The sequence below is a fragment of the Cupressus sempervirens genome, chromosome 5 (genome assembly GCF_028749045.1).
Source record: "Cupressus sempervirens isolate cs-2001-9-10 chromosome 5, ASM2874904v1, whole genome shotgun sequence".
NCBI lineage: Eukaryota > Viridiplantae > Streptophyta > Pinopsida > Cupressales > Cupressaceae > Cupressus > Cupressus sempervirens.
Genome location: NC_143122.1, coordinates 696,836,097 through 697,124,454, shown reverse-complemented (window position 1 = coordinate 697,124,454; position 288,358 = coordinate 696,836,097). Strand labels below are relative to the sequence as shown.

The following is a 288,358-nucleotide window of genomic DNA, read 5'->3' as shown; positions in this document are numbered from 1 at the left end:
TCTGAATGTTTGATAGGTATGGGATATGATTGTAGCAATAAGATGTTAATGTCGGATAGCTGCAGGAGCTATCTATCATACCAGTGTTATTATTTTCATCCGAGATTGTCATCTACATTAGCATCTGATGTTTCATATGTTTGCTGGCTGGGAGATGTTTCATATGTGATGCATCATAGGCTATTATATTGTTAATATTGATAATATTCGAGTCATGTGCATAGATGACTGTTGGTAAATTAGAAGAACCTCATAAAAGGTAATGTTTCTTTTGTTTGCAATGGCAATGATTCATGTTTGTAGCAGCAGACTTATAAAGTCAGTTAGCAAGATTTAAAGAAACTATATCAGATCCCTGGTGCCACCAGCAGTGATTAACAAAAAAACATCAAACCAGGGAAACATCAATAAGTCGGCATCAGCTTCAAAGGGGCATTACACTAGCACAAGTCTTAGTATAGAAAGTGTTTTTGTCTATATGTCTCTAAGGCTATCGGATTGTGAAGCCGTGTGGTTCTGATATCTGCAAACCAAGAACCAGTTGAGTATAAAGAGCCCTGCGAATATTCATGTTCGCAACAGATATACGTGAACAGGGAAAGTAATCACAGTGTCGTTTGCATCTAAGAAGCTCCAGGAATGTTCCGTATCAATTCAGTTAAATAATAGTGACTTGACAGATCATCCAATGAAATTCAGGTTATGCCATTAATAGTCATGTCCCCCATTTGAAACCCTAATCGCAGCAAGGAACAACGATTAATATTTTCATTAGGGTAGCAATAATAGGGATGGGAAACAACAATGATTATTGCTAATAGATATAGAGTTGATATTCCAATAACATAAAAAGGCCGGCTCACAATAAAGCATTAGCAAAATCAACAAAATAATTATTATTGAAGGCAGCTAGGGCACCAATCTTATACAAGGAAAGATTTAAGTTATATAAAATAATAGGTAAACCATAAGTTCAAAAGGGGTGTGAACATGAAGAGAAGCAGCTCTATGAAGATATAAATATAAAATGAGACATAGGGCAAAGAAACACATCGAAATATAATTCTAAAATCAAATTCAGGATTGAGCAGCAGACTTATTAAGTCAGGTAGCAAGATTTAAAAGAAACCATTTCAGATCCATGGCACCACCAGCAGCAAGGATCCACAACAAAATATCAACCCAGGGAAACAACAATAAGTCGGAATTGGCTTCAAAGGGGCATTACACTAGAGCACAAGTCTCAGAATAGAAAGTGTTTTCGTCTATATGTCTCTAAGGCTATCAGATGGTGAAGCCACGTGGTTCTGATATCTGCCAACCAAGAACCGGTTGAATATAAAGAGGTTTATAGCAACCCACCAAGACTTCATCCAAAAAGGGATTTTGAACACTCTATTTGTTGATTTTTGTAGCTAGGTCAGATCCCTTTTTGGGCTGACCTAGCACTACAAATATGCTAAGTGGCCTTCGGCCTTAACATAAAGTATTATTGATTATTCATAAATGCTTGATATATATTTGTTCAAAATAAATTGTATTTATTATTCCTTGCAATATGGGTCAGGCCTGCTTGGAAATGTAACTTGCAAAATATGTGTAATTTGTTATTTAAATGGAGATTTAAAACTTAGCGCCAAAACACCATACTGAGCTGACCAATTGTTTAGTAAGCTACCTCCTACATAAGAAGAGAGACATTCAATAGAACAATAATCATCAAGCGACCTATTCTCTGATTTGAGCAATACTGATCTTCAAGCGATCTCCATCTATGAGCAACTTCCTTCAAGAATATACACGATTTGATTCCATTGGCAGCAAGTCAACTACAGTCTGATCTAATATTAGCAATCCGTCAGTCAAAGGCAGCAATCCATCAAAGGCAGTGAATCTGATATATACTGCAAATATTCAAAATCAGATAAGTTTGTATGCCTGAGTAAGGCAAGATTGTAATTCTGTTTGAAAAATATATTCAGAGAGTTTTATTGCTGGATTTTTCAACTCCAAAAGGGAGATTTTCCCCAGGTAACAATGTGTTACTGTGTTATGTGTTTCATTTTTGTTTATTCTGTTATATACTTTCAATCTGATTGCTAAAATTAACATGGTATCAGAGCTTGGTTCAAATTAGGAGTAATCAGATTGATAGTAATTGTCCATTCATATTTGCTATTCTTCTACTCCATTCAAGAAGGTGCGCAGTCTCAGGATTGAAGATAGGTTGGATGGTGCTTCCAACATGACTTCATGGAGATACCAAATTATGATAGACTTGAATGGATGTGAACTTGCTGATTTTGTGAGTAGAAAATCGACCGCACCTGAAGATGAAAAGATTCAATGGAAGATGAAAGACTTCCAAGCTCAGAAAATTTTGGTTGACTCTATAAAGGATCACATTGTACCTATCAGCTCCAAGAGGTCATAGCATACTTCATGAGAATTTCCAATTTGAGAGATCAGCGCTCATATATTGGAAATATTGTTGATGACAAAGACTTAACCATGTTAACCCTCAATGGTCTTCCGGCATCTTGGGAATCCTACATACAAGGGATAAGTGCAAGATCGAAACTCCCTAAGTTTGATCATTCAAAGGCAGATTGCATTCAAGAAGAACCAAGACTGGTCACAAGAGGTATTATCAAAATCTTGCACAGAGAAGACAACTATGTTGTGGCTGCGCAGTCCAACAAGAAGAAAGGAGGCTATTGGTAGAGGAAGAATTTTAAGAGAAACAGAGATCAAAGGTCCGATTCTGCTCCTGATTCAAAGAGAAGGAAGGATCTTTCTCGCATCAAGTGCTTCAAATGTGACAATTATGATCACTATGCAAGGAACTGTCCATCTCAATCAGAGCAACAAAAAGAAAATCTAAACAAAGTCTCAAACCTGAAGGATGCCAAGATTTCCTCTTCATTTCAGCCTTGTCAAGCAATGTTCCCATGGATAGTGACACCTGGCTAACCAATAGTGGAGCATCAAGACATATCACTTGCTATCAAAAGCTTCTATCTGACTTGGAGAAGTCCAACCTCCACATGATCACTGGAGATGATGCATGCTATTTTATAACAGGCTTTGGTGCTACTTCCCTTAACAGAGATTCTGAAATTTCTCTCCATCTCACTGATATCTTGTTCATGCCAGGAATCAAGAGGAACCTCATCTCCATATCAGCCATGGAGGATCAAGGTTATCAAATTGCCTCTTCTGAAGGAAGAGTACTTGCATGGCTGAAGAAGTCTAGCATCAAATCTGTTCATGTCATTGGGAACCAGTATAATAGCTTATACAATCTTTCAGCTCGTCTAGTTTGAGCTCTTCTTCATGAATTCCTTGAAACAAGCGAGTTGTGGCATAGAATACTTAGGCATCTCCAGTTCCAAGCTCTTCCTACACTAGAAAAGATTATCAAAGGTACGCCTAATCTTAGTCATATTAATGAAGAATGTAAAGGTTATGCTATGGGTAAAGATACTAAGAAGCCATTTCATCAAAGTGAAAATTGGGCAAAGGAGAAATTAGCTCTTGTGCATTCTGATTTATGTGGACCTGTGTCTGTTGCCTCTCAAAGTGGAATCTTGTGTTATGTGGGTCTATTTCCTAAAATCAAAAGAATATGATGATGTCCTAAGTAGATTCCAAGAGTTTAAAGCATTGGTTGAAAACTTACCCAGGAAAAGAGTTAAAGTGTTAACATCTGACAATGGAAATGAATACACCTCAGGCAGTTTTCATGATTTTTGTGTTGAGGCAGGGATTAAGAGGGAGTTCTGCATTTGGGATATCATGCCTAGATCCAAAGGAAGTGTCACCGGTCGTAACAGCATTTCTGGAGTATGCTTCAGTTTGAGATCTGCTATGATTTCCTAGTACAACAGGATGTCCTCAGTGGCATTAAGTAATGCAGAGACAGAGTATATTGAAGCATGTGTGGCTGCTCCAGAAGCAGTGTGGCTTTGGAAACCCTTTACAGGATTGTTTGGAAAATCTTGGGAGCTTACAGGTAATCATAGTGATAACTAGAGCTATGTGATGCTCTTTGCCAACCCAATATTTCATGACAGAACAAAGCATGTAGAAATTCAGTATCACTATGTCCAAAATAAGGTGCAAAGGAATGCTATTCAGCTGGAGTGGCACTGAATAGCAGATGTCTCATCAAGCCTCTTGCTCAACTGAAGTTCACGTACATCAGAGAGAAGCTTGGAATTGTGAAGAATGAAGCTTTGGCTGAGAGGGAGTCTCAATATCAACAATACATTGAGATATGTCTTCCACTCTGTGCGAGTAGGTGTGGTGGTAATGCAATCTTCTCTGGAAGTCTATGGTGCAAGCCCTCATTGTCCACCCCCAACGAGTAGGTATGGTGGAACCACCTTCTACAAGTTGGCAAGGTGGTAATGCATTCTTCTCTGGGAGAAGTCTAAGGTGCAACCTCTCATTGTCCACTCCCAGCGAGTAGGTACGGTGGAACCACCCTCTACAAATTGGCGAGGTGGTAATGCATTCTTCTTTGGGAGAAGTCTGAGGTGCAAGCCCCAATTGTCCACCCTCTATAAGTAGGCGAGGTGGTAATGTATTCTTCTCTGAGAGAAGTTTGAGGTGCAAGCCCTCATTGTCCACCCTCTAGTAGTAGGTATGGTGGAACCACCCTCTCTGAGTAGGCATGATGAATCCACCCTTTGCAAGTAGGTATGGTCGACATCATGGAAGAAATTCCATGATTGTGTTTGTTCACCCTTCCAGAGTAGCTATGTTGAAGATCATGTTAAGATGACAATAAGCACTTGTGTTTTATTTCATTTCCATCAATGGTAGTAGCCATGATGGACTCATTCTTTGAGAGCAGCTATCATAGTTGTCACCACATGACCTACTTGTTCAAAAGTGATCCTCCCTAGCTAAAAGGGAGTGTTGATATTTGTAGCTAGGCCATATCCCTTCTTGAGCCGACCTAGAGCTACAATATGTTAATTGGCCTTTAGTGTTGGCATACAATATTATTGATCATTCATAAACACTTGATATAGATTTGTTCAAAAAAAATTGTATTTATTATTCCTTGCATTATGGATTGGGCCTTCTTGGAAATATACACACAAATAGTTTGGCACCAAAACACCATACTAGGCAACCAAGTGTTTGTTTTGTGAGCTACCTCTTCTATAAGAAAAGAGATTGAAGAAATTCAATAGAACAATAATCATCAAGCGACTTATTCTCTAATTTGAGTGATTTTGGTCTTCAAGCAATCTCCACTTCACGTGTTTTTTGGATGAGAGGAGGCAATCGTAGTCACTTCTTCGGAAGGTCTGCACGATGTTGCACTCCTTCCTTGCCTGTCACTATTTGTGTGTGTATATATTTATTTATTTATTTATTGTATCTTGTCAGTCAGTAATGCAGGTGTGTACAAGTACCAAGCATCGACTCCACCTGGCTAGAAAGGTTTGAGTGTGCCTCAAAATCCTCATATCAGTTGTTGCTAAAAAGGAGATGGATCCATTATCCATATAAGCACCTTGAGCTTAGAATTCCTTATTAAAGAGTCTTTTACCAATTGGGGATCTTTGGGAATTTTACCTCTAATTTGATATTTGCTCTTATATTGGTTGTTTTATGCATAGTATTGATCTTGAGTTAATACTTTGAGACATTGATACTTTTATTTGTGAGTTATGAATAGTTGTGATCTTGATGTCATGATGTTTGTGTAGGTCACTTAGGTATATTTATCCGAGTATATATGGGTGCACATATAATGCTCAAACAAATATACATTAACTATTAGTTGCATGTGTGGTTTTAATTTTAGAAACACTGTGAGTCTTAGTTTAATTATGTAGTTTTGTAAATAAATATAGCAAAGCAAAAATAGGAAAAAGGATAATGAGGAAATAAAAACAATAGATATATATTTACACTAAAATCCCCTAAGAAACTCAAAATTGTGACTCGACCCCTTCTAAACACACTAATTACCATCTCACCTAACATGCTCTTCAAGAATGATAGAGGAGATGGATAATAACATGGAATTGTAGACAAGTTAGTAATGAGGAATAGTAAAATGGCATGGAAGTTGAACCTGTTGTTTTCCTGAGGACCACTGCAAATGTGATAGCATTGCCATAATCTTGGTATGTGTTTTCCAAATGACAGCGTCCTATTGTATTTGTATGAGAAATGAACCAAGAGAGAGATATGTCCCTTCATGAGACATGTCTATATATATATATATATATATATATATATATATATATATATATATATATATATATATATATATATATATATATATATATTAGTTTGTCTTTGATCTCACAATCTTATCCTACTAAAGCTACCAAAGCATCAAAAAAAACCCCTGACCTCATATGTGAGATTGTAGAGACTTACCATTGGGCTATAGAATTTATTTAAGAAGGGAATTCTTGATAGCCAAGAAAACCTATTAACTATTTAGAAATTAAAACAAAAATAATAATAATAAACATAATTCGGTTTAATTTAATCAATCAAACCATAGTAGGAGGTCATTCCCAACGGATGCAACCAAGTGGAAATGACATCCTTCTCCTATAAATACGGAGCTTTTGCGGGAACCTAAAACCATAGAGAAACTTTAAATAAAATGATTATCCTAGGATCATAGGAGACTCAAGGATAGCATGGAGTTCAGGCACATCAATTCACCTACAGGCCACACATCAAGAGAAACAAGTAGGCTTCTTCCCTCTCACTTCCTTCTTAGAAAACTTGATTTAATCAAAGGAAGAAATTTAATTATGAACATTAGCAATGCTTAGCGTTTGATTGGATTAATGGAATTATTACGTCTAAAAATATAGTATTGTAGTTGTGCTTATGAAACTCTCCTTTTGTATGATCACTATAATTCCTTTTAGAAACTCATAGGGGGATAATCTCAACGTGTTATTTTGGGACTGTAATGACTTGGATTCCCAAGACACAGAAAAACTTGCTCAGGTCAACTTAGAAATTCAATTCCTTACATTCTATATTTTTTTTGAATCCCTGGAATAAATGCGCAAGTATATTGAACATATACGCAAGAATACCTCACATATGCTAAATTTTGTGTATTTATGGCTTGTCAGTCACTTTAAACAAAAGTGCAACATTAGAAAACAAAAGCGCAGCTTTATGAAACAAAAGTGCAACTCTAGAAAACAAAAGCGCAACTGTAAGGAACAAGGCAAAGCAATAAAGAATAGATGCGCAGTTCTTAAGAAATGCACAAAAGCGCAACTATATTGCATAGATGCACAGGTATAATGCATGAAAGCGCAGCAATATTTAATGAATGCGTAAGAATACCAAACCAAAGCGCAAGAATAATAAATGGATGCGCAGCAATAGTGAAATTTAGCCAATTTGACCTGTAGAGACTGATTTCAGCATCAAGGTGTAACATAAAATGAACATTTAATTATAAGTGGTTACATTTTATGTTATACATCCTGCACCTTTTGAGATAGGGTTCAGCCCCATAGGAGTATAAAGATTTTTTATTTTTGAAGTTTTTAAGAAATTTCAAACTTAGCCAAAATTCAAAAATCAGCAATTCAGCTTATCTTTTTATATTTTGGGACCTTGTATCTGCATCTAAGGCATTTTATTTTCTGGAGATGTGATATTCATGCTTACAAAGTGTTTGATATATGTTTGTTGCATTTTATTGCCCATGTGAAGAATTAGGGTTTAGTGGATTGACCTAGGGCTATGGGACCCAAGAAATATGCCCTAAGCCAATTTTCCCTCCTGACTGATTGAATTGGATTTTAAATGAATTTTCTTTTGGTCACTAGAGGCTTATGGATTTTGTGGTTCATTGGAAAAGCAAGTAGGTTATATTTTTGTGATTTTATGATGTTTCATGTGGATGTGCTTCATAGATGAGTTAGGGTTTGGGACCCTAGGTTTTTGTGCTCTAAAACTCTTTGTGGACTTTTGATTTCTTTTGGTGAGTGGGGTAGAGGCCCTAGGTGAGCGGCTCACCATAGGTGCTAGGGCCCACAAGTGGTCGCTAGAGGATCCTATGCATTAGAGACCAGTGCGGGTTGGCTCTATATGTGAGTTTTTTGTAATCAAGTGGAAACATCAATAAAATTAATGAATTATGGGGGTTTGGGAATCAACATTAATCAAGATAATTGGATTTTGTACATGTTGGAGTACTCGGGTAGGGACATTTTGTGTTGTAGGATGGTCTGGCTCCCCAGCAAGTTGATCCCAACATTACAAAAATGTACTAGGCACATCGTGCATGTTCCTATTAAAGTACTTGGGTAGGAACATTTTGTGTTGCATGATGGTCTAGCTCCCTCGCAGGTTGATCCCAACATATAAGAATGTAAGATGATACTCACCAAGATGTAGTTGAACCTCTCACACATGCTTTTGCCTTAGGTTGTCCATTTACTTTATGACTTCATTTGGCATTTTGCGTCCATGTGGTTTTATGTTATCTTTTGTACTTCGGATTTCAAGGTATAAGCCTTCCAATGCATTAGAACCTATGTGGATCATGGTCTTGTCTCCTAGCTCATTACTGGCTCTACATGGTTGGGTGGTAAAATATTTTTGAGGTATTGCTCGAGTTTTCATGAATGACTTTGTATGGATCCTTGTTGAGGAATCGTTGAAGATTATTTCTTGAAGTCGATATCTTGCATTTCCTTGGAAGAAATAAATGTAATTGTAATGTAAAATCTTGTAGAAAGTACAAGTCATATGTATATGTATCATGAAATAAAAAATTATGTAAAAAGGGTAAAAGCTATTTTTAGGAGAAATAAAGGGAAATGTGAACATATTGTATTACTTCAAAAGATGGGTGAAATTATGATGATGTCATGGCATTGTATATTCCTTTATATTTCGATGATGATAATGATAATATGTATGATGAATAAAAGAACCATGTACTCTTCATAATGTTATCAAATGAATAATCAAAGTAATTAGTAAATAGAAGATGATTTGGTTAACATTTGTAGTTAATGGTTTAAATCTATCTCATGTATCTTTATTGCACAATAAGTAAATGCATTTGATTTATAAAGCTTATGACATTTGCTCCTAATTTGGAAATGGTAAAAGTAATTGAAATTGTATAAGTATTACTTGGGTTAAGAAACAAATGGTTAGCAAATAACTATGTAAGTGTTTATTATCATACCCTTACTTCTATAAGGTTAGATGTAGATTATCCTAATTAAAAATGGTAAGGTTCTACTAGCAGATCTAAGAATATAAAAATAGATGATTTAAAACCCTAAATAATATAACATAGAAATGGATATTAACTGTTGTATGGTTTAACTTATATTAAGTAATACTTGTTGAGTTGGTTCGATCAGAAAACCAAACTCTTGAGCTTGGATATTAAGTAATGGTGTTTAAGAACAACATTAGGGAACCTGTTAAGACTGTTACATCTAAGATATGGCAAACTAGTAAGTGAAAGCAATTCAAAAGAAAATTATTCACCAAACTTAGTAACATTTAATCTTATCCTTTCGGGTTTCCTGGCGGGGGTGTTACAAGTGCAGTCATCTAGACTAGTAAAAACCAACATGCGGTCTCACTCTCCTCAGAAGAAGCAAAATACTAAGGAGTTGTTAAGGTAGTTTGGTTTCGACGGATGCTTGTGATATGCAGATCTCTCAAGTAGGACTGACTCCCTTGTTCTTTGGCACTTAGGAGTTCTCGAACTTGCCAAGAATTTGATCTTCCATGAAAGAACCAAACATGTGGACGTTTATTGTCATAACATTCAACATTTGGTTGCAAGCAAGACAATTCAGTTGCAGTATGTTCCAACAACGGACCAAAGCGCAAATATTCTCATCAAGCCTCTTGGTCCAAATAAAATTGTTAAGTTCAGGGGACAGCCTGGTGTTGTTGATAGATTGATCATTAAGGGAGGATATTAGAATATTATTATTTTATTACTTTAATGGTGATCTTTGTATATTTATGTATATCGTGTCGATAAAATTGTCTTTTCAATCTTCTTAAGTTTCTTATTACAAACTTTATATTTTGTAAATTTATAATTTCTTTATAACGATCTCTTTGATCATTTGTTAATACAACAATAATTTTACCTATCACTTGCAGAATATGAGTAACAAATTTATCCAGGAAAGGTGCAATCTCGTGGAGTTCACAAACCGAACAAGCCTTTGAAAAGTTAAAAGAAATAATGAGCTCTTACCCAGTTTTGGCCACTCCAAACTTCTCATTACCATTTGAGTTAGATGTGACGCCTCCAAAAGAGATACTGGAGCGGTACTAATGCAAAACAAACATCCTATAGATTTTGAAGTTTGAAAAATAAAGGAAATGCAATATCCTATTTAATAATGAAAATCAACATTGAATTAGAATACTTCAAATATTAAAAAATAAACATATGAAAATCTATTCATAGATATTTTGTATAATGAATGCCAATAAGAAACAAATGATTAAGATGATGTAATAACCCAAATTATTATAAGTATTTAATAAACAAATAAAATAATTAAATAAAAACAAGCAATAATATTTAAATATCATCAAATAGTATATACATAAACAATATTAAATTATGATCAAATGTAAAATAATTCTAAACTAAAAAACATGAATCGGTTAAATAAGACGTCGGCATGATAAAAATCAGAGTCATGACCATTTAAAAAAGCGACTATAAAATAGAGTTCAAAATAATATGAAATGGCATGGGAGATATAAGGAAAAACATACAAAAAAAGTGAACAAAATAATGTTTTTAGAGAATACCCCAACAATCAGCAGGCAATACGAATAGCCACTGAAAAAAGGTAAAGCACATATAACAAAAAGACTTGGGAAATGAATTTATAAAAATGAGGAGGGCAGCCTCTTAATTGGCTTGACCCATCCCATATTATTTGACAAGATAGAAATGCAGAAAATAAAAAGTCAATAATAAAAGCATATAACGTATAGAATAAAGCAGTAGATTGAAAGGTTTATAAGGAAAGAGAATATAAGAATCATTAAAGGACTGCACCGTTTTCTGCAAAAGGTACCAAAATTTGGAACAGGCTGATTTCATTCACCACTATAAAGTATTGTCCATGTCACCCACTATTCTTGGTACATTTATATTCATTAAGGGTATATCACTAGAAACAATGTCTCACTTTATATGTGGGGAATGTTATAAATAATATGAATTGTGAAATACAAATTATGAAGTACATTTTATAAATAGAAATAATAATAAATAAGTATATAATTCCTAATATCAATATTAAGAACAACAAAATTAAATATATAATTGTAATGGGGCCAATATTGGAAATAAGGATAAATTTAACATTCTAATATTACATGATTATTTTTAATGGTGTGATCATTCGATTTCTGGTAAAAGTGTATGAGGTTACTAAGGAGATGCTTGTCTAAGTCCAAGCAATTGGATCTTTGTCCCAAGATAGGGTAGGGGTCAGCAACTTGTGATCCTTCGAGACACGGGCTCGGACCTGTAAGCTTTGAGCGAATCCATTGCACATTTGGCGTCTAGGTAACTTGGACAACATCTATACTTTTCGATCCTAAATTCAAATAATAACATCATTCGATACTAAAATAATGATTATGAAAATTTTATTGATTAAATATTCATCAATAATAATAGATCCTAAAAGGTGGCATAACAGGAAACCAAAAATAACTATTCCATATACAATAAGGAAATGTTAGCAACCATGTATGCCCTAACAAAATTTAGAAAGTACCTAGTTTGTGGGAGGATCATTCTAAAGTTGATCATAATAGTCTAAGATTCTTCTTAAACCATAAAGACTTAAATGATAGACAACAAAACAAGTCAGCAAAATACAAACATATGACTTATAAATTGAGTAGACAAAAGGCAAAAAAAAATTATAACTAACGCCCTATTATGAAGACCTCATCTATGCTCCATGATGGATATCTCCACAAGATGGAATTTTTCCATTATTGTAAAATATGCCAAGGATGTTGACTTGGTGGTCAGCGCCTCCTTAGAGACTCATGAAATGGCTTAACTATTACAAAATATACCAAGGATGATGACTTGGCAATAAACACCTCCTTGGAGACTCATGACATGGCTTAACTACCTCCCATGGGTTGGGTTAAATCTGGCATTTGTATCAAGCGTTGACAATTTGAGCTTTTGGCACAATGGCAAATGATTTCAACAATTGGTATCAGAGCCCTAGAACCCTGGCTCACAAGTCCGAGTCTCACTTCATTGGGTGTTGAGGGGGAGATTGTTGACTAGCTAGTCAGCACCTCCTTGGGGACTCATAACATGGGCACGTCATCTAGGCTTTCTCTAAAAGGATCGGAATTGCTACGAAGTTACAAACAATTGAGCTAAATTCTAAGCTCTTGCAACTTCAGCCCATCTATAATAGGAGGCATCCTAAGAGACTGCAATGGGCCATCATTTGGGCTTTCTCTTGAAGAATCAGAATCGCTCTGAACAATGAAGCTGAATTTGAATCCCTTGCTCGAGGTCTATGGCTTTGTATGAAGCTGAATTTGAAGCCCTTGCTTAAGGTCTATGGCTTTGTATGAAGCTAAATTTGAAGCCATTGCTCAATTCTACGGCTTTGTAAGGGCCTAAACAATATAGATATGGAAGGCAATTTGCTGATATGTGTAAATGCAATCAAGAATAGACCAAGTTTGCATGGAGACAAGGATACTTGGACACTATGGAGACTGATACCAGTATCAAGACAACTATTTTTTCAAAATAGAAGATGGTGGTACTAGGAAATGCCACTTTTCAATATAATTAAAAATATATAGAAAATTTGAAAATATAGTGGACTGTAACAATATTTTAATAATACTAGGTGACTGTAACACCAAAACCCCCCTACAACACTGAAATCCCCACTCATTTCCATTGTTAGAGTTGCTCTGAGATTCTTAACCCTTTAACTGGTGTCCAAATCTAAAATATAGTGGACTGTAATCCTGCAAAGTCTCCACATAAATCAAGAAAGGAGACGCCTCCCCATCTCTAGAACGTGTTCCAGGGGGTTGGGGATGTGTCTCCATGCAACACTGGAACAGACACATCTCCAAGTCAAAGCTAAAGAATTGGATTGTCAAGATTGGGGATCAGTGGGAACAAATTAAAGATTTTTCAATCAAGCATGTTCATTGAGAGGCTAATGGTGCAGCAGACCTCTTGGCTACTAAAGGTGTACTGTGTGGATCAACCAGGGGAGAGTTCATCTGATTGGGCAGGTCTGGAAGCTGTACTGTATAAGGATTGGCAGGTAGACCTACCTTGATAGGCTTTGGGCTCCCCAGCGGAGGTAACCTCAATGAATTACCAGAAGCACTGTAGAATAAATCTTAAGTATATTATGGCCAGGATCAGATTCATCATGGCAGTTGTTGTCACCTCAAAATTGCTACTAATAGTTGCCATTAGCAACACTAATACAGCTAATAATGGACTGAGCTCGTCCCACTTATGGAAGGGCTTGAATCATGGGTTTTGGGCATCTTTGACAAATTTGTGTGTTTAAGGATGTGTTGTATTCCCAGCAGCCAGGTAGGATCTATGATATGACAGATGGGCTGAGGTTCTTCTAGCCCTGTGCAATGTACCATTTCCTTTGGATTTTAATGAAGGTAGCTACCCCTTCAGAAATACTTACCAACAGAAAAAAAATAAGCTTCTTCAACTGTTTTAAAAAGATAAATAGATTGTTCAAAAGCAACTTTATAATTTCTATAATTAGACCTGCACCATTTCTTCTCCTTCTTATGACAGGCCCTAAATCAAAAGGGTTGTATGATGGAAGTTCAAAATGCTTTTGGCGAGATAATGATTTAATTATTCAATGGATAGTTATGCCCACTCTCTCCACAAAAAAGAGGTGGTTTTATGTATATGGAGGAAGAAACCAAAAACCATATGTGATGAAAACATTTCTAGTTGTTACACTACTTATCGTTCCATCCTTTCTAAATGAAGTAATGCACAGTTTCATGAAGATCTAACAAGAAATCAACTACCAAATTCATCACTTGTTGCAAAGAAACCTAAAACCTGATTATGGTTCTATTAATGCTATTATTCTTTCCACTTTTCGTGGTCGTCATAGACACACTTTCAATTACTGGATGCTTTGTCATTTCAATCATACACATAGCTGATCCACATCTGGATGAAACTTTTAACTTTCAATCTGATCACAGAATTCAGCAATCACTGCAAAGAAATTATAATTCCTAATTATGAAACAATGCTATAGAATAATATCTGGTATTGTTTGAACTTTTCCAGACATCTTAGACAACTTTTATACATTGAACCGTTTTTCGTACAAATATTTGGATCAATTCTTCTTTCTAACCTAAACTTACTCTTCGTTATTCATTGCGAAGGGATCAGAATCCTAGTCTTCAGGTGTCTCCAAACAAACAAAACTCTACCAATATATTAGTCCATAACAATAAACATTTAGTCTTGTTTCAGATTTTCCAGTCATTATAAACACAGATTGCAATCTACTTCGTGCCATTCGCCCGTTACTATCTCATTGATGGATACTTAAATTAAAATTTAATTACCAAAGCACGGAATAAAACGTTATCCAGAAAAGAAGAATTATCAAAAAGAAGGCATTATGTAATAAATTGTCTACGAAGAAATGTTGAATTACAATCCGCATAAAAGACCGCATTCCATCGCGCATGGCATATACTATCAAACAAATTGAGGCCCCTTTTAGCTTTGAGATATAACTTCAAAGAGCATATTAAATTACACTACAATATTTCAAAAAAACCTAATCTAAGTCTCTCAAAACTTTAATCCCCATTGTCCTAGCCGTACTAATAATGGACTTACAGATGGACTCGAGAGGCATAGTCTGACAATTAGGATCAGACTGCTTGATCTTTGCGATTTCGAAAATATGCTTAACGCTGAGCGTAGCTACAGTCTCGTGCCCGGGCTTACCACTTCCGGCTTGAATTCCAGCGGCCTTTTTAAGGTACCATGTGACCGAGGGGGATTTGACAATGAAATCAAAAGAGTTATCCTTATAAGCAGTGAGAAGAACGGACATGGGAGTATCTGGCTTGATATGCTGTGTGCGGGCATTGAAATCTTTACAGAACGTCATGAGGTTAAGGCGGTACTGACCAAGCGCAGGGCCGACGGGCGGCGCAGGTTTTGCTCCTCCCGCTGGGACAATCATTCGGATTGTGGCCGCCACAGGCCTCCTCAGTGCTTGATCCAATGCTGCCATTTTAACAAAGTTTCAGAAGATTCGAGAAATTGATTGGAGCGAATGGGAATGAATTTGATGTGCTGAGGAAATTTGTAAGGGAATTAAAAGAGAAACTGATTGCTGAACTGTGTGCTCCAAAGTTCCTCTCGCGATATCGCTGGTTCTACTTCACCGAAAGTATCATTTCTAATTTTCACTCTGCTCAGAAAAACCAGTTAATCACAGTTGTTAGGTTTTAAGCGTCCATTTAGGCAGGGTCTCGTAACCTACAGGTTTATTTTTTAAGTCCAATTTTGTTGTTTTAAAGAGTTATAAAGATTATTTGTATATATAATATATATAGGATTCTCTTTTTTATGAGGAGGGTCTTATGGGGACTGGCTAATCTCCACACAATCTGTTCATGTCTAAGACCACTATACTACCATTCTGATCCCCTACCGTACATACCATGTGTCCCCATGCGTTGTGTCCACATTGTTTCAAAGGGTCAAAGGTCAAAGTGACAACTTTCAGTGAAATCCCGATGACCATCGGAACTGCGGTTGTCCCTCCTAGTCGCGTACAGATACCATAAGACATCTATTAACCGTAGCATCAAATAGACAGTGGTTACCTAACTCGAAGGTGTTGAATGGGGATTGACCGTTTGGTTGGTGACCGACAGTTGTGCATTTGGTTGTTTAGGGTCAACAGACAGCTGCCAATTACAACCTATCTGTGAATTTAAATCCATTTACCAATGGGCTTATACGGTTTTAGGTTGTTTTTAGTGGATCCTTTCTTGAATCAACCTTTTCTTTCGGCCAAATTAGGGATCTAAGAACCATTGTCTGGCTAGAGACTTTGTGTATGCCTACGAGATTTGAGATTTGAGTCTACGTATGTCCTATTTTGCAGATGTTTTCTTCCTTCTATCATTGTTTTCTATCTATAATTTTTCTTGGGGTCTCTTCTTCTTTTGATTACTTTTTACAGAGAGGAGGCGGCGCCAATAGAGGAACGAATGCTTTGGTTTTGCAGGTTACCTACAGATCACACAGATCATAATCGTATTGGCTACAGATTGCACAAATTGAGTATGTGATATTTCCTTTATAAATTTAAATGTTGTTATAGATCTATAAAAATCCATTTCAATTCGTTCTGTAATAATAATAAAAATGATGTTTTTCTAAGATTGGTAAATTCAGTAGAAATCGATATAATCTTTCCTTTTATGTTTGTCTATTCTCCAAATAGTTCATCAATGTTCACAAATTTGTCCCTAGTTAGACTTGATTCTCAAGCTAGGGTTAGACTCGATTCTCAAGCCCATGTTAGACTCGAACCTTAGATCAGTGAAAATCAATTCTCCATATTTACCTAGATGGGAGACATCGTGAAAAATCTTGAAATAGATCGCCGCATGAAAAATTGAATGTGCTTTCCCTGTTAGCTAGTAAATCCCATTTGTTTATTGTTTTTGGTGGTCTTAGTTTGTTTTGTAGGTTTGAACGAATCTTTGGTCAAGGAATTGTGAAATGTGTGTTGCATATGTTTGCTTTCTAGTTGGATTTTTATAGTTCAGTTTGGTTTTTTATTGCTCATTTGGTCACTTTCTTCCTCGTCCCTAACACCATTGTCACAAATTCAGCCTTGATTAGACTTGATTCTCAGAATGACAAAAAACATTTTTCACTATTTTGGCCACCGTGAGATTCGAACCCGAGTCTTGGAAAGAAACTCATATGCCTATTTGTTACCTCTCCAACAAATCTTTGTGAGGAGTTACAGCTAACAGTACATATGTGTATACATGTGGGAATACCTCAAATGCAAGCTAGTTAAAATGTTGCCAAAGCATAGAAAAACTTGATTGATTAGGCATCAGTGGGTTTAAGTTTGAGATAATGAAAGAGTTGAAGCTTAATTGATCAAGTACAATTGGTGATGCCAATAATGATATTCATTGATTATATATTTTATAGAGTTCAAACAACTCTAATAGAGTTAGAATAATAGATGGTGTATACATGGAGCTTTAAATGTAGCATAGTTAAAATTGTGCATGAAATATTTAAAAAAGAATCAAATAATTAATTAGGTCTTATTGTTTTTAAGGTGGTGAGAAGTTGAATGGTTTCAAATAAATCTATGGCAATCAAGTTTCGTTGAGAGTAAGGCTTCGAAATTATAAGAGATAATGTAAGGTCATGTTTTAGATGAATTTGACATAATTAATACCTCCCAACCCTTGGCTCATAGTTGAAGAGGTCAGCTCATTGACTTGTGCACTCATGATCTAGTATTAGATAATGGAACTTTTGTGGTGACCCTCATTAGATTGGTTTGCTCACAGAATTTGTGCCTCTATTAAGCATCTATGGTCACAAGTCTATGCCTCCAACAAAAACAAAGTTATAATTGTATGTTAGTGTAAGCTTTCTATAACTCTTCTTTGCATTGATTCAATACCCAAAAAAAATTGAAAAACATTAAGTTCTAATATAATCAAAGGTTGTAGTTTATTTAGTTGAATGTAACTAGTGAGAGCAATGTGTTGATTACGTCATCTACCACAATTCAAAAGAGGATTTATTCATATTTTGTGCTTAAATCTTGGTTGATGAGTACTCTCTACAACCTACAAATATATATCTCATATTTTATGATCTGTCATCCACATGTTTGAACAGTTTAAAGCCAATGACAATACACTATATAGACACCAGGTGTAGTCTTGGAGACAATGATTATGATTATATGTTATACAACAAAACTCCATCAAGAATACAACTCCATATAGATAGATAAAAATTTGAATAAGTTTAAATATAGATAGGTATAAAAGATTGGATGAACTCCATATTTAATGTTGTAGATAATGAAGCAATAATTTGCACTGTGTTATGTTTAAAAACCAACATCATGAAACTATTAGGATTTGTAGGGCATTGAATGCATCAAGAAGCTATGTTTAGTAACAATCTTGTTATATTATTGCAGATTATATAAGATGTTAAAATTAAGCAAGAAATTAATAGGAATCAGTGATTCACTTGAGGCGCCCTACATACTGGAAAGAGTGAAGCCTTTTTGTGGTTACAAAAGAGGTGTTCTATAGCAGGGACAGAGCGAATACGAAAAAGACGTTGGTAAGATGTAGTGCTTTAAAAACACCCAAAAAATAGATTATCTTATGAGTACAGAGAACAATGTTGAAAATGTCTAATTCTTTTTATTTCCTTTCTCAAGAGAGCAAGGTTGTTGTGCAGAGGACTTCTCCCAGGTTTGCTAGAGATGGCCATGTGAGTGTGACAATTAAAGTCATTATCATTTACACTCATTTTGACACCATATAGTTTGAATGAATGGTGTGTGGATAGTTCCATTGACTTACAGCTTATTTCATATACAAAGCAAGAAACCTAGAGCGGTAGTTTTTCCATCGAGGGAAGCAATGGGAGATGTTGCAATTTGTGAGTGTGATATTGATGTTGTTGGTGACATGTCCCTTAGTTGTATCAAGGTTCAAATTTTGTATTCGTTGTTGATAAATGATGTAATCTATAGGAAGAGGACACTCATATGTATTGTAGTTACATGTTATAAGTTTTTTTGTATGGTAATGTTTATATTTGTGTTATGGTCCCATCTCTATAGGGGAGGGGTAAACATAGAATTGAAAAGTCCGCCCAAAAGAGGATATATTACTACCTTGTTGGAAGTTGTTCTATTGATGGGGAAAGAAGATTTGGGACATTGTAAGGATAAACTTGCATAGGATGCAAATTCATAATCTCCTATTTATTGAGGCACCTTGTCATGGGCGACCTTTTGTAAGGAATAGCAAGTGACATCTTTATGAGTCAAAATCAACAACATACATCTTTAAGAGGGCCACAAGTTTTGATTACTAGATGAGGATAAGGTTTGACACCCAAAGAAGGCATTTACAACAACACATATGCAAACTGTACAAGGTTTCCTTAGTTGAACTCCTTCCGGAAGAGGGTCTGGCCAAGATTGAAGAGGAAATGCATTACTACGAGAGTGATGAGTTGAGGAAGGAAAGATTGAAAAGGGTTGTAGCATTGGGGAAGAGAAGAGAGATCATGGTATGATCAATTTGATATAATAGTTTGTTCTTTACGCAAAAAAACTATGCAAACATGTGAACCACTTTAGAGCAATCTGTTGATATTCATTATATGTATTGTTGACAAGGCACTCCAACTTCAGCCAATTCAGGTTCTATGAATGGTGTTGTTGAAAGATCAACATATGCACCACCTTCTACCTCAATTATAGGTGATAAGAGTTGCATGCAATGATTTTGTGCATGACAGAATAAGTCTGGTAGAGGGAAAGAACCATTGTGAGAGCTTTAAAAAGTATTGACTATAAGCATGATATAAGGGGGATCCATTCTGTTGCTAGAAGTGAGAGGGTGGAGGTAACAAGGAACACAAAATGTTATTAGTCCATGTCTATATATAGGCAGGGTACTAATGTTTTCACTAGACCTCCCTATTTAATTTATGCAATTCTAAAAATACTCAAGTTCTAAAGTTTGACAAGATTTCTATTTTTAAATTAATTTATGCTAGGTTATTTCTATTTTTCAATTGGTCAATCATAATTTTCCTGGGGTTTTATGCTATTTTCATAGTTCAAAAATTCAGAAATATATCTTTTTGAGTAGAGAACATTAATTGCACTTAATAGTGCTTCTGACACTGCTAGTTCTCTGAATAATGTGACTATCCCCGATGTCATTGATTGGACCTTCATTGGGCTAGGTATTAGTGGTCATACAAGGGAACTAACAAAATAATAAAAAGCTAAGCAAATCGTCATTAGTTGGTGACTTATCCGCGAAGGCAAGTCACCTGACACTATCATTTGTAATTGTTATATTGGTTTGTCACTTCTTTGAATAGCATGCAAAGTTTTTTTTTTTTTTTTTTCTAACTTGGAGTCTGTAGAACAAGTGGCCAATGGAGAACGTGGTGATATTATATGTAATTCAAAATATTTATATTGGCATTGGAATGCATGAAAATGGAATGAATCTACATTGCTATGTTACGTGGATCTCCACCATGGCTTAAAAAGTGGATCATGAAAGTAACGACAAATTTAAAGCAATTTCTCGATGTGAACTATGAAGATGAGACACTACGAGTACAATATAAAAAGTAGATATGTGGCCACATTTTCAAGATCACATGAGCCCCAACCCAAAAGTAAGTATCAACTTAAAATTCAATATTGAGAGGAATAAAATACCTCATCATAAATATACATATATACTTAGAAAATTCAGCTTAGATTTATGAATTCATTATTTTACTTAAAAGTTAAATCAAATGTATTAGTTAAGAAAACTTGATAAGATATTATGTGATGGATATTTATAAGTGGTCTTTTGAGGTGTAAAAAAATATTAGTATGTGTCTTGTGAATAAGTTAGAATATTAAAATTATGTTGATGTTTATTTGAGTCTTTTTTCGATTTGTAGAAGTGATTTATGTAAATTAAGTTTTCATATCAAAAAATTGGTATCAATTTCTTTAATTCATTTTGGTGTTTGTGATATAATTTAGTTAATTAGAGTTTTTAATATCTTTGAAAAGTATGGTAAATAAGGATTAAATCTTTTTTTAAAGCAAATGAGAACTATAGGAAATCATGTAGAGAATATTCTAGATGTTAATGCAAGTAGCTAATGAATTAATGGTGCTCTAATATTTAAGCCACTCAAAAATTAGAAACCATCAAATGAAATTATATATATATATATATATATACACACATACATACATACATATATATGTGTGTGTGTGTGTATGTGTATGTGTATGTGTACATGTACATATATATGTATATGTATATGTATATGTAGACATATACATATACATATACATATACATATATATACATATATGTACATGTATATATACATATATGTATATGTATATATATGTATATGTACATGTACATGTATATATACATATATGTACATGTATATATACATATATATATATGTATATGTATGTATATATATATTTATATATACATACATATATATATATATAAATATATACATACATATATATATATATATGTATGTATATATAAATATATATATACATACATATACATATATATATATATATGTATATATACATGTACATATATGTATATATACATGTACATATATGTATATATATGTATATGTACATACATATATGTACATGTATATATACATATGTATATATATACATATATATACATATGTATATAGATATATACATATGTATATATGTATATAGATATATATGTATATATAGATATATATGTATATATAGATATATATACATATGTATATATGTATATAGATATATACATATATATATCTATATACATATGCATATAGATATATACATATATATACATATGTATATAGATATATATATATGTATATAGATATATACATATATATATCTATATACATATGTATATATATGTATATATCTATATGCATATGTATATATATATATATGTGTGTGTGTGTGTGTGTGTGTGTGTGTGTATGTATATGTATATGTATATGTCATTTGCTTTCATTTAATTCAATTGACCAATCAACTCATAGGATTTAAAAGATTAAAAGAAACTTTACATGTTTATGTCTTTTTCTAATTTTTTATTATTTTATAAATCACATTTTTCATTCACTCTATTGGACCATTCCATTTTTGGCAATGAGAAAATTCAATTTTCTCCAACAAAAATACAATTTTTTTCTAACAACTCTATCATGTATTAATGAATGCATTAATTACAACTTTATCTTTTCCACAACAAATCACTTTGTGCAAGGGCTACAAAAGTCAAAATTGTAGAGGTTGTTGACCTGACTGCTAGGCTACCCAACCCTCATTCTTTTTCTGAAGTTTTAAGTGACTTGTTAAATTTGTTTGAAGTGTGGAACATCTATGACCTATCCTCTAATACAGATTTGAAGCAACATAAGGTGTTATTGTCTCTCTTTTGTTTTTGCCTACATGAATAGTTTATTGAAGTTTGCATATATTGATGTCATTTATTTGGAGGTTGCACTCGTCCAATTTGTGTGCATGACTTTAGGCTAAAGTGTTGGACACATTGAAGGTGGCCAAAGAATCCAATGATCCCCTTCCTACCCCTAAAAGATGTAGCCTTGGAATTCACATGTTAGGTATCACCCCTCCAATGGTGCACAAGGACCCCAAGAGGCATCACAGATTTTATGAAAGCATTTTCTTTGTTGCCCAAAACACACAGTGGAGGAGGGGTAAACCAATGTCAAAACATTAGGGATTGCTTTTTATGCCATCGTAACTGGCAATGGTCTCTAGTTTTTCATTGAATATATTACACAACATTGTTAGTAAGGTTACTAAGCATCATTAAAGCCATTGGTCAAAATTTTCCCTTCTTCAATGAAATTGGAACTAATGCTTATTCCAAATGTGCAATCATTTCTTTTATATTTGTTTAACTCTATATTGTTTTAAGTCCTTATTTCCAATTCAATTGGACCATTCAAACTATGCTTTTTGATTTGTGCATAAAATATGTGTTGCATATTTTACGCATGTTGATTTGTTGCACTTTGTTGCTAATGTACAACAAGGGAAATCTAAATTTGTCTGGCATATTTGTCATAATTGGTCGATATCATATCGTGGTTGTTCTATGGTGTGATTCTACTTTAGTTATAATTATTGTCTTTTTAGTTGTGTTTAGTCTATTGGTGATGATTGAATAGGATCAGCTATTTTTATAGAGTTGCACTTCGTTTAAAGGGCATGCTATTTTTTATTCATATATACTTGCATTCTACAAATGCATTTGTTTATTAACATTTTAAATAAAGTGGAAAGTGGACTCCCTTCATCCTCCTTTACTCCTATGTCTTCACTATTGTAAGCACTTCTATAGGTAAATAAAACATAAATATAGTTTATGTGTAATTATCTGTATATATTGTATTATAATAATTCATAATGCTCATTTAAGCATGAGCATGTATATGTCTATACTTATTGTTATTATACATAATTTATATTTTAATCTTTTTGTACATTCTAAATATATATATATATGTGTGTGTGTGTGTGTGTGTGTGTGTGTGTGTGTGTGTGTGTGTGTATTTATCTTCAAATGTGTACTAGAGTAGATTCCCTTTAATTTCAAATGTGTTTAGTAGAATTTTGTTGGATTTGTATACTTGTTAATATTTTGACACCTAGCTTGTAGTCAGCAAATCCACATTCCCCTTCAAAATCCTTTGAAGATGTTGCAAAGGATTTGGATGTTGAACGAAACTCTTGTGTTGTGCAGGAGGAAGAAATTGAACATGTCGGTGAACCAATATTGCCTTTACTTGTATTTTGTTTTCTAGAAATTTGTTGGTTTTTGTATCTAACAAACATGTGGATGGCTATTTTTTAGTTAGAAAATCCACAATTGCCTTCCCATGGTGCATAATGCTTAGTCATCAGCCTTGGAGAACATGTTGATCTTTATCAAGGTAATATGCTCGTTGGTCAGGGTGTAGTATTAAGGAATTATATGATTCCACACTGCTATTCTTCCATGACCACGATAGATGTCCCAATAGGAGTTGTGAAAGTTCATTTCAAGGAAGTACTTACGACAAAAGCTCTGTCTCCTTATGTTGATGGATTGGATTTTGAAGATATCTTTCCAAAAGCTGACAAACCCATTGAACTATGGAACATCCACAATATAAAACATTCAGTGGATTTGTGATGCAGGAGCATCTTGCATGGGAAAATTATTGGAAAAAAAAAAATTTGAAAAAAAAAAAAAAAAAAATGGGAGAGAGAAAGTGACGAAAATTAGAGGAGAAATAATAAAAAAATTAAAAAAAGGGAAAAAGGAGAAAAGAAAGGAAAAGAGGAATTTCTATTTTCGAGGTGCATAGGTGGCATAAATAGAAAAATAAGAAAAATAGTTGTCATTCCATTAATCGAGGTGTGTAGGTGGAAATTCTAGAAGGTTTTGGATAAATCATGTATTTAATATTTGTTGGGTGCTTAGTTGTATTTGGGTGGGAATTTAATATTTATTTAAAGATAGTTGTATTTACCTTTTATCCCACATTGGTTGTGTTTGTAATGTCTTGGGTTAGAAGTGCCTATTTAAGCAAGGCTTATTATCATTTGTAATCAAGTTCAAGAAATAGAAGCTCAAGGGGGAAGCTTGAGGAGAAGAAGCTCAAGGAGAAGCTTGAGGAGTGGAAGCTCAAGGAGAAGCTTGATATCATCTTGTGGGTGTTGTAAGGATCTTCAGGTATAATAAAATTTCTTGTGAAGCATTGTTTTTATTGGTCTCCATATTGTTGCATTCTTGATTGTGAGTGGGTAAGGGTGGTGTGGCCCTCTATCAAGTGGTATCAGAGTAGGAGATCCTGAGTGTACAAGCAGATCGCCGAAGTGTGAGGCAGTTTGTACCAGGACCTTGGTTGGGCAAAGTTTATCAGAGCTTGTGGATTGCAAATCCATTGTCCTAGACTTGTGATGTGGTTCCTGATTGTTCGTGCGAGGTGGCAGGTTGCGATCTGACTTGCAAACAATTCAAGGTTGTCACAAGGAGCGTAGGAAGGATTTGTTGCAGAGGGTTTACGAAGATCTTGGAAGATGGCTCCAAGAGGATTGGACCCTAAGATGATTGCAAAAATCCATGATATAGTGGAGAGGAATTTTTCTAAGATGTTTGCTCGGTTGGATGCTAAAGCTAAGAAGGTCAAGGTGGAAGAGGTTGGTTTTGTTGATCAGTTTGTGGAGTCTGATGCAGAACCTGCACAGCAACTAGAGGTTGTTGCTGAAGATATTCCTAATGTTGTTGATGTTGGGACAGAGGTTGGTTTTCATGATCACTTGGTTGAGTCTGACATGGAGATTGTGGAGCACTTGGTCGTGGATGATCCGGTTATTGGAGGTGAGTTATGTATTGCAGAGCATCTTGTTGTGAGCAATGAGGTTTCTGGTGTTGAGAGTTTGGCATGTATTGATGGTGATCTACATGTTGGTGCTGATATGGAGTTTGTTGTTGTTGATGCGGGGTTTGTTGCTATGGGTGTGAATTCACTAGTTGCTGATGTGAATGAGGGTTTGTTGATGAAGAATTATGTTCAGTTTGTTTCTGGGAGTGAGCACACTGATTGGATGGTTGAGATTCAGGTGTTTGATAGAGTGATGCAGATGTGGAAGATTTGTATGGTGGTTTTCTTGTCTCTGTTGAGGTGGAAACCTTTGGTGAAGATGAAGATGGTGGTAGATATTTCTTTTGGCATCAAAGTGTGGAACACACTTTTCTATTTACCGGGGGAGTCTGATGCAGGAGCATCTTGCATGGGAAAATTATTGGAAAAAAAAAAAAATTGAAAAAAAAAAAAAAAAAAATGGGAGAGAGAAAGTGACGAAAATTAGAGGAGAAATAATAAAAAAATTTAAAAAAGGGAAAAAGGAGAAAAGAAAGGAAAAGAGGAATTTCTATTTTCGAGGTGCATAGGTGGCATAAATAGAAAAATAAGAAAAATAGTTGTCATTCCATTAATCGAGGTGTGTAGGTGGAAATTCTAGAAGGTTTTGGATAAATCATGTATTTAATATTTGTTGGGTGCTTAGTTGTATTTGGGTGGGAATTTAATATTTATTTAAAGATAGTTGTATTTACCTTTTATCCCACATTGGTTGTGTTTGTAATGTCTTGGGTTAGAAGTGCCTATTTAAGCAAGGCTTATTATCATTTGTAATCAAGTTCAAGAAATAGAAGCTCAAGGGGGAAGCTTGAGGAGAAGAAGCTCAAGGAGAAGCTCGAGGAGTGGAAGCTCAAGGAGAAGCTTGATATCATCTTGTGGGTGTTGTAAGGATCTTCAGGTATAATAAAATTTCTTGTGAAGCATTGTTTTTATTGGTCTCCATATTGTTGCATTCTTGATTGTGAGTGGGTAAGGGTGGTGTGGCCCTCTATCAATTTGGTACACTAAATGATTTGGTCTTAGAAACATACTATTTTTTTGCATGGTTTTGGTCATTACTATATTGGTTACGTTGATGTCGGTCTTGCGCATTAACTCTTGTGGTTTGTACGTAGGTAAAAAATGTTAGACACAATGCAAAAGCAAAAGGGAAATCACGGAAATTGTGGTTTGGTCCAAGGAGGATTGCACCAATGTGTGTGATTCATTTGCGGTCATCAAGGACACACAATGAGGGTGTAAGTATAAAAAATGCACATTTGGAGTTCACGCAGATGTAGGTCATAGCGTGTTATAATTAAATAGTCTTTGTACTGCATGCATGTGTAGTCAGAATTTTAGTAATGGTTTGTAAAAACATGGCACTTTACTAGACAATATGCATGGGACTAAAGAATGTGAAAGGAACATCTCCACACACAGAGCTAATGTGGCCTCCTATGTTTGTAATTAAGTTAGCGTCATGTTTAGTAACAAGTTGTACTCATATGGTAATGAAAAATTTCCATGAAATTTTTTTTATATATATTACAAATCTTGATTTCTTTAATTTAATGTCTTATTCTAATGTTATTCATTGAAATCTAACATCATAAATGGTATTTCAATATTCTCGTAATTGTTAAATGATGACCATTGTAACTAGGTAGACTAGAATTGCAGTGGTGTTCATCTGACTCATGGTAGCCATCTAGTTAATTAAGTGATTGAAAGGTCTTATTTTAGTTGTCTAGCTAACTAATGGCATTGAAACACAATAAATAAATAAATCCATGCAAATCAACATATTATTTCAATTTATAATGTATCCAATGGTTATTTCAAATGTACATTAACTTCTATCATAAATTGTTGAATACTTTTCTTCAATTTGATGGATATTTTAATAAATTGGAGATTATTTGATCTTATCACTGTATTAAGTGGATACTTCTACTTCCACTTAACAATATTAACTAGGTATTCTGCTATTTTGTGGCACCTTTTCTATTCATTATGTTCACAAAATGTAAATTTTGTTTTGTTTATAAGGGATTTTTAATTAAACTTCATTATTGGAATGTAAGCATAGTTCTTATATGTTGATGCAATCAAGGGTAGTTGCAAAGATGTTCACAAAAAGGAAGCTCCTGATCAATCATCATTTGATATCCCCGTGACTACAACTATAGGATTGTCAAAGTCTGCTACTTCTAGGAAGCGTGGAAAGATGAAAGACTCATCAACCAAGAGGCAATAATAGAGTCTAGATGAAGTATCTCCAGTGGGTGTATCAGATACTAGAGGTGTGGTGGGGCCACGCAATAGTCATGACAATGTAGGCTCAGACAATCCCACCTTCGATGACAACTTTAATAGCTCACTTCAAGAGAAACACATTTAGCTTCAAGAGAAACATATATCTTTGTTGTTAGAGAATTTGGTTGCATACATGAAGCAAATAATAAGTGCCTAAAGTTGTAGAATGCTAAATTGGAGATGAAAAACAAAGAGCTCAACAGGTTGCTTATAGAGATTAAGAAGAAAAATATGGAGTGCTATCTTCAATTGCATGACAATAGCCGATCAATCGCAATTTCAAGGAATCACTTGTTGTGAATAAGAAGATGTTCTCCAACTCAACTCATACATAAATGACATATTAGACATCTTTAGAGGTCATAGTGAAGGGTGAAAAGTGAAGTACAATGAGGTGGCCAGTTTGCCTTCTGATAGAGGGCAACAACCAACTTCCACCTCGTCTTCAAAGTGTAGATGTGAAGGTGCATCAAAACGTGATTAGGTGCACATATGTAATTGAATATTTTGAGCCAGATGTGATTGTTGTTCATTTCAATGACAAATCCTAGTTGTAGCGAACAATGTCATATGAACCTAATGTTTGGGTATGTAAACCAATGTCTTCTTAAAAAAAGGAGACCATTAGCACTTACATTTGACAATTCGATGCGGTGATAATTGATATTTAAAATATATTGTGTACATTGTTAATGTTTATAAATCATTACAGATCCACTTTATTCATCAATATGTTAATGGAATGTCATTGTTATATACATATTGTTGCTCTTATTTTGCAAGGACTAAATGCAATAAATGTCATGGATGGATTGAAGTTTTTTCTTAATAATTAAATCTTTCATATCATATGACTTTCAATCGTAATGTCATATGATCTACAAGTTATTAAACTGTGGTGCATTACTGCTTGTTTCATTTCACACACTACGTAATGCAAAAAATCCAATGAATGGATGTAACAATTGCAAATGAAGTATTTGTTTGCTATGAAATTGGTATGTGCTACTTTTGTTTTTTGTGGTTGGTTGAATGTAGATGTTATTTTTCTTTTTAAAAAATGTTTGCATAGTTTTGAGGCTACAAGAAATGACAAGAAACCAATAATAGTTGACATGAAATGGAATATGTCTTCTACAATAGCGAACAGTTACAATTAGTTGTTATCAACATAGAATAAAGACAAGCATTTCTTTGTAGAGAGAAACCATATTAGAATCGATTCAACAATACCTTTAGAAGAAACTATTAAAATTGAGCAACTGTTCCTTACTAATAAATAGGAAGTATACCAAATTCATAAGTATGACTTTTAATTTGTAAATGCATTTTCTGTATGCAACTATTATATACATGGTTGAAAATGGGATGTTTTCCCTATTTGTGGCTCTAATACTAGAAAGGACATAATGTCAACAATCTTTACATATATTGCAAAAAAGCATCATCACTGCCCTTTCAATCTGTTAAGAATTTAGATACATTACACAAATGTTTAGCATACTCACATCAATGTAAACATACACATATTTTGTTGACACTTCCATTGAAAATTCATGTTGGGTCATTTTGTTTTTTATCATTGACACATGATCAACCATGTCATCTGTGGTCTTCAATTCTGAGAGACTGGCTGAGAAACTATTAGCAAACAATGATCTCCATTTCTATACTGGCATTGGCAAACCATCTTCAAGGATGTTGAGCAATACATGTGTAACATCACACTTAATTTTCATCATATCAAAGCGTAACTTCTTAGCCCCATCTACGTGTTGTTTCAAGATGTTGTGTCCAAACCATTCATGCCTAAGTTTTGAGGATCATTTTTTCTTCATGTCTTTTTTAATTCTAACTTTTAATCTCTTGTTCTCTCATATAGATTCAGAAGTGCCTAAGTAATGGACCCAATACTTGCCACCATCTTCATTAACTTGTGACATCTATTTTCAACAATTCTAATTGCCAAGTCATCCAACTAATCACATCTTTTGGTAAGTATGTTATCTAATTTATGTGCTTTATTGTGTCAAAAACTTACATCCTCCATGCCATCCATATCTCTTTGTCTTTGATCGTGGTTTGTAGTTCCAAAATTAAATCCTTGCATTTCCCTCCCTCCAACATAATAGTTTTTTGTTTCCATGCTTCCTTTTCAATCTCTGAATTTTCAAACAATAATTTGTACTTGTTCATCATTATGAACAACTCATCTACCTAAGCCTAATTCTTCATCATAGTAGTGACATTCAACGATGCCATGTGTCTTGGGTCTATTATGCTTAGTTTATGGGTTTTTATTTGACACAAAGCTTCATTACTATCCATCACAATTGGTCTTTCATCTTTTATCTGATCCTCACAGTAATAAAGCTTTCTCATATGGATCCTTCACTAATATGTTACCAAGATTTCCAAAATCCTCTGGTTTACAACCTTTTACTCCATCTTTATTTTTTTCATAATATACATGCATTGTTGCACATTGCAAATGGCAACCCCAGTATATCAGAACACCAACATTGTTAATTATTTCCCTGGCTTTATGTTGAGTTATATCCTCAAGTTCCTTTTGTACCTTCTCCTATAACATTTCCTCCATCATTTCATTGTCCAATTTATTTGAATTTTGGCTTAACTTCCTTCATTTGTATTGAAATAATAAAGACCTAAACTCATTGGAATATATGAAATTATCATTACATACAAACTGGTTATGTTCAATTTCCCTAATATCAAGTGATCGTGTTGTATAAAGGGGCTCCAAACTTAGTTCTCTAGTGGCAGCATCCCCTAAAATAGGTCAACATTGACCACAACTATCTTCTCTCTCTTCTATGTGCTCTGCCTATATGTATTATTGATGTGATAAATGACCAATGGAAATTGCTCGTTCTTGCAACAAACCATTGAGAACATTACTCAAAATCTTGTCTTTCTCTTCTAATAATTTGAAAGCTTTGCTAAGTGGATCTATGATACCACTAAGAAGGTCAATATTAATCTTCTCTTTTCTTAATTTCCACTCAAAATCTCTCTCCACATTTCTGTACATCTTCTTTTTGCTAACAGGTTCACCCCTTTTCAAGTTCCTAATCAGATCATCAATCAGTATTGCCTTGTGGTCAATAGGATGTAATTTTTGAGAAGCTCTTGCCCTTTCTATATATCCCTTTGGATAAAATGCTCTCCTTGACTCACCCTGACTTAGTCCATATCTGCTAAGTTTCTTAGTAATACAATCAAAACTCTGTAATGTCTTGACTACGAAATCCCCAAATGACATTGTGTCAGGCAAGAATGATTGTTTTCTCTTTAAATTCAAGTGTTGTGTATTGGAGACTGCCATTTGCCACATAATTTTTAGATATGCAATTCCATCAAGTACAGTGATGGGGAGGTTTTGAAGGCATCCTTCATAACCATATACTCTAATTCTAGTGAAATTGTCAAATGTATACCAGTCACCCCAATTGTACTCTACTAGGCTTTGGTCGAGATACTGTTTAGGCCTTAGGAACATTTTTATCTCTAACAACAGGGTATGATTGTACTCCCCCCTTAACAATTTCATAATTGGTTTCACAAAGTACTCTTCAAAACATATGTGTTATGAAACTGAGCATCTCTAATCCCAAACCTCGAGCCATAACTATACAGGCTACCTAAACCCCTAAACATCATACTCATGAACTGGTAGTCCTTCTTCCCAAGCATTATTCTCTTGGTTGAAGAAGAGCAACATATGCATCAAAAAAGAGTATTGTTTGAAACATAACTTGGACAATACTTTTTTCAATATGATAAGGTCCTCATTTATCTTGTTAGCAACAAATGTTGCAAAATCAAAATTCCTAGGGCCAATTTGATTGAATGTGTCAGTTGCAACAACCATCAATGAAATGTCCATTAAGGTTGGGGGGGGGGGGGGGGGGGGGGGGGGGGGGGGCGCATCAATTCCAAAACTTATCTAGCTAACATGTAAGTATACTATAGGTGAGGGTGAAACTTATTCATATCAAATGATGGACTACCATTGCTCTCTAATATGGCTCTTGAACGTCCAATCTTTGGGTGATGGACAGGCAATAGAGAAACCTTGTAGAAGCTCTCCATACATGAATACTCCTCTCTTAATTTTGGTATATTCAAAATTATTTGTGACCCATCTCCAGTTTAAAATTTTCCTCAATTACAAGTTTTGTAATGCTAATTATTGCTTTACCAGACTGTGATTTGACTATCTTCATTTTTGGATCATATATGTTTATATTTTCCTACAATAGGTCAGTATTGACAAATACATTTGGAACAACGAGTTTACCTATATTTGTGTGAGGCAGGGTGTCAAAGATACTGATAATGGAAGTTAGGGTTTCATATCATATAGATGTTTGGTTGAATTAGGGTTGTCAATGTTGTGGAAGTTGCGAAAATGGATTTGGATCCACAACTTTTTGGTGAGTTACGCCTTCCACTCAAGATTTATGAAAAAAACTAAACCAAGGGTTTTATATGAAGTCACTCATGTTTTGTCAAATGAGTGTTAAGAATGCTTGATAGATATTGCTAAAAAAAAAAAAAGGAGTTTTTTTGGAAACGAAAGACTAAGATTTGAATATGGTCATGATCGTTATTTTTTTTCATAGATTAAGTTGGACAAATTAAATGAAATGGAACCTTTATTGCCCAAAAAGTGAATGGAAAAGAAGAAAAATAATGTTTGAATGTTGTAGTCCACTGAACAACACAAACGTAAGAGGCATAAAGCAGAGGAGAGGCATCTGAAATAAGATCTATTAGACCAGCTACCACTATCTTCTCAAAATTTGAAAAGAGTGAAGGTAGGGAAGGTGGGAGTTGAAGATAGGTGTGGAGAGTTCGGGGATGTATGGACAATGAAGATAGGATATGAATTATTTTTGTTTCATTACATTAGAAGATTGGAAAGATGCCTAGTTTGTCAAGCATCCAAAAATCCAAAAATCCTAATAATAGTACAATCTTCAAAAATGAAAATAGTACCCTAATTATGTCCTATATGTTTCCCCCTATCAAAGCATAAATTTGGCTTAACTATCTTCTTCACACTGTGTGGTATTCTTTTATTAATAGTTTCTATCATCTTTAACATAGGATGCACAAAGTCATTATAGAAAGAAATAACATGTATGGGTAGAATATTTTTCATACCCTTGTCAATCTTTACATAGGTAATCTCTCTCCCAATTCCTCTGTACACTTGAAGAAACTTTGATCAAAGAGATCCACATTTTTGAATAGGATGAGATGCATGAGCATAGAGTAGTGAAAAAAACCTGAAATTCTCCAATCTTCTCTCCTGTGTAGCAACAATTTCATCATGCATTTTGGTGATGATGTAATAGAAAAAATCATATCCCACATTTGTTTTGGAATCCTGAATGTTTAATGCCATGACATAATGTGCACCAATAGCATACATGGTTCCATTTGAACCCAGGGTTTTGTTCAAGGTAGAAACAATATTCTTCATATACCTCTGAAAGGACTCAAGAGGCGTGGATTCATCCACTTCCTTTTTCTTTGGTATTTCCCCTTTCTCTTTTCTTGACAAAAGGATATACCTAGTCATAACCCTGGCCATGTATAAATTCTATGGCTCTTGAAATTTTCATTAAGTTTTTCTATGTCAATTGGTAATGACATAGGGCCTCCCAAGTCAAATGCTTCAATGAATGTCTCCTTATTCAATACCAAGAAGATACTCCTATATTTCCTATGAAATGACTTGCTAACTAGGTTGTAACATTTTATCAATGCCTTCACTAGGTCAACATCCACGAAGACCCCCGGCATGATCAACTTTCCCAAGTTTCTAGTCTAAGGATTGCAAATTGGGACTTTCTCTATCCTATTCTTGTAAAAATATCAGAATAGTTTGCTACAATTTTTATCAAGCACCTCTGTATCTCTATAGAATGTTTAACGATCCTTGAAGGCATGGTCATTTGTAGATTGCACATTTAAAGAATCAGGTAGAATCTGCATCCATTCATCCATGAATGGGCTAGTGCTTTTCCCTTTTGAAGTGGATTCTTCAATTACAGCTTGTGCTATTAGTTCTCCTTATTTCTGTGCCATTTTTACAAAATAACCTTAACAATTGTGACTATTGGATGTTGGAAATTTGCTCAAATTCACTCTACAACTCTATCTCTTCTTTGAAAATTTGAACAATCATGTAACTAGTAATGAAAATCTTTGTACTTCTAAGAATTTATCGGGTTTATCTATCTCTGCAAAAAGGAGCATGGCATTAATGGCTTAAAAAACCTGCATGCTTGAAATCCTTGAAAAGTTGGTGGTGTCTTCACTTTTCAATTATCCATGTTTCCATCTCATTTTTTTTTTTGTAGCTCAAATATTGTCATTTTTCCATTTTAAATTTTTTTATATGCCTTTAAAACTGAGAATTGCAATTATGCCATGACCTCTTTTTGCTGCTTCACTGCAATTTTCTTCTTCTCTTTATCCTTGGTTGTGACCATGCAAAGAGGGCTATCTCTATTGTTTTGCAACTTCATTACTTAAATTTCTAACTATTTGTGTCAACCTGCGACATTGTGCTTCCCTTTGATCACCACTTTGAAACCTCATTTCTTCATTGACTGCATGGGCTTGTGAAACTATTACTTCATTTTATGCTTTATCATTACTTCACAATTATTTATCATTTCAATTCACTAACTGCTTCGATTTGGCGATGACCATCAAGCTTACTACTTCTCATCTTTGTTGAAGTTTAGGACTTAACATTCCTTTTACTTATGATGTTGTGATGCCTCAAATATTAACCATGTCACCTCTTTGCAACCACCAGATACAAAGCTTTTCTTAATCATGCAATGTTGTGATCACTATTTTGATTGACTGTTACTTCACTTCATAGTCTCACATCCTCAAATCTTAACCACAACTTTAACCCCATGAAGATGTGATCATGAGAATTTATTTACTTTGCTACTTTAACCAAAGTTTATCAATAAATCCTTATGATGTCATGATAACCTAGACCTTGACTATTGTGGTTATCCTCTACATCATTGCAACTTGAAATGTCTTAAGCTTATTACAAGCCACAACCTTGTGATCTGCAGTTTATCACCGAATGAGATTTATTTTGCATAGGCACGTCATAAACCTTAATCGATAGAAATGTTTTTTCTATGTTCAATGTTTCATATTTGGTATAGCTACAACAATTAGGCTTCATGAGTCGGCATACACTATAACGGTTGCAGAATGGTCAAAAGAGATTTTGGGTACTATATCGTTATAACATATAGTGAACTCTTCTATCACTATACGAAGAAGGCCTAATCTTGACATAGCGATGATTGATGATAAAATTATATCACTATGACATATAGTGATCCCTTTTTATCGCTATGTGATGAAATTGCAAAAGTAATATAGTGATGAGCGATAAAGGAGGCTTATCACTATAACATATACTAGTCATCAACAAACAAAAAATAGATATAATCATTACAAAAATGACCAATAGAGATGTTGTATCACTATAAGTCATGGCAATGAGTGCTTTCGATGATTGAAAAGGTGGAGATATCGAAAACATATAATAGTTTCATCCATATTTTCATTATGTAATATGTTACATTTATATGGTATGTGTTGAATGTTTTTGGGAAGCTTTAGCTTTATCAAAAATGCATTATAGTTTCATCCATAATTGGATGTAGGGTTACATAATGAAAATATGGATGAAACTATTATGTGATATCGATAAAATTGAAGCTGCTCAAAAACATTTAAGACATCTTATAAATGTATCAGATTACATCATGAAAATATGGATGAAATTGTTATGTGTTTTCAAGATCTCCTTATTTTTTATCACCAAAAACACTCATTGCCATGACTTATAGCCACACAAAATCTCTATCGTTCATCACTATAATGATTATATATGTTTTCCATTTGTCGATGATCGCTATATGTTATAGTAATAAGCCTCCTTCATCGCTCATCACTATATTTTTTTTGCAATTTCTTTGCATAATGATAAAAGGGATCACTATATGTCATTGCGATATACTTTCCTCATCGGTCATTGATATGTCAAGATTAGGCCTTCTCTGTATAGTGACAAAAGAGTTTGCTTGACCATTCTATGATCACTATAGTGTATGTCAACTCATGAAGCCTAATCACTGTAGCTATACTGATATATGAAACATTGAATGAAGAAACAACATTTCTATTGATTGAGGTTTTTGACGTGTGTGTGCAAAATAAATCTTATTAATGACTATGAAGAGGTGATAATCTGCAGATTGTAAGGTCGCAACTTATATTAAGTTTAAGACATTTCAAGTTGCAATGATGCAGAGGATAACCACAATAGTCAAGGTCTAGGTTATCACGATATTGCATGCTGTTAAAGTTAACATTGGATTACTGATGTGATGTGGTGATGACTCATAATTGTGGCTTTGCGGAGTTAAATGATGAGTTAACACTTTAAGTTGCGAGATTGTGATCAAGGTAACAATTAGCTTCAAATGCTTATCATAGCATCACAGGTGGAAAAACACTTAACATATTTTGAGTTGCAAAAGGAGTGACAAAGAGCCAAGATAGCAAAAGTTTAAGCCATCACAGACTTGCAAAAGATTAAAGCTTGAATAAAGAGATCACACTCTTACAAGTTAGCATGGTCAACAAAGAAATAACGCTACGAAGTGGCAATTGGTAGGAATTGCGACATCGCAAGGTTGGCCTAGTAGTTAGAAAAAAGGGTAAAGAAGCTGCAAAACATCAAAGATAGCCCATTTCACATGGTCGTAGCCAGAAGTAAATAAGAGTGATAAACCACTATGAAGTAGAGATAGAAGGAAATCATAACTTTGCAACCTTTAGTTTTAAATCATAAAATAGTTTGAAAATAGACATGTTTGAGCTGAAAAAAGATATGTGAGCTAGAAGTACGCACAATAAAAAAGTCACCCAGTTTTCAAGCACTAATAGGATTTTCAGCATGCCAAGTTTAATGCCATTAATTCCATGCTCTCTTTTCCAAAGTGGATAAATTCTAAGAATAACGAGCATTTTCATTACCAGTTGCATAAGTGTTTGAAAATTTTAGAGCAAAGTTCAAGTTGTAGAATAAATTTGAGTGAATTTTTGATATAACAGAGTTCAAGGTTATTGAGATAATTTGAAAACAATGGCAAAGAAGGAAAGGGAACTAATTGCACAGGCTCAGATTGAAGAGTCTACATCAAAAAAAAAAAAGCCCTGGCCCTTTCATGGATGAATGGATGCAAATTCTCCTTGGTTCTTCTAATCTCCAATCTACAAATGATTGTGCATTCAAAGATCCTTATGTATTTTGTAGAGATGCAAAAGTTCCTAATAGAAATGGGAGTGAATTGTTTTGGTTTTTCTACAAGAACAGAACATGGAAGGTTCCAATTTCAAACCCTTGGACCATAAACTTAGGAAAACTAATCATGCCTGAGGTCTTTGTGGATGTTGACCTAGTTAAAGCATTGATAAAATCTTACAATTGGGTTAGCAAGTCCTTTCATAGGAAAGATAGAAGCATATTCTTGGCATTGGATGAGGAGACATTCATATAAGCCTTTGATTTGGGAGGTCAAATGTCGCTACCAATTGACATGGAAAAATTGAATGAAAATTTCAAAAATCAGAAGAGCTTCTACATGGCTAGAGCAATGACAAGGCACATCCCTATGTAGAGAAAAGAGAAAGGAGAAATTCCAAAGTAGAAGGAGGTGGAAGAACTCATGCCTCTTGAATTCTTTTAGAGATATATGCATAATATTGCTTTTTGTCTAAACAACGCCATAGGTTCAGATGGAACCATGAATGCTCTTGGTGGACATTACATCATGGCTTTGAACATTTAGGATCCCAACACAAATGTGGTATATGATTTTGTTGAGTACATAATCACCAAAATCCATGATGAGATTGTTGTTGCACAAGAGGGAAGATTAGACAATTTAAGGTTCTATCATTATTCCTTGCTCATGCATCTGATCCTATTTAGAAATGTAGTTTTCTTTGATTAGAGTTTCTTCCAGTATACAAAGGAATGGAGAGAGAGATTACCTATGCAAAGATGGACAAGGGTATGAAAAAGATTCTACCCATACTCTAATCTTATTTCTTTTTTATAATGATTTTGTACACCTTGTGTTAAAAATTATAGGAATCGTTAATGAAAGAATACCACATAATGTGAAGAAGATAGTTAAGCCTAATTTATGCTATGATGAGGGGAAATAGATAGGAAATAATTGGGGTAGTGTTTTTATTTTTGAAGACTATATTGTTATTAGGGTTTTTCAATGCTTGTAGCCCCGCCATCTTCTTCCAAAGTCTGTGCTAGATTGGTTAGAAATTATAGAGATATTCTGGAAATTAATTTCATTGAATAGAGAATACTTAGGTAAAAATGTCAAGAAGGTAACTTTCCTATGTAGGTGTACCAAAGTAGGAGATTTTGAGATAGGGAAGAATGCAATTGAGGAAGCTGGTGTTTTCCTTAGATACTACAAATTGCCATTGGCCCCTCCAAAAATCTTTGAACTCTACAATATAGTCAGGAATGCCTTAAAGAACATGAGGGCATATACTTTACCTCCAACAAAATGTCTATTGGAGGAGGATGTCATTTCTAAAAAATTAGATGAAAATGTATGCAAAGAAAGGATGATCAAATTCAAGGATGTAGTAAGTTTTGAGCAAGAGATGAAGAAAGTTGATCCATATTTTAAGGGATTTTATCTTGAAATGGAGTACTAGGCTAGATTAGATAAATGTATTGAGAATTTTGGTGAAATTTAATTTCAAGTGCTAGAAGAGATAAGAAAGAGAGTGGATCCTAAGTCCTCTAATCATGACATTGTGGTAGAGGTCAGTGATGATGAAGAAGACCAAGCAGAAAGTTCTAACTGGGCTCAACAATGGAACAAGAAATAGAAATTGGTGGAGATTCCACAAAAGGCTACACAAAAAGCCTTATAAATCCTTTCAAAAGGCAGTCAGTATTTTGATATTGTAAGAAGAAATTTTATGATCACCAAAGCTACTGAGGATGAGAAAAGGGCCAAAAAGCTAGAGCTTTAATCTTAGATTCTTGATGATAGGATTATTAAGGCCAATGAATTCATGAATGATGATAATTTCATTAAAATAGAGGAATTCATTAGCTTTCTATTCAAGTTGAAGCAGAATGAATTATCCCTACAGATGAAACTAGGTGACTGGGATGAAGTAGTTGTTGAGATAGTTCATAAATTACAAGAGTATGACCTTGCCAGTGAAACCCTCGCTATGGAAGAAACCAGAGAAATGGTAAAGAGAAGTGGGATGATTGTTTTCCCAAGATGGGATATTAGTTCTTCATTTTTATTAGATTAAATGAGAAGACAAGAAAGAACAGTATCATTTGAGGATGAAAACAAGATGGAAGAGTTGAGTGGCTCTAGGTATAACATTAATGCCTAAACTATGGCAATATGGGGTTTAGCTCCAGAAAACTAGAAGCCTACTCTCATGGAAATTAAAGAGCTCCCTAGGGGAATGCTATATTTTGGAATGTGCACTCTACTTCTAGTAGCCAAATTTGTGGATTGCAAAATTGAACAACAATGATGGGAAAAAATAAGATTGATGTACTAGAGGAACAACTAGGAGCCTGTGAGTGATACATTAAAACTAAGAGGTGTTATGAAGAGGAAATGAAAAAGACATATTTCTTAGAATGGAGAAACCTCTAGTTGGAAAATAAAATAGTGGTTTTAAATAGCAGTACTAGATCCACTTCTGAAATTCAAGACCAGGGTATACAAACCGAAGGATATGCACCTGAAGCAGAAGAGGTCATAGGCCAAGCTATGGTAGTTGATGAAGAAGAATTGGAGTCTACCAAGGAGATTGAAATTAGAACTATCAAGAAATTTTTGATTCACAAGATAAATGCATTAAAACTTGTTTCACAAAATGTTCATAGTAATTATCTTGTTTTACAGGGGGCTAAATACAAATGCTTTAAGGAAGTTGTGTTGTTGTCTCACCTTTTTTACTACATGGGCTCCTTACACCCAATGTTTTGATAATGTTCTACCTATACTGATAGAAAAATTATTTGCCAAAGGTAATGATTATCAATGTCTAAAAAATTATAAATAAGGTAAAAGATTTGAATGGTTTCTTTGCTGGCAAGTTGCAATTGATTCAGAATAAAATGAAAGCAATTGCCACAGGAACACCTAATTTTGTGCCCACCATTTTGGACAATGATGGAGGAGTTAAGCATTGGAAGGAATGGTCAATCTTCTTTTGAAAATATTTTGAATCATCCCAGATATATGGCATATTGCAATGATGAGGCAAGTGTGGTGGTAGTATATGATATGATAGATATGTTGTACCAGTTGGAAGTTGAGATGTCAAAGATAACTACAGAGGTTAAGGATATAACATATGCAAAGTGGAAAAAACACCTGGAAGAATTAAATGGATTTAGGGATGTCACTTGGCCTGATGTGGACACTGATATTGCTATCTAAGAGGTTATAGTAGATATAAAGGCCCTACCATCTAGGGAAAGAGATTAGGTGGTTCAAAGATGTAGTTAAAGGCAAAAGAGACAAAAAGATAAATAAAAGGCAAGGAAAGCGACAGGCCATCAGAGTACAAACAAATTCAAGCTAAAGATACCTAAAGAAAGTGCCACCTACCAATTTTGCAACTACATTCCCAATTTTAATCAAAATACAAAGAATGTTTAAAAAGTAACAATATAAAATATCCTTGCATTTTCTTTCCAATAGATTTTTAACATTTGTCCTCCCATTTGAAGCTTGTTGCAATCTTTCTATAAAAGGATTTCCAAAATATGGAGTGGTGGACTAAATTTTGTAGAATTAGTGCTTATGTTATTTATAGTCGGTCCAATTTTTGTGTCATTTGTAGGATGTATTTAGTTTTTCAAATCTAAGAATACAATGAATCTTGAATGACAGATTTTGTCATGTCTTGTGTTATTTTTTGAGTTTCATACTAGTAATGTACTATTTTCAAGGAGAATTAATGCAAAGGAAAGTTTTGCATATCCGTGTCTCTAATTTTTGTCCCCATTTTCATGTATCTATTGTTTCAAGATTGAAATAAGTGAAGTTCTTTCAATTTAATGTAGCTTGGATGGGTTCTATGTCTTTTCATTGATTCTTTTGATTCAAAGAGTTAAGTAAATTATTTCATGAATTGATAAGGTTTATAGGTATATGGGAGGGATATCATAAGAATAAAAATCAAGGTTAACAACTAATAAGTTTGATTACAAGACAATTAAATAGGTCTAAGGTAATTGGTTTGACTCTATGTAATAATGGACAAGGCATTGGTTTTTAATTTAGATACAAATTAATGTAATCATGTGGTTGCACAATACACATATAAAATCAAAATGAAATTTCCATTTTTGAAAGGAAGAACTAAATTATTGGTCATTACTTATTTGTAATAACTTTTCTCTAAGTTATAGTTAGCTACTATAATCAAGGAGTTAATTAGAAGTCCAATATTATTGACCATTTTCTACTATGGAGGATAGAATGTGAGAAGAATATTATTAATTGAGCAAATATTTAAAGGGGAATATCAAAGAACAAACCATTTCAATACCTAAGGTGCACCCACCTTGGCCCTATAGACCCTAAAGTATATAGAATCTTTGTGTTCTATTGAAGTTGGTCAATATATGAGATAAATTTGGTTGAATATGGGAATTAGCTAGTCCTTAGACTAAGTTTTGTCTTCTATATAGTTTTTTTTATATTGAATAATTCATGTCCAACTATTGTAATTGTAACAAGGTCTTACATACTCCATCAATTCAACAACATTGTTATAACTTGCCTCTTTGCCATCCATGGAAAATAGGCCCAAACAATGTAATAATGATGGAATCATGTGATATATCATCTTGTTAACACAAAAATCAATGTTAATTGGAGGTAATTCCTTGGGTACCCATTCTTTCTCAAGATGTATGTACCTCAAGGGAGCCTTGATGTCACCCTTTGTCTTAGCATCGTAAGAACATGACCCCCCTTGAGTGAGGAAAAATTGCATACGTTTATTGAATTTTCTTCGAACCTTTTGACCTCTAGTTTGTCTCTCTTTTGTAGACCTACTACATGTCTCACTATCCTCTTCTATTCTCACATTTCCCTGACTTGAGGAAGACAAATTTCACAAATACCTATTTGGTGTGCCCATCAAATGAGAGATATTGTTGAAGGAGCGAAATATTTTTCTATAAAATGAGGCTAATAATGATGAAGTTTGCCTAAAGTTAATGTTGAAATTGTCCATACAAGCATTGCACAGAATTGAAATTATCTTTCACCAATTGGTCTAGAGATGTCATACATGGTGGCCCCATTCCATAACTCTAACAACTCATTAATCAAGGGCTTTAATATATACATTCATATCTTTGAATTGGTACTTGGTGTAGGGGCCCAAGGTCCTAAACAAGGTGGTCAAACATCAATTTTGGATAGATTAGGTGGTTAATAATTTTCCAAGTTGACACAAAGCAATATGTAAATCTCAAGCATCTCTAGAATCCATTTATACAAATTTCATTCATATTGTAATAAGGCCTATGGGCAAGCTATAGGTCAGTCAACATTAAGATTTGACCAAAAATCTTTAATTTCATGTTTTTTAGAAGTCTTGCATGATTTAACAAGTTTTGGTAGGCATTTGAATGTGTTTGATTGGAAATCTTCAAAAGTTGCAAAAATTGAGATAAAGTTGTCGTGCAACAAATATTGTTGCTAAGCAATTTTCTTGCAATTTTGGAAGGTCAATAGTTAGGGCTATGTTTTGATCAAACAAACAGGAATGAATATGTAAGGTAAAGAAGCATGGCCTATAAATGAATATTCCTCAACCTAGGAGAGGGTTGGAGTTGATATGTACGATTTTTGAATCAATAAGAAAAACAATTTTGGTGGGAAAAGATGTGTAGACAGAAAGTATAGTTTTAAGATTTCCTTGCAGTTTTATAGTATGTACATGCTTCTACTATGAAAAGTTGTGTTTTTACTTCCTTGTAAAATTACTAATAAGTTTGAGGCATATGGGATAATCTTGGAGTAGTTTTGATTTATTTTGTGTCAGTTAGTTACCCTAATCTATGCTTAGGGTTTTAACTTAAATGGGATCTCCTTCGTAATCCCCATAGTGGAAAAACCTAATTTTTGTTGCATAGAAGGGGTATAATATGGAGATTAACATTTTTCTTTTTCTTTTCAATACACCCACTTGCTTGGAATATCCTAACAACCATTAAGCTAAGCAACTTCATGTGCTTAGCATGCAAGCAGTCAGGAATCATGTTGCAGAAGGCATATTGGAGGCCATACGTGGTTGAGGTTTGGAAGATAGTACTTGGAAGAGATGTTCTAAGTGTTGACAGGACCATTCTTCGCATGGGTTTCATATTTGATGGCATGTTAGTCCAGATTGTGGTATTAGTCCTAATTAGTCCTAAACTAGGGCTTGAAAGTAAAGGGGAAATGAGATTCGACCCAGATGCCATCTTTTGGAAGTTTTTAGGTTTTCATAACCCATCATTGATTCTATAATTAGTTTGGAAATTTCTTTGGAATTTATGGGAGTTTGATGAATAAAATGGTTAGACAAGGCTACTAGGAAAGAGCCCCTATTAGGCCTCATAGAGAAACTTGTAGTTTTGACTTAGGAGGAAATTCAAAACCTATGAGATGGTTTTGAAACTTGGTGAAATGATGGAGAAGAGTGTAAAGGAGTGTAATAGAGTTCAAGATCTTGAAGGGTGCAAGGGAGTGAGGTGTGGAGAAGATCTGATTACCTTTTTAAAGGTTTAGGGATACTTAGATGATAGAGATGGTATAGGAAGGTGAAGTGGAAATGTGAAGAAGTCATTCACCACCACTATAGTCTTGAGTAGGTCCTAAGGAAGGGATTAGGTATTGGTTGAACTTGGAAGAAGTTCAAGAAAGGATTGTGTGAAGAATTTAGTGATTGACACCCATTACTTGCATCAATACTTACCAAGTTGAATGAGCATAAACAAAACATAATTATTATGGCCATTTTGATACTGTGTTTATAAATTAATTTAGATGACTATTAAATGGCAATAAAAACCTAGTATAATCATTTCCAACATTATGTGCTCCCTCTTTGCGGACATCCAAGGAGGAATGTTATTGTTAATAACAAAAACAGTCTAAAGCTGAAGCTGCCGAAAATATTCAATACATATCATATAAATGTATCCGATTACATAATGAAAATATGGATGAAATTGTTATGCATATTCAATATCTCCTTTTTTATCACCAAAAATACTCATCACCATGACTTATAGCAATACAACATCTCTATCGATCATTGTTGTAATGATTAAATATATTTTCTGTTTACCGATGATCGCTATATGTTATAGCAATAAGCCTCCTTTATTGCTCATAGCTATATTGCTTATGTTTTTTCTTCACATAGCAATAAAAGGGATCACTATATGTCATAGCAATATACTCTACCCATTGCTCATCACTATGTCAAGATCAAGCCTTATGTATATTGCATTAGAAGAGTTTACTATATGCTATAGTGATATAGTACCCACAATCTCTTTTGACCATTCTGTGATTGCTATAGTGTATGCTGACACATGAAGCCCAATCGCTATAGCTATACCAATATATGAAACATCAAACGAAGAAACACTATTTCTATCGATTGAGCTCTCTAATGCACCTGTGTGAAATAAATATCATTAACGACTACAAAGAGGTGATAAACTACAGATCACAAGGTCATGACTTGTATTAAGCTTAAGACATTTGAAGTTGCGATGATGTGGAGGATAACCACAACAATCAAGGTCTAGGTTATCGTGACATCACATGTAGTTAAAGTTAACATTGGATTACCATTGCAAAGTGGTGATGACTAATAATCGTGGCTTCACAAGGTTAAATGATGAGTTAAAGGTTTAAGTTGTGAGGTTGCAATCAAGGTAATAGTTAACTTAAAATGGTTATCACAACATCATAGGTGACAAAGCACTTAAGATATTTTAAGTTGCAAAGGAGTGACAAAGAGCCAAGACAACTAAGCTTAAGCCATCGCAGATTTGCAAGGGATTAAGTTTGACTTAAGGTCAAGGTAGTGAAGTGGGGAAAGCTTATAATTGTAGCTTCACATGCTCAGGATTGGGAAGAGTTGACAAGGTTAGGGTTTGAGCCATTGCACAATCACAAAAGATGAAGACATTAAGTCCTTAACCATACATAAGTTAAGAAAAGGTTAGTCTAAAAGGTTTCACTACTTCACAAGTGAAAGTGATAGTAAAGAATGTAGACATTGATGTTGCAATGAGCGGTTTCATGCCTTCGCAAGTGGTAGGATGGAGTCAGTTGCTGAGGTAGCAATGTTGCAAAAATGTTTAATGGTGTTGTCCTCTCTACTTCACCGCAGTCAATAAAGTGTAAAGACAAATAGTAATTCTATCTCTACGTCGAAGGAACATTAAATAGTAACATGCGGCAATCGCGCAAAAGAAAAGATACGTCGAAGGAAGAAAAAATTATTTTATTGATTCCATCTTACGATGTGAATGTATGAAAGAGATTGGATAAATGTTTAAATGTTTTGTCAACTGAATATGGTTAAATCATTTCAAATGTTTAACTCTAGGATGAAGTAATAGTAATGGCTATTTGGAGGTACATAAAGAATTATCTAACTTGATGCAAAATTAATAGGCCTACAAAACCACATCGAATGAGGTTGCTATTCTGGTATGAATTCATACAAAAATAGTCCATGGTGATAATTCCACCATAATTTTATTACTTGGCATCTATACAATTGCATAATTAATAAAAAATACACAAATCAAGTGTCAGTTTAATGAAACATTCGTCAAACACGCCCACATGACACTAGATGATACCTAGGGAAGGACACAAAAGGACCTTCGATGGGTCCATGGGATGGACTTCCATGAGATGACCATGCCATTCAAAAAGGATGTATGTTTCATGCATTCTTTAGTACTCTTCCTGTATGACAAGACAATTTATCTGGAGGATAGATGCATCCTTATGAGGAAGTCTTGAGTTTTATTAGTTCCTCTAAATGGTAGGATATTATACCATTCAAGTGGATGTTATATCTATATCAATTTTCACCAATGAGAAAGCTTTATTTATTTTCTAGCATCCTATTCTGTTATTTTTTATATTTTTAATAGTTTAATAAAAAAATTAATTACTTTTATCTCAAATTCTTATTGGTCCATACCTTGAATATAAAAGTTTCCAACTATCCTTCTATTTGAAGTATACATTTCTTTTATTTAAAGAAGAAAATCAATAAGGTTGGATGGACATTGAATGTAGTACCAATATTGTCTTTTATTTTAAGAAGAAAATCAATAAGGTTGGATGAAAATTGAATGTAGTACCAATATTGGAAGAAACCTACTCCAAAAATTGGCTTGTTCCATTGTTTTGCCAATTTGCAACATATATTAAGGGACATTTTTCATTGTCAGGCTTGTCCCATCTGATAGTCCAATGTAGATTGTGCAATATTTTTCATCCTTGGCAATGTTTATAATATAGATAAAATGCTTTGTTTTGTAATAATCAAATTATAATGACTGAATGTCAAAAATTGGATTTAATGTGCAATGAAAGAATGTTAGTATTAGATATTTTATAATTAATAACCTACAATCTAGAACATACATCACTAGTTTGGTATGTTCTAGAACATTCATCACTACTTTGATATGTTCTATCACTACTTTAGTTATCCATTTTCTAGGGTATTTCTTCAACGATGTTGTGAAACACTTTTGAGTTCAAAATTTGAAAAAATTATCTCCTTCCTATCAAAATATTTTGTTCTTTCATCCTCTCCTCTTGTTTTAGTTTGAAGTTTTTGTCGAACATTTCTCAAATAGTCTACATTGTTCATTGGGGTTTTCCATGCTAGATTTACATATAAAAAGAGAATCAACATTTGAAAGGTGCGAGAACTGAATGCACTGCCAACACCTCTAAATAGAAAAGGTGATTTAATGTAATCTTTTCCTTCCTGACTTGTCATTCCCATTATTTTACCATCATTGTTTTCCTCCTTGACATATAAGACACTACTATTTAGATGTGGGTTGTGAAATTCTTTAGGTTACTTAATGTTTGTAATTGAAAAACCATTAAATCTCTACTTTCTATGAGCTTGTTTTCAAAGCAAGTCCATAGATAAAATTTGTATTTTGGTATATAATATTATGAGGGTTGCACTGTTGCAGTTGGATTCCTCGCCTATTGTGAAGATGTAAACATTAATTTAGGTATACAACTTGCTAGATTGTTACCCTCTCAAATAGCCTCTTGAATTCCAAAGCCTTTTGAAACAACTTTTATGGTTTTACCATATGTGATAGAAAAATGAAAGAAAATAGGACAAAAATCTATAAGAAAGCATTATGGATCATAAATAAATGTGAAATGCTAAGTGGAAAAATAAGGTATTAAAACATGCTTAATGAAAAACAATCCAAAATTAATTATTCTCTTTGTTGATATACTGATGTCATTGATTGATTTGCTTGTTGCTGAAATGGCAAAATATGCCATTAATATGTAGCTGAGACATTGTCAATAGCTCGTCCAGTACAACCTGCTCAAGTTGAGTTGATTATGTTGCGCTTTGCAAGTCCTTCAAAGGGAAATGTACTATTTATAATGTTTACACTATCACTTATCATGTTAAAGTTTGTGACAAAATGCAATAACATCATATGTCTCAGCCATCTCTTCCTGTGTACCTATAAACCCAAATAGTCAATGCAATTCTTTTTATCTAACTCATTATTTTTATTTTCTTTGAAACTTCAAATATCAGTTAAGAGAAATCCAAACATTTTAAAAGGTCACTTAAGTAATGGTTATTTAGTAATATGCATCTACTATAATTGATTAATCAATATTATCTTGATATTCTATGAATGTGATATACATCTAAATCACTTGGTATTTTTATTATTTTTTCATGTTCATACATATATATATGTTAAATATTCATTTTCATATATATTTAGTTAAATGTAGATATATTTACTTATTCTTTCAACTAATTAGTTTTACTTATTTCTCTAATTTTTATCTGGTTAGAGTTGTGTCTTGTCATCCTTGTACCTATCTTCTCTCTCCTCCAATGCGCCCCTCCCCTGCCCCCCTCCCCCTTCTTATTATGGTTTGCTAGATTTGCAATCTATCATTTTTTGTTCTTCTTGTTCTCTTGCATCTTGATGATGGATCATGTAGTATGATCTGAAATGTTGATGATAAAAAACTCTACACAATCAAATCCAACATTAAAATCTCATCTAAATCACTTGTTGATGTTTATTATTAAATGGCACATTTATGTACTTTCTTAAATTATATATGAGTTCTTCAATATAGTTCATATATGTTCTAAAGATGAATCATTGTTGCAAGCCTTCTGAAAATGGTTTATTCACCTTGGTAGACCAATTGTTGTTGAAGTTTCAAATGAATTTCCCATGAATTTCTCTAACTTTCTAGATTTGATAATAAAGTTGTTTGATTTGTAAATTTTATGTGCTCCTTAATTTTAAATATCTCCTATAAATTTGGGATTGGAGACATTTCTTATTGTCTTAGCATGGGTTTTTCTAAGGCAGATTGTCAGCACTCTTATGGGATTAGCTTCTTGTGGTGAGCTTAAAGTTATGGTAAGATAGATTGGCCGCACTCTTTCTCTTGTTAACATTGATGACTTCTTTCCTTCCATAGATTGGATGGATCTACAAAGTCTCAAGAAATAGATGGTTATTTAATAATCACATTAAGTAGAAAAGAATGACTTTGAAGGAGGAATGCTTCTTGATGTGGAAGATAATGGATTGGGAGGACTAGAAGGTAAGATGATAGAATCCATGCATATTCCTAGAGTAAAATAATAGAATATTTTGAAGAACCCAAATGCCTATGCCTTTTTCAAATATGAGGCTATGATCTTGTTTCTCTACTTGTTGATGAATTGAAAATAATAATACATAAAAATAAGGCTTCTTTCCTAAAGTTATTTTTGAACTATATCTTGGCACACCAATGGTTGTGGACAAAATCCTCCATAAGATACACTGATATGGTAATTGTGCAAGAATAAAATAGGGGAAAATCAAACACTATCTAAACAATGATGAAGGGCACAAAATAGTAACATCCATTATCATAGAGATGTAGACGTTGGACAAAGTCACAAATAAAAATCATGAACACTATAGGAGGCACCAAAATGATATCCATAAATCACTTCCAGGGAAAATTTGGTGGCCCCAGAAGAGGTTTGAACAAAGTCCCTTGGCCAAATTTTGCTCATTTTTTCCCCTTAACCCTAGAGAGGCTTCGAAGGAAGCCCCTGCATAGGGGGCTTTACATAGAGGAGGGGCTTCATATGAAGGCCCAAGGAGGATTTGCACTAAGATTCCAAAAATATTTTTTCCTCCTTTTCATCAATTTGAGATATATATAAATAAATAGTTTAGGTTCTTCATATTTTTACAAAACATGGTACAATAGAAACATTGCACATAGAAAGAAAAAAACAAACAAAAACCCAACAAAAGACCCAATTTTTGTTTTTGTTAGAATGGTCAAAGAAATATTCTAATTAATTTTGTCTAGGTCATTACTATAAACCCCATGAAAACTATGAATCATTGCATAACCCTTGCAATAAAGAATCAAAGCACACAAATTTACATATGTGCACAACGAGACCAACAATATCAACACAATCTATAATATGATATTTTGGAATATTTGTAACCTTGGAGTAGAGATTTGGGTCATTGCATAAAATCCACATAAAGTAGCAAGGCACATTAAATAAGCCTTGAAATAGTAAGCACAAAATCCCTAATAACAGATCAAGCAAGTAGAGTAGTAAATTGTATGCAGGCATTATTTTGCTACCTTTCCTACTTTGACCTCTGTTTCTGTTGCCTCCACTTTGCTACAAAACCTTGTAAACTTAAGAAATTTGAAATACTTATCAATAAATCATAAACAAGAGCACAACAATGTTTCCAAATACACAAGAGATAAAAAGTTTTTAAACAAGTACTAACTAGAAATTCATAGAATATTCTTTTTTCTCAAACAATTGTTCAAACTGCAAGGAAAACATGCACTCCTACAACAGTAGGGAAGCAAAACTAATTATACACAAAACAAAAATCACCAAAAACCAAGGGACATATGTAGGACAAGTTGAATGCGAATGATCATGATAGAAGCCTTTGGGTAAACTGTCGTTTGCAATCTCACTCTCTTCTCCCTCTACTTTCATTGTTGCCTGACCCTCTTTGTGACAGTGCAGTGCCATTGCATGCGCTCTACCAGCACCATGCAGAGCCACTAAAAAATGAGGCTCAAATGTTTCTCCTTCATCTTCCTCTTTGAACAGAGCCACCACTAGTGGCTTAGAAAGATGACAATGTTACCGCTCCACTCTAGCTTGACCATCATGGCCACTGCCTGACCAACATCCTACCCTGCAAAAAAAGATAGGGTTTAGGTTTTTCGTTAGTTGGTTCCCAATAACAAAAGATAGGGTTTGAGGTTCTTGTTATTCAGTTCCAAGTTACAATCTAGTCGGTTAATGATTTTCAACCAGTATTTTTGAACATCCAACAATTTTTCGATATTACACACTTTTTAGTCCATTGTGTTCCACAATAAGAAAAGCCTATTTTCTTGATTAATAAAATAATAAATAAAATATATTGATGATTACTTATATATTATTTTTATTATTTTTAAAATTTTAAATTATAATAATTATATCAAATAATGAAAAGAGTATTAAACTTTTGCTTGTTTCAATTATTTTGTAGATAGTCTTTTATACAACATAAATATTTTATATTCCATAATTAATTTGTTTAAATAAGTTAGTTGATTATATTAGCTCATACACTTTTATTTCAAAGAAAATTAATGAAAAAATCAGCCTCTTTTAGATAGTATTTAGACACCCTTTAGATAGTGATGAAGTTGATGAAAGCTCAACCCACAACTTCAAGAATCACTGCATGCAAACACCTATCACAGAAAGAGAGGACCAAAGTTATGGAGGCTAGAATTCATAGATCCACAGAAGATGAGACATTCTTGATGTGCAAAAAAGGGATTGTAATTGTATTGAATAAATGAATATATTTGCAATTACCATCCTTGTAAAAGGAGAAAGGTAAAACCTAAAAGGTAAAAACCCTAAAGGGAAATATGCTAGGTTGCATGCTAATAATTAATAAAAAGAATTAATAATTATATGCCTAAAGTTTAGCTTAAGTAATCTAGAGATGATAAGTGACTTAATAATGCAATCAAAATGATTTAACTAATAAGACAATATCTTATTATTTTAACACCCCTTTTAAGATAAACTTAGTTAGTAGCTAAAAACTTAGAAACTACTACTGAAAGCAAAAACAACTGGGTCTTGACAATAGAAGCCTAATCAGGTACCCAAGCACAACCAAATATCTCTAAATAGGAGAAATAAAGAAGACCAAATGGGGAAAACTTTGCTCCACAAAGAGATGGAAAGAATGTTCTTGAGCAGAGGAATAAAAGGATGATTATGAAGAACACCACTTCAGCACGAAGTTGCAAATACTATCAAACTATTGACCTGAAAAAACTCCACTATATACAACATTATTAGTTAGACAAGATTAAGTCTAAAGTGTTGATCAATCAAAGATGGAAGATATCTTCATGGCTTCCAAAAACAAGAACATAAGAGTGTCTATATCGTAAATGATCCATTTCACTGAAATGCATAGGTATCTAGTCATTACATCTACCTAGTACAAAGAATAAATACTAAATACATAACTCACTCCATCAAACCAAGAAAGCATTAGAATCAACATAACCCCCTATAATTTTGAGAGGTAAGAAAGAAACACTAAAACTAAATGCAATATCTCCTATAAAAAGAAGAACCAGATACATTGAGAGTATAAAAAGTATAAACACATGTCATCGACACATCATAAGGCTAATATCATGGAACAAACACTCACTTAACAAAGGAAGATGGTAAAAATAACCAACATGAAACCTCCCAAGGTAATTTATAATGTAGTGCAAATAAAATAAGACATAAAGATGTGCAAGATCTTGAAATGCAATAGAGTGACACTTTATCTTAGTGCATTTGCGAAAAATGCTACAAAAGGATGTTAACAAGTATTAGAAAAGACCTAAGGCTAGTAAAATAGATAGTAGAACCCATTATGAGTCATCTCAAGCAACAAAAAATGATCCTCAGACCTAAAATAACTAAGATATCCACTAGAATGTAAGAATGCAAAAAATTGAATAAGATGTACTTGGATAAAAATCTAGAAAAACAACTAGCATCACTAGAAAGAGTTCAAAAAGACCTTTCCAACGATATAAAGGATTTTCAAATCAAAGATTGGATGCTCAAAATATGTCTCCTGTAGTGCAAAAATAAACCCACAAATTTGACAACCAAAAAATCCATAAAAAAAAGAAAATCATTAAATCAAACCTACACCAATGCAATGGTCTTAGAACTGCCTTTTCAATGATATCTTGTTTGTGTAAATGGAGTTCATATGGACAAGTTATGACCAAACAACTACAAGTAGGTCAAAATGGGCCAAAAAGGCATGAAAATGCTCATGTAATGATGATGTCAGCATGTCCATGCACTAAATTTGAAGGCTCTACGAATATCAAATACAAAAAAAATGACCTATTGATGTGACACTATTGACTGGACATTTAGTGACATGACTTGTGGTCCACATAAATTGTTGATGTGGCAAATGACTGAATTGATGAAGTGGCATTCAGGTGGGTTGTACCTTGCCTGTATGTCACATGGATGACATGTCAGTAATTGTTGGTGATGTTAGATCTACACAAGCATATCCTATTGGTGCCATCACTGTGCAGGTGTACCTTCACTTTCAAAAAGTGCTTTTGAAAAAAAGACAAGCATGCACTTTTTTCGAACTTTATTTTTTGAAACATGTGTTTTTCAAGAATGTCAAACTTTTTTTGTGACTTAATTTTTTCATTAAAAAAATCATTGCCTCGGGAAGTGTACCCAACCTAAGGTGATTTTATTTTGCCTCGGATTGTAACTGTGGCCAAATTGGACAAATTTGATACATAATAGGGGTTTTTGGGTGCTACAAATCTAACAGTGAGGTCCGTTTGGGATCAAAGTGCTCTAAAAAAAGTGACCCCCAGATTGAATACAAATAACCTTTGTCAAATAATAAATTTGAAAAATAAAGCCAAACCTCTCATGAAGAGAACAAGGGCATTAAAATCTGAAACTCTGATGCCATGTTGAAGTTGATGAAAGGTCAACACATAGCTTGAAGAATCACTTCATGTAGACACTTGTCCCAAAAAGAGAGGAGCAAAGCTATGGAGGCTGAAATTATAGATCCACAGAAGATGGGCCATTCTTGATGTGCTAAAAAGAGATTGCAATCGTATTGGATGAATGAATAGATTTACAATTAAAATATAAAAGGTAAAAAAATCCTAAAGGGAAATATCCTAGGGAAATATCCTAGGTTATAATTAATTTCTATGCCTAAAGTTTAGCTTAAATAAACTAGAGATAGTAAGTAACTTAATAATTAAATTAATATGATTTAATTAATAAGAGAATATCTTATTATGCTAATAGATTGATATTTACAAGTGCAAGTTCAAAGACTTTCACAAATTTCTATCATTTTTAGGAATCCATATTATTATAATAAATAATTGACTCCATAATATAGTACTGTTCAGTAGAAAATAAATATCTTTTAGGTTCTCAGAAAGAGATCATGTCTAGCCAAATCACCCTAGAAATAAAAATAAAAATAATAAAACATATAATATATAATTAATATTTATAAAATATAATTAATATTTATAAAATATTGAAGGAGATTTGCAAATTGTCCTAAATGCCATTATGAAAAGGGAGACACCAAATTGGGTTTTAAATTCTAAATTGGAAGAAGTTCTAAATCTCCTGGACCTCTTCGAAGATATTTAGATTTTGCATATTTTTTGGGAAGGTAATAAAGAGGCAGATCCGTTAGCAAATAAGGTTGCTGATGGTGAAAATATCTTAATCTATAATTATTAGTAAATTAATCAGAAATTGAATAGCCGTCTTAATCAAAACTGGATAATGTAAGTCTTAATCTTATTAGCTAAATTAGCCTTGATGGATAATTTAGATAATAAGGATACAAATAGATATAATATCTTCATAATTTTAAATATATATGCATACATTCCTATATATGTATATAAATACATAAAATTTTATACATATATACATACATATATATATATATACATATATATATATATATACATATATATATATATATACATATATATATATATGTATATACATATATATATATATGTATATACATATATATATATATGTATATATATATATGTATATACATATATATATATATGTATATATATATATATGTATATATATATATATGTATGTATATATATATATATGTATATATATATATATATATATGTATATATATATATATGTATATATATATATATGTGTATATATATATATATGTATATATATATATATATGTGTATATATATATATATGTATATATATATATATATGTATATATATATACATGTATATATACACACACATGTGTATATACACATGTGTGCATGTGTATACACATGTGTATATACACATGTGTATACACATGTGTATATACACATGTGTCTACACATGTGTATATACACATGTGTATATACACATGTGTGTACACATGTGTATATACACATGTGTATATACATGTGTATATATACATATGTATATATATATGTATATATATATATATATATATATATATATATATATATATATATATCGACATGTATAAACTTGAAAGCATTGGCTTCTCATAGCAAACAAAGGGGGTAGAAAATTTTAGGGATGAATCAAGACTTTGAAAGATTTAAAATATAATTTAAAAAAATAATAATAATAAAGGTTTTTGAATTTTAAATTAAAAGAGTTAAGGCAATAGTACTTTCAAGTATGAAAGGAATTCAGTAAGGTTATATGGGAACATATTTTTGAATTCTATAAGTTTCCTTATACCTAGATCTAATCCTTGAAAATTTGTTCTTTTACTTTTTTGCAATATATGTATGACGATTTTAGGCTTTGGAACTCGGTCTTGTTATAAATGTATGAATAATGTTAGAATCTTGGTAGTAACTTTAGAAATTGGCAATATCAATCTACAAGCTTACATTCCACACATTGCAATTCATGTAAGAACACTCATATTTAAATTAAGTTCAAAATGTGATGGAAACATATAAAGAAATAAATCAACCATATATAGTAAGCAATAGAAAAAGGCAATAAAACAATTTAATGGAAAATGTCTATCACTCCTAATCTTTCCCAATATAGTACATTATAACATGCATGGATTATTCACTAAGTTGGACAATACAAGCATGTATACACATTAAAAGGACACGAACATTACAAATTTGATAAATCAAATGTTAGTCTACCAACTCATAATAAACTACATAGAGCTAAGGAGAAAAGTGTTAAATTTGTTAGAGAAAAGGTTCTATCCAATCTTGTTAAATCTCTTCATTTATTCTTGTCAGTCTAATACTACTAGTACTTGTGGAAAGAAAGGCGTCTCTGATATGCATGTTAGTAGAAAGATTATCTTAGGGGGTATAAGTAGTCACGAATAACATCATAAGTCTGAATTTAAAAGACAAGTTGAATAATGCAAAGGAAATTATTACCGCCAATATTAGATCTAATAATTGGACATTGTAAGATCTTATTAATTAAGAATATACTAGGGAATGCCCCTTTTAAACTATGTATAATTTAGGACCTCGCTCTCAGGCAAGACTAAAGGTTTTCTTACTCTGTTCTTTACTACTGTGCCCATTTGAACAGAGAACATTGTAACTCTCTTTTTAACATCTAAATTTAATATAAAGGCTTTGGCCATTTAACGATAAAAAAATAAATAAATTTATAAAAATATAATTGAATATTCTAATATGTATAAAATTTGAAACTTCAATTAATATTATTATTTCATTTTAAAAATGTATATATAGAAATAATACATTGCACAGAGATCTAAGCTTTGATGTCACTTTATAAAATATTATAATCCAATGAAAAAAGGGTTTGAGTAAACACCTATGCAACTAAAATCAAAATATGGCCCCCCTGTAATGTCTCGATTAGGACATTAGATTATAAATCCCTATTCTTCATATATTTTCCTATATTTTCCCCTGATTTATTTGTATATCCAATCTCTGAATATATTCCACTTTATTTCCCAAACCATTCATGCCCTTCTCCTTTGTATTTGTAGTCATTTATATATTTCATTGTGAGAAGTGATGTGTCTATTCAATTTAATTTTATTATATATTAATATTTAATATTAACATATTATTATATATGTGAATAATGTCATATACAATTTATTTCTCTATTAAATATTACGATTATAATGTAATATCATATTATATGATAATAATTTTACTATAATGTTATTGATATTATATTACTATTTTATTTATTAATAATAATTTGACCTTATTATTTTATTACATTAGTAATACATTATTTTATTCTTTAATAATATATTATATTATTAAATATATTTTATAATTATATCATGAAATTATAATTTTTTATATATAGTCATTTACTCTAATAATTTAATAAAAATAAAAATAATTCACCTATGTTACCATAATTAGGGGACATGACAGTCCACCCTTCCTCATATTGCTTGTCCTCAAGCAATGACTGTTCACTAAACCTTTCTTGGGAAGTCAATATACAAGTTATACATTAGGATGAAAGAACACATAAGGTATGCATATAGTTAATGTTGTAATGCATGAAGTAAATATATGAGTACTTGCAGACATGAAGCATACACGAAGAAGACACATTAATGCATGAAGACACGAAGCATACACGATGAAGACACACAATACACATGTTATGCCATTCCTTGATTGTGAACCTGCAACCACAAAATCATTAATACACATTCATATACCTGTACCAAGGAATACAAGTTAGTACATATAAGTATACTTTCAAAAGAAGCTAATAGTTTTAATTAGGAAAAATAGCTCTACTGTAATGTCCCTACTTGTAAGGGCTTATAATATTGTCCTATTTTTCCAAGGAATCAATTTAAAAGATTATCATTGCACCATTTAATCAAAACAATTCTTTATATATGTATATATTCATCCCGTCGATTACATTGTATGTATAGGCTAGGTCACCTGGGGATTGGACAAGGAAATCACATTAAAGGCTTGACAAGACCTTGGTCCTCACCTTTCAAATGGATAACTTCCATCCCTCACCATGCCTAGATGATGTACCATACCACAATCCTCAAAACATTGTGGTGGGGTCCCATAGCTCGATAAACCTAAACCCAAGAGTTGGTACATAACCCTCTTGCCTTAGGACTCAACCCTACAATCTCACCCACCTAGTCTCTTATTGATTAACATAATCTTGAGATCATTTTAGAATTATTACTTCTTAATGATTGCCTTACTAGAGTACTCGAGTATTGTACTAGGCTCCCATAGCTCAATAAGCCTAAACCCACGAGCGGAATACATCCCTCTCCTGCCTTAGGGATCAACCCTACCCTCTCACCTACCTAAATCTTTCCTCATTAACATGAATTTTCAATTTATCTTGAATCATTTTATTTAAAATAATTGATAATAATTAATAAATACTTAAATATAATTAAATATAACTTTACTATATTACTACTTCATATCATTACCATTTACATTCTATACTTCATTGTATCTTATACTATATCATATTTACTTTACCCTCATAATTTTTCATTTATTGAAAATAAACCTCTAATTCTTCATAATATTATTTAGATATGAATTGAATGATATATAAAATTCACTCACCTTTACCTATCTCATTTGTGTGGTTGTTGACTGTAATTGTTAATAGCATCAAAATTATCATTACGAGTAGATTGTAATTGTTAATAGCATCAACATTATCATTATGAGTAGCCTTCTTATGATTATCTAACGAGTTGCTTCCTTCCATTGATCAAATGTAAAAAGTGCTAGATAACTCAATCTTTGGTCTATTACATGATGATCTTCTAACTCAAGATCAACTCTTTCATTTATGTATTATACATCTCATAGAATGTCCTTTCTCTTAATAATATGAGCTCGATGATTAAGTTCTAATCAACTTCTTCTGATTTATTGTTCCCTTAAGTCTGTATTGATGTCTGTTGGGAATAATTTTCTAGTTTTGTGAGTAATTCAATCAATGAAATTTTATGAATGTTGAGATAAACGTGAAGACTATTTAACATCTGAAAATCATAATTTAAGATCAAATATGGAACATTTCAATATTGTATTTCTTTTCTATTGCACTATTGCCAAATGATGATGATTATCCCAAGTTTTTTTTTGTTGTTGTTGTTATTTGTAATATAGTTTTTCATCCATTATATTATCAACTCCTCTTTAGATCTCCTTACTAAGATTCCATGATGAATTTTTGCATAGATATGAACTCATCGTTCATGTCTTCTAAGTCTATCTAGAATATCCTCCATGTATTATTCGTTTCATTCCATTTATTTCTAAAGATCTTCTCCTCCCTATATTGTTTGCTGGTCTGATGGATGGTCAGATAAATAATTACATAAGCTTCTATTTCGTTCTCCTTTCCTCAATTCTACTTCCCTCGTGATTGCTTGATATCTTTCCTCAATAGATAGATTCCTAAGTGTGTGTTATGTGGTGGCTATGATAGGCTCCTTTATACTTAGCTAGAAAACTCTGATGAATTCTAGATTACAATGTGGATGTGATTGAATAGGCAGATCCTTCTCAATGTTTGATGTCAGTGAAATGGTAGATGCCCACTATAAGGGTTGCTCACAAATATTTCTTATGTATTACTTTGATGCCTGTAGAAGCCATTAATGTCTAAATCTCCCTCTGGGAGTCCACAACAGATATGAGTAAAACAATTTTAGAATGACTTCATTGTATATACACTTCTTCATTTTCTTGATGATTTTAATCTCTGCCACCTTTTCCCATATTAGTTTGATTCTTTTTCTTTCTAGTTCTTCAACTAACCCTACAAGATGATAGGATAGCCTGGCTCTGATACCATTGTAATGTCCCCAATTAAGACATTAGATTATAAATCCCTATTCTTCATATATTTTCCTATATTTTCCCCTAATTTATCCGTATATCCAATCTCAGAATATATTCCACTTTATTTCCCAAACCATTCATGCCCTTCTCCTTTGTATTTGTAGTCATTTATATATTTCATTGTGAGAAGGGATGTGTCTATTCAACTTAGTTTTATTATATATTAATATTTAATATTAAAATATTATTATATATGTGAATCATGTCATATACAATTTATTTCTCTATTAAATATTATGATTATAATGTAATATCATATTATATGATAATGATTTTACTATAATCTTATTGATATTATATTACTATTTTATTATTAATAATAATTTGACCTTATTATTTTATTACATTAGTAATATATTATTTTATTCTTTAATAATATATTATGTTATTAAATATATTTTATAATTATATCATGAAATTATAATATTTTTATATATAGTCATTTACTCTAATAATTTAATATAAATAAATATAATTCACCTACGTTACCATAAACAGGGGACATGACACCCCCCCGCCCCCGCCTCCACCAAAATTTAAAAATAAAATTGTAGCACAAAAATTACAAATTAGTTGCAATAACTTTGAAAGAAGAAACATTCACTATACTTTGACCATTACACAAGTATATCTATCTTTTTGGCCAAAAGGTAAGGACTAGCTCGACCAAAGCTCTTGTTAATTTCAATACCCATGTCTCCTAGACTTCATAAGATTTTGTAGATTCCAATTTAGAGAATGTGCGATGTGTGTGGAGAAGAGAGTCCTTCTTATGTGGTGATGAGCAAAATGCTTTTCAATCATATAATATTACTAATAATTGTATTTCAACAATGTACAATGCTTACATCGATAGGAAGATATATTCATGTAATATATTAAAAGTTGGGGACAAGATTAGAGTAATTTAAATATTATGTATTGATGACTCCTAATTTATATGGTACATTACAATTTTATAATTGTCGCATTGTGAATTAACATCATTTAAATCTTGTATATTCTTGTACAAACAACAAATGATTTGGGGCCACTTCAATTTTTAGGTGTTGCAATGGATTAAAATTAAGAAATCCTTTTGGCAACTCTATGAATAGTTGAAATGATCAACATGTTCCATTACCAAATTTTGCAAAAATAACTATAAATATGTAAACACTACTCGATGGAAAAATACTTTACTAAACAAATATGATATATAATTAAAATGTGTAACCCAAGTCGAGGGAACTTTTTCACAACTCTAATGCATTATTTTGAAGATGCTTCATAAGAAAAAATCAATCTTGTTTCATGCCTAATATAAATTATAGATCTCACTCAGAAGACAAGATAAGTTAGCTATAAGTATTTTTCTAAAACCTTTAAACTGACAAATTTGGTACATCAAAATGAAAGACAACTTTTTTTTGGCAATTTGGCTAATATAGATGATGGATGTTATCATTTATGGAAAAACTATTGACAACTAAGGTCATATAAATAAAGGCAAAGTTTTGGTTTAGTTTGATGAAGAAATTGTCTAGTTCCTTGGTTATATCTGCAACCTCTATAGTAAGAGGCTGGGAGATTTGGAGTTTGCTATGGATTTGACTACTAAGAACAACATAACGTGTAATGAATACGGGAAGGATTTCAAATCCTCCAAAGCACTTTTCAATAGTGTTAGGCTACAAAATCTAAAGAAAGAACTTGGTGTGTGTTAAATTCTCATAAAAAAAATTATACATAAGGAGTGTGACCTATGTTAAAATCTTATTTAAAAAGTAATAAATATTTGGTGTTATATAAATGTAATAATAACTATCATATATATTTATAAAAATTTAGAAATCTTATTTTTAGAGATATCAATTTAGAGAAATTTATATTCAAAACATTTAATTTTTTAATTGATTTTGTCAAATCCTTAAAAGAATTGAAAAACTTTAAAAAATGCTTACAATGTATATTTATTTTATATTTAAAAATATTATTTCTATTTATTTATATTTGTTCATATTGAAAATAAAAGATGTGAAAATTACTATTCCAAATAATAAGCAACGAAGGACATGTAATGCCTATTTTAATTGATTATTCAAAAAAAGAAATAAAAAATAGATCAAATATTATGAATTTCTTTTTTTCAACTTGTTTATTGTGATCTATAAGAATGTTCTTCACTTCCTCTCACATACAAATGTAAAATAATTGTTTATATATATCTCTATAGAGATAACCATTGCACCTCCTCCTGATATAAATACTATAATAAATTTTAATTGCACTAAACCATTGCCTCCCAAAAGACTATAGAAACCCCTAAGTTGGCGTTTGAATTGGAAAAACAAAAAATAAACAGGTGCGACACCGGCCTTCCTAGAAAAATTCCCACATATCTGGAAAACGAACTACCTAAAACTGCGTTGGCATAAGTCAGCGACTAGATAGATTTTTATAACGTTCACGAGGAACGGAAATGCAGGGTTTAAAAACATCGTAGAAGCAAAGTATAAATATGTTCAATTGCAAACAGACGAAAAAGCATTTTCTAATGAAGAGATACGTAGTATTCTCTCTGTTATTCATTCTGAGCTTTTGCCCAGCGGAGGCATGGCGACCTCCTCGTTTTCTGAGGCCAAGATCTCCCAAGTTTTCATTCCCTGATGGACACACCAGTACACACAATTCAAATTACATTGTACCCAATTCGGAATATGATTATGAGACCAAGTATTTTACACAGAGGCTTGATCATTTCAGTTTCAAGAAACATGCAAATTCTACATTTCAACAGCGTTATCTCATCAATGACAAACACTGGGTCGGGGCACAAGCTAAAGGGCCCATATTTCTATACTGTGGAAATGAGGGTTACATTGAATGGTTTGCTGTGAATAGTGGGTTCATGTGGGACATTGCACCTCAGTTTGGAGCTTTGCTCGTCTTTCCAGAGGTAAGGATAAGCGATTTCATTTAATTGGCATCTCTTATGATTGAAATTTTCTTCATTGAGCTCGTTTATTGCAAGTTCTTTTATTGTAATTGAGTCAAATAACGCAGTAAAAAACACCAAAGAATAAATTATTTTTTTACAGCCATTGACATATTTGTATAGAGTTTATAAGATGACATCAACAGTCCTTGAATTGTTACTGTAATTTGCTTCTGAAGTTTATTGTGACGTGCAGAAGCTTAGCTTCAACTGAAATGAAACATGGCAAAGGCACCTGGTTTCTGTTTTTGTTTCTTTTTATTAATTGGAAAGCAGTGGCGGCCATCCAATTATGCATGCGCTTTAAATTCAGTTTATTTCAAAGAGATTCTTAGTCTTGTACTACTAGACCATAGAGCGGACTCATGTTTTTGCCCTTATTTGCTTATCTGCTTATAATCCTGCTTATACAAGTTCTTTTATTGTAATTGAGTCAAATAACGCAGTAAAAAACACTAAAGAATAAATAATATTTTTACAGCCATTGACATATTTGTATAGGGTTTATAAGATGACATCAACAGTCCTTGAATTGTTACTGTAATTTGCTTCTGAAGTTTATTGTGATGTGCAGAAGCTTAGCTTCAACTGAAATGAAACATGGCAAAGGCACCTGGTTTGTGTTTTTGTTTCTTTTTATCAATTGGAAAGCAATGGCGGCCATCCAATTCTACATGCGCTTTAAACTCAGTTTATTCCAAAGAGATTGTTAGTCTTGTACTACTAGACCATAGCGCGTAGTCATGTTTTTGCCCTTATTTTCTTATTTGCTTACAATCCTGCTTATACAAGTTCTTTAATTGTAATTGAGTCAAATAACGCTGTAAAAAAAAACAAAGAATAAATCATGTTTTTACAGCCATTGACATATTTGTATAGGGTTTATAAGATGACATCAACAGTCCTTGAATTTTTACTGTAATTTGCTTTTGAAGTTTATTGTGACGTGCAGAAGCTTAGCTTCAACTGAAATGAAACATGGCAATGGCACCTCGTTTCTGTTTCTGTTTCTTTTTATTAATTGGAAAGCAATTGCGGCCACTCAATTCTCCATGTGCTTTTGTAATCTCTCCACTTTCCAATTAGGTTCGAATGCTATGACCTGCACCCATTTGTCAGTACAAGATCAAAAATTGTATGTAAAACATATTAGCAATATTAGATTTAAGTAAATACTAATCTAAATACTACCCAAGCTACCCTTCCTAATCCTTCGGGAGAGCCTTTCTCTAGTCACCTAACCCTCTGGTGAGAATTTTATCTCGATTAGGTAACTGTCATAGAAAGAGCTTCTCCTTTAGGCCTCCTTGGGATCTCTGGTAACACTACTTGGTAGAGATCCCACCTCTACCAAGTCTCTTATCTCTAACATATGCATATGTTTGACCACTACAATATATATTGTCCCTAAGAGATTCTCTACGAATCTCTCTCTGAATTCTAATTTGGAATCTTGACATTCATAAAGAATGCCCTCTTCTCTCTACGAGTTCTCTTTAAGAAGAACTCAACATTCATAATGAATGTTCTCTACCAAGATTACATTAGCCTCTAAAATGATCGCAAATCCCAAACACTTAATTATCTCTAGAAAAGATATCATTCTATAAACAATGTTACTGAATGATAACTTATATGAGTTATAAATTACTCATGCCTCTTTCTTGTAACTATTCCTCTACACAATTCTTCTTTGCAGAACATTGTATATTAGTTCTTATTCCACCTTTTCCTATCCTTGTTTATGACTGCCCTAAGCTTTGTTTATTATTAGATCCCTCGTTGCTGCTTCCTTTCATTGATTTGAGCATTATTACTATTTATATGTTATTGTCTGTAGTCTTTATCGTCTTTGACAATACTCTCTATCTATGCTTTTATTGTTGTCTTACATATCTTATTTACAGATGTTCTTTCTTCTTTATATTAGTGTCCTTGTTGGCTCACGTGGCAATGCCCTTTGCTTCTGCTGATTGTTGTTTTATGTGAAGAGCCTGTTTCAGTTCTCATGGTCACCTCTGTTTGTCGTGCAATACCAATGTTTGTAGCGATCACGTCCCTATCAATATCACGACAAATGCCTGCGCTATTGTGTGCTTAGTATATCTCACGGTTGGTATTATCTTTTCCTAACTTCGGTCAAAGGTCCTTGTCTTGTCCTATTCAATCCTCCACACCAGCATGCTATGCCATAGATATTTATATTGGAGTGTTCGTGGTTCTGCATTTTTTGTCTATATGGTTTCGATGATATGTGATGGCTCCTTATCATAACAGTTTTTAAAATAATCTGTATGCATTATAATTGCTGCATATAATTTGAAACATGGAATGTATTTAGAAAGTGTCTTAATCTCTTCCTTATGTCCTCCCTTCAATATTCTCTTCTTTATGGCTGACTGGACTCTTCTTCTGATTCTGTGTATGCAAGACAATTAATCACTGACTGTATTGTCCTGAACATATATGTGAACATCTTTATTTATCTTCCTATTCTCTTCTCCAAGTTTTAGCTCTATCTCCTCTTCTTCTGCTCATATTCCTTTTCTACCTGTGTCGTCCTCTCCTTATTTGTGTTCTGATATTTGTTTTTCCTTTTAACCCCCCAATCAATATATTTCCTCCTTCTTCTATATTGTTGATTCTATAGATTGAGCGGTCACAACCTTTAGTGACTTAATTAATCAAATTTGTATTATAATTCAATTTGTTATTAGTGTATTTAATGTGAATATATATTATAAATGTTTAGGTTTATATAAATCTTTAAATATTGATCTTAAATATATAATGTGTGTGTGTGTGTAATCATATTTCAATTTTATTTAAGTAATATCAGGTATTATCAATACATAATTATTGTCAAAATTCTCCCTCTAAACAATGATCTTGGGAAGTTAGGTCCGGTAGTTACTCCCTTGGATTTTCTAGTGCTAAGTCAATACTTCCTCATAATGCACTCAAGAGTAGGCCCATCAAAATCATGTAGTGATACACATCTATTTCTAGATTCGCTTTGAGTATTAATCTTCTAAGCTCCTGCGTTGCTTGTGAAAAAGTGTCATACTCCCTCTTAATGTAGAAGAATACTCATAATCTCAATAATCAAAGATATTTAATTCAAGAACCTCTCTTTATCCAGCCTAATCACAACTTCTTTTAAGTTTCTATCATAAGCTGCCTAATGTGCCATTCTTCTTTTCGTGCATGATCAACATCAGATACAAAGAAAAAGATGATGGCAGATGACTTTTATAGTATGTGTAGAATTACAAATAAGAGAGAAATTACAATAAGCAAGTAAATATAATGCTCAATGATAAAATACTTATCAGCACATTAATGTTCTTGATACAAGTTATTCCAATGAAGGTCCGTATGCATCAAATTAAGATGATGTCCCTGTATAAACATTTGTCAAACAATGGGAATGAAACATTGGTTATTATTCCCCCCTAGAATGTAAAATTTCCACTCATTCCATCAACATTGTTGGGTGATAGTATCTATTTAATGATACTTAGTTCTCATGAGCAGTAATCTTGTTCTATGCAATTCATATCTTGAGGAATGTATGGAAGTTCTACTTCCATGAATGATCCATCATTACTATTATTTCCTATATCATCATCTCCTTGGTGTGGGTATGTAAAGTTCCCTCTATACAGTTGCTTTGGTTCTATCCGACTTCCTAATTTCAAGAGGGTCCTTGTAGTTTCCTTGTAGAATATTTCTCACCTTTCACTTTGATATGTATTAGGGTTTGCCTTGGTTTTAGGGAGATCGTATATGTTTTACTCTTTAGAATACATTTTTCGTCTATTTGCTCCCTCTCTTTCAAGGTTGCCTCTTAATGGAATGTCAGGTGTCATTTGAATCCATATCAATCTCCCTTTTCTTGCAAGAACCTACTTGGACGAAAAGATCAAGGCAAAGAGCTCTTATAGTACATATTGAAATAATAAGATAAGAGGTAGACTATATAATGCTCAAGATAATAAATAATTTTGTATAATAAGATTATTTTAATATTCTGCGCACACATTTTTCTTGCAATTCTTATTTCTTTTACATGTAGAAGAAATGCAATCCTTATGAATTCTCATATATACTTACAATGTATATATTAAAAATTTAAGTAAAATATTTCAAATGTGAAAGTAGAACCTTAATTAGTATACCTCTTATATGCTTATCTTTTAATATGATTGGTAGCCCAACCCTTAATCACTCCTCTGTTATGATTTTATTTACATGATGGATTATTGTAATATGTTGTACGGTCTATGCTTAATGCAAAAGTCTCTGCCATGTGGGTGGGTCACTAGGCAGAGCCTTGTTTATTCCTCCCGACCAAGTCTTTACTGTTCTTCTTATTTTGATAGTCTCTCTAGTGATGCTTCCATGGGCTATTAATTTCCTTTGACCATTGATTTACTCCTTGATATTCTTCAATCTTCCGTACAGGTCAAATCTCATTTTAATTGGTTTGCAATCCATTTGAGCACTTACAACTCTGATCTAGTTAGCAACATCAAGGAGAATTTATATTGATGTTTAGGGTCCGCCATGAATATTTGATGATCTTCACCAATTATATCTGATTCAATAGCCATGCAATGGATGTCGTGTGTGGAGGATGAAGAACAAGGGTGCTCCACAATTATTAAGATGAAATCGCACCAAAGTCTAGATAAGCTTTTCAAAACCAGTAATGATGCGATATAATTTCATACAACATTATTATGGATCTCTCTACAATTTATCTTGGGTTGTCAATTAGAATCTGCTAACACAGTACCTCCAAATGCCATAGCCCAAATATAATTCAAAGCTTAGATGGGTAAAGCGTAATAGGAAGCCCAACATGATGCTCTACAACCACACCAACACTACGCTCGAGTCTTTGATAGTTTGGACTGGCCATCTCAACACAATGACACCGTCTCCTCATTCAAAGCATGGGCCCGCATGAAAGGTTGAAGCAAATTGAAATGAAATAATACGCTCCGAGCATTTTCCTTCTGACAGATAAATAATTGGGACTCTACATCTCCCTAACCCATAAGAAAACACAGAACACTCACTAGGTGTTGAACCTGGAGGATATGGATGAAGTGTTTCACCTTTAAATGAATGCATAAAATTTACCCTCAGCCACACAAGGATTAATGTTCCCAATGATAATTGTCACTTGGAGGAACTTGAAATGCATATTAGCAGCCACAATGTTTATAAGTGACACACTTTAGAAACATTATGTATAATTGGACCATTTTATAACTTGCAATATTAATCGCCTAAGGAAGCACAAATCTGCTATCAAAAACATTGTATCTATACATTGAGCTTTATGTAATGCACTCCAATCTCCCTCTATTCTGTACTTTTCACGTAAATTTATACAACATAATACTTTCGCTTTTTGCAGTACTAAGAGTTTGATAGCATAATCTTTGGTTTTTCTTTTTTTCAAATCTTTCATTTGCAGCCTGCTTTGATACCATGTTGAGTAACATGGATCGTTTTCTGCAAATGTGCTAACATTGCCAATGTAATTGATGTCTTCCAAATGCAGATTTGAAGACTCATAAATATGAGAGGAGGAGACATGTGTCATGAAGAGACATGTCTCTATAGTTAATCATCATTAGTTTTGAAGGTGGTTTTGTGAATATCCTCTTCCTTAATCCGAAGCTGGTGATAACCCGATCTCAAATTGAAAATACTGTTGCTTCCCTCATTTGGTCGAATAGATCGTCAATCCTAGGAAGTATATCTATTCTTGATGGTGACCTTGTCAAGCTTTCTATAACCTACGCACAACCTCATAGTTCCACCCTTTTCTAGACAATTAACATTGGGCTCCCCAACGTGAAACAGTCGGTTGAATGAGTTTCTTGTTTAACAAATCTTGTAACTGCACTTGTAATTCAATTAATTCGTAGTGGTCAATCAGTATAGTGCTCTTGATATGGGCTCTGTCTAGGGTATTGAGTTTATAGTAAAATCAAATACCCTAGAAGGGGGTAGGCCAAGAAGTTCCTTTGGAAATACGTCTTGAAAATTCTTAAGATATGGATACTTTTCTTTGAAGGATTCTTTTAGATTTTCTCTAGTAGACCCATCCTCGAAAATGTTATCATCTTGGTAGGTGGTTTCTAAAGGTTCCCTCAAGTCTTCTATTTTTATCACAAAGATTTCATATTGTCTTCTTGTGCATCTCTTAAGTTGCATGGCTGAGATCTGACGATGTCTGGTCACAAAAAGTTTGGGTTAGCCATATGTTCTTAAAAATAGAGACAAACGTGTCCTAGGTGACATCGGTAGTCTCAAGATTTAGTTCTATCTTGGTGTTTTCCCATTAGGTGGTTGCCTCTCCCGAGAAGTGATGAATTCCACAAACTGCCTTGGATGTTTTAGAGAAACTTTTGATCTCGAAGTACTGTTCCATCTCGGTTAACCAAGCCTCAGTGGCTTCATCGGATTTAGATCCGGAAAATCTAGGGGGATTTTATCTTTTTAATGTTAGTTGATAGATCAGTTACTATCTCCTATTTCTTTTTCTTTTCAGACTATGTTTTAGTAGGTCTGGTTTCATGTGCATTATGAGAAGATAATTCTTGCTCAATTGTAGGAGGGGAGAGAAGTGGGTATCTTCCTATCCTTGCCCATGTTGGGTGGCTAGTGCATCCATTATTTTCTCCATGTTTTCCATCCTAGTTTGGGTTTCCAGCAAGACTTGGACCAACAAGCCTGTGGGGTTTGAAGGAGCGGACTTATGAAAAACAAAACTTTGAGGGATGGAATTTTGAGGAATGGTTCCACTATAGATCTCATTCTCTACATTGTTCCTGTTGTCTGCCATGATGTTTGCTTTTTTGAAATATACAATTGGTTCTTTTATCAATATTATGCTTCTATACATATGCTCAGGAAGAGAGAGTAGATTCAATTATTTTCTCAAAATAAATTAAATACAAAATGCCATTTGTTTTTATTATCACTCGAAAATGAATCTTATTTACAAAATTTCCTCTTCTGAAGATACAAAAAAATAGCTTAAGATAGATATTTTTAAGGGAATATAAGTCTTTACTAAGGTTAAACCCAATATAAGTCATCTTAGGATTTTTGGGTGCTTAGTATATACATGTTTCAAAAGAAAAGAGAACTAAGTTACAACCCTTCGAGAGGAAAGGTATTTTTGTAGTGTATAGTGAAACATCTAAAGCATATAGGATTTTTATACCCGGTCAGAAAAATATTGAACTTAGTAGTGATGTAATTTTTGAAGAAGATTTAACATTCAAAAGAGCCCTAAGTTTTGAAGAACCCTCTCCATTACCTTATTCTGAAAGAAATACTAAATCTGAGTCTCAAATGGAGAACATTGAAGAAATTTAAGATGAAATTCAAAATCTTAATCTAGAAGAAACTCAAAATTCTAAGAAAAGACCACTTTGGGCCATTAAGACAGTGGAGGAAGCACAAGCCTTCGCAGCACCATCTGAAACAATAAGAGAAAGTAGAAAATCCAAAAGATTTTCTATTTATACAACAAACACGAATCATTTGTCTAAATTAGAACCAACCAATGTTTTGGATGCTATTAAACATATAGCTTGGAAGGGTGCTATGACGGAAGAATACCAATCCATTATGAAAAATGATGTTTGGGAAATTGTTCCCAAACTTGAAGGAAAATCTGTTGTCTCTTCCAAGTGGATATTTAAAATAAAGCATGCCGTTGATGGTAGCATTGAAAAATATAAAGTTAGATTTGTAGCCAGGTGATTCTCTCAGAAAGAAGGGATTGATTATGAAGAAACCTTTGCTCCTGTTGCCTGATACACCTCTGTAAGAGTAGTCCTAGCTATTGCAACATCGAAGGGATGAAAAGTACACTATATGGATGTAAAAACAACATTCCTGAATAGAAAGATTACAGAAGAGGTATATTTGGAGCAACGTGAAGGATTTGAAACTCATGATCCCAACGATTTTGTTTGTAGGCTAAAGAAAGCTCTCTATGGGCTTAAACAGGCTCCAAGGGCATGGTATGAAAGAATTGATAAGTATCTCACCAGCTTAGGATTCTCCAAATATGAAGCTGATCCAAAATATATTATAAAAAGGATAAAGATGATATGGTAATTTTGATACTAAATGTTGATGATTTACTACTAACAGGTGATGATCATCTCATAGATCAATGCAAGAGAGATTTAAATAGAGAATTCGAAATAAAAGATTTGGGACTCCTTCATTACTTCCTAGGACTGGAAGTAAGGCAGAATTCAGACATCATTATACTTAATTAAGGGAAGTATACATTAGATATCTTGAAGAGATTTGGAATGTGGAACTGCAAGTCTATGTCTTCTCCAATGAAGACTAATCATTAACTTAAAGAAGTGGCAACATAATCACCTTCCATAGATTCTACTCTCTACAAACAGATGATTAGGTCTCTTATGTACTTGGTAAATACAAGACCTGATATTTGCTATGCTGTTAATACCATAAGTTAGTTTATGTGTGAGCCAAAGGAGATTCACCTAGTTGCAGTGAAACACATTATGAGATACTTACAATGCACTCTTAATCTTGGGCTCAAATATGATAAAGTTGACTTGGATTTACATGGATTCATAGACTCAGATTGGGGTTGAAGTGTTAAGGGTAGAAAAGTACTTCCGGATGCTGTTTTAGTTTAGGATCAACAATGATATTATGAATATGCAGAAAACAATCTTTAGTAGCACAAAGTTCCACAGAAGCCGAATACATTGCAGCAACGATGGCCTCTCGGGAAGCAGTTTGGCTTAGGAAGTTACCTAGACTATTTGGTCAATCCATGAATCGTACGATTATTCATTGTGATAATCAGAGTTCCATCAAACTTTCTATGAATCCAAGTTTTCATAATAGGTCCAAGCATATTCAAATTCCTTACCATTATGTACGAGATATGGTAGACAGGACTACTGTAAAATTATAATACATTTGTTCTGCAGATCAGGCAACAAATATTCTTACCAAACCTCTCTCTTGAGTGAAGATAGATCACTTCAGGAAAAGACTTGGTATGAGTGAATTATAAAATTTTGTATTCTTTAATTTATTAATAAAATAATTTTATTGTTAGGCTATTGACTGTTATGGGCTCCACCATTTGTATTCATTATTTAAGAGGTGACGATCTCTGAGATAATGAATACTTTTGTAAAAGACATTATGAGAGATGACGATCTCTTAGATAATGTGTTGAACAGTAGAGAAGTACTGTTAGATCTAGATGAGTTCAAGATCATTTGTGACATAGACATTTCTATGCCTATGGATCACAACTTGGCTAAAGGAAGAATATATTCTTTAGACTTTATCTTGTGTTCTGATAGATCTTAAACTCAGGATCAAGTTGTGATATAGGATTGCCAGTATCTTTGAGTCACAACTTGGATAAATGAAGAACTTAACCATTCCTCAAATTTTATCTTGTGTGTGTTGCATTACATGCAATACTGACATCACTAGTGTAAGTGATAAGTCATATCACAAGATGGTTATATGATGTAGTATCATGTCTCACATGATTCAGATAGATATAGAGTATTAGTCTATGCTTATTCATCGTAATTGATGATGCTAGATATGTTATCTCTCAGTATGATTATCAAGCTAAGTGGGAGTGTTAAACTTCTAACATCGATACTCATATGGGTTTGAGTGTGTGTCTCGCACATTAATCTTTTCTCTTAGAATACCATTCTAAAGGCATTTAATATATTACACTTGACTCAAGAATGAGTGGCGATCCTTGGAAATGAGTTTTTTTATGCACTAACTATAACTATTTAGTTATGTTAGTTAACCGTTAGTCATTTCCTTTTTGAGTGTGGATTTCTAGAGGGTAGTGTGGGCCGACCTAGAGAGCGTCGGTATAAGAGGTGTGTGTGATTGAAGTTTAAGGACACACAACACATAGAAGTCTGCTCCTTAATCAACACTGCCCTATACAAATTATTGCAGATACAAATAAGCTTCAGAATAGCATTTAATTTTCTGAAAATTACCTCCTACATTCTGAGGAAGAAGATCAGAACAGCAAAAAGGAAGAAAGGTATTATCTCAGATCTGAAACTATAGAATTTGCAGAAACTTTACAGCAAGAGTTTGGAATTTAAATTATTGACATAAGTTGGAAAATAAGAGCTATTTTAATGTTTTAATATAGGGTTATCATTGCACCCACCCATACTAGTACATGTAAGTACATGCATATGTATGCATACGTAATATTCCAAATATACATATATTATATATGAGACATACATTCATAAGAATCATAGGGAATATACATGTGTACGTGTATATGTATGTACATGTTCATGCATTTGTAGGTATCATGGTATAATAATATTAAAACATGCCTTGCTCAGATAGGAAGCTTTGAGATGATCTATAAACATAAAGGCAATAATTTGTTCTAGTTGATTATTTCATTATTTATTAGTTGCGTTGACCATCTTGTTTATGGTGATCACTTGGTATGACAATGTTTGCCCAATCTAGCTTCCCTAACCAAGATGGGTTAGAAGCCATACCTGTCGATCCATAGCAGATTGGTGTCCCTTATCCAATTCATTCTCTGGCAATAGTTCCCCCCCTTCAACGTGCTCCTGCACAAGAGAATTTTCCAAGATAATAACATATTCCTCAAAATAAATTAGAGTTACCATAACAAGTGATCATCTTTATAAAGCTTAATAATGACTAACTAGTGATCATCTTTATAAAGCTTAATAATGACTAACTACCATTTCACTTTCCATGAATTTATAACAAGTAACCAACTTTTCAATAATTTCAAGATAACAAATGATCACAATGATTAACTAACATGTCATCTTCACAAGAAATAATAACGAATAACCATATTTCCATTTTACATGATCATATTGACTAACTAAATTTACCAGTCAACTGAACTAACTTAACATGAAGTCTCAATGGCTAAATTTTTTTTTTAAATTAGGCAAAATTTGGGATGTAACAATAAATTTTGGTATCTTTAACATGGATAATATGTGAGTTTAGTTTTCATAAATATAATAACAAACTAAAAATAAATATATAATTATAAACGAAAATCATTGAACCAAAAATACTATGAATTATTAAAACAAAAATTATTTTCAATTTTGATTTTTAATTTCTATATAAAATCAGGTATTAGAATTTATAATTATAAATGTCAGAATAATAAATAAAATTTACCATGCCCACAGTATTTTTTCATAGTTATTGATTAAGCAGTGACATGTTTCTATTTTTAATCATTAAAAAACTCAAGTGCGCTTATTCATTTATATTCTCTTTTAAAAATCTTTTATTGTGAAGTTATGTTTCAAAAAGCAACATTTCCTAATTTCAAAACACAATCTAATGATCTCTTTTTTATTTTTGTATTTATAGGTCTTTTTGTACGTAGACTGTAGAACTCCTTTCAGTATAAATATGGAATATGGGGTTTTTGACAGCATTACAGCTCTTTAAAGCCAATGTATTTTTGACTTGAATTTTCTTTAACAGCCAGTACTACATTATTTTAAAACTTTTTGACCTTTAGCCATAATTGAAGTAATTGGAACACACAATTGTAATGGACACCCCCAAAATCTGCTTACAAGTATTCACAACTATATGGTAATTTTATCAAACACTTAGCTTGCAGTCTCTGTTATATGCTACAATCCTTATGGCCCTGTAATTGATGCACATGCGCATCGTCCCATCCTTCTTCTTTACCAATAGTATTGCTGAAGCAAAGAGGCTCTTACTAGGCTTGATATGCCCCATCTCTCACAAATCTTTAATTGCCTTCTCTATCTCATCCTTGTGTTTCTTTGGATGACGATAGGGAGTAATCATAACTGGTTTGGTTCCCCTCCTCGAGCTCAATAACATGCTTTATCCCTCTATTAGGAGGAACCCCATTTAGAATCTCGCCAAAAACTTTAGCATGCCTATCAAGTATCTGCTGGATATCTAGTGGATGACTCTTCACTGTGGCTCTTGTGAGGCTGGCATAGTGAAACATTCTACCACCCACTCTACATCATCATGCCGAAATAGTTTGCATTCTCCTCAATGAGATTACTTTGCAGTTCCCATTTGAATGTCCTCTAAGTACAACAGTTCTGCCCTCATGCTAGAACCTCATCTCCAATTTTGCTAGGTTGAGTGTGAATTCAACCAGTGAGGCAATCCATGTCATGCCAAGGATGACATCATAATCTCCCATGTCTATTACAGAGAACTTATCCTCCAACTCATAGCCATCTCCAAACCTTATATGAAGGTTAGATATCTTCTGACTGCATAATAATTTGTCACCATTTGCCACCATGACTCTAAACCCAACATGCTCCTCGGTCTATAACCTCTCTTGGCTGCCAAATGTGCATCTATGAAATTATGTGTAGCCCTAGTGTCAATGAGTGAGATCACTTTTTGCCCCTTAATAGACTCCTAACCTTAAATGTGATTGCCTTCTGAGCCCCTGTTAATTGTGCTAATGACTTCTCATCCTTAGGAATGTCGTTCTCCTCTAGAGTGCTACTCTCCTCTGAATCAGAGTGCTGTTCCTCCCCCTCTGACTATGACTCTTCCGCTGAGAAATACTCCATTTGATTTGCCTTAGCCTTAAGAGGGCACTTATGAGATAAATTCCAAGGCTCTTTGCAATGAAAGCATAGCTTCTTTCTCCTCAACTCATTCAAGGTGTCATTATCCAACTTATTATCCCTTTTTGGCCGAGCATCCCGATAAAAATGTTTTTTGTCCTCCTTATCCTTCTTCATATGTGAATCCCTAGGCTGAAATCTGCTCCTAAAAGAAGAAGGTGCTAAGTCACGAGCCTTCTTAGTAGCCTCCTGTAATGTAGCTGGGTCATGCCCCTTGACCCAACCCCTCAAGGGATCTGAGAGTCCGTCCATAAAAAACACCACTAACCTCCTCTCTGAAACATCTATGACCAACACAACTAACCTTTGAAATCCACTAATATATGTCTCAACTGATCCCCACTGCTTGAGTTATGCCAACTCCTTAAATTGTAACTTGAGATTGCTGGTATCAAATCTCTCCATGAGCCTCTCAGTGTACTCCTCATAAGATGTGATCTGATTATGCCCCAAGGTTACCATGCCATGGTGCCACCACTCATGCGCTGGGCCATCCAATAACCGCAGACTTTATAGCCTCCTCCTTAGGCATAGGATTCAGCTACAAGTATGTATCTACCTTTTGCACTCAAGCTCGTGCAGTCATCTTCCCTGAAGCATCATAATAAGGTAAAGAAAATTTTCCAACTTTCCTTCTCAGCTCAAAGTTTTGATTCTTCCCTCCTGCTCTAGGCACTTGTCTCATCCTCAAGTCCATATAATCTTTAAGGGAAATGTTCGCCTGAAACTCCGGTCCACTAGCCTCCTAGTCCCTCCTGAACTGATTTTGTAACTCGGTAATCTACGGTTCGTTTACTGGTTGAATCGAATCTCTGGGTGGGAAGATGGGTAGAAGAGGTTTCGAGCCCACTATTCGAGCTGGGCATGCAACATGTCTAAAGTTATCAGCCTTATTGCCATCGTTGCCATCTCCATTATTACCATTATTGTTATTCTCAGGACCGTTGTTGTTGCCTCGGCCTCTATTATTATCATTGCCCCTATTGTTATCGTTTCCCCCATGGTTATTGTTTCCATTGTTAGCATCACTTGGATTAATATTGACGCCCATTTGTCTAGCCATGAGCTACAACATCACTTCCATTCGCCTATTTTGCTCCTGTTTCATATGCTACCCCTGCTCTAATGTATTCAGTAACTGTTTGAACATTACCTCTCCCTGATCTGGACCGGTATTCTTACCTTTGCCTAATCCTGTATTCTTGCCATCTCAGGCACCCATATTGCTGTCCTAATCAAAGAATATCACCTTTGTGTCAGTATGACTGGATTGTATGTCCACCTATACGGATGAATTAGACTATTCGCTCTGCAAGTTTGAAATCCTATTTTGTCTTGCTCTAGTATTGCAGAAATTATAAGGTCTTTGTCGCATGCTCAAATATAAATGCTTAGCATGTTTTTTAATTTTTGATTTTAGTGTTTTGACATTTTGTCAAACACTTTTCCTTCTATCCGACCATTCCAAATTCTCTATAAGACTTCCATAGGATGGTAGGACTTATAGCTCTAACACCACTATAATGGACACCCCCAAAATCTGCTTACAAGTATTCACAACTATTTGGTAATTTTATCAAACACTTAGCTTGCAATCTTCATTATATGCTACAATTCTTATGGCTCTAAAAGGTTGTTTGTATCGTGTTGTGTTTGGCATGTAACATAAATATAGGAATTGAAAAACCATAACATATATTGCAGAAATAACCAGCACACTATTTATATTGATTTCCAAAATTTAATAACAATTGCAAAGCTGACTCACTAAATACTCCAACAATAAATCGGAACAAACATTGTTTACATCAAATAGTTGAGGGCGTGGCCCTTGCATTGACCTGCTGCAAACAATATGCAACTGCTACAGTAACTCAACTGCTATAGTAACTCGGCTGCTATAGTGATGCTGCTGCTATAGTGGCGCACTACTACAGTGAGGTGCTGCTATAGTGACACAAGTGCTACAATGATACGGCTGCTATAGTGACGCACTACTATAGTAACTCGGTAGCTATAGTAACTTGCTAGAGGAACTTGGTTGTAGCTGGAAATGCACCCAATCTGCCGGATATAAAGATGATAACAATGAATTCCAAAGGCCAAACTCCAAGGGAATGACGTCTAGAATGTCACACAAGAAAATAGACGTCCTCTAATTCCAAGAACAGATCTGCAACTCACATTCATTTTCTTCTCATATTCAACCTGCCAAACAAGGGCCACAAGCTCTTCTTTTTATTTCTACTTCATAGGGTGACCCACTTTTCACAAGCAATGTGGGATAAAGTGTTCTAAAATAAAATAAAATAACACCTTATGTCTCCCTTGGGCTTCCCTTTTCCAACACACAACCCAACATGAATAATATTAAAGTAAAACTATTATTTTCATATTTAATTTAAATGTCACCTTAATAAACTTCAGGCATTAAAATAAAATAGCAATTGGACTCAGAATAATATGAGTGAAAGCTCATCGGAAAGCTCTCATCGAGGACCATCAAACCCAATTACTAATTCGAACATCGCCACATGCCTTGCTGACTTACTAAACATAGTAAATTTACCCAACACCATGTAAATCCATAGTTGGAAAACTCGCCAAATGCAAAAACTTGCCCAACCCCCCAAAAGTTTAATCGGGAAAAACTCGGCGATTTAAAAAAAAAAACTCGGGAACCTAAAAAATCGCTGAAATTTAATTAAAAATACATTTATTTTGCAAAATTTAATGAGAAGATGAATCTAATAAGTTAATTAAAGACAATACAAAAGAAAGAAACAAAGTTTAGATATATATAAATGCATAATGCGTACAAAATTGCATTCTCATGCAGAATGCTCATGGTAGGAAGCAAAATAGTAAATTACTAAATAGTTTCAATCTGTCAAACTAGAAGTAAATACTAAAAGTCTAAATACATCAATACAATGTCAATCACATCTTCCTCTTTCCACTTGCACTAGCAGGAAAGCGAGGGGGTCTAGTCCTAGAAAAAGTGCCCCGCATTGGGATAGGGCGTGAGCTGTGTGAGTGTGAACTCTGTGGCTGTGCCCCCTCGCTCGATGTCCCTACTGACTGGCTCGACGTCCTAGAAGAGGATGCATCTCCTCCTAATGGTAATGCCTGATCCTCGCCTGAATCATCATCATCCTCGTCCTCATCCTCAATGTCATCCATAGTGAACTGAAAATCAGTGTTAGCCTCCCCCTCCATGGCCTGCCTCTCCAAATCAGCGATCTCATCTGGCGTAAACAATGGACTTGGCTCCTGTGCTGTCCAATCAGAATAAGGATCTATCTCATCTAGATCAAGCGGACCAGGTAGTTCTAAGGGCTGTGCCTTTTTTATGCGCAACTTAAGATTATAGTGCACATAAACAAAATCATTAAGCTGTTTTTGAGTCATTCTGTTTCTTTTCTTTGTATGGATGGACTCAAATAAGTTCCAATTGCGCTCACAATGGGATGAGCTACAAGGTTGGGATAGGACTCTGAGAGTAAATTTCCTTAAATTGGGGGTATTGCCACCCCAACTTGCCCACCAAGCATCTGCAAAACAAAATTAAAAAAGTTATAAAGCAATAAAAAAAAAATCAGAAGCACAACTTATCAATTAGCAAAAGTTTTAAAGTTTGATGCTTTACCTGGTGCTTGAGTAGATCTTGCTCTCTTTGCTAGCATAGAAGAGAACAAAGGACCCCTTGATTCCACATAGATTTGTTGTTCGGTCACAATAAGGTCTCTCTCCTCTTCACTTGATATCATTCTCTCAATGCATTTAGAGAGACCTTCCATGATCTCTCCATTAGAATCTGAGTAGGAATCATCAGCCCTAAAACAAATAGAAAATGATATCAAGTCTTACTACACAACCTTAAAAAGTAAAGTAAAATAAAGACTTATTAAAATTCCAACTTCAAGGACAATCAATTATCATAGTACCTGAATTTGGGATTGAGGAAGTAGCCTGCTGCATGAATAGGTTGGTGGAGCATATTGTTCCACCTCCTATCAATTATTTCCCAAATAGGGTCAAATTTGAGACTGTTCCCGTGATAGTAACTTCTAACAGCCTCTTTCGCCCTATCCATGGCCTCATAAAGACTTCCCATTGGGGATTGCTGCCCATCACATGTGCGCAAGACTAGAACCAGGGGCAGAGACATCTACATTTGAAATTTGAAAAATACAAATTAGTTAATAACATAGTAAGTTATGAATTGATAATGAAACTTGAATAAACTAAAAATATAATGAAGTTACCTCCACAATCTCCTTAGCCTTTGCAAAAAAGCTATCATCAAAGACTATTCGTGCCATAGCCTCTCCTTCGGGCTTCTTTGAGTAAGGTGAAGCAACCCAATCAGCACACACAAACATTTGCTTCAAAGCCAATATGTGGTCAAGAATACTTTGCAACGTCAAGAAGACCGTTGCAAACCTTGTCATAGCAGGTCTCATCAAATCTTTGCCTTTAGTGGCTTTTCTCATCAAACTGAGAACCCATGGGTGATTATAGATATATTTCGTGACTCGCCTAGCATCTTCCACAACTGGACTCACCCAATCAAGTTTTCCTATGTCCTCCAAAAGAAGGTCAAGGACATGTGCTGCACAAGGTGACCAAAAAAGTGTGGGATGCCTCTCTTGGAGGATTCTACCTAAAAGATTACCAAAAAATCAATAATCAGTAACAAACTTTCCATATTTAGTATTTACAAATTACATCAAATCTAAATTGAATAATACCATAGCATTACATTCATGATTCATATTGATTCAAATATAAAAATTTAAATCTACCTGCTGCCACATATGCTGATGCATTATCTGTGATTATTTGCACCACATTCTCTATTCCCACCTCCATGACAACATTCTCCAACATTAAAGCCAATGTGATTGCATTTTTCACTTTGTTGGAGGCATCGACAGATTTCCAAAACACCACATCATCTTTGCAAGCAATCAAGAAGTTAATAATGGTTCTACTTCTTCCATCTGTCCACCCATCAGATAAAATGGTGCAGCCATACTTCTTCCACTCTTTCTTTTGGTCTTCTATCAACAATGTTGCCCTACCAACCGCTTTGTCAAGCAACCTACAAAATTTAGGTGTAATATTAAATAAAGTGTAAGTGTTAGTAAAAAATTAGGAAATAAGTTATAACAATTAAGATTTAAAATATAACAATGAACTAAAGTGAATCACAATTATTTACAATTACTAAATAGTAAAATACTAACCTTCCACCCATATCCTTGCGATTAGGTGGCTTGTACCCTTTGCCTGATATTGTCATTGCATTCACCATATTGACCCAATAGGGACTATCAGCGGCATTCATTGAGATATTGTTGAAAAACCAAAAATCAGCTGCTGCAATATCAGTTTTCTCATGCACCTCCTTAAACCATGCAGTGCCCTCTAATGATGGTTGTGCTCCAGGTGTGTTCCTGGGCACAAAATAACCACCTATCCCTGATGGGGATCCGGATGGTGATGATGAAGAAGTAGGAGATGTAGAAGAAGTGGAACCGGTAAAAGAGAAATTTTGTTTGCGGATCCGTGGGCCACGAAGAGATCCTAGTATGTTCTCAAGTGCTTCTTCTTCCTCTTGCATATCAAAAGGAGTTCCTTCAGATTCAGCTATGGCTGCCCTCATAGATAATTTTGCCCTCTCCCTATTAAATTTTTTCTCTTTAGCAGCTGCAAGTAGGGCATGGATGAATCTTTTTTCTTCATCAGTTACCTTGAGACAAGGATTTGAGTCATGTTTCTTTATGCCTGCAAGGTGGTATTTGAAGCGGTTTATGCCTCCAGAAATAATTTTCTCACAGGGAATGCATATCACCTTCCCAATATCATTTGGACTTTGAGCTTCATAGGCATACCGCCATGCCTTATCTCTTGCATTTTTAGGCCAAGTGCCTATATATCCAGATGGGCATGGTGTTTGTGGCCACTCTTCTTGCGGGTTTGTCATGTTTTCTTAATGCTTGTCCGCTGCCCTACACATAAATAATTAAATTTATAGAAAAACGAATAAACAAAATTAGAACTTAGAGTTAGAACTTAGAAGCTAGAAGTTTAGAACAACTAGAGTTTCAACTTTCAAATGATTTGAAATCATTTACAAACAACAACAAAAACAATAAAAGCTTTGCTTAAAACTATAAAAAGTTTTCAAACAATGATAAGATGAACATACTTGGAAAGAAATTTCTCTTCTAAATTCGGTTAGAATCCTCCAAAATCCACTCCAATCACTTGCAATCAGCTAAAACCTTCTTTGCTCCACACAAATGAAAGAAACAATGCAAAGAACAATGCATTTTGATCTATTTAGGCATCATTGGTCGCGGGTTCCCTGAACCGTGAGTTTTTTTACATAACTTGCCGAGTTTTTGACTAAAACTCGCCGATTACTCGGCGAGTTTTTGGACTCACGCTAAGTTTTTTGGCAGGCGAGTTTTTGGGCGATTTACTCGCCGTCCCAAAATACTCGGCGAGTTTTAAAAACTCGCCGAGTAACCGGCGAGTCTTCCATCTATGTGTAAATCAACTCCATTCTGGCCCGAATTATGACTAGGCCAAAACATCTTAGGATCCCACTGACCTCTTAGTTAGCCTTCGAGACCATGCAGAAATAGGCTAATGGTCACACAACTGGACAGTTTCTAATGTGGGGACATTACAACAATTCAATCTGTTAAGAAGTAAACTCCGCATACAACTGGGGTGGGGAGGGGAGGGGGTGAATTTGTTGTCTCCAATTAAACTTAAAACCAGACTTATAAATTTGAACTCTAACAATTAAAACAATGGTGCACAACAATAACAAGTTATAGACCATAACACAATTATTTTGTTGACTTGGGAAACTTGTGATTAGAGGGAAAACTAGGTGGGGATGGTACCTACAAGATAGTGTACTAATATATAAGTTCCGTATGAAAGGATGTGACCCTATTAGGAGTCAAATACAATGTATTTAGTACAACAGTCTCTGTTAGGACATCTTGAACCCATGGTAGAAGTTTCCAATCATAGTTACACGGGGACGCATCCCTGCCCTTTTTTTGTTGATGCACCTGAGATGGGGACGCACCCAAGATGGGTGGAAGGCATTCCTGCATCCCCAACAACACCACCATTAGGCCGCCATCTTGCTGAGGATGGGGGGACGTCCCTGCATTCCCTTTGGGGATGGGGAACAGGAACAAGTGCCTTGGCTCCTCCAAGGGATGGTTGGGTGTGCCCTATCCTACCAAAAAAATTGAAGTTCGTTTTAAAAATGAACATGTTTTAATATCATATCATGTTGCTCAATGTAATCATCTCTACAATAAGAGACTTATACTTTTGATATCTATGACTATTATTATTTAATATTTGTATAATAGAATTTAGGAATTAGAACTCTTTCATCTGCTCATTCGAGTATTTAAAATCTTAATATTTATTGTTCAACGTTCAATATTCAATGTTTAATTTTCCACTTTCATGTTCAAGAGTCAAGTATGTAAATTTTAGTAAATTCATATTTACTAATTTATATCTTTGTCTTATATTGTTATACATATTTTCATTACTAGCGTTTTAAGTACCACAAGTATAGTTTATAGTATATACAACTCCACACCGAAACCATCCACCGCTGCTGTCCCCAAATTGAGGCCCCTCTGTCCCCCCGTCCCAGAAATTCGTCCCCTCGTCCCGCATCTCCCAGGCCCGTGTAACTATGATTCCAACCTTGTTAAATGTTGATAGGAAACAAATAGAGTCATTGCGTAAATGCTCCAACAAGTGTGAAGGATAAACCTTCAGCATAACATATCCAAAACAATGAACAGAGTGATCTGCAGCTTACTTGCTAAAACAGTTCCTTTGAAGCTCACCACAATCATCCAACTGAATCATAGCTCTGCTATGATCATCCAACATGATAGATTGCACCATTGATCACAGACATACATACATGATACCCATGTTGATTATACCCAATCAAGGAAAACATCTTTTCTTTATATACCCTTACAAATGATTAATTAGGTCTGCTAGTTAAGACTTCCCCAATGTACGATTAATTACATAGGTCCATGCTAAGACATACATGCCTTCATAAGCATCAATACAAATATTACAATATAGTTCCTGCATGTTACATTTCAGACATTACATTTTACAATGATAAACTATACATTTCCTCAACATTGTTAGCTGCTAGTAAAATACATTGCATGTTGCACAATAGCGACCTTTCTACAATAACCCAAATGCTTGTCTATCACAAACATAGGTGCAAAAACGAGTCTTATACCATAATCCAAGCTCGCTGACATTGATTCTATCTCGCTAGTAAATACAAAAAAATGCTACCGTCTCTATCAATAATACTTGTACATTGGTTTGCTACCAGTTTTCACCAAACGAATTGTAACTCATCTAGAACTGAACATAAGATCTAACGAATATAGACATGATGTCTATACTCATTCTTCTACACAAATCTAAGCTCGCATAGCTTAACTTGTCATATGCCAACTTTGCTGTGCAAATAATCATCCCGCGATATATAGAATCTTTGTCTATCATGATCAGATAAACATATGTTGTCATCAATGAAAAAACTAGTCATGAATACAACACGAGCAATACATCCAAGTGTCAACCAAACCTCTATTCCTAACACAATCTCCTAGTCTAACCTTTGTCCCCTTCTTTCTAAATGCTAACAAATGAATAATTTCCTCATTAACTCCCAAATTCATTTCTTATTCTCACCTTTACCTTGCACACACTTCTCACATGCTCCTCTTTTACAATCTGTAAGAGCCATCTCCAATGCAGCTACCAAAACATAATATTTGCCAATGATTAACAACTATAATACCAAATTCCTTCACCAACATCAACCTCCAGGTTGTACAAATATTCTCGTCATTCCTTCTTTGAAACTCTAATTGCCATCTTTTTAAATTTTTTTTTTCCTCTCTAATAAGTTTAGGAAACTAAAAGCTATTTCATCAAAGCTTGTTTGACCTATGTAATTCACATCTGGCATTATATAGGAGTAGTTCTCCATTCTAATATCAGTTAATCAACATTGACAAAAGGTTAGCGTACCTAGAAAATTATAGGACAAGATGATGTTGGACCTGTTGAGTTAGTGAAACCCAATGTCTGCCTTGGGTTTTCCCTCAAATTATTATGTCTCTTCAGCTGATCGTCTTTTGCTATATATCTGCTATTGTATCTCAGTGAAACCCAATGTCTGCCTGGGGTTTTCCCTCAAATTATTATGTCTCTTCAGCTGATCATCTTTTGCTATATATTTGCTATTGTATCTATTGTAAACTCAACTTTTGATCAATAATATAATTCCTTTGCTCTCAGTGTGGATGTAGCCACAAGTTGTGGTGAACCACAGTAAATTAGTGTGTTTATTGTTTTTCTTTTGTCTTGCTGTTCTGTATTTTCTTTTTGCATCTTCAACATATTTCACAATTGGTATTAGAGCTTGGCATAGTTGCTGGGATTGATTTCAATGGTTCAAATTCTGGAAGTGCAAAAATTTTCTGGACAAAATTTCAGGTTGTGGAAAGTATAGATGTGTTCGTTGCTGGTTAAGCAAGACCTTTCACTTGCAATTGGAGGAAAAACTAAGAAACCAACTGCAATGTCAAATGAAGATTGGGAAAAGCTTGATGAGAAATAAAGCTGGCATTCTATAAATTTTAGAAACTAACGATGAGGTGGGAGTTGCCATGACTGTTGTAGGCAGCGATGTGACACTTTGGCATCAAAGGCGAGGCCACACAAGCAAAAAGGGGCTAGAAGTTATGCTCAACGGAGATCAACTTCCGGGCCTCTAGTAAGTGGATTTGGAATTCTGCAAACATTGTCTTCATGGGAAACAAAAACGCATCATCTTTTTGAAGAATGGTTGTCATGACAAGACAACACCATTAGTGCACTCGAATGTCTTTGGTTCAATGGAGGTAACCTCTCATGGAGGAGCAAACTATTTTGTTTCTTTCCTTGATGATTGTACTAGGAAAATTTGGATTTTGAAATGATTTCTAGAAAATCTGAAGTTTTCTCAAAATTTAAAGTTTTCAAAGCTCTTGTTGAAAATCATAGTGATCACAAAGTAAAATGTTTAAAAATGGATAATGGAGGTGAATTTTGTTCGTTGGAGTTTGATAATTGTTGTGCAGATCATGGAATTCGATGGGTGAAAATTGTTCTATTCACCCCTCAAGAAAAATGAGGCAGTGGAAAGGCTCAATTGAACCATTCTTGACAAAGTTCTGTGTATGCTTTCTAATGCTGGTTTAGGCAATGAATTTTGGGTGGGAGCCTATAATATAGTAGTGTATTTGATTAATCGCAGTCCTTCATCTCGTTTGGACTTTGGAATTCTCGAAGAGGAATGGTTGGGAAAAAGGATTTCCTACTGACATCTTCAAGTTTTTGGCTGTTGCCATACTTTAAGTCTACCCCTTTTGTGCTTTAGGTATGAAGTCAAGTCAATGTTAAGAGTCTAAAGTCCTTGTCTAGGTTGCCATTAGGATGGCTTTTCTTCTCATCTACCCCTATAAGCCTACCCATGCAGGAAATGGAGCAAGCCAAGCACTATCAGTCAGCTAGGTGATTCTAGGATGGATGGGCAAGTGTCAAGCTTTTCCATGAGAAGAAAGCTAAATGAGCTCTATCAATACATCTATCCATGCTCAGAACCTGCTTGAAGTGAAGAACTAGTTTTGTGTACATCAGAGGAAAAGATTCCATGAAGATCCAGAGCTAGAGCGATGAAGAAGCAACCAATTGAACGAAGAGATCATGGAAAGCATAGACGGAAGTTGGGGATGCGTTTTGGGTCGTTGAAATGATCAGAGCAACGGTCCAGATCAAATTGTGATCAGCCACGTCGGGACGAAGAAAAGTCAAATATTATATAAGGATTCGTGTGACTAAGCATTGAAGAGTCAAATCTTTGGTCATAAAGGTCTGCATGGAAGATGACCCACAACGAGCCAAGTGAAGTGGGTTAATAAGAGATTGAATCCAACGACCCTCGCTTTACCGCTTTAGCCAGAGGCAAACTCTTTAATCTTCATGGTGTAGCGGGAGCCATAGATCTCCTTCCACCTAGTAAGTTGTGGTATTAGATCATCAATTCATCCCAATTGTCCAACAAAGCTAAGATCGAATGGCCCTAGTCGTGTTTTGGGCCTAAAGGTTGAAGGACAAAAAGTTTTGGAGAGTGTCTCTAGAATAATGACACTTGTCCACTCTCAAATCCATTTCGGGCCAATTTTGGGCAACAGTTGTCTTGTATTCACATATCCACCAGAAAGAGGACATTTGGCATACTTGACATAATATCTATTATGGCATTGGCTTCCTTAACAAGTGTTACACACCGTTCCATCAATAAAGATTGAATGACCCCAATCCATTTCGGGCCTAAATGTTGAAGGGTAAAAAGTTTTGGATAAAGTCTTCGAAATAATGATACTTGTCCACACTCAAATCCATTTAGGGCCAAAAATTAAAAGGATCGAAATTGACTTGTAAGCGACAATCGTAGATTCAAATTATAGAGGCAAAGAGCTCGCATGATTGTGGTAGTAGATTTTGAGGAAATCAACGACGATCGCGAAACAGTTGAAAAGATAAATGTGTGGACCCAGATAAAATAGAGTAATGCCACGTGGGGGGTGCAGACCCAGCTTATTAACATGCATTTTCTAGTCAAAGCACAAAGACTCAATCGCGGTCGTTGATCTGGATTAATCGTGGCCGTCCATTTTCTCAGTGAAGGAAGGATAAAGTTAAAGCCCCAATCAAAGCAGGAAGACAAATCTTGATTGTTGAGTTGGTAAATGAAGATGGTACATTGATGACAGAGATTTAAAATGAGAGAAACAACTAGAAACATGAAATGGAAAAGGTGGCGCGAAGGGTTTTGTTGAACTAATAAGGGAAAATGAAGTATTTTGAGCACATTCTAGAGTGATAGTGAATTGCAAAAGCCATGGAGGATGCCACAGGTTAATAAGGAATATCAGGCTGTCAAATTCAGAGTCAAGAACATTACCAAAACCATGTAGTGATGCCAAACTATTAGGGTTTTGAGGGTTTCTGACCATTTCTCTTTCTTTCTTTGACGTATTGAATTGTAACTAATGACTAATGTTTCCTTAGCGATTCAAGTGCTCTGTGTGGTAATCGTGAAATGTAATTGGCCAGTTCTAAAGGGACTATAAATGTAACTTTTTGAGAAGTAAATAGGATCGACAGTTTGTTTTGCAATCTTTCCTCTTGTAGCTAAAACTATTGAGTGAGAATTGAAAGGTTGTAGGGAGGAATTTGATGGTGTTTGTGAGTTTCTTTTCCTTTCATTGTCTCTTGTTTGCCGAGCTAACATGCATGTAGCTTAGTTTCTCCTCGGAATTGTAGGATGAGTTCATGTGAAGTTGTTAATGTCCAGTTGAATTGATTGTCAACAAGTGTTAACAATCATAGCAGTTTGAGTGCTGTCTTTCACATGCATTTTTGTTCTTTTCCTTGGCTGCATTTCATATAGTGCCAAAGAGTGGTTCTGGTTAGTGAGAAATTGTTCAAGTTAGGAGCAATTTGAGAGTTGTAGCTTGACAAGGTGAGCTGAGTCTTGTTGATGCGAGTTTTGTGTCACTACATAACATATTAGTAATTGGATGCTTGATACAGAATATCAAATACACAATTCCTCTCTTGAAAAGTTATCTCTCATGGGACATGAGTATAACTCCAATGTTCCTTACACCGTTGGATACTTGCTCAGTTTTATCAATATGATTTGCTGGTAATCACGTAGGCGGCCTTACGTTTTCTTGTTTGAGAAAAATTTGGATCTTGGTGAGAAAATGGAGATGGTGGTTCGGTGTGAATGCTAGATGATGTTGATGGTGCGATGATGGCAATGTAGGGTGAATGGCGATGGAAGGTGAGAATGCCGATGTTTTGGTTTACTTCTCTAACTAGCCTCTTCTAAGCATGAAATTTGGCTGCTCAACTACTCCTACTCCTAAGAATGGAAGGTTAGCAGATGGACGGGGATCGAATCTAATGAAGGCTAACCAGCGGCCCTACCTCCATAGATGCAACGCTTCAAAGGAAAGTAAACTAGATCACCACACAAAGCCTCCCAACCAGCCGCTAGGATGCTAGTGGCCTAGTGTTGACCCCTATCAAACATCTACCAAAGCTACCATGCAACTATCCATTTTATTTTACTCTTACCCTAACAACTTGAAATGAAATTGCTTCAACTTGAAAAGAAAATTTAACTATGTGGAAGTAGAAAACATGCAATAACACCCAATGTTCTTAGTCAACATGCAATGAAAAAGAGAGCACTTTGGTATTATTTTCGCAACAATTTCTCCAACCCCTCCTCTTTACAAATGAGAGCTAATGGCCTTATATAGAGGTCCAAAATACAATGGACGGTAGAGATCAAAACAAGATCGACAATCCAGATTGGATCCAAAAACCCTAATTAGGGTTGCCACCCCATCGGCCAATGAGAAGATGCCACCTCATCAATGGACCAATGAAAAAAAGTGCAAAAGTGGCAACCAATGAGAAGGCACCAAAATGGTGGCCAATCAGAAACAAACACTTGTCCTATTCTAGAAGAAAGAGAAAGTTGCCACTTAGGCTTACATAAGATGATCTTCTAATATAATTCTTCCTTTTTCTTTTGTTCTTTTAGCTAAGGCAATGAACTTAGCTAGCCTTTCGTTAACTTCTTCCATAGGAGGACAAGGTGTGTGCTTCGCTCGAAGTTCTGCTGACTTTGCCACGCTGTTTGCTGCTTGTAGTATCCTTTCGTGATCCTTCTCATATTCCTTTGCAAACCCAATAAAAGCATTGAGTGAGGAAAGGGTGTTCAAATGTTTCCTTTTGACGGCAGCCTTTCCTAACTCATCCAATCTCGATCCAAATCCTGTCTCACTGACATCCTCCTCTCTAATACCCTCAAAATCAAGCGCCACCCCAACGTCGCTCATCATGGTCGAAATGGAAGTGTCGACGCTTGGGCCGTGTTGTGCAATCTCATCATGAATTTCTTCAAGTGTTCTGAATCTGGTAGTCAATGCGACATACCAAGATTCAACTATGCTCAATCCTCTCTCATCAACCAACCGGGCTCTTTCCAAATATGCCTCCGGTAGCCTAATGAATGCCTGCAGCTTAGGAATAACCAAATCCTTGATGGGAAGAAAATTCTTCCATTCCTCTTCAAATAATCTGAATTTGTTTCTAACAGTCACCAATGACTGGAATGTTGAGATGAAGGAGGGCAAAAAATTTCGCCCATCTTGGATTGTATCATAGATCCAACCCCTTACTTCATGTAACTGAGCTGATACCTCTTCTGAATTGCTCCCGCTGTCTTGAGGAAGGGCTGCCTGATGCAGCTGTTGGATTGGCTGGCAATCTCTCCAATATTTGTTTTCGGCCTCCAACTTTACTATCCTTTCGTTTGCCTTCCTCAATCTTTCTCTGATTGATGCTATGCCTTCCTGAACCTCCTCACATTCCATATCATCTGTATTTCTTCCCAAATTATGTTCTACTATTTCGTACTCCTGGGCTGCAATCTCATCCGCTGCCTTATTGACTGTTGGTATAGCAATCTGAACCCTTCGGTGACCATCATTGTGGCTTCTGATTACCCTTGCCACCGTATTTGCCATCTGTTTTTGGTTCTCGCTATCATCCTTTTCTATTAGTCCTTGGATATCATCAACTGCGTGAGCCATTACCACCTTGCCTCTCGGCATAAGCATTTGCCTTAACCATAGTGGTGCAGTGCATCTCCCCAAATCCGGATTCGGTTCGACCAACAAAGCATCACCAACGGCCTTAGACGCCTGACTTATCTCTTCAATATCAATCGGCCCATCTTCTTCTCTACTAGTTTCTGCCATATTTCCTTGCTGGTTCTCCGAGAGAGGGGAGTACTCCGTACTTTCACTGTAGCCACTTGATTCCGAATCAGAGCTCACCTCCACTGCGGCCCCTTTATCACTCGAATTGACCTCTTGGCTTCTAGCCTTAGTTATACTCTCCCTTGACGGCGCTGCCCGCTGTCTCTTGGCTGGAGGTTCTGAACGTTCTTGGCTTTTCTCTACCTCCAAAGCCCTCTTCTTGCTATTTCTAACTGTCTCCGATTGCCGGCCACTTCCTTCACCCTTCTGTCCGATTGATTCTACTAAACCTTCCTTCGGTTTCATCATCTCATAAGTAAGGAGAACCTTTTGTCTTTGTAGCTTTCTCAACTTGGCATTATACCACGACTCGGTATGCAAATCTACTGTCCTTGTGACTGCCTCCAAGGAAGGATCTTGATGATCGTCCCAATCCACTGGATTCAACTCTGTTCCAACTACTGTCTCATAGTCTTCTCTCAACACACTACGATCATCCTCCAATTGATCGGGAATATCAAGGCCTCTCCATCTGATATCTCTCATCATGTTCACCGACAATCTCGAGAAAGCTAGCTTTCTCACGTGAAAATCATCCTTTGCATTGGCCCAAAAGTCCTCTATAGTGGGAACATGCTTAAATTCGCTTCCATGAGATGCCTTGATAAGACCAATAGGGTCGAATCCTTGCCTTGCTCTGTACCATCCTAGATGATACCACTCCAATTCCTTTTCCGCAGCCTCAAAGGCGGCCCGATTTGGGCAACTATCATTGCCAATTATAATTGAGAAGGAAACGCCTGTTTTCCCCTCATTCCTCATTACTCTATCATAGTGCTCAAGCTGCCTAGCCAATTCCATCAAAACTACCTTGTCGGGCGGGTATCTTGGAAGCCTCTTGGGACAAACTGTACTTCCTGCCACTCTAATGTATGTGAATTGCGGGAATTGGATGAACCAACTCCCAAACTTCTTAATCCTTGCTTCTGCTTCCGATGAAAGTCTCTTAGCAGGCGCCCCTTGTAATACCCTTACTGTCTTCATGGCGAATGCATCGCAAAACATCTTGTAATCCTTGTTATTGTGCAAATGAAGCTGCGGATAGCATTCATGCACCAAATATTGCCCCGGCCCATTACCAATCTCTCCTAAGGCCCTAAGTCCCGGACTCTCATACAATCTAGCAATTAAGTAAAACAGATAGGATCCCATGTAGAATTGCCTTTGGTTTTGAACTGTTCTAAGTTGCAACTCTAAATTTTCACTTATGATCCTAGCCCAATCAAATTTTCCTTTTCCCTTTTCAATTTCATCAATGAAGAAGTACATCCAGTTTTCGAATTGCATAGCTTGAGCTAGGCCCATGATCCGGCTGAGAAGAACAATGAGATCGCCATATTCCGGCTTGAAATCTGCCACTGTAAGCCTTGTTGATTTGTTAACTCCTTTCCTTCCTTCGTGTATCCAATTCCGCTTTAGATGTGAGAAGCAGGCCTCTTGGTTACCTTGAAATGATTTGGCCACCTGATCCACCATTACAACTGTCATGCCCTTGCTCTGGGGAATATTAAATGTCTCTTCAATTGCTTGTTCGCCAATGTTGGCCAACACTCTCTTCCCTTCGCCAAAAATGATGGATTTACTGTCTAGATCAAATCTGGATGCACACTCCATAATCAATTCCGGACAAGGCAAAGTAGGAGGAAAAGCTGCTGCATGTACAATTCCGCTCTTGTATATCCTCTTTGCCAAGGGGGATTGTCCTTCCTTTAGTCTGTCCCTCATCCGTATCATGTCCACTGTAGCAATATTAGTATCGGTTATTTTCTTCATTTTCGAGAAGAAGGAAGTTTTGGGCGTCATATCCTCTTTGTCTTTCTTAGCGTTTGCCCGCTTGGGATTCTTACTTGCACTATCATCCTCCATGCTCGTCGCCCTATTACGGGATGGTAGAGTGGTGGACCAAAAGGCAAGAAGAACCAAGTAGTGCAATTCTTAGAAAAGAGCGAAAGAATGGATGTCAGCTTAAGCACTCCTTGCAACTCTAGATGATGACTTTCACCTTAACTAATAATCTTACAGCAACTTTTCGGAACCCGGGATATGACATCAAAGAATTACAAATCCCTTTGTAAATTAGAAAACAAAGCCTCTAAGCTTATCCAACACTTGCCTTCTATGCAAAAATCAAACTTTCATATGTATCTCTTCTCCCAACAAAATTGCCCAAATCTGATATAAAAATTGCAGCCCCTCTAGAAAATCAGAATTTTGTCTTCTACAAATTTCGGCCCCCACAAAATTCGGCTCCCACAAAATTCGGCTAAGCATGAAAAAAATCTGCCCTTCCACAAAATTTGCCCAAGCAAAGAAGGAGCAAAATCTGTAAAATCTGCCACATAGGGCACAAATCGCAGCCCACAAAGTGGAGCAAAAATCCCCAAAACGCAAAAAATCTGGCCCTTAGACAAATCGCCCAACAATGGCAATGGAGAAATTGCCCAAAAATCGCCAAAAAACTGCCTTCCACCAATTTCGCCCAAGTCTGGAAATCTGCCCTTGCTTCAAATTCGCCCAAGCATGAGGAGCAAATGAATTGATGAAAATGAAATGGGAGGGGACTCCCTTTATAGCAGCTTTCACCTTCCTCCCAGGCTGGCCGACTTGGTCCTACAGAGGAAAAAAAAAAAAACCAAAATTAAAGCTAAGTTAGTGGCCCACTTTAAATACTTTGCCAAAATTTTAATTTTCTAAAATGAAAACTGCACTTTTAATTTACTAATTAACCACAAATTGCAAAACGAAATTAAATGGTGCCTTGGGGATGCTAAAAATTTCTATTTAATGAGGGTTTGCTAATTAATACATCCTTGAAGTTGAATTTTGGCTAACCAAAAGCCATTTCTTAATATTAATTTACCAATTTCATTAAATACCAAAAGCTTTCAAGGCAAATTTAATCTATTAAAGCCAATTTTTGCAATTTTCCTCTAAATTGATTTTGCTAAATAATTAAAATTTTATGACAAAAAATAAAATTGCCTCTAGAGTAAAAATCGATTTTGCAATTTAACTTCATCTTACAAAATTAAATTCTATTTCACCAAAAAAAAAAAAAGATTTTCCAAGAACCTAAGTCTAACGAAAAATTTCCTTATTTGAAAATCATTCAAATTTACTATTAAATCCAAATTTTCAAAAGAAATCGTCTAAGTACAAAATTCACAATCTTATCCTGCCAAGTTGAAATCAATTTTGAACTTATTCGGCCTAAGGATAGAACTGATAGCTCTGGAAAATCAAGTTGAAACCGGGTGAAAAATACATCTAACCTTCTCCACTGGCCCTAAAGGCGATTAAAAAGGGGGTCCCCAAGATTTTGGGGCGATGTGTGAAAACCTCACAACAAGTCTTACTTCATCATTTAATCTTTTCTACTTTCTTGTTGTTGGTTGCAATCAGTAGGTTTAATGTGCATTTAGGAGTAGGAGTAGTGTTAGTTGTAGACCATAAACTTGCCTAAGTTACTTATAAGTATGAGTATCTTGGTGAAATCCTCTTCTGCTCTCAGGTTAAGAGCATACCCCCGCCCTTTGATCAATTAGAAACATAATTCATTGCACATTTTGCATATAGGGGAGCTGTACCCTTCAATTCAGGGATTAGTGACATCAGATTGCACTAATCCAATCTGCTGATAATAGTTTGTTTCTCAACCCTCTGGCCATTAAGAGTCAAGATAAAACCAATCAAAAGAGAATTACAAACTGTTAACCAACAATTGTCAAGCCTTTGTATATCTTCCTAAAGAGAAAAGTGGCAAACTCGATCCAAAATCCCAACAGTGTATCTATATGGGTTATGGTGAAGACCTGTTTAGTTTTCCATTATAGGATCCCACTACAAAGAAAATTTTGAGTAGTTGAGATGTGGTCTTTAATGAGACGAAGTTTCCAGCTCTGTCAAAGGGGAAACACCTACCAGAGAATTCATTCCTTTATCAATTTTTGCCAATAATGAAAATGGTTCAAGACATATAGCAGTGAACCCTCAGCCTCAACCTATGTTCTCATCTCTTGCTTTTGTTTTAGCTCTAAATCTTGCTTTGTCATCATCCTCTATTTCTAACAGCATGGACAATGATCATGATAATTGACAATCTGAAGAATTGTTTAAAGAAAGTTTACAACCACATAGGGGTTCGAATGTCTACTTTGAGAAACATCCTGAAATCCCTTATGATCTAGATAGTCCACAGGCATATGAACAAGAAGCTGTTAGAATAGACTATGATAGACCTTATTTACCTTTGAGTATTCCACATAGGGGGTATGACATGTTGGAGACTAGTCATGATGGTGGAGATGTGTTTGGGGGCATACGTGGTTTGTTTCCAAAAGCTCATGTTGATTCCCGCCTCAAATATGCATATTAACTGCAACTTTGGGGATGTAAATGTTGTTTTGCCACCACATACCTTAGTCTTTTCTGATTACAACAAAGATTCTCTAGGATTCTCCATCATGGATCTAAACGATGACTTGGCAAATACTAAGTGTTCACTACAACAACTTCATACATCTACATCACCAGAGAAATCATGCCATATCGGTAACTTGGATTATGTGCTAGAACGTGGTATTGGGAATTTTGCTCCTTGGCGATAACAAATGATGCTTATCTCAGGTTCAACGATGAGGCATATATAGGTTTGAGAAACACTAATTCACATCCCAATGAAACATAGCAGACGTCCTAGTCCAGCTTGGAGATCACTCGGCTTAAGCAAAGGATGAGTAGGATCCATCCAACAAACATCCAAGATTGTAATAATAAGCTACAAAATCGAAGTGCTATGACTTACAATCCCAAAATTAAAGGGGTTATTCAAAATTTTTATGGAAGAACCATAGTCATCGACTTTGAATTAATTCCTACCCTAAATGTCAAATACAAGAACTCAACATTTGAGTTAAGACGACCCACCAGGCAAAGGAGGATGCTTGTCAAATATTCAACTTATAAATTATTATTTTCTAAGGAGGCAAAGCTTGAAATTTTAATCTCTGATCAAATTGAACTAGTTAATTTTAAAGATGATTGTGGAAGTGTTGATAAGAATCAGTAGATGATTGCGATGGAGGAAGAGATACTTCTTTAAAAGCTAATAAAACTTAGGATTTGGTGCTTCCACCCAATCGCAAAGCTCTTAAAAATCGTTAGGTGTAGAAATTGAAAGAGGAAGATGGAGGCGGGAAAAGTTATCATGCTCATTTGGTTGTCAAAGGACTTAACAAAAGGGACTAGATTTTGATGAGGTTTTCTCACCAGTTGTGCGAATGACTACAATCCAGTCAATATTGGGATTAGTAGCCTTTTGGGATCTTAAATTAGAACAAATTGATATCAAGATAGCGTTTCTACACAGTGACATCAATGAAGAATTATACATGGAACAACCTGAAGGCTTTGTCCTAAAGGGAAAGGAACATCTCTATTGTCGGTTGGAGCGTAGCTTGTATGGGCTTAAGCAAGCCCCAAGATAGTGGTACATTAAATTTGATCGTTTCATGGATGAACATAACTTCACTCGATGTGAATCAGACCTGTGTGTCTACTACAAAAGGCTTCCCAATGGTGAGTATGTTATTCTTCTACTTTATGTTGATGATATGTTGGTTTTTTATTCTCCACGAATTGTTGCCAAGTTGAAGAAAGAGTTGCTCGATTTCCCATGAAAGATTTAGGGTCTGCCAAGAAGATTCTTGAAATGACTATCACTAGAGATAGACAAAAAAAGATGCTTATGCTATCACAAAAATCATACATTGACAGAGTTGTAGAGAGGTTTGGTATGGCTGCTGCAAAAATTGTCTCTATTTGACTTGCTCGTCAGTTCCATTTATCTTCTTATTTGTGTCCTAAAACACAAGAGGAAAATGAATTTATGGATAGAGTTCCTTATAAATTTGCAGTTGGTCGCATAATGTATTCCATGGTTTCCACTCTCCCCGATATTGCTCATGCAGTGGGAGTGGTGATTAGGTTCATGAGCAATCCTCGGAAGCCTCATTGGGAAGTGGTTAAATGGATATTGCGGTACCTCAAGGGTACTTATGTTTGTGCATTATGTTCTGGTGGTAATCATAAGCAGCTACAAGGTTTCACTGATTCTGATCTTGCTAGAGATCTTGATAAATGTAGGTCTACTGCTGGCTATGCTTTCATGTTTGCTGGGGCTGCTATAAGTTGGACCTCAAGGTGCAGCATTCTGTTGCTCTTTCTTTTGCTGAAGCTGAGTACTTGGCTCTTTTTGAAGGTGCTAGGGAGTTGATTTGGTTACAATGCTTGTTTAGTGATGTACATTGCCAACAAAATGATTATTTTTTATCTTGTGATAGTCCTAGTGCTATTTTTATGGCTTACAATCATTCCTTTTAGCAGCGGTCTTAAAATATTAACAAACATGCTCATGATGTTCGTCATGTGGTAGAAGAAGGCAACTTAGGAGTTGCCAAAGTTGACACAAAGATCAATCCGGCGGACATGTTGGCGAAGGTTGTTCCTGAGGAGAAGTTCGAAACTGCCAGGACTTCTCTTGGGCTTGTTAAAAAGAAATCAATCAGTATGTAGAGCAGGGAAATGGGTCATCAGTTGACACATCCGTTGTCTGGGAGATTGTAGAGTCGGTGAAGCTCAACGGTTGCCTTGGGTTTTCCCTCCAATTATTATGTCTCTTCAGCTGATCATCTTTTGCTATATATCTGCTATTGTATCTATTGTAAACTGAACTTTTGATCAATAATACAATAACTCTGCTCTTAGTGTGGAGGTAGACACAAGTTGTGGTGAATCATGATAAATTTGTGTTTTTATTGTTTATCTTTTGTCTTGCTGTTCTGTAATTTTTTTTTGGCACTTTCAGTATACTTGACAGGACCATCTAGGGAAATGGTGATTAGGTCTTAATGGTAAAAGCATGTTGTACTTTTAAATCTGAAATCTTTTAATGAACTGAACAATAGTTGAAATTTTGAAAGTCCTGAAATCTGATTTCAGTAGTTATTGACGGAAAAAATGCAGTTAACGTTGGAGATGGAGGCCTAAGGCTGGAAAACATGGTAGACAAGAGCTGATAAATGCAGCAGCAAGTGGGGATAATGGAGGACAAAGGGAAAAGTTGTGATAATAGAAGACAATAGGAGATGATAAAGCTTCTGTGATATCTGAAACTAAACTGCTATGTATAAATCAAACTTTTTTGGTCTCTCTCTACCAAAAACTTAAATTTATTGTAAAATAATCTTAAACAGAACTAATCATAATCCAAATAACATTCCTAGGTAATGCATAAGAAAAAGAAAAAGGATTTTTCCCGAGGAGGTATGATAAGGCTTCACAAGGATTTGCCTAATTTTTTTTTCTTTCAAGTTGGTATATTGGTTTGTAAATCCAGTCGAGAGTAGTAAATGAAAAATGAATTAAGAGACAGTATTTGAAGTAAAATGGTTACACTTGTCAGGGTATAAAGTACAAGCACTTAGTACAGTGAGCAATAAAAACATTGTAGTAATTAGAGACTTGCTGCAGTTTTATTCTATCGTCCCATCATCTTTATTGGTCTTAAGAAAAAATGTCCACTGGAATTATCTTTTCGTAGTCCATAGAGAATCATGTATGAACTCTGCTGTTTGGAAAGTCGGCCAAGCAATATTGTAGGACAGGTGTTTTCAGTTTCCATTTACCACAGGAATTTTACTCCTCTAAATACAAAAGCTGAAATACATAGTCCACTGATAAAAAAAATCAGTACAGGTTGTTAGTCACAATACTCGTATTCAACTTAATTTGAGAATGATTGAAATCAATCCTGAACTTCTATCTTGGCATGCTCCTGTGGTAAGGCAAATAATGATAATTTCTGGGAAAAGCGCCTCCAAGTTGAAACTATCACACTCTATCAATTAGTTCAATTACGAGTATTCTAGAGGTGAATGCAATAAATAATTAACTACGTAGCAACTATAATTTATACCCTCTACTGCTTTTTATTCATGTACATGCCTGGCTAATGTCAGGTTAAAAGTTTAGCAACTGAAAAATATCTCATGTACCTCGAATGAATTGGTTGCACTTCAATATAGATATAAAGCTTGGCACAAAAGTGTTTTAACATGTATCTAAATCAGAGTAACGAGACTCACTACGAGTTGGGCGAGTCATCCGAGTTGGCGAGTCGAGTTACGTCAGCCAGGTCAAAATGACCCGTGACCTTGACTCGGTGGGTCAACTGTGCTGACTCGCCCGACTTGGCTGACTTGGCTGACTCGGCTGACTCGCCTACTTGACTTGGCTGATCCATCTGACTCGTCTGATTTTTAATTTTTGTTTTCAAAATTTTCTGAATACATCTAAAATTTACCTTTGTACTTATGTAATTGATGTATGTTATGTATGTGATCAAATTACCTTCTATTTCATTATGTAATTGTGTCTTTAAGCTTTATTTAATAATGGGTGCATGGAATTTTTTTAAATCCAAAAAAATCTCTAAATTTCAAGGGTTTTGTCACTTTGCCGAGTCACTGCGGAGTCACAGGTGAGTTCGAGCTGGGTCACGAGTCAAATTACTCTTGCCAAGTCCGGGCCCGGTCCGAGTCTCGTTACTTTGATCTAAATAGCATCCATTTGATCTTTTATTTTGATGACCTGCATCTCTACTGATTTGCTAAATGAAAGGTTCGGAGAAAAAGATGGAAATCTTCTATTTAACACAGCCAATTTATAGAAATTTATTGTTTCACATTTTGTCAAAATCGTTCTGTATTTTTTCCTTCCAGTTTTGTTGCTGTAGGAAAGTCTTCTGTATTCAAGTTGTTCATTAAAAAGGCTTTATTCAACTATGATATGTTGCATCTCAGCACCGTTACTATGGAACATCAATGCCTTATGGTAGCCATGATGCAGCCTACAAAGATGGGGATTCATTATCTTTTCTGACAGCTGAACAAGCAATAGCTGACTTTGCAATATTGATATTAGACCTGAAAAAGAATTTATCAGCCGAGGCCTCTCCAGTTGTTTTGTTTGGTGGATCTTATGGTGGAAGTAAGGATAGCTCTTCTATGTAGTTTTATGTCTTTGGATACAACCTTCAAATAAATAATTGCTCATTTTTCTTTATATGTTTATTGTCCCTACAGTGCTGGCTGCTTGGATGCGATTAAAGTATCCACATATTGCAATAGGCGCCTTGGCTTCATCTGCACCGATATTGCAATTTGAAGACATTGTGCCGTGGGATGTCTTCTATGATATTGTTTCTACTGATTTCAGGGTCCAGATTTTGACTCCCTATATTTTTTTCTTGTCTTGGAAGTTCAACGGATTTCCATGTTAAGATCTTATTGTTTAACATGTTTTTGTTCTTATTGTTTTAGTTAAAGGAAATTTGAATTCTTTATGAAATTGTACATAAGTTTAACAAATTACTGATTTTTGGAAATAGAAGCTAACAATGATAACTACTTCATCATACAGCGAGAGAGTGAGAATTGCTTTAGAGTGATAAAGGACTCCTGGAGTTTACTGGAGAGTTATGGTAAAAATGACGAAGGTTTGCGTGAGATTAGTAAGAAGTTCCACCTTTGCCGGTAACTCCATGGAGAATTCAGGAGCTAATTATTTTTGGTATGACATATTGATTCTGATATTGTATTTCTTTATACAGTAATAAATATACTTTTGCAGGGACGTGAATAATACTGGGGAAATATATAACTGGCTAGATTCAGCATATAGCAACCTTGCTATGGTGGACTATCCTTACAATGCTTCTTTCCTAATGCCTCTGCCTGCATATCCAATAAGAGAGGTACTTATCTAAATCTGGGGATTTTTTGATGAGAAAATGATTAATGCAGTTTTTGTAAAACCAAACAATAGTAATTTTTGGCTTCTTTTTTAACTAAACAACCATCTGATAGAAGTTATTTATGTGCCCACTTTTATTGGTTATAAAGTAACTAAGAATCTGGTTTGGGAGAAAATGTAGAAAATATATAAGGTTATTCATTATGATGTTGGCTGTGATTTGGATGCAATTCTTTGTTTGTCCATCTCTTCACTGTTCCATAACATTGGACATAATTTTTTAATTATTAATAGTGGGGTTTCTATAGGGGATTATGTCCTTGAAAAGAGGAATTTCATTGCCATCAAGGAGCATTGAAACTAAAGACAAACAAATTCCTTCAGAATACTCAACCTTCTTAGGGATAATAGATTTGGAGATAAACATGCTGCAAGAGTTGACAATTCCTGTAATGCCCCTTGTCTCGAATAGGATTTAATAATAAATAAATAAGTAATATAATCTATTAAATAAATAGTAATAAAAAAGAATTTAATAGGTAAATAATAATATTGAAAAATAAAGATAATTAAATGAATAATATAACGCAGTACAATATGATTATAATATAGTTAAATCAATAATATTGAAAATATAAAATAGAATGAAATTAGTTAATTGATTAATAATATAACTAATTAAATAAAAAAATAACAATATAAAATCTAATAACTATAAAGAATAAAACTAAAATATTAAATAATAAACTTGGAATATAACATAACTAAACTGAAGTTAATAAAGGGTCAAAAGGCATGAAAGAAAAGGTTGTCTCCCTCAAACATGAGATACAATAAGGGAGAAGAGAACTTCATTTGGGGGTGGGAGAAAGGGAAGAGATGCATCAAGAATCAATAGAAGAAAACAAGGAAGTGGCTCCTTCAAAATGTAAAATTAACGAAGGATTGTGACTTTCCCAAAGGGTAATAAATCTGAAAGGTTGTGACTCTTCCGAATGGGCAATAATGATGAAATATTGTCTCTCTTCCAAAGGGTAGTAAATCTGAAAAGTTTGTGACTCTTCCAAAAGGGTATTAAATCTGAAAAGTTTGTGACTCTTCCAAAGGGTCGTAAACCTGAATGGTTGTGATTCTTCCAAAGGGGCAACAATGATGAAATGTTGTCTCTTCCAAAGAAAATATGATGAAGGGTTGTGATTCTTGTAAAGTGTGGTAATTATGAAAGGTTGTGAATCTTCGATGAGAGCTTGTGATTCTTCAAAAGAGAAGTAAAAAACGTTTTGACCATTGTAAAGGGAAGGCATGATGGAGAGGTGTAAGACTTGTCCACATTGGAAGATACAAAGGGAGGATGTTTTATTTGAGGAACAAGGAAGGGAGAGAAATTTGGGGAATACTATACTACTCTTCAAGGAAACAATGAAAATTGGTCAATTCTAATGAAGGTGGTGACCCTTTTAATAAAGGAGATATTATTCCAAGCCAAAAAGGTGGAGAAACAATAAAAGATTATTAATATTCAAATTTTGAGAGCAAAGGCAAAGCAAAAGGTGATCTAGAAAGGGGACATTACAATTCCATGCCATGAGCTTTCTTCACAGCCTCTTGCAAAGTTTGGGAATCAAATGTGTAATATTCCCTCCCCAATAGAATCTTATAATACATAAGAAATTAATAATTAAAATATTAATAATAAAAAAAGAATAATAATAATGAAAGAAATTCTAATAAATGTATAATAATATTAAAATTCTATAATCCTTTCATAGTAGCATTTTAATCAAATAATTGTTGCACAAAACATTAAAATAATAAACTACATAATTGACATTTTAGAGAAATGTAAACTAAAGAATATAATATAGATAAAAATAATAATAATAGGATATAATCTTGATATTATAATATTTATCATTATAGATGAACTAAAAGAAGTGGATATTATCTAATATACAACTAATTATATGAACTCGAGATTATGTCTGAGATTAGTAATAGCCAACATAAATTATTTTTGAAGATAAGAATCATTAAAATAATGACACCTCATAACTAGAACAGTATGTCAAGAGTCATAACCCATTGAATATAGGAAATATGGCAGAACCTGTACGGTAAACAGTTTGAAACAGAACAGGCCTTGAAAAAGAATATACAAAATATTGGAGAGAATAAAAAACGGGGAATACAGAGTCTGTAACTACAGAAGGAGAAGAAAAATCAACATCAGCCAATATAGAGCAAGGCAGAGAGCCAAGAATCTAAGCTAGTTGCAGACAGGAACCGATGCAAAGAATCAGATTACAATTCAGCCTCATTTCATCACATTGAAACCTGTTATTCCACTGTTATACAGTTTGAGTCTACGTTGGTGATAGAATAAGAAAAGATTATTGAAAACATTTTGTCTTTTTTGTTTGGCTCGGTTTAGAGCAATCTACTTTAATGGTACATCTGGGGCACACACAGAAGAAGGGAAAAGTAGAGCGGATAAGACCCAGTCAGTAGAAGCATTAAAAGGAATTTACAACTGTACAGAAAAGCACATACAGTGGATAATGAAGTAACAATGACCGGGAGAAAGTATAGACCTGCAAGGTCATAAAACTAAAAAGAAATAACAATAGTAAAATCATTTTAGTGTAATACTACATTTATGTTCATTCATAACAGTTGCGGGTTTGTAGATTGCTCTCATAGCAATATATGAACGGTCGACCTTACAACGATACAATCTATTACTATCACTATTGCATACATTCGACAGTAAGAAAACTGCAACAATTTTGAGTTTGCAACTTGAACTTGGGGACTGTAACATAGCACAAGCAAAAAAATACATATTTGCATTACATAGAGAGTGACCAACTGTTCTTGCAAGTATTGCACGCAGAATAACCATATAGTACATATTACTCTTCTTTGAAGGTCTCTTTCTGAGGTGCCTAAATAGATAAGGGGAAAAAAATTCTAATTTCAGGATATTCAGATTAAAGAAATCGATTCAGAGACATTTCAAATAACCCTTTATTTTAAGATTGGTGAACATATCAAACTTGTTTGAAACAGAAACAAGGGTAAATTCAATCATTGTCATTTGACAGCTTGATCAATTGATTTTTCAATTTCCTTCTAGAACTGTGAATACAACCAAATTATATTTTAATATATCTGTTGATACAAATCATTACAATTCTCTAGAATTTATCAATTTATTGGAATCAAGTTATAAGCACATTCATCCATAATATTAAGAATTTACCGAAGGAGACAATACAAGAGATATCAAAATTTTGCAATTTGACAATCGCATTTCACAGTCACAATAGGGGACATTACAAAATGCCTTAATCTAGCCTTTCACAGGCTCAAAATATCCCTCAACAAATAAAAGAACAAGTCTTCTTTCTGATATACTTGCAACCTTGACTGAATCTTTTGGAATTCTCTTATATAGGATTGCAAACTACTTGTTTGTTTCAATTGAGCTAAGTTTCTAAAGTATAATTCAGGATGCTTCCTATCAAATCACTCAATCAACCTATCAACTCACTCAATCAACCTATCAACAAACTCCTGATATGTAGTAAGGAGATCATGTTGCAAAGTTGATGTTCTATGATACCGCCAATCATGGGCTAAATCACCCAAGTGCGAAACAGAAAATTTAGTTGCATTCTTCTTTTGCAATAGAATGTAATGTCAAGAAGTTGTTTAGGTTGTGAATACAAGCTCTTGCTGATACCTTACTGCAGTCGTCAAAAGTTGGAAGTGTGAGCTTACTGGTGGCATGCTTTAGGTTATTACTTTTATTTCTTGGCCTCCTATCTTGCCTGGCCCTGTCATAATCCTGTCAAAATTCAAATGTTACTTAACCTTTTGTGGTAATTCATTCCTTTCAGCATACATAGATAGGATTTTACTTGTGAAGGTTAAGCCCTCTTTTTCAACATTCCTCTAATTGTTGATTCACCAAACACACTAAACTTATAAGTTCAAGCACAATTATGAATTCAACGGATCTTTAACCACGTTAGAATGTGAAAACTATGAAGAAATTCAATTCTCCGGAGCTTAAAAGTTGAAAACCTTTGCACAATTCCAGAGACATCCAATATCAAAGACAAATAGTCATAGGCATAATGAATTGATTTTCTCTTCTTAGCTTTTATAATTCCTTCTTTGAGTTTGTTCCATGAAGCTTCTCATATATAAGTCTAATGACATATATTTGTTTTTTGTTGCAGAAGTTGACTTTATTATAATGCTAAACTCCTTAGCTTGGGTGTCAACTTTAATAACTTAATAAATGCTCATAATTCTGAACTAATAATTTAAAAAAAGAAATTAAAAATTTCCGAAGAGGCCGGGTATTTGCTCTAATACCATATTATGGTAAAATAATGTATGTGTTATTAAACAAAGATCACGAATGATCTATATATACAAGATGCAAGAGAATATTCTATAACGAACAAAGATGGAAATAGAAACATTCTTGTACAGTGAAAAAGAAAGTTTAAATAACGAATAGGAGTTTATGGAAACATTACAAAAAGAGTGACCATTAGAAAAAGATGAAAGAGAGTAAATAGAAACTATCTAATATCGTTATACTTAACCCATTTATTTCATTTAAGAAGTCAACTAGAGATCAAGATGTCTAGTGCATATGCCATGTGTCTAGGTGTCTTGCCAAAAGTAGGAATTGAGCATATGTGACTTACTATAAATATTAAGTCACCTAGATCGAGGCAAACAAAAAATGTAATGGTGTGGGACTTGAATCCCAAATAAACTTTTATGATTGATGTTCCTATTGATTAGGTAATTGCTCACAAAGGACCTCCAAACCAAGTGGACTATTCCACAAGGGTCAAATGATGGGCTAACCCCTCAACAATCGATACTGACTTGAAAAGGGATATTACAGGAAGAGACTATTGATGATGAGGTGAAACTACACCAATCCTTGCTTTGCCCGCTCAAACAATTATGCAAAGGAGGTGCTATGTTCTAAGGATGCGTAGATAATTTTTAAATCATTTATAAACCTAAAAACCATAAATCATGGAAATTAATGAATATAGAGCAATTGAAGTTAAGTGCCTTGCAATGAAGTTCAGGCTAACCTTATGTTGTTATTTGCATCAACAAGTACAAAACAATATGAACATAAAATTTCAATATGAATCAACAATATATCTTTCATTCATCTACTCAATGTAAGCAACTTTTACTTAACATAAACAAATCCTATCCAAGTGTGAAGTAGGAAATAACAATCCAAAATAACTCAAATATTCACCATGAATCAAGAATGAATTTGCAATTACTTTGGCTGTTTTTAAATAACAATTTCTTCGACATCTCCCTTACAAATGAAATGAATAAACCTTATATAGAGACTTCAAGTACAATGGATGGGTTTTATAGATCCAAGATCGACAGCCTAGATAATTGAAATATTTGTAATAAGGTTTTTTCTTATCTACCACCTAAAAGCATTTAATGCTAACCAATGAGAAAATTACATTGCTTTGAAATACATATCCTTTTGAAGATGGACCTTTGAGAAAATTAAATGGGGGAATACATTAAATGCATTCCACATGCAAATTCAGAATAACTTGATTGGTGGACTTTGTCAAGTTGGAACCACTTAATTGGTGGAAATGCAAGGGTGCCACCTTAGCATTCTTTCTTATAAATTGTATCAAATTTACTTTGATCATCCTTCTAATTTTGGAAATCCTTCCTTTGAAATACTTTTGAAATTACTCTCGTCTTGTTATCTTGGCCTTGATATTTTTTCATTACACGAGACATCTATATTTGCAATTTGATCATCACTCTTGGTTGAGGTTTCCAACAAATTTGCATATACAACATTAATCATCAAATAAAGTGTACTTTCCTTACAAGACATTGGGCAACAACAGAAGTATGATTCAACAAGGAATATCAACCATATGATATTCATCATATTGATATTCTCTTGGTATGTGCATTGGCATCAAGTTCATGATGCCTACTAAAAGAATATGTTATATCCTAGAAGGATATGTGTTATGTGATCTCTGACACAATCCGAGACAGCAACTGAATGTAGTCTATTAGATAACAATCATGATCTCAAGGACAACATTTTAATGTAGCCCATCATGACAAGTTTCTTGATCTTTGATACATTTTGGGACAGCAACTTAATGTAGTCTATCATGATACATTCGTTATTGTGATCTTCGACACATTCTGGAACAATTCCTTAATGCAGTTTCATCATGATCTCCGACACATTCTGGAACAACTACTTAATGTAGTCTCCATCATGATAAGAGTTCAAGCCATTGTTAAGTTCGTCACCTCTTATGATGTTTTCCTATAGAATTATGTAGTACCTCACATGATATCCACTATGAACCAAGTCAGAGGGTGGATCCACTGTAGCTGCTCCTAGAGGGTGGAACAAGGGTTTTCACCTCAAGCTTCTCTATCGGCGCTGGAATCATGCCTTACAGTTTTCTTTAGGCTTACTTAGGGTTGGTTCTCACTGCCTTCGAGCTCGAACCGATCACCATATGGATCGAGCGGATCAGATATGTCAGTTGTGTACTTTGGCAGAGATTGAGACTGAGGTCCACTTTATTTTTCGATGTCCTCTCTACTATGAGATGAGGGGGAGATTTTATTGCCTTTTCAAAGACTGTTCTTCTCTTTCAATGTTCTTCAGTTATATTGATCAATGGTGTCTTGCACTTTATCTCCAAGAGGCCACCCATCTTCGAGAGATTACCCTACAGTCTTTTATTCCTCAGGGGCGTACTTCAGACCAACTCATTACTGCCTTTTTCTCTCCCTTGTCTCCTCCATGGGGTTTGAAAAGGCCTTCCAGTACTTCTCATTCTAGATCGATTAGACACTACACCAGTCTCTCCTGACGGCGACAGTCATAAAATGGTTCTATATGGCAGTCTAAGACTATGGATTGTCCACGGGTTTACCCTTCTATTATTGACTTCTTTGTGACAAGAAAGGACCCTTAGTCCTTATCGTGTCTTCTTCCTTGTTTTGTTTTTGGCTTTAGTTTCTTCTCAGTCACTGTTTGGTGCTTCTGCTTTGGCCAGCTCTTTTGTTTGTATGCTCAGTCCCATAATAATGTTTGTTTTTCGTGGACATAATAATATTATCTTATCCTATCTCTCTCACATAGAAGAATGTATTATAAGGAATTTCACCTCGAACTTCTCCCTCTCAATTTGTAGACTTTTTTGGTCCAAGGTTGCTTTTGATGCAGTGTCAGTCTCCCTCTGAAACTAATATCAACCTTCTGACCTCTTTGTACAAGGTTGTCTCCAATAAAGTGTCAGACTCCCTCTTGATATAAAAGGTTGCCCCAAGAGCCTCACTTATCTAGATGATCATCAAGTGACTAATGAATCTGTCATCAAATTGAGTCTTGCACAATATTTGGTAGTATGCCTAATGTGCCAATATTATTTTTCTGAAGAACATCCCTTCAAATCCTTGATGGTCTCTTTTCTAACATCTTCACTCTAAGGATAGTTCATATGGGAATGGAATATTGTTTATTATTTCCCTCCACAATGTGACAATTCCCACTCTTATATCATCTAATCAATGTTGCATCACATCAAATGTGGAAAACTTCATCTTGGGGATCAAGAAAAAGATCAAGAGCATAATAATGTAATGGCCCTTGCCAATAGGCCACTAATAACCACAAATACTAAACTGCGTAATTTCGTCAAACACTTGGCATGCAAACTACATATACTGCTGAAAGTAAAATGCTAAATAAAGGAAATTGTTGTGCAACAAATCTACTCAAATAACTGATGTAAAATAGTGCCAATCTATTCATTCAAAGATAACCAAATGTTTTTACATATGATATGCAATTACTCAACTCAAAGCATTACAACATGGCACATTACAAGCAAACTCTTACTGGCTGAATGCAACTGAGAATTTCTTGCAACTACAAATTGAAATGAAAGAACCTGGATTGAGCAAATGCTGGAGACTGAATGCTGAAGACAAAATGATGAAAATGCAACTCCAGCTTACCCTCAAATTTGCTAACCGTGCGACCTGCATGTACAACTGTACATGTACGGACTGGTATGACACCTGGCAAAAATACATGCTAGGCTGAAAGGTGCTGAAAATGGTGTAGAAATAATCGCCAGGCTCCAAGGAAAATTCTCCCAAAAAATAAAAATAAAACTCCTAGCCAACAGTGAAATATGAGAAAAAATGTATGTCCTGGTTGAAAATCGAACCCTACTGGAAATGTCCAAATAAGCCCAACTTGAAGTAGCTGAATACCACTTCCAAAGTGCAACCCTTCAAAAGGATATTTCACCTCCTTAGTTATGCAAATCCTTAGAAGACTCCGTTCCTAATGATCAAATGACAATTTGCAGACCAAGATGGTGCCACAAATGCTCAAAGAGGAAAGTAGTGTTAACTCAAGTTATAGGATGTCCAAATGAGAAGCCAAGAACTCTATTTATTCACTTTGCTAAGAAGCCTCTAAGAACTTTTAGAAGTATCCATAAAATATTCTTATGAAATCTCTTTATTATGCATTTTTATATAAAAGTAACTTTATAAAAAGTTAAACTCAACTCAAAATTATAATATCTTGGCCCCGCATAACACATAAAATAAAAATATGATAAACCCCATCTCTCCAAGAGCAAATAAGACAATCCAATCCCCAAATAATCATCAAAATGACTCTCACCAAAACCATCTGCCTACGAGAGTCCATGATAGGAAAATTCAAGCAAAATAACATGTCACTAAAAAAGGGACATGACAGTTCGCCCCTTCTGAAATTGCTTGCCTTCAAGCAATCTCAAAGCTGGATGTTTCAAAATATCTTCTCCCATCCATGTGGCATCGTCCTCGGGTAAATCTCTCCACTTCACCAAGTACTCTCGGATAGTCCTCCTATGAAGCTGTCTCTCTCTGCTCTCATTGATGTACTCAGGAACAAGAACCAATTTCCCTTCATCATCCAATGGAGGAAGAACTGCTGAAGGCACAACATGCGGGCCCAACGCCTTCTTGAGCCATGACACATGGAAAACATTTTGCACCTTGTTGTCTGTTGGAAACTCAAACTCATAAGCCATCTCACCAATCCGCCTAATAATCCTGAAAGGGCCATAATATCTAGGCTTAAGCTTCTTTGACCCCCTCTTCTTGAGAGTAGACTGTCGGTAAGGCTACAGCATGAGGTAAACCATGTCACCAACCTCAAAAATCCTCTCTGTCTTCTTCTGATCTGCATACTGCTTATGTTGATTCTATGCTCTGGCAATATTGTCTCTGAGAGCATCAACAATGTCCTTGCTCTCCTGAAGCAAATCCCCAGCACGAGGAACTCTAATATCACTCATAAGCAAATCAACAAAGCTCGGTGCATTATAGCCATATAGTGCTCTAAAAGGAGTCATCTGAATAGACATGTGATAGGCAGTATTATAGCAATACTCACATAAATAAATCCATCTAACCCATGCTTTCTGCTGACCAACCACTTTGTTCCTCAAATATCCCTCCACCCACTTATTTACTTTCTTTGTCTACCCATCAGTCTGCGGAGCACAGTGCCACATAAATGGAACACCTCTTGCCAAAAATGACTCAAGAACCTGTTGTCCCTGTCACTTACTATGCTCCGGGGTATCCCATGTAGTCTGAAAATCTCCCTAAAAAAGACTTTAGCCACCTGCACTGTCGTGTAAGTAGTAGTGATGGGAAAGAAGTGTGCATACTTTGTTAACCTGTCTACCACCACATAGATGCAATCTCGCCCTTGGGCCTTAGGCAAGCCCGTAATGAAATCCATGGATATACACTCCCACTTCCTGTTAGGAATGGGAAGTGGCTGTAGGAGCCCTGTTGGATAGATGTGCTCTTGTTTGTTCTGCTGACAAACAGGGCACCCTCTAACATACTGCAATACATTTGCCTTGAGCCCCTTCCATGTGAACCGCTCCCGTACTTGCCTGTACGTTTTGAAGTATCGAGGATGTCCAGCTATAGGTGAATCATGAAGTGCTTTCATAACAATATGCTTCACCTTTGATCCTGGGACTAAGAATATCCTGTTCTTGTAGATAATCAAATCATCCACAAATGTATACCTGGTATCGACGACTGTCCCATCAACAATCCTGGATGCCCATGAATCTCTAGCATACTCAGCAATGATCAAGTGCCTCCAGTCCTCTGATATCTGAATCATAGCATTGAGATGTGGTCTACTTGACAATGCATCTACTACCACATTCTAAGTCCCTTTCACATAGGAGATGTCAAAATCATAAGCCTGCAGTTTAGTAACCCACTTTTGTTGCCTATCATTGAGATCTCTCTATCCAAGGAAATGTCTCAAACTATTGTGGTCAGTTTTAATGCAAAACTTACCACCCACCAAATATTGCTTGAATTTAGCCAATGCATGCATAATAGTCAGCATCTCCTTGTCATATATACTAAATGATCTCTCTGGCCCACGGAGCTTCCTGCTCTCAAATGCAATGGGGTGCTTGTCCTGTATCAAAACAACACCAAATACCCTCTCCAGATGCATCACACTGAAGCTCAAATGACTTCGAGAAGTCGGGCAATGCTAACACAGGGCATGTTGTCATGATCTCCTTGAATCTCTCAAAGAAACCCTGTCCCTTAGGTGTCCAAACAAAGGCTCCCTTCTTCATCAAATCTGTCATAAGAGCTGCATGACGTGAATACCCACTAACAAATTTGCTGTAGAAACCACACAACCCAAGAAACCCTCTCAACTATGTCAGGTTCTCTGGAGTAGGGCAATCCACAATAGCACGAATCTTATCAGGATCCATCCTTACTCCCTTTGCATTAATGATGTGACCCAAATATAATAGCTTTGTCATACCCAAATCACATTTGGACTCCTTGGCATATAAGGACTCTGACTGCAGGATCCCCAAAACTGTCTCCAAGTGCTCCATGTGCTCCTGCCAAGACCGACTATAAATTAGAATATCATCAAAGAAGACTAACACATACTTCCGTAACTGGTGACGGAAGACCCTGTTCATGGTGGACTGAAAAGTAGCCGGTGCATTGGTCAACCCAAATGGCATGACCACAAATTCAAAGTGCCCACAATGATATCTGAAGGCAGTCTTCTCAATATCCTGCTCTCTAACTTTGATCTAATGGTAGCCGGATCTCAAATCAATCTCCATGAAGTAACATGCACCGTGAAGCTCATCAATCCGTGGAATGGGGTACCTGTTTTTGATTGTCCTTTTGTTCAGCACCTTGTAGTCAATGCACATCCCTTTTTCTTCACCAACACAACCGAAGAAGCAAAAGGAGACTTGCTAGGCCTGATGTGACCCATCGCAAGAAGCTCCTTGATGGTTTTCTCGATCTCATCCTTCAACCTCTTAGGATGCCTATATGGTGTAATCATCACGAGTTTAGCACCCTCCTCCAACTCAATGATGTGCTCGATACCTTTGTCTGGTGGTCTACCAGGCGGGATGTCACTTAAGACTCTGTCATACTTCACTCTCAACCACTGTATGTCTGGATGATACTCTGTCTTATGCTATCCCTCCTGTTTAGGCATGAGAGTACATACGGCTGCCCACTCAATGTCATGTCTGGCTATCCTCTCCAGGGGTCAATAGTCCTGATGTCTCCATTTCTGATGGCTCTCAAAATGTGTTGCTTCCTATCCACTTCAAACTTAATCTCCATGTCCTTCAATCTGAAGGTGACCTCTTCCAATGAGCACAACCACTCCATTCCAAGAACAATATCGAGATCATCCATGTTGACAACATGGTAGTCCGCCTTGAACTCATAGTTGTTTAGGCGTAAGAGCAAATTTCTAACCATCCTATTACACTTAAGAGTGTAACCATCAACAACCTGTACTCGTAGTCCCTCAAACTCCTCAGTCATAATACCACGACGTTCAACAAAATGTGCATCAATGAAATTGTGCGTAGCACCTTTATCAACCAAAGTAATAATTCTCTGCCCTGCTAGAACACCACACAGTCTAAAAGATCCTTCTTGCTGAATGCTAGACAAGCGTGCCTCTTGGAAATGCAACTCGGGCTCCTCCTTAGTCTCTGGAGCTTTTGCTTTTGCCTCGGGCTCTGCATCACTATGATCAACCTCATTTCCCAGAATTATTAGAATCCAAATCCTCGTAGTAAGAGGACAATCATGATCTCTGTTGTAGGGACCTTTGCAGTAAAAACATAGCTTCTTCCTGCGCAAGTCATTCAGTGTCTCCATATCTAAAGGTGCAGTAGATTTACCCTTGGTGTCACCTTTTTTGCCCTTGTTTTTATCAAACTTCTTATTGTCCTTGAATGAAGAAGTGCTCCTGAAGGTGAACCTACTGGAGGGTGCTGTGAGCTCCATGCTCCGTGCCTTGCTCATAGCCTCCTACAATGAAGGGGGATCAAATGCCTTGATCCACCCCTTTAGAGGTTTAGACAACCCCTCAATGAATAGTATAACCAACCTCCTCTCAGACACATCCTGCACCATCACTGATAATCTCTAAAACTTATTGATGTAGACCTCCAAACTGTCTGTCTGTCTCAGTTGTGCAAGATCACAGAAGAAGACCTCCGGGTCTTTCTTATCAAAGCGCTCTACCAACCTATCCACAAAATCCTGATAGGATGTCACTTGATTATGTTGCAATGTAACCATACCATGTGACCACCAATCATGTGCTGTGCCCTCTAAATGCAAAGTGGCATACTTGATAGCATCCGTCTCTGACATAGGCCTCAATGCTAGGAATGTATCTAACTTATGGATCCAGGCTTGTGCTGTCGTCTATCCACTGCCATCGAAAGATGGTAAGGTGAGCTTGCTAGCAGTTCGCTGCAACTCACTGTCCTGACCTCCTCTAGGACTCCAGTTCTACCTGCAACTCCTCATGTGCTCTCTTCTCTGACTTAGGTAGTGATCAAAATTCAGCAACTCACGAGCATGTGGAGGAAGTGCCTGCCATTCTGCATCTGCAGCTTGAAGATCATCTTGAAAGTCCTCTGGCATATAATCCTCTACTGCCTCGTGGGTTGCCTCTCTGAGGAATGTAGGACATGTAGGCCTGTTTGCAGTCCATGACTTGTGCCTAGGAGAACCCTGTGAACTTGCTACACTCCTGTTATCCTACTCTGGTGTCCCCCTATCCTGTTCCTGATTACGTCTGTCCTGTGGGTTCATGCGCTCAACCATGGTGGTGAGTGCCTGCAAAGCCTGAGCCATCCGCTCTTGTCATGTAACCATTGCTCTAAAAAATTCCCTTGTTTCCTGATCCTCATTCCTATTGTCTCTTGGTGGGCTATGCTCTTGTTTGTCACCCATGGTGTCTGGCTGCCTGTCAAAATCTTGTTCCCTGTCAAACAAAGTTTGCCTGTGAGTGTAAAATCTGTGAGAGCCAACCCTAGGTGGCTGCATGTGATTGCTAAACCCTCAGGATGGCAGGATTTAGCTCTGATACCACTGCAATGGCTCTTGCCAATAGGCCACTAATAACCACTAATACTGAACTATGTAATTTCGTTAAACACTTGGCATGCAAACTAAATATACTGCTGAAAGTAAAATGCTGAATAAAAGAAATTGTTGTGCAACAAATCTACTCAAATAACTGATGTAAAATAGTGCCAATATATTCATTCAAAGATAACCAAATGCTTTTACATATGATATGCAATTACTCAACTCAAAGCATTACAACATGGCACATTACAAGCAAACCCTTACTGGCTGAATGCAATTGAGAATTTCTTGCAACTACAAACTGAAATGAAAGAACCTGGATTGAGCAAATGCTGGAGACTGAATGTTGAAGACAAAATGATGAAAATGCAATTCCAACCTGCCCTCAAACTTGCTGACCGTACGGCTTGCAGGTACAACCGTACATGTACGGACTGGTACGACACCAGGCAAAAATAAATGCTGGGCTGAAAGGTGCCAAAAATGGTGTAGAAATAATCACCAGGCTCCAAGGAAAATTCTCCCAAAGAATAAAAATTAAATTCCCAACCAACAGTGAGATATGAGCAAAAATGTATGTCCAGGCTGAAAATCAAACCCTGCTGGAAATGTCCAAATAAGCCCAACTTGAAGTAGCTGAATACCACTTCCAAAGTGCAACCCTTCAAAGGATATTTCACCTCCTTAGTTATGCAAATCCTTAGAAGACTCCATTCGTAATGATCAAATGACAATCTGGAGACCAAGATGGCACCACAAATGCTCAAAGAGGAAAGTAGTGTAAACTCAAGTCATAGGATGTCCAAATGAGAGGCCAAGCACTCTATTTATTCACTTTGCTAAGAAGCCTCTAAGAACTTCTAGAAGTATCCATAAAATATTCTTATGAAATCCCTTTATTATGCACTTTTATGTAAAAGTAACTTTATAAAAAGTGCAACTCAACTCAAAATTATAATATCTTGGCCCTGCATAACACATAAAATAAAAATATGATAAACCCCATCTCTCCAAGAGAAAATAAGACCATCAAATCCCCAAATAATCATCAGAATGACTCTCTCACCAAATCCATCTGCCTACGAGAGTCCATGATAGGCAAATTCAAGCATAATAACATGTCACTAAAAAGGGGACATGACAGTCCGCCCCTCTTGAAATTGCTTGCCCTCAAGCAATCTCAAAGCTGGATGTTGCAAAATATCTTCTCCCTCCCATGTGGCATCCTCCTCGGGTAAATCTCTCCACTTCACCAAGTACTCTTGAATAGTCCTCCTACGGAGTTGTCTCTCTTTGTTGTCAATAATGTACTAAAGGTTGACCACATAAATATAAGGACAATACTAAAGATAAAAAATACTTATTAGTTTGGAACAAATACCCAATGATATCCTTCACGATGTGAGTCCTTTCTAAATGTATGTGAGAATCTCTTCTGTAGTTTCTTCTATCTTCTTAATTCAAATTTTTCAATGTACCCCCTATCTGATACCATTGTGATGTCCTCCCTTTCTAGATATACTCTTTGATCATGTTGATTTCCCAATTGGAATTTGAAGTGAACAACTTTTGAATGTATTCTAGTCTTGAAATTATATGAAATCTATATTTTCTTTTGAATGTATACAAGCCCTTGAAAATTATCTCATATGCAAGCAAGATATGTTTGATATTTTAAATCCCTCCTTATAATATGATAAGTTGAAATAATATACTTTATTCTTCATTTATTCTTCCACTTTATACTTAGCTTCGATATGCCTCTTATTAGTGAATTGGATCCTTATTACCTTGTTAACTCCCTCCCTTATTCGCTTCACCTTTTTTATATTCTCTCTATGCATTTATCCCTAATGGTCTTCCTTTTAATTAATACCTTCTCCACTTTACTTATCTGCCTTATTACCTTTATCATCTATTAAAATCAATTCTTTTTATGCATTACCATTCCCAATTATCTTCCCAATGCTCTACGATTTCAATGCTTTATGGTTATTTGATTCTTAAAATTCCTCTTTTAAGTCCATTCATATAATAATTTAATAATAGCCTTACTTGCTTAAGAGTTTATTGGCTACCCCTTTTGGTGATTGTCCTTCTCTATTTAGATCATGCAACTTATTATTTCCTTTACTGTTATTGGTCATTTTTATTTTTATCAATCCTTATACCCCTTTTCATGTTGCTCCCATCTTCATTTATATGCATCTCCAAATATTAATATGTTTCTGCCCTTTATAAGGGCAGCAACCATGTCTTCCTAATGTTCGAATCCAACCCATGACCAACACAGGTGCTCTATGTGATTTCTTCCTTGTTCTATCAACTATACTGAACAAGAATGATTCTGATATTTACGGACATTGTACACTTGGAACTATGGAAGGTGATCGTTATGACTCCCATCTTGAGTCATGGATTAGTTTTGAAGTGATACGTCAATGTACATGCATATTTGGTCTTCGAATCTTTTATATAAAGTTCATGGCAAGACCATAGTGACTTCCTAGCATTGGAATTATTTGTGTGTGTTGCAAATGTAGATTTTGAATGTATATAAATATGTGTAGAGGACACATGTCTCATGAAGAGACACGTCTCTACTGTTTATAAGTTAATAACCATTTAGACAATATTAACATTAATATATATAAGTAGATATATTAGAGTTTTTCTAATTGATGATTAACTAATAATCATAGGATGATTATCTCTAGGTCAATTTAATCTGGCTGAAGCTACAACATTAACAATTCTTAGGTGGGAGGGATGAGGGCATGGAGCTACCTATTTATGACACTTATTAATTGAGTGTTATAGAGGAGTTAGGTGATGTAAATTTATGCCTTGGTGATGTAAATTTACATGATGACATTGAGTCATGTATGTAGCAGTAGGCAACAACAAAGGGGCCCTAAGCAATCTGATGATTCATGCTACAAAGGTCTGGTATATCATGTCAGATGTTGGGTGATTACTTATAATATTTATTTGATGGTGATAGGTCCTAGGATTGCGATTTATAGGGACTTACTGGTGAGGGGGAATTAGAGACATATGACGAGTTTGATAGAGCAGTGGCTTCCACTTCTTTAGAGGAGGTATTGGTAGAGGTACCCAATAGTAGTACCTTGGTTATTGATGTATGCGAGGATGCTAGCACACATGATGTTAGTGCTCATGCGGTGAGCAGTGTAGATACAATTCCCTATCACAGTGTTAAGTTTGGGTCAAAGGACATGTGTAAGAGTTAGCGGTTACAGGTTCCTTCTCATTTGATTGGGTAGGTGAAGGTTAGTGATAGCATGATTGGCACAATTTTAGAGCACTTTGATGTTGCTCTATAAATATTGGCTATCTATCATTGGAGCACTCTTGTGACAGATGAGTACTATGGTGGTTGTCTTTCCCTTGAGGAGTCTCATGCTCTCCAAGAGGCTATTAGGATTATGAGACATAACTATTATCGGCAAAAGTATAACAAAGCTGACGAGATTAGTTAGTACCTGAAAGGTTGTGCGACAGTTTAGGTGCCCCTTCGGAATATATATGTATATCATCCTATTGAACTAGGGATCAACGTTATGGTTGTAATAGCTACTATATGTTCTTCTTATATGAATACAATACTCTCTTATGCTTTGTTTTATTCTAGTCTGTGGATGCAATAAATCTCTGTTTACCTTGTGCAGTAAACATTTGGCGTCGTTGCCTATTGAACCTGGTATCAAAGATGTCTTTTGGAGACTGATGCCAAACTTACTTTATAAGTATCAAAATAAAAGAAAAGAAAATGATGATGTATGCATAGCGCATGAAGCATTAATTCGCACACAAACATGATGAAGGTATAGACTTGAACATCTCACCTACGGGTACCAAGGGGGTGTCATTGAAGTTGACAACGGTGCCACAGGGGCATTGACCGATGGAATGCATTTGCCTAACCGTCCATGAGAGGACTTGGTAGAAGAAACAAGGGAAGAGTTCCAAAGATTAAGGTTGATCAAAGAATCAAGGGAGGAATTCTCGAAGTTGTATATGCCAAGGATGAAGAATCCAAATAGAAGAGAAGGAACCAACATGGATCAAGGTGCCTAAGGAGCAAGAGCATGGGGTGAACTCTTCATCCCTGATACACCATACAAACGGATATAATTCAATAATCAAACAACTCTACTTTTAGAAGAACCTATCACATCAGCGCAAACCAACGCGGTTCTATAGAGTAACACAGTTGTACAGAGTAATGCGGTTATTTAGAACAATGCAGGTGCACAGAACAACGTAGGTGCGCAACAAGCACTGACATAACAAACTTAGTCAAACAGAACAAGGTAGAAGGTAATGATAGCAGGGCAAAAGGAGAAACTGTCTAAATTTACTAGGGACAGGACGGTCGACCCAATTTGACACTGTAAAACATGTGAAACGATATGGACTACGAATGGCGTAATATACAAGGATGATTGGATCTTTAGTTTCTAGCTACTCTAAGATCAAGGATGTCGCCATCATCTTCACCTTGAAAATTTGAAGGGATTTCCAACATGTTAAGGTCAATTATTTGCTGCAAGGTTAATTTGCAGTAATCCATCTTCATGATGTCAATTTCTATTCTCATATCAATCCAAATGTCTTCAATGTGATGAACATGAGTGTAGGCTTTTTTTATCCGAGAATTCATCTCTCCATAGTCAAAATCAAATCTGGCCTTGAACTTCTTGAAGGTAATCAATTGCAATTCTGCTTCCATATTCTTTGCTTTAGGCACAAAAATGATTGAATAATTGCTAATAGCCAAAGGCTTAGCTGAGGTAATGCGAAAGCCAGGCCTATGTGAAGCATGCTGATCACGCTGCACGTCTATGAGCTGTCTAGCTAACTCCATTAGGATGATTTGATCTGTAGCATACCTAGGTAAGGTGTAACATTCGGTTTTTCACTAACCAGTTTTTAGTTTAAACTAACTGATTGCTAACTCTGTTCACATGACTAAGATTTCCAATAACTATTTTTAAACTGAAAAGAAATCTATTATCGATTGAAATATTGAGAATACAAAATGAGATGTTATCAAGTAACTAACTTAACCAGTAGAAGAAAATATCAGATGTATTCATTTAACAAATTCTAATATTCCATTCCCAAAATTTAAATAGCAAATACTCTATGAAAAGAAATGACAATATATTGAAGATATTTATGATCATTTAACTATCTTAATAAGAAACTACTTGTCAAGTAAATAACTTTCAAATTGAAATAAAATACCATACATTTAAGGTGAAAAGAACATACGGTGAAAATTGTGAGACTTATGAAAATTGTGAAATGACAATATATTGGAGATATTTATGATAATTTAACTATCTTAATAAGAAACTAATTGTCAAGTATTTAAGTTTCAAATTGAAATAAAATACCATACATTTAAGGTTAAAAGAACATACGGTGAAAATTGTGAGACTTCTTTTATTCGTTGTCCAAGCCTTAGCATTGGTGAGAGAAGAAGCATTGACATAAGCTTAACCTCCCAACTGCGGACCATTACTTATCCCCGCATGTTCTAATTAATAGAACGACCCCCCCTACCCCGAGGTTGGGCTTGGGATGTTCACTAATCCAGCCATCAGAGTATCCAAGTGGGTTGAGGTCCCAATAGTTATTCGACAAAATAACTAAAGCGTCTGGACAACAACATAGATCACTTGTTCCGGCAAATTTGCCTAATTCCACCCTGGCCAAGGATTTCAAATGTGGGTTTACAACTTGATCTCCACTACTCGGCTTGACAACTTACTTCATGAGTGGAACATGCATGAACCAATGCATTATTTATTTTATTATCCATTTTTAATTCTGATATCATTTTCGTTTTTGCAGTTACCTCTATACCTCCTCACCAATTTCAGGCCATTAAGCCGGTGATTCCTTGGTGCCTTCAGATTAGCTTCTCATGAATTTTACACCTTCTTCACCATATTCTGGCATTTTAGCCAGGTGAATTCCTTGGTGTACTGTGATTTGTATCTCAATATCAGTTGTTTGAATTTATTTCAAGTTGTGATTGATATCCAACAGGATGACAATCTTTTAATCATTGAACTTAAGTGATTTAGAATATTCATACTCGGATATGTACATGGATAAAGAAAGATTATCAAACTTATATTATGCAATGTATGTTTATAAAAAATAAAAGATAACATTACTCCTCTGACTATGACAGACTGCAAGTAAATCGAATAACCTTTTTAAAAGAATGATTACGACAAACTTGCTAATAGTGAACAACAGACTTAATAATGGTAAGCGGAAAACTTATATGCAACACGGGTTTTAATTGCCACGTGCTAATGCCAAGAAGAACATTTTCAATACTGTCGAATCACGGATTATATCTTGCATTCTTAACATATAAAGGAAAAAAAAATGGTTATACGAGTTGACAATATCTTACGTGGCTCTCCAAATAATGAGATGGGCCTATGCTTGAAGTAACCTGCTGGTCTTGCTTTGCAATCCACGGTGAATGATATGGATTCGGATTGGAATTCAAAATATAATTAGGATGAGGTTCAGACAATACAGTGATGGTTCAGAAAGAACTTGATTTCCAAAAGTTGTAGAAGCCAAAAGAGAGAAGAAGAAAAATAAAGAAAGGACTGCCAATAGATGACTAAAGAGATTCATATTATAGAGGAGCCTGTCTCTACGACTACCTACAGTTACAAGATTCATTTCAAGTTCCCTCAAATCGACTTAAAAGAAAAGAAAGAAATGAGGAAAAAGAAAGAAGATGAAAGGTTTCTTTTAAAAAGAATTAATATTATTTTATTATTGTTTTTATTTTTTTAACTATGCTTAAGTGTACGTATTGATAGGGTGATACCATTGGATTATTAATTTTATAATGTAACGGTGCCATTTTATTATTATTTACATTTAATCATATTTGAGAAAGTAAAATAATAATTAAATAATATTTATCTTTGATAATTCTTTAAAGGTAAGAATATACATTTATTTTATGTTATTTATTATGATGTTTGACTTGTGGCTCATGCGGTTCCACCATGAATTATGTTGCCAAGTCCTAATAACCTTGCCAAGATGGTTTTTAGGTCAAACCTGTCAATTTTGATGACTGGACCATTCAACCATTTCCTTCCGATGACCTCGTTTCAGAATGCTTCCCCTCTCTCTCTAGTCTTCATCCTGCAATCATTCAGAACAACATTCTCGCCAAGACATCAATTCAAGATTTATAAATTGCTAATTAAAAATCATCAAGTAATTGTTAGGAATTTCATCAATGACGAATTAACTAACTTGTTCATTATGTATGTACAATGGCTATAATTAATTGACTCAATTTCACATGATCATAAATAAATTGATACAATGGCTATAATTAACTAACTCACTTTCATATGATAATTAAAGTGATACAACGGCTATAATTAACTGATTCAATTTCACATGATCATGAAGGATTAAGCAATGACTATAACTAACATGTTGTAACAACGGCTATAATTAACTAATTTAATTTCACATGAACATGAAGGAATAATTTGGCTCAACGGCTATAATCAGTTTAAAATTTTAGAGCAAAATTTGGGATGTAACATAAGGTAAACGACTCTCCCTTGAATTATCCAACTCTCAAGTATGTAAAAGTGGAAAACTGAAGAAAAATGTAGTCGTATTAGTTCACCTTCACCCATGCTGCATCAGATACTCTTTTGATAGACAACTGCTTATTGAACAATCACCGAAAATGTCCGAAGAAGGCATCTCAGACTCTTTTGTAGTGGAATTTACTATTTGCCAAAGTGATTCGGTCATAGTAATCCCAAATAGGAAGTTGAAGACGATCTCCTTTGGTAGAAAGACCAGAAAAAAACCTCATGGAAGCAGCAATATAAACTAGATAAGAATTCATATAGAAAGACATTAATGTTTTCACATTACATATCTGCTGGCAGAATTCAGTACTGATAAGTTCTCCCCAAAAGATGTGTTCTTTATTCTCCATAATTTGAAACATGAACTTATACATCCATGGCTCAAAATCAGTAGAATCTTTAAGGCCACAAATCGTGCCGAGAAGGATGATGAGATCCTTGTACTCTTGTTTGAAATTTGACTGATGAACAGTCTTTGACAATTTAGAATTTTTTTTTCTTTTATTGTTTAACCAGTAAAGGTTGACATACTTTTGATAATTACTCCTTTGCTCATTCCAACAAGCCAATGATGATTTTTTAGTCAAATCAGCACATTGTAATTTATGTAGAACTTTGAAGATTTGTTTTATAAACTCAGGATTAAGGCTAATGATAACATTGCCGTCAGCATCTTTGATAGTCCTCGTCTTGGGAGTAAACCACCGTGTACATATATAAACAAAGTCAGGTTCTATAGCCACCATAGGAAATGTAGATACCAAGTGAATGTTGCTTCTCCTAATGCGCTTCATTTCATGATTAGCCGGAGCTTCAATTCTTTATAGATAATCAGCCATGTCTACATGACCAATCTTCGTGTCCAACACGTTATCCAAAACAGATATGACTAAAGGAGGAGCTGCATGAGCCAATTCTTTATCATATTGATATTTTATTTTGCTTTTGGATTTGGATGGCGTTGACATATCTTGTGTTTGTGCTGCAACACAAAAATCCCAAAACATAAATACATCATCAGAAGGAATCTCCATACAAGTGAATTCTAGATCAGCAGTGAAGATTTGAAAATGGATTGGAGACTTCACAAATTTGACAAAGTGACTTCAAAGAGAAAGCATATGCATATGCAATGGAATGGAAAGCAAAATAAAATGATATGAAAGTGTGAAAATAGCAGATGAAATGAAATGAGAATGTGTGAAGGTGAGAATACATGGGAATGCGTGTAAAGTGAAAATTGCTGATTTCAAAAGTGACTTAGCATTTTCAAAGCATTATTGTATGAAAAATGAGTACATGTAAATGCAACATGTAACGGGAGGTAGAGGGTGAAATGAGATGCAAATGCGAGTGAAGGATATACTTCACATGCGTGTGCAAATGAAGGTCAAGATGTAAAGCATGGAAAGATGCGGAAACATGTATTTACCCATGTAAGTGCAAATGCATATGAAGAGATGGAAATGGAAAGTGAAAGTGAAAATGGGTTTTATAGTCACTTTTGGTGAAAAGGAGAAGTCAAAGTACATGAGAGATGAAAATGACATCTTTTTTGACTTTTCAAAATGTGACTTTTAATCAAAATCGGACTTTTTGGATGCAATTAGATGTAAGACATTTTGTGTAAATGTGTCGTGCGAATGGAAGCGAAAAGTGAGATGGGTGAAAATGGGATTACATGCATGTGCAGATGTTGAATGAGATGGAAAACATGTAATCGCATTTCGTTGAGTGAGAGATGAAGTGTTGTGACATGTAAATGAAAATGAAATATGAAAGATGACGATGCTTTTGCATGTAATGAAGCAAAAACAAGTTCTCGGGAAAGAACTTATAATTTCTCCAAGTGGAGAAAACCGACAAGCAAGTACAAAACACAAAACACAAAAGAAACAACGAACCTTTGAAAATAACTCAAACATGCCAAAATGCAATGCACTTCAAAGCTCAAATTCGAAATTGGGACTTGGGAAAGAACCAAAAATATGAAAATGAAAAAAAACTTCATATTTAAAGGAAAAATGCACTTTCCGTGGCAAAGATTTTCACAAATGGCAACTATCAAGTAATTTCATGCATAAAACCAGCAAGATAAGCATGAATTAAATAGCAAGGAGGAAGATGTCCACTTACATAAAGATTAAGTGCCAAATATGAACGAAAAAGATGCTCTAATGTTTGAAAAATTCTTAAAAAATGGTAAGACCTTTTCCAACCTTGCAAATTTGAATGGGAGAGGGCAGAAAACAAGGGATTCTTGTTAGAAGATGCCAAAACGTGTCCTAAAAACACTCCAAGATCCAATGTTTTGAAGGTTCATGCTTGCTAGACGTTTTTGGCAAAAAACATTTTTCGTCATGTAGTAAGATCAAAACGGTTTGATCATTAAGCCTCAAAACATGAACTACAATGCAATGTAATCCCCAAAAGATGCCAATACGATTTGGTTGGGAGGAAAAACATACATTAAAAATGGATTTTTTTTGCAAATTTCTTCAAAAATGTAATCCATTATGAAATTTTCAAAAACGTTTTTGAGGTAAATGAATTCATTTTAGAAGCAAGGAAACTCATTGACATCCAAAAACGTCTCCAATGGAACAAATCCTATGCAAATCCAGTGAGAAAAACTCAAGTTATGAGCAAAAATTGAGGTATTTGGAGTTTTCTTCAAAAAGGTGCCCTAGGATTGAGCTCCAAAAATAATTTTCAGTATGTTAAATCCATTCTTGATGCAAAGAAAATCATTGCCAAGGAAAAATGTCTTCAATGGAGAAGATTTCATGCAAATCCACCAATTAAATCTTAAATTATGAGCAAAATCGGGTTCTTGGAGGCCACATGCATGCTTTCCTTTGAAAATTGGACTTTTTGGGATGCATAACATATTTTAAAACATGCTTTTCTTCACAATCGGACCTTTTGGGATGCATAACATGTTTTAAAATATGCATCAAGTGAAAATCAAACCTTTTGGAGGAGAGTGCATATTTTAAAATGCAACTCAATTTTTAGATGCATAAGCATGAAAACTCCATTTTTGATGCAAAAGCATCAAAAAGGTCTACTTATGGTGAACTTTTGATGTAATGACATCAAAAAGGTCCACCGAAGTAAACTTTATATGCAATGGCATGTAAGAAGTTGTTGCCCCACTTTTCATCCTAAATCCATGATGCAAAGTGGAAAATGTCCTGTCATTGGTGAAGTCTAGGTGTGTGTGGGTCTAGTTTTAATCTTTCTTAGGTATAAAGTTTCTCCATCGGAGTATCCATTCTTCCCTTCCTTCGCATCACATAGCCGGGCGGGTTCCCTCTATGTCGTGAGCTTGTGGGTAGTTTAAGACATAATTTGATGGAGATTCTGGCAATTTACAAAGTGGTTTTTGATAGTGGACTTGTTTATGGTTTATCATATTTTTTTTTAATGTGAAAGTATGAAGCTTGCGGAAAAATAGAGATTGCCTTCTCCTCGGCAGGTTTTCTACCTTTGAAGGTGATTTTCCACAGAGATCAACAAATGAGGCTTGGAGGTTGAAGCAAGAAGGAAATGAGTTGTTCTATGGATAAGTCATATCTTCATTACAGTCTTCCGCCTTAGGAAGCGCTCGGGATTCATCATAATATTCAGAGTCACCTCTAGTGGAAAACTCTAGAGCGACTTCTCCATGGTAGGCTTTCGACCCATGAAGTCAGTTTTCCAATAAAGACATTTGCGAAAGAGAAAAACAAGTAAGTGGGTCCCTCTTCGACTTTCGCAACCCTTTTGTGATTTTCCGAAACTAAGAGGCATATTGACTTAAAGGGTAAAGTGAAAATAAAGGCAAGGGCGGAAAAATGGAAATAGCTCTCTCCTCGGTGGGTTTCCAACCCTTGAAGGCAATTTTTCGCATCTAGTGAGAAATCAACTTTGCAAGCATGTCGGGCACATAAATTGATCACAAGATACTTAAAAATGGTAATAGAAACAAGTTAATCACATTTGGAAAGGTATTTTGAGCAAAATCTGGTTGAGTGGATATTTCCTTACAGAGTACTCCGTTCTTAATTCTCCGGAACTAGGTGAAAAACAGGAACATAAGTATGTAATAAAAGAAAGTTACTGTTGGGCCAATGGAAATAGTGAAAAGACATGGAAAAGTCCGTTAGAAACTCCCGCATTTACTAATCCAACGGATTTATCCTTTAATTTACTCGTGTGGCGTGGATTTTGAAGATTAACAGGTGAATTAGGTTTTCTATATAGAGAGAAACATAATAGTTTTTCAAATTACCGCTTTTTATTGAACTGTTATGCTATTGAATTGTATAATATTTTCAAAGCTTTTATACTTGCAAATTCTACTCTTTGCGTTGCTTCCATTTCAAGGTTTCAATTCGTTTCTACCTCGGATAAAATGGCAACTAGATTCGCCGGGTTTGATGGGCTGAATGGAATCAAGTCTACACTACAGAATGTTATAGACACCTCGCTCCATTTCTTTGACATGCAAGATTTTCAAAGGAGACTAGGGTCGGAGCCAATTCACCCTATAATTGAGAAGCTTTGAGGAAGTGGCCTAGTGGAAGTAGCTGGGTTTCTAGTGGCGGTTCAAGCTCCCAAGTTAATTGTTGAATGTATAAATCACTACAACCCGGATACTAGACAAATTTTGCTGCCCAATCATACAGTTTTAATTTCTATTGATAGGCAAACTATGGTAAATTGCCTCCGAGTTTCGGAATGGGAAGAGTTCTTTGAGTTGACAGTTGGAGGAGCCATGTCTGAGTTGTCCTTAAAGAAAATGGTGTGGAGAAAAGAAATTATGAGGTCTTGGTTCCAAAAGCCGTGGGGCGCTAAGAGTAAGGTTCCTAAGACTCTATTCAGCACTGATCTCAAGCCCAAGATCGTAGACATTTTGGTTCTCTTACATAGATTGAAAGGTGAGGTAGAAGCACTCAATTTTGTTGAGCAATACTTCTTTTTGGTACAAATTATTTGTTCAGATACACATTATGTTGATTGGGCCTATGAGCTAAGTGAACCTTTGTCTAGAGCACTCAGCGCCGCAAAGTTTTACAATACCTTTTACATGTCTTCTTTCCTGATTTCTATGTTAGCTTCTCTACAATTGTGGCCAAGCCTTCCTAGAATAGAGAACTTCCCTGATGATGTGAAAAGCTATGAATTTTATCCATGCTTGCAATTATAGAATAGCTATGCAGAATATGTCAGAGTTAATGACTCATTTACAATGAGAATTTGCAGGGAACTCCAAGGATGCCTGGAGAGGAGGTTTAGCCTAGAGGCAATGGCGGCCATCAGTTAGTTTGGTAGCTATTTTATTTAGTTCTCATCCTTTTCATATTTTCATCTTGCAGCTTTTGACGAATTTCCTTTGAAGCTGCCCAGATACCCAAGTGATCTGATTGTGTTGATAGAGATCGTGAGGCAAGCGATCCAGGTGAACGTGCTAAGCGCAAGCTTGAAGAAGAAAGGGTATGAATTCCCTATGAAGGTTGGAGCTTACAATTGTGAGTCTCACTCTGATGCCAAAAACATGCTCAAAGCATTTGAGACCAAGTATAAGTTAGAAGAATATGAGGTCGTGAGACCTATGTTCGATCCAAATGGATATGCGAGAGAGGTGTTGTAGATTGGTAGTGTGATCAAACATGTTACCACTGTCAAAGACTATTGAGCAGATTGTAGAGATGAGCTCAAGAGCAGAGATTGTGCTTTTGCTAGGTTCACAGTGGAGCAGATCAAAACATATGGCATCGACTTTGATGTAGAAGGCTTGGAGGATGATGGTCAAAATATGTATAGCAATACATATTTGACTAAGTTAAGGGGGATTCCTATCAGTTCCGAGCTGTATGTAGATGTGGAAGAGAATCTTGATATCATGGTGGCTAGGATCATCATGAGAACGGGGAAATGGGTTGAGTGGACAACCAAGAAGAGCCGGAGTAAAGGTGCAGCCACTCAAGCTTCTCCAGCAGCTGCAACGCCTACTTCATCTTAGAGTGCTACATTAGGAGTGACCATAGCCTCCACCCAGGGGCCAGCTCAACCTTCAAGTGGAGGTGATCAACCTCTGGACAAGAATGTCCCCATAGATAAGACCTGTCATGATGGACCCCTCCTAGTCATTGGAGCCCAGATTGGTGCTGAAGAAAAGAAGACGGAAGAGCCAAAGGACAATGCTTCCACTCCAGTACCATCCCCTCATACTACTTCGGTTCCTTCTCCTCATATCACTCCAGTTCCATCCCCTCATCATAGCCTTGTTCCATCAGTAAGTGCTTCATTTTTGAGGCCAAGTGGTTCCCCTATATAGATAGTAGACTTAGGGGATGGAAAGAGTAGCAATAGTGAGTCTACCGAGTCAAATGAGGTAGCGAAGAAAACTTCAGAAGTGGAGAAGGGCCAGACTTCTTCTAGGTTCATCTCTCAAGATTCGTAGAATCCTTTCTCTTCAACTACTGTAACAACTCCAGTTAAGAAAAAGATGTTTAGTATAGAATCACTTGGAACGGCCTCCAAAGTGATAGGTATAGACTCCTGGTTGGAAGATACTTTGGAAAGGAAGAGAAAAAGAAAGGATGAAAGTGCTTCCGCAAAAGATACTGTATCTCTTGCGGTTCGTTTCGGGTTTGCATTGACAAAAGTTAAGAAGCAAAAGATTTTGTCACTACTTGGGCAAGATCCAGAAACAGGGCATTTGACAATGGAAATAGCCAAGCCGAACAAAAGAGGGAGAATCGAGGACATGATGGCTGATGATTTCACTCTGCATTCAGTTGACCTTGGAGAGGCCAGACATGACACAAAGGTTGGCTTGTGGAGGTCAAGTAATGAAGTAATAGAAGGACAATTAGAAAGTCTTAAGCTATCAAAGATCAGGATGAAAGCCGAGATAAAAGAGTTGAACAAGTTCATCAGGCAACTGGTCACCTCGCTAGCAACTATCTCTGGTGTGTTAGTAACTCAGAATCCTACTGCTGCTGAAGTGCAAGCTCTCATTTCCCAACCTCAGGAAGATAGACACTTTGGCCAGATTGGAAAAGAATGGATTGAGAAACTCAAATCAGAAGGAGTTTCTATCATAGATCAAATCGGTAATGTTATCCTTAGATTGGAAACAAAAAAAGAAAACATCATGTCTAGTAGCAATACTTTGGCCGGAGAGAGGGTCAAATGTGATGATTGCATCTCTCTTCTAAAGATGATCATCTAGATGAAAGCAAAAGAAGCAGTTGAAGCAAAGATTTTGAAGAAGGGAAATGAACCTCTGTTTGAATGGCTCCAAAGCATGTAGTTCAAGCTAGAAATGATCCAGCTAGCCAAAAAGGGACTCAAGGAAACAGAGGATAAAGCAAAGAAGACTCAAGATAGAGGATTCGAACTAATGAAAGGGTTACACATTGATTCACAAACTAGTGGCCAAGGAAAGGCTCTCATTGGAATAGATGTAATGAAAAATAACTTTTCTACATTTTTGGATAATTTGTCCGAAGTGACTTCCAATAGTCAAAGCAAAGTTGCAGAACTCCAGACACTCAGCGGATGTATACATGTGGCCACAGAGGAGTTGCCAAATCAGTTAAATGCAGTGAAAGAACTGGCTAGGGAACATTCAAAATGGCTCTTGAGATTCACCAACATACACGTGCCCAACCATGAAGAGCTAATTCCAATTATAGTTGCTACTAAGACATATAGAGCGAAAACAAAAAAGGGGAAGAAGTCTAAATGATTTACATTATGCCCTCTTTTTGTTTTCTTTTGTAATTTTTGTAATACGACAAACTGGCATCTTGCCATTTGTCATTTTCAGAAGATGAACCGATTAAGCTTCTATTGTAACGATCATCTCGAAACTCTATGTATGAAATTTAAAGACTAATGAGAGGTCGGCAAATTTTTGGTTTGAGATACTTGATGTTGTAGAGACAATTAATGGTATTTTGTGTCAATTATTCCCTGTTCCATTTTCTGTCATTTTTAGTTTGTGTTTTCTCTTTTGCTTGAATTGAAGCAAGGAAAGAACATAGTTTCGCTCCCCTGTTTCGAGACAGCGAGCAAATGTGATAAGGATTGTTGTTGTTTGTTCGAAGAGAAATCTCTTTTAGCATTTTCCTTTAACTAACTGTAGTTTAGATTCAGATTAGCTAAGTTGAATGTTGTTGGGAGTGCTGTTAAGTCTCGTGAATGCATAATATGTGTGGGTTCATGAATTTAATCAAATCTTCATAAATTTTCATTTGCCTTAGATTCTATTTAGGTCTGACTTGGTCTTACCTCTTCTGTTCTCGGGTCAAGAACATACCCCGAATTAGCTTTAGGAATAAAACATAATTCATTGAAAATCTATCACAGGGAGCTGTACCTATCAATTTAGAGAAAAGCCTATTTATCCATAAGTGGCTTTTCAGCTGTTTGTAATCAGATATTGTTCCAAACTTGGGTACTCAAGGGTTATAATCAAAGAACAAATCTGTTTACCAACAAAAGTCCACTTTTGATGGATTTTACATGTTATTGCATATAAAATTTCCACTTATGAAGTCTTTAAGTCATTTAATTCACTTAAAATGATAAAAATGTTACAAAATGGGTCAAAAACAATATTTATTTATCATATAATGAAATATAGTACATAAACATCATTTTAAAGTAACATTTAAATAAGCATTTGATTTTTAAAGCCAAAAATTAAAATGAAACTATATAGTTAGTCCACTTATGAAGTCTTTAAGTCATTTAATTAACTTAAAATTATAAAAATGTTACAAAATGGATCAAAAACAATATTTATTTATCATATTATGAAATATAATACATAAACATCATTTTAAAGTAACATTTAAATAAGCATTTGATTTTTAAAACCAAAAATTAAAATGAAACTATATAGTTATATAGTTACTTTAAGTGAAAAATTAAAGAGCAACTCAACTTAAAATTATAACATGAAGTGCACTATAGTCACTTTAATCTATAAATTTAAAATAAATGTAACTTAAAAACATAACAAAAAGTGAATATAATGTTATATTTTTCAAAAAGTGAATGTCAAATTGAAAATATAACATCATATTTTCAATTCGTGCTGTTGCACCTAAAACGTCCACTTTTGAAGTACTAAAACAATCATAACTTTTGATTAACAACTCCGATTGAGCTCTAGGTTAGACTGAATCGAAGGGAAAAATGAAAACCATGACATGAGCAAAATCATATGACTAAAAACAAGCAAACGCAAACTCAAAAGCAAAGAACGGACTGTGAAGGCTTAAAAAAATCAAGCAAAGACTCGATAGAAAGCAAAACGGAAAAGACATGACGAAGGCCTTCAGCAAAACAATTTGATATTTGAATTGAAATGGATCAATTGATTCACATTAAACAAGTAAAAATGAAATTCAAGCTTAGAGAAATGCGAAACTAGCTTGGAAAAGTTTCGTGTTGTTACGAACATTTGTGGTGATAAAATGCAGGACAACAGTATGCTTATGTATTCTTAAGCTATGTTTTCTATATAGTTTACCTTCTCAATTCAACTATTGTGATAAGAATCTTGTTTTGGTAGTTAGTGTGATGTTATTTTTAACATTCTAATGTGTATGTCTAAAATAATAAATCTATCAAATTCACTTGTGACAACAATTTTAACACATGTATTAACTTTGAACAAAAGATCAAACAAGAAAACTAATAGATCAATCTTTCCTAGCTATAATGGAACTTTAAATGAAATTTCCTATTAAAACAACCCATAATGAACCTTCTTTATATGAACAATCATATTTGAAATGCACTTTCTTGTATTATTTCTTGATTCAAAATGAACATGATTCAACATATGCATAACCATTCCTTGAGTATCAAGAACAATATATTATCTATTTGAGATGCATCTCTTTTACATTCTAACTATAACTACAATGATACATTAATAATTCCAGTCCAATACATCTAAATGCATATTGATGAAACTAGGATGCAAATACAAATGTTAATTTCCGAATTCCTTCATTGCTTCCATACAACATACTTCACAACAATGTAAATAAGGTGGAGAATTCTCCATTCAAATGCAATACACTAATGACCAGTTCTCTTCCTTGTTACATCAACACATTGAGTAACCCAAGCTTCTACCATGGATCCATTGAGCACATAACCTGCAAATATGTTTAAACAAGAACCATGGAGGCTCACCTCCCATCCTAGGCCGCATGGAGGCCACCCATCGAGCTAGGAGAACCAAGGCTCAAACGGGTGACAAGAAAACAAACTTACTAATTCATGGACAACATAAAGCACAACATTTCACAACCCCAACCAAGGTATTCACAATGATTCACAAATGGAATCATGAACATTGAGTGAAGGTGGGCTCTCCAAGAGGAGAATGCCATATCAATATAAATCACATAATTTTATTAATTCCACCATGCCTCTGCAAGGCTTTCTCAAAACATACCTCTCTTCACACAACTTGACTTATTCCTCCAATAACACAGTAGCAATGCCCATGGCTTCAATGGAGCACATACTCCATGAAATATCTCTTCTCTAGCTCTCAACTATATTGTTGAGCCCAACTAACCCCTTCATCTAAGGCTTCTCTTCCCTCCTAAGGGTGAGTGAAGCCTTCACACCCCAAGAACAACATTCAATGCAAACAAAAGATAACAAAAAAAGAAGGAAAATGCATCAATTCATCGACATGAATTCAACACAACAAAATACAACAATTAAGCTCATTATACATTTACATTCCTACATGAACATAGATGCAAAACCAATATGCAAGCTTCAATGAAGAACAACTCAAGGCATAAAGCACCAACTGTTTACCGTACTGGGTAAATGAATTAATGCATACAGACAATGAACAAGAATATCAATACTCCTTTTATTATTCACATATGCCAAAGACATTACGTTATGCTTATGCTGATGATTACAATGATCCTGAAGGGTGTATAAATACTTTTCGAAGAACCTTCCTGAAAGGGTTTGTTGGCTACATGACAATTACTGAAGGGCCCGTCGGCTACATAAAAAGAACTTTCCTGAAGGGGCTCATCGACTACATAACAATTACCGATGATATACATCCTGTTAGCTACACAATATTTACCGATGACATCATCCCCCCCAAAAGAAAAAGTCGTCTCCAAACGACAATTACAAAATATCCGAGACAAATTAACAAAACGGAATACATTAACTGACTAACTACAACAAAATAGATCTGCTTCTGTCACACACTTTCATGCTTGTCTCGTGCCTGCACCAAGCTGGTCTCCAAACCACGTTGCATCTGTAGCCTCTATTAACACAGTACTATCTCCTTAATCAAGCTGACCTTGATAGCCACCCTTGCTGCTTTCTCTGCTTCCAACTCCTGGGTACCCTGAGCCAAGTGTTGCTGTACTGCCTTCAACTAGATGATTAGCTCCTCCCGAGCTCTCTATGCATCCACCAAGACAGCTTTACGTCCAACACCTACTCCAAGTGCTCCAAAGCGTATCACCCCTCTCGCAAGTCTTACTCTGTTGATCTTTCCATCTCTGACACACTATGCCTGCAACAGCTCCAGGTCTCATCAACTGGTCACACTTCGCAAGACTGATAACTGCACCGATTGGGGGTCTAGGGGGCATTGCCCCTGTGGGGTTTAGGGGCAGCGCCCCAGGCACCAAGACCAAATTAGCACTCCGAAACCCATACAAAACTGCATGGAACACACTATTTTTGTGATTTTCTTTTGATTCCATTCTTTCTGGCAACCGTTGATGTTTTAATACTTGCTTATGTCTTTCCCTTCCCTTGGGTATCGTCCATTATGCATTTTGAACATTTTTGATTTGTCGATGTTTTTTTTGACTTTAAACTTGCCTGGTTTGATTTCGTTCTGTCCGTCATACTTCAACACCATTTGCTCCGGTTGGAACTTGTTCAGTTTGAGGTGCTTATCATGCCATGCTTTGCACTTGTTTTGTGTCACCTTCGTGGCCCTTTGTGCCTGCAATCGTCGAAGTTAATTTAAGTTACACGATCTCTCCCTCAAGTTTTCCATATCGCCTAGTTTGTTCTTGACACCGGGTACCATGAATTCCGTCAGCTGCCACTCCTTGCCATCAATAACTATATTCTTGATTTTAGAACCTTCACTCCGTACTGCTACAGCTTTTATTAAACCATTCTTTGTTTCTTGTGTAGACTATATGATGTGTCTTCCTTGCTGCCAGCACCTTTTTGCTATATCCGTGGTTCGACGTAACATTTCTTTTTTGTGCGGTCGTACGGTGGAATCTTTCTATTTTTTGAGTTCGTATTGTATGTTCTTCCCTTCCGTTTCAGTCTTAACCACCTTTTCTTCTTCCACTTTTCTATATTCCTTCGAACATTCATTTCCCTCTTCTTTTTCACTTTTGTCGACCCTAAACATATTACAGCTCGGAAAGAGCTCGCAATCCTCCATTTGCCAGTGGAAAAGGCCGTTCAATGAGTCTAAGTTGACCTCATTCAACCTTCCTTCTAGTCTCAATACTCCCTCTTCATCTGGTTCCATTCTCTTCTTTCCCTTGTCACCATTCTCGCTTTCACCTTCTAAGTCTGACGATGCTGCCTCCTCACCTACCATTTGTGTGTGCAAGTCAATTATGAATCTTCTGCCTCCGCACTCCATTGATAGAGTATTCCTCTTCCAGTCATTCTTAACCTTTGCTTGTATGAGCCATCCTTGGCCTAGAATGGCGTCATATCCTCTCCTCTTCAGCGGGATGACGACGAAGTCAAGCAGGAACGACTATGTTCCGATTGTCACCAGCTGTGCCATCAGGACTCCCAACGGTTTGATCTCGTGTTGGTTTTCCATTAATAATTGGAACGTAGGTGTCCACAACGTCGGCGGTCCCAACCTCTTCTAGGTATCCTCCAGTAACACATTCACACCGGACTCTCCATCCACAATCGTGTCAGTCAGAATAGTTCCTAGAATTCCCATTTCGACGACTGCCGGATGCCATTTGAATGAGAGGGCTAGTAGGATTGGATCCTCTGCACTTGCGCCACTTTCTTTCTCCCTTGCCTGTTTTGCTGGTACTTTAGCCATTGGGGCGATGTTTGTGAGTGCCGATCGGAGTTGAGGCATTGAGAGCAGCAGGTCGCTTACTTTAACGGGTACTTTAGTTTGTAATATCTACCATGTGGTGTTCTGTTCCGCGTAGTTCCTTGCTGAGGTACCAGTAGTGTCCTTTAGGTGTGTTTTCTTCGCTGCTTTCTGGATTTCTGCACGTGCTTCCTCTAGTCTCTTCTTTTCTTCCGTCGGGTCGGGGTACAATTTTGCTTGCTTCTGAGTGATTGCTAGAACCTCCTCTTCGTCCGTCTCGATGGTGATCATATTCACTCTTGATTTCGGGCACTTGGCATCTTCATGATCTCCAGGACCACACCATCTGCATAACAACTTTGGTGCGCTTGTCATTGTATAGTCTCGAGCAAAGTGGCCCCACAAATTGCATGCTTGGCATTGTACCATTGGCTGTCCGTTCGCATCGTATTGAATTCGGCTGCGGCTCCCATTATTATTATTGGCATTGTTGTTGTTTTGCTCTCATCTATTATTTCTGTACCTTCTCAAGGTGGCACCCTCCATACTGGTGTTTCCGCTCCCTCCTGATGCGGAAGCCTCCTATGTCAGGAACACTTGTTGAGGTCCTCTTGTTTTCATGTTGAAGGGGCATTCTTTTGTGGAATGTCACATGATTTGACAGATCTCGCAGAACTAGTTCTTCGGATAGGATTCCTTCGTATGGCCTTTTGTTTTGCAGTCTGTGCACCATAGTTCATTTCCCTTGGTCTCCTTCTGCATGTTCTTAAATTCTTTCATCATCCGGATCATATCCTTTTGGAGGGCTCGGACCTTCTTGCTGCCCTTTTCGTCATCGCTGCTTTCTTCTTTTGAAGACGCGTCGTATTTGAATTGGATGAGCTACTCTTCTTTTTTGCTTTGTGCTCACTTTGTAAGTTCATTGCTCGATTGTATGCTTCAGTGTATGACGATGGCGGCACAATCTTCATCTTTTTCCGCAACTTCGAGTGTAGGCCTTCAATGAACCATCTTATTTGCAGCCCATTAGCCGGCTTATTTTCCATTTTATTTATTAAGTCTTTTAATTTCTTGGCATAGATTTAGACCATTTCACTCTTCCCCTATTTTGTGTTGTATATCTCGGCTACGATCTCATTGTCATCGCGGAGCAGTTGAAATTCGGTGGTAAACTCCTTAAGGTTGTCCCAAGTGGTTAATTTTTGGAGATTCATATCGACAAACCAATGAATTGCTACCTCCCTAGTTTTGCCGAAAATTGTCGGACCCATTCATTTGTATCTGTTATGCCATTCACCCTCCAAATTGTTTCGCATGTTTTATAGTGTCGGATTGGATCGGTTGTTCCATCACCATCAAACTTTGGCAACTTTTCCTTTGGTCCAGCCATTATTGTTCAAGGTTGAGAGATTTGTTGCGTACCCGCCTTGTTTTGCACACCTATGCTGTTCTGTACACCTACGCTGTTCTGCACACCCGCGCTGCTTTGAACACCCGTGCTGCTTTGAACATTCGCATTGTTTCCCACAGTTGTGCTATTTGGTGAAGAAGGGTTTTCATCAACCGAAGCTGTTCGTTCCAGAATTGAATCTCGGATGAAGAGTTCACTCTACGCTCGTGCTCCCTCGACACTCCGAGCCGTGCAAGTTAATCCCCTTCCGTTTGGATTCTCTTCCCTCGGCGTATGTAGGTTTAGAAACTCCTCCCTTGCTTCGTCCACCAAATCGAGCCGCTGTCGAGTCTCTTCCAACAATTCTTCAATGCTTCAGTGTTTGTCGGTAATTTGCTGAAACCTTCGTTTGCGTTCCGCCTGTTGTGCCAAAATCAATTTCCCTTGTGTTGTGCGTATTTCATCCTTTTCCTTTAGCTTATTCTTGTTTTTATTCAACTGATTCGGCATTAGTCTTCATTCCTCTGCCTTAGTACCAGGTCCATCGAGCAACGACGCCAAATGTTTACCGTATTGGGTAAATGAATTAATGCATACAAATAATGAACAAGAATAACAGTACTCCTTTTATTATTCGCATATGCCAAAGACATTACATTATTCTTATGCTGATGATTACAATGATCCCGAAGGGTGTATAAATACTTTTCGAAGAACCTTCCCGAAGGGGTATTGTCGGCTACATGACAATTACCAAAGGGCCCATCAGCTACAGAAAAATAACCTTCCCGAAGGGGCCCGTCGGCTACATAACAATTACCAATGACATACATCCTGTCGGCTACCCGATGACACCAACCTTGGTCTAAAGCAATGGCAATGAAAGTAGTTGTAGAGCTCCCTTTTCCCTTAGCTTCCATTCCTCCAAACCCTATGTGTCTAAGTCTAGAGAGTTGTGAGCAACCCACTAGTTTGTCACAAGCCCTCTAAAAAGGCTTCCACTCACTATCCCACCAACTCACTTTTGGCAAAAACATAAAGGCCACTATTTCTTACACTCTTTTCCCTACTAAAAATAAAACCTTGACCAACTGTGAGGGTGAGGGGAAAGGTCACGGAGGCACTCCATTTTCGGATTTCTTAAAGAATGACTAGTTTAGAGGGTCTCCAAAATTATATAGGCATTTAAATGGTGAATTTTAGACCCCTAACATGTTATACTATCATGTGGGTAACTTATTTCCACGACAGGTGGAGCGTAGACAGAAGCTTCAATAGATTACCGACAGACACCGAGGGGGTGAAAGAGCACAAAGGGAGTGCATTCACCTAGCAGACCGAGGAGTGTCGAGGAATTGCTAGAAGAGACTCAACAGTGATTAAATTTGATAGAAGAGACAAGGGAGAAGTTTCTTAACTTGTATAAGCCGAGGGTAGAGAATCCGTATGGAAAGGAAGTAACTCGCAGGGCTCGAAGTGCCGAAGAAGCACGAGAAATGAAGTGAAACTCTTCATTCCTGATACACCTGACGAACGGATATAGGTAGATAATCGAATAGCTTCGCTTGAGGAAGATCTTTTCTCACTAGGTAATGTGGTTGTTGGAAGTAAGACGATTGTTCGAAGTAGCACAGCTGTGCAGAACAACGTGGGTGCTTAGAACAATGCGGGTACGCAAAACAACGCAGGTGCGCAACAAGCACCACCACTTCAGAAGAAAGTAGTAATGGAAAGACCAAAGGAAAAATTGCCGAAGTTCAATGGTGACGGGATGATAGATCCGGTCAAACATTGCAAGACATGTGAAACAATGTGGAATGAAAATGGTGTAACAGACGAGGATGATTGGGTCCGGCAGTTTCTAGTGACCCTACGGGGTGTGGCAATTGATTGGTTTGCGAATGCTGATCCTCAAAAATTGATTACATGGGCAGACATTAGGAAGGAGTTCATAGCAGAGTTCCAACTACTAAGGGACAATAACAAAATTGTAGCAAAAATATACAGCACAAAGTAGGGAAAGAACGAAACGATCTGTGTCTATGGAAGAAGGCTAAAAGAGTTGGTGGGGAAGATGAAGAGCCCACCAGCTGATGGATTAAAGAAATGATGGTTTGTTGAGGGGCTACGACCAGCTTTGAAGAAGAAAATGAAGATTGTACCTCCAACATTGTATGCAGATACATATAATCGAGCAATGGATTTGAAGAGTGAACAAAAAACAAGCAAGAAGAAGAAGCACAAATTGTCGGACTCAGATGATTCATTGTCCGAAAGTAGCAGCAGTGATGAGGAATCAAGTAAGAAAATTCGAGCGTTGCAGAAGGATATGCTATGGATGATGAAGGAATCTAAAAATTTGAAAAAGAATCCTGACTCGGTGAAGGGGGAATTGTGGTGTACGGACTGTAAGGAGGAAGACCACATAGTTCAACATTGTTCTACATTTAAAGTTTCCTTATTCAAGAGAGGATTGAATACCTTTTTATTTTATGTTAGGATGAGAAGAGTCATAAATCATCCATTGACAAGATCCTTTGTGTATTCACACTAACCAAATTTTTCTTCTTAGGAGGTCACTTTTATCCACACTTGATTTATGTTTTGATTATGTTTTAATGTAATTGCCTAAATTTACTTGTTATTAGTTAGCATCTCTTAATATAATTTAATGCAGAACTTGACATAACTACAAGACTAATCTCGTATTCCATATCTTTCTATCACTACTCTGCATCTATAGCTATGTCAGTTGAACAGTGAGTTGCTGTATGCAATAGATTAGAAAGAACAGTATTAGAGTTGTTGGACATCTTTCTCTCTTTCAATAACCTGAACAGGACATCATCTACATGTTTAAGTAACTATACTATGTTTCTTATATCCTGGAATTTGCAGGTTTGCAAAGCTATTGACAATTTTCCGAATAATGCTGACATATTAGATCGTGTATTTGCCGGTGTTAGCGTCTATTATAATTATACAGGAGAAGCAAAATGTTTTGATGTCAATGATGATCCTCATGGAGAGAATGGATGGAACTGGCAGGTTGGGTAACCTATACATAGCATTATCATATGAAATCGGTTTTAAAATATATATTTTGAAGTTTTAATCCAGGACATTCAGTTAAATTGTTGTGCATACTTATTCACAGAAATTCTTGTTATCTTTGTTTCATCACAGGCTTGCACAGAGATGGTTATGCCTATGTCTAGCAACCCACAGAGTAGTATGTTTCCAGCTTTTACGTTTGACCTTGAGTCATTCACAAAAGATTGTATAAATTCCTTTGGTGTGGAGCCAAGACCTTACTGGATATCAACTGAATTTGGTGGTCATGTAAGTTTATTACGAACACTAGCATATCGTAGTTATTTATTAACTATGACAAATTAATGTGCTTGAATATGAATAATTATGCATGCCAGGAACATGAAAAGTTTTCTTCATCCTTCTTTAGCTTTATATCTAAAGTTAATGCTTTCTGATAGGGAATATATTTACCTTAGCTTACTCTTTTTAACATGAATTCTGTGTACATGATGTTTTTCTTGTTTTTCAAATCACACTGTTTAGCAAACAAGTTCAATAAATTAATGTTGAAAAATGGAAAAATGAGAGATTCTTGTATATTCTCAGGTAATATGACATTCTTTGTCAAGGTTGCATGTGTTGCTATCCTAATCACAATCAAAATAGTTTCAGTCTTCATGTGTAAATTAGAGTCCACATTGGCCATTTCTGTTATTCAATAAATTTATTTTACAGATGCAGACACATTTTCTTTAATACTGTACCTCTATAAAATTCATAGCCAATGCATTGGTTGACTCTTAGTTGTATTAAACTACTTGACAATATCCATACAACTTCCAGCCTTGAATAAATTCTTCTGGTGTATGTTTTATATAAAAATATAAAAGATCATTCAAAGTATTAGTTATATTGACTGGGTGTTAGAGAACATAATTCTGTAGTGATATTATTTGGGTGTTAGAGAACATAATTCTGTAGTGATGTTATTACAATGTATGTTGGATGACAATTGATCAGATACAATTGACAATGTATCTGATGGAGATACTTAGGTAATGGAAGACAAGATAGCAAGTCAGAATAGCCAATGAAGCTGAGTTTATCTTGATCTTACCAGCTTTCGAGAGCCATTTATCTTCCCAACTGCCAATCCTAGCCTCCAATCACTCCAGAATACTATGTCATGCCTTACAGGACTTCATACCTTTCTCTAACTCGATGCCAAGGTACTTGCATGGGAATAAACCTTTTTTATATCCCATAATATGACAGATCTGCTTTTCCAACTTCAGTTCCGTGTTAATAAAATAAATCTCAGATTTTAAATCATTCACTTTCTGACCCGATGCATTCATGTATTAATTAATGATGGCCTTTATATTTTGCGCTTCTTTAACTAAACTTTTACCTGACAAAATCGTGTCATCTGCATATTGTTGGTGAGTGATGTTAGGGATATTCCTTGTGAGAGTAATACCTTTAATTTCCTTGTTGTGATAAGCCTTAGTGAATGTTCTCCCAAAAGCTTCAGCCATAATGATATAAAGAGACGGAGATAGGGGGTCACCCCGTCTAATGCCTCTAGAATTTTCAAAAAAGCTCTTGGGGGTCCCATTAATTAGAACAAAAATTTTTGTTGTGAAGATGCAATTGAAAATAAGGTTGATCCATCGATGGGAGAAACCAAAGGCTTCTAAGGTTTTGCAAAGGAACCGCCAATCAACCATGTCATAGACTTTTTGGATATCTAGTTTCATGAACATACTTGCCTCTTTGTTCTTATAGGCTGAATGAATAGTTTCTTGGATAATTAGAATTCTGTAATGGTCATTGTCAATAGGCCACTAATAACCACTAATACGAAACTGTGTAATTTCGTCAAACACTTGGCATGCAAACTAAATATACTGCTGAAAGTAAAATGCTGAATAAAGGAAATTGTTATGCAACAAATCTACTCAAATAGCTAATGTAAAATAGTGCCAATTTATTCATTCAATGATAACCAAATACTTTTACATAAGATATGCGATTTTCAACTCAAGGCATTACAACATGACACATTACAAACAAACCCTTACTGGTTGAATGCAACTGAGAATTTCTTGCAACTACAAACTGAAATGAAAGACCTTGGATTGAGTGAATGCTAGAGACTGAATGCTGAAGACGAAATGATGTAAATGCAACTCCAAACTGCCCTCAAATTTGCTGACCGTACGGCTTGCAAGTACAACTGTACATGTACAAATTGGAACAACACCTAGAAAAAATAAATGCTGGGCTGAAAGGTGCCGAAAATGATATAAAATAATCGCTAGGCTCCAAGGAAAATTTTCCTAGAAAATAAAAATCAAACTCACAGCCAATAGTGAGATATGAGCAAAAATGTATGTCCAGGCTGGAAATCGAACCCTGCTGGAAAGGCCAAAATAAGCCCAACTTGAAGTAGCTAAATACCACTTTCAAAGTGCAACCCTTCAAAGGATATTTCACCTCCTCAGTTATGCAAATCCTTAGGAGACTCCATTCCTAACAATCAAATGACAATCTACAGACCAAGATGGCGCCACAAATGCTCAAAGAGAAAAGTATTGTAAACTCAAGTCATGGGATGTCCAAATGAGAGGCCAAGCACTCTATTTATGCACTTTTCTAAGAAGCCTCTAAGAACTTCTAGAAGTATCGATAAAATATTTTTATGAAATCCCTTTGTAATGCACTTTTATATAAAAAGTAACTTTATAAAATAAAAAGTGCAACTCAACTCAAAACTATAATATTTTGGCCCCGCATAACTCATAAAATAAAGATATGATAAACCCCATCTCTCCAAGAGCAAATAAGACCATCCAATCCCCAAATAATCATCAGAATGACTCTCTCACCAAAAACATCTGCCTATGATAGTCCATGATAGGCAAATTCACTGAAAAATGACATGTCACTAAAAACGGGACATGACAAATGCTGCCAAGAATAGATCTACCATGAACAAAACCTGTTTGTTCTTCATATATAATTTTAGGAAGGATAAGCTTCAATTTGTTTGCTAAAATCTTGGATAAGATTTTATAAATAGTATTATGCAACGCAATGGGTCTAAAGTCTCCTGGACTTTCAGGATCCTCCTTTTTTGGGATTTGGAGTAAGAAAGAAATAATTGATTTCGTATAATAATGTTCCACCATTTCTCGAAGCTTCAATTGGTTTCCACAAGTTTGGGCCTATAATGTCCCAACATTTCTGATAAAGAAAGGCCTGGAATCCATCTGGACCTCACGACTTATTGGGGTTCATATTAAATATCACCAATCTTACTTCTTCCAAAGTAATAGGTTTATTTAGAGCTTTATTATCTTCAGCTGAGATTATTTCGGGGATCATTTCAAGCATATTGGATTGAGCTACTCTGTTTGACCCCTCATAGTTATTTAATATTTTCTGGAAATGATGCACAAAAATCTCTGATATTTCTTTCGGATTTTCAGTTGGAATACCTAGATGGTTTTTGATTCTAGATATTTTGCTTTTTGCTCTGTTATGAAGGGTAGAGTTGTGGAAGAATTTCGTGTTCCGATCTCCCTCATCTAGCCATCTCTCTCTTGACTTTTGCTTCCAAAAAATTTCTTCTTTGGATAAAATATCCTCTTGTTTAGTGAGTAATTCTTTTTCTAAAAGATAGCTCTCATTATTCATACCTTTCTTAATTACTTCTAGATTTAATTCTTTTAATCTTTTTTCGATGTCCAGTTTTTCTTTGAAAATATTGTTGAATTGTTCCTTGTTCCATCTGAGAATGTTTTCTTTAAGCATTTTGATTTTTGAGACAAAGATAAACATCCTAGAACCTTTAAAATTACCTTGAGACCACCATTCTTTAATACGTTCTAGAAGGCTTGCATCTAAAAACCACATTTTTTCGCATTTAAAAGGGTTCCTTGCAGGTTTATATGGATCAGAAAATTCAATTTTGACTGGGAAGTGATCAGAACCAGCAATCGGAAAAATAGATGAATGGATATTTAAGTTATTTTCATCCAAATCTCCTTTAAGGAAAACCCCATCTAATTTTTCAGCTATATAAGAAAAGTCCTTCCTTTTGTTGTTCTATGTGAAGTTCCCATTATTAAGCGGGATATCAATCAAGTTATGAAAATCACACCAATTATATTTAGAGGCTTGAGTGATATGTTGAATACCCCCTACTTTTTCATTTAAATTTAGAATAGTGTTGAAGTCTCCACCTAATAATATAAGACTATTCTTATGACCGATAATAAAATGTTAATTTCTTCCCATATCAATTTTTTGTCAAGGTTATGTGTAGGGCCATAAATGTTCACTAAGATAAACTTGAGATTGGATTTCAGGGTTTTGACTGAGCCGCTGATCCAATTGTTGTTTACATTTAAGATGTCTAAGGTTACTTGCCTATGGATTCATATGAAGCCTAATCCCTCGGATGCACCTAAAGATTCTTGCAAAATGATACTCCACTTACTTAACTTTTTACTTAATTTAATTCCTTCTAGCTTATTTATTTTCGTTTCCTGTAATAAAATAATTTCAGATTCAAATAGTTTAAAATTTTGTTTTAGTAGTCTTTTTCTGCTAGGGGCATTTAAGCCCATAGCATTCCACATAGTAATATTCATGTTTCCTTGGGAAGGCTCTTCCCCTTCCCATTATTAAATAGCTGATCAATCTTTTGCTGTTCTCTGTCTTGACCATCCACTTCTTTGAGTTCTTTGAGCGATTTTCTTCCTCATTTAGCTTTCGCTTTGCCGAATTTTGGGGAGTTTAGTTCTTTTGTGCATTTAGGGGGACATCCGATTTGCTTTCTGCTTTCCCTTCCATATCTTCACTTTTCAATTCTTATAATATTTGCTTAATTATGTCTTAACTTATTTTTTGAAGTGTTGTCCTCTGAACATGGTAATTTCCTAATGTCCTTCCCCTTAGAGACCTTACTTTGCTCTGTAAATGGTATATTTCCAGTTATCTTTGTAGCTTGCCTGTCTTTATCATCACTTTCTATATTTATCAGATCTCTTTTAAAATCTTCACGTGTAGTTGTCTCCTAATTTTAGGACGCTCTGAATCAAGTTTTCTTTCTGAGCAACAATACTTCTGTCTATATTCTCAAAACTAAAAACTTGGATTAGTTCTTCGGTTAACGAGTCTAGATTGTCTTCTTCAGACTTGGTAAGGCTTGTGCTCTCCAATTCTTCATCCCAAATCAGTTCTCTATATAAAAATTCATGGAACTCTTGTGTCAATGGTCTTTCTGCTCTGTTCAGTTTGTTGCTCTTATCCTTTTGGTTGCTAACCAATGGAGAGGGAGAGCCGGATTTTGATGTCGGTGTTTGCTAGAATTTAGATAACTTAGTGACTGTCTTTTTGTTGGGAATGCCAATTGTTTCCCCATTATCTTTTGACAGATGCTGTGGCAGTCTAAAATCCTCTTCTAGATTATTGACTGCCCCTTTTCCTACTACTTCCTTTTCGAATAAAAGGAAGTTTTCTAATTCTTCTATGCTGGTATTCCCACTGCCTAATAGCTTCTCGGTATGCTGCTTTTCTGTGTTATCTAAAGACTTTTCCTTTGCAATTAGGATACTTGATTTTTTGGACTCAGTGTTTTCATTGTTAATAGGTATTACACCCTATAGTTGTGTATTGATCTTTTCTTGAATATTGTTAGAGTTATCCATTTCCACATCTTTGGGATATAGCTTTCCACTAGAGAACTGTAAGTTTGGAACCACATGGATTTCTTTGCCATCTCCAATAACTGATATCTTAGTATTTCCTTCGTTGCAATCTGGTGCTGCATTTTTCTCCTCTGCATACCTATGATTATTTGTTGCCTTATTTGCTTGTATGATTTCTGGAGCTTTCCTTTGAGCCTTCTTTGAATTTGAAATGGGGGTATATCTAGGTCCTGATGATAGATAAGCCTACATGATCTTATCTTTTCTAGCTGCCCCCTCAACCTAGATTAATTCTGGTTGAGTCAAAGTGTCCTCATGAGAATGTATGGGAGATTTTTTAATAGAGACTATTTGAAGTTCCTTAAGATTTCTAATTCTCATCATAGGGAATTAACTATTGAGATCCAGAGTAAGTTAAAGAGTTTTGAATACAATTTTCCTATTGTCATCTAATCTTATTATTTTTGAAATTTTGCCTTCGTACTTAGCAAAGTTTAGGCTATAGATAGCTCTGTTAGTGATTAGTTTCCTTTGCATAGAATCAAGATTATTAATCTTGCTTTTGATGAGTAATTTTACATTGTTACACAAATGAAAGGAAGAATCCATACCTATCAACTCACCCATAGATGAACCTAATTTCTTAATAATCTCTATTTGTAAAAGTTCCGGCGGGAGGGATTGAATGATAAACCATGATGGAATCATGAAATCTAGCATCCCTTCATTACAATCCGAAGTCCAATCTAGAAATTTAATAACATATCCTTTGAAAAAATAGTTAGATACAAAAAGAAAGTCTTTTTTATCGCATTCATCTTTGCAGTGCAAATAAAGTAATCTATCCGAATAGTGAGAAATGCTTACTTGATCCTTGCAATATTCCTGTACCTAGTTGGTGAGGTAAGCAACTCACACGTGGGACTATTCCAAAATGCGGACATGCTGACCCTTTGGCAATCATGCCATTTGTCTTTACTTTCCAAGTTACTTATGATGATGGTTTTATCCGCAGAGATAGGAGGAATTGAAACTGGGGAAGATTTGAAGGGATGAAACACACCGGGAGAATTGACAGCCGAGAACCTCCGATGAGGGGGAACATGTGATCTAGGTGAGATGCTTGTAGATGGAGGGCTAGGAATATCTAACCTACTCTTTTGGATTTGAAATTGGTGGGGGATGTCCAAGGGAAAATTTGAGAGAAACCCTATCTACTTATAGAACAACTCATTCTTATTAATTTGAGCATATTTAGTAAGATTAAAAACCCTAATCTGATTGTCCAAGCTTATTGTAGAAAAAATAGAGGGGAGAGATCTAAGAGGCCCCGACCATCCTGAGGAACGAAGGGGAGAACCATGATTATTCTAAATCGAACCTTTTTCCTTCTGGTGGGGATAGCCTTGACCTATCTTTATTTGGGTTCGAAGGGAAGACCTCAAAACATCCTTAGGCTCCTAACTGATTTGATTACTGAATATATGTTTTGGCGATGATTGTCTCTGTCCTCTTGCCTTCTCTCTTTTCTCTGGTTGCGAAGCATTGGATCTAAGAAATAGAGATTGGTGACATTGGGGTTCTAGATCCTTTATTTCTTCTAAAATCGAAAATGTATTCAAAGTGTTGACAGCATAATTAAGGCCATCCGAAACCGTTTGATGAGAGGAGCACTGCACTGTATCTAGATCATCCGGTTTATCCTTAGGGTTTCTATCCTTCTATGGCTGAGGTCTAAAAAATTTCGCGAGAGTTTTGCTTCTTTGCCCAATCGTATTTCCTGGCCTTATCGAATTTTTTGAAAAGTTTGCCATATTCGCAGACCAGAGCTTCTATGGTTATTACTATATAATATTATGTATTTTAATAGACCTTGTACAATATATATATGTATATATGTATATATACATATATACATATATATAGATATATATACATATATACATATATAAAATACAATATATATATATATATATATATATAAACATACACTATTAATTTCAAATATTAAATATCAAAGTATAAATGTAGGTTATCGAATTTTTTGAAAAGTTTGCCATATTCGCAGAGCAGAGCTTCTATGGTTATTACTATATAATACTACATATTTTAATAGACCTTTACAATATATATATATATATATATATAAATTAAATATCAAAGTATAAATGTAGGATTAGTTACTGTGATTAAGAAAACAACTAGTAAAGGCCCAAAGAACACATCTTTTCATATATTCCATCTATTGGGTATATATAAAAGAATTACCAAACAATAGTAGAAAAGGCAGAGATCATTGATTAGAATTTCAGAAGAAGACAGAAATTGTAATACAATAGCCAACATCAATCAGAATGTCAGATTGATACAAGCAGCACCAGTGAAAAAAGGCAGATTAACGTTTAGACAACCAGCATGAGCAAAGAAGGAAATAAATCATATCAAATAGGACTCAATTTATTATATCACATTCCAGAATATATGCCTATGTAATTCTCTTTATCTGCAGAACCGACAAAGAGATTAACAGGTATAGTCAACGAGGAAGACATAGAGAGGCACTAGAGGTGATAGTTTGGAAGCCATAGCTAGCGAACAGGTTACTCCCAATTCTACAGCAGAAGTTATAGAAACAAAGTGATAGGGAGAGATCAATTGGGGCATATCAAATACAAAGAGAAGAAAAGCAGAATATAACAAGGCAGTTGCCATGGGACTAGGATCAGGGACGATGCCAGATGCATAACAGAATTAAATCACTATAGACAATGAGCAATAAGACTTTTACAAAAGTTATGTCAGTGAATATAAGCAAAGAATGCATAGGAAAGAATATCAGATCGGATATGGAAATGAGTATGTCAGTTACATGTTAAACTTTGCATAAGACATGTTGAGAGCAAATAACATTGGTTACATGCAGCATTGAATCCTGTGCATAGAAGAAGGGATATAACAGAACAAAGAAAATAGGAAAACAAAAATATGATAATTAAATTCAATTCAAAGGATTACTAATAAGTACCCATGATAAGAAGTAAGGGCACAATGATACGAATTAAGAACACAATAGCCACACCAGCACCAATACAGAACATAGATAGCAATTATGAGAGGGCAGAGGAAAATAGAACATTGATAGGACATCTATAACAATTCAGCGCTGAGACAATAGTAAGACATCGGATGATTAATCTGAAGCAATAGCAAGTTACCCAGTAGCATAAGAGGCCCAAGTTTATAAGTCAGTGATCTCTCAAGAAATAGCTGTCTTGAATAACATATGCAGTGGAAAATATATATATATATATATATATATATAGAGAGAGAGAGAGAGAGAGAGAGAGAGAGAGAGAGAGAGAGAGAGAGAGAATTATAATGAAGATCAACAAAGGGAGTTCTAAATCAGTGAAGATTATAGCAGAGATATTACAAACTTATAAAATTCTTAATAAGCAGAGGTCATAAATAGAGTGATACTATTAAGGGGGAATAACACATCCGAGAGCTAGAAGAATGTTTAATTTATATACTTTCTAGTGACAAATGTGAGTTATGCAATAGGGAAAATTGAGATGAGAACTATACAGTTCTTATAGAGATCAAGTAAGTTCTTGATAGAGGGCATTCATTACGAATGTCGAGTTTCTCTTAAGAGAATTCAGAGACTAGAGGGCATTCTTAATGGAATGTCGGTATTTCAAATTGGAACCTTGAGAGAGATTTTTAGAGAATCTCTTAGAGACTATATAGATTGTAGGGGTTAACTATATGCATATGTCAGAGATAAGAGACCGAAGACACTCTTCATATGAGAATTGCCTAATCGAGATTAATTCTCACTAGAGGCTTAGGTGATTTGAGAAGAGTTTCTTCTGAGGGATTACGAGGGGTTAGAAAGGGTAGTATTTAGACTAGTACTTAATTATATGAATAACTTTAATATATATTTTTTATATCGTACAAATGATTTTGTTGTAGGTTCCAACATTCTTTGCTTAATCCAGAAGTGGGGACATTACAGTGGTATCAAAGCATGATCCTGCCATCTTGTAGGGCAACACTTAAAATAGGGAATCGTTTTAGTGAACAAAGAGGAAGATAACAAGCCTTACATATATACATTACACTTTTGTCTCTTCATGCATCATTGTTTATACTTTGTCTCTTCATGTATATACTTCATATTGGTAAGCCTATACACTAAGGGTGGTTCTATTTAATCCATCTAGGATAGTAGAATACTAATAAGATATAAAATTAAGACAAGTTAATATGCAACGTGGATTTTTCAAGAATTCAAACGGGCACTATGATAAGATGGTCTAAAATCATATCACTAGAAAACGATACAAAAATTGCCTCGAGTTTAATTGCCCATTTCAACTAAAGGGGGAATATATTGTTGCTTGAGGACAAGCAAACTCGCGGGGGTTGGACTGTCATAACCTGAAAATGACATGCATATCAATCTATTTTAATGCATATATAACATGTTAATAATTATAGAGACCTTATACAATATATATAATATACTATTAATTTCGAATATTAAATATCAAAGGATAAATGTAGGATTAGTTACTTTGATTAAGAAGACTAGTGAAGGCCCAAAGAACATATCTTTTCATATATTCCATCTATTCGGTATATATACCAATCGAACAATAGGTAAAAAAGCAGAGATGGTTGATTAGAATTTCAGAAGACAAAAATGGTAATACAATAACCAACATCAATCAGAACGTCAGATTGAAATAAGGCAGATTAATGTTTAGACAACCAACTCGAGCAAAGAAGGAAATAAATCATATCAAATAAGACTCAATTTACCATATCACATTCTAGAATATATGGCTATGTTATTCTCTTTATCTCCAGAACCAACAAAGAGATTAGCGGATATAGTCAGCATGGAAGACATAAAGAGGCACTGGAGGTGATAGTTTGGAAGCCATAGCCAGCGAACAGGTTAATCCCAATCCTATGTCAGAAGTTATAGAAACTAAGTGATCAGAAGAGATCAAGTAGGGCACATCAATTACAAAGAGAAGAAAAGCAGAATATAACAAGGCGATTGCCATGGGAGTAGCATTGGGGACTATACCAGATGCATAACAGAATTAAATCACTATAAACAATGAGCAATAAGACTGTCACAAAGGCATGTCAACAAATATAATCCAAGAATGCACAAGGAAGAATATTGGGTCAGATATGGAAAGGAGCATGCCAATTACATGTTAAATTTTGCATAAAACATGTTGAGAGCACATAACATTGGTTACATGCAGCATTGAATCATGTGCATAGAATAAGGGATATAACATAGCAAAGAAAATAGGAAGACAAAAATATGATAATCAAACTCAATGCAAAGGATTACTAATAAGTACCCATGATAAGAACTAAGGGCACAATGATACAAATTAAAACACAATAGCCACACCAGCAGTGATACATAACATAGATAGCAATAATGAGAGGGCAGAGGAAAAGAGGACATTTATAGGACATCTATAACAAGTCAGCATTGAGACAATACTAAGACATTGGATGATTAATCTGAAGCAATAACAAGTTACCTAGCAGTATAAGAGGCCTAAGTTTATATGTCAATGATCTCTAAAGAAATAGCTCTCTTGAATAGCATATGCAACCCTAGTTACCGGATTCGTTTGTATAGCCTCGGATCCGGATTCGGGTCTGATTCGGATCCGGATCCGCGTATGGATCCTTGAGGATCCGTGCAGGATCCATAATACTGCCTGTGGATCCGCAAGGATCCACGGCGTGCGGATCCTTACGGATCCATAGGCAGGATTACGGATCCTGCCCGGATCCATGCGCGTATCCACGTGAATCCGCGGCAGGGTCCAAAAAATTTTGCAAAAAAGTGTGCCCAGCCTCATTTTTTAATATATATATTTTTTTCTAAAGGCCCTAAACCCAAAAAATGACCCTCTAAATCACAATGCAAGTGCATTTACTATCTATTTTGCTCTCTCATACTTGCTAGTTTGAAGTAAAGAGCTTGGATTCGAAGGAGATCGGTTGTGGAGCTCCAAATACCTTGCAAGAAGTGCTTAAGGTATGCATTTCAACCATAGTCTTGAGTTCTTTCATAGATTATTGATTTATTTTTAGCTTTCCAAATTTTCAAGGTTGTGTAAGTGTGAAACATGGTTTTCTTTCATTTTTTTTTCTAGATTGAAAGAACAGAACAATAAGTAGTCAAGGCTCAGTGGGTGGGGGTGGGGCTACATCACCAAGCATCAAAACTGATAAGGGGTCTCCTTTATGGAGACACACAACAAGAATTGCACAATGTCCTGGGGGTGGGGCATACATATGGAAATGTAATTATTGCAACATAGAAGCTCTTATTCCCGAGTGAAACTACATTTGTTGGGCCCTGCGGGTGAAGGAATTAACATGTGTTTGGGTAGTGATAAGAAGGGATTACCAGCTGCACAAATAGCAGCATTAGCAAAAGAGCAAGAGGATGCTGATAGAGCAGTTGCAAAAGCAAAACGTGGTGCTTCCAAAAGAACAAATTTGCCAACACCATCATCCGATCAAACAAACACAAGAACACATCCTTTTTTGCCTATGCCAACTACAAATGATGAAGATGAAGACCCATCTCCACTCACCCGCAAGAGAGGCCCACTAGATAGGGCATTCCAAAATGAAAAGAGAGACATTGCTGATCACAAAATTGGACGTTATTTAATTGCAAATGGTGTTTCATTTAATTTTGTGAGATCACCTTATTTTAGGGAGATGGTGGAAGCAGTAAATGATGCACCCCATGGTTACAAACCGCCTGGTTATGAGAAGTTGCGCACTACCATATTACATGATGAGAGGAAATATGTAGAGGCTCAACTTCAACCAATAAAAGATTTTTGGGTTCAATCGGGTGTCTATTATTTCGGATGGGTGGAAAGATTGTAGAACCTGTCCATTGATCAATGTTATTGCTGTATGCCCTAAGGGGGCAATGTTCTTGAAGGTAGTTGATTGCGAAGGGCAAGTGAAAGATGCAAAATTTATTTCATGCATTCTCATTGATGCTATAGAGTCAGTGGGTCCTGATAATGTTGTCCAAGTGATCATGGACAATGCAAAAGTTTGTAGGGCTGCAGGGATAATTGTAGAGTCTAGATATGATCATATCTTTTGGACACCATGCACCGTCCACTCTCTCAATTTAGTGATGAAAGCAATTGGCACCGAAATAGATTGGGTGAAAAGGATATATGAGGAAGGTGAAGAGATTCAAATGTTTGTGACAAATCACATGTCACAAGCAATTTTTAGGAGTTTCTTGCACTTGGAGTTATTGAAGGTAAATTTGTATATTTATTATATAATTGAATATTATTGGATTCCATAATTATTAATTTTTGTTGTTGTTTACATTAACATGTTTTAATTTTTAAATGTATTACTAACTTGAGTTTAATATGTTCTTAGGTTGCTGAAACCCGCTTTGCCTCTCACACAGTCGTCTTGAGACGACTTGTGAAGGTAAAAGAAGTATTGAAACAGATGGTCATTAGCGCCCAATGGGGCATTTGGAAGAATTCCAATACAGCAAGGGCCATAAATGTGAGAAGAATGATACTAGATGAGGATTGGTGGGGTCTTGTGAGTTGTGTTGGAAATCATCGATCCAATAATAGAAATGCTTTGCTTCGCAGACAGTGATGAGCCATGCCTTGGGGACATTTATGATTCCATGGATAGTATGGTGGAAAAAATTAAAATGGTAAGTTTTACACTCTTTTACAACAATTTGAATGTTTTATTTGAGAGATATCTAAATTCTAAAGTTTAAATTGTCATATCCTAGGCCATACAGAGGAGGGAGAATGATCTTGAGGACACCCTTTACAAGAAGGTGGAAAAAATTGTTCATCATCGATGGAACAAGATGACCACACCTTTGCACCTCCTTGCATATGCGCTATCCCCTAGGTACTGTAGTTCTTATCAAATGCTTGTGCTTATTTTATCCAATGTTTGTGCTATTGATATTTGATAGTGTTCAATTGTCTTTTGTTATCCCCAGGTACTATAGTGCAGAGGTACTTAACATTCCAGGTAGAGTGCCACCATTTAGAGATGCAGTGGTTGCAGATGGGTATAAGAAAGCACTAGCTAAGATATTCCAAGATCCAGAGATTGGGGCAATTGTGAGGAGTGAATTTGTTGCCTTCAACTCAGATGAGGATTTCCTCCCTATTGCCATAGCAGACCGAAGTAGGATGGGTGCCATCAAATGGTGGTACCTTCATGGGCAAGCCTTCATGTACCTCCAACCTCTTGCCATAAAGGTCCTATCCCAAGTAAGTTTGTAAAATTAAGCTTAAGGTTAACACTCTCAATTCCTTGAATTTATTATTTAATTTATTTATCTTGATTGTTGTATTGATAATTTTTCATTTCTCTTTAGGTTGCTAGCTCTTTTGCAGCTGAGCAGAATTGGAGTACTTACTCCTTTATCCACTAAGTCAAACGCAATCGGTTGGCTCCAAAAAAATCAGAAGACCTTGTGTTCTGTCACAGCAATTTGCGCTGCTTGTCACGGAAGGATCCTAAGTACAAGAAGGGGCCTGAAAAGCTTTGGGATGTAGCACCCGAGACTCCTGATTTAGATATGACCATCCGCGATCTTGCTAGATCCACTTTGATTGATGTGGATGATGATGAGGAGGAATATGAGTTAACAATCCCCTCTACTAGTACTACTGGTGGTTTGGGTTCCTCTACTAATACAGATGTAGTACTTGCAGCTCATCAGTACTCTTCTGATGCAGATTTTCTTGAAAATCCATTTGATGATTAAATCAAAAATTTTTAGTCTTGACTCTTGACTCTTTTATGAGTAAATCATGTTACAAACTTTAAGTTTAATGATCTATATTTTGAATGTTACAAACTTTCACTTTCAGTAATTCAATGTGAATGTGTTGATTTTCTTTATAATCATGAAAATAGATTAATTATCAATGTCATTGATCAAGTATACTAGATTCATAGATGCATACTATGAAATGATTTAGTTTTAGAATTATGTATATTTCTCTTATTTTTTTTTTTGTGTGTGTGTGTGTGTGTGTGTGTATATATATATATATATATATATATATATATGCACGAATCCTCCACAAATCATAATTGGGAAAATAAAAAATCCCCGAATCCACGGATCCGATTTCGTGCCCAAATCGGATTCTTGTCACGAATCGGCAACTAAGTATGCAACAGAAAATATGTATAGACATAAGAGGATAAGAATTATAATAAAGATCAACAAAGGCTATATTAGGGAAGATTATAACAGAGATTTAGTAAAAACTTACAAAAATTCTTAATAAGTAGAGGCTGTAGATAGAGTGATACTATTTAGGTGGAATACCAAATCCGAGAGCTAGAAGCATGTTTAATTTATTTACATTCCAATGACGTGTGAATTATGCAATAGGGAAAATTATCAACCAAGTTTGATAACCATATATGAGATGAGAACTATACAGTTCTTATAAAGATCAAGTAAGATCTTGATAGAGGGTATTCATTACGAATGTCCAGTTTCTCTCAGGAGAACTTAGAGACTAGAGGGTGTTCTTAATGGAATGTTGGGATTCCCAATTGGAACCCTGAGAGAATTTTAGAGAATCTCTTAGAGACTATGTATATTGTAGTGGTTAACCATTGTTGTCGGTAAAAAAATATTATAGCCGACAGGTAGAGTTGTATCTGAAAGGTTGCGTGACGATTGAGTCACCCCTCGGGGAAAGTATATTTACATCGTCCGATGAACTATTGGATCATCATTATCATTGTAATTGTTGTTTGCATGCTGCTTATATGAATAAAGTATCTTGTTCTGCATTGCATTCTATTACCTTAATGCAATAAGAATCCATTCACTCTGTATGGTAAACATTTGGCATCGTTTATAGTTGAACTTTGTATACAAGAGGTGTTATGAAAATTAATGCCAAATATGCTCAATAAAGATAGGAATAAAATAAAAGACAAGGATGAGATACACACAACACAAGAAGCATTAATTTTAGCACAACAAGCGGAATGCAGATAGAAGTTTCAACAGCTTATCGACGGACACCGAGGGCGTGAAGGAGCATTGATGGAGGGAGTGCATTCACCTAGTAGACCCAAGAGTGCCAAGGAATTGCTCGAAGAAATGTGATAGAGAATGAATTTGGTGGAAGAGACAAGGGAGGAGCTCCTTAACTTGTATATGCCGAGAGTAGAGAATCAGAACAAAAGAGAAGTTACTCGCACGGCTCGAAGTGTCGAAGGAGTATGAGTGTGGGTGAACTCTTCGTTTCGGAGACACCTGACGAACAGATATAGGTAGAGAATTGAACTTCGCTTGAAGAAGATCCCTTCACATTGGGTAATGCAGTTGTCCAAAGCAGGGCAATTGTTCGAAGTAGCATGGTTGTGTAGAATGATGCGGGTACTCAGAACAACGAAGGTATACAACAAGTACCACAGATTTAGAAGAAAGTAGCAATGGCAGGACCGAAGGAAAAACTGCCGAAGTTTAATGGTGATGGGACGACCGATCCAATGAGAAATTGTAAAACATGTGAAACAATCTGGACGGCAAACGATTTAACAAACCAAGATAACTGGATCAGACAGTTTTTGATGACCTTACGGGGTGTAGGGATTGATTGGTTTTTGGATGCCGATCCTCAGAAATTAATTGCATGGCCGAACATCAAGAAATAATTCATCGGAGAGCTCCGACTATTGAGGGATGATAATGAAATAGTAGAGGAAATATACAGTATGAAATAGGGAAAGAATGAAACAATCCATGTATATGCAAGAGGGCTAAAGGAGTTGGTGGGGAAAATGGAAAGCCAACCAGTTGGCGGGTTAAAGAAAAAGTGGTTTGTTGAAGGGCTATGACTGGCATTGAAGAAAAAGATGAAAATTGTACTTTTAGCATCATACATAGATGCATATAATCGGCGATGGATCGGGAGAGTGAGCAAAAAGAAGAAAAATAGCTCGTCGGACTCAGACGATTCATCTTTCGAAAGCAATAGTAGCGACGAAGAGTTGAGTAAGAAGGTTTAAGCATTGTAGAAGGACATTTTACAAATGATGGAATTAAAAAATCTGAAAAAGAATACTGACTCAGTGAAAGGAGAACTGTGGTGTACGGACTATAAGGAGGAGGGCCACACAAAGGGTTCTTGCTCGAAGAAACAATTTTGCGATATCTGCCAAATTGTTGGACATTCCACCAAGGAACGCCCGTTCAATATGAAAATGAAGGGACATCAGCAGTGTTACTAACGCAGGAAGCTTCCATTGCAGGAGCAGGAATGAACACGAACAATGACGCAACCTCAGGAGGGTACCATAACAGTAACCGACACGGATGAGGTGATAACAATAATAATAATAACAATAATGGAGGCCAAAGTCGGATACAGTACGACTCGAGTGGGCAACCGATAATACAATGCCATGCATGCAACCTCTGGGGACACTTCGCCAGGGACTGTACCATGAAGAAAACACCACAAGTGTTGTGCCACAAGGATTTGAAATGCCCTAAGCAAGGGGTAAACTTGTTAAGTATAGAAACATGTGAGGAGGAGACATTAGCCATCACACGCGAACAAGAAAAGAAGGCAACGTATCCAAATGTAGAAGAGGGAAAGAAAAGGTTGCAACAAGCGCGAGCTGAATTAGAAAAATAAATGGAAGCCGAAAGATCACAAACAAAAGACACTCTCGGCATCTCAAAGAGGAAAATGGCAGAACAAAATATTATACGACATGTAATGCAAATGAAAGTTCCTATGAAACTGAATGACCTTACAATGCCTCAACTATGGATTGCAATATTGAACATGACACCACTCTTGAAAGCGACATAGGAGACAGGAAAGATGGTAGCGCAATGACTGTGATAGACCCAATGCTACTGGCACTCACTACAGGAAGACATACTGTAGTAGTAGAGATGGGTATCCTCGGAACCATACTTACAGACACAATCGTAGATGGAAGGTCAAGAGTGAATGTACTACCAAAAGATGTATGGAAGACGTTCGGGCAACCTACGTTGTGGCCACCTACATTTCAACTACTCACTGCCGATCAGCATAGGATCAAGCCTTTAGGGACCTTGATGACGCAACCTATAACCATTGGGACAACCATTCATATTGGATTTCATGGTCATACCATTAAAAAGAAAAGGGTACGATGCCATCCTTGGATGGGGCTGGCTAGTACAGGCGAAGGTGAAACATTATTCGAAACGAAATATTGTCCATGGAAGGTGGAGGTCAGAGGTTTGTAATTGACCTACATATACAGATGGTAGGAGAGGAGGTAGCATCGTCATATTCCAAAGGTAAAGGCGGAGGCGATGACGAGGGGAAGAAAAGAATGGAATTGACAAAAAAGGGAATATTGAGATTGGAAGGAGGGTCTAACGATAACGACTTGGACTCAATGAACGGCCTACTACATTAGCAGATGGAGGGCTACGAGGTCTTTTCGAGCTATAACATGTTAGGGTTTGAGGATGGAAAAGAAGAGAATGAATTTCCGAAGGAGTATAGAGAAGTGAAGGATTCTCCATGGATAGATGAAATGCTTGTGCATACATTTAGTGAAGACAAACTTATTAAATATGAAGAATCTACAATAAAGACAAGGAACTTAGGGGATGAAGCTAATTTGAAGAATATATTTGTGGGCGATGACAGGAATCCAATTCTGAAGACGGTAACATTTAAAATATTTATGCAATATAAGGACGTGTTTGCATGGATGTATAAAGATTTGAAAGGGGTACCACTGAAATTATTCATTCATCGTATACTACTAAAAGGAGCAATACCCGTAAGGAAGAGGTTGTACCAATGGACAAAAATTATGCCGTGCAGGTCTTTGATGGGATCAATTGAATGCTTGAAGCAGGTATTATTTTCAGGGTGCAGACAAGTGAGTGGGTATCACTGATTGTGATCTCTTAAGAAAGACACCACTTAGATAAGGATATGTGTGGACTTTCGATGGTTGAATGCAGTAACGATCAAGGATCCGTTCCCGATACCATTGACAGATCGTATTTTGGAAGAAGTTGCGGGGCACAAAATCTATTCATTTATGGATGGATTCTCTGGATACAACTAGATATCCATTGTGGAAGAAGATAGGCTTAAAACAACCTTCATAGTTGAAGATAGAGTATATGCCTACAATAGGATGTCGTTCGGACTGTGTAATGCTCTGACAACATTTCAAAGAATTATCTTGCACATATTTGATAAGATGTTAGTTGGGAATTTCAAGGAATTTTTGGACGATTGGTTAATGTTTAGTGTAGAGGACAAGCATATGACCGCACTCAGAGAATGCATGGAAAGATGTTGATAGGCAAGATTGACACTGAACTTGAAGAAGTGCAGATTCATGGTACCGTAGGGGAAGCTATTAGGGCACATAGTATCAAAGGAGGATTAAAGACGGATCTTGACAAAGTACAGGCAATCTTGGAAATGCCACCATCTACGGATGTGATGTAGGTAAAATCGTTCATGGGACACATAGGATAGTATTGAAGGTTGATTAAGGGCTTTGCGAAAATATCCTACTCGCTTGACAAACTAACCTGTAAGGGAGAACCCTACAAATGGGATAAAGAGCAAAATGAAGCCTTCGAGGGGTTGAAAACTAGATTAGCTACAATGCCTATTCTGGCTAATCCGAATTGGGATAAAGAGTTTCATGTTCATGTCGACACATCGAATTACATGATTGGAGCAATGTTGGCACAGATAGGAGATCATAGATTGGATCATCCTGTTTACTTTGTGAGTAGACTACTATCGAAAGCAGAAAAGAATTACAGGTAAACAGAGTGAGAGGCACTTGGAATGGTATACACCGTATAGAAATCTAGACATTATCTACTTGCGACTCCATTCATATTTTATGTGGATCATCAAGCACTGTTATATCTCGTGAACAAGTTGATCATCTAGGGACGGATAAGCAAATGGATATTACTATTATAGGAGTTCACATTCAAAATTGTGGTACAGCCTGGAAAAAGCAATGTAAGCGCGGACAATTTATCAAGAATCAAATTGGGAGAACCACTGGAGGGAGTCAATGACTATTTTCTTGATGCACAACTATTCCAGATTGCCGTACTACCATCCTACTATGCAAGTATTAGGGAATATCTTTCGACGGGGCAATTTCCTAAGGAAATGCCGCCTAATGAGAGGAGGAAATTGGGGGACATTTCGTAAATATGTAAATATAAATAATTATAATAAATATGTGCAAAATAAGTCAAAAGAGAAAATTATAATATGTGAATAGAGCAATGACAAAGCAATAGTAAGTAGGAGATTATATAGCATTGTAGGAGCTTGGGAGTGCATTGTACGACTTTGAGAGGACACCATACGGTGGCAACAAGAGGACACAATTATAAAAGAGCAACATACAGACTAAGCAAACAAAAAGGGCATTGTATGAATAGAATAATAGAAACACCGTACGGTAAAGAATTAAACTAGAAAGTTTTAGACAAACAGACAATACTGTGTGGCCGTACGACGAGTAGAAAGAAGGTTATGAGCATTGCCTGTATGGACCAATGCTATCACCGTATGAACGACACATATAGAGGGTAAAGTGTATCATCGTCGGACATTGTACAGTCAACAAATTGATAGAGAGAAGCATGGAGCATCACCGTACACCGTATGGTTGAAAAGTTTACAAGGAGGTGACTATTGTATGACCAATGTAAGACCAAGCAGACAAAAGGAGGAAGAGACGCGCTGGGAGGACATATAGACAAACAAGATAAATAGAGGGAAGCAATAGAATGCTATCGTACAGTGTACAAACGTAGCAATGAGGTCCAAGTGTGGAGGAGAAGTGTAGTCGTACGGACACAACAGGAGAACACATTCGTACAACCGTGTCTACCGCACAAATACTTAGCAAGTGAAGAGACGCCAATATATTTCATAGAGGTGTGGAGGACATCTAGTCGTATAGTGAGATGGAGCATGAACAAGCCTAACAGTGGCCATACAAGAGCATTGAAGGAGAATGAGCCGTACAGATCTGCATGGATGTCAACAGACAATAGAAGAAACCTTCGAAATAAGTTGTATGGAGGGATCCAACAACTAATCTAATCGTTTTTGGCAAAGCAAAAAGACAAGGGAAGTAACAATTTTGCTGTCAGCTGGAAAGAGGGCTTGGAAAAAGTTGGGGAAAGATACAATGACGAGTGCAGCCATGAATAGAAACATGAAAACCTTGCTGTCAGGGGTGCGTGTTGCAGGAGGCACTAACACAGGAGCAAGTAAAAAGAAAGGCAAGCAAACAACACAACTAGTTGCAACCAATCATCTCACAAGACAAAATGTCTCGTTTGATGATTTGAATGGAGCAAAATGTAGGAAATGGTGGCAGGAGACACCTGATAACCATTTGGTGAAAAACAACATTCGGAAAGCACAAGCTGAATGGTCAATACAAATGCCTGTATTTTGCATTCGAGGCTATGAAAGGTTCTTACGCACAATGATAGAGATGTATTATAGGTTCTCTTCAACTAGTTCTTTCGCCTGTCTTGGACGTGACCTTGTAATATCATTCAGAGCACTAGACTTCGCACAGGTATTCGAAATACCTCGTCATGCATAGGTTGGAAGGAAAATCAACAACAAACAAAAAAGATTGAGTCGAGAGGTGAAGACAACTAGTACAGTTGGTATGAGGGGATTTGACACAAACAAAGAAAGAAGCCCCCATGGACACATCGAAGGGTAGAGGACTGAAGAAGTCCAATGTTCAGGAAGGGCACTGGTTTTGCCTTATGGACTTAGTAAAAAGTCGCCTCACATGATCTAGTTGCACTTCAGACATTTCATTCCCGCAGGTTGCGATGATGAACAAGATCCTACAAGGAAGAGTGTATGATTGGCCTGCAATGTTAGCAGAAAGGATGTATGAATTTATGAAACTTCAGCATAAGACATTTTACATGCCGTACTACGCAATTGGGCTATTCTTGGAGGCAACAGCACAAATGATTCCCCAAGACAGGTTGGAGGCCAAGCCTGGAGCACTCCAACCATGTGAACCCCCTATCATGCAGTGGAGACACCTCGATACACTTGGCAGCAAGACCTCGATCAAACAGAAATGATTGAGACTGGATGTAGGATATGCTGATAGTGGTTGGGAGGAGGCTTCTTTCGATAAGAGTGAGACCGATAGGGTGGACGAAGAAGATGACGAAGGAGTGGAAATGATTACAGTGACAACATTACTATTTTTGCATCCTACATTCTCTGTGATGACACACTTGGTTCCAGTGGGTACACGCGACATGCATATTCCAGGGTTTGGCCAATTTAGACAGCCAGTGATGATGACTCCAACTACCATTGCGGTTCAGCCAGCTATAGAGACACTATCCATTTCGGAGGCTGTAACCATATGGGGGATAGTGTCACATCCATCATAGATGGCGAAAGTTGTTCCGGAGGTAATGATGGACCTTGTTTGAGAGGTTTTGCCAACCGTACTAGAGGTAGGGGTTGAGTTACATGTACTCAATGATGAGATAGACACTCAGGATGGAGTGATGGAGATAGAAAAGAGTGAGGCTTTGAGGACACCTAGTGTTTACTTGGATGTGGTAGTTTCGAACGTAGTGGTTATGGTGGATACATTGTTAGCAACGCTAGTGGAGAGGCCGAACAGAGAAAGTAAATCTTAGAGGTTGAGCACGTACTTGAGTATGAGGTTTAACTGCACACTAGCACCATGGGTGACATGCATTCTCTCACCTATGCGAGAAGTAGCCCCAGAAGGAGATCCTGTAGGCACACAGGTGGAGAGTCACCTGACACAAATTGATGGGATATCATACTTCTCCATTGAGAGCACTGCTGAGTGGATGGTAGAGGCAGTGAAGAGGACTATAGGCACCGAACAACTTACAATGGGGCCAGATTCATCGATGGGAGAGGGTGTGGAGGCATTTATTGCTGATATGGCGACTCAGGCTCGCTGAACGATGGCCTCTGCACAGACACAAGCCTTGGATTTAGTGGTAAGGAAGCTGGAGCACATTATATCCCTCATGAGGGTAGAGTGCCCAGCTACCTTTTCAATCTACTTTTAGGAGCGCGGGTGGCCCAGAGTCGAGACTTCAGAGATGCGTGAGGATTGGGCCAACACGAGAGAGCCGGTTGGGGAGAGCTGCATAGAGGCTCTAACTCAGGAGATAGTATGGATGTCCAAGGATGCTTATTATTCCCTTCGAAGGAGCCAGGCAGACCAGGCAGCAACAGAAAGGGCTCGGGAGGAGTCAACTACCAGGTTTGTAGTGATGAAGGCAGAACTAGCTACAGAGAAGGTAGCTCAGGAGTCGAAGAGAGTAGGCTGGGAATTTGAGAGTACAACATTTTGGCCCAACAGAGTCAGCTACAATAGGTGGCAACGGAGAATGATAAGTAACTTGGAGATATGCAAACAACCTTGAAAATTTAGATGGAGGCTGAAGGAGATTTGAAGGTACAGACTGGGCAAGTGTGTGAGCTACGAGTGTAGCTGAATAAGCTTAGAGCACGGATGTATACTACACCGAGGACACATCCCTCTTCCTAGTTGTTTAAATCTTGATGTAATTGGTGGTTATGTTTTGCGTTTTTTATTTTTTCGTTTGGAGACGACTTTACTTTTTGGGGGGATGATGTCGGTAAAATCCATATTGTAGCCGATGAGTAGATTTTATCTGAAAGGGTGGGTGACGGTTGAGTCACTCCTTCAGGAAAGTATATGTACATCATCTGAATGTTCAATGAACTATTGGATCATCATTATCATTGTAATCATTGTAATTGGAATTGCATGCTGCTTATATGAATAAAGTATATTGTTCTGCTTTACATTCTAATACCTTAATGCAATAAGTATCTGTTTACCCTATACGGTAAACATGCACATGGTTGTTTACTGTACAGGGTAAATGGATTCTTATCTCATTAAGGTATTAGAATGCAACATAGAACAAGATACTTTATTCATATAAATAGTATGCAAACAATGATTACAATGATAATGATGATCCAATAGTTCATTCAGACAATGTACATATACTTTCCCGAAGGGGTGCTCAATCGTCATGCACCCTTTCGGATACAACTCTACCAGTCAGCTATAATACTTTTTACCGAAAACATCATCCCCTGCAAAAAGTAAAGTTGTCTCCAGATGACAAAATAGAGACAACCCTTACAACAAAACTCAAACTTTAATCAATACAACTAATTACATCAAGATTTAGACACTAAGAAGAGGGACGTGTCCCTGTTGTGGTAGACGTCCATGCTCTAAGCTCGTCCAGCTCTGCTTGTAGCTCATGCACTTGTCCAGTCTATACTTTTAATCTGCTTCAGCCTCCATCTGAATCTCTAAGGCTGTTTGCATCATTTCAACAATCTCTCCAAGCTTCTTGTCCTTCTCTGCTGCAAATTGCTGTAGTTGACTCTGCTGGGCCAAAATTGTTGTCCTCTCAAATTCCTAGGCTTCTCTTTCTGACTCCCAAACTACCTTCTCTGCATCTAGTTTTGCCTTCATTGCTGCTACCTTGGCAGTTGACTCATCCCGAGCCCTCTCTGCTATTGACTAGTTTGCCTAGCTCCTCCGAAGGGCATAATAAGCATCCCTCTTTATTTAGACTATCTCCTTAGTCAGAGCCTCTATACGGCTCTCCATACCTGTCTCTCTTGAAGTGGCCCAATCCTGGTGCATCTTCACAGTCTCTACACTCGGCCATCAATGCTCCTCAAAACAAACTATAAAGGCCGCTAGACATTTCAGTCTCATGAAGGATATGATGTTGTACAACTCCTTTACCACTAAATCCAAGGTATGTCTCTGTGCAGAGGCCACCACTTGGTGAGCCTGAGTCCATAACCTCTCCCATTGTTGTCTATGGCCCCACTGTAGGTTGCTGCTGGGCACCCATGGCCGTCTCCACCAATTTTTCCATCCACTTAACAATGCTATGTGATATCCCATTGGTCGTCTATGTCAGGTGAATCCTCCACCTAAATCTGCGTGCCTATAGGATCTCTTTCTAGGGCTACTACTCGCTTGTGGTGCTAGTGTGTGGTTGAACCTCGTACTAAAGTACGTGCTGAACCTCTGAGCTCTACTCTCTCTGTCTGGCTCCTTAGGCGTTGCTAGCAATGCTACATCTACTGTAACCACCACGTCTGAGCCCACTACATCCAAATGAACACCAGGCATCCTCAAACCCTCACCTCCTAGTATCTCCATCACTCCCTCCTTAGTCCATCTCCTCATCCGGTATAAGTATCTCAACCCCTGCCTCTGGTTCTGCTAGCAAAACCTCTTGAACAAGCTCCATCGTTACCTCTGGAACGACTGTGACCGTCTATGATGGATGTAACTGTCCCAGCTACGGCCTTCGGAATGGGTAGTGTCTGTAGCTGGTTGAATCGCAGCGGTAGCCAGAGTCATCTCCACTGGCTGTCTAAACTGACCAAACCCTGGAATGTCATGTGCGCTAGCTAGAACTAAGTGTGTCATCGTCGAGAGTGTAGGCTGCGAAAATCTTAATGGTGTTGCTGTAATCACTTCTACCTCGTCCTATCTGTCGGTCTCACTTTCGTCAGAAGAAGTCTCCTGGTGACCGCTATTAGTATCTCCTCCATTTGGGCTCGATCGTTTTTGTCGGACTGTGGTCTTGATACCAAGTGTGTCGAGGTGCCTCCATTGTATTATAGGGGTTTCGTCTGGCGCGAGTGGTCTAGGCTTGGCCTCCAGCCTGTCATGGGGAATCATTCGCATCGTTGCCTCCAAGAATAGCCCAATTGCATAGTGCGGCATGTAGAACGTCTTATGCTACAGTGTTATAAATTGGCACATCCTTTTTGCCAACAATGCAGCCCAATGGTACACTCTTCCATGTAGGATCTCGTTCATCATTGTCATCTACGGAAATGAAACATGTGAAGTGTGGCTGGATCCTGTGAGGTGACTTTTTACTAAGCCCATAAGACAATGCCAGTGCCCTTCCTGAACATTGGACTTCTTCAGTCCTCTACCCTTCGACTTGTCTATGAGGGGTTCTTTCTTTGTGTCAAATCCTCACATACCAAATGTATCGGTTGTGTCTTCACCTCTCGGCTCAACTTTTTTGATTTGTTGTCGATTTTCCTTTCACCTTGTGCATGATCAGGTATTCCGAATACTCATGTGAAGTCTAGTGCTTTGAATGATATTACAAGGTCGCATCCAAGATGGGCAAACGAATTGGTTCTAGAGAACTTATCGTACGTCTATCATTGTGTGTAGGAAGCCTTCATAGTCTCGAATGCAAAATACATGCATCTGTATTGCCCATTCAACCTGTGCCTTCCGAATGTTGGTTTTCACCAGATGGTTATCAGGTGTTTCCTACTACCATTTCTTGCATTCTACTCCATTCAAACCCTCGAACGAGATTTTTTGTGCTGTGAGATGATTAGTTGCAGTTGGTTGTGTTGTTTGCTTGCCTTTCTTTTTACTTGCTCTAGTGCATGTGCCTCCTACAACACACTCTCCTGACAGCAAGGTCTTCACGTTTCTGATGATGGTTGTAGTCATTGCTGTATCTTCCTCCAACTTCTTTTTCTAGGCCCTCTTTCTGGCTGAATGTGTAACTGTCACTTCCTTTGTCTTTTTGTGTGCAGAAGACAAAAGACGGTTAGGTTAGTTGCAATTTTCCCTGAAGGCATTGATGGTACCGTAGCTATTGAAAAATTCACATCCACTCCTTGTGGCCGTATGACAGATCTTAATGCCTGTTGACTATGTGATACATGTTTTATAACACCCTCACATGCCTTTGAACGTAACTGTACGACTCTGCTCCTTCCTTCTTGTCTGTACGATGATCTTGGTCATGCTTGGCGTACGGTAATCTCCTTGGTCTCCCTGTTACATTTGTACATTGTACGGTGGTCTTTTTCCCTTTCTTCTTGTTCTCCTGCTAGTTTGTACAGTGCTATTAGTTGTTTATATCTTTTCCAATACCAATTAGATAGTAGTCTACTCGCAAAGTACACCGGATGATCCAATCCTTGAGTAGCTGTTTGTGCCAACATTGCTCCAATTACATAGTTTGACGCATAGACATGAACATGAAACTCCTTATCCCAGTTCGGATAAGCTATGATAGGCGTTGTAGCTAGTTTGGTTTTCAGTCCTTCAAAGGCTTCATTCTGCTCTGTATCCCACTTGTAAGGTTCTCCTTTGTAGGATAGTTTGTCCAGCGGGTAGGATATTTTCGCAAAGACCTTAACGAACCTTTGGTAATATCCAATATGTCTGAAGAACGATTTTACCTCTATTATATTTGTTGATGGTGGCATTTCCAAGATTACCCGTACTTTGTCAGGATCCGTCTTTAATCTTGCTTTGCATAATATGCACCCTAATAGCTTCCCCTACAGTACCATGAATTTGCACTTCTTTGGATTCAATGCTAGTCTTGCCTATCTGCATCTTTCCAGCATTCTCTGAGTGCAGTTAATAGCTTGTCCTTCGCACTAAAAATTGACTAATTGTCCAAAAGTGCCATGAAATTCTCGACTGACATCTTATCAAATATGTGCAAAATAATTCTTTGAAATGTTGTCAGAGCATTACACAGTCTGAACGAACATACTATTGTAGGCATATACTCCATCCTCAACTATGAAGGTTGTTCTAAGCCTATCTTCTTCCTCGATGGATATCTGGTTGTATCCAGAGAATCCATCCATAAATGAATAGATTTTGTGTCCCGCAACTTCTTCCAAAATACTATCGATGAATGGTATCAGGAATGAATCCTTGATTGTTACTACATTCAAGCATTGAAAGTCCACACATATCCTTATCTGAGTGGTGTCCTTTAGAGATATCACAATTAGAGATACCCACTCACTCCTCAGCATCTGAAAATAATGCTTGTTTAAAGCATTCGGTTGATCTTATCAATAACCCGTGTGGCACATTTTTTGTTCATTTGGTAAGGCCACTTTTGTACGGGTACTGCTCCTATCAGTGGTATATGGTGGACGCATAGTTTCGGCGGTACCCTTTTAGATCGTTATACATCCACACGAATATGTCCTTATATTCAATGAATATTTTGAACGTTGTCGCTTTTAAGATTGGATTCCAGTCATCTACCACAAATATATTCTTCGGGTTAGCTTCGTCCCCTAAGTTCATTGTCTTTACTGTAGGTTCTTTGTATTTAATAGGTTTGTCGTCACTAAACGTATGTGTATGCATTTCATTTATCTGTGCTTCTCCTTACTTCACTTCTCTATACTCCTTCAGAAATTCATTCTCTTCTTTTCCATCCTCAACCCCTAAAATGTTATAGCTTGAAAAGAGCTCGTAGTCCTCCATCTGCCAATGGAGTAGGCCATTCATTGAGTCCAAGTCGTCATCGTTAGACCCTCCCTGCAATCTCAGTATTCCCTCTTCATTAGGTTCCATTCTTTTCTTCCCCTCGTCATCGCCTCCACCTTCGCCTTCGGAATCTGACAATGCTGCCTCCTCTCGTACCATCTATGTGTTGGTCAATTACAAATCTCCGGCCTCTGCCTTCCATGGACATAGTATTTTGCTTCCAATCATGTTTCACCTTCACTTGTACTAGCCAAGCCCAGTCTAAGGATGACATTGCACCCTTTTCTTTTTAATGGTATGACAACGAAATCCAATAAGAATGGTTGTGTCCCGATGGTTACAGGTTGCGCCATCAGGGTCCCTAAAGGCTTGATCCTGTGCTGATCGGCAGTAAGTAGTTGAAATGTAGGTGGCCATAACATAAGTTGCCCCAGCTTCTTCCATACATCTTCCAGTAGTACATTCACTCCTGACCCTCCATCTACGATTGTGTGCATAAGTATGGTTCTGAGGATACCCATCTCTACTACTGCAAGATGTCTTCCTATAGTGACAGTAGCATTGGATCAGTCGCAATCATTAGGATTGCATCCTTATAGTCCATACACCACAATTCTCCTTTCACTGAGTCAGGATTCTTTTTCAAATTTTTGAACTCCGTCATTATTTGTAACATGTCTTCCTGCAATGCTCAAACCTTCTCACTTGACTCTTCGTCGCTGCTCCTGCTTTGGAAAGATGAATCCTTTGAGTTTGACGATTTGTTTTTCTTCTTTTTGCTCATTTTTTGCTCACTCTCTAGATCCATCACCCCATTATATGCATCTATGTATGATGCTAGAGGTACAATTTTCATCTTTTTCTTCAATGTTGGTTGTAGCCCTTCAACAAACCACCTTTTCTTTAATCCGTCAGCTGGTTGGCTTTCCATTTTCCTAATAGCTCTTTCAAACTCTTACGTATACGCAGATTGTTTCATTTTTTTCTCTGCTTAGTACTGTATATTTCCACTACTATCTCATTGTCATCCCTTAGTAGTCGTAACTCTGCTAGGAATTCCTTCCTGACTTCTGGCCATGAAGTCCTATAGATCGACATTTGAAAACCAATCAATTGCTACACCCCATAGGGTCATCGGAAATTGTCGGACCCATTCATCCTTGTCCATTACACCATTCGCTGTCCAGATTGTTTCATATGTCTTACAATGTCTAACTGGATTTGCCATCCCATCGCCATTAAACTTCGGTAATTTTTCCTTCGGTCCTATCATTGTTAATTTCTTCTAAATTTGTGGTACTTGCTACATGCCTGCATTGTTTTGTGTACCCGTGTTGTTCTGAGTACTCGTGCTGTTATGAGTACTCATGCTGTTCTGAGTACCTGCATTGTTCTGAGTACTTGCATTTTTCTGCACATCCGCGCTACTTTGACATCTGTCCTGTGGACAACCGCGTTGTTCGGTGTAAAGAGATCTTCAAGCGATGTTCTATTCTCTACCTATACCTATTCAGCAGGTGTATTGGGAACAAAAAGTTCACCCCATGCTCGTGCTCCTTTGATAGTTCGAGTCATGTGGGTTTCCTTCCCTCCCGTTTGAATTCTCTACCCTTGGCGTATACAAATTTAAGAACTCCTCCGTTGTCTCTTCCACCACCATTAATCTTTGTCGCATTTCCTCAAGCAAGTCCTCATCACTCCTTGGTCTGCTAGGTGATTGCACTTCCTCTGTCAGTACTCCTTCACCCTTTTGGTGTCTATTGGTAAGCTGCTACAACATTTGTTTCCGCTCTCCCTGTTCTGTTGAAATTAATGCTTCCCGTGTTGTGCATATATCATCCTTGTCTTTTATTTTATTCCTATTTTTATTGAGCAGATTTGGGATTAATCTTCATAACATCCCTTGTATACCAGGTTCCACTGGCAATGACACCAAATGCTTTTTTAGTATAGGGTAAACAGATACTTATCGCATTAAGGTATTGGAATGTAATGCAAAACATGATACTTTATTTACTTTATTCATATAAGCAGTATGCAATTCCAATTACAATGATTACAACGATAATGATGATCTAATAGTTCATTCAGACAATGTACATATACTTTCTCGAAGGGGCGACTTAACTGTCATGCACCCTTTCGGATACAACTCTACCCATCGGCTACAATATGGATTTTACTGACAACAATACATATGTTAGAGATAAGATACTTGGTTAGAGGTGGGGTCTCTACTAAGTAGTGTTATAAAGTGAAAACTTGATTTCCCAAGAGACCTATGGATGACACTTTATCAGATGAGAATTGCCTAATTGAGATTAATTCTCACTAGAGGGCTAGGTGATTTGAGAAGAGTTTCTTCTAAGGGATTATGAGGGGTTAAAAAGGGTAGTATTTAGACTAGTACTTAATTATATCAATAACTTTAATATAAATGGGGTTGGGCAATTAAATTTCAAATATCCCAAAAAAATGGGACACTACAGTCCCCCCTCCTCGAGATTGTTGCCCTCAAACAACCTCATGCATGTGAGGACAATGCCTGGGTCCCATATCAGCCTCATGAAAACTGTTTTGGCAATCCGTTGTACCACTTTGATATGAATGAAGGACTTAACTGCAAAGCCATTCGTCGGCTCCCCATAAGAACTATACCTCATGCATGCTAATATCAGGATCCCTAATCATGTTGTCACAACAATCAAATATGATGAGATATAAATGTATCAAGAAGCTATGTATATCACAATAGGTTGTGACAACCCAACCTAAATTGTTGTAGGAAACAGACAGCTCAATAGCTGAAACCAACACCATAGGCACACAAAGTATAATATTGCCATCATCACTCTCGAGGGTCCCTAAATACATAGGGGCCATGAGTAAGAATGAAGCTGAAAACCATTCCTTGTGATCAAAACATAACTCTCATCAATCCTCCACCAAGACCTATTCAATTGCTTAAGTATGAAATAAATCCAACTCATATATAAGTTGGGATCTAGAACTATATGTGGGTTGATCGAAGGATGAGCGACAATAGTTAATTCACCACACCAATCTTGTGATCATGATTCATTGCTAGGAACTATAACTAGATCCAAAATTCTAAAGTCAAGATCATCCTCTTCATGAAAATCAAGAAGAGCTGCCTCATTTATCTCAAAAAGTGGATTATCGGAAGTCCAATCAGCATCTACTTCAACCTAAGGGTTGTCTACTAGCTAAATGTGATATGAAATTTTGGTACCTGGTCACTTGGGACAACTGTTGTTTACTGTACAGGGTAAACGGTTTATTAATGCATTCGGACAATAGACAAGAGCATGTAACACAGAAGTATTCCTTTTATTATTCGCATGTGTGTAGAGGATACTACAATATTCAATATGATTGATATGATGATGATTCCAAATGTTTTCTTTCTATTCAAGTACATATATCTGTCGAAAGGGGTGACTCAACCGTCACACAACCTTTCGGTTCTAATCTACCCATCAGCTATACAATGTTTACTGACAACATCATTCCCCCCAAAAAGAAAGTTGTCTCTGGACGACACAAAAACAAAAATTAACTAAGAAGACTTGGAAGGATGCATCCCTGAGTGTGTAGACCAGCTTCATCGCAGCTGATACACTTGCTGGGTACGGACCTCTAAATCAGCTCAGATCTGGGAGTTCTCTTCCACTACCTTCTTCAGCATTACTGTGGCCTCTTGGCATTCAACTTCTTTCTGGTCATGGGCTGTCTTTGCTGACTCCTCCTGTAGTTGCAAGTTGTTGTTCTACCTCTTGTTTCCCTCGTGTAACTTCCTCGAGTTGTGCTAACAATGCTGTCCACTCTATTTCCCACACAATTTGTTGGGTGGCAAGTGAGTTGGCCATCTCCTCTTGAGCCTTTTTTGTAGCTTCCCAAGCTTCTTGCCCAACCTTTGCTCGTCGTCTCTCTGTGATCACCAACTTTGCCAGGAGCTTTCTTTTCTCTGTGATGTCGGTGAGGCCAGAATGAATATCCTTTTCCTTTTCCTCTATTGCTAGTATAGGACCCTCCGTTCGTACCCTCCTTTTTGCTTTCTCTAATGCTGCTGTACTCTAATCTCCTACGTCTGGCAATGAAGGGACTATTAAAATAACCTTCATGTTTCCTTTTAATGCTCACTATTGTATCTTATTATATCTCTGTAAATATTAGAATATTTCTAATATTTAGTATAGTCTAGAATAGAATGTTTCTATTCTATTCGACTCTCCTCTTTGTATATATAGATCAGTTTGATCTCTGATTAATTCATTCAAATTTTCCGCCATTTACATTTGTAACATGGTATCAGAGCTATTGCTTCAAATGGTTTTGAATAGTTTATAATTTCTTTCGAAATTATCTGCTCTAAATTTCGAAATTATTTCTGCCATTTTCTCTACAACCCGTCTAGGGTTTCTGTTCTGAGAAATCTGAAATTCATTCTGCAAATCCCGAGTTCACGTTTTTTAAATCGCAGGTTTCTTTGGCTCACGTCTGATCTTCTACAAATCGCGGGTTTCTACCGTCGTTTTTCTGCAACTCGCCGTTTTTTTGCAACTCGGCATTTTGTGTGAGTGAAAACGTGTTCAATCCGCCCTTATCTGCCTGGATCCGTCTATCTCAAATCCGCTTGTTCCAAAATCTGCCTATATCTGCCATTTTTCCTGCAAATCTGACCTTCGAAGCTGCCGACAAGGTTTTTGCTCGAAACCCTAGTTTTTTGACCTCCAAAAATTTTCTGATCACATATTCTTGGTGGGTTTTTTGAAATCTCAAATGGGTCTTCATCAGATTTTTGTGGGTGCCTCGTTTTTTGTGCCTCAATTTTCGAGCCAGCGGATCCGAATTCCGACAACACTTTATTTTTGGGTTTTTCGAGCTCTTTTTTGGGTACTCCAATTTTTTTGGGTCTTTCATTTTCTCACCTCGAAGTTTGTGCCATTTGAAATATTCACATATTATAAGCATCTGTATCAGCAGCATCAGAAGTCGGACTCAATTAAACAGTACGCCAATGCTACCCAACACTCAGAGCAGAAAGAATCTATCTACCATGCCTTTATGGCTAGCATACCTGCAAATCATGTGAAATCTTCTGCCTGGTACATCGATTCTGGTGCCTCCCGACATTTCACTCATAGGCGTGATTGGTTTGTTGAATTCACTCCCTATTCTGACTCAGTAATCTTTGGAGGCGGTGAAGAATACAATATTGTCGGCAAGGGCAATGTTCAGATTCAGACTGGAGGAAGAAAACTCATGTTTCTCAATGTATGTTATGTTCCTGGCATGAAACATAATCTTCTGTCTGTTAGTCAGATTATAAAGCACTCCCCTCAGTTGGATGTCGTTTTCGGTGGAAATAAGTGTTCGATTATTGATCGTGCTTCTCGCACTACCCTTGCTTCCGGTCTTGAGGATCATGGTATTTATAGGCTTGTAGATTCAGGCGATTCCCTTAAGCATGCCTTCATCGCCGAATCATCCGCTCTCAGCAGTCTCTGGCATCAGCGATACGGTCATCTGAACATTCAATATCTAGCACAACTTGCTCGAGATAATTTAGTCCATGGCCTACCTAATATTCAGACCCAGAACCATCGCGTTTGCGGAGCTTGCCAAGCAGGGAAGCAACATAGGACACCATTTAAGAATGGTGAAACATGGCGGGCATACAGAGTACTCCAGCTAGTCCATGCTGATGTATGTGGTTCTATGAATACTCCTTCTATTACTGGGAACAGGTATTTTTTACTCTTTGTGGATGATTTCAATTGCAAAATGTGGGTATATTTTCTTAAGCAAAAATCAGATGCCTTTCTTGTATTTCAGCAGTTTAAAGCTCTAGTAGAAAAAGAGTCTGGTTCCTCCATCCGTACTCTTAGGACTGATAATGGGGGGGAATTCTGTTCTTTTGCTTTCTCTGCCTTTTGTACTACTCATGGCATTAGACATTAGTTCACCACACCTCACACCCCTCAGCAAAATGGTGTTGTAGAGCGTCGAAACCGTACCATCACAGAAATGGCTAGGGCTATGCTAGAACATAGAAATGTTCCCAGAAAATATTGGGCAGAAGCAGTATCCACAGCTGTCTACCTTCTTAACCGGTCACCCACCCTTGCAGTTAATCATAAGACTCCTGAGGAAGCCTGGTCTGGTCGCAAACCTAGGATCAACCATTTGAAAGTTTTTGGCTCTCTGGCATATGTATGGATTCTTGATGCCAAACGCACTAAGTTGGATTCCAAAAGCCAGAAACTTATGTTTACAGGATACAGTCACACACATAAGGCCTACAGACTGATTGATGTAAATACTGATCGTTTAATCTTCAGTCGTGATGTTGTGTTTGATGAGAAATTTGGACCATTTCCGCTCTCTGACTCCCCACCACATTCCGAGATTCAGTCTTCAGCAATCTCTGACTTTGGTTCTTCTATTTTATATGAGTCATCTGATGCTACTGATACACCACCTCAGTCACTTCCAGATAATACAACTCCTGCTCCTGCTTCTCCTCCAGCTATTCCGATAGCATCTGATATTAGCTCCTTGACTCTTCGGCCAAAATGGTGGGCTCAAACGCTTAGTGATCTTCGTCCTGATGAACTCATTGAGGGTAGAACCTCCAGAAATAAGAGCCTTCAGCACAACACAGTTAATATAGCTCTTATGGCCAACATCCATAGTATCCCTGAGCCCCAGATATATGCAGAGGCCAAAGGAATTCCAGAATGGGAACAAGCAATGGATTCTGAGCTTCAGAGTCTTCAAAAGAACCACACTTGGGTTCTTTCAGATCTTCCTCCTGGGAAGAAACCGATTAGCTGTAAATGGGTCTATAAGGTCAAGTACCATGCAGATGGTACCTTGGACAAATACAAAGCTAGACTTGTTGCTCAAGGATTCACCCAGCGCGAAGGCATTGATTATGAGGAGACATTTGCACCGACAGCCAAAATGAGCACTATTCGCATTCTTCTTGCAATTGCAGCTCAGTATGGTTGGAAAGTTCATCAGATGGATGTGAAGAGCGCCTTTCTCAATGGTGAATTACAGGAAGAAGTCTACATGATGCAGCCCCCAGGTTTTAAGGTTGCTGGTTCAAAACACAAAGTATGTAGACTCCGGAAGGCCCTCTATGGTCTTAAACAGGCCCCTAGGGCTTGGTACATAAAGATTGATCATTACTTGGTTACTCAAGGATTTCAGCGTAGTCCGTCAGACAGTAATCTGTATATTAAACACTCTGGTAATGATATTCTTTTTCTTGTTGTCTATGTGGATGATTTGATCATTACTGGAAATTCAGAACATTTGACTTCAGAAATCAAACAGGATCTATGCAGAACTTTTGATATGACAGATCTCGGATTGCTTCATTATTGTTTAGGTATTGAGGTTTGACACACTGACAACAGCATTTTTTTGTCTCAGTCCAAGTATGCCAGAAGTTTGCTTGATAGGTTTCGAATGCAGGATTGCAAATCTGCCTCCACTCCTATGGAGACTGGTCTGAAATTGTCCGCACAATCTGTTTCTCCTCCTGTAGATGAAATACTCTTCAGGCAGCTAGTAGGTAGTCTCATCTACCTTACTACTACTAGACCTGATCTCAGTTTTGCAGTCAGCTACATCTCACGGTTCATGACAAACCCCAAGACTGATCATTGGATTGCAACGAAACATGTGTTACGCTATGTACATGGTACTTCAGATTATGGTCTTCTTTACACAAGGAGTACTACTCCTCACCTCAGTGGATTCACTGATTCCGATTGGGTCGGCTCAGTTGATGATAGGAAATCTACTTCTGGCTATGTGTTTAGTATCGGATCTGCAGCAGTTACTTGGACCAGTAAGAAGCAACAGGCACATGCACTCTCCTCTACAGAAGCAGAATATAGAGGAGCTGTCAAGGCAGCTTGTGAAGCAGTTTGGCTTCGGCAGATGCTTGCAGATATGCATATTCCTCAAGTAGGTCCGACTTCTTTGTTTTCAGACAATCAGGGCGTACTCAAACTTGCCAAGAACCCAATGTTTCATGAACGAACCAAGCACATCGAGCTTCATTGCCATTACATCCGACAATTAGTAGAAGATGGATCTATTCAGTTACGCTATGTTCCTACCTCAGAGCAATCAGCAGATATTTTCACTAAACCCCTTGGTCCTGACAAGTTTGTTAAATTCAGGGGATCTATTGGTGTAGTAAATAGATTGAGCATTAAGGGGGGGTATTAAAATAACCTTCATGTTTCCTTTTAATGCTCACTATTGTATCTTATTATATCTCTGTAAATATTAGAATGTTTCTAATATTTAGTATAGTCTAGAATAGAATGTTTCTATTCTATTCGACTCTCCTCTTTGTATATATAGATCAGTTTGATCTCAGATTAATTCATTCAAATTTTTCGCCATTTACATTTGTAACAGGGACCTCAACAACTTCACTATTCAACCATATCACCTCTAACTGTAGGTCCTTTCTCATGGGAGACTGTATAGAAGGGCCTTTGGCAACAGGGGGAAGTAGTCACCCTCTCAGATACTCGCACGACTCAATGAGCTGATCTGTATGGCTGCTGGTGCCTGGTGCTCTGCTTCAGGCGTGCTCAAATCAGCCTCTTCACCTAATACTGTCCAAGTCATAAGTCTGTTGAATGCTATCGAGTTCATTAATTACTTCTTTGGAAAACTCTTGCCTCTCTTTACTCTCATATTTCCTAGTTTGATTTGTGACCTTGACCTGATTTTCTGTATCATGAAGAGCAGCTTGTGTATCATCCAATGCCTCTTGAGCGTTCTCAAGTTCCCTGCTCAGCTCCAAAATCTCATTCTTTCCTTTACTCCACTGATCAACGTGTATTCCAGCAGCCTTAAGAATATAATCCCTATTGGAAAGAAAACATAAATAATCTGATTTCATAAATTCAAGAACTATTTTGATTACCTACAAATCAGCAACAAATAGATCTCCTTCCATTCCCTTTTGAGCCTTTCTATGGAGATCCTCAATCATCCTGAGAATGTTGTCATAACGTATCATGGATGCCACAACCATGTCGTCACTAACCCTCAGCTGGTTTTTTAAGGCATGCATCTCGTCACACAATTCGTCGTCTTGTATTGTCATCTTGGATTGTTCCTTTGAGTTAATATCATGTGTATAAGAAACATATGGTTCATCACATCTCTTAAGAATATAATCACAGGCCTTAATTTCCTTGTTCCTTTGATTTGCATGCAAAGGAAAATCTGTTGCTATGTTATCATTCTCATACAAAGATTCCAACAAGTTATTACTTTGAGTAGGACCAACCTCATCAAATTGTTTGCCAACTTCGTCAAATTGTTTGTCAAGAATAACCTCCAAATAACCAACGTAGAAACTTGTATGTTCCTTATCATTATTCTTCCTCTCGCTGGTCTGAATAAATTTAGCTTCCTCCTCACTCCTATAATTCCCATAAGGCCTCATAAGAGTTCCTTTAACCGGTAAACCCATGGAGATCAGCGCACTGTCCATCATGATATCTTGAAATTTGTTGATTCTATGCTTGATTAACTCTTCCACGAGCTCAAAGGCTGCATATGAGAGCATAAACTTAAACAAACTTTTGCAATATTTATGCTCCCTCCTCCCAAAAGCTAACAAGGTTGACTGCAAAATTTTGCAGATTTTAACATTTGCATCAAAAATTGAGAATATAATGGCGTGCATACAAGAAGCAATCAAGAAGCAATCTAACAACTGAAAAATTAAATCATTGCATTCAAGGTTTTATCATAATGTAAAATGATCTCTTGTTTGCCATAGTATCTAAAATCTGAACCTTCTTGTAAAAAGTAGGGTCTTTGATATCATGTAATCCCTCCAAGTTCTTCACTATCAGTTGCAGAACTTTCTTCAACACCATGTCATTGTAGGCTGCTGTAGGAGATGTTATTTGCATAATCTCTTTGAGACAAGAAGCAACTGCAAGCTTCACATGTTTATGTGGATGCTTCATAAACTTGGGCTGGACCAAGGTTACCATGGTAGGCTGTAAAGCCCAATTTAGGAGCCTACAATCTGTCTGCTCAACTCTGGTCAAATACATTTCTGTCACCTCCAATTCTCGGCAAATGGTGTCTAATGAGTTTATGGAGTCTAATTGCAATCCAACCATATATAACCGGTTTCCCAATTCCATTTCTTTTTGTAAGTCTGTTTGCTGTTCACATTGAAGGTGTCATTAAATTCTGAAAAAGACACTTGATTTTTCGGACTTTCCATTGTCTTATTTTACAGTTCCAAACTGAATACTGCCAAGAAAACCCTGCCTGGCTAGAATTTTACACTTTCTTTTTCTAACCCAATTGTATCTATGTTGTTACAAATCTGTTCCGGCAATCAATTGTGACTACCTGTGATGAACCCATGTTACCAAAGTAATTCATAGAGTAGACCAAGATGTCGAATTGATCAACTACTAACCATTTTCTGTCAGTTAATATCTAACTTTCAGCATAAATGAGCAATTACAAGAAGGTACTCCCAAATCTGTTCCAATTTTCTAAAGCTTTCACCAGCTCCTCTCTGAGGTTGAACAGTAACTTTCTTTCCCTTGCTTGCCACTGAATTTTTTCGTGACCCTATTTTACTTCTAAGAATTATGTCACAGTATGTATGGAATATATATGGATGAAGTTTAAGTTTCCAGTCGAGTTTGTTATAACAGATGTTAAAACATTCGTAGATAAGAGAACACCAAAAGCTATAGATGGGTTTTGAATGAACAACTAGCAGAAACCAATGGCAATAATGTTCCATCCAGAAATACATTGGGTTATTAATGTAGACATGTCTTCACATTCGCAATTACTAGGCTGCTTTAATTAATTAATGGAAAACCGAGTTGGGCATGAGATATTGTGATTTCTTTAAGCTCCCCTCGTGAATGCTTGTTATCAGTTCCTTGATGCCCATTCCCGATGTTTAAGTGTGCCTAGCTCCTAATTGCAACTTCCAATTGAACTCTAACCGCTCGTGCACAGTATAAACTTTGGTAGTGTACAAAATTGTCCAGATTTCAATGTCTTTTCATCTTCTGTGAGTGTGCAGACCACTTTCTCCAAAATGGATATTAGAAAATAAACAGTGAACTCTGTCCACATGAAAGTTGTGCCCATAAATTACTCCAGATTAAGGGATTCTTGAATAGTAACTGTCTTTAGGCTATTCTTCACACATGAAAGAGCAATATTCCATGTACAAGACCTCCACCCGGCTTTGCACTCCTGTGACTGTAGACAGAAATATAGAATGTTTGATAGCTCAGCCATCACCTGACATGTGTCCCTTTGATCACATTTGTCTTCAAACCACAATGAAGATTCACCAACAACCAATTTCTACAGTTTCTGAGGCACACGTTACACCTAGTTACACTGCTACAGCCAAATGAAATTGGCATCTAACTTTATTCAAAATATGTTGTCATAAATAATGAGCCATCATTTATGCTATAGTTTCAAGCCAAGGTATTTATAGACATCCCCAAAATGTAGGAACAAGAAACGTTAGAACACCAAGATATATTTTTGCTAAAGTTTGAGAATTAATGTACCATGCTGAAATATTATTTCACACATCTCCCAAGATGTGGGTTTCTTCCTGGACCCATGTGTTGAACTAAACGGTATTTCTACAACTTGATGATAAAATATTCATCAACCCAAGTAGCAAAGCTGGAAATAATATTTATTTGTCGTTGAAAATCAACTTCCAAATGCCATGTCCACAACATTAGGAATATCAGCAATAATTCCCGTTTTGACTATCAGCTAGAGTTTTACCTATATAAGACTTTTAATGAAGGCATGACCGCGTTAAAAATCAAGCAAACACCTCCCAAGCTGTGTATATATATTCATGGCACAAAATGTATTTCTAAACTTAGAATGTAGTGGCGATAGGGTAAATTAAAGCTTTCACTGTACAATGTCGAGATATTATATTAAGCCGATCAAAATTTATATTGGGCCCCACTCCCAAACGGAAAGCTTCAATATGTGCCTTAAACTTCGCTCTTGGCTAATGTTGTATTCAAAATATCACTTTCGACAAATGAATATTGGGTAATTAATTATTCAAGCTGCATCCTTCGACTTATATAAGATTATTGCTGATGAGTTTCTCAAAGCCGCTAAAATAATTTCTTGTCACTTAATTTTCAGTAGGACTTCAAATTCCGCCTCCAATATATTTGCTCATTCCCACAATGTTCGATAAACTTATTCACAGGAAGCCCTGCCTGAAGAAACTGATAACTTCAGTATAAACAATCTATAATAACAACAACAATCTGCTCCTGGATGTTATGCTGCCACCGATTTGTTCATAATCGCAAAGTCCACAATAGGATGGCTGGTTCAGAGCTCTGTTACCACGGTAATACCCCAACTGGGTTTCATCTTTAAAACTCTCAAATGAATCTTAGAAATTTTTGAACATAACCTCAAGTTTGTTATTGCATTATACATCATCAGTACAATAACGATTATTATCACCACAATCTAATCTTAAAAACAATTTACAGTCAGATTGGGAATACTAGACTAGAAATATAATGTAAGCACAAGTGAGACACCTGAAATGATGCCTCCGCTATGATGGGTTTTCATCCACTGTCTTCTGACTTGTGGGTTTTCATCCTCCAAGCGGGCTGAAAGCTGAAGCTTCCAATTGACTCTCCTAGAGAGCTCAATGTCCAATTCAATCCAAGACAAATATCCAAGCATCCTGAAATGAGCTCCTCCTCTTTTTAAACACAACCTGGTGACCTTTCATGTGCCTTTGCTTGACTTTTCATTTTCCAATCCTGTCCTTGTCCTTTTGCCAATTTTTCTCTTATTTATTCCCCATTTTAATATTAAATTAACTTAAATAACTTTATATTAAGTCCTCAATAGTCAGTATTAATATAAATGAGGTTTTTTGTCGGTAAAACTATACTACAGCCGACAGTATTAGTTAGTGTCTGAAAGGTTGCGTGATGGTTGAGTCACCCCTTTGGGAGATATATGTACATCGTCCGAATGGAATTATGAAGCATCATTGTACTTGTGATTGTGTACTCTGCTTATATGAATAAAGTACTATCCTGTTCTGAGTTACATTTTGTCTCTTTATGCAATAAATGTGTTTACTCTATACAATAAATATTTGGTGTCATCGCCTGTCGAACTTGGTAGAAAAGATGTGTTCTGAAGATTAATGCCGAATTTGCTCAATAAAGATCGAAATAAAATAAAATAGAAGGATGATGTACGCACAACACGGGAAGTATTAATTCTCACAGAATAGGCAGAAATTTCAATAGATTGCCAACGAGCACCGAAGTGGTGAAGGAGCACGGATCGAGGGAGTGCATTCACCTAGCAAACCGAGGAGTGTCGAGGACTCGCTTGAGATGTGGCAAAGATTGAATTTGGTGGAAGAGACAAGGGAGGATCTCCTAAACTTGTATAAGCCAAGGGTAGAGAATTTGGACAGAAGAGAAGGAATTAGCATGACTCGAGGTGCCGAAGGAGCACGAGTGTGGGGTGAACTCTTCATCCCCGATACATGAGACGAATGGATACAAGTTGAGAATTTAACAACTTCACTTCTAGAAGATCTCTTCACTCCACAAAGCAACACAGTTATCCAGATTAACGTGGTTTTTCGAAGTAGCGCAATTGTGTTGAACAATGTGGGAATGCAGAACAATGTAGGTACACGAGTACAACTAAGGAAAAAGATAACAATGTTTAGAGCCAAAGGAAAAACTACCAAAAATTTATGGCGACGGGACGGTCAATCCAATTCGAAATTTTAAAATGTGTGAAACAATATGGACTTCGAATGGCGTAATGAACCAAGATGACTATATCTGGCAGTTTCCAGCTACCTTATAAGGTGTAGCAAGCGATTAGTTTTCAGACATCGACCAGACGAAGCTATGTACATGGGCGGATGTCGAGAAAGAATTTACAATAGAGTTCCGACTACTCTGAGATTGTAGCGGAAATTTATAGTACAAAACAGGGGAAGAATGAAACAGTTTGTGTATACGCGAGGAGATTGAAGGAACTGGTAGGAAAGATGGAAAGCCCACTAGAGGACGGGTTGAAGAAAAGATGGTTTGTCGAAGGGCTATGACTAGCACTATGGAAGAAGATGAAAATAGTACCTCTAGCATCATACATTGATGCATATAACAATGCGATGGAGTTAGAGAGTGAATACAAAATCGACAAAAAGAAGAAAGACAGATGTTCAGATTCTGAAGACTCGTCCTCCAAAAGCAGCGATGAGAATTCGAGTAAAAAGATTTGGGCATTATTGAAAGATATGCTACATATGATGAAAGAATTTAAAAGCATGAAAAAGAACCCTGGCCAAAACAAGGAAGAGGAACTATAGTGTACGGATTGCAAGGAAGAGAGCCACACAAAGGGCTCTTTCTTGAAAAACAAATTTTACGATATATGCCAGCTTGTGAGACATTCCACCAAGGAATGCTCATTCAATATGAAAACAAAATGATGCCAGTAAGTGCTATTAATGCAAAAAGTGTCCACGTTGGGAGCAGGAACAAATACAAACAATGATGTGGCAACCTCAGGAGGGTATTGAAACAACCACCGATGTAGAAGAGGCGACAACAACAATAATGGGGTCTTTAGCCAGATAATATACGATCCAACTAGATGACCAATGGTACAATGCCGTGCGTGCAACCTCTGGGGCCATCGCTAGAGACTGTACTACAAAGGGAACACCATAATTGTTATGCAGATGGTGTGGTTTGGAAGAAAACGATGACTCAAAATGTCATAAACCCAGGGTGAACTTGTTGAGCGTAGAAAGATGTGAGGAAGAAATATTAGCAATCACTCACGCACAAGAGAAGAAGGCAACATACCCAGATCTAGAAGAGGAAAAGAGGATGCAACAGGTAAAAATAGAAATAGAAAAAGAGATAGGAGTTGAAAAAACGCAGGACACTGTCGGCACCTCAAGGAGGAACTAGGCAGAACAAAACATCATATGACAGGTAATGCAAGTTGAAGTGCCTATGAAACTAAACAACCTTGTTATGCCCTAGTTGCAGACAACAATCTTAAACATGACACTATCCTTGAAGGTGGTGGATGAGCTAGGGAAGAACACACACGGTGGAAGTGGAACAATCATGGTGTTGGAAATATAAGAGGAGTAACTGAGAGGGGAGGGGTGAATCAGTTACTACTAAAATAAATCTTAGATCCCTTAGATGTCAATATAAATTATAAACTAAAACTGAATGCTGCTGATGCTTGGTAAACATAGATAAAATGCTGTAACTCGGTAAATGTTGAATGGGTTTACTTTGCAGATCTTAAGATATGTTCAGTGATTATTTAATCTTAATTGCAAGCATGAAAACAATGAACACATATGACACTAGGATTTAACATGGAAACCCAATTTGGGAAAAACCACCAATTGTAACTAGTTACTGTTTTCACTCTTCTGAAGTGAGCCCTGTTAGGAGCCAACCCTATTAAAGGCTACAAAACACACTGTTAGGTGTGACCTTGTTAAAGGATTTAATCACCCTGTTAGGAGTGGCCTTGTTAGAGGTCTTGAAACAATTCAATGGAATTGCCACCTTGTTAGAAGATTTACAAATGATTGTTAAACCAACTCTATTAAGAGATTTTAGATCACTGCTACAATGGTTAGAGAGTAACAATGAAATGACCTGATTGAGATGCAACTAAATAGCTGATTACAGATCTCAGTTCTGGCTTACACTTGATCCTTTCTGATCGAATATCACTTTTTTGGTCCACAAGGATATGTTGCGTATCTTTCAAATTCGCTTCCTTTCTTCGTCTCTTGCAATTTATTCAAATATATCTTTCACACTTGAAATCACAACTTGACCTTTTACTTATACCTTCTAGATTGTCAAGTCGGCTCAAATACAAATTAGAACTACTAATATTCATTACCATAGTCGACTAGAACCAATAGATAAAACAATTAAGTTTCTCAGGCCTAAACAAGAAAATCCTTCGTTAGCCGACCCAGCTTGGTAGAAACTAACTCTGAAGCGATTTTCTGTGTTAACCAATAGAAGCTTGGTTAACACTACGAACTTGCGAAAATCCTTTGGTAACCGAGTGAGTGAACTCAGTTAACACTGACACCATCCAACTTTCCTTCATTAACCGAGTGAGCTTGGTTAACACTCTTTTCTTCATGTATTCCTTCGATGCCCAAGTGAACTCGACGCCCAAGTGAACTTGGTAGATACTGCCTTCTGTACAGAGTAAACTTAGGAACGTTCGGTAGTCAAGGAAAACTGTCTTCACTGACCAAGTGAGTTCGGTATGCATTGACTGTCAATTGATATGACATTTGTGTAACATCAAGGACAACACACAATTAATCAATTGTATCCAACACATAGTAGACCCAATGCTACTCGTGTTGAACACAGGGAGACAACCTACAATAGTTGAGATGGGTATTCTTGGAACTATCCTCATGGATACCATCGTGGATGGAGGGCCGGGCATAAATGTATTGCTTGAGGAAACATAGAAGAAGTTGGGACAACCTACCCTATGTCCGCTTACATTCCAACTGCTTTCCGCTAATCAGCATGGAATCAAACCCCTTGGAACTCTAATGGTGCAAACCATAATGATAGGGGCACAACCCTTCTTACTTGATTTTGTGGTCATTCTGTTGAAAAGGAAAGGTTACGACACCATCCTCGAAAGGGGTTGGCTGGTACAAGAAAGGTGAAACATGACTGGAAAAGGAACACTATTCATGGAAAGAGGAGGTTGTAGGTTCGTAATGGATCTACACACCCAAATGGTGAGAGAAGATGCAATGTTGTCAGATTTCGAGGGGGAAGAAGGAGATGGCGAAGGAAAGAAAAGAATGGAACCCAATGAAGAAGGAATCCTGAAACTGGAAGGAGGATCTGGTAATGACGACTTGGACTCGGTGAATGGCCTGCTCTATTGGAAAATTGAGGACTATGAACTCTTTTTTGAGTTGTCATATGTTAGGGGTTGAAGAAGGAAGTAAGCGAGACAAAAAGAATGAATTTCCAACGGAATACAAAGAAGTCATAGAAGGGGAGACGCAGATAGATGAAACACTTGCGCATACATTCAACGACAAGAAGCCTATTAAATAGGAAGAACCCATGATGAAGACGGTGAACTTAGGAGACGAGGCTAATCCGAAAAACCTTTTTGTGGGAGATGACTGCAATCTAATTTTGAAAGCAACAACATTTAATATATTCATGGAGTATAAGGATGTTTTTGTATGGACATACAAAGACCTAAAGGGGGTATTGCTAGAATTGTGTGTCCACCGCACTAATATAAGGAGTAGTTCCTGTATGAGAGCGACCATACCACATGACCAAAATGGCAAAAACTATGTCGCATGGGCCACAAGCGAGATTATTTGGATGCTTGATGCCAACATTATTTTTTGGGTACAGACAAGTGAGTGGGTATCCCTAATTGTGATATCATTGAAAAATGACACCATTCAAATAAGAATGTGTAGATTTTCGCTATTTGAACGCCATAACAATTGAGGATCCATTTCTAATACCGTTTACTGACAGTATTTTGGAGGAAGTTGTGGGGCATGAAATATACTCATTCATGGATGGATTTTTTGGTTACAAATAGATATCCATTGCGGCGGAAGATAAGCTCAAAAAAAACTTTTGTGGTGGAAGATGGAGTGTATGCTTATAACAGGATGTACGGTCTATGCAACGCCCCGGTAACATTTACAAAGAATCATTTTGCACATCTTCAACAAGATGTCAGTAAGAAAGTTCTTGGATGATTGGTCAATTTTTAGTGCAGCGGACAAGCATTTGACCGCACTCAAGGAATGCATGGAAAGATGTAGATGGATACGACTAGCACTAAACCCTAAGAAGTATAGATTTATGGTACCTTAGGGAAAACTATAAGGACACCATGTGCAAGGCAGGATTGAAGACAGATCCGAATAAGGTCTGAGTGATTCTGGAAATGCCACCTTCGACAGATGTGACTAAAGTAAAATCATTCCTAGGACACGATATTATTAGAGGTTTATTAAAAACTTTGCCAAAATATCTCACCCGCTCGACAAGCTAACTTGCAAAGGAGAACCCTACAAATGGGAAGCAAAATAGGATGAAGCCTTTCAAGGATTGAAAACACGACTAGCCACAAGACCTATTATGACTTATCCAAACTGGGACAAGGAGTTCTATGTATATGTCGATGCGTCAAACTAAGCAATTGGAGCAACTCTGGCATAGACAGGTGATCATGGAGTGGACCACCTGGTGTGCTTCACAAGTAGACAATTGTGAAAAGAAGAAAAGAATATTAGCACGACGAAGCGGGAGGCTCTCAGAATGGTGTACGTTGTATAGAAGTTCAGACACTACTTACTGGCAACCCCATTCGTGTTCTACGTAGACCATCAAGCCTTGCCATATCTCATAAATAAACCGATCGTTCAAGGATGGATAAGTAGATGATTACTGCTCTTGCAGGAATTCACATTTAAAATTGTGGTACGAGACGGGAAAAGCCGCACAACTATTTCAAATCACCATACTACCATTGCGTGAGTATTTAGGAGTACCTTTCAACAGAGCAATTCCCTAGAGAAATGCCACCAAGTGAGAGGAGGAAACTCGTACTGAGAAGTCGAATTTTCCAATTGATAAATGAGTTGCTATACAAGATGGAACACGATCAGATTCTATGACGATGTGTTTTGGAAGAAGAAATACCAAAAGTATTGAAAGAAGCACACAAAGGGCTTGGAGGTGGACATATAGGGCCGAACAAAACTGCGCGCAAGATACTTCTCGCAAGATTGTGGTGGCCAATCATGCATAATGATGCCAGGGAGTGGGTCATTGCATGTGATTCGTGCCAGAGAGCCGGGAAGCCAATAAAGAAGGATTTTATGCTTCTGAAACCCTCACATGCACAAGAACTATTCGAATGGTGGGGGCTGGACTTTTTCGGGCCACTAAAGTTAAGCAATGCTCAGAGATGCAGATACATTGTTGTAGCAATCGAGTACCTTACAAAGTGAGTAGAGGCACAGGCACTACTAGGCAACTTTGCACTTAGCACGATGAGATTTATGTACGAGCAAATCATTACGAGGTATGGAATCCCAATACAGCTGACAAGCGACCATGGTGGACATTTTGTCAACCATGTCATCTGACTGCTTGGCACAAAATTCAAAATCTACCATTCCCTATTAAGCCTGTACTCTCGGAGAGCAATCAGATAGGTATAATCAACAAATAAAATCTTGGTTACAGTAATTTACAAGTCTTGTATAGTTGAAGGTAAAGATTGGGAGGAAAACTTACCATTGACGTTATGGGCATACTGTACCTCTTATTGAGCTTGCAAATAGCGATTGAAAACAAATTGGGTGACATGGAAAGTTTCAGAGAGAGGCTGTACAACCTAAATAAGCTAGATGAGCGAAGATTACAAGCACAATGGGCTACGAAGGTTTTGCAACCTATGCGAAAGGTCTGGCACGACAAGAACCTCAAACTGAATAGTTTTCGACTAGGTCAATTAGTATTGAAATACAACATGCAGAACGAGATCAAATTTGGCAAATTCAAAATAAAGTGGGTTGGACCATACAAGATTCCTGAGGTGGGCGATAATAGAGCATTCAAACTATGAACGTTGGACAGAAAGTAAGTGGCTGATTTCGTAAATGGTTCGAAGTTAAAAATCTACCATGAGCAGAGGGGAGACTGGGGAAATAAGGAGACCCAGACAAATGATTCAGATGGAATATAAAATATTTAATAAATAGTAAATAAGAATACTAATAATAATAGTAATAAACTATAGACGAATACCGACATCAGGATTTGAAAACGAGTAAACAAAGGGATTATGAGCTCGAGATGAAATATTAGTACTGTACAGCCTATATAAGAGACAAAATAGACGAGATAACCGTATAGTAAAGGGAATAAGAAGAAAACTTCATATGGCAGCAAAAGATTACCATAACAATAGAAGAGGGATCGAATGTATGGCCGTACGGCTACAAAGGTTACCCGTGCATTAGCCATACCATACGGTACTTGCACACTACACATTGGAGGAAATGTCAAATGTCACCCTAAGTTGTATTGTACGGTAATTGTGCATTAGAAAAGACATTGGGAGGTCACGTGGAACTCTGTACGAGAGCATAAATGATACTGTACGGACACAATTACAAACCGTATATGGAGGTGTGAGTATACATATTGTATGACCGACTAAGGACTTGAAGCACCGCCATACAGTCATTTGACCGTACTATGGGAAGAAGGTTATATTGATCATATAGTATCTTGGCCATACGACAAAACCAACCATATGGTATTTATTAGAATTAAAATGTCCTACATCCATCCCTCACATAAGTATGGTGGGTGAAGGTAGAGAGAGCTAGTGTATGACCATCCATTCAGCTTACTGAACAGAGGTAAGGCCAGCTGTATGGACCATACGCCAATTAGAGGAGTCAAAGTTAGGGTGTACGAACCATATGGTACGCACTGTACAAGAAAACAGAAAGGTAAGGGAGAGAGTGTAATGAAATTTTATGTTGCACCAGCTATAGACATAAGTGTCATATAGACAAGCATAGATCAAAGGAGTGGTTTTTTTACTTATCCGTTTTTTTTCAAACAAAAGGACAAAAGAAGAGACAGTTATGGAGTCAACTGGGAAGAGAGCATGGAAGAAAAATTTGGAAGAAGACTCAGCTACCAGCAAGAAGATGACTCTAAATGTGAAGACATTACCCTCAAGTGTCTGTGTCGCAGGACGTACAATCACAAACACAAGCAAAAAGAAGGGCAAACAAACAACAGGATAGGCAACACTCTCACCACAAAACATTTCTTTCAAGGGCCTGAATGAAGTCGACTGCAAGAAATGGTGTCAGGATACTCCTGTGGACCATCCGATGAAGAATAGTATTAGGAAGGCATAGGTAGAGTGGGCGATACAAATGCCAGTTTTTTGCATTCGTGATTACGATGGCTTTTTGCGCACGATGGTAGAGACCTACGTTTGGTTCTGTAGAAACCAATTCTTTTTCCTATCTCAGGCGAGACTTGATCATCTCCTTCAGGGCACCGGACTTCACTAGGGTTTTCGACATACCTGACCATGCATAGGGAGGTAGGAAAATCGATAACAAACCAAAGAAGTCGAGAGGTGAAGGCACAACTGATAGAGCTTGTATCTGGCGAATTGTCTTAGGCAAAAAAAGAAGCCTTGATGGATACATCAAAGGGTAGAGGACTAAAGAACTCTAACATCTAGAAAGGACATTGGCATTGCCTCATGGCCCTGGATAAGAGTAGGCTCATGGGATCGAGCCATGCATTTGATATCTCCTTTTTGCAGGTAGTAATGATGAATGAGATTGTGAATGGGAGTGTACGACTAGGTTGCACTATTGACAAAGAAAATGTATGAGTTCATGATGCTTCAACATAGGACATTTTACATGCCCCACTATGCTATTAGATTATTTCTGGATGCGACAACACAGATGATTCCTATTGACAGGCTGGAGGTCAAGCCTGGCCCGCTCTCGCTAGGTGAGCCCCCAATAATGTAATGGAGACATTTAGACACACCAGGCGGGCATAAGGCTATAGTCGGGTAGAAGTGACCTAGACAGGAGTTGGACGTAGCTTCAGAGCATGGGAATACCGATAGTGGTTAGTAAGACACATCATCTAATGATAGTGAGACTGATGAAGAGGAAGAGGATGGAGAGGATGATGAAGACATGGAAGTCATTACAGTGGCACTGTTGCTATTCCCACGGCCTGCACTCTCGACGACAACACATTTGGCCCCTATCAGTACACACAGAGCACACATTCCGAGGTTTGGACAGCTAGACAACCAGTAATGACTGTCATAGTAGTAGCTCAGTTGATTGTAGCGACCCTGACCATTCTAGAGGCCATAACTGTAGTTCAGACATAGTCCCACCCATCACCGCCTACCTTGCCAGACGAGGTGGAGTTATCAGCACAGGAGTTTCCTAAGAGTTCAGGGACACCGCAAGTCAGATTGGAGATAGTGGTATCTTATGCAGTGGTCACTATAGATAATGCATTATTGGCTACCAGTGAGGTTACTGTAGCACAGGACTTGAGTAAGCGGGACTTGAGCACATACTTTAGTAGGAGATTCAGCATTAGATTAGTAACACTGACATCTAGTACTCTCTAACCTATGAGAGAAGTGTCTCAGGTGATGGATCCTCTAACCCCACTAGAGGAGAGTCATCCTACCATTGTAGTTGAGCTACTGGCACCACCTCTGATGAGAAGTACTGTAGAGAGGATGTTAGAAGCAGTAGAGTCAGTGATGGCCACAGAGCACCCCACATCATCAGGCCCCTCGACAGCTATAGGGGAGGATGTTGAGACGTACTTAACGGATGTGGTGACTCGAGGTCATCAAGTAGTGATTTTGGCATAGGCATCATTGTTAGTAAAAACTATACTATAGCCAATGGGATTAGTTAGTGTCCGAAAAGGTTGCATGACGATTGAATCACCCCTTTGGGAGATACATGTACACTGGATGAATGGAATTATGAATCATCATTGTAATCGTGATTGCATATTTGCTTATATGAATAAATTATCTTGTCTCGTGTTACATTCTATTCTCTTAATGCTGTAAGCTTTGTTTACCCTGTACTGTAAACATTTGGCATCGTTGCTAGGGAACTATGGTGTATAGATTGCAAGGAGGGCCACACAAAGGGCTTTTGCCCTAAGAATCAATTTTGTGATATTTGCCAGATTGTGGGACATTCCACCAAGGAATGCCTGTTCAATATGAAAACAAAGGGACACCAACAAGTATTACTAATGCAAGATGTGTCCACCTTGGGAGCAGGAACAAATACAAACAATGACGTAGCAAACTCAGGGGGGTACCGTAACAACAAACGATGCGGACGAGGTGGCAACAATGATAACAATAACAATAATGGGGGTTGTAGCCTGATACGGTACGATCCGATTGGTTGGCCAATGGTACAAATACTATGCGTGTAACCTTTGGGGCCACTTCGCCAGAGACTACTAAGAAGGGGGCACCACAACTATTGTGCAGATGGTGTGGTCTTGGAGACCACGGTGACTCAAAATGCCCTAAACCTGTGGTAAACCTATTGACCATAAGAAGATGTGGTGAGGAAACATTAGCAATCACTCGTGCTCAAGTGAAGAAGGCATCTTATCCGGATCCGGAAGAGAAACAAAAAAAGATGTAGCAAGCGAGAGCAAAAATAGAAAAAGAGATGGCGGTTGCAAAATTGCAAACAAAGGACATTGTCGGCACCTCAAGGAGGAGCCAAGCAAAACATCATACGCCAGGTAATGCAAGCTGAGGTTCCATGAAACTGAATGACCTTGCAATGCCTCAATTAAGGACCACAATCCTAAACATGACACCATCTCCGAAGGCGGTGGAAGAGCTAAGGAAGGACACACAAGGTGTTAGCGAAATGACCATGGTAGAGCCAATGCTATTTGCACTGAACACAGGATACCTTGCAGTAGTTAAGATGGGTATTCTCAGAACTATCCTCACGGATATCATTGTAGATGGAGGGTTGGGAGTAAATGTATTGTTGGAAGAAACATGGGAGAAGTTGGGACAACCTACTCTATGGCTACTTAAATTACAACTTACAACCGATCAACAGAGAAGCAAACCTCATGGAACTAGACTTTGTAAGCATTCTATTGAAAAGGAAAGGGAACGATGCCATCCTTGAAAGGGGTTGGGTGGTGTAGTTGAAGGTGAAACATGACTGGAAAAGGAACACTTTGTCCATGGAAAGAGGAGGTTGTAGGTTCATAATTGACCTACACACTAAGATGGTGGGAGAGCAAGTAGCATCGTCAGACTCTGAAGGTGAAGGAGACGACAACGGGAAGAAACGAATGGAACCCAATGAAGAAGAAATCCTGAGACTGGAAGGAGGATCCGACAATGACGACTTGGATTTAGTGAACGGCCTACTCCATTGGCAAATGGAGGACTATGAGCTCTTTCCGAGCTGTCACATGTTAGGGGTCGAGGAAGGACATAAGGGAGAGGTAAAGAACGAATTTCCAATGGAATATAGAGAAGTGAAAGGAGAGGCGCAGATAGATGAAACACCTGCACATGCATTTAGTGACAAGAAGCCTATTAAATACAAAGAACCCATGGTGAAGACAATGAACTTAGGGGACGAGGCTAATCCGAAAAACATATTTGTGGGAGATGACTGGAATCCAATTCTGAAAGCAACAATGTTTAAGATATTTATGGAGTATAAGGATGTTTTTGCATGGACATACAAAGACTTGAAAGGGGTACCACCAGAATTGTGCGTGCACCGCATCCCATTGATAGGAGCAATACTCGTACGGAAGCGACCATACCATATGAACAAAAACTATGTCACATGGGTCACAGATGAGATTAATCGGATGCTTGAGGCAGGCATTATTTTTTGGGTACAGATCAGTGAGTGGGTATCCCTAATTGTGATATCACTGAAGAAGGATACCACTCAAATAAGGATATGCGTAGACTTTGCTGCCTGAATGTAATAACAATTAAGGATCTGCGTCATCGTTTACTGATAGTATTTTGGAAGAAGTTGTTGGGCATGAAATATATTCATTCATGGATGGATTTTCTCGTTACAACCAGATATCCATCACAGAGGAAGATAAGTTCAAAACAACCTTCTTAGTAGAAGACAAAGTTTATGCCTACTACAGAATGTTGTTCGGTTTGTGCAACGCACCGACAACATTTCAAAGAATCATCCTGCACATCTTCGACAAGATGTCAGTCAAAAACTTCAAAGCATTCTTGGATGATTGGTTAGTTTTCAGTGCAGGGGACAAGCATCTGACCGCACTCAAAAAATGTATGGAAAGATGCAGACAGGCATGACTAGCACTCGATCCTAAGAAATGCAGATTTATGATACCTCTAGGAAAATTGTTGGGACACATCGTATGCAAGAAAGGATTAAAAATAGATCCGGACAAGGTTTGAGTGATTCTAGAAATGCCTCCCTCAACAGATGTGACTGAAGTGAAATCATCCCTAGGACACATAGGGTACTATTGAAGGTTTATTAAGAACTTTGTCAAAACACCATACCATCTAGACAAGCTAACTTGCAAGGGAGAACCCTACAAATGGGAAACAAAGCAGGATGAAGCCTTTCAGGGATTGAAAATATGACTAGCCACAACACCTGTCGTGCATATCGGAATTGGGACAAGGAGTTGCATGTACATGTCAATGCATCTAACTATGCAATAGGAGCAACACTGGCACAAACAAATGATCACGGATTGGACCACTCGATGTACTTCGCAAGAAGGCTATTGTCTAAGGCATAAAAGAATTATACCATGACAGAGCGGGAGGCTCTCGAAATGGTTTACACCGTACAAAAGTTTAGACACTACCTACAGGTGACTCCATTCGTGTTCTACGTAGACCATCAGGCTTTGCGATATCTCGTAAACAAATTGATCATTCAAGGATGGATAAGCAGATGGCTACTTCTCTTGTAGGAATCTACATTTAAAATTGTGGTACGGCCTGGGACAAGCCACGTGAGTGCGGATCATCTATCCAGGATCGAATTGCGAAAACCTCTAGAGGGAGTCAGTGATGACTTTCCCGAAGCACAACTATTTTAGAACGCTGTACTACCATATTGGTACGTGAGTATTGGGGAATATCTTTCGACAGGGCAATTTTCAAGGCAAATGTTGCCAAGTATAAGGAGGAAACTAGTACAGAGAAGTTGAATGTTCCAATTGATCAACAAGTTGCTATACAAGATGGGACGTGACCATATCCTACAGTGATGCGTTCTAGAGGACGAGATACCAAAAGTATTGAAGGAAGCGCACGAAGGGTCCGCAGGACATATGGGGCTAGACACAACTACGTGTAAGATTCTTTTTGTAGGATTGTGCTGGCCAACCGTACATGATGCCAAGGAGTGGGTCGTTGCATGTGATACATGCCAGAGAGCAGGGAAGCAAGTAAAGAGGGACTTTATGCCTTTGAACCCCTCACATGCGTAGGAACTATTTGAATGGTGGGGGCTAGACTTTGTTAGGGCAGTGAAAGTAAGCAAAGCCTGGAGATGTAGATACATTGTAGTAGTAATTGAGTACCTTACAAAGTGGGTAGAGGTCGAGCCCTACTAGACAACTTTGCACTGAGCACGACAAGATTCATCTGAGTAGATCATTACAAGATATAGAATCCCGATATAGCTGACAAGTGATCGTGGGGGACATTTTTTCAACCATGTTATCCGACTACTCACCATTTGTGTTATGGGCATATTGTACCTCCTACAAAGTTACCATAGGACACTTTTTTTCAGCTATTGTATGGTCACTAGGTTGTGGTACGGATAGAGTTCATGACACTGAGTTTGTGAATAGTGATTGAAAATAAATTAGGAGACATGAAAAGTCTCAGGGAAAGGTTGTACAACTTGAATAAACTTGACGAACGACAACTACGAGCACAATGGGCCATCGAAGTTTCACAATGCAGATGTAAGGTGTGGCCCAACTAGGTCAACTGGTATTAAAATATAGCAGATGTAATGAAATCAAACATGACAAATTCAAAGTGAAGTTGGTTGGGCCATGCAAGATTCGTGAAGTGGGCATTAACAGAGCAATCAAACTATGGACATTGGATGGGAAGGAAGCGACTGATCCAGTAAATGCTTCAAAGTTAAGACCTTACCATGAAAGAAATAAGGTCCGGGGAGAGAATGAGACCCAAATAAACAACTCAGAGGCAATATAAATATCTAATAGTAAGTAGTATATAATAATAATAAAATATATAGAAAATAATAATAATAATAAGAGAGAAATGGCAAAAACAAAGTGAGAGCAAAGCAGACTCAAATTAAAATTACTTGTTTTATTTATTTACTTTTGGAGAGATCACTTTAACAGGCACCGTACAGACATTGGAGATCATAGTCACCCATATGACACTACCGTACGGACATGATAAGCAAGGAAGTGCAAGTAAAGGCGAGTACCGTATGACTAATATGGAGAAGGAGAATTTAAAAAAAAAGTCCACTGTACGACCAAGTATCAATACCGTATGGCCAAGTTGAGGAAAATTCCCCATACGGTCAACCTAACCCATGCATGCAGGTATAAAGGAGAGAGCTAGACCACTGTACAGAGCATACTACTAGACCACCATACGGGCAAGAAAATACATAGGGGGTTATCCATCATATGGAGCATGTTGAGAGAGGAGAGAATCAAACCACCATATGGACAAGAAAAATAATTAGAGATTATCCGTCGTACGGGCTATGGAAAGAGTAGTGGGCTAGGAGGAAAGGGCTTAGTTGCATAGACTGTACGGACGCAAAGGAGAGGAATTGGGAGTTGTTTCTTGGCTGGGCATCAGTGTTCTTGTTGCTAATGTGAGGACTTGTTGTAGATAGGGTGAAGTGTTGAGGGTTGGACAGAAGTAAATTACATGGTGCAATTCATGGGCCCATAAAAAGCACAGGAGAAAGACACCGTACGACCAATTGAGAGATCAAAGCAGGAGGAAACTATTGTATGGACTCGAGAAAAGGAATTGGGGTTGTTTTGTCATCGTGCATTAGACGACCTTGGTAAAAGGAAAGGGTGAACGTGTACTATACGGCTGCAGAGTACCATGCGGCCAGAGATACAAGCTAGTACTGTAAGAATTGTTAAGGAACACCATATAGACCATCAGGAGACAATGCCTCTATATGATTGTACGGACATGACAAAATTGACTACGTTCAATATATAACTACAAAGGCGTCATACAGACTTACAATACAAAGGCGTCAGAAGCCAAGAAGGCACCATATTGTGTTTTTTTTTTTTTAGCACACAATTTGGTTGGTTCATGAGCCTTATGGACCTAGTATATCTGAAGGAATTTTATGGAAGAGTCAAGTAGAATACCCTAACCATTTCTTTTTCACACAAATGGACAAAAGAAGAGACAACTATGTAGTCAGCCGGGAAGAGAGCTTGGAAGAAGTTAGATGAAGATTCAGTAACCAGCACAAACATGAACAAAAGTGTGAAGACTTTGCCTTAAAGTGTTCGTGTTGCATGAGGCACAAACACAGGCACAAATAAAAAGGGCAAACAGGCAGCACAACCAGCGGCTAAACCAACTCACCTCACACCATAGGGTATTTCTTTCGAAGGACTGAATGGAGCCGAATGCAGGAAATGGTGGCAAGTTACACTTGAGAACCATCTGGGGAAGAATAGCAGCCGGAAGGTGCAGGTGGAATGGTCGATACAAATGCCTGTGTTTTGCATTCAGGATTACAAAGGCTTTTTGTGCACAATGATTGAGATCTACAATTGGTTCTCCAAAGCCAGTTCGTTTGCTTAGCTCGGGCAGGACTCGGTAATCTCATTCAGGGCATCAGATTTCACATGGGTATTTAACATACTAGATCATCTACAAGGAGGAAAGAAAATTGATAACAACCTAAAGAAGTTAAACTGAGAGGTGAAGACGCAGTTGATACAACTTGTATGTGGTGACCTGTCGCAAGCCAAAAAAGAATCTCTAATGGACACTTAGAAAGGTAGAGGACTAAAGAAGTCCAACTTTCAGGAAGGGCATTGGCATTGTCTTATGGACCTATTGAAGAGTCGGCTCACAGGATCAAGCCATGCATTCGATATCTCATTTCCACAGGTAGCAATGATGAACGGGATCTTGAATGGGAGTGTATGATAGGGCTGCACTACTGGCAGAAAGAATGTATGAGTTTATGACACTTCAGGATAAGACATTCTACATGCCTCATTGTGCAATTGGGTTATTCTTGGAGGCAACGACACAAATGATTCCTCTTGATGGGCTGGAGGTCAAGCTTGGGTTGCTCGTGCTAGGTGAGCCCCCTGTTATGCAACAAAGACACCTAGACACACGTGGTGGCCAGAAGGCCACGGTCAGGCAGAAGTGACCTAGACAGGATGTAGGAGATATGGATAGCGGTTGGCAGGAGACATCTTTTGATGAGAGTGGGACCAACAGAGAGGAGGAAGAGGATGACAAAGAGGTGGAAGTTATTATGGCAACACCATTGCTATTTTTGCGACCTACATTTTCAGCAATAGCACATTTGGTTCCTATGGGTATGTACATTGCACACATTCTAGGGTTTGGACAACTCAGGTAGCTAGTAGTGATGACCCCTATCATAGTAGTGGCTCAATGGGCTGCAGCGACTCTGACCATTCTAGAGGTTGTGGCTATAGTTTAGATAGTCTCGTCCATCGTCCATCACCAACGACAACCTTGCTAGAGGAGGTCATGGAGTTATCGGCACAGGAGGTTCCTGAGTGTTCAGGGACATCATAGGTTAGATTGGTGGTAGTGGGATTTGATGTAGTGGTCATGATAGATGATGCATTATTGGCCGCCAGTGAGGGTACTGCAGCTCAGGGCTTAAGTGAGCAGGACTTGAGTGGGTACTTGGGTAGTAGATTCAACATTAGACTAGTAATACATACATTTGCCACTATATCATCTTTGAGAGAAGTACCTCAGGTAGTGGATCCCCCAGCCCCACTAGAGGAAAGTCATCTTACCGTTGTAGTGGAGCCACCACCACCTCCGACAAGGAGTACTACAAAGAGGATGTTAGAAGCAGTAGAGGCAATAATGGCCACAGAGCACCCCACATCATTTGACCCCTCAACAACTATAGGGGACGAGGATGTCAAGACGTACTTAGCAGATGTGTTGACTCGAGGTCACCGAGTAGTAGTCTCAGCATGGAAATGTGCTTAGGCAGTGGTACGGGAGTCAGAGCAGGTCTTGTCATTCGTGCGGGTTGGTTGTCCAATGACCACCTTAGTATGTTTTGAAGTGAGAGGATGGCTAAGCATAGAGACCCTAGAGATGTGGAAGGAGTGGACTACTCAGGAGCCTGTGGTGGAGAGCAAAATTGAGCACCTCACATGAGTGATAGTACAAGTGTATCGGGAGGCCTACTATGCTCTACGCTAGAGTGAGGCGGATCAGGTAGTAGCAACAAGGGCTCGAGAGAAGACAACTACCAAATTAGCCACAGTAGAAGCCATTTTGGCCACATAGCAAGCAACTTGGGAGGAGTGGGCAACACTCGTTGAGAAGGCAGTAGTTGTATCTAAGTTGGAGGACGTGAAGAGAGTTAGGTGAAAAAGAGGTAGAGCTTCAGAACATTGTTGAGATGATGAAGAGAGCACTAGAGCCTCAAATGTAGGCCAAAGTGGATTTGGACGCCTAGACACAACAAGTGCATGAGTTGCGAGCACAGCTAAGTGAGCTACAAGCACAGAGGACGTCTACTACACCTACCCTACTAGGGACGCACCCCTCTTCTTAGTTTGTTTTGAGTTTTCATGTACTTAGTTGTCTCTATTTTGTTGTCCAAAGATGACTTTTCTTTTGGGGGGGTTATGATGTCACTAAAAACTATACTATAGTCAACATGATTAGTTAGTGTCCGAAAGGTTGCGTGATGGTTGAGTCATCCCTTCGAGAGATATATGTACATTGTCCAAATGGAATTATGAATCATCATTGTAATTGTGATTGTATATCTGCTTATATGAATAAAGTATCTTGTTCTGTGTTACATTCTCGTCTCTTAATGCAATAAGCTCCATTTACCCTGTACGATAAACAAGCACATGCTTTGGAGGCAGTAGTGTGAGAGTTGGAGCAGGTTTTGTCATTCATGCGGGTTGGTTGTCCAGCGGCCTTCTCAATATGTTCGGAGGCACGAGGATGGCCGAACACAAGGACCCCAGAGATGCGGCAGGAGTGGACTGCTAGGAGCTTGTAGTGGAGAGTAGAGTTGAGAATCTGACATGAGAGATAGTACAATGTATCTGGAGGCCTATTATGCTCTACAAAGAAGTGAGGCAGATCAGGTAGCAATAGTGAGGACTCGGGAGGAGACAACTGCCAGATTAGCCTTAGTAGAAGCCAGTTTCGCCGCACAACAGTTAGCTTGGGAGATAGAGTGGGCAGCACTCATTGTTGAGAGGGAATTAGAGAAGGCAACATTCGTAATCTCAATTGGGGGACACGAATAGGGAATAGGATGTAAAGGAGGTGGAGCTTTGAAACACAACTGAGATGGTGAAGAGAGCATTAGAGCTTCAGATGTAGGATAAGGTGGATTTAAACACCTGGATGTAGCAGGTGCATGAGTTGCAGGCACAACTAAATGAACTACAGACATAGAAGATGGCTACTACACCCGCTCCACTATGGTGCACTCTTCTTCTTCTTAGTTTTTGTCTTGATGCACTTAGTAGTTTAGTTGTCTCTATTTTGTTGTCCAGAGATGACTTTTCTTTTGGGGGGGATGATGTTGTTGGTAAATCTATACTACAACCGACGAGATTAGTTAGTGTCTGAAAGGTTGCGTGACGGCTAAGTCACCCCTTCAGGAGATATATGTACATCTTTCGAATGGAATTATGAAGCATCATTGTACTCGTGATTGTATACTCTGCTTATATGAATAGAGTACTATCTTGTTTTGTGTTACGCATATTAGAGACCAATCATCAATTGAGAGTGAAAGACGCTTTCAAGCAGTGAATATGACTTTGACTATAGTGGTGTTATAGGGAGCAGAATCTCCAAGTTCCATTCCAATCATTGTTTGTTAATATCTATCATTTTGTCTTTGAAATTTGATATTTTGTATTCTGGTATCAATTCAAATCTATGTGAACTATGGTCTGATCACATCCTTGCATATTAGTCCTATATATGTTTGAACCGTGCTCTAAACTTGTGAATGCTGCTGCATTAGATTCAATAAACTTTACTTACTATTTGGGAGTTCGAAGATTTATCCTTGCCTCTTTCTGTGTGCCTCTGCAGTCATAAACTGAAACCTACCATATCAGCAATTTGAGACAAGAGTCTTGGGATATTACTCCGTCCAGGCAGTCTAGGCATATAAATCAACGTTTTTAGCAAGTAAACGAACTCATTTTAAGGTCAGAATCATATTGAGATACTATAGACCTGTCTCCAATTTGAACTATATATCTATCATGTGCCCTCTTCAGCTCTATCTAGCAGTGACATGAGAGTTAGCCTATTATGGGGTCTCATAGGCTGACAGAGGTGATTAGGGACTCAGTTAAGATTTTCAATGTCCGAATTGGGTATTTCAGGCAGTAGTAGATCAGTTGAGAGCAGTTCCTTGATTTTAAGAGGAGATTTCTACCATTTTGGAGGTTGTGACATTTTATAGAGTTGAGGTTCTATGAGATCACCCTTGATCTCAATTAGAGGAGATTTGGGTATGTTTCTTATTTTTTAGGAGTATCCCTAGATTTGAGGGTGAGACTGCCAGCTGGCCCAGGTTGTCTGGCATCAGTCACAGGCGGGTGACAAACTTAGTTTCATGTTTTGGAAGTGTTTGGGTTGTTTCTTGGCTACTTGGAAAATATTTTAATGTTTATAAATATTCTCATAAGTTAGCATTTTAATAATTTAAATAAGGCTAAGTATTTAGTCATTTTGGAGTAATAAGGAGTTTTCTGGCTCAATTTGGATCGATGTGCCTGTGTGATAGCTCATTGGAAAGAGCTCAGTCTCTACTATTTGATTATCACTTGTCGGGACTTATTTGATGCTTGGAGCTATTTGTCATTAATAAAGTAATGATTTCTCTCTATTTGGATGCCTTATTTGGGAAATAATGTTATATTATAAAGTTCAAATGAAATTCACTTTAGGGTTCTTTTAGGGTTCGATTTGCCTTGGAGAGGGGATATAAGGAGATGGTAACCTAAAAGTGAGTATCTTTATCATTTTATCATCCTATTTTGGACACCATTGCTCTGGAAGAGCATTCCTCACCTGGGATGCAAACCCTAGTGCTGAGGCAGATTTGTTGGGACGTAGCCCTCAACAAGATCAGATTCGAAGGTTCCTATGCATACAATTTGATCAAAGTAGTGGATAGGTTTCTAGTATTGCAGTTACACTTTGCAAGGAGTGGATTTTTAGGGAAGGTGACCACTTTGGTTCAGCCTGGCGTTTATTACAGCAGCTCACTTGGATCCCATTTTCAGCTGGCATCCATCTTGTTTGAAACAGATCTGTATTGGTACTATTCTGGAATAAATCAAACTCTGTTGGTATGGTTTTAGAATCATTTCCAGATTAGTATGTATTGCTGCATATTATTTCTATCACTTCTATTTATTAGTTGTTATTTATTCATTGTAATACCCATATTCTGAAAAATACAAAAAGAAACAACTGTAATGTCCCCTTTTTAGCATTCATAGCATGATGTTGTCGTTAGCCTATTTCTCCACGGTCTCGTAGGCTAACCAGGACATTAAAGGGGCTTAGAGGCCATTTGGCCTAGATAGTTTCAGTAGCAGGTCTTTTTGAGGAGTTCTGAGACAACTTTGGGCATACTTACTATTTATAGTAAGTCATCTTGGACATGGGCGGACATCCAGTGGCAACGGTATGTCGATGGTGATTGTTTAAAATTGACAAGAAGACTTGTTTATCATTGATAAGATTTGTTATGCATTGATAAAGCTATTTTATAAAGTTAAGTTATAAAATAAAGGAGACTCTTTTAATTTAAATATTTCTCACAAACTATAGTCTATGCATTAATAAAGTTAAATATTTAAATTTAACTTTATAAAATAGTTTTATCAATGCATAACAAATCTTATCAATGATAAACAAGTCTTCTTGTCAATTTTAAACAATTACCATCAATATACCGTTGCCACTGGATGTAAGATGACTTACTGTAAATAGTATGTATGCCCAAAGTTGCCTCAAAACCCCTCAGAAAGACCTGCTACTGAAACTATCTAGGCCAAATGGCCTCTAAGCCCCTCTAATGTCTTGGTTAGCCTACAGGACCGTGGGGAAATAGGCTAACGACAACATCATGCTATGAATGCGAAAAAGGGGACATTACAACAACATTTTTCTACAACTTCTGTCTAGCTCAATAAGATCAAAGAAAAATCTACAGGAAAATATAATTTATATGATTAAATATTATAGCAGCAGCAAAGCAAATATCCATTTGGGATATTTTAGTGGTATCAGAGCCTAATCTTGCCAGCGTGTGGATTTGGTTACAAATCTATGCATCCAAGAGTTGAGATACACAGATTTTATACTCACAGGAGAGCTCAACTTGAGCAAGGTTTTGGAATTGAACAGGGAAATACTATGGCAGATGAATAGAGAGGAAACAAACAAAACACCACTGATGAGGATGAAAAAGAATTATTGAGGACTCTCATCAATACTCAACCTATAATAGTCTAGACACTTGAGAGGCTATAGGAAAATTTGGAGCGGATGGAGTTGGATAGGTGAAGAGGCAAGCGAGGACGCAACAGATCTATGTCAGTTACTAGAAGTCATAGATCCCATACGTTGGTTGGGAGCTCCCTTCACTCCCAAAGACAAGAACGTCCTCATACACCTGCTATGGATAGAGCCTTGCGTCTACAGTTTTTACCTGGTGAGTGGTCAACACAGGTTGATCCACCTGAGATGGGATTCTAGGAATCTGTCATGGCAGCCCTAGTTGAGTGAAGAGCTCTACCCCCAGAGGTTAGGCATGTTTTCCCTATTCCCCAGTATTGTTCATAGCGCAGGGATACTGCCAGGTTCAGAGGAGACAGAGGCAATAGGCCACAATAGAATAATTATCTTAGTAGAGCTACTGGGAAGATTTCATTGGCTACTTATGATGGGACTAGTAATTCGAGTGCACGAGCTTGGGTACACAAGCTGGACATTTATTTATCCTTACGACCCATGCCAAAGAGAGAGGCTATACAGTTTTCCTTATTGCATTTAGATGGGGTTGCCTATGACTAGTGGCACCATGGTTTGGTTACTCAGGATCACGCTTTGATTCATTCCTATGCTGAGTTCACTGAGTTGCTAATTACTCGGTTTGACTGAAAGGACACCGAACTCTACTATAGGGAGTTGGCGCATCTTAGATAGACTGGACATGTAGAGGTGTGTGTTAATGAGTTCCAATGCATTGCAGTTATGGTACCTAATATGCCCCAAAAGCGTAGTGAGATGCTATTCATTGAGGGATTGCAGGACAGGCTTAAGGGATTGGTTCGTGCTTTCCAGCCGGCCACTCTTAAGGATGTTATTGATGTGACATTGAGACTGGAAACCACTCCTTATCCATCGGATAAAAGGCCATTCAGAGATTCACGGCCTCCACAGAAGGCCAACACCTCATAGCTTAGGGATGGTCAGTTAGCTAGACCTCCTAGGATGGACCCAAAGACACGAAATGATTTGAGGAAGAAAGTGTGCTTTTCATGCAAAGAACCTTGGGAACCCGGGCACCGTTATATGGGGAAGGGGAAGGTTCATTTGATTGAGGTGACCTCTAAGTTTGGTGATGAGGAGATACCTGACACTGACACTAAGTACAGTCCCGAGGAGACTCAATCTCAGTTGGAATTGGACATGCGAAAGTCATTGGCGACAGCCAAAGTTATTGGCTACCTTATTTGGTTAACTTAGATTCCATGCCTTTCGGCTGAAAGGTACATTACAGAGCCAACAAATCATGAGCTTGGTTGATACAGGAGCTACGCATAACTTTATTGATCAAAAATTGGTTGAGAAATGTGGGCTACAATTTGAGATATTTGAGGGTTTTGGAGTAAAGGTTGCAGGTGGTGCAATTTTGGGTTGCACTAGGAGGATCTCATAGCTTAGTATTCAGATGGGGGATTTTACTTTGACAGATGACTTCTATATTCTACCCTTGGAGGATTATGATGTTATTTTGGGTATGTAGTGGCTACAGGGTATCAGAAGGTATATTATTGATCACCACCGCATGCAGTTAGAGTTTCTGTCTGGGGGGAGGAAGGTGATCTTGAGAGCAGCTTCAGATGGTGAACCTAAGGAGGTGACTTCTCGCAAGATGGAGTCTATTATTAGACATGATGATATGTTTTGGGCTACACGTTGTTTTGTGAAGTCCAAAATACCTACTTAGGATGGCAAAATATTTCATGTTGATATTCAATTAGTAATGGACCAACATGGCAAAATTTTTGGTGACATACCTCCTGGTGTACCTCCAGATAGAGGGTTTGAGCATGGGATAGAAATGGAGGATGGAGCTAAACCAGTGATCACCACTCTAAATCGTCATCCTAGGGCATACAAGGATGAAATTGAGAAGATCATTCATGAGTTGTTGGATATGGGCTTCATATGCCCCAACTCTAGCCTCTTTGCTTCTTCTGTGGTACTTGTCAAGAAGAAGGATGGGACCTTACGGATGTGTATAGATTACAGAGCACTGAAAAAAAGGACAATCAAGAACAAATGTCCGATCCCATGCAGTCATGAGTTGTTAGATGAGCTTCATGGGACTATCTACTTATCTAAGATTGATCTTCGTTCAGGTTATCATTAGATTTGTGTACGATCAGAAGATGTACACAAGATTGCTTTCTTTTGCCACTACGGACATTATGAGTTCTTGGTGATGCCTTTTGGCCTTACCAATGCACCGACCACCTTCCAATCATGCATGAACCACATCTTCAACAAGCAGTTGAGGAAATCAGTATTGGTATTCTTTGATGATATTTTGATTTATAGCCGTACTTGGGAGGACCATCTCAAATGTGTGGAAGAGGTACTTAGCATCATGGAGAGTCAGTCTCTATTTGCTAAGTTATCTAAATGTGAGTTTGGACTTAGAGAGGTTTTATATTTAGGACATGTGATCAATGTTGATGGAGTGAAGGTGCATGAGGAGAAAATTTAGGCGATTCGTGACTAGCCCTGCCCTTGGAACATTACTGAGTTGCTTGGATTCTTTGGTTTGTGTACATATTACAGGAGATTTGTGAGGGGTTTCTCTCAGTTGGCAGCACCATTGACGGACCTCACAAAGAAAGGAGCTTTCAGATGGACTGAATAGGCACAGGGGGTTTTTGACAGACTCAAGGAGGTTATGAGTACTTGTCCAGTTTTGGCACTTCCTGAGTTTTCGCAGCCATTTGTGCTGGAGTGTGATGCTTTAGGCATGGGCATAGGAGCAGTTTTGATGCAGAATAGGCACCCCATTGCCTATGAGAGTAGGAAGTTGCGGGATAATGAGAGGTTATATTCCACATATGACAAAGAAATGTTGGCTATCATGCATGCATTAGCCAAGTTCAGACAGTATATTTTTGGCAGTAAATTCATGGTAAGAACGGACCACAACAATCTGAATTACTTCCTTGATCAAACAGAACTCAATGATAGACAACAAAAATGGGTGAGCAAGATCTAGGCTTATGACTTTGACTGTTTGACATTGAGTTCATTAAGGGCAAAAACAATACCGTTGCTGATGCATTTTCCAGGAAACTGTCAGTCACCACCCTATGTTCATTAAGCGAGATTTCAACAGATTGGAAGGCTCAACTTTTAGTTGAGTAGTCCAAAGATCAGCATGCTTGTGAGGTCATGGATGGATTAGTGTTAGATGATAGGTATAGTGTAGTAGATGATGTTATCTATTACAAAGGTAGAGTCTTCCTTGTTCCGGGTTCTCAGTTGAAGGAACAGATTCTACAGGCCTACCATGATACTCCTTCAGTAGGGCACCCAGGGTATAGTAAGACTTACAGGGCAATTCAGGAGAGATTCTTTTGGAAAGGTCTCAAGGATGACGTTCTATGTCATGTTCAAGAGTGTATGATTTGCCAGCAGAATAAGTCTAAGCATACTCACCCTGTTGGTTTATTGTAGCCGTTACCCATGTCGGAACAAAAGTGGACAGGAATCTCCATGGATTTCATTACAGGTCTCCCTCGAGTACAAGGGAAAGACTGCATATATGTGGTAGTTGACAGGTTGACTAAATACGCCCACTTCTTTCCTATTGCAATTGACTTCACAGCATCTCAGGTAGTAGAGTTATTTTTCAGAGAGGTGTTTAGGCTACATGGTCTTCCCAAGACCATTGTGAGTGATAGGGATAGCAGGTTCATGAGTTCTTTTTGGCAAGAACTTTTCAAACTAACAGTTACAAAATTGACATCTAGTACCAGCTACAACCCACAAATAGATTGGCAGATCGAGATTGTTAATAAATGGGTTGAAGGATATTTACGCAGTTATGTGTCAAGGCAGCAAAGGACATGGGTGCGTTGGTTGCACTTGGGCGAGTATTGTTATAATACTACGTACCATATGTCGATTGCTATGACTCCATTTAGAGCCCTCTATGGTTACAATACTCTATCTTTTTTTGATATGGCAATTAGTGACAGTCGGTTCCTTTGGCACAGGATTGGGTGCAGGAGAACCAAGACATCATGAGATCTCTCAAGGAGAATCTTCAGCAGGCACAGAATCAGCAAAAGGTCTACACTGATCGACACAGGATTGAAAAAATATTTGAGGTGGGGGATATGGTTTACCTACGACTGCAGCCTTATCGACAAAGCACCCTTAAAAGGGGTGGAGCTGAGAAGCTCAAGCCTCGTTTTTATGGACCATATAGGATTATTAGATGTGTTGGAGAGGTTGCGTATGAGATTGAGTTACCATCTAGCAATAGGATTCATTTCACGTGTCATGTCTGAAAAAGGCACTGGGACAACGTATTATACTATCTCTAGTTCTATTTCCATTGGATGAGGAAGGTAAGCTGACACTGGTTCCGAAGGAGATCTTAGAAGAGAGGGAATGCCCGCTGAGAGGATGCCACTTGGGAGGGCGTGACTATTTTACAACATCCATCTTTGTAGTTGCTTATGGACAAGCCTCTCCAAGAGGGGAGGATTGTCATATCCCCTCTTTAGCTCTGTCTAGCAGTGACATGAGAGTTAGCCGATTATGGGGTCTTGTAGGCTAGCAATGGTGATCAGGGACTCTATCAAGGTTTTCAATGTTCGAATTGGGTATTTCAGGCAGTAGTAGATCAGTTGAGAGTAGTTCCTTGATTTTACAAGGAGATTCCTACCTTTTTGGAGGTTGTGACATTTTCTAGAGTTGAGGTTCTATGAGATCACCCTTGATCTCAATTATAGGAGATTTGGTTGTGTTTCCTATTTTTTAGGAGTATCCCTAGATTTGAGGGTGAGACTGCCAGTTGGACTAGGTTGTCCGGATCAGTCACAGGCAGGTGACAAACTCAGTTTCATGTTTTGGAAGTGTTTGGGTTGTTTCTTGGCTACTTGAAAAATATTTTAATGTTTATAAATATTCTCGTAAGTTAGCATTTTAATAATTTAAATAAGGCTAAGTGTTTAGCCATTTTGGAGTAATTAGGAGTTTTCTGGCTCCATTTGGATTGATGTGCTTGTGTGATAGCTCGTTGGAAAGAGCTCAGTCTCTACTACTTGATTATCACTTGTTGGGACTTATTTGATGCTTGGAGCTATTTGTCATTAATAAAGTAATGATTTTTCTCTATTTGGATGCCTTATTTGGGAAATAATGTTATATTATAAAGTTCAAATGAAATCCACTTTAGAGTTCTTTTAGGGTTCGATTTGCCTTGGAGAGGGGATATAAGGAGATGGTAACCTAAAAGTGAGTATCTTTATCATTTTATCATCCTATTTTGGATGCCATTGCTCTGGAAGAGCATTCCTCACCTGGGACGCAAACCCGAGTGCTGAGAGCAAATTTGTTGGGACGTAGCCCTCAACAAGATCAGATTCGAAGGTTCCTATGCATACAATTTGATCAAGGTAGTGGATTGGTTTCTAGTATTGCAGTTACACTTTGTAGGTAGTGGATTTTTAGGAAAGGCGACCACTTTGGTTCAGCCTGGCATTTATTACAGCAGCTCACTTGGATCCCATTTTCAGCTGGTATCCATCTTGTTTGAAGCACATCTGTATTGGTACTATTTTGGAATAAATCAGACTTTGTTGGTATGGTTTTAGAATCATTTCTAGATTAGTATGTATTACTACATATTATTTCTATCACTTCTATTTATCAGTTGTTATTTATTCATTGTAATACCTATATTCTGAAAAATACAAAAAGAAACAACATTCTTCTGCAACTTCTGTCTAGCTCTATAAGATCAAAGAAAAATTTACAAGAAAATATAATTTATATAATTAAATATTATAGCAGTAATAGAGCAAATATCCATTTGGGATATTTCAATATTAGAGATAGAGACATGCCTACAATACTTGATACATCTTCGGAAACTTCCCAACATGCAGGTTTCTTCTAGCTGCTGTCTTTTGCTGTCTTCGATGTTCCCTGACTAAAAAAATTCATCTCTCCTAAAAAACTTAGGGCAAAATGCATTAAAAGACAAAAAAAACCAGGTGAATAAATAAAATGAGCCCGCATACTGTTTTATGCTAATTTTTAAAGATATACAAAAGTTCATGCAAAGTTATAGTGTTCAGAATTCAAATCTATTGATACTATAGACTCTTTGAGAAGGGCATGAGTAGTTCTATGATTGATTTCCTTTCACTGTAACAGTCGAAAGAGAAATCGCTTTCGCTATTACTATTCTTGATGTCAAAGTTCTATGTCATCTTTAGAAAATTATTAAGTTATATTAAAAAAGGCATCTCCAAGTATCACTGTCTCCTTGTGACTGTTAAGTAACCATTAATACTATTTTATCTTATTAATAATTTCGTTGATTTAGGAATCATTTAATGAAATAATAATTGTTTATTTATTTAATATCATATAATTCCCTCTTTGGTTAACGCCTGCATCAAACTAGTTGCTTCCCCATCTAATCGTCCATTTAATGCATTAATAAATTAATAATTAATAATTATTCTCTCTTGAGAAATGGTAATTTCTCTTACTAATTCTAGTTTGCTCATCCACCTCTTTGAGCTAACTCCACAATCGGTTGTATTAACTCTCTATTTTTTTATTGAATCTGTACCATTCATTTAATCTTTCAAAAGTGTATAAAGTCCTCGTCACTTATTATTTTAGTCATGAATCTTCATGCAAAATAACTTTCATTTCTATTATTCAAAAGTTATCGGTGTTATGTTACTGGGTTGAGCATCCACATGTAGTCAAAGTTTTGAGCAAATGAGTTGTGTGCTCAATCTGAGGTTTTCATAGAATTTGGAATTAAGAAGTAATTTATGTTTTAACTATTATTTCACGTTTCAAATATTAATTGCATGAATTTACAAATGATAAAAATGCATTCTGCAGTTTTCTTTCATTATCGGGGAAGGAGAGGTGAAGCTTTTCCATTTGAATGTTCTTTTCTTTTGAAATGAAATTTCCAATTAAAGTATGTCTGAAGTTTCTGCCATTTCTTGACCTTAGCCAAACCTATATATGATCCTCCCAATGGCAAAAAATTCCAGCACCAATTCCTGATTTTTGGTTGTCACAAACATGTAAAAGTGTATATATACATCATTTGTGAATATAATTTTTAGTGTCTATTTTTCACTGTAGAGTATAGGCACGGTCTTGAAAAACTTTGGCAGCAATATCATTTTCTCAAATGGTCTCTGGGATCCTTGGAGCGGTGGGGGGTAAGCTACACATTATTCAATCCTGATTTCCAAGAATGTTTCTACCATTTTATGATGTTGTTGCTTATATGAAAAGATCTTATTGCTCTTCGATATTTGTTGCAGTGTTTTAAGGAATATTTCAGGCAGCATTGTTGCACTCGTAACAGAGAAAGGTACTCCATTTGCCTGGACATGCATATACCACTTCAAACAAATAATCGTTATCAAGTTTTCTTTTTCAGAAAGTTTTTTAAATTTGTTTTCTTGTTGACAGGTGCCCATCACTTGGATTTGCGTCAGGCAAGAGAAGATGATCCGGTTTGGCTTGTAGAGCAGCGGGAAGCTGAAGTTCAAATTATGAAGGGTTGGATTTATGAATATTATCAAGAAAAAGAATTGTATTCTTTTTATATATAGGCAAATGACCAAGCAATTAGTTTCTCTTTAATCCCTTTCCCCTCTTCGCTTTAGGACATTTATGTTTACTGGAAATCAAGTACTTGTTGATTGTCTACAAAAACAATGCTCCAACTTTACTGCTTGCCTTCCTAGTTTCAAATCTTAATCTGTGGAATAAACTAATTTAACTTCTTGCTCCTAACTCATGAGATGCCAGGAATACAAAACATTAATTGAGGATTACAATTAAAGGATAAAGAACAGCTTGTTCTTTTAAACACTACTTTAGAACGTAGAAGGAAATAAATAATTTCATCTTGATAATTGAAAAGTTTTTTTGTGCATGTTCTTCAACCGCCCCTTTTTTTCTTAGAGTTCATTGTTTTTAGTAAGTGAAGCAAGTAGCATTTTTGAAGAAGCCTAATTAGGGCAAACTTTAGCATTGGCAATTTTAACATTTTCTGGTGTTAAACCATTATGTCAATGTATTCATGATAAGTAATTGTCGTCTAAAGTTTAGTATAACTAGTAGATGAGGTGACATGGATCTGTGCTCCTTCGATAAATAAAGAAAATGTAAGATTTGAAGGTTTGATCTTGTGGAGAGATGGTACCTGGAAGAGTGCCTTCTTATACATGGTTATTCACAATTTGCTGCATCTTTTCTAGCTCAATTTGTTTGTTCACATGTTTGAAATTAAACTCATCAACCGAAATATGACTTATGCAAAGAGTGAATATTACCATAAACTTTCCCTTTGTCAATACTGCTTGTATTCATATTTGTATTAATCAGTGTTCCTATAAATATTCCATTTCTATTGAATTATCTTGGAGACAAATCTTTTACTTATTAAAATACTACTGTTAATGTTTTACTCTTGCAAACATTTGATATTTTTCCCACTGAAGACAACATGACTGATTGCCATATTTCCATAGATTTGCCTTTGCCAATGTATTCATGCTGTATTTATAAACTGTTAACTAGTGTTCCAATAAAAATGCCTATATTTGTAGAATTATGCTCGAGAGAAATATTTTGCATTATGAAAACACACATTTGAAAGTAACTCAAACAAGGAAAAATGCCTTTCAGTTGCATTCTTATTAGACTTTAGTTAATAATTAGTGTTAGCATAAGTTTTCCTGTCTCTTGAACTATGTTTTTCTAGATTATAAAAAATTGCTTTCCCAATTTTCCTTCTTGAATATTGTCCTAACTAGCTCTCAAGGTCAAAGGGATGTGTATTGCAATCGACAACATTCTACATGGTCCTCTCCTTTGCCTACCAAGTAAAACCTGCATTGTTCTCCCCAGTTGGACTTTTAAGTACATATATATTGATAACAGAGATAACTGCAAACGATGTTTACAGTAGCTGGATATGAAATAGGATTTATATTTCATATCGACATTATTAGCTGCGACATGATCTTCCAGTGCTTGAATGTTGTTGTATTGTCAGGCACAAACTTCTGAGTAATCACAAACCTACGATGTTTCATTAACTCCTTTCTGTAACCCAAGTGTTAGCATTCTTTGGCAGTTTTCATTCCTTAATCAGGTAGACTAGATTTTTTCTGATCAAATGGTAGTGTAGTTTTGTGTTAACAACCCTTCGCTGTAGTTCTTTTGTATCGAAATTATAAATTACTCAAGGCAACTATTATGGGACTTAAGATTTGAAACATTGAAGGTGTCACTAATCCTCAACCCCTTGGGCAGATTTATGGCATATGCATTGCCATTCAACTTTCTCCAGACTCTGTACATACTTCTTCATCTTTTTCAATATGTCTAGGTAGCTTTCAGGAACTGCTGCTTGTGCAAGCATACCAACTCTTGCTCATCTAGGAAAATAATCTCTCCTAAGGAGTTCAATGTGCTGGTTACATTTCTTATTGGATTCTTGAAAGCTTGTTTTGTGTTTGAATCTGCCAAGACTATATTCTTCTGCATCTCTTCTTGTATGAGAGTCCCTTGGCAAGCCAATTAGCCTATAAATCTGTTTGGATGGCCTCCATAAATGATATAAATGGGTTTTCGGTAGTGGGAGACACTTGAATTATAGCTTAACTGAGCATAAGGCAAGGACGAATCCCGCTGTCCTGAATAGTCCACAGAAAGTTTTCTTGGCTACTTAATCACTTCTGTTTACACATCCATTTGAGGTTGATGTGTTGGATTGTATTTAATTTGCTATTTTCCCCATCTATTTGAGTGTGATGATATGGGTTGGACTGTAATTGTCTATTGGGAAAAACCACCAAGTAACATGCTACTACTTTTCCCTCTTCCGAAGTGAGCTCAATTAAAGAACCAATCTTGTTACAGGTTACAAAATACATTGTTAGGTGTGACCCTGTTAAAGGATTTAATCACCTTATTAGGAGTGGCTTTGTTGGAGGTCTTTAGATTGTTGCATTAGAATGTTACCTTGATTAAAACATTTACAATATGACTATTAAGTCAACATTGATTAAAGGATTTTATTGCCACAATGGTTAGAAAGTAAAAATTAGGTTTGATTTGATACCTTGATTAAAGGATTTACAATATGATTATTAGGTCAACATTGATTAAAGGATTTTACTACTACAATGGTTAGAAGGTAAAAGCTAGGTTTGATTTGATAAACTACGACTCACTTTGCATATTCAGAGCTCCATTTGGCTCATTCTTGGTCATCGATTGGACTTCATCATGTTCACATCTTTGATTTGCTTGGCAACACTCAAGCAATCTCGCTATCACAACTTTTCACTTTTCCTCTACAACATTGTTTATCACTTGTCCTTCACAAGTTTGTTAGTCCAATGACCAACAACCAACAACCATCATAAAAACATCTCTTATGCCTCCTTAAATAGTCAACTTAGATCTTTTGTTGCTTAACCTAACCTAACCTTAGATCTTTGGGTTTGATTAGATTCTTTGAAATTGTCCATCATTTAGTCCTACTTTTTTTAATGGAAACTTCTCGTTAAATCCTCATCTTGGTCACCAAACAAACTCAATGCATACATTCAATACACCAACTTATCAATCCTTATCATTTATGCATTTTAATCAATTTGTAAATTCAACTGTGTCAGCCTCAATACTTGATTCTTTCGCAAATTGTTAATTTACTTTAGTTCGGTCATCACTAGTAAGCTTGGTCTCTATTGATCTATCTTATTTGGCTTACACTTTCTCACTCGAGCTTCGCTACACTTAGTCTCTACTTTAGTTTCTCTTCATCTTGCTCGGCCATTACTATTATGCTCGGTTATCTCTTAAGTTCCTTAATCTTCTGCTTCAACTTCTTCATTGATCTAGTAACTTGTCACTCAATTAAGCTTAGTGTTTGCTCAACTTCATATCTTTTTATCAAGCAACTCTTTCACAATTCAACTCATCTTTCTTCTTCACTTCATACAATGATCAAACAACACATTAACTTGTCAAATAGTAACTGATCAAGTGTCTATTGTAATTACATCATACTTACTCCTTTCTAATCAACAACTTTACTAGTTCATCTTGTTATCTTTCTTTTCAAATTCTCTTCATCAATCAACTTATATGACACTGTTAGCAATGTCTTACAAGTAAGGTTTGAAATCAATGACAACATAATAGTTGTTCCAATTGTAATTTCCAACAACTATCTAGGAAAAATTCATTCCAGATGGCCTTATCTATTTATCCGTTTCTAGAATCAAAGGCGAAACTTTATTGACATAATTGCAATAAGAGTATTTTTTTTTTCCAAATTCAATCCTCATTCATAGTATCATAGCCATTGCATTCTAGTCAAATGCCAATTTGACATCAATATCAATATACAAACTAACATAGAAACCATCTTATATGTAAATCACGTTAACAATAGTATATGTCACATTAACAATATTGATTAACTCATATATGGAACACATACATACAATTTGGCTAGTTCATCCATACATCACCTACAACAATGTGACTGTAGATGCATATCATATATATACGAAATATGTCATTCTTTTACTTTTTTGTTGATTATGACGATGATGCATTCATCTCATACTATTTGTGTCATTGCTTGCAAAAACATGAATGTCATAATACATTATCTAGAAATTCATTAATAAGTTTTCCATATGTCCACTAAGCGTTTGAGTCATCTTATGGTTGGATAGGCATGTCACATTTATTTTATGCCTTTACATTGCATAAGATTAGAGCCTGTAATTTGAATTACCTAGATCTTGAACATTTGATATGGGTAGATCTTGACATCCATAGCTTGCATGCCACTGGAAAAAAAAATTGGTCTTATCTTGACATTTGATCACTTGCATGACATTGGAAAAAAATTTGGTCTTATCTTGACATTTGATCACTTGCATGCTATTGGTAAAAATCTATCCAAAACTTTTGAAGTTGGATGACTTGTGATATTTATCATTTGCATGCTATATTTCGTACTTGTCTTGATAGAGCCTATTTCTTGACTCTTGACATCCCCATCCTTAAATAATGATAACCTTATGTGGATTAGTTGTTTTCTAATTCCAGTGATCACTTTAAAATTAGTGCAGTCCAATTTATGCTAAGGCAGTTATGCTTTACTCATGTCCATAAGTCCATTTTGTAGCCATAGTTGTGATGGCAAAGTTTCGGCTCGTGTTGATCTTGTTTCAAGATATTAAGATTACACATGAAAATTGATTGAAAACATATTATTGTAATGCATTACACTTAACAATAGTAAACCCAAATACAATACCACATAGAGCAATTTAATAACCCAAAGATGTGGTCATATATGTCTTGGAATCAAAATTAGCAACACAAGTGACACATTGAATAACCATTAATTGAACTTCATCCAAATGCATAAATATTAATAAATACACATTCATATGTAATCGTTAAAGACCATTCAAGTCATTAAATGCTCTTGGAAGCAAAATATTGATTAGACGTATCCACAATATAAATATCCTAAAATATTCTACTTAGCTTAGCATGCAATTATTCACCAAATATAGATAAACACAATTTAACCATATCATATTGACTATACTTGCCATTAATCATCCATACTTACAAATGAAGTCATAAGTGATCCTACCAAAACATAACAACTTATTATAACATCGGTATCAAATATAAACTTAGTAGTGTCTAAACTTGTCATGCCCTTTTCAGGGTAATCTAAATCTTTCCATACTTATTGTTGATCCAAGACACCATACAATAGTATTTAGTGCACAAACTTTGGTTTTACTTTAAGTCCAAAAGCATTCTTGTATAATCATCTTAAAGACAAACCATGAAGATGGTGATTTTGAAAGTTCATCCAAGATTGGAATAGATCGGGAAATTTAAATACACCAAACCTTGGAGTGTATAACATTAATTGTGATAGATTTCCTTTTATACACCAAACCTTAAGACAAGCCATGAAGATGGCAATTTTGAAAGTTCATTCAAGATTGGAATAGAGTTGAAAATTTAAATACACCAAACCTTAGAGTATATAACATTACTGATGACATATTGGCCTTTATTGGTTCACACGTAGATAATGCAAACATTAGTTGAAAATTTAGTTGTAGCCATTTGATGTAAACATAAGCCTAAATTTGATGAGAGGGCTTGTCAAATTCAAGAATTGCCTAAATATTGAGGTTATTGTGTAAATCCTCTCTATTGACATTAACCATTGGAGCATCATTTCCCAAGAACAACCTACATGCTTTTAAACAAAATCAAAGTCTCATGTAGCTCTCCTTATCATGAACATAAATGAGTTCCTATCCCCACAATTTTGTAACTACTCAACTTTCCCCTTAAAGTTAAAATACAAAGAATACTGCAAGAGGTTTAAGACCAAACAACTTATTTACTACTATACATTCCAACACAGAGCTAGTTTTCATTATGTTTATTGATTGTTAAAAATTTACAAATGATATAATATATTACACACTTGAGAACAAGTTCTTTAAAGATTCACCTAAATTTTTGAAGCTTACTCACAATTAGAGAAAAACCATGTTCAACTTTAACAATATAAGTATGAAAAATTAAAAAGAAAAGAAGATATAAACATCTATGTTTATACTTTTCCATCATTATAATCACAACTCAATATAACATTAGCATGCATGAACCTTTTAGGCTCATGAAGTACTCTTTTCTTGCATAACCATAATGTGACTATTGCATATTAACTCAGTGCCAACAAAGCCATAGTAATTACTAGTTTGAGTTTGCACACAAACCCATGGGATATAAAAAGTAAGATTATGTAATGTGGGGAAATAGAATTTGCCAGCATGTATGGAAAAAGTAGGAAGCTAGATTTATGTTTGCTCGAATTATCTTGAGACAAGAGTGGTCCAATTGGCTTAAGATCTTGGGCACAAAAATGGATTTAATAGTCTATTGCGAGGAGTAAAAAATGCTTACATAATTATGAAAGTGGAATGCACAACCTAGGACAAAGTATGATAGAATAATGATTTCAACTTATAAAGTAGAATAAAAAATCTGTATCCAAATTTTACTAGTAGATTTGAAAAATATGAATTGATAGGAATCTAGGAGGCAATTATGTCATGACTAGTTAAATAAGACTGTTGTTAGGTAATACAACATTTTTCCAAGGGGTGTCAATTATGTTGTGCGTTGGTGATGGTTGGTGACCTAACCAACTCTGTCAAATCTATTTGTATGGAATCTAGAGTAAGTGAGGATGTGGAAAATATGGGAACTATTATCGTATGAAATATATATCATTTTATTGTAATGTGATTAGATGTTTCTCATACTATTTTTGTATTTCATTTATTTAGTATTATGCAATTCTTTTGAATCTATATATATTGTGCAACCTCTCTCAACTTAGGCATCCAACCTTCTGGCGTCATTGCCTAGATTTCAAACCTAGAGATTAGAGCAGTGATGGGTGTAAGGAGGGAGGCATAATGACTTATACTTACAACCAACAAGTATTGATAGTTGATAGTAACATCGAGGATCAATTAATACATGACCTCATTCAAGCATGAGACATAGCAATATATGAGTACATATGTCAAGAGGCAAAGCAGAAGGTCATTCCCACCAATATGGTATATGAAAAAGTGTCATGACCCCAAATTTAAGGATATATGAATATTTGAATAAACATATTATATAATGATAATAATTAAGAATAACAATAAATAGATAATAATAAATATTATAATTTCATTATGAAACCAAAGAACATTATAATGTATTCACATTTGAATATATATAATATTAATAACTAATGATAAAAATAGTAAATTGATTAATAGACTAATCAATATAATATATATTAATAATAGAAAAATTAATATAAACAATAATACAATATGATATTATATTTATAACAACATATATTTGAATATGTTAATATAAACATACAATGTTATATAACATAATTAATACTTGTATCTTATAAAAAATATAAATTAATATAGTTATATTAATTAATCAAAAACTTATTAATATAAATATATAAATATAATATAACTATATTATTATTATAATGAAAAGACGTGACTCTTATAATAAAATTATATATATATTGAATCAACTTGGAGAAGAAGGGAAAGATCAGAAGATTATCAAAGTGGTACATATGAAAATGGGAAAATATACTAATGTCCCAAAAAGGGTCATTACAATTGGTATCAGAACATCAATCTTGCCATCCTATAAAATTCATGCAAAACTATTTCATCAAAATAAGTCTATTAGTATCAGAGTTGGTTGTGATGTGGGTTTTCAAGATACAGATATGAGCGGACAACTACAGAGACGAAACAAATATTTCCAAACTATTTCATGTTGTGCATGTTTCATATTCCAGCAATGGGGAAAATTCTACTCACGGAAAGCATAATGTGGTCCTGTTTACAACTTGATATTTGGCGTTATGGAAAGTGGATTAATCACAGAGGAGAGTTTTTAATAAGAAGATTAGTTTGCAACAACAACCCATTATAATATTCGAAGGAATTTTGAGAATACGAGAAAAGTCATGGACTGCACGAGGGAGAGAAGTAAGGAGTACGACACTTGAAATATCAGAATTCCAATTAACACATAGATTGCATAGCAAGTTTCATAATTAATTCCCCCTCTTGAAGAGATCTAATTCGATAATCTTCGTAGAGACCCAACGGATTATTATTTTGTTTTGTTTGTTTTGTCTTGGAATGGAGAAGCCAGGGGATACCAATTGTTGCAAGTTACAGTCGGGCTTGAGTCGAGTGGAGCTTCTTCTGGGATTCACTCAAGGCGTTCCAACGAATGAAGATCTGAGCGATTTGAATAAAGAAGACGTGGTGTTCAGAGAGGTCGAAGAAACCGGCTTAGCCGATGTTTATAGCATTGCGGGTTTAACAAAAAGGAGTAAATTTAAGTGGAAACAAAATAAAGCGAAGGATAGATCTCAATTGTGCCATTATGAATCTGCTCTAGTTAGGGTTCCGCAGTGGGGAAAACGTAAAGGAGCATTTGATGATGAGGATCAAGATGAAATGGCAGTGATTCCTCCTCATGAGTTTCTTGCTCATTATGATTGTAGTAATAACACCAGTCTTTCTATTGTTGAAGGGATTGGTAGACTCTCAAAGGAAGAGATCTCTGCAAAGTACGTAATGCGGTGTTAAAAATGACTGGGGTTTTAGATTAGTGGTTTTTCCACCTGGATAAATACATTGTTTAGTATGAATGAATGAAAGTACATGGACGAGATCCATTTGAAATATATGGCGATAATTAAGAAGACAGGACAGAGGAGATAAAAGATATAATAAGGAGTTGGGATATCGGCACTCGGTATACGCAAGCTTAATGCTGTAACTGATACAAGGTAACGTTACATAGTGCGGGCACTGCCACACCATTATTCTATAGTGAGAATACAGATTACCATGTTTATATATATATCTAGACGTGATAATCAAGGTCTCAAATGAATATTCACATATAAGATAATAAAGAAGACGAGGAGCTTGACTATAATGAAGCCCATCAAACATGAAGCAACTTTAAATCCTGAAATTATAAGAAGTCCATTATGTGAGGGAGATTAAGATTTAGAGGGAGCTTCGAGGAAGTTCAACCATAGTTAAAATATGAAATTGTAAGTTTATTTAATCATAAAGATGTAAAGTTGATTATTTTAAAAAATGATTTAGGGATTTCAAGTAGCTTTCTTATGGAGTCTACAATCAAGGAAGGTCTATAAGACGCCTTATTGTAGTACTATTTAAGGAAAAGACTATATAGAAACCCTACTGTATTTACCTTTCCTATGGGGTTTGCAATTAAGGGAGGTCTGTTAAGACACCTTATTGTAGTATCAGTTAAGGGAAAGGCCATATTTAACTTTCCTATGGGGTCTGCAATTAAGGGAGGTCTATTAAGACACCTTATTGTAGTATCAGTTAAGGGAAAAGCCATATTTAACTTTCCTATGGGGTCTACAATTAAGGGAGGTCTGTTAAGACACCTTATTGTAGTATCAGTTAAGGGAAAGGCCATATTTAACTTTCTTATGTGGTCTGCAATTAAGGGAGGTTTGTCAAGACACCTTATTGTAGTATCAATTAAGGGAAAGGCCATATTTAACTTTCCTATGGAATCTGCAATTAAGGAAGGTCTGTTAAGACACCTTATTGTAGTACTAATTAAGGGAAAGATTATAAGGGCATCTATCCTTCCTATGGAGTCTACAATCAGGGAATAGCTGCTATGATACCCTATTGCAGTACTAGTTAAGGGGAAGATAGTAAGGAAATCCTACCACTTTCCTATGGAGTCTACAATCAGGGGAGAACACCTTATTGTAGTACTAGTTAAGGGGAAGATAGTAAGGGCACCCTATCAACTTTCCTATGGAGTCTGCAATCAAGGGAGAGTGGTTAGGACACCCTATTGTAGTGCTAGTTAAGGGAAAGACAGTAATGACTCCTTTTCACAAGAACCTTTCTAGTCAAACAAGCAATCCACTGAGTAGACCACCTCGTGTGGATGCCTAACACCTGCCACCGGGGCCAAGGGGGCCAAAGTTCCACTCTTGGGCTTAGCATGAATTTGGCTTGGATTCACTTATATCATTCAAATTCCTTTGAAGTTTATATATATGCATATATTGATGCTTAATTTGTGGTTGCAGGGTTATAAATCTAACGAAGAAGTATAATCATTGTGCATTATTAATTTTATGATCTAATCAAGGTTATGTATGATGTGTCTACATCGTGTCTACTTCGTGTCTTCATGCATCAATGTGTATGTTTCGTGTTTTCTTCGTGTCTTCATACATTCATATGTATACTTTGCATTCAAATGCATACTACATGTGTGACTCTTTATAGAATAGAATAAAGTAATTTTATAAGTACAAATTTGAATGGGATCTAGTAGTCAATTTTGTTATATAAGGTGAAACAAATATGAAAATGATTATTGCTTGAGGACAAGCAAATTCGAGAGGGGCAGACTTGTCATGACCCCAAATTTAAGGATATATGAATAAACATATTATATAATGATAATAATTAAGAATAACAATAAATAGATAATAATAAATATTATAATTTCATTATGAAACCAAAGAACATTATAATGTATTCACATTTGAATATATATAATATTAATAACTAATGATAAAAATAATAAATTGATTAATAGACTAATCAATATAATATATATTAATAATACAAGAATTAATATAAACAATAATACAATATGATATTATATTTATAACAACATATATTTGAATATGTTAGTATAAACATACAATGTTATATAACATAATTAATACTTGTATCTTATAAAAAATATAAATTAATATAGTTATATTAATTAATCAAAAACTTATTAATATAAATATATAAATATAATATAGCTATATTATTATAATTATAATGGAAAGATGTGACTCTTATAATAAAATTATATATATATTGAATCAACTTGGAGAAGAAGGGAAAGATCAGAAGATTATCAAAGTGGTACAGATGAAAATGGGAAAATATACTAATGTCCCAAAAAGGGTCATTACAAAAAGTCACAATGAGCAAGGTAGTTTATGATCTTCTAGGAAGCCTTCTAAGGCTACTCGCTTGTAAATTGGTGGAATTTGAAAGACAATAAGAAGCAACAAAAGGGGAATAACATAGACAATAGATACTACACCGATATGAGGAAAGGGACCAGAGGAAGGAAGAACCATGGGATGAGAGTAAGTGTTACACACCTTGTAACTGCAATAATGAATGTTACTCCTACCGAATCAAGTTACAAGGCATACAAGAGAAGAAGTAGACATGGAGAAGGAAGCAAAAATTTCTCTAAGAAGATCTCTCTAGATCCAGTAACACAAAGATGACAACAGTTACAATAGTTGGTAGAAAGATCTCTTAGCCCACCCAAACATGGTAAAGCTTGTAGCGACTCAAATGTGAGCCACACAACATAAGTAGGAGAAGATTGCATGCAAACTACCACTCCCAACCATCTCATGAAAATTAGAGGAAGAGAATGAGGAGAGAAACTATCCACCATTTGAAGCATCATAAAAATTAAAGGATAATGAAGAAGATTAGAAGAATTTGAAGGGGACATGGTGGACCTCTTTGAGAGAAATCTAAGAGGGTTATGAAGTCTTTCTATATCAAAGTCAATGATAGAAAGAACATAATCAAAGACTCCCAGTAGGAGGAGTATCGATGCTATTAGCATGAGGATAATGGTGGTTAAAGGGACGAAGACTCACACAAGCTAGATGATGCAACAGAGGCATAAGGCCATGGAGAACAAACTAACCCACCTGAATCTACCAATAGTCAAAATATTGTGTTGAATCAAATAACACACATTCTAGAAATACAAAAACTCCCTATCTTCAATAACACAAAGATGGCAATAGTTATAATAGTTGGTAGAAAGATCTCTTGGACCACCCAAACATGGAAATGTTTGTAGCGACACTCAAATGTGAGCCACACAACATAATCAGGAGATTGCATGCAAACTACCAGCCTTGACCATTGTGTGGGCACAAGAGGAAGAAAACGAGGAGAACCTCTACACCATTAGAAGCATCAGAAAAATGACAAAGATTAAAAAAACCTGAAGGGGACATAATGGACCTCTTTAAGAGAAATCTAAGAGGTATAAGAAGTATTTCTATACTAGATTCAAGGATAGAAAGAACATAACTAGAGACTCCCAATAGGGGGAGTATTAACGTTGTTAACATGAGGATGATGGCAGCTGAAGAGAAAGAGACTCACATGAGCTTGATGGTGCAATAGAGGCATAAGGGTCTAGAGAAAAACTAACCCACCAAAATCTACCAAGAGTTAACGTGTCATGTAGAATTAAAAAATGCACATTCTAGACATACAAGAACTCCCTAGATTCTTTGGTAATGGATTGGAGATCCCAAATCATCACTCCCAACTATGTGTAACCATATGGGAAACCAATGACTAGAATAATGAAGACCACTAGCTCAAGGTGTTCCCAACCACTCTTAGAGATATAATAATTGATTGGTATATGCAACTTGAGGGGGAAGAAAAATAAACATGGGATAGATTGAAGGATATCTTTGAAAATGAATTTAGACTACTTCAAGATGATGACGAGGTAGCAACAAAACCTAGAATACATGCGAAGGGAAGAGTGACTTATTTTGAGTTTACTACTATAGGTCAAAGGAACTAATTGCTAAACTAGAGAATAAACCCACAAATGACTTAAATAGAGATGGTTTAGATAAGGGTTAACAACCTTCATCTGAGAGAGATGAAGGTAATACCTCCATCCTCTTACAAAGAGGCATGCAAGTAGTTGATGGATATTAAAAGTTAAATAAGACATCATAGGGTAAAAAGTGGGTAAGTAATGATGCTACTTCAGATAGGGATAGCTATGGAGAAGCACAAATGATTCAAGCACTCTATAAAGACATGATGAGGATGATGAAAGAAATGATGGTAGAAAATGAGACAAAGAAGAACAAAGAAATATGGTGTACTATGTAAAAACAAAGGGTGCACCAAGGCTAACTATCCTAAGAAACCAAGAAATGATGGCAATTTGGGAGTCGGAATACTTGTCCCATGAACCAGTGGTTTGATGATGCCTATAAAACTTTACACCACTCCTTATGCTTGGCTTTTGATACTCATTCCCCTGCTTTCACCAATTTACAACTCTCCTACAAGCGCTTTATTTGTCATAAGAAGTGATTATTTATTGCTTCACAGGGTAGATCCCTTCATGACACACTTATTCAGTATCCCAAGTTGTTTTGGCGCATCATGCTCCCCTGGCATAGCCAACCCTAGTCCACCCCCGAACTTCACCTCCTTGCCTCTCATGTCTCCATGTTGTATGATATCCCAGGTTAGCTCACTCCCGTTCCCAACCCACTCCCCCATTGCCACTTATTCTCTACCTCCAACATTTATGAGGCCATCAGACTTATGAGATGCAGCAGGGCGACTGATGAGGAGGGTTTTTAGGCTGAGCTTCCCTTATCTCTCTACAGTCTTTAATAGAGTGGTTTGTTTTGGTTTTTCGAACTCTTGGTCGGGATACATTATCCACCCAATCCATAAGTTTGGGCTGACCTTCGATCCCGAAAACAATAGGACCATCATGATTGGGAATACATTTGCCAAAATTTATGCTACAACATTGAATACTATTTTATCTAGTGAGCTCGACAGGAGGAATTGCAAGGCTAAGGGTCAAGTTGGATTCAGGGCAGACTACCAGACCATGGATCATATCTTTACACTATGGGCTATTATTGAGGAGGCTTGGCATCACTTAAAGAAAGTCTACTATTGTTTTTTGGATTTTCATAAGCCTTTTGATTCCATCCCATGAGTAGCCCTTTTTTAGAGACTAAGAGATATTGGTGTTTCTAAGACCTTATTGAAGGCTATCATGAGGTTATATGAGATAGTGATTGGTAGACTCAGGACCATAGAGGGCCTTGCCGAACCTATCCAGAGCACCATTAGGGTGAAGCAGGGCTGCTCTTTCTCGCCCACCTTGTTTAGGATCTATATTGACAAGCTTGAGGTTTTTCTTAGTGACTTCTCACTTCCAAGTGATGTTTGTCATCTACACTAGGTATTGATATCCATCCTTCTCTTTTTTGATGATTTGGTTCTTCTTGCTTCTTCTCTCGAGGCTCTTCAAAGGATTTTGGATAGACTTGCATCTTTTTGTGACATGCGACCACTGGTCGTGAACCTAGAGAAGACTCGTGTTATGGTCTTCAATGGTTTGAAGACCTCACATCTCCATTTTCACTTCTAGGGTCGAGAAGTTGAGATTACATCATCTTACACATACCTTGGGGTTAAGTTTTCCAAATCTTGTTTTAGCTTGAGATCAACCATTCAGCCTTGGATCAGTAAAGGGTTGGTTCCCTTGCCATGCTCGAGAGATAGTGCTTCAGACACCACTTTTAGGAGACATCATCTAAGCTATCCCTTTGGGATTCCTTAGTAAGACTCACAGTGCTTTATGGTGCAATGGTTTGGGGTCCTTCCCTTTTAGACTCGGATTGGGCCATGATTGAGCGTACCCAGACTTTTCTCTTCCATTGGATTATTAGATGTCACAAATCTACCCCCACAGTATTATTTTGGATGAGTTTGGAGCTCACCCATTCAGGCTTGCAATCATTTTTGACATGATCTAGTTTCTCCACCATCTTCATGGTTTTGCAGACTTGGTTGAAGGCCAACACAAATACCTTTACTTAGCCTACTACTCCTTAGTTGCTATTATAGATTCCAATCCAACCACTAGAGCCTGTTGTTGGTATGCTAAGGCTACTATCCTGCTAAGTTCAGTTGGGATTGACATTGACCATCTCCCTCCATACTGATTCTCATTAGACGCTCCTACTCATCTACTTTTCTCTTGGTAGGAGTTGAATGGGCATGTCCAATTTGACATTTATAGGTAGTATATCATATGGACTTGGGTGGATCCCCTAGGGGGACTATGTTTGATGATGGCTTTCTATGCCGAGCACTTCTTAGATATTTAGGATGTGATTATTATTTTCGCTAAGTACTTACATAGATATTGGACACATGCCCTACGTATCTCCCTTGGCCCCTTCAGGGTGGGCTCACACAGACTTCGGATCTAAGTCAATCACCATATTGCTAGAGAGGTTTGGGTGTGCACACTTTGTACCTTAGTTGAGGCAGAGTCTGAGACTCATTTTCTTTTGAGATGTCCCATATACTACAAGATTAGAGGGAGATTTTATTTTCTTTTAGAGATTGCAGATCCCTTTTAGATTTTTTTTAGGTACATTGATTAGCATTGCATTGCACTCTATCTTTGTAAGTCCTTGTAGCTTCATGATCATACTTTATAGCTTTCATCTTCTAAGAGTCAGGCCCAAACACAACTCATTATGACCTTCTTCTCGCCTTTAACTCTGGTTTGGGGTGTGAAGTTTCCATACAGTTTCCTTGATATGGGTCATTCCAGATCTGTGAGACCTCGCAAGGGATCTCTTCACTAGTGGCACTCCTCTCCATAGAACTCAACTTCATCATAGAGCCTCTGGTAGACGCATTGATCAGTCCCTATTGTACTTTTTCCTTGCAAGAATGGATACCTAATCTTTTTTGTGATGTCTCCTGCTTTCTTCTTCTTGTGTTGTACTTGTTCTTTTATGGACATTGTTTAGTGCTTCGTTTGTCTTCTATTTTCTTGGTGTAAGCTTCCAATCCCATAAACCATCATTGTGGTCTTTTTTTGGACATTAATATTATTATCTTATCTTATCTTATCTAAGACATCTTCCAAGTACATGGATACTCCATTAAGGAATGTCTAGAAAACCTAAAAATAAGGAGCGCACGAGTGATTTTTACCCAAGGAGAGGAAACAACTTCTCCTAGCACATTGCCACAAATATTTTTATACTACTTTACATATTAGATACTATAACAATGGATGAAGAATAAATAATAATAGTAATAAAATACACCAGTAAGTTACATCTAGTATGATGTGAAGGGATGACTCATCATATAATTCCACATATTGAATGAGTGGAGTTAATTTATGCAAAACTACTAGAGCAGGAAATGAGGCAAAAGAATGCTTTGTAAGTGGTGTGGTCTTGGTAACCACAAGGATGTTGACTACCTAAAGGAAAGGGTGTAAATTTGATAAAAATTAGAGATCTAAGGACAAGGTCCTAATAATCATAAGGTCCTAGATGAAGAAAACTACGAATCCTTATCCACATAAAGAGAAAGAAAGGTTGAAAGAAGCTAGAATAGAAATGGAACTGACAATGAAGGAAGAAAAGAGGTGAGTGCATGTACTCCTATATGTTCAATGTAAAAAACCAACATCATACAATAGATGGTACGGGAGGTGGTCCTAGGATGAGTGACATACCTACTGGAAGCTTCCAAAACTAAAGGTGGAAATTACTAACATAGGTGACACTTATGACATCCAAGATATTGGAAATGATAGGATGAATAAGAGAGGAAAAATATATGTAAAAGCTACTACCTCAATTGGTGCCATAAATCCATTACTATTTGCAATGGGTGTCAGATGAATACCTATGGTGGTCAGAATGGAAATCATGGGATGTATGTTGATCAACACTATTTTAGATGGAGGATCTAGTGTAAATGTGTTGCCAGAAGAAAGCATCGAAGGCCCTTGGTAAGCCTACATTGTAGTCACCAACATTCTACTTGGTAGGTTCTAACCAACATGGAATAAAATCAATCAAAATACTCATGATGCAAAAGGCCATTATTCGAACCCATAAATTTCTTCTAGACTTTGTTGTCATCACCCTAGAAAGAAAGGGGTGTGATGCACTCCTAGATATAGGTTGGATAATCACATCAAAGTCTAACCATAATTTAAAAAAACCACTCTCTCAATTGAGATGAAATGAAGAAATATGTCATTGACCTTTGAAACCAAATAATAAGCCTAATATTGGCATGAGAGTTAGAAGGAGGAAAATTCAATAGGGAAAGAGGGATGGAACCAAATGATGAGGGAGTTCTAAAACTAGGGGATTGTTCAAAAGATCAAATAAGTTCACTAAATGGTTTTTTCCATTGGCAAATGGAAGATTATGAAGTCTTTCATATAGATTTTAATGTATTGGAGATCTTAGAGACAATCAAGGAAGAAAATGACACTTAGGAGTACAAGGATTACAAGGAAGGTGTGGTGAGGGTGGATGATATTGAGGCCCACTAGCTTAAAAGAGACAAGGATGGGAAACATAAGGAAGAAAGGGTACACATGAGGCAAAAATAAAGACAAAAGGGAACCCACAAAGAAGCTATAAGTAAGAAGACTGGACAAGATGGTAGAGAAAATAAGGAAAAAGCACCATAAAAAATTCAACTAGTAGTTTTCAAAAGTGAAAGGGGAATACCAAAGAGCACAAAAATGAAGTAAAATAAAAGGTATGGGAAATTTGACTAAAAAAATATATTTGAGAAAAAGTAAAAAATTCAAAGCAAGGAAGACAAAAATACAAGGAAAATGGCTCTAGAAAATAAGGGGAGATGAACTAATTATTAATGGACTTATATTGGAGGAAGTTATAAGGAAAACAATGAAAAAATTAAAAAGGGAAAAGAATGAGAAAAATAAAGAGACAATAAAGACTCCAGCCTTCCAAACAAAAAGGAAATATATCATTAAAACCCCAAGGGACAAATAAGTGTAATAAATGCAGACCATTTCAAGGAGTAACTAATTATGTTGGAGGGAAACAATTGGGAAGAGGCACCCAAAAATAAAGAGGGAGAGAGATGAAGCTACTAAAGGGAGCAATAATACATACAAATCATTATCCATACATTGTACAACCAAGAATAAGAAACATTACTATATGACACATGTTCCCTATAGGAGTGTTGGTAAACAGATTTCTCATCGTGAAGTCACTATTGAAATTGACCATGTTTGCCCTGTGAGCAGTGACAACCATGCCAATAGTTGGAGAGATTGCAACTGATCAGTACCAGATTACAATCTTCCTCTGCGTTTGAGAGGGGCAACTCCCTCGTATGATGGGTGTATTTGATTTTTCAACATAAATGAATTAGAACTTTGAAAGATAGAGAGAAAACTAATGATGACGAATGCACCAAATGACTTCAAAGCTTTCTTAGATTAACCTAAACCACTAATAAGAGAAATCAAGAGCTATTCTTGAAGCCTACCATTAGCACAATGTCGATTCAATAATTTGTGAACATTTGCACAATACCGTGAAAACACCCATTTCAAAAAGAATCGACACTTAAACATTTCAGATTTGTAGAAAGAGAATCCAAAATGTGTTTCCTTTTATTTCCTTGCACCGAGAACATAAAAGAAGTTTTTGATTACAAGAACTAGATCCATTCACACTTTCCAAAAATTGTCTTGCTACCAAAACTTCAACATAAGTGTTCTCTAATTCTAAAGTCCAAAAAGTCCCCTTACAAAGCCAAAATGATTTCTTATATAGATGTCAAGGTTAAGAACTACTCCTTTGTGGGTTAATAACTATGTCCCAATTATGTGTTTTCTGAGGGATTAATTAACCTCTATAAACTTAACCCAAAATGACATAAGTCACTGATTACAATGATAGAGAGTTAAAACCATTACATCACATGAAGGATAAGGTATTGGCCTTATCAAAATGGCATGTACAAGAAAATCCCTCTTCTTGTGAGATGAATCCCCTCTATGTAAGATTACAAACTTTCCAATTCAATTGGGATTATGTCTTCAAATCTACAAATAGAAAACATTGTTAGAGAAAATTGTTGCCATTTACTCATCTTTGACATTCTATCAACATTTGGAACCCAAGAAAGTCTGGCACTATCTTCTTTGCACGAGCATTAATTAAACTCTTTCATCATTAGAAATTCCTAGGAGGAATTCTTGATAAAATTTATGAATCTTCGAGTCATTCTTTCAAACTGTGACATGTTTTCATTGGGCATTCACATAGCTTATAGTTCATAGAAGTTTCGCCAAAAAAATCCTCTCATTCAAATCTATTTTGTACAAATTTCCGATTCCCTACCCTCACATGAAATCTCATTCAAGCATACTGTTCCATGAGGTGGAGCCTCTTTTCATCATGTATGAGAACCACCAACCTTGTGTGTGCAAGATAGAGATTTGGCATGGTAGAAGAGCACTCTTACAACTAGCTAGTCACATGTTTGATACCTCACATATCCACTTCACTTTTGAAGTATATGATGCAATCCTTCAAATATTTGTGCACATAGTCATTGTGTCCTTTTTTCAACCATCCGCTATCAAAGACCAAGGAAAAAAGGAATTGAATCATTATATCAAACACTTAGCTTCGTACTTTACTACTACATATTGGATCATAAGATTTCCCATAATGTTTCTTGCCGCAATAGCATTATAGTAGTTTCCCCAACATCGGGATTATTACTTATTCTAGACCTTTTACAATGAAGGCATTATGTCATATAGATCATACTGACATCTACCTTGGCTATGCTTCTACATTCACATGTATTTCTTGCTATCAGAAATGATATTTGGTTTGAATTTCTATGACATTGTTTTGCATTCAAAGGTGGTTGCATATGAGTGTGGTTATTTCAAATATACTCACTCCATGAAAATTTCAACTCTTTGAACCCAAACTACAATTCATGGATGTCGTGAGGGAAGGAAAGTCAGACAAAAGCATTCGGTCAAATAGTTTACACACCTTTCATGCAGATAGTTTAAACATCACACATTAAGCTTCATTCTAACACTAAAATTATTAAATAGTCAAAGTTGACTTATTTTTTTCCAATTTTTTTCTCCTTAGTGTGTAATGTTTTCATGGACTTCTATACCATGCACAAACATCTTCCAATGTGGCCTCCAATGTTAGTAGGGAGAATTCATTGAGTAGCGCTTTGTATCAAACAACATATACTTTAACATGCCCAAGTCAACAATGGCATTTTGTAAAATATATGGTGGGCAAGGTTGAAAATATTAGCAAAGAGATATCATGCTAGGGGCATTGTTTGGGTGGCACTGGGTTTAATCCTTTTACAAGGGAAATTGATAGCTTCCTCCATAATGTTTTGCGTTTTTGCTTTCATGACTTCCATTTGTTAGACCTTGCGTGAGATGGCATCTAATCTGGTCATTACCAAGCACCCATCTCTCAAGATATACACCAAGATGAGATGGCTATGCTACATAACTTGGCTCGTATTTGTCTGATTATAATCGAGAAATAAATAAATGGAATGCCAACAAATATGGTATATTAATTGATGAAGATTCTTTAATACATGGGTCAACTAGATTGTTGCCTTCAAGCATCCATGTATTTGAGCCTAAAATGTATTTGATTCACCTCCTCTAACCCTCGTTGGGATTGTCATAGTTCTTTGACTTCAAGGCATCCATGGGTATGGAGAAAATAATTGGGTATGCTCCATGCATTTGGCTGGCAAGAGTGGTAGATGTTGGTAGCTATTTCATTCCATTATGATAGGCATTTTCCTTGCCTATTTGGTTTGATGATTTGGGACATTTGGTCAAATAGTTATTGCACTATCTTTATTTCCCCACTCTATTTCATAGATTAATGTTGCGCTCCATCTTCTTTATTAGGCCTGTTGTGACAACGGTGATCCCTCAAACAAACTGATACTAACAACATAGATCTTTTTGCATATCATCCACACCTATTGCAAATTGGAATATTGCTAACTTTTTAACATTTTTCACAACTTCTCCTGTGATATTCCAAGAGAAGGATGCCCTTGCTATTATATGGTTAATGAGATATTATGCCAAAATTTCTCTAGCTCATGTATATCTTTGTAATTTTTGTTGTATCATGGCCTCAAGAATAACAAACATTTAATAAGGTTAATTAACCTTTGGATTTTTAACCTCTCATTTTGGGGTAAAGAGATTAAGATTCATCTTCTAAATATGTGTTTTGGATTCCCAATCTTAACCTTTTTAGGTGAGAGGTTAAGGTTAATGGTATGGAATGTGTGTTTGAGAAGTTTATCTTAACTCTTTTTGGCCTAAGAGGTTAAGATTTTAGATCAAAACACATGTTTTGTACCCCAAACCTTAACCTCTTAAAGGTTAAGGTTAATGATGTAGATGAAAAATGTGTATTTTGACACATTTCATTAATTTGCAATATATTGAGACTTGGGTAGCAAAATTATAAATTTTGAAGTGTGGGATGGAGCTTGAGATGAGTTAGAGACACAAAAATCACAAAATTATTAAAAAGGCAATAGATTGGATTCTCTTTTAAAACTTGAATTTAGCACACTTAACTTCATTTGGGCTAAATAAGACAAAATTTTGCCACAATATGACTATTAGAGATCCAAGGCAACAAGGAGTGATAATAGTGTGAGCGGAAGTGGCATAGGGTAAGTGCACCAAGTTGTGGTGCCAAAAAGATGACACCCTTTTTTTTCTAGTTTTAAAAAGCATGTACATGCTTTCTAAAATAATAAATTTTCACTCCATTTTGTAAGGATTTCATTGCCACAACACATATGTGAGTTGAAGGAATTGAAGATTTTTGTCATCGCCTCCTCAAAATGTCTCCTTGTCACCACAGTTCGAAATTGAGATCACATAGTATGTTTTCTACCCTTGCTTTTACATTGTTTTATATGTTTTTGCATTGTTTTGTAGGTTTTTAAAAATTTTCTTTAAATTTTTTTTATTAATTTAGATTGCAATTGGTTTCTTATCAGGAAATGTGAATAATGAACCATCAAATCCCCAACAAGATCAAACCAAAATCCTCAACAAGATCCAAATGAAAATCTTCCACAAGATGACAATCAAAACCCTCCACAACAAGAACAAGAAATTCCACAACCTGCACTGATTGGAAGACCTCCTCCTAGCACACAAGACAACATAATAAATGAAATAGAAAGAGGGAAAAATGAATTACAAGCACTCATTGGTAGGTTAAAAGCTTGTGGCCAAACCAACCCAATGAGAGCACAATTGACATCCTCCCTCGTGTCCATTATGACCCATGTATCTTCTGTTAGTGGTCCGTTAGATATTTGGTGTGTTAAGTGGGAGGAACAAAAAATATATTATGCAAACAAATTATCATATCAAGATATAAAAAAAAAGATATACCAAAAGGTAGCATTTGTGCATTTTTTAGAAAGCCTAGTGAACAAGATACTGTTAGAGAGACAACTAAATGGTTCCCCATCCATTGGTGCATACATGATGGTATTAGAAATAATTTTTGAGATAGATGGTGGATGGTTTTTGGTGCCCCTCCCTACAATAATCACAAGGTCCCAATGTATTTCTTAAGGAAATTGTATTGTGAATTTTTTCTTGGGGAGATCTCCAATTATTTTGATATATTAGAATCTCAGGGTAGAGGTGAGGGGTCATCATTTGAGAGGCCAGGGGCACATTGTGACTCTAACATAGTTAGGGCACCTCTTGTCAAGCCATACGGTGAGCATGTGATTATTCCTTCAGTTGTGAAGGAACATGTAGAGGCCAAAACTATAGGGACTATTAATGCTTTGACACAAACCCTCATTCATTGTGTGAGCTCATTAGTTGAGGAGGAGCCTTTTGTGTGTTGTGCTCACATGTGCACATCATGTGGATCCTTATGCACATTTGGCACTCATGCTAGAGATAGTAGGGATGATGGGTTAGTCACTGATCAATTCCTGAATGAGACAATTGGCATTGACAAACAAATAAATTACAATTATAATAAACTAATTTGATCACATTTCACATGTATAGTGAATGAATAATTAATTAGCATGTATTGACATTGTTGAAAATTCAGGGTGAGAGTGTTGGCAACACTAGTAGAGATTCCCCAGCCCCATTTTTTGTCTTGTCGACGAGTCTAGAGGTATGTATCAATTTAATCATTTAAATTAATACATATATTTATTAATGATATGAAGGATTGACAAAATTTTTTATGCATGTGCATTGGCTTTCTATAGGACCATCGACATTTACTAGGGACTCTGAGCTTAGGCGTGATACAAGCTTTGTAGAGGTACATTTCTTTCATGTTAATTTAATTCATTTGATTATATTTGTTTCATGTTACATGTTACATGTCACTTGCATTGTATGACATGCAGCTCTTAACATCTAAGACTCCTCATCTTTGATAGTCCATCAATCGTGGAATGGTTGCAACTATGGCTAGTTCAAAGCCATTGACTGAGGTATGAAAGAGTTTTCTTGGTTTTAGTTATTGTTTATAATAGTTAGTATCAAAATTTCTAATGTTATATATAAGTGATTATATTGATTGAATTGTTGTAGGGTCTTGTTACACCCAATCGTGTGTGAGCCTTTGAGGTGGACTTGCAGAGCAACTATTTGATGGCAGTAAGAAAATAATTAATTTTGTGTGTACATATATTTGATTTCAATGTATAATAATTATTGGTTCATATCTACTTTATTTATATTAGCTTGAGATAGAGAAGAGCTTGAACAAGAGGACGAGCGAATGTGTGAGGAAGACCCTATCATCCCCATCATCTCCCTCCACACAACAACCAAAGACCTCTAGAGATTTGTTTCCTTCCCCTTGTGGGAAGGAGAATATATAGTTGATAGACACACATGTATAGGCATCAGTAGACATATATGTTGAATTTTATGTCAATGGACATATTCGATATACATTTGATGTATATATGATATTTTATATTTGATGTATGACATATATTTGATGCATGACATTATTGGTCAATATATGATATGTTTGTTCATGTACGACATAATTAGTTATCATAATATATCATGTATTTGTTAATGTATGACATTATTGGTTATCATAATATATTATATGTTTGTTCATGTATGACATTATTGGTTATCATAATATATTATGAGGTTGCATGGGTAATTGTACCCACACCCCTAGTACTCGTACCTACATACCCAAGTACTGGGTACATGTATCCCAAGTATCGGGTACTTGGTGGAGAGCATCATAGCTAAGGACCTTGATTGAGATTTTTGATTTTTTTTTTTGATTTTTTGTTTGAGTATCAACTTGTTGTTTATCAAGCTTAATTCAATACCTAATCAGTTCTAAACTTTGATAGAATATTGATTAACAATAAACTTTATTACTGTTCAAGCATAAGTTTATCATTTCCAATATGTCACCGTCATATGATTTATGATCTTGTTCATGTTTAAAGTTTTCCTTCTCTGTTATTTGTTTATCAAGCTTAATTCAATACCTAATTAGTTTCAAACTTTGATACAATATTGATCAACAATAAACTTTATCAGTGTTAAAACCATAAATTTATCATTTGCAATATGTCATTGTCATATGATTTATGATCTTCTTGTTCATGTTTAAAGTCTGCCTTCTATGTTATGCATCTAAACATTTATCATAAATTATTATTACAAACATATAACAAATTTGAAATTGAAAACAATACATTACATTTGCAAACTTTATCATTGTTCTTGATTTGAAAAATCATTGTCATGACTCATAAATTCAGGTTTTCTATAAATATAAAAGTATAATTAAAAATAAAGTTTGACATACCCAAGTACCCCCCTCCCCTATTATAAAAAATAGTTGTACCCATACCCTAAGTACCCCAAGTACCCCCATCCCCGTGCAACCTTGTATGTTGTATGTGGATCTTGGTGTTTTCTCTACACCTAAGTGGTCTATAGGATCTCTTACTACTTAGAACACCCCTTGATCATTCCCAACCTCTTCACCAGGTTAACTGATCCAAACCTGTAGCATCACTCCCTTACTCTTCTAGGAACATTGTCCCTCCAAAGGTTTTATAGGTTTACTAGGGTACCACGACACTCCCTAGTCCAACCAAGGTTTCCATGATATCCTAAGGTGTTATTGGAACACTTGTACTATGCTTGAATGAATAACAAAAAATGGGTTTGTATCTGATTTCAAGATTTCTTCATAAAAGGGCTACAAGGAGAGCCCCTAATTAGGCCTCCACCCAAATTTCTAGGGCCAATAGCTCCTTTTTCTTAGAGTTTCAACACCTCTGGCCTTAAGAATAATTGATACATAGGACCCATGGTCAAATATTTTTAGGGTCTCAGGGTACCTATAGGTCGTATAACAAAAATAGAAAAATTGAGGGTTTGGTAGGGTTTTCTTAGCTACCTGTTGTCCCCACTTTTAACACACCTTCCAAACTTCATCAACACTCCTCCATAAGTTAGAAACTCCTCATACCGATCTTCAATCCCTCAGAAAGGCAAGTATTCATTCTTCAACCTTTGCTCTCGAGAGCTCTTTCTTTACTGATAGTCCCTAGCCGAGCATTGCCTAGCTCGCCTAGGGCTTGGTCAAAGAATTCTTTAAACTCACTTTTAGGGCCCTTGCTTGCATAATATAATAAATTAGGGTTTTTAGATTTGAAATCTAGAAGACCATGGAATTTCCATGGTGGAGAAAAGACTTACAACCCTTTCATGATATACAACTCCAAAACTGGTAGTAGATAGGTATCTTTGAAGAAATTAACAAAACCTTTGAAAACTTGGTCATGAATTATAACTAATGCATGGAAAATAGAAAAAAATAATAAGACAAATTCAACATGCAACAAAATAATAATAGCCACGTGATTTGCCTCCAAACAAGATTAAAAACTAGTATAATTTGTGCTAAAACAGTCACAGTCTGCTACATACATTCCAATAGTACAGATTCGTACAAAAAATGAGTTTCCAACCCTTGATTAGGGTTCGTCCAAGAATAGGTAGGTTTCTCCTTAGGTTAGAGATAGGTTTTAGGGCTTTTTCAAAGCTTCTTTACAAAGTAGGTCTTTTAGCAATAATTGGAAAAAGTTGCTCAACAACTTTTAAAAATTGCAAGCAATTTTCGGGTAATTTTTATTATTCAGGTAGTCTTGTTTTGACTCACATTTCAAGACCATGCTATTCCTTCTCAAAACATCCTTGGGAGTGAAAATTTCACTATCTTGCTTCACCTAAGAATCCCCAAACTCATAATAACATTCCTTCCATAAGGTGGCAGATTTACATAACATTGCATTATTCATGCGCTTTGGTCTTATAAAAAAGTAGTCCACCTTGAAAGGTTCTCTTAATGCACACCCATGCCTAAAATGCAATAAAAACTCCTAAATCAACCTTCCCCCAACAAATATCTAAGAAGGATACCAACCCAAAGTCAAGGTACCATTCTCAAAAGAGACCAAAGAGGAAACTTTAAGATCTATCCTAGCTTGGACACACAAGCATGAGCTAAATGCCCTTATTGTATTCAAATAATTCTTCAGAGAAGTTCATCACACCAAAAATGATATGGTGGGAGCCTTGAAAGGGTGCTCCTCCACTACCTTCCAAGAGATTCTTCAACATCCTATGAGTGAAAACAATCTTCCAACATCCTATGACTGTATTTTCTTTGCAACAACATGTAATTTTTTGATTTTCGGACAACTCTTCACAAAGGGAAGTGGTTATGTTTCAAACCCATGAAACAACTATTAAAACAACCAAGAAGATCATTAACATCTTCCACTAACTCCATTCAGTAATAACATGCAGCTATATAAGGTGTAATGACTCTCAAAACACTTATTGAGTCAACTTATTAACAAAAACAACAAAAAAAGGAAAATTGTTAGGACTAAGGAAATTTGGGTTTATAGCCAGTGACCTCAAGTTCCTTGACCTTACAAATAAGGATTACCTTATTACCATAAAAAAAAAATGTTCAAAATGATATGTATGATCACCCTTTTACCTTCTATCATGAGTCTCCATCATTGGATGAGATGACATATCCAGTTGCTACAGTCAAAGATTGTTGCCCTATGGCATTTAGTGACTCTTAGGGATGATTTGGTTCGACGTGCTTGAGAATATTTGAGATCTCAATGGGATAGGAAAATATTGGGGCTAGTGTTTACCTAGCTACCTGGAGCTAATTGAATAGACAGTTTGATCCCACGATGAAAGGTGAGAGAGATTTGGCAGTTGACAACTTTGTACTGGCCAATACTACAAGTTTCAGCATCACCTAATATGACATCAAAAAATCAAAATGGAGTAAGATCACCAAAAAGAGAGAGAGGTTATTGTAGGTCTTTGCAACATGGTCCTATATCACTTGGAATCGTATCCATACCTCACACGAGCTCTGACATATGCCTCATCAAAGATCGCTTCTCTATAGCATTTAGTGACCCTTAGGGACATTTCAGTTCGGTGTGCCTGAAAAAATTTGAGTGCTCAATGGGACAGGATGAGCTTGAGACTAGGTTTTACCCAGCCACCTAGAGCTAATGAAACATACAGTTTGATCCCACAACAAATGATGAAGGAGATTTGGCAGTTGGCAACTTTGTACTGGCCAACACTACGAGTTTTAGCATCACTCGAGATGGCATCACAAAATCAAAATAGAGTAAGATCTCCAAAAAGTGAGAGAGGTTATTGTAGGTCTTTGCAACATTGTCCTATAGCACCTAAAATCACATCCATATCTCACATGAGCTCTAAGATATGCCCCGTCAAAGATCGTTTCCCTATGACATTTAGTGACCCTTAGGGACATTTCGATTTAGTGTGCCTAAGAATGTTCAAGCACTCAACGAGATGGGACAAGCTTAGGGTTAGGGTTTACCTAGCTACCTCAAGCTAATGGAATAGATAGTTCGATCCCATGGTGAATGGTGAGGGAGATTTGGTAGTTGACAACTTTGTACTAGCCAATACTATAAGTTTCAGCATCACCAGAGATGGCATTACAAAATCAAAATGAAGTAAGATCTCCAAAAAGATAGAGAGGTTATTGTAGGTCTTTGCAACACAATCCTATAGCAGTTAGAATCACATCCATACCTTGCATGAACTTCAAGATATGCCCCGTCAAAGATCGCTGCCCTATGGCATTTAGTGACCCTTAGAGACATTTCGGTTCGACGTGCCCGAGAATGTTCAAGCGCTCAACGAGATAAGATAATCTTGGGGCTAGGTTTACATAGCCACCTAGAGCTAACATAGTAGATAGTTTGATCCCATGATGAATGGTCAAGGAGATTTGGTAGTTGGCAACTTTGTACTAGCCAAAACTATGAGTTTCAACATCACCGAAGATGGCATCACAAAATCAAAACAAAGTAAGATCTCCAAAAAGAAAGAAAAGTTATTATAAGTCTCCACAACACGATCCTATAGAACTTAGAACCATATCCATACCTCACATGAGCTCTGAGATATGCTCCATAAAAGATCGCTACCCTATGGCATTTAGTGACCCTTAGGGACGTTTTGGTTCAACATGCCCGAGAATGTTTGAGCGCTCAATAGGATGGGATGATATTGGGGCTAGGGTTTACCCAGTCACCTGGAGCTAATAGAATAGATAATTTCATCCCACAACGAATGGTGAGGGAGAGTTGGGAGTTGGAAACTTTGTACTCACCAACACTATGAGTTTCAGCATCACCCAAGATGGTGTTACAAAATAAAAATGGAGTAAGATCTCCAAAAAGCAAGAGAGGTTATTATAGGTCTTTGCAACATGGTCCTATAAGACCTAGAATCACATACATACCTTGCACAATCTCTGAGATATGCCCCATCAAAGATCACTTCCCTATGGCATTTAGTGACCCTTAGGGACATTTCAGTTTGGTGTGCCTGAGAACATTTGAGTGCTCAATGGGACTAGATGAGCTTAGGGCTAGGGTTTACCCAGCCACCTAGAGCTAAAAAAATAGACAGTTCAATCTCATGACGAACGATGAGTGAGATTTGGCAGTTGACAACTTTGTATTGGCCAACACTACGAGTCTCAGCATCACCCGAGATGGCATCACAAAATTAAAATAGAGTAAGATCTCAAAAAAATGAGAGAGGTTATTTTAGGTCTTTGAAAAATGGTCCTATAAGACCTAAAATCACATCCATACCTCACATGAGCTCTAAGATATGTTCTATCAAAGATCACTATCCTATGGCATTTAGTGACCCTTAGGGACACTTCAGTTTGGTTTGTCAAAGAATGTTCAAGCACTGAATAGGATGGGATGAGCTTGGGGCTAGGGTTTTCCTAACCACTTGGAGCTAACGAAATAGACAGTTTGATCCCATGATGAACGGTGAGGGAGATTTGGCAGTTGGCAACTTTGTTGAGCTTGGGGCTAGGGTTTGCCCAACCACTTGGAGTTAATGAAATAGACAATTTGATCCCATGATGAACGGTGAGGGAGATTTAGCAGTTGGCAAATTTGTATTGGCCAACACTATGAGTTTCAACATTACCCAAGATGGCATCACAAAATCAAAATGGAGTAAGATCTCCAAGAAGAGAGAGAGGTATTGTAGGTCTCTACAACATGGTCCTATAGCACCTAGAATCGCATCCATACCTCACACGAGCTCTGAGATATGCCCCATCAAAGATCGTTGCCCTATGCCATTTAGTGACCCTTAGGGATATTTTGGTTCAGCGTACTCGAGAATAATTGAGCACTCAATGGGATGGGATGAGCTTGGGGCTAGGGTTTACCTAGCCACCTAGAGCTAATGGAACAGATAGTTCGATCCCACGATGAATGGTGAGAGAGATATGAGCAAGATATGTATGCGTAGGCCACTTTGTGCAAGATATGAGCAAAAGTTACTAATTAGGAAAAATTGAGTCTTTTTGAGTTTTTGGTCAAGATAGCCTAGGATTAGGTGTTTTTAGTTAATTTTTAATAGTTTGGAACCTTTTCCAAGTCCTAAAAGTGAAATCTAGTGAACTTTGCATTGGTTGCACTTTTTGTGCAAAATTGTAAAAGTTGTAAAAGTTGCTTAAAAATGGAAACCTGACTAGAAACCTTCTAACCTTCAAAAAAATGTTTCCCATGCTTATATACTTGAGCATGGATAGTTACAACTTTCGAAACTTCTATTTGCAACTTTTTTGCAAAAAATGCAAAAGTTGCTCAAGCAAATTTTTTGAATGATATTGCAACTTTGTATTTACAGGACTTGGGAAGCTAGATTACTCAAGTTGGGAATGATCCCTCAAAGTTCTCATTGAAATATATTAATGATCTTAACAGAAAAACAAAAAGCTCATTGCCACCTTTAAAAAGAGACTTCAACTTAAATGGAGATTGTTAGTTCCCAAAAATGTCCTAGTCAAATAAATGACTGGTTTACAAAGCAACCAGTAGGAAACAGAGTTGTGGAAATGAACTCAACGCTCAAGAAGGTTTGGAAACACTAAAATAACTTATTTCCAAATGCTTATCCCTTCACCAATTCCAAAACTCCTACCATTCACAAATCAACATGCTACAAGAGGTCAAATCCTTCATGGTACTTGACCTAGGGCTTGATTGGAAAAATCAAAAAATACATCCTCCAGTCTTGAAACCATAAAATATTAAAAAGGACCCTACTAACTACCATTTCCCAAGTGGGCATGAAATTTCAACCAAGGAAATTGCACTTAGAAGCCCATTTTTGTTGTGTGCACCAAAATGTTGTCCTTAAAACCTAGTTTCACTAAAAATGCAATAATTTGAGTTAGAAAACACGTAGAATGATGAGACCAAAAGAAAAAGAAAGTTGATTCAAAGCTCTATTTCAAAAATCCATCACATCTAGTCTAAAAGTCTACACATTTTTTGCATCATGCAAACAACAATAAAATGACTTGAAAACTAAATTTCTTTCTTTGCAACTTCTTCCAATCCATATGTTAATGCCATCCAGACCTCACAAATGAAGTATATATATCTCCTATGTATGTTTGAATGGCTAAAACCAATATTTTAATAGTTATAACCCTTTTCCCACTAAGTTACAAATTTGAGCAACTTTTACAACTTTCAACAATGCAATTTTGCACAAAAAGTGCAATTTTTACATTTTTCACTTGATTCCACTTATAAGACTTGGAAAAGGTTCCAACATATCTAAAACCAACTGAAAAAAACTCAGTACTAGGATTTCTTGACCAAAAACATTAAAAATTCCAAATTTTCCTAATGAGCAATGTTTGCTTATAAATTGCATAAAGTGCCTTAAGCATACAAAATGGTGTCTTTCTTTGACAACCATGGACTTCTCATCCAAGGGTTGTTTATCCTAGCCTAAGTAGGTAAAAAAAAAATGAAAACCAAAATATAAACCAAGTGCCTTGGTGCTCTGCACCAGGAACATACCCCCACACATGAATGAAAAGAGAACAATGACCATGAACACCGTGAGATTGTTGAAATGCAGCAATAAAATTGTTCGTGCTTGCAAGTTTGCAATAAATGGCATCCAATACCCATACTACCACACCTAAGTCCAATTTGAAGTTTTCACTTATTTAGACAAAGTGCTGTAGATAGTCATTTTCACATTGTTTCTGATGTAGAGTTTACAACCTTCTTTCACCAAAAGCTTCCTAAGTGCCTAGTAGCACCCAACCCACTACAAGATGCCAATTAGGCTTACTAGCCTTTATCCAATGCTGACCACTATCTCTCCAAGTGGAATCCACTTTTATAAGGTCTTTCCCCTTCTTTAGGGCTCTTAGAAAACTTGGGTCAATTATAGGTTTTAGGGACACTAGCCCTCAACTAGGCCAAATAAGACAAAATGTGAAATCTAGTTTCCAAACTCCAAACTTAGGCTAGGATAAACATCACTAGGCTCATAGCAGAGAGATTCATGCACTTTTAGGGTTCCAACACCCCCAAAAGACCAAATTCCAAAAATCAGGCCTAGAAATCCTAGTAGGTCAATTTTAAGTTTTCTATGGCTAATTTTCAAACTTTCCAAATGAGGTATCAAAAAAATTACCTTTTTAAATACCCTTTACCAAGTTCTTGAATAATCTAAAATATCTTGGGCTAAACCTACTCCAACATGTCATAACTCCCACTTGGTTCACAGATCTAATAGGCCTAATTAGGCTGGCTTTCCAAAGCAAGTGTTAGGATATGGGTTCATAGAACCAGCACAACTACATGGAACTCTTCCTCCCCATGACACATCTCCATTTTACCCACTTACTAGGTCAGATCAGTTGGTTTGGAAGTCTAGTCACCACTTCTCCTACAAATCTGGGCTGAACACATAGGAATGTTTAGCCTAGGGCTGGTTGGTAAAAATATGAAACCTTCTCCTCTAGGCCTAAAAATCTACCATATCAAAGTATACTCCTCTAAATTGCATCCCTCCAAGTGGCATTAAATTCCAACTATGTGATTGCAAGTTAGAGGCACATGTTTGCCAAAATCCTCGAATTCAGTCCCAAACAAGCAACTTGAACAAAAAATGCAATAACTTGCACAAATGGAAAGATAAATCCTTCAAACCAAAAGAAAATGAATCCTAGTTCATTAGGCTATCTAATCATGTCAACTAATCCCTTCTCCTAATCCATATAGTTCTATACAACATAGAAAAACAATGAAAATGGCGAAAAATCAGAGTTTTATTTATGCAAATTTCACCAGTCCATACCATCATGTTTTCCTCTCCATGTACAACATATTTAAACATGTCCTCTATGTCTTCAATGGTCATAACCATATTTAAAATGGTTATGCCAACGTACAACAATTTTTGTAACCATATTGCAAAGTTGTTAGCATTTTTGCAATTTTGCTTGACAAATTTTGCAATTTTTGACAACTAACTTCCTATACATCTAGGACTTGACCAAATGACCCTAAGGACTATTAAAACCTTCTAAGTATCAAAACAATCCTATTTGCATTTAAAAACCACCAAAATTGCTTATTTTTGACCCATTGGTACAATTTGGCACTCTAGCTTATAATGACACCTATAGCCCAATTGATCTTAAATTTTGTTCTTATTACAACATTTTTATTAATGTTCCAAATCCAAAACTAGGACCACTATCCATTTGCCTTGGTGCTTTGCACCAGTTTCCTTCAAGAAAAATGATGTAACCATCCCTTTTCTGCTCTAACTGTGACTTGGGGATAGATTATTAACATGTACCATATGTAATTATGCATACTAATGCAGGGAACAATTAGAGGATGTAGATGATTGGTGCAGAGTCTACAACTGTAATCCCCCAAAACCTTCTTAAGTGCCTAGTAGCACGTAACCCACTGCAAGATGCCAAACAAGGTTTATAGCCTTTACCCAAAGCTAACCTCTATGTCTTCAATTGGACTCCTTTCCTCCGAGGTCTTACCCTCTCCCTAGGGTTCTTAGCAAACTTGGGCCAAAATAAGGCTTTAGGGACACTAGTCCTCAACTAGGCCAAATAGGGCAAATTAGGAAAAATGCTTTCAAGGGTTCAAAAAAATACTTTTTTTGTCATACTTAGTCCTATCCCATTATAATTCATCCACTTTTAAGGTTCCCACACCAACAATAGACCTATTTCCCAAATCTAGGCCTAGAAATCCTAATAGGTCTATTTTTAGTTTTCCAAGGTTAACTCCCAAACTCCCCAAAAAATGTGGCAAAAAAAACACATTTTTGGATACCCTTTTGTAGACTCTTGAATATTCCAAAGAATCAATGGTTGATCCTACTCCAGCATACCCAAACACCAACTAGGTTCACAATCCTAATAAGCAAAATTAGGCTGGCTTTCCAAGGCTAGTGTCAAGAAATGAGGTCATAGAATCAACACAACCACTTGGGACTCTTCCTCACCATGCCAAAAATCCATTCCACCCTTCACCTAGGTCATTACAACAAGTTTGAGATTTTTACACCAATTTCTCTTCAAAATTAGGTTGAACACATGATGATGTTCAACCGAGGGCCTGAAAGAAAAAATAGTAAACCAAATTTTCTACAATTAAAACTTTTCCATATGTAATAATACACCCCTAACTTACTTCCCACCAAATGGCATCAAGATCGCACTGTTGGATTGCAAGTTAGAGGGCCATAAGTGCAATCTAGTCAATTTACAAGCTTACCTAGGCAACCCTTAGTAAAATGGTGATATCTTACAAAAATGAATAGATAAAAACCTCAAATGAAATGAAAATGAAAGATAATTAAAATACCTATCCAAACATATCAAATTTTCACATGTTTCAATCCATACACATTCGTACAACAATAAAACACAGGGAAAATGACAAAAAATCAGGTTTTTATTACTTCAAAAGATATCAGATTTGTACAACCATCACCCAATGAGGCTTGTGTGGTTATATCATACATATATGATTCCATTAAAATGGTTGTAACCACATTTCAAATGGTAGTTGTAATGTACACTTGATTTTTCAACAAAATTGCAAAGTTGTCAGCATTTTTGGAATTTTGCTCGACAACTTTTGCAATTTTTTGCAATTTTTGACATTTTAACTCCTAGACACCTAAAACTTAAACCAATTACCCTAATGATCTTTATAAACTTCTAAGAAACATAAAAATTATTTTTTCCTTGAAAAATCACCTATATTGCTCATTTTTGACCCCTTGGTTCAATTTGGCACTCTAATTTATAATGGCACCTAGAGTCCAATTGATCTTACATCTTGGGTCTTATTACATCATTTTGAAACCTTATTCTTAATTTAAAGCTAGGATGACACCTATATATTTGTATTGATGCCTTGCACCAATGATCATCCAACTGGACAAGTTTGGAGTGCTTGGGTGCATGAAAATGCATTAAATTTGATGCCATAGGTATAGCAGTGGGAGATCTGCCTAAAGGAGGAAATGGTTTTATGTAAAAAATTCAAATTAATCATCATAAACATGGTTTAGGATCAATTAATAGGTCCTAGAAGTGAATTCTTGGTCAGATTTGAAGAGGCCCTAGCTTTTGGCCTTGTTTGGTGAGGGTTTGATAAAAAACACATATAGAGAGTTGATGGATTCAATAAAATTGAAGAATCCTCACTTTAGGATCATATTAAGATAATTTATCAAGTTTTATGGTTGGGGGATAATTATTCCATATATTTCCTTTGTAAATGGATAGGATTTTATGCCTAAAAAGTGGCCCATAGTGTAATAGCAGAGACTTGGTCCAAAACAACCATACCTCATCTTTTGATATGTTATAGAGAATCCAAATGGGATCCTAATATTTAATTTATTTTCTTGATGTTTTGTAAAAATGTGGAGAAAAATGCAAGAGGACAACATTTGAAGGTTAATTGGGGCTTGTAGGCCTAGTAGGCTAGGATGAGTGGTTTACCTTAGAGATAGGCTCTTGATATTTGGTAAACTGGTTATTTGGGGTGTTTTAGGGTATTCAAAACCATTATATTACTAAGAAGCCTTTGGATAAGTCATTTACCTGATTTGGGAAACTTAAGCCTTAAGGTTGCATTTAGAAACCTTTGGGAAAACACATTGTTCGAAGTATTTTCTCATAGAACTTGGAAGGACCCATCTTTCTCTGCATCACTTTTCCTAAAAGTGTCTATAAAGAAGATATTTAATCATACCCTAAAGATGTGATTTCAAGTGTAGAAGAGATACAATATGTAATTGGATCCTAGAGCTACATTACAAGTTGTAAGTTCAATACATGTTGATATAAAGTCAAGTCTCAAATACTTAACTATGATTGTGTTAAGAGGGTGATATGCAATTAGGTCTTCAAGACTAGATTTTAGGGATGCAAGACTTAACCTAATGACATATGAAGATGCTTAAAGAGCTTGCAATCAATTCCTAGAGACTTGATTACAATACGTGCCTATCACCATAGAAGGATGACTTATTGGTTGGGTCTTAAGGCCTGCCAACCAATTAGACATGAGAAAACTTGCAATCAAGTTTGTGAGACCCAATTGAATTTTGTTAATGGATTTAACTTATGAATTGTAATTGATTTTAAGGACCTTGACTACATATGAGAACTAAGACAAACTATTCACATGTTGAGATTCAAATATTGACCCATACACTAGTAACTATGAGGATAATACAAGGGAATTCAAAGACATAATAAAAGGGCCTAAGTGATGCAAATGGTAGGGTACTAATAAGGTAGATTGGGAGGGTACAACCTACAAGAACATACTAACAAGGTTTGACAGCCCAAACAAGGCTCAAGACCCACACTTGCACTTGGACAACAAATATTGCTTAATACAAGACATGGAACCAAGAACTCCGACTCAAGAAATGATGTTCTTACATCAGAATAGGCATATTGACTGGAATTGAAGACCCCAAATTGAGAAAATGACATAGTTCCTTCATTAACCTCTTGGATTTCTAGTAGCCCAAGGAATGAGACTTAGATCTACAACTTGTACACTTAGCATGAAAATAAAAGAATAACACCAAGATTACAAAGAATAACACCAAGATTACTTCCTATTTTTGATGTACTATTAGATTCCAAAGTGGAGAGATCCTATTAGAAAGCAAATTGTCAAAACTTGTGGTGACAACATTTAGACACAAGGGCTAATTAGGCTACATTTACAAAGAAGGTACCATTCAAACATGTGCTAAAAATATGAGACCAATTTGAGATGTTGAGAAATGATCCAAATATGCTGATTACCAAGTTATAGACCATAATATGGAGTTTTGAGGTCTTAAAATGATGGGACAATAGATTTGTGTATTGATGCATACAAGGTATATGCATCTAGGGCATCATGTTTCTTCCTTCTCCCTGCATCTTATTACCTAAAACCAAAAGCATCTTAAAGTGCATTAAAAATACAAGGATTCCACCAAAGGCCAAAATTTTTCCTATGGTGGAATCTCGCATTATATCTTGATTTCAATCAAAACCCTTGAAACCCTTGAATTTTAGGCTGTCAATACTAAAATAGGAATAAATTGAGTTCTACAATGTTTGAAGAATTCAAACCAATTGCATTAGAAATGCGATTCAAAAATATATCTAACCATACCAATCATAGATCCCTAGGCATCCATACATGGCTTTACCATGCAAAAAAATAGCCTAGAATACAACAAACAAGGTTCTTTTTATTGATTTCAATGCCAAACACATACATTGTACCTTCCACCCACCTGAAAGGGCTATATGAAGGTCTTCCCCAACTAATGCAACCATATTTGAAATTTTGTGACTATTAGAGGAAAGATTAGAAGCATTTTTGCTTAGTTATGCAAAATGTTGCAAAGTTGCATAACAACTTTTGCACTTTTAATGCATTTTTTACATTTTAGTGCCTAAAAGGCATTTTAACCATTCAAATGAGTCTAGATTGACCCAAGACAACTACTAGACCCTAGATTATAAGTATATGCATTCAAATTACATAAATTGTGCCCTTGTGACCTCATTGAGCAATGAGTTCATAATGTACCCAAATTGCTAATGGGCCACACAAAAGGGTTAAAGGTGAACCTAAGAGGCCCAAACACCCTTATTTCATCATTCCATGTGAGATTGCTCCTGCGCCACTAAGAAACATGAGTCACAATGCAAATGGATTTTTATGTAGATTTATACTTAATTCTTACCAAGCAAAAATCAAGAGCAACACATTGAAAGGTTATGTTAAACAAAAATAATGTTGATGATGACCTTCAATCTACCTTTAAACCCTTTCAAAGAAAGTCAGATCTCAATATACTTCATTATTTAAGATGAAACAATATGTGCATTGTTAAATTCACTTGTTTCATATTTTCTTTACTCTTTTCTATCCTTGCCTATATAATTCAAACTTCTACTACATGCAAAATACTTTCTAACATTTGCAACTTGTTAAATGGGCTATCCCTTAGCAATTCCATGCTAAGGACCCTTCTCTAAGCTAGAGACTTATCCCTTAAGTTTCTCATTTCCCTATGGTAAGGTATGCCTTGACTTTTAGGCCAATTAGTGACTCTTCCAAATACATTGTGACTTCCTACACCTTAGCTATCATACCTAGGTCTAATGACCCTTATTGATATAGAGCACACAACCTACTTTTGCTACTTGGTTCTTAAAACTCTAAGGGTACCCAAACCCACTTCAAGATGATGTCTTGGTTACCAGCCTTTTCCAAATGATGACCTTGACTTATCCCAGTGTACTCCACTCTCCTAAGGTCCTTCACTTTTCCTAGGGCTCTTGGCAAGCTTGGATCAAAATATGGCTTTAGGGACACTTGCCCCCAACTAGGCCAATTAAGGCAAAACAAGTAAAAAGGTTTCAAGATTTCAAACTTAGACTTGATTTAGCATTTCCAAGACTAAACCACCAGGATTCATGCACTTTCAAGGCCCCAACACCTTGAAAGGATCAATATGCCTAACTTAGGCCTAGAAATCCTAGTAGGTCAAAATTTAGTTTTCCTTGGAAAACTTCCAAACTTTCCAAAGTACAATACCAACTTATGACCTTTTCAAATACCTTTTACCTAGTTCTTGAAGACTCAATGAATTTTCAATTATCTTCAGATTAAAATATTACACAAATGTAAGAAATGTTAAATTTTTAAGATAGATATCAACTTTAAACAACATATAAAATGGCACTATCTTTTTATGTAGAATTACCCATATCAAATGAAAACAACAAATAAGTTCTACCCAAAAAAACAAACACTTGAACTATCTAAACAAATTATAACATAAAATATACTATTTAGATGAAACCATGAATGATGATAATGTACCTAGATTGGCATGCACGTCATCATCAACTTTAACATAGAATCAACATCCCATTTAGTGAGTGCTATAGAGAAGTAGATCTTGGTCTTTGTTGAGATTTGATGGTAGCCTTCAACATGTTTGAGTCTAAGGAAGTCATTATGCTCTGCATCTTCTTGTTCAATTGCATGATCCAAAATGCCACCTGGTGTAGCACTGTGCCCAATCACAAACCTTCTCACTATCCCCTTCTCCTCCTCCAACTTCTTCAGCTTTGTCCTTTCCATTCTCATTTCCCATTTCCCATTTTATTCGTGGGCTTCAAAGAAGACATAGTAATATTCAAATTTAAAAAATTACAATTGTTACAAGTGTTTTAATTAAGTATAGTTGTTGACCTTGTGGCATCCAAGTGTGTTAGATAGAATCATGTCATTTTCTACTACTAAAAGCACTGTTGATTCCCACCGCAACAAATGCTTTTTTGGCAAAATATTTATTTTCTTTCTCCACTCCATTCATCCTCATTCCACTCGCAACTCTTGCTACTCCTAATTCCATTTCCATTGAAGATATTGTCTTGCCTAATGACCTGCATCATTCATGCCACTTTATATTCTTCAAATGAATCTTAGAACTATCCATTACAATACCACTTATCCCAATAGATCCAGCTAATTTAAACTTCTCATACATTTATATATATCTTAGATGATAACACATCAAAATTCAATCTAGCATTATAAGATGGGTTTTATAAGTTTATGATTCAAAAATAAATTTGTTTCAGAATTTATCTAAAATAATTATAGATGAAAAATAAAATAAAAGATAAAAGCATGTTAGTCATAATATCATTATTGGTAACAATGTTCCAAATGCAAAGAATTATTTGTTTAAGCTTCTAACAATGATCAAGTGACTTATTGAATGGATTGATGAGTCTTGGAAACTTTTGCCATTATATCCTTGCTTTCACCAGTTTCAAGTTTCTAGTTACATGCACACAATCATGACTTTACATCACAAAGCATTCACATTCTAACAATTTTCATGTTCTTTCATTACATTTTGATCTAAACAACAAATTCTAAACTTTCACTTATTCAAATAACTAATCCAAAAATGGGTCCTATTAAAGAATCTAATATAAATTCAAATAATGTATCTAGATTCCAAACAAATCAAAACATAAAATCTATGATTTAAACTTATCTCATCACTTACACATAATAACAATACCCACCTTGTCATGTGAATAGTCTTGGGGGAGAGGTTGCAACATTGTATTTGGGTCAGGGAAAGTCCACATTTGGTATGCAAATAACATACCAATGCAAAAATAGGCAAGGTAGAGGAATACAATGAATTTGGAGGGAATGGTAGAAAGGGAAACTACAACTCTTCGTAGCTTCATTTGATCTTCTAAACACATAGATCTTTGCCAAAAGGTCCCAAGGCATTTAAGTCTATCTAAAGACCTACAAACTCCTTATTGCATACAAAATAACTCAAATTTCTCAAATTTGACCTTTGGTTCAATTTGGTATCCTGGCTTATAATGACACAAAGGATCCAATTGACCATTCTTTCTCTCTCACTTTCTCCCTATTCAATCTAATCAACCAACTAGATCTGCTCTACATTTTAATGTCTCAAGTATTGCCTTGTGGTTTGACTTGCGAACTTTCCAAAGAATCTTATTATGTGGTTTTCCACCATATATTATCAAGTGGACATTTTATGTGACAAAAAGGTTCAAATAATGAAGAATCTTCCTCTCTATTTGCTAATCCTCGAATAACCACAAGTTAGGGTTCTTCATAGAATATCATCTAAGCCATGTGTTGGTAACAATCACCACACCGATATGGTACTCTAAACCTTCACCATCTATAATTGAGTGATCAAATTTTTTTTTAGCTTGGACACAATGACACAAATAATAATCTATCCCTTCTTCATTGTCTTTAGGTGCAATAACAACAAAAACATGGCCTGCAGTGACCAATGTACAAAATGCAGTCATTAATTTAGAAAATACTTAGGTAAAAGTTATAAGTTACATATTGAAATTACAAAGATATATAAATATATATATTACCAAGTTGCACTAGATCAGACAAGTGGTCAAAGTCAATAGACGAATCTATCTCTACCATTTTTAGTGCTTGTGGGGGACGATAGGTGTCAATTGGGTCCAAAACTCGTATATTCCATTTGTCCACCCATTTAGTTGACTCATAGTCATCCCAATTTTCCTCTGCACATGATGGACAATAGCATGCCATTTTTTGTGTGTGGATACTCCATGAACTTGCATCAGAGCTTTTAAAAGAGTGCAACACACTTGATCTTGTTAGTGTGCAACAATCCTCATATGGTGCAATGTTAGTATTATCTATCAATCAAAAAAATTTATGAACTATAGACTAACCTTCCTTACCTAGACCCATTGTAGCGTTACACCACTGGATGATGGATTTTGCATCTATCAATATTGCTCCATTTTGTACTTTAGTTCTTCACAAGCTAAAGCTCTTTTGATGCATGCACTTGCACCATCATGCTCTCCCTTTCCATGACCAACCTCTATGAAATTCCACATATATTGAATTCTAGACAACCTTTGGATCCTGCTTAACCAATAGAACATTAGTGCATTCTTGAATTAAGATGCACAATTGTCTAACCAAATAATGTGCCAACGATATGGTATGCCCCTATTAGCAAAATCTCCATAAAATAGTTGAAAACAACCATGTACAAACTCCGTAGAATGTGATTGATCATCGTTGATGTAAAAATGGTACTCCCTCAAAATCTTCCTAACATCCTTTGCACTTGTAGGTGAATGGATGAGTGTTATGTGAACAAATATGGAAGCCTGTTGAGAAGTATAATACTTTTCTTGCACCTCATTTTGTGATTGTAGCGTGTAGTTCTCTGCAAATTCTATAACTAAAACAATGGTATCCAGTGGAAACATATCCGTGCACAACTTGAATTGAAAATCTAGCCATTGAGCTCTATGTGTATGCCTTGCATACTTGTAAATAATCTTTTCAAAAAAAATCTTCATGAACTCATACACTGGAATCTTTTCAATGACTAAATCACATCTTTTACCCTATTTCCCATCTTTTAGAGCATAAGTCACTGTCTTAAATTTTTTGTAATCTACTATTTCATTTCTAATTGCATGTGTACTATCCATATGTTCACAAGTTGATAAAAGTTGCAAAGAACCACAAAATAAGCATGTACCATCCAAGCATGATGTCTTGTAAAATTGTTGTTCATCCCCTATTTCACATAAAATTTTGGATATGAATTCCCTTGAAGATCTTGGTGGCTCATTCATGTCACAATCCTGCAAACCAAACTTAGAATGCAAAAACACACATATATGCCTAAAAACATCAAAATGGTTAGAAAATTCAATATGTATCCTACAACAAGAAGTTGTGCGTGTGTGATTTATCTTCACATAAAAAGGTTTACCCATCTCAAAAAATCTTTGACTTATTCTAATTTGAGTTTACATACCAATAAATTTTGCAAAAAATTGTGTTTGAGTTGAGTCCAAAAAATGTTTTGCATGTGGATCGTGATTTTGGCTACCAATCCTCCTTCTTAAAACATCTCTTTGATTAGGGGAAACATGTATTATTTTTCCAAAAATCTTCAATCAATGATTTCAAAGCTTCACTAATTTCTGTATTCTTTTGCAGTAGTCTACTGCTAAATGTCCATAACTCATTTTTTGTTGGATCTTCCAATCTCTCATGCCTTAGCATGGCTCTCTTTAGAGTATCTCTACCAATTTTTTATATTTTTCTTGTCTTTCTCATGAGTTGAGCTTTCTTCATTTGGGTACTTACTATTGTTGATGTAAGTACTCATCTTGTGATATTACTATCTTTGGTGCGTGATTTAGAACCCACTTTGTCATAAGCACTTATTAGATTCTTTACAATACTTTCTTCATTTGAATCGTCCATCGTTCTTAGCCCAAGAATCCTCATGATAGGCCTAAATTTTAAATTCCTCATCATTTCAAAAAATAATTTGTATTGACCTATAATATTTAATTCTTCAAAGAATAATCTCCACATACGATTAACTTTTCTTTGACAAGTACGCTTGCTAATCTTGTCAGGCATTGATTTCAAAATGTTAGTATCAATATGAATCAAATATTTTGGTCTTCTAAAATAAATTCTATAAGGTGTTATAATCTCTTCCATTCCCTCAACATTTTGAACATCAACATAAGGTTGAGTGTTTTGCATACCTTGAACCGAAGATGATGTGCTTTGGCAATACGATGCAAAAGATGAAATATCACCTACTTGATATGTTGACGTTGTACCTTCAACATAACATGATGGAGTGTGTACATCATTGGATATACAAATTAGCATCTCTTGAACATGAGAGGATGATATGACTCTAACATTGGAAGATGGTGTAGCTTCACAATTCAATTGTCTTCTTGAGCATAACAGTCTCATTCGTTCTCTTTGTCTTTCCAATTCTTTCTCTTTGTTTCTTTGTATCAATGGTTCTTGTTCCTCTTCGAAAGTCAATTCTTCATTATTGATTTGAAATTTTATTTGTTCACATAGTAGTTTCATTTTATCTCATTTAATTACCAAATTTTTCTCCCTCTCTCCCTTTCTTTGAATTTTTGGTTTCTTCCTTGGCATGATGATGATTTCTACATGTCAAACATTTGAATTACTTACAATTTGTAAATTACAAATCATTCAAATACATATAAAAAATTACAATTATTTCAATGAATACACAATATATATCAAACAACTTGCTAAATTTCTAACCATTTCCAAATAACAATTCTTTCAAACATACAAATTTCAAGGAATTCACTATATATTAAACATGTCAAATTATAATCAAATTTGTCTCTATATATCAACAAACAATATTTAAAAAGGACTACACTAACCTTTTCTATAGAAAGAATATTCAAAAAGCCTTCAAATAGCGTATCCAATGATTGAATTTGGTGTTTACTAGCTTCAAAAAGTCTTCAAATAGTGTTTGCTAACTTCCAACACCTTGAAACCCGTGTTTTCTATCAGAACAACATAATGCACAATAGACAAAAAGTAGAATATGGATTAGCAGGGACCCAAACTTGCTTTATGACCATTTTTTGGTGATTTCACATAGTTCTTAAGCACTATAGTGTGTACACACTATAAAGCATGTATGCACTATGTGAAAATAAATCTCTCCCTAGCCCACCATCCCCCATTCCCTACTCTCTCTCTCTCCCTACTCTCTCTCTCCTCTCCCATCCCCTACTCTCTCACACTCACTCTCCTCTTCCATCCCCTACTCTCTTTCTCACTCTCCCTCTCCTACTCCCTCTCCTATCACCTACTCTCTCTCACTCTCTCTCCCCCATCCCCTACTCACTCTCTCTCCTCTCCCATCCCCTACTCTCTCTCACTCTCTCTCTCTCCTCTCCCATCCCCTAGTCTCTCTCTTGCTCTCTCTCCTCTCCCATCCCCTACTCTCTCTTGCTCTCCCTCTCCCACTGCCTACTCTCTCTCCTATCCCTTACTCTCTTTCCTCTCCCATCCCCTACTCTCTCTCTCTCTCTCACTCTTTCTCTCCTACTCCCTCTCCCACCGCCTACTCTCTGTCACTCTCTCTCTCCCATCCCCTACTCTCTCTCACTCTCTCTCCTCTCCCATCCCCTACTCTCATTCTCTCTCCTTTCCCATACCCTACTCTCTCTCACTCTCTCTCCTCTCCCATCCCCTACTCTCTCTCCCTCTCCTACTCCCTTTCCCACCACCTACTCTCTCTCCCATCCCCTACTCTCTCTCTCTCTCTCTACCTCATACACTCTCATCCTCCTCCCTCTCTCTCTCGCTCTCCCTCTCCCACTCCCTCTCCCACCACCTACTCTCTCTCCCATCACCTACTCTCTCTCTCCCATCTCGTTCTCTCTCAATCACCCCCTAATCTCCCTCACACTTTCACACTCTCTCCCATCCCATACTCTCTCTTACACATGCTCCCATCCCCCCTCTCTCTCTCCCCCTCTCCCACTCCCTTTCCCACCACCTACTCTCTCTCTCCTCTCTCTCATCCCCTACTATCTCTCTTTCACACACACACTCCCATCCCCCCTATCTCTCCCTCTCCCACTCCCTCTCCCACCACCTACTATCTCTCTCTCTCTCTCTTTCTCTCTCTCTACTCTCTCTCCCATTCCCCACTCTCACTCTCTCTCTTTCATCCCCTACTCTCTTTCACACCCTCTCCCATCCCCTACTCTCACTCTCTCTCTCCTATTCCCTACTCCCTCTGCCACCCCTACTCTCTCTCTCTCTCTCTCACACACACACACACTCTCTCCCATCCCCTACTCTCACTCTCTCCCATATCGTACTCTCTCTCCCATCCCCTACTCTCTCTCTTACACACACTCCCATCCTCCCTCTCTCTCCCCCTCTCCCACTCCCTCTCCCACCACCTACTCTCTCTCTCACTCTCTCTCCCATCCCCTACTCTCTCTCTTCCCCCTCTCCCATCCCCTACTCTCTCTCTTTCATAGACACACACTCCCATCCCCCCTTCTCTCTCTCTCTCTCTCTCTCTCTCTCTCTCTCTCTCTCTCTCTCTCTCTCTCCCATCCCCTACTCTCTATATCTCTCACACACAATCCCATCCCCCCCCTCTCTCTTCCTCTCCCACTCCCTCTCCCACCACCTACTCTCTCTCTCACTCTCTCTTCCCCTCTCTACTCTCTCTCTCTCCCATCCCCTACTCTCTCTGCCACCCCTATTCTCTCTCACACTCTCTTATGCCCTACTCTCTCTTACACACACTCCCATCCCCCCTCCTCCTCTCCCACTCCCTCTCCCACTACCTACTCTCTCTCTCTCTCTCTCTCTTAGGCTACTCTCTCTCCCCTCTCTCATCCCCTATACTCTCTCCTTCACACACACACACACACACACACACACACTCCCATCTCCCCTCTATCTCCTCTCTCTCATCCCATACTCTCATTCTCTCTTTCTCTCTCTCTCACACACACTCCCATCCTCCTTTCTCTCTCACTCTCCCTCTCCCACTCTATCTCCCACCACCTACTCTCTCTCTCTCTCTCCCATCCCCTACTCTCAATGTATCTCTCTCATCATATACTCTCTCTCTCTACCACCCCTACTCTCTCTCTCTCTCTTCCTCTCTCTCCCATACCCTACTCTCTCTCCCCTCTCCCATCCCCTACTCTCTCTCCCCTCTCCCATCCCCTAATTTCTCTTTTCCACTCCTACTCTCTCTCACACTCTCTCCCATGCCCTAATCTCTCGCACCCACACTCCCATCCTCCTCTCTCTCTCTCTCTCTCTCTCCCTCTCTCTCTCCCTCTCTCACTCCCTCTCCCACTACCTACTTTCTCTCTCTACCATCCTCTACTCTCAACCTCTCTCTCCCATCCCGTACTCTCGCTACCACCCCTACTCTCTCTCACACTTCCTCTCTCTCCCATCCCCTACTCTCAATCTCTCTCTCCCATCCTATATTCTTTCTTTGCCACCCCTACTCTCTCTCTCTCTCACTTTCTCTCTCTCCCATCTGCTACTCTCTCTTTCCCCTCTCCTATTCCCTACTCTCTCTCTCTCTCTCTCACACACCCATCCCTCCTCCTCTCTATCTCTCTCACTCTCGCTCTACCTCTCTCCTTCCCTCTTTATGTATTATTTAGGTCTCAATAGTACATGTGTACTAAAGCATGCATGCACTATTAAGACTTAAATTTAAAAAGCTTAAAATAGCATGTGTGCACTATAGTGCACACACGCTATTCAAATCTTTGCATTCTACCAAGCCTAAGGTTTGGCTTTGCCTTAGGGATCCAACCCAAAGGTTTGGAGTCTATAAACTGGTTTGAGACGTGTTTTGCTGCAAACATACAAAAAATAATTTATTTTTCTTATGTACTCTCCTTCAAGTTTCCTCATGGTTGAGCATCGATAAAATTAGTTTACATGACATTGTAGGTCTCCATGTTAGCTATATAACCATATAATTTATTTTTTATTTGAACTATTTCAAGCCTTTCATCTATAATTTCTTTTGAATGTATATCCATTTTTTGTCAAAAACCAACATGTATTAATTGGGCTGTAGATTTTAGCTCGTTCATTAGATTTTGCAACAACTTAGTTTTTTAGAAACTAGACTCCATTCTATACACTTTGACAAAAAAAGAGTTTTGATTTTAGATTAGTTTTCAGTCATTTCGAGGGGGAGCACATAGATATTTCATGTTTTTGGGATGTGTCTAATTAAAAAGTTCATTAGAAAAAATACACATTATAAAATTACCCAAAAAAATTGGGATAAACTACATAGTGTTAGGTAACTTTTGACAAGAGTGATTAAAGAACTTCAAAAAAAAGCTAAAATTTTAGGGGGGGCCACACTTTGTACTGTGTTATGTTTTTTTGGAATAAATAGTACCACTTTCTGTGGCCCCTTTTTTTGAGGACCTAAAACTAAACCATTTTGAAAAATAATTAGTAGTTTAGAAACTAGATTCAAAGGACTACTACTTTTGTTTTTGTCATATCTTAAAATTTTGAGCGTAACTATCTTCAAATTCTTGTTGAAGTTCAAAAATTGTTGATTTTAGAAAAAAATGTGTCCACTTATACTCCCCTTTTGGCACCACAACTTGGTGCACTTACCCCATGATGAGAAGGAGAGGATTGCAAGGTTTTCCTAAGGGAAGTTGTATAAGTCATATGGGTGATAGGGGAAGAGTCAATGCACAAAAAGCTTTACAAACAAAACTTTAATTCTTAGTGTCATTCATATGCATTGTATGGGGTCTAGGAGTGTACCCAGTCATACATTTGACATTCAATGATGTTGAACTCTATCCATACAATCTGTATGGGTACAAGACAACATTTCCAATATTTCTATATAGCCCATATAAGCATAGGACAACATTCACTTTCACAACATATAAAAGAAAAACACTTTGTGTGTACGAGAAGGACAAGAAGGGAATGTCATACAATGTACAAAGACCTCTTGTATTTTTACATATCATACAAATTGTATGAATGATACACAACATGCCAATGACATGAGGTAGGACAAAACTAACAAAGACATGCAAAGGAAAAAATATATATATTGTATAAGAAGTAGAGGTGTGAGCGTGGTGAATGCTACTAGGGGTGGAAACCATAATAAAAAATTTAGCATTAGAAGAAACAAAAAGTAATATGTATGAGAGCCATATGAAGAAGAAGGATAACATGGAATAGAAGGGAGATGATGATTGGTATTTAGATGGAAGTTTGCAGAGAGGAGAATGACATTAAAAAAAACTCAAGAAAATAATGTACGTCATGAATTTTTCTCTACTTTTCTAGGTGCTAATTTGATGTTGGTAGTGGGGGAATTTCCCCTCAATTCCACCAAGGGGCATTACCTCTATACCCCCATTTCACTTTTGAACTATATTACAACTTTGAGTTGTGTAATACAAGTCATTATCTACACTCTACTCATTGGTCTTCCTAGTTATTGCTTGATGTGCACTTATCATTTGCAAGATGATTTTTTTTTGGGAAGGGGTGATGTGGGTAGAAATTATTCCATGAATAGTTAAATAATATTTTTGTTAGTTAATAACCATTATTTCAAAGTGGTTTTATTTGTGTCATGAGTTGGTGACAGTTGGAAACCTAACCAACCAATGTGGGAACTATTATGCTATGATTTATATATCATTATGTCATTTATGGTGTAATGTGATTTTATGTTACCCATGATAATTTTGTATTTAATTTATATGTTACTATGCAATTCTATTGAATTTTTATATATTGTGTAATCTCTCTTAACTTAGGCATCCAACAAGGAACCACTAGTCAAATTTTGGAGAAGGATTAAAGGGACTCAATTGATCAAAATGATATAGTCTTGGAGTTTAGTCAATTAGATTGACATAGTCTCACCCTTTTTCGACATGTGAAACAAAGTTGTATAGGTTTTTTGATGCTTGATATGGTTCTAAACATGTGTGTTTATAACTTGTCCTTGTACATGTAGAAAATATAAAATATTAGGTTGAAATAGTTATTCCATAGTCAAACCCTAATTTAAGAATCAACCTTGAAATTGAAATGAAAATTAAAGCACACTTCTATGTAGCATAGAGTAGATCCAAGAATTAAAATAATTTATATGTTTTGGATAACATAATCCTCCCAACAATGACAAAACTTAGGATTGGAGATCTAGAATGAAAAGAAGCTAGATTTCTTACCAAAATGAACAACGTGAACGATAATTAGGAATAGAGAGAGAGAGAGAGAGAGAGAGAGAGAGAGAGAGAGAGAGAGAGAGAGAGAGAGAGAGAGAGAGAGAGAGAGAGAGAGAGAGAGAGAGAGAGAGAGAGAGAGAGAGAGAGGATGCCTTTCCAATCTCATTTCTCTAAGAAACTCTTGCAACAATTCAAGTTTCAATATTATACCCCCAATACACCAATTTTGCACTATTTGGCTTAGTTTGAAAAATCTTCACCAAATTTACCCCAAAGGACCAAAATAAAACTTGAACCATAATTATTTGGTTCTTTATGCATTCCTTATCATTTTTTATCATTCTTTCAAATTTCCCACTCATATATTCCCCAAATTGCCTAGTTAGCCCTTGCAGCCCTAAGAGCCCCTATTAGCTCTTCTAGAAACAAGGAATGTGAAATGACTCATAAAAAAACTTAACAAGGCCCATTTTTGTGTTCAAGACTCTTGTTCCCTATGAATTAACCTTGAAAAAGTTTCAGGTCTTGGGCTATTGGGTTGATTGTGCAATATGACTTCAAAAAACCCTCTTTTTAAGGGTTCTAAAGGCAATGTTCATGTATCCTATATGACATGCATAAAAATCCATCTCCAACCTCCTCCTTTGAGTTATTATTCCTTGATACACTACTCTTTCATTTCCAATTCAAGATTGACTTGTGCCAATATTATGTTCACCACAAAACTCCAAATTACAAGCATCTCCTTGCACCTTGCCAAGCTTGCTTGCTTTCCTAGGGCTCACTTGTGAAAAAAGATCTTGGCCTTCCAAAAACTCCAAAAAAATTATTTACATTATATGCGAAGGCTATTTATTTATCTCCAAGAGCCATGGTATTTTGACCAAGGACACTCAAGCCATAGCCATGTTCAAGATGACAATACAAAAGTGGACAATAGGAACTCTAAAACTAATTAATTTTCTAAACCCTAAAAAATGAAATCTTGAAACCAAAATAAATATGAAAAAATTCAAATAATGACCAAATGACTCTATTCCATTTAAAATAGTCAATTTTTCAATCCAAACACTCTATTTAACCTTCAAAAACCACATTCAAGTTCACAGTATTGCTCTATTATAGGTGTTGTCTGTACACCCAACTATCCAACCCTTGGAAATGAGTTGGAAAAAGCTTAAATAGACTTTATTCACCATTATGGCCTTAAGTTTGAAACATAACTACCCAAATAGTTCATTTTCCCCAAAACTACACAAAAAGTTGCTAAGCAACTTTGCAAAATTGCAAAGTTGTCAATGCAACTTTTGACAACTTTTGCAATTTTGCTCATTAGACCTCCAAACTTGGTCAATATGTTCCAAAACCTCCTAAAATGACCTTAGTACACCTAATGACCCCTCTAACACACTTTTTTCCCCTTATTGAATCATTTTGCCACATTTTTCCACCTAGAGAAACTTTTGAGCAATATTGCCTATCAGGACCTAATTGACAAGACTTGACTCACATTCCAAATCCTATCTAATAAATCCACCTAAACTCACCTTGGGAATTTATGGTTATTACCTATTACCTCCATGGTTGGTTAGACCATCTACAAACCAAAATTTGAGTTTAGGGCTTTATATTACCCTAGGTGCTCCTGCACCATTCTACCCCTGCAAGAAGAAGCTTAAGGTACTGCTGGGGAAAGGAATTCTTTGTTGGTGCCATGTTTCTTGAAATTTCTTTCAGAAAACCAAGTTTACTTAGACTATGGTGTATTCAACCACTTCACTAGATGCTATTTATAAACCTTGTTCCTTGAACTCTTTTTCACCCTGGAATCCAAAATCATTTCTACTTATGGTTTTGTTTTTGTAGGTATTGGGAGGTTTGAGATGGCCTTTCTTAGCTCCTCTTCATACTATATTTCATCCATCTTAGGACCTTGATAAGGTACTAGGTCTTTAACATTATATATTAGAGAGATAACCATATCCATTGGCAGGTCTATCTTGTAGGCATTGGGTCCATACTTCTCAAGTACTTTGCATGGCCCAATCCTCCTCATCTACAACTTACTAGGGATTCCCTTCTATAACCTAGCCTTGTTCATATACACTGTCACCAAGTCTCCCTCTTGAAACTATAACTCTCTTCTCCCCTCATCCTTCTTCTCCTTCAATTTTTGATTTGCCTCCATCAATGTTTTCTTCACTTGACCATGCACCTCCTTCATTGATTGAAAACATCAGCTTGCCCACTAGTTTTATCATGTGAAGGAAGGTCCCTTAACTCCATTATTCCTCTTTGGTGAGTTCCATATACTACTTTAAAAGGGCTTAACTCTATCGCCCTATTCTTTCTATCATTCTATGCAAATTCAACTTGGGGAATGGCTTGCCTCCAACTTTCCCCATACTCTTTAGTGAGGCACCTTAATAGGTTTCCCAAGACCCTATTTATCACTTATGTTTGATGATTAGTTTGAGGATGGCAAGAAAAACTATGTGGTAGGTTTTTTCCAAGCCTCTTCCATAGGGTCTTCTAAAAGTGCCCCATAAACTTGACATCTCTATTAGCCACTATGCTCTTTGTCAAGCCATGTATCCTGACCACCTCTCTAAAGAATAGATTGGAAACATTACTTGCATCATGTGTAGTCTTGCATGGTATGAAGTAGATAGTTTTAGTTGACCTGTCTACTACCACAAATACACTATCCATCATTGTCTTAGTCCTTGGTAATCTCACTATGAAGTCTATGTTGATAAATTCCCAAGGCCTATTAGGAGTGGGGAGAGATTGGTAGAGCCATACATTTGATGAAGTTCCCTTTGGCTTCTAACATATACTACATTGCTCCACATACCTCCTAACATCCCTTTGCAATTTGGGCTAGTAATAAAATCTCTCCACAAGATCCAATGCCTTATTACGACCAAAGTGCCCACTCATGCTCCCATCAATCTTCTCTTGTATGATATTTTCCCTCATGGATCCTCGTGGGATGCACAACTATTGACCTTTGAACAATAATCCATTCTGCAAGGTGTGTTCAACAAAATCACTGTGTAAATGATTAGAAAAGTTAGTACATACCTCGTAAGCCTCTAAGAAATTATTGTGCTCCTCATATAGTTCTTTGAATACATCCAAGACAATGCTCTACAACTTGACTTCTTGCATTGTCAGCAACCTCTTGCTCAAAGCATCTTCCACCTTATTGCTTGTCCCCTTCTCGTACTTAATAGTGAAAGTATAGGACTGTAGGAACTCCATCCACTTGAGGTGTCTTAGACTTAACTTCTCTTGTGAATTGATAAAGCTTAGTGATTGGTTATCTATGAAGACCACAAAATCCTTAGGGAAGACGTAGTGCCTCCACTTCATGAGGACTTGGACAAGTGCATAAATTTCTAGATCATAAGTTGAATACCTTGTTTTGGCTTAATTAAGCCTTTCAATGAAAAATGCTACTGGCATACCCTCTTGGCTCAAAACTACCCCAATTGCTATGTTGCTAGCATCAAACTCCACCAAAAATGGCTTCTCAAAGCTAGGAAAAACCAATATTGGTTGTGTTGCTACCTCTTTCTCCAATCTCTCAAAAATATGATCCACATGAATTTGGTTTTCATTCCCCCTTTAATGGTATCCATCATGGGTGCACAAATCTTACTAAAACTTCTTATAAAATTTCTATAAAACTATGTTAGGCCATGGAAACTTCTGACCTTAGTAGAAGATCTAGGATTAGGCTAGCTTAAGATAGCCTCTACCTTATCCTTGTCCATTTTAAGACTACCTTGGGATACTACAAAGCCCAAATACACTAGTTCCTCCTTCATGAACTCACTCTTTTCTAGGTTCACTATCAATTTTTCTTCTTGGAGCTTCCTCAACACCAATTATAGGTGCTTCATAAGTTCCTCCTTGATCTCACTGAAGATGAGAATTTCATCTAGGTATACAACAAAAAATACACCTATGTAGTCTTTCAAGACCTCATTCATGACTGTCATTAAGGTACTAGGTGCATTGGTAAGACCAAATGGCATTACCAACCACTCATAGAGATCCTCAATCATCTTAAATGAAGACCTCAATTCATCCCCCTCCTTAATCCTAATCTAATAATAGCCACTCTTAAGATTGATTTTGGAGAAGTACCTAGCCCCACCTAAATATTCCATTAAATCCTTTATCTGAGGAATAGGAAATATGTACCTAATTGTGATTCTATTAATTTCTCTAGAATCAGTGCACATTGTCCACTTAGTTCCATTTTTTAGTGCTAGGACCACTAGTATGACACATGGACTGATGTTCTTCCTAATCAACCCCTGATCAAGCAACTCTTGAACTTGCCTTGCAATCTCCTTGTGCTGCTCTGGAGTCATCTTGTATGCAACTTTGTTTGGAAATGATGCTCTTGGCATGAAGTAAATTTGATGACTTATGGCCCTTTAAGGAGGTAATTTTGGTCGTGATCCATCAAAAATTATATTCCTAAACTGATCCAATAACTCTTGCACTTCTATAGGTATAGGGGTTGGATGAAGTTGACTTCTCCTCTTTAGGCTTTAACATAATGGCATATCCTACTCCTTCACATTCCTTCAAGTTCTTGAGGAACTTTTTCCAACTCATGAGCAATGTTTTAGCAGTAGTTTTCTCCACCTTATCTTCTTCCACTATAGACTGTATCCTATAAGTGATTCCATCCTTCTTGAAAGAATACTTGTTTTCCTTCCCATGATGCATTACCTTCCTGTCGTACTACCAAGGTCTTCCCAAAAACATGTGAAAAACATCCATGAGAAGCACATCACACAAGATCTTGTCCTGATACTTGCCAATGGTGATGTCTACCCACACTTGTTCATTTAGTAGGACATTTTGCCCTTTATTTAATCAAGTCACCCTATAAGGGCATACATGTGGAATCTTGGTCAAACCAAGCTTTTGTACTACCTCCTCTGACAAGACATTATCATTAGACCCTAAGTCTATAATCACCTTGTAAACCTTGCCTAATATTTTTCATGTTTTCCTAAATAATGCTCTTCTCTACTTACGCTCATCTTGGACTAGCTCCTTAAGCAATACTCTCTTCAACATGAGGTTCTCCCTCTTCTCTGCATCAAGATCCACTTCTCCTGCCTTCTAATTATCTTCCTCTTGAATGTAAGTGATTTTCTTTTCCCCATAGGATGATGATGCCTTCTCTAGACATCTATAAGTAGGGTGTCCCAACTGACCATAGTTAGAACACTTCATGAAACTAAAGTGTGAGCCTCTGTTGTTGTTTCCATATCTATCTTTGATACCATTGTAGGATCCTCTACCTCTACTAGAGCCTCCCCTTTGACTAGTCTCATTGGTTTGTTCATTCCATTTGGAATCTCCATAACTTCTTTGCTCATTACTCCTCCCACTAGAACCTCCTCTTGAGCCACCTCTGAAGTCTTTACCTTTGCCCTTGTTCTTGAAACTTGAGTTCCATTTCTTCCTCAATTTGTCTTCCACCTTTCTAACCATTTGAAAACAACTTTGCAAAGTGTTGAGACTAAACAAACTTAGCTCATCTTGGATAGACAATTTAAGGTCATTTAGGTACCTATCCACCTTGATACTCTATGCCTCTTGTACACTTGAACTTAAGGGCCAATTTCTAAGACTCAATATAGGTAGCCACTTCAAGATCTATTTGCTTGAGATTCTACCTCTACTTGTGAATTTGAATCTCATAGTCTTCTGGTAGATAGGTTTTCTTTTATCTTTTCCATCATAGTCTTCCATTTAGCTATAGGTTTCTTCCCTTCATTCTCTCTTTACTCTTGCATGAACTTAAACCATGTTAAAGCTTGACCTTTCAATCTAGATTTTGAAAATCTCACTTTTTGGGCCTTTATTTTCCCTTCACACTCAAAGTAGTTTTCAATACTTTTTATCCATTTTAGGACCACAACTACATCCATCTTGACATGGAATAGGGAAACATTCTCTAGGCTCTTTGCTCCAAATTCCCTAAGGGCTTTGAGAAGTGGTTCTTACTCACTAATTAGAGGATCTGGTTCAGGTATCTCATCCACCAAACTCACCTTCTCTTTACCCTTTCCAACATCTTCATCTTCCTTATCTTGGGTTGCATATTCTATCTCTTTCAATTTATCTTTCACCTCTTTTAGGGCCTCATCAAGGATCCTGGTCTTCTCTTGTAGGATTTTCTTTTTCTTTTCTACCTCCTTTCCCAACTCTACATTGGTAACCATCTTAGTAGATCCACTTGACTTAGTGGAATACAACATACCACCACAAGCCTCAACCTTATGGCTCTGATACCACTTTGATGGGGAGCTTCTTGAACTAAGAGCTTTATTTTTCTTCCCAAGCTACTCCTAGCCTCCTTAGGGTTACTTCTCCTGATCTTAACCAAGAGGATCCCTGTCCAATCCCCTTTCTCCAAGAAACTCTCCCACAATTCAAGTTTCAATTATATATGTCAAATACACCAATTTTTCACTATTTGATCTAGTTTGCCAAATCTTCACAAAGTATACCCCAAAGGGCCAAAATCAAACTTGAACCATCATTATGTGTTTCTTTATGAATTCCTTACCATTCTACATCATTCTTTCAAATTTCCCGCTCATATTTCCCCAAATTGCCTAGTTAGCCCTTGTAGCCCTTAGAGCCCCCATTAGCCCTCCTAGAAACAAGGAATGTGCAATAACTGATTAAAAAACTTAACAAGGCTCCTTAGTGTGTTAAGGAATTTTTTTTCCTATGAATTAACCTTGAAAAAAGTTTAGATCTTGGGCTATTGGGTTGACCGTACAATATGGCTCCAAAAAACCCTCTTTTTAAGGGTTTCAAACGTAATGTTCATGTATCCTTCACCACATGCATCATACTCTATATCCAAACTCCTCCTTTGAATTTTGATTCCTTGATACACTACTCTTTCATTTCCAATTTAAGATTGACTCGTGCCAATCTTATGTTCAACACAAAACTCCATTACAAGCATCTCCTTGCACCTTGCCAAGCTTGCTTGCTTGCCTAGGGCTTACTTGTAAAAATAGCTCTTGGCCTTCCAAAAACTCTAAAAACATTATTTACACTATATATAAAGGCTATTGATTGGTCTCTAAGAGTGATGTTTTTTTGACCAAGGACACTCAAGCCATAGCCATGTTCATGATGGCAATACAAAATTGGACAACGGGAACTCTGAAAGTAATTAATTTTCTAAACAATAAAAAATGAAATATTGAAACCAAAATAACTATGTATGGATTCAAAACATGAACACAAGAATCTATTCCATTTAAAACATTCAATTGTTCAATCCAAATACTCTATTCAACCTTCAAAAACCATGTTCCAGTTCACAATATTGCTCTATTACAAGTGTTGTTTGTACACCCAACCATCCAAACCATGGAAATGAGTTGGAAAAGGCTTAAATAAAATTCATTCACCATTCTATCCTTTAGTTTGAAACATAACTAACCAAGTAGTTTTCTTTTCCCAAAATTGCACAAAAAGTTTCTAAGCAACTTTGCAAAATAACAAAGTTGTCAATGCAACTTTTGACAACTTTTGTAATTTTGCTCATTAGAGATACAAAGTACAAAGGCCAAGTAGAATAGAGGACTAAATAGAGATATTTAATCTACAAGAGAAGTTGTAAGTTCTATCAGATCAAAACCTTACTGTTACTTTCTAACAATTCGATCAATCTAGGGTAAATCCTTGGATTAAGGTTGACCTAACAGTCATTTGTAAATCCTTCAACTGAGTGACATTCCAAGTGAATAGTCTAATATCCTCTAACAAAGCTCACTCCTAATAGGGAAATTGAAATACTTTAATAGGGTCATATTTAATAGTGTGTATTGTAACCTTTAACAGGGTTGGCCTTTTACAGGGCATCACTTCAAAAGAGTGCAAAGAGTAGCATGTTACTGGTGGTTTTTCCCAAATTGGGTTTCCACATAAATCATTGTGTCAAGTATGTTTATGAATATATTATGTTTCATGCTTTACATTTTTTCAAGTTGATTTGACGGTAACCTACAAGTTTTGAGTGATTGCATAATCATATGGATGCATGCATGAGTACAAATATTTTATGGGTTCACTAAGCTGTGAATAGTTTTATTTATACATCTGGACCTTGGATAATTGATTCACCTACCCCCATAACTCTTAGTTATTCTAAATAATTCCAATAGTTTTCTTTTCCCAAAATTGCACAGACAAGTTTCTAAGCAACTTTGCAAAATAGCAAAGGTGTCAATGCAACTTTTGACAACTTTTGCAATCTTGCTCATTAGACCGCCAAACTTGGTCAATCTATTCAAAAACCTCCTAAAATGACCCTAGTACACCTAAATACCCCTCTAAGACACTTTTTTCCCCTTCTTGAAGTATTTTAGCACATTTTTCCACCTAGAGCAACTTTTGAGCAATATTGCCTATCAAGATCTAATTGACAAGACTTGACTCACATTCCAAATCCTATCTTATTAATCCATCTAAACTCACCTTTGGAGTTTATGGTTAGTCCTTATTACCTCCATGGTTTTTTAGACCATCTACAAAATAAAATTTTAGTTTAGGGCTTTACAATACCGTAGGTGCTCCTACATGAGAGAGAGAGAGAGAGAGAGAGAGAGAGAGAGAGAGAGAGAGAGAGAGAGAGAGAGAGAGAGAGAGAGAGAGAGAGAGAGAGAGAGAGAGAGAGAGAGAGAGAGAACACCAACAAATTCAAGGGGACAAACCTCAAAACCCTAGGATATTAACTCATATAAACACGTGCAAGAGAACACAAAAAATAAAGTCTCCTTTAGACACATGAAAATGTTCTCATAATTATAGTAAATTCTTCTATTAATTAAAAAGATATTTTTCATTATTTTATTAATTCAGTAACTTTTTCTCTATTATTTAAATAAATATGTCTATTTATTTAAATGGTTTAGCAAATCCTTTTTGATTTCTTCATTATGATATGATAAAAAAAGAATATTGTTCCTCTTTCCACATCCCATTTCTCCATTCAATAATAGAATACCTTCTATAAATCCATAAAATTGTCCTCCTTTAATGCCCACACACTCATTCGTTAAGATTAAACACAATCATGCAACAATTGGTACTCTCTCCATTTGATTTATTTTGTCCCACATCTTTCCCACGACTTGATTTCTTTTATGAGGACATCTATAAAATCAATTTCCCCTCTTTCTTTCAGGGTCCCTTCTTTAAGATTGAATGCACTCACACTTATTTTAGAGCTTTTACATATCAAATCTTTTTAGAACCATCCATATCTCAAGATCATCATTATCAAACATCCTTTTCCATTCTCAATAGGCTCTAGTATAATGCAAAAAATATGAGACCACTAAACTATTTAATGTAAGATTTTGGTAGATAGGAACATAAGGTAGTTGGGAACCTTTTGAATGCATATGTTTTATTTGTTTACATTTTTATATTTTTTTAATTTTTCAAGGAAGAGCTCTATTGATATGATGAGTGGATAGTCTTATGAATCTTTTGATTATGGAAGAAGGTTTTCTTATTCTATCATTGTCATTTTGGCATGCCTAGTGGGACCATAGTCCTTTTTACTAATCTTGTTATCGTTTGATAGGGTTTATGTTTATGATTTATAGGTCTAAAATTATTTGAATCAACCAATCTTGTGCATTTATATCTATGTTTAAACCATTTTAAACCCCATTTTTATAAAGTTCTTGCACTTCTAAATATGATTCTAACACTTGTGCCTCAAGTTCTTGTGCTTTTCATTCTTCTTCCTATGCTTTTATATCTCTCAAATCTCATTGTGACTTACATGCTTTTTAATTGTATCTTTTGTTCTTAGTTTATCCATTTTTCAATTCATGAACTTATGGTTAGGGAACCTATACTTTAATTCTTAAGTTATGCATTTGATTAATGTTTTCACACTTTTCATTTATATTTTATTTTTGGTTATTATTTTATTGTGATTCACTAGTATCGTGCATTTGGTTTCTATTTTTGTGATTTTGATTTAGAAATTAATTATTTTTAGTTTGGTTTTAGATTTTGATTAACCCTAGTGGACTGACTTGGCACAAGTTTCTCTTGTGTACTGAAGACCTTGACTAATACTATTAAAAAGTTGTGAATGAAGATTTGGTTTGGTTTTTCAAAAAATAATTCACTTTTTTTTTACTAAATGGTAAATGAATATTGTAAAATTTTTATGAAATTAGTTTGTTTTGGCACTTGAGAAGGAACAAAGTGTTTTATATTTCTAGTATGCTTGAACACCTTGTGTTAGCAGATCCAAGGTGGAATAAAACTATCATCTTCCATTTCCATTCAATGGATTTTTAATGTAAGAGAAATTGTTCCACCTTCCTTTTATTTTTAGAGGGTTTCCCTTGGTTAGGAAAAGAGGTAGTCACCACTAGGGGAACAACCATAACAGTGATTTTAATTTGATTTTCTATTTAAATTTGACCAAGATGAAATCCCTATGAATTTTTTTGTTTATTTGTTCCATCAACTCCTCATGTACCCACACTTGTGTGCAAAATATTAGTCCTAATTGTAATTGGGGTAGTACAACCTTTGGGGGTGTGGAGACCCAACACTTAAATAGGCATAAAGTCCCCAAAACTTAATAAATGCCTTATATTATAATCCTCCTTTATTTCCTTGGTGTGATGGTTTCAAGTGAAAATTGATTGTATTGTACCTTGAAATTAATCACTATTGTGTCTCCCTTGGTAAGAGTGAACTATCTTGGATTTGCATAATCCATTTATAATTTTTTTGTGGAGAGAGAAGTAGCCTCTTGAATAGGTCCACCGTACTTTTCATTATATTCACATAATGATATTACAATATACTCTCTCACAAGGATTAAGGTTTGGAGTTTGATGTAATGTTAATCTTGAGACACAAGTTTCAAGTAAGTAAGCCCAATTCATATTACATTGTAATCCGATGACCTTAGGTAAAATATGATTTGTTTGAATTTTATTTGGATTATGATAGACCCATAAAAATTGAGCTTTAAGGATCCTTGGAATATATATATTGTGATATATTGTACTTTCTATTAGACATAATAATATTGTGTTCTTGTGCTTGAGTGTTTTCTTGTCTTAATTTTCACAAATAACAAATAAAATTGGTAAAAACTATCAAAACAAGAAAGCTTGTCATTGATCACTAGACTTGAAATTTTGATTGTTATCCCTATGCATATGATACTAAAACCTATAGTTTTTATATTATTGTTCTTGTGCTTTTGAAATAGAGATTTAAAAATATAGGCAATTTTCAGTTCTAGTCTTTTGATGTTTGAATCTTTAGTCCTTTCACATTTAGAATATTCTAATGAATATAAAAACTTATATCCATTGTTGGTAAAAATAAACCTTGGTTTTTATTTAGGTTACCGGTTCGGGTCTTAAATTCAAATATCATACTTGAGTTAGGGAACACATCAACATCATAGGGTAGAGTAACTTGCTAGGTGTTTGTCATCTCTTACCAGGGATAACTTTAAGAAACCCCTCCTGAAAAAAAATGCTTAAAATGCTAGCGAATCCAATAGTTTGTGGGCAGGAACATTTTAATGTCAAGGGAAATTTTTTGGTTCCATATAAGGAAATAAAATATTATATGTTCACAATTTTTTCCTTGCCCTAGCAAAAATCATTTTAAATGTGGCAAATTAATATTTTTTCTTGCTGATAAATAAATAAATGATGACTATTTTTCCCCTTACCTAAAATGAATTAATAATGTCAGAGGCAAATTACTTGTTTTGTAGGAAAATGAATAATAATGGTCTTAGCTAATCTTTAGTGGCGAACTGGAAAATTGTTTAATCTGAAAGAGAAATTTGCACATGTATTGGCTAGTGACTGTACTGACTGTTGAGCAGTCACTTGAAGTTTCAACTTGTGTATTGTCTTAGGTTTATTATTAATAATGGTGTAATGTCGTTATATCAGTTTCATTATTACCAAGTCGGCTACCATCACTTTCATATTGCTAACAGTAAATACAATAGTTTTATTGCTCGTTGATTAATTAGAGATCAATGACAGAAGATGCATTTTGCAGCCACTAGCTTGAAAAGACTTGGAGTCGCATGAAATTTTTCAAAATGGAGACACATGGAAAGGTTTGCATGAAAATCATTACTCAATGTCAGGCACTATCGACTGTCTGACATTAATGCCAGTACATTTTAACATTTCACACACTTGAAAATTAATAGGAATACAAAAAAATAAGATATGAAAGATCGCGAATGCCAAAGAATTTAATGCAACTACCATTAAAAAGCCTCTTCAAATCTTCTTTCATTATCATTTCTCATATTCTTCAATTTGAATTCAGTTTGCAATTGCACTTTGCAGAGTTTCTTAAATCTTAGTCATGGATATGCCAATTCACTTGAAATGCACTACAATGGCTATGTAAAAGCCATTTTTGGGCTAGATTCCTGATGATGTCATTGCCATGGTTTGCAAACCAGATGCCCAAAGTCCATTTATCTGCCATTCTATATTCATGGTACTCGATCATGAATTTTTGAGAACAATAAGAGGTACCATGTGTCCATAGATATTACCTCCTGCTTCCTCGCATCTCTTCTCAAACTTGGAGGAAGTTAAATAGATATTCTAATACTTCTACGTAACATTTTTAAGGAAATATTTTTAGAAGATGATGTCAAAATTTTTGTATTGGTCAAGCAGGTATCGGGGCTAGGCATTGGCATCCCTTTTGTAGACATAACAGACAAGTGTTGGGAGGAAGGCATTGGGTGCATTATACATAAGTATCCTTTCCTACTTGGCACGAACAAATGACAATTGACTCGCCATCAAAAGTGGGTGCAGCTTGGAAGGGATTTTCTACAGAAGTGATTGTTGTTGGATGACATCAACAAGATCGACCTCACATGGTTGGACGAGTTTAGCGACATCATCTTCTTTGACAAATTCCTCACGGAGGGACTTGAAGACCTTTCTGATTGAAGGCTTCAAGCCCTCAGCTCCTCAGCCTACTGATGCTTCTAGCCTCCCTAGTTCCCTGGTTCCTTGTTCCTTGTTTCCTAAATACTATTTTCTTAACCATTGCCCTTTGGGAAAAAAAGGTTTTTAAGATATCTGTATTTTTCTTTGGATTGGGCCTTGCCCTTTTTTGTAAATTACAAAATAGTAAAACTAGGTTGATTTAATCAGCTATTTTCAATATCTATGCTATGAATCAGTATTATGTACATTGTACAGTCTAAAATATTATCATTAAAAATAATAGTTTTTGGCTTCTCAAATCGTTATTCTTGTTAGTCTACGACTTTGTTTTTGGCATCTTGATTCTCAATGCACTATTGAAATGTTAGTCTATGACTTTCTTAAAAATAATTAATTGTTAATAGTTATAAAGTTAGAACTTAGAACTTGGAAACAAAAAAAGGGTTTCAACAATCTTGATTCCCTTTATGGTTTCATATAATATATTTGATTAACGATTTATAGTAATAAATTATTCAATTGAAAATTATCCAATTAAAAGTTTTGTAATTTCTAAAACTATTTCTCTTTAATCTATTATTTGATTGGTTAAAACAAATGGAGCAATAAGATATTAAGAGCGAATTTCAAAGAAAACTAAAGATTATACCCTTAACAGAGTTAAATATAATTTTGATAATTTATGTGTCAAATTTTTATTTCATACCTATCTTGTCACCTATTCCTATTTTTTTTTTCATTGTGAAATCTTTTAAATGATGAAGAATAGTTTATAAACAATTATCACAATTTTCAGTATATGTTAATAATTTATAGATAATTAAACTATATTACATTTTAATTTTGAAACTAAATAATAAATATGAATGAAAATATACCATTTGTAATTATATTTTTAAATTGCAATTATTTTATTTACATTAAAGTCATTATTATTTCATATCTTGCACCAATTTTATTTTATAAACTTTAATATATCTTCATTGAATTTATTATATCATCTTTACAATAAAAATTTTATGATGGAAAAGAAAATCCTTTATTTATATTATATTAAAACTATTATAATAATTATTATAAATTTTATTTTGTGTGTGTGTGTGTGTGTAATATTTTATATAAATAATTAAATTAACATCATGATTTTGACATGCTCAAGCTTAAAAGTAAAATAATAATAATTCATAACAATTTTTTTAACAATGGTTACTTCAACATTTTTCTCTATATTAATTAATATGCTATGTAAATTCTTTTCAATGACCGCGACTCTATTTTGGGCCAAATTTTATAATATTAAAGATAAGTCTATTTCTACCCGAAACCAGGACATGTGTACTCGAAGATTCACCTAAAATCTCAAACATTGCATAAAAGAAAGATCGACGGCCTGGGATGAATTTCAAGATGATTTAGGGAATGTTTTTCCATGTGCCTAGATTCATCTGAAATTATGATACATGTTTGCTCATTAGAGAACTCAGTTAATATTATTAATAATTATGTTTATAAACAATTATCACAATTATCAATATATGTTAATAATTTATTTTATTTTATTTGATCGGTAAATGACCGAAGCCTAGATTAATTATTATTATTTTTTCAAATTAATTATTATTATATGTTAAGTGAAGGTAGATTTGAACTTAAGACCTCCCACATGAGAGGCTCGCAAGTTACTGTAGCATTGTAGACTTTTGCCTATATGTTAATAATTTATAGATAATTAAACTATATTACATATTAATTTTGAAACTAAATAATAAATATGAATAAAAATATAACATTTGTAATTATATTTTTAAATTTTAATTATTTTATTTAAATTAAACTATTGTCATTATAATTTATTATTAGTACTTGACGGTAGGCTTAGGGCTAAGAGCTAAATATTTCATTTTCAACGTGATTCATTAATGTCAATATTTTTATTTTTTAATATAAGTGTATTGGTTTATATTTTATATTTTAATAATGTATTTTAATAAATTGTATTATGTTTTTTGTCATTCAATTAAAAATAATATTACTTATATTATATTATCATTTAAGATTTATTATTATTATAAAAATATTATTATTTTTATATTATAATTATTTATTATATAATAGAACATATAATATAATTATTTATAATATAATATAATATAATTATTATAACCATATGATATATATGTAATAGAACATATATCAACGGTTATATTTATGAATAAAATTTAAATTTAATTAACATCTTTACAAAAAATAAAATTATATAAAAATTTTATTAATTAAAATATTTAATATATTATAATAAATTTATTAAATTTAAATTAGATTTTTATAAAAACTAAAGGCAAGTACTAATGGCACTTGTTTCATATCTTGCACCAATTTTATTTTATAAAATTTAATATATCTTCATCAAATTTTTCATATCATCTTTACAATAAAATGTTTATGATAGAAAAGAAAATCATTTCTATAATAGAAAATAAAATCTTCTTTAATTATATTATATTATAGCTATTATAATAATTATTATAAATTATATTTTTATATATAAGTTTTTTATATAAATAATTAAATTAACCCCAAATTGGGACACAAGTACTCCAAGGTTCTATCCGAAATCTCAACCGTTAACTAAAAGAAAGATCGATGGCTTGAGATGAATTTTGGGTCGATTTGGGGAATGTTTTCCCTTGTGCCTGGATTCATCTAAAATCATGACACATGTCTAGTCATTGCAAAGTTCAATTAAGTGTCAAGACTCAATTAATTTTTTAATAATTATGTTTAGTCTTTAAAAAAAAATTATTACTTAATCCTGACTCAGTGATGCCGCGATTGTTAAGTAAAAGGTAGATCGACGCTAATGGCAACGAGCTGGAATAAATTTTGGGTAATTTTTGGGTCCACTATTATTGTTGTCAAGAAACATCCAAAATCATGACATGTGTCCTTGACAAGTGTAACGATTGACACATGTTACAATTCCAAATGTCTCTTGACAATAGCGACAACATTTCACAAATTGACCTGAAAATCATATCGATAATTAAGTTTGATTTTTATTAATTCATTTATTTAAAATGAACGAATTTATTTAAATGTATATTAATGTAATAAATTTTTATTTATTATTATTATGTACATTACTACATTATTGAGTCTTGACTCTTTATGTCGTTTACATGTACATTGTACATACTATTAGTAAAGTACCTAAAACTATTAATTACTTAATACTTTTGTTTGAACTTTTAACTATTAACCTTCTTGTTTTTAGAGTATGAAGTTGAAAGTTTTCTAAGTCGAGTCTGATATGATAGGGTTTTCGAATTTCAAATTTTCAAAGACTGATAGAATTCAATTTTGTGTTTTTAAGATTGGAAGTGTGAAACTTGAGTATCAGATGATAACACCAATTATCCAATCTTGATTCCAAGTATTTAATTTTTTTAAAAAAAAATCATTGCAATTTATAGCAATAGAAATCTTGATTTTAATTGTCTTAGGTTTACACTTTACAATTATTTTAAATAGGGCCTGAAGAAGAATTTTGTGTTATAACCAGTAGCAGGCATGGAAAAAAGAGAGTCAAAAACCTCCCGTATGAGTGCAAGCATAAAGGAAAACAAACACATTATAGAACTTAGGCAAGTGCTACAAAACCTAAGTTTCACTGATGAATTTTATGATATTTTTTATCCTATTATCCATAGAGATTTTGGAATCATGAAAATTAGAGATTCATTGTTTAATAAGTGGAAAGATCTACAGAAGGGGAGAAATTATTACAAATTTAACAACAATATTCGTGTACATATAAATAAACTAGCTGCTCTGGTTACTGGATTAGAAAACCTCATTGTACCTAAAGTATTCCCTTGCCTTGAAATTGTAATGCTATGCGCTCAGAATTATGATGAAAATAGAAAGGCAATTGTAAACCAAAACACTCACGAAGAAATTTTATCCATAACTAAGAGTGAATTTTTCACTCTGTTAGACCTAGGGCTAAAGTTTAAACTAGAAAACTTTAACAAGCACATTGACTTGGATAAAATAGAATAGGGTTATGACCAACTAAAAAGAGTTTTTCAAGATTCATATATTAAGGGTTTAATAAACTTAGAGTCCTCTACTAGTGTTACCATAAGCCTCCTTATCTGTATGATATTCTTGTGCCATGGGTTTAGAATACTATTTCTTTGTTATCATTTTTTCTAGGATTGGATAGTAACAAGGAAATGGGGGCTAGTGTTCTTGAGATAACTTATAATATCCATTATTGAGGTTAGTTAGTTGAGAAGGTAGATGTAAGATATAATTTTGTTCAACACATTGTTGAATCTATGCAACAACAATTACTAATGATTAAACAAAGTACAATTATAGGCAAGACAAAGACATTTAGGTTCACAAGTTACTTGTGCTACCTTCTTTTAGCAAAGCATCACCTAATATTTGAGACAGAGAACAACAAGCTTGATCTATTGAGGTCTATAAGTTTGATGAGAAAATCTAGAAGAAATTAGAGAGTCCAAGTGTAGTATATGAGTGGACACATAAGATGAGGATGACTGCTACAAATAAAAACTACAACCATTTTGTAGACTTCTTTTTGGCACGATCTACGAAAAAATCACAGGCACTTCAATGTTTAGATTGCATATGTCTTGTAAAGATTGCATTCAACTGGGAAGTCAAATTCCATTGGCTGACTGGTTCTTCATGGAAGATTACACTATCTTAAAGTTTTATTGTTCAATGGTTGAACCCTGCAAACTTCCAATGCATGTTACAACAAGAGTTTTTGCATTGGAATATGTATGACATATGGAGATTGTAGATGAACTTTTCAATGGAAAAATAAAATAAAATGATATTTCCTTCCTTGCCTTTTGCAATTGGAGACCTCGCATTTGAGATAAAGGCTTTCAAAGTGGCAAATGAATTGGTAACCTTTTTTGGCTTTGATTTTGTTAGTCACTAGAATTATGATTCACTAAACATAATAAAAATGAGATTTATTTCCAATGAGAACTTTACAAGAAAATTTCAACATCAAGAGATGCCATTGATAGAAAAGTTGAAAAAGAAGGATTCATGGGATGCAGTTAAGAAAGAGATGGAGAAACATGTGACAGAGAATCATATTTCAATGCAAGAATTGTCATCCCAAATTATGACATTGCACATATTAGAGTCACACAAATTAGAGCCTCTAACATACTTAAATTTCTACAAGAAAGCACCTGAACCTTCTAAGAGGTCTATGTTGAAAGCAATTAAAGAAGCATGTGCATCTTCTTTGTAGTGTCAAACCAAGATGACTGATATTTGAAAAAAAGAGGAAAACTTTGGGTTAACCAAGGAAATTAGCAAGTTTTGAGGAAATTGAGAAGGATGAACTTTTTAGCAATTATTGGAATAAAGAGCATCCAATTATACTATATAATTTTGGTAGTGACAGTGATAATGAAAGACAGAAGGACCTTAAGTCTGATGCTGACATTCAAGGTATTCGGGATTCTATGTCAACTAGGGGTAGAGATATTGTTAAACTTCAAATGAGTGATTCTATTAAACAAACATATAGTAAAGGGGCAACTATGATACAAAAAATGAGTTATGCAGATATAGGGTCCATTAGTGCAAGTGGTGAAGGGATTTGGAATCTAGTTTCAGTACCACACCCAACCAAAAGAGGATGTAAACCAATCATTGAACTCTTTGAGATTAAATATGATTCATCTAGAAAGGGAAAAAACATTATACTTCTACTTCTGAAGGTCATCCCAACACATTATTTTTTAAATCTTCAAATCCAATTATAGTTGATTCCACTGGCACTGGCATTAACACTAGCATAGATGAACCTTGTGCAAAAAAGAAAAAACTTATGACAATTACACCACAAATAATGCTAGCAGCTACTTCACCAATGTATACACTAGTAGCTTCTATACAAAACCCATAAAATAGTCCTAAAATGCTAAGATTTGGAATGGGCCATCTTTAGTCTGTTGGCAATCCTCAAAATACAATTGTAGGTGGAGTAAGTTTAACTAGAGTTGGAGGAGCATACAATGATACAACTAATAATTCACCTTTCAAACACTCAATTGTGTCAACAAACCTATATTTTAGTTTTAACGAGTTTGCATCAAAGTTTGAACAGACAAGCAAAAGAAATAGACAAATTATGAAGACTTTGAAAAGTGATGCAATTGCTGAATGTTAGAGATCTACTAATAGAATATTTCCAATATATGATCTAAATAATGAAATGATGAACTTCATGGTTGTTATGCCCCTAGGTAGAGATAATAATCCACCAAAAAATGTAATAAATCATAATGATATACAAGTTACCAATCTTCAAATGGATTTGTCAAAAGCGAAAAATATTAACAAAATCAATATATCAAAAGAGAGCAACAAAATGGTCTACTCTACACTTCTAAAAGTGGAGAGGGAAAACAAAAGGATTATGAAGCAAATAGAAAAGTTATAGGTAGATCTTGATAATGTGAAGCCTACATAGAAAGTATTAGACAATAGGTTCAAAGAATTGCATAATAGGATAAATAATTCTTCTCCTACAAAGGCAATTGTCTAGCAAGAAAAGATTAATGAACAAGTGCAAAATTTGACTAAATAATTGGATGAGTGCCAAAAAGGACTTCAACATGAAAAATCTTCTACTGCATAGTTGTTCAAGTCTATAAAGAATAGTGCATAGGTCAATGATAAATTAAAAACTGACCTGGACTCTACTATCAAGGAAAATAATAATTTGAAGATTGAATTAGAGAATGAAAAGAAAAAAGAGGAGTCTAAGGCAAGGATGATTTATAATTTGCAAAAGGAATTAGGGAATGAGGATTCTAGTGCAAACACAATCCACAATTTCAATAAACAATTGGAGAATATGAAAAAAAAGGAGTCAACTGCAAAAATAATCCTTGGTTTGAAGAAGGAATTGAAGAATGCGAAGAAAATAGAGTCTAGTGCTACTATAAGCACTAACACAATCCACCATATGAGGAGAGAATTGGAGAATGAAAAGAAAAAAGAGGAGTTAGTTGCAAAAAAAATCCTTGATTTGATAAAAGAATTGGAGAACACAAAGAAAGAGGAATCTACTCAAAGACTCCATGATTTGAAGAAGGAATTGGACAATGTGAAGAAAAAGGAGGCGTCCACTACAAAGACAATCCATGATTTGAAAAGGGAGCTCAAGAATGAGAAGAAAAAAGAGGTAACTACTACAAATACAATCCAAGATTTGGAGAAGAAATTGGAGGATAAGAGGAAGAGAGAAACTAATTGGCAAGGGAAACTAGAGGAAATATAGTAAAAGAGTGAAAAAGAGATGTCTGAAATGAAGAAAAAGATGAAGAATGTAATTGTACAAAATAGAATGACCTCTTCCAAAGATCATCATGTGAAGGATAATATAATAAACATGGTTAAGCTTATCAAACAAGAAAATTGGGATAGAATAATGAAGAACAATGATAGTTTTTTTGAGTGGCTTGATTTGAATAGCAAGCTTAGAATTCTTTTTGAAAATGTAAATGATGTTTAGGGTAAAAGATGAATCTTCGCCAATTTCTTAAAAAATCTTACTAACCAAATTTTGAATAAAGTAGGGAGATCTAGTGATAGAGATTTGGCAAACCATGGAATAAACAACCACTTGGATGCATATGTAATGACCATTGATGTCTGTCATGATTGTGAACAAGTAATGGAAATAGATGAAGCTCTCAAATCTACTTCCAAAGACTTGATGAAAATGAATCACATCATACTGAACTTGCTAAATGTTGGATTACCAAATCTAGCTAACTTAGACAATAGATTCATTGGAAAAGAAGATTACATGAAAAAGTTGCAGGACAACATGAATTCTAATTTAGGCAACTTTCCTAAGGAAACCACTCTAGAAAGAATTGCAAGTTGCATCAAACCATTATCAACAATGAATGAAGTTATATATAAATTCCTTGATTCATGTAAAACTATCTCTCTGAAGTATTCATTGTTGATGAGGTTACAAATATTTAGATACAACCTCAAACAAATGGAGCTTCCAAATGATGCAAAATAGAGCACCCTAAAGAAATTAATTGGAGATGGGTCATTTTATCAAATTGTTACTACTGTTGTTAGTGGCAGTCATAGGTGATAGCACTAAAAAGAAAAAATTTAGTAAGAGATAGTACTATAATCATTTTGTTACTTGTTGCTCTTTAATTTCAAATTTTGGATTTAATTTCAACTTTGTTTAATGTTAATTATTTTAGATTATAGTAAAAATAGGTTTTGAAGGGACCCCAAAACCCTTTCACATCCTCAAAAAGGAAAAAGCAAGACAACCATAAGGAAAAGAGTCCTTAAACCTACTAGAAGTAGAACCAAAATCAAGTTTTATAGGGACCTAAAACCACTTACATAGTCCAAATAAAGTACCCAGGTTTTACAAGGACCTAGAACCTCCAATACAGTTTAAAACTAAAAATCAAAAAACAAGACCAAACATGGGAACCAGATGCAACAACTAGCAAAAAGGACCTGAACAGGAACCCAACTAAAAAAGAAGACCTAAAGAAACTATTGCAGTTTTGTGATCATCTTAACTGCCTCCTTACCAAACTTAGCCATATCCTGGATGGAGTTAGCAGCCAAAGAAGCAACAACAATCAAGGCTTTCTTCCTCGAACTCTATCTTGTTCTCTTGCTAGGGCCCTCCGAAGATATGGTTCCTTAATTTTCTCTTTTTCCCAGGCTTTTCAGAGAAGCACAGATGCTTGAAGTTACCTGTTCCATTTTTGTTCCACTTTCTTTGATAAGCATTCTAACATTCTGCTCATAATCCTTAAGTTTTTTTGGGATGTCTTCCATTTGCACCTCCAAGTGTTTGATAATAGCCCACTCAACCTCCTAGTTATGTTGCAAGGTTTTCACCTTCTTCTTCAACCCCATTATTTCATTATAAATCCAAGAATTGACTTGGAGGAAAGAATCAACTTTAAGTTTGGTAGAATGCATGAGGGAGAGCTTGGTTTCCCTCTCTGGGGAGTCACCCGCGTCTTCAGTAGTGGTATGTGGTGGGGACCCAACTTTATCAATTTGTTCCTCCCCATCCAATGGCTCCTCCTCTCCAGTCTCCACAACGTCATGTTGACTAGGGACCTCCTTATCTTGTCCCTCAGTCTCCTTTGTAGGAGTGGAAGCCTTCCCCATGTTTTCCTCCTCACTCATAATAGTTGGACCATCAATTAAATTATCTTTATCTTTATCACCTCCCCCAAACACAGTCTGAGTACCCTCATTATCAGACTTGCTCTGTTCTGAGTTATCCTCAGTTGTTTCTTCCTCTCTCCCTTTCTCATTTTTGCCTTTCATTTCCGAAAAACCTTCCAGGTTAGAGCTAAACTCCCCAAAATTTGTCCCTTATTCTTCCTTTGGGACATCCTTATCTGAGCCTTCAGTACTCTCCACCTTAGTATCCTCTTCAACAATTTGTCTTTGAGAGCTAGAGGGTTTTAGTTTTGCCTTATATTTCCCTTTAACATTCTCATCAATTTTACATTTTATGGACTAAGAATCCTTATGTTTTCTAGTGGAGGGAGACGAAGCAATGGATTTATTTTTACAAAAACCCTCTATGAGGAATATCAAACCTTCATGTAAAATGGGTTGTGACTCTTTCTTTCTATGGGCATGCAAGCTTTGAAGCAAAGAAAAATGCAAATAGAAAGGGAAGGAAATTTTTTCCTTATACCTAAAATGGTTAAGAAAGAAAAAGTGAAATTTGTGCCACCTTTTATTCCTACCATCAAGGATAAAGTACTCATGAATACAACTGAGCACATCACACCAAATACCTTTAATCTATTGCACATCAAAGAAGTCTCCATTCTTCTCCAATTGCATCTCCTCATCATCCATCTTTGGGAATTTTTTGTAGGTTGCATTGGAAATATTGGTCTGTTTCAAGCATTTAATACCTTTCATGGGGAGCCCAGTAACTTTAGCTATGAATTCCTTAGTAAGCTTCATAGTGACTCCATGGAGAGTAACTTTGTCATCAATCCAATTTTTGAAGAAGGCGGTGGTGACATGAGATTTGAATCCATGCAACCACTCCAGAAAATTGACCACCTTCCCTTTCTGGAGAATCTTCCAAATGTCCTACCTAGCCTTCCATTCATCACTTTTTTTGGGTTCCTACTTCCTTGGTTCACCCCCCATTTTATAGAGCAAACAAAAAACCAGAGACACCTAGATACTGATAGTAGAGAGGTTGAAATGAGACCAATTTTTTGTGACTCAAGATTGAGGTCACCTTTTTGATGATACGTGTAGAGAGCACATAACCTTCACATGAATGTACCTCCTTGGGGAAGGAAATCTAATAGTTGTAAGGCCACTCCTACAAATCATTAAATTTCTAATCTGAGAAAATCTTTCCCCACTTTGGAATGAATAGAATCATAATTAATAATCACTTTAAGATCCACATGCTTGTTTAATTCATCAAGCCACCTCACCTTATACCCTATTTGAACTGCATGATTGGCTATCCAGTCAGTAGCCCTATTGGCTTCTCTATATGTATGGAAAATGACCACTTTTTCTGATTTTTGAAATAAGGTTTTGATTTCCATAACTGTAGCCTCTATAGACCATGAGATATTTGATTTAGGGTATTAATAATATTTAGAGAATCACCTTCCAACCATAATTTGGAATACCCCAAATCAACAACTAATTTAATGGTATAGAGGGCTGCAATAGCTTCAACAATATGGCTATTTGAGTGACCAATAGGGATTGCTATAGCATCAATAACATTTCCCACATGATCTCTAAGAACAACTCCACATCCTGCTCATCCCGAGTTTCCCTTAGAAGCTCCATCAAAGTTCCCTTTGGTCCATCCATTAGGAGGAACAAACCATTTTATGATCGATCTAGGATTATCAATTTTCAACTTAAATCCTTGAGATCGTAAAGGGTTATCAAGTTGGAAGATTTGACCAGACTTCCTCTGGGATTTAAAATTCACCTTGAAGGCTCTAATGATATTCTAACCTAGCACCCATCCTGGAAGATCTTTATTTTTGAATGTCCTATTATTTCTTTCTTTCCAAATGCTCCACCAAAGGTGAGGGAGGGTTAATTTCCAAAGAAATTGAGCATCAGGATCTTTTGAGGGGCAGCTCCAACTTTTGAAAGAAAGATCCACATTGTTTTGATGGACCCATATCATACCCCAAAAATTCAAAATCTCAGTCCAAACTTCCTAGGTATAGGAACAACTCAAAAACATATGATCTCTATCTTCAAGTTTATTTTTGCATAAAGTACACCTATTAACCACATTTATACCTCTTTTTTGCAAGTTTTCAAGTGTCAAAATTTTTTTTTGGAGAAGAATCCAAAAGAATATGTTAATTTTGGGTATGAGATCCTTAATCCAAGCATGTGATCAAAAATTTTGATTACCCTTATCCCTTGAAGCAAAGATAGAAGAGACTTTAAATTGACCACTAGGATCAACATGCCAGATAATCTCATCCTCAAGATAAGGGTAAAGAGAGACAACATTTAGGGATAGTTGGATATTACTGAAACTTTGATCAACATCAGTTAAATTCACCCAATAATCATTCTGCCAATAATGACTTACTAGAAAGCCAAATCTCTACTTGCATCGGTCAACTAAAGCCTTTTCATGAAAGTCTCCAATCAAAGGATGGTCCTTGAGCCATATATCCTCCCAAAATTTCACCTTTAACCCATTACCAATTTTCCAGGAGCATCCTTTTTCTAAAGTTTTCTTGGTCCCCTGAACAGCTTCCCATATGGAGGAAGAATGGATAACATCAAGAGAGGTGAAGAAATTAGGAAGGGATTCAACATTGAAGAGATACTTGTGTTTCCATATGGTACTCCACTCTTTGCTTTCATGGTAAACTCTCCACCCTTGTTTGGCTAAAAGGGCTTTATTCATACTTTTGATTTTTCATATTCCTAATCCCCCTTCACTTTGGGGTTTACAAACTTGATCCCGAGAAATTAAAGGCATTCTTCTTTTTTCCTCCGAGCCAGTCCATAGGAAATTTCTTTGAATTTTATCAATTGACTCAAAAAATTTAAAAGGAATTCTAAAAATACTTAGAGCATAAGTAGGTATGCTTTGGAGATAGGCTTTGAGTAGAGTTAACTTACTAGCTTGGCTTAAAATATTTCCTTTTCATCTCACCAATTTCTTGCTGAATTTGTTTATAAGATCTTCCTAGAAAGCATTAGGGACCTTCAAGCCTAAGGGAAGCCCCAAGTAAGAGGATGGGAGAGATCGCATAGAACATCCTAAGATTAATTTGTTTAATGTTAATTGTTACAGGAATCAAGAGCCAGTAATTAGGATAGTTGGGCAACCAGGCACTAGCATACTATTACTACACAGAGCAGATGAAAAAAATTTCCCTACTACTTGAAAAAATTGTACAATTGGCTATGTGGATAATTGACAATGTGATTGTATACACATAATGTATTATGTAGTAATAATCTAATTACATATACAATTACAAACTGATCTATAGATATTGTTTCTCCCTTGTATCTACAAAAGGGAATTTATGGTCATTTCAATTTGAGATCAAGTCATTTGCAAAGGGTTGTAATTGTTAAATATATTATGTCACATGCTGATTTATAATTATAAATTATAATACAATTTTTTTAAATAGAGCTTATTTTTTTAAATGCATTATGTTACAATTTCTTAAATAAACTAGAATCAATGAAAATTTCAACATGTTAAAAAAATACAATCAATGAAAATCTCAACATGTAAGTTTGTAACATCAACATGTTCAAAAAAAAAAAAATTAAGAATCTATAAAAGGACAGTGAATGAAGGCTATAAATTGACTTCTACAAACATAGTTAATTAGTAGATAGAGTCTTAGATCAAAGCTACTACTACTAGCCTACTACTTAATTCACATAGAAGTTAGAACTTGAGGTTGAGAAGTTGCTATAGTTGTCACTTGGCTTGGACCAGCTTAGCATCACTATCATCAAAATCCTCCTCATTTATTTCATATAACATTTTATTGTTCATTGTGTTTTCTTTAGATTCACTGTCAGCATCAGTACACATGCCAAAGTTAACATCATCTTCATTGCTTCCAATATCAAGACATGAACCACTGCCACCACCATTGCCACTGCCACTACCACTACCACTTGGGGGTTTGAAATGTTGGTAATCTTTCTTCTTTGATATTGGTTTCTCCACATGTTGAGAGCCCTGTCATAAGGGAAACTATCTACCTCATACCTAGAATTATAGAGCCTCAAATAATTATCCAAATTTTTGTCTAATTTGTTTCTAACATTTGACTTCAGGAAGTCCAAAGTACTAAAAAATCTCTCATCCTCCACTGAACCCAATATCATTGTCAAAAATAAATCGGTAAGGTTGAAATAGCTATCAGATTTCCACAATCCATGAATATTGTATTAATTTCTGAAATAGATTGTGTAAGAGTTTTTTCATCAATGTTTCGCATCATACTACATGATCCATCATCAGGATGCCAAAGAGTCAATGAGATCATATTTTTGCTCTCATTGACTCTTTGGCATCCTGATGATGGATCATGTAGTATGATCCGAAACGTTGATGAAAAACTCTTACACAATCTTTCCCAGAAATTAATACAAGGTTGAAATATTTTGGGATGGACTCTCTCAACTAACTTCTCTCACCAAGGTTTTTTCAAAGCTTTGTTACCACTCTCTCTTCATTTGGGTTCTCCATAAGATCATATTGTTCCCTCATTATGTTTGCAAAAGAATATGATTGATCTCTTAGTTGAGATTCATCTAAAATTACATTTACAGTTACTCCATTGATTACTTTAGGTTTGCAAAAATGCTAAATCAAAGTCATCATCCTTCTTTGAAAATCTATCAAAAAGTTTAGAAACCAATGTTATGGAAAAAAAATTGACATTTCTTTGAGTAGTTACTTTGGGGGGAATCTAAATCTAATTTTTGATGAAATATTGTAGCAAACTCGCTTGACATAGTCAAGCACAAAGTCTTTGATCTCCTTGAAGTCTTCACTTGTAATACGTGAAAGTACCTTTTTTCGTTTTGATTCAACTTTACTTCCTAGTTCATTGCAGTTGGAGTCAAGGTTGATATGGGCATAGTACTGAATTGGTATGTCAACTCCATGTACCCTATCATAAACCTCATCATTTGCACCAATATGTAAAAAGTTTCCAAGATTGTTCAAATCTGTGATTTCTATCCACTTTGCAAACTTTGATTCATCTAATGGTAGTAATAGATATAGAGTATCCAGGCTATTACATGTCATTTTATGCAGCTTATTATATTTAGCAATGTATAGAGCTCTTTCTTGAACCTTTTTTTATAATATTTCCTATGTCTTGTAGAATGGGGAGAATAGCTACTAAAGTTAAGAATATCTTAACATTAGTTAGACTTGAATATAACTGAGAGAATCTGTCTCACATAGAGTGGATTAGTCCAAGAAATGATGAATATTCAAAGATTACTCAATGCACCAGTCCATCCAAAGAGATCCATCTGGTATCATTGCCTTTAAGAAACTTCCTCCCATCAGTAAGACCTTGAGAAAAGTGTTGAAATTCTTTGAATTGTTTTGGACTTCAACAAAATTATTGGTAAATCTCTTTGATTAGAGATTCCACTTTACTTACACAACCAAAATTGCTAACAATTCCAAAAGCTAGATTCATTTGATGGGCCATGCAATGAATGGGAATAGTGTAGGGTGCCAAATCATTCTTGATCTTTTTGCAAAGACCACCTTTATGACCTTGCATAACCGAAGCTCCATCCACTCCAACACACACCAATTTTTTGGCAATCTCTATTTTATCCAAACCACCACATTCAATTAGAGTACTCTTTAATAAATCATATAAATTTTCAGCTGTCGCACTACAATTCAATTTAGCAATAGATAGTAGAAAGGGTTGATGATAAAGATTGTTTACGGTAAAAACATGCATGCACACCCATGAAATATTATCAATTGTTGTAACTTCATCTAGAGAGTGTAATTAAATTTGAGTGTTTTATTTTTTCCTTCATATCTACTTTTCAACTTGTGCAAGACATCTAGCCCATTCCCACACACTATTTACTGACCAATGACTGTTCGAATAGTTTCAAAGTTTGAAAAAGCATAATAAGGTAGTAATTGAGGGTAGTCCATCATAGGATGTCCTCTACTCAAAATATAAAAGAACACACTTAATTGAACTACTTTTCTCATATTTTTCACTTTGATTGCTTTCCTAATGAAATCTTTGATGGAACCTTTTACTACAAAATGCTTCTCTCATAATTGATGGTGTAACTTGTATATTTTGGCATTCCTGATATGTAGACAGTTGTCTTTTATTTTCCAAGTTAGCATAGATTTTTCAATTCCATCTATAGTTTCCTTTTTGTAAACTTTACCGACATGCTTTTCTATGGTATCAAGTTTAAGTTGCAACCTCTTCTCCTTCTTTGTTATCTCTATGCAAATCTTACATCTGGTTCAATGAACCAGTACTTTTCCACCCATTCTAACTAAAAATCCCTTTTGGACAGATCCTAGTGAGATTGATATTTCTTTGATTCCAATTTTCTTTTCCCCTTTTGTGCATGAACATGATTTATGGAATCACTTTGGGTTTTCTCACTTGACTAGTCTGAGACCAACTCCAACTCTATAAGATTAGTTTTTGACTCCCTACTCAAGGGAAATGCCTCCAAATTGTGTTCAAGTTCATTCTCGACTGAGATATCAAGTTCACCAACTTGAACTTCAATACGGTTTGAGTCTCCAATTTGTGATGAATCTCCTTTTTCAATAAGCATTGGAGATCTAACTTGTGAATCTTGTAGGTTGCCAACATTTCCACTACAAAAATATGCTACTATGCTTCTATGTTTTCGTAATGGTGGCCTCTCTTGGGTTTCAGGGATCCTACTAGAACCCCTGTTACCCCTCTTATTTGACATTGCAAACCAATAAAGGCTGCAAAAAATAAATCAACTTAGTTGTTGAACAAAAGACTCAAATAGTGATGACTCAAAGATTGTGAACATTGACAGTAGACTACTTAGACTACATCTAATAACAATAATATGATTCATTCTCAAAAAAATGGTACTAATGCTATGATACTATATTCTATGGTACTACCCAATATAATTTGCAAACCTATAGGTTATCTTAGCATGTGAGATGTCTAGTCACTAGTGAACATTAGACAATAAAACTAAAAAATAACTAGTACCACTATACCAGTATGGTAGTATCATTGTCAACATAAAAAAAATTAAAAATCACTTGCCTTTTATGAAAACTAGGGTCCACGAGTCAATGGGAAATGCACTCAGCACTCTGAAACTTCGATGGCAATAAGAAATGCTAGTCTCTAGACCAAAAAAGAGAAAATTTTGTAAAATAATAATATCTTATAGTCCAATCTAGCTTGGAAAATTATGTGGGATTAACAAGGAAGAATGTCAAATGTAGGTGAAGTGCACCTTCCTATACAAGCTCACAGTAAGAAACAGTTGGCTAAATGGGGCTGGTGGTCGACACATGTCAGGAAAATGGTAGGTGATGCCCAACCCAAGGGAAAATTATTTGGTTGTAGTAATTGCAAAATAACGTGGGCCAATAAGAAGCAAACATGCAAAGGTTGGCAAAATTTTTAAAATAAATGTATGCAAAATGTATATTGCATTGGAAATTGGACCAATATTTTTGACCAATCATGTGATAACTAATGGGTGACTACCACGAGCTTTGAACCCAAATCTGATAAATACCTAGCAATGTGGTTGGCCTATGTTGCATGTGCTATTTTCCAAATGATGATTGGCCCATGAGACGGGATTGCCAAAAGGAAAATATTCACCACTAAAGTAATCTCTGTCTCTTAATTTAGCATATCCACTCTTGATCATTGTCATTATTTTATCCATCATAACACAATTAGAGCCTTATTTACATAATTAGTTTTAGACCTAGAGTTTCCTTGAGTTACTTCAAATTTAACTTC

The 288,358-nt window shown here is 36.1% G+C and overlaps 3 protein-coding genes and 2 pseudogenes across 3 annotated transcripts; 3 read left to right on the top strand and 2 right to left on the bottom strand.

Moving 5' to 3' along the window:
- Positions 1–14,701: 14,701 nt before the first annotated feature.
- MRPL11 (mitochondrial ribosomal protein L11) lies at positions 14,702–15,665 on the bottom strand. The gene has a single exon (XM_089832354.1). The coding sequence runs from the start codon at positions 15,345–15,347 to the stop codon at positions 14,883–14,885; it is 465 nt and encodes a 154-aa protein (XP_089688480.1). The 5' UTR covers positions 15,348–15,665; the 3' UTR covers positions 14,702–14,882.
- Positions 15,666–61,635: 45,970 nt separating this feature from the next.
- Positions 61,636–209,439, top strand: LOC149557899 (Serine carboxypeptidase S28 family protein). The gene is made up of 10 exons (XM_089832352.1): positions 61,636–62,146; positions 98,855–99,041; positions 99,137–99,270; positions 99,474–99,586; positions 99,684–99,807; positions 138,475–138,624; positions 138,763–138,918; positions 208,635–208,714; positions 208,820–208,869; positions 208,971–209,439. Exons 1-10 carry the CDS (start codon positions 61,709–61,711, stop codon positions 209,111–209,113), a joined length of 1,575 nt encoding a protein of 524 aa, XP_089688478.1. The 5' UTR covers positions 61,636–61,708; the 3' UTR covers positions 209,114–209,439.
- Positions 152,199–153,300, top strand: LOC149557900 (uncharacterized). Its single transcript, XM_089832353.1, has 3 exons — positions 152,199–152,318; positions 152,413–152,689; positions 152,797–153,300. The coding sequence occupies exons 1-3, from the start codon at positions 152,275–152,277 to the stop codon at positions 152,851–152,853; spliced, it is 378 nt and encodes a 125-aa protein (XP_089688479.1). The 5' UTR covers positions 152,199–152,274; the 3' UTR covers positions 152,854–153,300.
- Positions 209,440–217,327: 7,888 nt separating the features above from the next.
- On the top strand, positions 217,328–217,806 carry LOC149557898 (uncharacterized; annotated as a pseudogene).
- A 29,993-nt stretch (positions 217,807–247,799) lies between these two features.
- Positions 247,800–280,619, bottom strand: LOC149557897 (putative beta-1,3-galactosyltransferase 3; annotated as a pseudogene).
- Positions 280,620–288,358: the final 7,739 nt, after the last annotated feature.

Bases quoted from the DNA above. Each gene is read 5' to 3' on its own strand.
- MRPL11 (XM_089832354.1), bottom strand. From the start codon at position 15,347: ATGGCAGCATTGGATCAAGCACTGAGGAGGCCTGTGGCGGCCACAATC.
- LOC149557899 (XM_089832352.1), top strand. From the start codon at position 61,709: ATGTTCAATTGCAAACAGACGAAAAAGCATTTTCTAATGAAGAGATAC. The intron at 208,715-208,819 runs GTAAGCTACACA...TATTTGTTGCAG, and splicing joins GATCCTTGGAGCGGTGGGGG to TGTTTTAAGGAATATTTCAG. The intron at 208,870-208,970 runs GTACTCCATTTG...TCTTGTTGACAG, and splicing joins TGCACTCGTAACAGAGAAAG to GTGCCCATCACTTGGATTTG.
- LOC149557900 (XM_089832353.1), top strand. From the start codon at position 152,275: ATGACCACACCTTTGCACCTCCTTGCATATGCGCTATCCCCTAG. The intron at 152,319-152,412 runs GTACTGTAGTTC...TGTTATCCCCAG, and splicing joins GCATATGCGCTATCCCCTAG to GTACTATAGTGCAGAGGTAC. The intron at 152,690-152,796 runs GTAAGTTTGTAA...ATTTCTCTTTAG, and splicing joins CCATAAAGGTCCTATCCCAA to GTTGCTAGCTCTTTTGCAGC.